The 287,322-nt window shown below is 40.3% G+C and overlaps 4 protein-coding genes, 1 non-coding gene and 2 pseudogenes across 12 annotated transcripts; 1 reads left to right on the forward strand and 6 right to left on the reverse strand.

Annotated features, from left to right (window-relative positions):
- Window positions 1–325: 325 nt before the first annotated feature.
- SUGT1 (SGT1 homolog, MIS12 kinetochore complex assembly cochaperone) lies at window positions 326–40,879 on the reverse strand. Of its 2 annotated transcripts, none has more exons than XM_061133430.1 (14): window positions 40,741–40,879; window positions 40,369–40,550; window positions 40,207–40,264; window positions 33,866–33,956; window positions 33,145–33,214; window positions 32,072–32,142; window positions 29,281–29,334; window positions 28,886–28,902; window positions 28,070–28,104; window positions 26,260–26,356; window positions 24,507–24,614; window positions 13,228–13,318; window positions 9,030–9,211; window positions 326–451 (listed from the first exon to the last, which is right to left on the reverse strand). In XM_061133430.1, exons 2-14 carry the CDS (start codon window positions 40,404–40,406, stop codon window positions 350–352), a joined length of 1,014 nt encoding a protein of 337 aa, XP_060989413.1. In that variant the 5' UTR covers window positions 40,407–40,550; window positions 40,741–40,879; the 3' UTR covers window positions 326–349. The 2 variants fall into 2 exon arrangements, with proteins under 2 accessions (XP_060989413.1, XP_060989412.1); XM_061133429.1 differs by having other exon boundaries at window positions 40,369–40,553.
- Window positions 40,880–52,683: 11,804 nt separating this feature from the next.
- Window positions 52,684–170,524, reverse strand: ELF1 (E74 like ETS transcription factor 1). 6 transcript variants are annotated; one of them, XM_061133866.1, is made up of 10 exons: window positions 136,040–136,194; window positions 110,745–111,044; window positions 85,229–85,380; window positions 80,990–81,170; window positions 73,819–73,926; window positions 72,144–72,311; window positions 64,666–64,749; window positions 63,756–63,948; window positions 62,368–62,808; window positions 52,684–54,731 (listed from the first exon to the last, which is right to left on the reverse strand). In XM_061133866.1, the coding sequence occupies exons 4-10, from the start codon at window positions 81,063–81,065 to the stop codon at window positions 54,140–54,142; spliced, it is 1,662 nt and encodes a 553-aa protein (XP_060989849.1). In that variant the 5' UTR covers window positions 81,066–81,170; window positions 85,229–85,380; window positions 110,745–111,044; window positions 136,040–136,194; the 3' UTR covers window positions 52,684–54,139. The 6 variants fall into 6 exon arrangements, with proteins under 6 accessions (XP_060989849.1, XP_060989846.1, XP_060989848.1 ...); XM_061133863.1 differs by lacking the exons at window positions 85,229–85,380; window positions 136,040–136,194 and adding an exon at window positions 170,421–170,524; XM_061133865.1 differs by lacking the exon at window positions 85,229–85,380 and having other exon boundaries at window positions 72,144–72,239.
- Window positions 154,008–154,135, reverse strand: LOC133049772 (U2 spliceosomal RNA; annotated as a pseudogene).
- On the reverse strand, window positions 170,319–170,390 carry TRNAE-UUC (transfer RNA glutamic acid (anticodon UUC)). Its single transcript has one exon. It is a non-coding gene; the product is annotated as a tRNA-Glu (tRNA).
- Window positions 170,525–170,704: 180 nt separating the features above from the next.
- Window positions 170,705–192,555, forward strand: WBP4 (WW domain binding protein 4). 2 transcript variants are annotated; one of them, XM_061133867.1, is made up of 10 exons: window positions 170,705–171,240; window positions 172,150–172,222; window positions 174,625–174,687; window positions 174,777–174,900; window positions 176,582–176,749; window positions 177,860–177,906; window positions 178,507–178,582; window positions 180,431–180,636; window positions 184,652–184,869; window positions 192,070–192,555. In XM_061133867.1, coding segments are annotated over exons 1-10 (1,188 nt in total). In that variant the 5' UTR covers window positions 170,705–171,238; the 3' UTR covers window positions 192,281–192,555. The 2 variants fall into 2 exon arrangements, with proteins under 2 accessions (XP_060989850.1, XP_060989851.1); XM_061133868.1 differs by lacking the exon at window positions 170,705–171,240 and adding an exon at window positions 173,309–173,428.
- A 27,794-nt stretch (window positions 192,556–220,349) lies between these two features.
- KBTBD6 (kelch repeat and BTB domain containing 6) lies at window positions 220,350–225,097 on the reverse strand. The gene has a single exon (XM_061133128.1). The coding sequence runs from the start codon at window positions 224,808–224,810 to the stop codon at window positions 222,690–222,692; it is 2,121 nt and encodes a 706-aa protein (XP_060989111.1). The 5' UTR covers window positions 224,811–225,097; the 3' UTR covers window positions 220,350–222,689.
- A 9,746-nt stretch (window positions 225,098–234,843) lies between these two features.
- Window positions 234,844–238,500, reverse strand: LOC133049700 (cell division control protein 42 homolog; annotated as a pseudogene).
- Between the last annotated feature and the right edge of the window lie 48,822 nt (window positions 238,501–287,322).

Genomic DNA, 287,322 nt, shown 5'->3' on the forward strand with positions numbered 1-287,322 from the left:
AATTATTAATAGAATACTGCATCAAAAATAAGGCAATAACCCAAGATATAACCATTAATTGTTTCTCCACTCCCACTACTAGGTGGAAATAATCTGTCTAGTAGCAAATGATACTTCATTTCATTTCAGCATATCCGAAATCCTTAAGGACAAAAGTGATAAAATATGATCTTCATTCTTCATTAGACTTTTAGAACACTTGAAGGAAAATAATTTCTAAAGCACAAAGAGGTAAAGAGGTATAATCTTTGAAAAGATGTACTCAGTGTTCAAAATTCAAGAATGCAATATTAATACACAATGGGCGTTAGGTGAATATACGCAATACAGTGATAACAAATTAATTTATTTAGTACTTTTTCCATTCCATATCATCAGGAGGATTGATTTCAACTTTCCTTTTACCTACATCAGACCAGTTGGTACTCAAAACTGTACCACCAGACTCCATCTGCAATAAGAAATAAAAATAGATTAATTCTTGGATCATATAATCCAAACAATTATTTTTCAAAAAATGTTCCAAGCACAGAGCACCAAACACAAGCTTCGTTTGGCTTAACACACACAACACAATATTTTAATTTAACGTTACACTTTCCAGGTGAGTTACTATACTTTGCAAAAATCTGAAAAGGAAACTCTAGTTATGTTGAAGGACCATGTCCACAGACACTGCCATATAAAACACCATGTCTCCCTGCTGATCAGCAGAGAGGTATATATGGAAAAACTACGTTCAGATGAAACTGGCTCCCAAGGAAAATGATGATATAATCTCTTTTGTGGAGCTTAATAAAGACTTTGCAAGGCAAACTCCTTCTGGTTGGACAGAACTCGAGGAGTCTCTTAACCTTCTATGTCAAAACAGGTGTACCCTGGAATTATTTTTGAATCAAGGTACATACACATACAGATACAGTGTCTCAGGGAAGAATCTGCCATCTATTTACTACCCAGTGAATATAACAGCTACCAACAATCCTAGCATATTCATAAATACACTAAAAAAAAATAAAGCTCTAAATACTGTTATCTTGGAGCTTCCCAAAGGGGCTCAGTGATAAAGAACCTGCCTGCCAATGCAGGAGACGCAGGTTCAATCCCTGGGCTGGGAAGATCCCCTGGAGGAGGAAATGGCAATTCATTTCAGCCTTCCTGCCTGGGAAATCCCATGGACAGAGGAGCCTGGCGGGCTACAGTGTTTGGGGTCACAAAAGAGTTGGACATGCCTTAAGTGACTAAGCACCACTACCATTTGTAATCTTAACACAATAAAAAAAAAATCACTGACTTGGATCACAGCAAGTAAGGTGTTAAAAATCTAAACATTTAAAAATAACCAACTTGTGTTATTGGTGAATATATAGTTATACATGCTACCATTACACTGGTGCCTCAAAACAATGCCAATGCCCCACACTCTGCCAAGCTCCTTCCCCTGGGTTCCTCTGCGTGGGATGCTCTTCTCCATCCTGCTTCTTTTTATGTCTTCAGTTATCCTCCAAACTTGACAGGGCAACATCTCTCTGTGGCCTTCTTTGACCCTATTTAGGACTCTAGCTACTTCCTCTTGTAAGATCTGTCTACTGGGTGAGCAAGATTACCATTAATATAAACTGGATGACATTACACTTACATTTAACTTACAGTTAAAACTGTAAGGATCTGCTTTCTTAAACCTGCTTCCCACCCCTGGCTTCAAACTAAAGCTGAGAGTTTCTAAAAGGCAAGGAGCATATTTTACCAATACTTACATATGCTAGATCAATACTTTAGCATACATTTTTTTTTACCATATGTATTACCAATATTCAAATGCTAGATCAATACTTTACCATACATACCATACATATTTTACCAATACTTAAATGCAGTAGCCTGGCACATAGTAGGCTTCAAATAAAATACTGAATAAAATGGGACAATGTCTATGTAATAAATTACTCCTAAGAGAACTGAAAAAAGCAGATTTAATTTATAACCTGATCATGTTTGCTGATGACATTTATCTTCCCCTTTCTTCTTATGGACTGCAGCGCACCTGAGCACTCCCCTGACTTACTCTGTACCCTTGGTCTTCTTGCCCAACCAGACTGAGCGATCACAGAAGAAACACAGTTCGCTTCTTTGTACAGGCGGACCTTGTTTTATTGTGCTTCCCTTTACTGCGCTTTGTAGATACTGCATTTTTTACAATTGGAAGGTTTGGGGCAACCCTGCATCAAGTGAGTCTACTAAGTCACTTTTCCAACAGTGTGAGCTCATTCCATGTTTCTGTCACATTCTGATAATTCTCCTCTATTTCAAACTTTTCCACTGTTACTATATTTGTTACAAGAATCTGTGACCAGTGATCTTTGATGTTACTCCTGCAAAAAACTACGACTTGCTGAAGACTCATATGATAAAGTTAGCATATTTTAGCAATAAAGTATTTTAAAATTAAGATACATGGACTGTTTTTCAGACATGTTATTACACACTCAACAGACTACAGCATAGTGTAAATGTAACTTTCATACAAACTAGAAAACCAAAAAGTATGACTCACTTTATTGCAAGATTTGATTTAAAATGGCAGTCTAGAACTAAATCCACAGTTCTCCAAGGTATGCCGGTATTCCCACAAGGACAGAAGCCAAGTCCTTACTATGTTCCAAATCAATGTTGCCAGACAGAGGGCTTATTTATGAATGTGTATAGTTCAATTACAATGAGCAAAGCTTCTATATGAAAACGGACACAGATTCCATATCTTTGAAATTTTACACACTATTTTGTCTAGCAAGTTCTTAGAAAGTCAATATTTAAACTAATTTCTGGGAATTACCTGGGGGCCCAGTGGTTAAGACTCCACACTTCCACTTCAGGGGGCATAGGTTTGATCCCTTGCTAGGAAACTAAGATCCCACAAACCGCAGAGTGTGTGTGGGGGGGGTAGGGAATTGCTTTCTCCTTTAGGAGGCATTAAGTAAATATACTTTTTCCTATTCTTTCCACTAAGTACAACTAAAAACCTTGCATGTCATTTAAATAACAAATGTAAGAAAACAAATCAGCTAGGGACCCTGGGACCCAAGGAACAACACAGTGGTGAGTTCTTTGGGTTTTCTTTTGCCTCATTTTTTCAAGAGTTGGAACTGAAGAAGCTGGAAATGCCAAAGGGTATGACCAAAAAATCCAACAAAAGGCTACTTTCTCTAGCCAAAGGACAAAGACTAACAGGAAAACAGAAACCTTTTAGACAGTAATCACTCCAGTCAAAACCACAGTGAAGACTATGGTCCATCTCCACCCAGGCCAGCGCCGTGAACAGCCTAGACTTAGATCCATGCTATGGTACCATGAACTGGCCTCCTCTGTTGACCAGGCTCAGTGGAAACCACCTGGGCAGTTGAACAGCTGCCTATTTCCAGCAGTGACAAGGAGTGGCCCTGGGGTGTCTACAGAGGCAGAGTGGGATACGTGGATTTCTACTTCCACCTGGCAATAGTGAAGTAGTGACTTCCCTTCCTTTATCAGAGTGGTCGTCAGAGAAAGCTACTTCAGAAGGAAGGTTTAAATAAGATCCTACAGTTTCACAACATGAAAATGTCCAGGTTTCAACTATGTACCACTTGGCACTGATGAAAAACACCAAGAATCAGAAAGATTTCAGATTATATGTTTAAAAAGAGAAGACAACCAATAGATGACAACAGAGATGACAGAGAAGTTAAAATTATCTGACGTACTTTTAAAGCAGTCAGGGTAAAAATGTTTCAACAAGAATTATGAACTAGCTTGAAACAAATGAAAAAAAAAATCAAAAACCTCAGTAAAGAAAGATATAAGGAAGAACCAAATCAAAGTTTTAGAATTGAAAAATATACTTGAAATAAAAAGATCGGTGAACGGGCTCAAGAGCAGAATAGAGAAAATAATTGAACTGGAAAACGAACCTATATAAATCTGAATGACAGAGAGAAGAGAGACAAAATGAAGAGTCTCAGGAATATGCAGTACTGTAACAAACTATCCAATATTTGTGTCATCAGGTTCCAGGAAGAAGAAAACAGAAGGCAGGTTTGAAAAGGTACTCAATGATACAATGAATGAAAATATCCTAAAAGTGGCAAAAAACATAAATCTACAGTTGCAAGAAACTGAGCAAATCCCAATCAGTATAAACCCAAAGAAATCCTTGCCAGTACAGAGAATTTGTCATGGACAGATCTACTCTGAAAGAATGCCTTAAGGAACCTCTCTAGACAGAAAAAAAACAGTAGAAACTGGAACCTTGAAACACAGTGAAGAAGAAAGGCCACAAGACAGGGAAATACAAGAGAACTTGCTTGTCCTCTTTTAAGTTTTCTAAATTACTACACTTTATGATGTGATTCTAAATGTATGCAGAAGAAATATTTAAGAAATTATAAACGAGAAAAGGTAAAAGTACATAAAGAGAGGTAACATTTCTAAATGTCACTCAGTTTCAAAAAATGATACCAGCAGACTTAGTATAATATAGCTAATATAAAATCTAGAGCTACCATTAAAATGCTATACAAAGAAAATACACTAAAAAATACTAGATAAACCAAGATGAAATTCTAAAAAATGGCCATGGACTCACAGGAAAACAGGAAAAACAAAAACAGAAATACAGAACAAATAGAAGACATAAGTCCTAATGTATCAATAATTGAATTTAAGTGGTCCGAATGCATCAATTAAAAGAGATTGGTAGAGTAAATTAGGAGAAGGAAATGGCAACCCACTCTAGTATTTTTGCTTAGAGAATTCCGTGGACAGAGGAGCCTGGTGGGTTGCTGTCCATGGGGTCGCAAAGTCAGACACGACTGAAGCAAATTAGCAGCAGTAGCAGCAGAGTAAATTAAAAAAAACATGACATGAATACATGCTGTCTAAATGATACTTTAAATATGACTTAGGAATCTGAAAAAGAATGAATGTGTGTGTCTGTGTGTGTATATAACTGAATCACTTTGCTGTAAACCTGAAATTAATATAACATTGCAAATCAACTATACTCCAATAAAATTTGTAAAAACTAAAATTTAAAAAAGTATGACTTAGGCAGACTGAAAGTAAAGGGATGGAACAGGATATATCATGCAAAAATTAAAGATATAATCAGCTATATTAATATTAGCAAAAAAATTACCAGAACTAGAGAATGACATTGTATGATAAAAAAGCAATCTACCATGAAAATATAACAATCCTAAACACATATGAACTAAACAGAGCTGCAAAATATGTGAAGCAAAAACTCACAAAACTTAAATATGAAATCAATAAATCCATGATTACAGCTGAAGACCCTCTCTCAACAATGAATAGAAAGTAAGAAAGAAAATCAACTCAGAATATTTTTAAAAAATTCAGTAAGAGTATCAATCAACAGGATTTAACTGACATCTATAGAAGACTCCATTCAACAAGAGCAGAATATACATTCAAGTGGAATATATACTTACAATAAGAAATCTCAAGTGAAATAAAAATACATATTGAACTGAATAAAAATGCAAATATAAAATAAAAATTTATAGGAGACAGCTAAAATTCCTGAGAGGGAAATACATAGCATAAACATATATAATAGAAAAAAGAAATTAAGGGGTTGAATCAGTAATCTAAGCACACATCTGAAGAACCTATTAAAAAAAAGAACAGCAAAATAAACCCAAACCAAGCATAAGGAAGAAAATAATTAAAAGCAGAAAGAAATGAAATTTAGAACAAAAAAACAGGAAAACTTTAAGATCAACAAAAAAGATGATTCTTTGGGGGAACCAAAAAAAAAGAGGGGGGGAAGTCAGTAAAATTGACAAACCCTAGCAAGACAAAGAAAAAAAGAGAGAGAGAAGACAAATTATTATCACAGGAATGAAATGGGTTATCACTACAGACCCTGCAGACGTCAAAAAGGTAAGAAGTAAATCATACCAACTAACAACTTAAACAAAACAGACCAATCCCTCAAAAACAAACTACCACAAGTCACTCAATGTGAAATAGATAACCTGAACAGTCCTATAAGCTATCAGGATAATGAAATTTATAATTTAAAACCTCCCCAAAAAAGAAGTATCAAGGCCTAGATGGCTTCATTGGTTTAAAGAATCTTTAAAGACAAATTATCACTCATTCTACAAATCCATTACCCTCAAAAAAGAGGACTGAGCACTTTCCTATTCATTCTATGAAGTATTACCCTGATACCAAAACCAGAAAAGAATGGCACCAAAAAAAGAACACTACAGACAATATCCCTCATAAATATAGATACAAAAATGCTTAAAACATTTGAAAATAGAACTGAATAATATACTACAAAAAGAATTATACACTGATCAAGTGGGGTATATCCCAGGGGTGCAAAGTTAGTTCCATGAAGAAAATAATCATATTAATCATATAAAATCACTACTTAAACAAGTTAAAGGAAAAAAAACCTACCTAAGTATACTGATTCAAAGCAGAAAAAACATTTCACAATTCAACAGCCATTCATGATAAAAAATCTCAGGAAAACAAACAGAGCAAAACTTTCTTAACTTGATAAGCAGCTACAAAAACCTACAGCTAACATGATACTTAATAGTGAAAGACTGAATAGTTTTTCCCTTTAGATGGGGAACATGGCATGGCTGTCTACTCTCACTAATCTTATTCAACATAATAATGGGAGGTCTAGTCAATCAGTATAGCAATAAAAGGAGATTAACTACGAAATTAAATTGTCCCTATTTGAAGACTGTCTACACAGAAAATTACAAGGGATCTACCAAAAAAATCTCCCAGAACCACTGAGTTCAATAAGGTCACAGAAGACAAGATAAACATTTAAAAAAAAAAAAAACCCTGTATTTCTAGATACTAGCAACAAACATGTGGATAAGAAAATTAAATATATAATACCACTGACAATCACTCAAAGAAAGAACCAAATACTTTGGTGTATCTAGGAAAACACATACTGGATGTAAATGCTGAAAAGTGCACAACAATGATGAAAGAAACCAGAGATCTAAATAAATGAAGCTGGAAGATTCGGCACAGTAAAGATGTCAATTTCTCCAAACTGGTATACAGCTCAATGTAATTCCTAACAGGACTTTTTCCACGTTAGACAAACTATTCTAAAATTTACAGAAAGGCAAAGGAACTGAAATATATGAAACAATTTTGAAAATGAAAAATAAAGCAGGGGTAATAAATCAGTCCAATTTTAAGACTTACAATAGCATCAGTAACTTAGACTGTGGTACTAAAAGAGCAACAGACACTCAGAACAATGGAAAAGGGACCCCAGAAACAGACTCAATGCTAATATGCTCAACTGATTTTTGAGAAAGATGAAAGGCAATTCAAGGAAGGAAAGACAGCCATTTCAACAAATGGTGCTGGTGCAACTGAACACATATAGGTCAAAAAAAAAAAAAGAAGCTTAACCTGCATCTCATACTTCATATAACAATTAACTCAAAATGGATCATGGACTATGATGTAGTACGTAAGAAAAACTTTTATTAAAAGAAAGAACGCAGGCCCATGGTGGTTCAGGGGTTGAAAGTCTGCCTTGCAGTGCAGGGGACGTGGGTTCGATTCCTGGTCAAGGAACTAAGATCCCACATGCCATAGAGCAACTAAGTCTGTGTGCTGCAACTACTGAAGCCCGCACACCCGTTAGAGAGTCAGCGTGCTGCAACGAGATGTTGCAGGATGCGACAAAGATCAGCAACTAAGAACCTGCACAGCCAAATAAGTAAATATATTTTTTTTTAAAAAAGGAACACAAAAGAAAATCTTTGAGCTCTAGAACTAAGAAAAGAGTTCTTAGAACTTGACACCAAAACCATGATCCATAAAACAAAAATTGATACACTGGACTTCATCAAAATTATACTTCAGTTCCGCTAAAGACTGTGAAAAAGACAAGCTACAGACTGGGAGAAAATATCTGCAAACTTCATATCTGACAAACTTGCCAGATTAGTGGCTCCCATGGGCTAAGGACGGGTAGGAAAGAAGGGTGTGAACATGGGCATAAGATGACAACAATGAGGGAATCCTGTGGCAACAGAAATGTTCTGTATCTTAACTGTCAACATCATGGCTGTAATATTATTTCTGCAAGATGTTTCCACTGGGGAAATCTGTAAAAGATGTAAGGCATCTCTTGTATTACTTTCTCCAACTGTATGTGAAGCTACAATTATCTCAATGTAAAAAGTTTAATATAAAAAAATTTTAAAGCACAGTGAAAAGCACAGTCATGATCAGTTAACCACATGGTAACTTGATATGGAATATCTGAGCCTCAAACACACTTATTACCGATGTATTAATTTTAATTATTAAATATTAACTTTTTCTATTGTAAAAATAAATGCCTTAAAAGAAGACCATGACATTTCCAGAGCTACAGGTAAAAGCCAAATGATGATAGCTTCAAGCAAAATCTACAGGGTTCCACAGTGATGACTTGTCACTAAAATCTCAGAACTGAGGCCTAATTTAGGTGGTATTCACGCCCTGGCAAAAAGCTCGAATTTTCTTAACTAACAGAGAAATTATTAACAAACCAGTGGATAATCAATGTGCACCTACTACTTGCCCAACACTCTTCTGGAAGTCTCCCTTCTATATTCCTCATCCTTGACACTGAGATTACATATGCTACTAGATGGAAAACACTGGAAGCTCACTCAGCTATTGTGATGAATCTGACTAGAATTAACTCGTATCACCCACTCTAACCTTGGTATCTCAAGTCTTTCAAGTTCTAACTCCCTGATGAAAAAATTTATATGGACTACACCATTTGTTTCTCACCTCCTCCACAAGTTCCCAACTTTCTCAATAATTAAGTTTTGAGCAAGAAGAAATGGTCAGACAAAGCCCATTTAAAATGGTCTCCCAACTACAGTACATACAATCTGATCTCTTTACTTATATTTTTAATTTCTGAAATTTACTACTGTAATAGATTTTCTTAAAGTTTATGTTCTTACAAATGATTTGTTCATGGCACGTTTCACTTCATCAGAGCCATCTGAATAGATCTGCTGAAATAATTTGTTTAAAGCTGCATCTCCCTCCAACTTCTCATTCTTTTCTTCTTCTTTGATCTCACCAACCAATTTATCCCAATTTCTTGTATAATGAGATGATGATGGATATAGGTTTTTTACATCTATGGAATAAAAAAAAGAAATGATTAATCAACATATGTCGATTATGTCAAGCATAGGTAATTTTGTGACCATGGTGTATACATCTCAGCAAACAGTTTAAGTCATTGAATTTCATGCTTGTAATAAATGTCTTTCTGATATATAAATGAATTAACATTTAAACCTCTAAAAACTGAATCGGTAAGCATAACATAAAATTTGGAAATTTCTTTTGAGCAAAATAAGTCACAGTGTAAACTTCTGGTACATTATGCAAAGCTAGATTAACAAAGAAACCCTACATGTTAATAATAGGAGAAACTGGGTGAGAAACACACAGAACCTTTTCTTTTAAGAGCCACTTATTTTATTTATTTCTGACTGTGCTGGGTCTTCACTGCGGCAGGCTTTCTCTAACTGCGGCGCCTGGGGGCTACCCTTGCCGCGTGCAGGCTTCTCACGCAGTGTCTTCTTTTGCTCCTGAGCGCGGGCTCCGGGCATGTGGCTTCAGTAGTCGTGGCACAAAGGCTCAGGGGTTGCTATCCACGGGCTCTAGACGCTGGCTCTGCAGTTGAGCACACAGGCTTAGCTGCCCCATAGCATGTGGCAGCTTCCCAGATAAGGGATCAAACTCGTGCAATCTGCACTGGCAGGCAGATTTTTCATCACTCACTGGACACTAGGGAAGCCCATATACAGGAACTCTGATGTTCACAGAAAAGGTGCAAAGATCATACCAACAATTCTAAAAATACTGACTTTTTAAAACAGATGCTTCATTAACAAACTTTCTCTTAAAAAAGCTTTAACAGATGTTAAAAAATACAGCTCCTAGGGCTTCCCTGGTGGCTCAGTGGTAAAGAATACACCTGTCAATGCTTCGATCCCTGGTCTGAGAAGATACCACATGCCACGGAGCAACTAAATCTGTGTGCCGCAATTACTGAGCCAGTGATCTAGAGCCCGGGAGCTGCAACTACTGAGCCCATGCGCCTCAGCTACTGAAGCCTGCCCACTCTAGAGCCAGTGCTCCCCAAGAGACGAAGCTTGCGTACCACAACTGGAGAGCAGCCCCCACTTGCCACAACTAGAGAAGAGCCTGTGTGGCAACAAAGACCCAGCAAAGCCAAAAATACGTAAGATGACATGTGTCTGTGTGTGGTGTGTATGTATATATATAGCTTCTCCTGAGGTACATATATCTTTCAGAGTGAAATTAAACTGAAAACAATAACTTGCCATTTGACACTGCCATGCCATCTGACTGAGTTAAGACTCCATCCTCTCACCACATTAAAAATATCAGATTACTTCAAAAGGAGAAAACAATAAAGAATTCTTGAATGTTGAAAAATACTACATGATGGTCCAGAGGTCAATGCCCACATCACATGCACACAGGAAATATTATTACTTGGAGGGCACATTGGGATTAAACAGAGGCTGCTTGCAGCCAGAGAGGTAACCAGCCCAGGGAGATTCAGGGCACTGTCAAAGCTGCCCCAAAGACCAAGGGAGTCAAGATCTTGACACACAAATAGTTTAAAAGAAACTAACCAGATTACCTAAGAACTGTAAGAGCAGTTCCGTTCATTATTCAATGGAAATATAACATAAGCCACAAATGTAAGTCACAAATATAATTCTAAAATTTCTAATAGTCTAAAAACAACCAGGTGAAATACATTCTAAAAATGTCTTATTTAGCCTAACACATCCAAAATAGTATCAGTTCAACATGAAATCAATATAAAAATATTAATATATTTTATATATATTTTTTCACACTAAGTCTAAAATCTGGTATGTATTTTACATTCAGAGCACATCACAATCCAGATGAGTCATATTCCAAGTGGTCAATAGGTATAGGTGGTTTGCAGCTATACACTGGATGGTACAGCTAAATAGCTTAAAAAAAAAAAAAAAACCTGATTCAAAATTTCCCTATGAATTAGGACACATTAACGCTACTCTCTATGTCCCTCTCCCACTATTGCCTCTCTATATATCCCCTTTCTCAAAATAGTTGAGAAACTAATTGTTCACTCTATTTTCCATCCTTTCTCTTCACCTCTCTCCCTGCCCATCTCACCACCCAATCCCTAACAAAACAAAATGACAACACATCAGTTTTATACAGGGCAAGCAAACTGTTTTCCAAATTCTATCCACCTGTCCTCTACTAGTAATCTCTATCTTTTGTACATTTTCCCTAGGAGCCAAGAAAACAAAAAATGCATGCCAATGGTAAATTAAGAACCTAGGACACACGGGTTTAATTAATCCTAATGCTGATTTGCCAGATGGGACCACAGTTCTCATCTCCATTTCATAGATAAGAAAGCTGGCACAGACAGGTTAACAACTTGCCCTTATCTGCAGTCTCCAGCTTGTCAAACAATCTGACAAGCACATTAACCCCTTAGAAAAAATAAAACTGGTCAGAAGGAACACCATCTTGAATATCCAAGGCACCGAGTTTAAAAAGAGTTTGTAACTATAACACCAAAAAAATCTTTAATATCAGAAAAACATTAATACCTGTGGATGACAGATGAACTACTGAGAGACAGGTAACCTAACTTCTTGCTTATTCACTCTAACATCAAATAATTGCAAAGCTACTCATGTCAGCAGAGACTTCCCACTGTTAGAAAACGTAGCAACAAGCAGCATCACACACGGGGTAGAAGAATCAGGCCCGGACTCTGAAGACCTGGATTTAGTCCTACACAATGAAAACCGCTGGGTAATCTCAGGCAAGCTGTTTAACCTTTCTGAGCCCATGATAGGAGGAACAATACTAGGTCACTTACTATACAGGGCTGCTGCTAGAACTAGGTGAGATACTACATTTAAAATATTTCTTTAAAAAAATGCTTTAAGCTATATATAAACTATACATAAATCTCAATCCAAAATTCTCTGGGAGTCAGCCCCAAGAGAGGTACATAACATCTTTACCAAATCTTTCACATAAAGGAGAACACAGCAGCTTAATAAACAGCTTATATACCAACCTGAAGTATTTCAATTCCTAAAAATTATCTGTGAGTGTAAATCTCCTGGCTCTGCTAATTATGCTGTAGGTTAGCTATGATAGTATCATGCAGGGAAAACTGGGTGAAGGGTACATGGGAACTCTATTATTTTTGTAACTTCTATTAGAACCTAAAATTATTTCAAAATAAAATTTAAAGATGAATGCTCTACTGGCGAACTTGGCGTTTTCTACAAGGTGCCACAATGAAAGGGTATTTTATATTACAGAAGAAAGCAGTGAAAAATCAAAAAGTAGTTGAAACAAAGTTACCTCATTTTAGTTATCAAATCAGAGCATTATCTCTAATCAAAAGGTAATCTCTCTCCATTCATTAATGAGGTCATTGCTATAAAATACAGTCTTAGACTGTAGGTCTAAGTGTGTCCCACAGATTAATCATTGTGTTAGAAAAACACCTGTCTACTGCCTATGCTTAAAATTGACCCCAACATTAAGGAGTCTTTTCCTTAAAGGATTAGCAATCAACCCTTGTTTTCTACTCTACTCGCAGGCTTGCCTTAGGCCTCCACCTCTTAGAAACATAGTGTAATGTGCTAGGTACTTTTCTCTGGGAAGCTCTGAAATTCCAGGAAATTAGAGTTGACTATATGGAAGAAACAAAGGCATAAGTAAGAGGGAAGAAAGGAAGAGTAGGAAATGTATCAGCAGAGTAAAACTGTTACACATAAAACATAGGAAAGGCCAACGCACAAAAACAACCCCCAGCCAGTGTCACAAACTGACATAGTAAACAATCAATTCCAATTCCCTCTGGGCTTTGATGCCATTCATTTGTATTCTTATGGAGTTTAAGAAGTTAGAACTATCATTAAGAAATATTTTGTATTCATTACAGAGCAACCTTATTATACTCCATGTATTTTATCTTAAGAACATAAATAATTAAAGGAGAAAGAATACTCATCACTATTTAATTTCAACTATATAACACAATATGAATCTAAAGCTCATCAAGGCCAGAAAACAAACCTGCTATGAATGGTTTGGGGTTAGGCACATCTCCTTGCCCCTCTAGCTTTTCCCATCTGACAGCCTCTGGCTTTTTCATTTTAATTTCAATCTGGAGGAAACACCAAACAAAATCAATTATTAAATGTAAAAGACACAGAACAGTCCAAAAAAAAAAAAAGCAATTTCCTTTCGTTATCAATGTTTTATAAGAATTAATAGTGTCCTTGTTTCCAAAGCAAAATTACAAAGCTAAATTTGGAGAACTCTGAAACAATTACTTTGTTTCTACTTAAAAGCCACCTTCAAAAAGAATATACACACACACTATAAACTACAAGTGAGAGTCTTGAAACCCACATGCTTTTCTTCTTTTAAAGCAGTGTTCTCAACCAGGGTGACTTTGTCCCCAAGCGGATATTTGGCAATGTCTGGAGACACTGTTGGGTCATCACAACCGAGGCACAGGTGAGGAGAGGCTGTGTGTGTATCTGCTCAGTTACTCAGTCCTGTCCGACTCTTTGCGACCCCACAGACTGTAGCCCACCAGGCTCCTCCATCTGTGGGCTCTTCCTAGCAAGAATACTGCAGTGGGTTGCCAGTTCCTCCTCCAGGGGATCTTCCCCACCCAGGGGTCGAACCGGTGTCTGCTGCATCTCCAGCATTTGAAGGTGGACTTTTTTTTTTTTTAAACCACTGAGCAACCTGGGAAGCTCCTAAGGCAAGGCAAGGGGTGCTACTAAATATAAATATCCTACAACACACAGGGTAACACCCACAACAAAGAATTATCCAGCCCCAAATGTTAACAGTGCCCACCACTGAGAAACTGTTCTAAAGGAGTTACTACGTATGTGTGTACATTAACCTGTTTCAGAGTAGAAAAACCTGTTTCAGAGTGAAACACTTCAGAGAGTTTTTCTTACTTATCAAAACAAGTAAAACTAAGGGAAGTCATCAGTTAGATCCCTTACATTATAACTTGCTTAATAATAATAACAACATCCTGTAACTTGCCTTTATTGACTAAAGTCACTCTAATTGTTCTTGCAAATTGCATACCCTCCAAGTTGTGTGCAGCCTGAAGACACCTTTAAGCACCCACTACATAAAACACCTCTGATGTACGGGTCATTATATTAGTGACCCACTGGTGAAAAAGTAACTGCAGTTTTGGACCATGAATTTTAAATCATTATAACTAGGTTCAAACACATCTTTTACCAATCAAAATAGGAACCATTACAATCAACACATTTTTGCCAACGAGAAATAAGTTTGTTTATTCCTGTAGCGTAAAAACCAGTGATTCGGAATCCAACGAACTCTTGAAAGCATGTTCTGCCTCCTGCTAGTTGTGGAAGCATTTTTCCTGCAAAAAGCTGTCGAGATCCTTGAAGAAGTGGCAGTCCATTGGTGAGCAGTCAGGTGAATACGGCAGATGACACAAAACTTCATAGCCCAATTCGTTTAACTTTTGAAGTGCTGGTTGTCAATGTGCAGTTGGGCACTGCCATGGAGACGAACTGGGCCCTTTCTGTTGAGCAAGGCCAGCTGCAGGCACTGCAGTTTTCGGTGCATCTCATCGATCTGCTGAGCATACTTCTCAGATGCAATGGCTTCAGAAAGCTGTAGTCGGTGAGACAGGCAGCAGACCACCAAAAAGTGACCATAACCTTTTCTGGTGCAAGTTTAGCTTTGGGAAGTGCTTTGGAGCTTCTTCGTGTTCCAACCACTGAGCTGGTCATCGCCAGTTGTACAAAATCTACTTTCCATCCGTCCCAATCCACCGAGAAATGGTTTGCTGTTGTTGCAAAGCATAAGGGAAGATGTCACTTCAATGATTTTTTGATTTGCAGTCAGCTTATGAGGCACCCACTTATCCAGTTTTGTCACCTTTCCAATTTGCTTTAAATGCCAAACGACCACAGAATGGTCGACACTGAGTTCTTCGGCAACTTCTCACGTAGCTGTAAGAGGATCAGCTTCAGTTTATGTTCATTAGCAGTTCCTGGGCCAAATGAGTTGTTGAGTTGCCTCTGCAGCTTTATGACCCATTTTGAACTCAAATAAGATAACTGCTCAAATTTTTCTTTTTATCTGACATCTTTTCCCTAGTCTAAAATAAATATAAACAGCAAGTAATAAGTCATTAGCAAAAATAAAAATTAAGCAAGAAATGTGCATTAAAATGATGTATAACATACCCACGTTTATTTAAGGAGGTATTCTAATATCAAATGGCAGAGTTCAACAATTCAAAACCACGATTACTTTTGCAGATGGTAAATGCAGGAGACTGGGGTTCAACCCCTGGGCTAGGAAGATCCCCTGAAGGAGGGCATAGGAACCCACTCCAGTATTCCTGCCTGGAGAATCCCCATGGACAGAGGAGCCTGAGGGGGGCTACAGTCCATGGGGTTGCGAAGAGTCGGACACGACTGAGTGACTAACACACAACAGTAATGGTAACTTTTTCTGGAACATAGAGCTAGTCATGCCCAGTTAAAACTGGACAAGACCACTGACCATTCACCTGGGCCTCCATGAGTGTTTGACCTCAGAGGGCCAAAAAATGTCACCCTCAGATCATGCTAATACCATTTTCTGAACATGCATCTCATGAAGAAACTCGGATATGCCTGTGCAGGACACCAGTGACTTCACTGTATCATCCTTCCCCCACCCCTCAGACCACCTTGCTTCTTTATCCCATAAATATCCCGAGTCTGTTGCCTCTGGAAAGGCAGATGTAAGATTTTTTCTTGTTGTTCTCCTGTCTCTTCATTCAGCTGCCTCATGAATAACTCTTTCTTTTGCAAATATCAGTGTCTTAATGTTCGGCTTACTGTGCATTGGGTAAATGGACCTGCTTTGATAACACAAGTAATGGTAACATTTTTATAATCATTGGTCCAATAATCATCAAACATCTACTGTGAGCAAGGTATAGTCTTCAGGAATGTGAGGGATTTTTTTACATATTAAAGGAACATCCCTGACCACTCAGTAGTATGTGAAGCACTTGAAGAAAGGCAAATAATTGTTCTAAACACTCAGGAGAGATCACACTGGCTGTGAACAGGAAGGTTTCCAGGCACCTTGAGGGCTGTGAGAGGCAGGAGCATTTGCAGTGATGGAAAGGGTCTCCAGACGCAAAGGGAACTGCCTAAAACTGGAGCCCTGAGGTGTGAAAGGACAGTGTTATCAGGCAGTGAAGAGAAGACCAGGTTTGCCTCAAGTCCAGGATTTTCGTTAAAGCAGTGAAAAATACAGATGGGAAAAAAAGGTGTAAGACAGACTATGAAGAGCTTCTGAGTGCTAAACTAAGGCCGCTTATTACAATGAAATGTTAAAAGCATCCTAAAAGCATCTTTTACTCTCTAATCAAGGCTGGTCCCCCTAGAATCTACCTAGTATATACTCACAGAGCACTATGTTACCCCTAACATACACTCACAGAGCACTTATATCACCTTATGTTCTCTTTATTCAAATAATGCTTTCAGCCCCAATTTTAGCCTAGCAAAAATCAGCATTTATAGTGCTGGTAAACACAGTAATAACCATTATCCAAATAGTTTTAAGAATCAAGTTAGAATTTTATATTCCAATGTTTTTCCTAAGAAAATAATTATGACTTTTTAAGTAGGAAAAAACCCAAAAGACAAGCCTATTATGTCCACTTTGGTTCTTTGATCTATTTGGTGAACATGAATCATTAAGTTAACAATTGCTGGTAATCTTTCTACCAAAACAGTTTAGGAAGAAAAATCTTTAAAATCTTCATTTTAAAATACTTTAACAAAACACTAACAGAAATCTACCAGTATTTTCAGTCAGATATGAAGTAACGGGTGTGAAAGGGGTATGGTCTGAGTATTTTCTTAAGGTGCCCAGAAATGTAACAAAAAATGTTTTCATTAGAGACAACATGAAACAAATCTCACTGGAAAAGAAGCAAAACGATCAGTCTTTTAAATGTAACATACATATTTAAATTATACATGAATAAAAACAAACATTTAAAAGGATCTCCAGAATTCTGTAAAGTGAACTATGACTTAACTTTTATAAAGCAAAATACTACCAATATTTTCTCATACACAATATGAGTACTCTGGTCATTTTCAGTTGTCACTGTTGGGATCTTTATCCAAAAGGAACAGAAATCCAATAGTCAGCAATGACACAAAAATAATTACTGAAAAGGACTATTAATATACCAAAATTTAAAACTGCATCTTGCTCCTTTAATTTTCAACTTATCTAGAAATGACGACTTCACAAGCAGTGCGTACATCACCAGTCTCCTTAACTAACTTCAGCCACAGGCACCCTATGCTCACACCACGTTTTCCTGCACTAGGAACTGTCTATAAAAAGTCCCTCGCTTCACCTGAATAGCAGCACACACTAGCACTGGCATCTCTGAAAGCCACTACAACCTGAGTAATTGTGCATTATGAACAAAAAGGCCTTTATAAAGTCAAAGCCAGAGCTCTAAGTAACAACTTACTTCAACTGAGACAAGCTGACCTGAACTCGAAATTATACTTACTCCATTCATTAAAAGAAATGCACAGAATAAAGCATTTAAAGTGGCTTTCTTAAAAGGCAAAAGGGGAGAGACTAATTTTCTGTGAAATCCTTTTTATATCTACTTCACTTTCAATGCTTACATATGCTCTTAAAAGTGATTCTGATAGATACTTTTTGAAATGCCACCAGTCCAACTTCAGATATTTTTTCTGGGACTATTAATCAGCCATTCTATTTTCATTTAAGTCAAAAGTAATTTAAAGATAACTTAAAACTTTGATGATCTGCGTGAATGCAGCTCTCACAGGCACAGAGAAGGCTTTCAATGTGCCACAAGGTCCCAAGCAGGATTCACAGACTACTAGTAAGAATCCCCGTGTGCTGGGTTGTCAGTGTTCAATATCATGTGTACTACTACCCATTTCTAAGCTCTCCTTTGCACAGCAGAAAATTTAATTTTTTCCAATGAAAGGAACTTTAGATTTAAAGAAAAGCCATTACGTCTAAAGGGTTACAGCATCCAGACACCATCTTCTTATATAAAGATGAGTCTTTACTTACTACAACAGATTAACGGTGAAGGAATCTTTACCAGAGACAAGAGCTGTGCAGCTTACTGGTAAACTTTTTTTTTGGCAAACTTTTGAGAACCATCTGTTTCAAAGATGCAGTCATTAGTGTTCCCTGATCTTTACAAGGCAGCTTTCCCAAGGTTCTCTCACTCAGCTCTTTGCACATTTAACTTCGTATCAAAACCCTTAGAATAGCTCAGTCTCCCAGAGGCCAGAATGCACATCTCCCGTCTTTATTTTTATTCTCAAACTGTCTTGTAATGTTTTTAACGCAAAGGATGGTAATGCATGCATGACCGTCCCCAATGTTCTAACAGCACAGCTCAGATGAGTACTGAGCGCCTACTGAGAGCCAGGCGCTGAGCTGGTGCCGAGGGCCCCTCACCACCTTGGTTCTTCCTGAAGAAATCAATCACAAGAGACTCCTATGAACAAAAAGTTCCAGTGTCCATTCTGTGAGTGACAGACCTAAGTTTTGGGAAATACCTAATTATCTGGAAGGACGTATGCCAAAATGTCATCAGTAATGAGGCATTACTTTCTCAGCTCCCTAATATTTTTCCAAATTTTCTATGATGTGCACTTACTGATTTTACAACCCGAATAAAAATCTAAATAATGAAAATTGAATAACAGCAGCAATACTTATTGAGCACTTATTACATGCCCCATGTAGTAAGTGCTTTATATATCTCACGCAACAGAAAAACCCTGTTACAAGGAAAAACCATCCCTATTTTAGAGATGAGGGAGCCAAATAAGCAGAAGTTGTGAACAAGTCAAAAATAAGCTAGTGTAATTCTGAAAGAGAAGAGTCACACAGGTGTCACTTGCTAGATGTATGACAAATCTCACTAAGGCCTAGTTTCTTGGTAAAATGGGAATAATAGGGCCTACCTATTAAGAAAGTGAAGAAGAACTAAAGAGCCTCTTGATGAGGGTAAAAGAGGAGAGTGAAAACGCTGGCTTAACATCAAATACAGTATATTAATGCATATATATGGAATTTAGAAAGATAGTAACAATGACCCTATATGCGAAACAGCAAGAGACACAGACATAAAGGACACACTTTTGGACTCTGTGAGAGAAGGTGAGGGTGGGATGATCTGAGAGAATAGCCCTGAAACATGTATATTACCATATGTGAAACAGATCGCCAGTCCAGGTTTGATGCATGCGACAGGGTGCTCAGGGCTGGTGCACTGGGATGGCCCTGAGGGGTGGGATGGGGAGGGAGGTGGGGGGGGGGTTCAGGATGGGGACACATGTACACCTGTGGCGGATTCATGTCAACGTATGGCAAAAACCACCACAATATTGTAATTAGCCTCCAATTAAAATACATTAATTAAAAAGAAAAAAACCAAAAACATCAGCATTCAAGAACTAAGATCATGGCATCTGTTCCCATCACTGCAAGGTAAATAGATGGGGAAAAAGTGGAAGGAGTGACAGACTTTATTTTCTTGGGCTCCAAAATCACTGCAGATGGTGACTGCAGCCATGAAATTAAATGATGCTTGGTCCTTGGAAGAAAAACTATGACAAACCAAGACAAGAGTATTAAAAAGCAAAGACATCACTTTGCTGACAAAGGTCCATATAGTTAAAACTATGGTTTTTCCAGTGGTCATACATGGATGTGAAAGTTGGAACATAAAGAAGCTGAGCACTGAAAAACTCATGTTTTCGAACTGTGGTGCTGGAGAAGCCTCTTGAGAGTCCCTTGGACTGTAAGGAAATCAAATCAGTCAATCCTAAAGGAAATCAACCCTCAACATTCACTGGAAGGACTGATGCTGAAGCTGACGCTCTAATACGTTGGCCACCTGATGCGAAGAGCTGACTCGATGGAAAAGACCCTGATGCCGGGAAAGACTGAAGGCAAAAGGAGAAGACAGTGGCAGAGGAGATGGTTAGACAGCATCACCAGCTCAATGGACATGAATCTGAGCAAACTCCAACAGATAGTGAAGGACAGGGAAGCCTGGTGTGCTGCAGTCTTGTGGGGTTGCAAAGGATCAGATGCAACTCAGTGACTGAACAACAACAAGGGCATAGCTCACTTAGGGTTCTTATGAGGATTAAACAAAACCATATATGAAAACAATATAGCACTGTGTCTGGCAAATAAGTGAATGCTATTATGAGTATCTTCTTCATCACTGCTACAATTAGCTCGAACATCTGAGCAAATTATTTCACATCTCTGGGTTCAGTTTGCATAGCTGTAAAAAGGTAGTAACAATACTGGCACCATGTAGCAACTGGGAGGATTACATAGGATAACACACAGCTATCAAAACAGTTAGCTACTGTAATTCTTCACAGGTCACACAACACAGCACTGGCTAAATGAGCTACAGTAAATGCGTATGATGAACCACTTTGCTGAAAAACATCTCAGAGCATGAAAAGAAATCCATAATGCATGCTAAATTTAACAAGACAGCTACAGATAGTATGGACAGTAAAATCCTTTTCTTTTGAAAATATACATATATACATTAATAGAAAAGGCAGCAAGAATATACTCCAAGATCTGCAATTTGTGGATATCAGCAACTAAACAGTTATTAAAAAAAAAGACACCTTATTACCACCACTACCACATCAAAAGCACTAACAAAACAGTAATCCAAAACCCTACACACATCTGTGTTTAAAAAAGCAGGAGTATCCTGACCAGGCACCTCCAATCCCATCAGATCATAATTAATATTCTTCCCTGAATATTTAAAAAAAGAATACCTAAAACTTGTAAAATTTTAGTGGGTTAAGAAGGGAGAAGGAGGCTATCTGTCTCTAAGACACACATCTTTATTTCCCACAATTCCAGTTAAAAGCCTTCATATTTTATATTGACATAATACAAAAAATTACTCTAAAAAATAGGAATGCAAGAACATTTCTACAATAGCCATTTTTCTTGGAGTGAATATTAATCTTTAAAATGAGTATTTTACAGCATAGCTGTTACTGAAGATAAATCCTATGGTTCTGTTGAGAGAATACTGTCATGAGATTAACAAAATGAAATAAAAAAATTAGTTTCTTAATTTAAAAAAATGGATCAGCAGGCAGATATGTAAGCTGGTATTCAGTAGAAGGTAGAAATAACTACCAGTGGTACTAAAATACATATATATATATGAATTCTGACTGTAAAAAAAGACATTAGACACTATACTATAAAATATTTAGTTAAGGGAAATTCCCTGGCAGTCCAATGGTTAGGACTTGGCGCTTTCACTGCTGGGGCCCAGGCTCAATCCCTGGTTAAGGAACTAAAATCCTGCAAGCCGTGTGGCATGGCAAAAAAAAAAAAAAAAAGTTAAGAAATGCTATTTCAATAATTGAAGGGTACTTACCTCTTCCTATCTTCACTGCAAATTATATTTCACTTGAATAACACTTAAGCAACAGTTACACATAAATATGCAACATGCACTATTTGAAGGTGGGAAAGAAAACAGGATTCTCAAAAGGCAAAGAAACAGCCCTTTCAAACCACAGATTTTACAGAATCTCTAGTATCAAGCAGATTTTCCCAAGCAAAATGCACCCTTTTCTCAATCCACCTGCAAACATATGAAAAGAAAATTACTATTTTTCCCTTCTAGTGACATCAATAAATAAGCCTCAGTAACCCAGAGAAAGATTTTATTTTCAATATTTTAATACTGACTCCCTCTGCTGTATAAAAAAGGATTCAAAAATGTCACTTCCCTTAGGATCTAATTAGGTACAATTCTTTCCATTTGTTTCCCATAAAACACAGCTTAAAAACAGATAGCTTAACAAAGTAAAATATATTACTTTGGGTTAGGACAGTAAAAATAATCATCCTCCAGAATATATCCTTCAAATCTAAATTCTTTAGTCCAGAACTTAGACAAACCTAAGAAAAGAAACACTTGCTTTACAAAAATCTAAGTATTCTTCCTGGGCCATGCTGAACAAATTTAGTAACTTGAAATTTGGGGAAAGCATTTGAAGTCCTTGAACCTCAGTTTCTTTTTACCTGTAAACCTAAGAATGAAGACACTTATTACAACTCTGCAAACTTGGTAAGGCCAATATCAGAACCCAATTTAAATTCATTCTCTGCACAATTACTGACCACCTACTCATGACATACAGTGTACAGGGCTAGGACTGCCAAATTTAGCAAATGGAACGTGTTTGTATCTCAAAATTATTTACTGTATGTAAAGTTAATTGCACATCCTGTACTTTAGGGCTTCCCTCATAGCTCAGTTGGTAAAGAATCTGCCTGCAATGCAGGAGACCAGGGTTCGATTCCTAGGTCGGGAAGATCCTCTGGAGAAAGAAATGGCAACCCACTCCAGTATTCTTGCCTGGAAAATCCCTTGGACAGAGGAGCCTGGCGGACTACAGTCCATGGGGTTGCAAGAGTCGGACATGACTTAGCGACTAAACCACCACCACCTGTACTTTATCTGGCAACTTTCCCTGAAGCACATACAGAGACCCAAGTATGACAGCTTATCTTTAGAAGACTTACAGAAAGTAAGGGAAATACATGTATATATAAACAAACTACCATACAGGGAAGGGTAGTAGCTATGTCGCATTTAAAGAAAGGACCAAGGGGGAAAAAGGTAAGTTGGGAAAACAGTAAGAGGGCTTTGGGGAAGGGTTACAAACAAGCACTCACAAGATTCAAAGGAGAATAAAAAATGTGACAGGGCTTAGTTACAGCCTCGCTTCTTGCCACACAGACTTGTGTGGTCACCAAATACCCTATTCCATTACACAAAGTGGAAACAGGTTTTGAAGTTATTTGCCATATTTTCACACAAATCAATTTAAATTACTTCAAAAAGACATGCATTAACAATCTCTCAACAGAAAGATGTATAGAAATGCCAACTCCTAATATTCTGACTTCAGTTCGTTCAGTCGCTCAGTTGTGTTATCTCCCTGTCAAATTGAGTTATAGTTCTCCACTTATTTTACCCAATATTATTAAACAAATTCTGTCCAATGTAGACAGGGCTGGTAAGACTAAAATCTTCATAAGATGTCATCCTTTTTCTCACTTTCTGTCATCCAAACAATGGTTTCCTATCTCTGCCTCCTAAGTAAACAGCTTTGTATGTTTCACTCTTCAAATAGTTTTAAGCAGATCATTTTTAACTAGATGCAAACACTACTGCTTCTTTACTTTGCACTTCCTGCTCCAACCCTCTGCAGATGCTTTCTTCTTCCTGCAGGCCCAGTTATCATTCTTCATGACATAAGCCAACCCTGATTCTAGTCTATGAGTGGGAAATTCACACAGCTCAAAAGTTAAATAACCAACTAAGCTGCAGGACATGTGTACAGAAAAGGTGTAGTAATGCAAAAAATCTATTCATATCATTCTTTCTCATCATACACTCTCATGCAATCTTACAGGTGAAAGGATTTCAGACTTCAAAGTCCACAGTTCTCTCATTTTCACAAGATAATGGAAATCATGCCCTATGATCATATGTGACTAGTCTACACTTACAGAGCAAGCAAGGAACCAGAGTCAGATTTTTTGATTTTCAGTTCAGTATTTTTTCTGCTAAATTACACTTCTATCCTACCACACTCTCACTACATCTTCTGACTGGTAGCTGATATATTCCATGAATTTCAATTCTATTGCATATTTTTACTCTTTTTGAAAATATAAAGAAATCTATAAATTATAGTTATTCAAACTGCAATTAATTAATCCCTCATTACATAGTAACCTAAAATTCAGCTTTACTAAAAAACAAGACACCAGATTCATCTTTATAATAGTCTGTATTTTTAACTCCATAAGGAAGCGTGAGAAAAGCATTTATATATCACAACGGACCAAACTGACAAGTTCAAGACATGAAACACTGTGAGTATCAAATCTTAAAAAGATGCTAATCATTGTATCTTCAGTGGAAACTATTTATCAAGAAGCACTATACCGATCTTAATAAGCATACAAACACTGCTGAGGTTAGATTTTTAAACTCCATTTTCCTAGAATTAGGGGAGGGGGGAAAACTATTATTCAAAAATTACCATTCTTATTTAAACATTTGTGGCTAGAAGGATCTTAAGTTTACAACCACAGGGATAATTAGATGACCAATGTTCCTGTATTTTGAAAAGATTACCAATGACAACCCTTTTCAATGGTCTTACCTTTGTTGAAAGTACTTTAAACGTGCTCTGCTCTGGTATTATAGGATGAAGAAGTCTCAGTTTCAAACTGTAATCCTCTCCAGAAGGAAGTTTCACCAAAGCAGACAACTAATGAACATAAAATTAGGAGAACATTTTATAAATTAATTTAAAGAAGGGTAAAGTACTTAAGCTGACTATAATTACAGAATTTTAGTACTGTTGCAGAGTATTTTTAAAACCTTATACGGAATATAAGATTTAAGAATCTCAAAATAATCCTTTTTAAAAATCTGGTATCCTTCATAATTCAAAAAGACACATGTACCTCAACGTTCACTACAGCACTATTCACAACAGCCAAGACATGAAAGTAACCTAAACGTGCATCAAACAGATGAATGGATAAAAACGTGATGTGTATATATACATATATATGGGTGTGTACACACACATACATGATGGACTACTACTCAGCCATAAAAAGGAACAAGACTGGGTCATTTGTGATGTGGATAGATCTAGAGTGTGTCATAGAGTGAAGTCAGAAAGACAAAAACAAAAGTATCGTGTAACAAAGCATGTATCTGGAATGTAGAAAGATGGTAACAGATGAGCCTGTTTGCAGGGCAGGAACAGAGAAGAAAACAGAGAACAGATATGTGGACATGGCGGGGGTGGGGAAGGGAAGAAGAGGAGGGGAGACAAACTGGGCAAGTAGATGAGACATGTATACACTATGGTGTGTGAAACAGCCAGTGAGAAGCTGCTATACGGCACCAGGAGCTCAGCTGAGTGCTCCGGGATGATCCAGGGAGTGGTACGGGGAAAGGTAGGAGGAGGCTTAAGAGGAAAGGGATGTATGTATACATACAGCTGCTTCACTTTGTTGCCCAGCAGAAACTAACACTGTAAAGCAATTATACTCCAAAAATAAACAGCACTGCCCATGACAAAAAAGGGGGAAAAAATGTAAATGGACTAAATGTTCCAATCAAAAAAATAAAATAAAAAAATCTGGTATTCTTCAGACAAATTCTTATATACCTAATTAAAGAACAGAGTATGTTTCATAACATATACTATACATTTAAATCTCAAGGAAACTCAAGATACAAGGGCCAAATAGTACAGCATGCAACAAAAAAAAAGCATTCTTGTGCAAAACATCTAGTTCTACCACAAACTCTTAAATATCTATCACAAGGTTTTCCATTAAATGCTAAGAAACCAAGTTATTAAAAAAGTCATACTCATTTAGTATGGTTAAAGTCATATCAAAGAAGCAGACCTTTTCCATTAAGTGTACCACACAAATGTAACCAAAGAATGGTTATAATGTGTCTAAACTTCCCTAATGTGTCTTTTATATTTACCAAGTTCTGCTTTAAATCCCAACTCTAAAGAGGAAGCAATGCACATCCAGCTATACCTACAGTATAAATACTCTTGTCTCAAAACTTAAAATGATCCAAATGGAAAAGCAATGCTTCAGATTTTCATCAGCATTTCCATATTATCTCAGGAAGAAATGACATATACTTGATAGATTGCTATAAATTATTCTGCAATATATATTTATTTATATTTACAAATTGGAGTAGGAAATGGCAACCCACTCCACTATTCTTGCCTGGAAAATTTCATGGACAGAGGAGCCTGGTGGGCTACAGTCCCTGGGGTTGCAAAGAGTCAGACTCAACTGAACACACACACACATTTATAAATAAAAGTATTTAATCTCAATAAAAAATAACTCAAAAACTATAATGACCTCTTTTTCTGAAAATTCCACATTTACATCCTTCTTCTGAACATTCTTGATCATAAGTGTAATGATTACTTGAGATTCTGTTTGATACCAGTCATACCTATTAAAAAAGAAAAAGGAAACTTAAAACAGAACTTCTGAATTTCTTAAAGTTGTTGCTTCTTTGCTTCGTCAAGATAAAAGTTACAATCTGATGAACAACAAGAGCTCCACCTTGAGGAACAAAATAGCAAAGCAGCTGCTGGCTCACAGAAATAATTTTATGTAACCAATTCCAAATGGCAACCCACTCCAGTATTCATGCCTGGAAAAATCCCATGGACCCTACAGTCCATAGGGTCACAAAGAATCGGACACGACTGAGTGACTTCACTTCACTTCACTTTCACATACTAATGGAAGAGAAAATAAGGTAGATGATGCCCCAACTCTCTCCAGTGGATTTAATAATTTACATAATTTTTTAGTTCTAAAGTATCCCCAATAGTGTTGTGCTTAAGCCAATTTTTTTTCTTTTTGGCCATGCCACGCAGCATGCGGGATCATTTCCCCAACCAGGGATCAAACCCATGCCCCCTGCAGTGGAAGTCAGGAGTCTTAACCACTGGACCGCCAGGGTATTTTAAGAATAAACAATAAAATTTATCCTAAACAGATCACGGTCCTAGTCAGCAATAGTTTTACCCTCTCATTTCAACCTAATATTAAGAAGTAAACAGTTCTATCCCAATTTTACAAAAACAAAACAAAAAAGGCTCAGAAGGATACGGCAATCAGTTTAAGTCAGTAGCAGGGGATACACTGGACCTGACCCCATATTCTAGGATCTCTTTACTGAAGCTGGGGGCAAACAGTCCTGAGCACAGGGAGCAGGAGTAAATGAGCTAAAATTAAAATAATTCAACTCAAAAATAAAATAAAATAATTCAACTCATTCTGTCAGGCACAGTATTAAATACAACATCTACAATCTCAAAGTATGTGGGAAGATTGGTGTGTCAAGAGATTCTAATCATGTGTATCTTTCCCTCTGAAAGCTGGGATCCTCACTTTCATATTAGACTAGATTAACTCTATGAGAGAAGAGCTATTGATCTATTCTGCCACTATTACATTCCCAGGATGAAGCACGGTGTACTGATATGAGGTATATTTATTAAACCATTGTGGGATTATTTTATATATATCCTATACTCCAAACACCATATTTATTAAGTTTATGTACCCTACCCCTGCCCGGCATAATTATTATTTCAGTTTATGTACCCTACCCCCCGGGCAGGGGAAGGATACATAAACTTAAATAATAATTACGGTGTTTGGAGTATAGAATATATATAAAATAATCCCACACTGATTCAATAAACACACCATGTATCAGGGATCCTCACTTGCTCCTTACATTCATGATTGTAACTGCTGCCTTCTGCAAGTAACTTTCAATGCATGCAGAATTATTCCATGAAAAATTTACTCCAAATATAAAAAGCAGGTAAAGTTACAATATTATCAGGTCTACTACTAACTTACTGACCTATGTAATAACAACAACTTAAACGTAAGAGGTTATTCTCAATATATGGAAAGATGACATAATATGCAACCATGTGAAGCAAGTTTTAAGTTAACCTTAATATGAGCACTAATTCAAATTGGTTAATGGACTTACAACTATAGTTTTTCAAGGCTTTAGTAAGATTTATCTTAAAAACTAAGAAATACTTAAATGACAGGTAGGGACTTGCTTACTAATAACAGGGCTTCTTTTCCCTTTAGGCTTATTTATCACGCATTATGAAAAAGAAATCCTTACTTGATTTTTGACTGATGAGTCCTCTGGGATGCAGACTGATTTGGGCAAATCGAAAGAGAAAGATTTACGAGTTAGTTTAGTAACTGCATATTAAAAATGCATTGTATTATTAATTTACCCAGTGCTACAGTTACTTTGATATGGAATAATTACATGAAAACTTCCTACAAAGCATGGTATACATCAATGTTAAATAATACTCATCTTCACAAAAATCAGAATATTCAACATTTTAAAAAATTTTATGAGTTTCCATTTCAAAAATCATTTTTCTTCTAAAATAAAAGCAGCAAAAAAGAGAAAAATTTCAGAAGATATGTTTGGAAAAGATTACAGATAAAACATCCAGTTCCAAGATTCAGCAATGCTCTAAACTGAAAGTAACAGTAACATTTAAAAAACCATTTTCAGGAATGTAGTATTAACACTTCCAGGCTTAACAATGGCAAAACTGCCCTGGAAAAACCTATGGAGGAGTCCTTCCCTGGTGCCTTCCTGATATGGTCTGACCCTGGTTCATGGTCTCTGCAACAATCTGTGCTGACCACTGAGAAACAAAGTTTGACTCTTTTTAGCCAATTCAAACTTTCCTAAACTATTATTAATAAATCTAAAGGACCTGCCCTGGGTCATTGGTGGCCTCTAACTTGTTCCTAAGGAAGAAGGGAAGAGACAGCATTTGGAGGAAGAAAATAAGTAAAACTGTCCTAGAGAGATATGGAACTGCCAGAAAGTGCATTCGGAGTACCGTCTCAAATGTATTTAATAATAATATAATTAAGTAAAAACACAAAGGATTAAAAACTTTGGACTTACCACCTCAGGCTGTGATCCTATTAAAAACATAAAAAAGAAAACATTTTCAGATAACAGTACCTGTATAGACAAAATTACATACATGATTTCTAAGGCACAAACATATTATTAAGGAAACCAATTCTCCATGCATATCTAATAAGGGAAAGTGGTTTAATTTTACAGGCTGGAGTCACTTGAGACTCCTCAGTAATTTCTTACCACTGCAAAACAAATCCATTCAAATCTCCCTTTCAACATAAGGAACCATGTAAAAAAATCAAAATACCTTTGGAAATCCCAATCTAATAGAACATGCACTACTTAAATTATAAGTTATAAAGTTCAAAACAAAAAAAATTACAAACATTGACTTCTTTTTAAATTCAAAGACCATGGGAAATCTGCACACTTACCATTCTGAGCTTCTTGACACCTTTTAATCCAAGCAAGGAAATCAGCATCTGCACCTAGAAAGAACAAACTATAACAACACTCATCTGCACAACCTAACATACTCACTCAACAAATACTGACTGCGTACCTCCTAGGTTACAAACACAGTTCTAGAAACTATGGATCCAACAGTAAGTTAGATGAAAACATCTGTCCTAATAGTGTGTAGCTATCCTTAATATTATAGCTATTAGTTAGGTTTAATATTTATTTTGTTCATCCTGAAGAATTCTGATTTTTAAAAAATCAACTTTAATCAGTCAACCTTATTGGTTCCAAGATACAGATATCTCCATCTGCCCTCACCCTTTCCTCTTAAAAGAGCTTCCTCTCACACAACAAAATCAGACCTGAATCAGATTCCTAATATGCTGTCAGTTGGGGGAGGAGGGGTCTGCAGACCTGGCAACCAGCAGCTGGGCTAAAGCCCAGAAGCCTCTGTCCACCTGTTTGCTGTCTAATGCAGTTGCCTGTCCTGTCTACTATTTTTTCAGCAGCTTTACTTATGACCATGCCTTCAACACCAAGAAGCATCTTTATATTCTGCAGAGTCCTGTCGTATCTCTAAGTTCCATGACATCCACGACACTACATACAGTGAATCACAGTTCACTGCATAGACAGCAATGCAAACATGTACATAAGCAAATTATTTCTGTAGACTCAGGGCAATGACAGTATGTAAAGAGCCATAGTATAGCATCTAATAAAATATAATGTTAAGAAAAATTATTAGAAGTGATCATAATAAAAGTTTACTAATTTAATCTAACTGCAGGTACCATTATTCTGAAAAACACAAAGTTTAAAATTTCTTAAAATGAAATTCTCTAATTCATTAATTTACAGACAGAATTTAACTATACAGGCCTTAAATTACATACACACACATTTTAGAGGTGAACATTTATATAAAAATTCTAAATGTGAAGAATCGATTATTCAAATTAATCAGTAAATAAGCTGATTCCTATCAAAGAGGAAAAAAGGTAATATGGAGTTAAAATTTTTTTACCCTAATAAAATGGAAGCTGAACAGTTTAACCTAAGATTTTCCTGGAATTAAAAGATGAATTTGATTTTAAATTAAATATCCTCAACAGAAATTTTACCAAAGAGCAGACACCCTCTTCTGAGGTTACCTCTGAAATAATTCTAGGACAAAAGTCAACAACAGCATGATAATAAAGTGTCAAGGAAGGAACTTAAGCAGGGAACTTTCTGTTGCTCAAAAAAAAAGAAGAAACGGGGCTTAGAAATCTAAAGATGAAGTGACACGTTTCATCAGCATTTTCAAGCATGTATCAAGGCACCAAGAAAACTGGACTCTAGAACTTGCCAAGTGGATACATGCTGGCTTGGTAACTGAAGAGCCATATTATTCACATACCATGCTTGGGATAACCAAGTTTGAGAGTAACTCCTACTGCCTAGATCTCTTCTTTCCTAATTTGCAGGTTCTGTTTGCAAAGTTGGTCTTGTCACCCTTCTTAAGTAGGTACACAGCAGAAAAGCAAATATTCAAAGTCATATATATTTTACGGAGAAGGCAATGGCACCCCACTCCAGTACTCTTGCCTGGAAAATCCCATGGATGGAGGAGCCTGGTGGGCTGCAGTCCATGGGGTCACTAAGAGTCGGATACGACCGAGCGACTTCACTTTCACTTTTCACTTTCATGCACTGGAGAAGGAAATGGCAACCCACTCCAGTGTTCTTGCCTGGAGAATCCCAGGGACAGGGGAGCCTGGTGCGCTGCCATCTATGGGGTCGCACAGAGTCGGACATGACCCAAGCAACTTAGCAGCAGCAGCAGCAGTATATATTTTAATGTATAAAGTATAATCATATACGACTTTTGTACGAGGGTTTTCAACCTCAGCACTACTGACATCTAGGACCAGATGCTTCTGTTGTGGGGACTGTCCTGTTCAGGATGTTGAGCAGCGTCCCTCACAAGATGTCAATGGTATACCCCCCCATCCACCAGTCAGGAGAGTCAAAAATCACTGCAGACACTCCAAACATCCCCCACGGAGGAAAATCATCCCCAGCTAGGAACTACTGCCTTAGAGAACTGTGGTTAACACTCTATCATAAGATGGAGATAAAATGAGAGAACACAGTTAAGACTATGTTGTCCATAATTATCTACGAGATTACTGACACTGTTTTGTATCTTGCAGATTTTTTTTGATACTTGGCTCTTAACAAGTTCTACATATTGTACATAGATATCCACACTGTTGGGATAATTTTCATCTATTTCTCTCAAAAAGACAGTATTAGAAACTCACAATACTCTCAAAGTTCCATGTTTCTTCTATACCCTATCATACTTTACCCAAACTTACACTTCACCTCTGAATAAAAATCTTTGTTCTAAAATTTCCTTATCTCAGCAATCTGAATAATAACTTAAATAGACTTCATAACGTGAGAGCAAGTTAAACTTACACTTGTCCATTAGGAAAAAATAAAAAGCCAGACCAGTACTGGGAGCACACCTATTGTTTAAACAGTTCTTTTGCTTCTAATGATACAGTTTTTCTGTGATCTAAATGCTAAGAAAGGCCAATTTAATCAAGTTTTAAGTAAACTCAAACTCTGCAACCAACACGAAATGTCATTAAGAGAGGAAAAAAGTGTTTCTATAATTAACTTGAGGTTATACTATCAAGATTCAGCTATGGTATTTAAGATACACAGGTATGATGGACTAGTTTACTAACATATAATTATAATACTTACTATTTAATTTCTGTCCTTCTGTAAAAGTTTCTAGAGCAGCAGCATAGTTTTTTTCATGGTATTCACATATCCTGCATATTAAAAACAAGCATACACATGTAAGATCATGAAACATAGCTTTCTTTCTCTTTAAAAAAAAAAAAACAAGTTTCTCTTTTTTTAAAAGAATTGAAGCATGTTAATAAGCCAACAGATGTTCTAAAGTACTCAACTGTAGCATCCGTGTGTGTCAGTCGCTCAGTGGTGTCTGACTCTGTGACCCCATGAACTGCAACCTGCCAGGCTCCTCTGACCATGGCAAGAATACTGGAGTGGGTTGCCATTTTCTTCTCCAGGGGATCTTCCTCACCTAGGGACTGAACCCAGGTTCCTGCATTGCAGGCAGATTCTTTATCATCTGAGTCACCAGGGTAACATCTAATTCCCATTAAAAATGTGGAATTCATTTCAGAAGGAATTTCTTAACTGTACATACTTGCTTATTCCAAAATATAGTTACACTAAGGAATTAAAGAAGCTTCTGATTCTTAAAGTTACACTTATTAACAGAAACAAGCTGGGATATAAAGTCCAGGGACACAGAGTCATCTTGAAGTGTAGTCTGTACAGCTTAGGTGAGAAATAGATGTTCTCTAGTCAGTTAAACACAGTAAATTTCAAATGATGACACAAAAAAGGGATTTGACATCATTCAGTTTCATCTATACTCTGCAGTTATTTCAATCATCACTATTTTAAACTATACACACACACACAGTGTATCTCATTACATACTGCAGTTAATACAATAAAAGTATAAAATATACCAAAAATTGAATCCTACCTCAGCTATAAAATGTATAAACACAGAGTTTACTATTTACATAAAGTTTACAGGGAGAGTAGGTTCAGGATGAGGGGACCACGTATACCTATGACTGACTCATACTGATGTATGGCAAAAACCATCACAATATTGTAATTATTTTCCAACTAAAATAAATAATTTTTTTTTAAAAAGGGAAAAAAGCTTACAATTAATTCATTTAACCACATATAGTCCAGACCCAACAAGAAGAGTAGTTACTGCCTACCCCTTTCTCAGCAGAGCAGTGGAACTATTTGGATTAAGTTCAAGGGATTTTTTTGCGTCAGCAACAGCATCTGCAGATGAAAAAGTGGGTTTTTTGGTCAGTTACTTATGGATCCTAAGAAATAGTACACACAAAATTTGAATTAGTCTCAGATTTTTAAGTTTTCAAGCTGGTGAAATGGACAAATGACTTGAAAACAGGAAAAGCTAATCTGAGATAAAATTACCCTCATACATTCCTATTGACCTAATCTTCAAGCTCTTCAGGAAATGAATAAAGCTCTGTATCACAAAGTTCAGATAATTCATTAACATCATTCATGTAGTTTGACTCAAGGTATTCAATTTTTCCCTACTCAGATTCTCTATCCAGAATAATTAAAATTACAGAATATAGAATATATTCTTTTCATAAAAAAAAGAAGAGAATTCATTCAAATGCTCTGTAAATTAGTAAATGTGATGCTATCCTTTGTTAGCACATCCAAGAACCAAAAATGAAATCTTACAAATTCTACACCCACTGCAGCAAGAATGGACAATGGTAAAATTTAAATGAGTGACACGCAACATAATGCTTGTCATATTTTGGCTACTTCACCTTGTATGAAAGATCAAGTTACAAGTCCTGGAAGATAACCTCTGTTTTATTTGATTCACTGTATCTTGGGCAAAGTGTGTAAGTTACTTATAGAGACAATATACTTTGTAAGGAAAGTTACCACTGTAATTTCCAAGAAGAATGTGACAATAAGCTCTTTGACAGTAATACTGTGCATCATCTGGTTTCTGCTCCAAAGCCTTAGTCAGCTCCTACAAATACAAACATGCTGAGTGTCAGTAAATGTTTTTTAAAAGTCACTGAATTCTAATTAAACATGATCTTTAATAAAATAACCTATTATCACAAGCTATTTGGAGGTAAGATAACAGGGAAACAAGCTTGGAGCCTTTCTCTGCAAGAGGATCAACATGCCCCCTTCTCCCTTTGAAAGCCCACAATCGAATGTAATATCTATGCAAAGCACTTAGCAGTTTCCAGCCTACAGTAGGAATTCAATAAATGGTAATTATTATCACATGATTTATTCTGAAGCGTTTAGTTGATATACATTGACCATCACTGATTTTCCCCTTCTAATTTGGAGAAGATTCAAAGTCCATGTAGAATTTAAGATCCCTAGAAAATGTGAAGCTGCCCAATAGTTTTTAAGAACTGAAAGTTAAATCTAGAGCTCAGGAGGTTAATGGAACCAATAAATAAATAAGCAAGCTTACCTGGCCCTCTCCTATCCTCTTGTCAATGGCCTAAGAAATTACAACATTCTATCAAAAGCCCAGCCAGATACAGTATCTCATAGGTAGCTACTACTAACAGATCAAGAATTAAAGAACAATTAAAACCTCTGCCACTCTGGGCAGTCATAGTATGTGTTAGCTGGAACAATAACAATGCAAGAAGAGAGCATGATTAGTGAGGCCAAGGACAAATGCAGGCAAACAGAGAGGCTTTGATTCAACAGCCATTTACCCACACATCTAGGGATTCTGGTAGTTTTCTTAGTTAAGTAAAATTACTTCAGTAGTCATACATGAGGCTCTGCTTAAACCCTGTAGTGTGATTCTCACAAAGCAATGTGTATTATACTTGGTAATCATATACCTACAACCCAATATACCTAAAATCTAAAGCAATGTTTTACCATCTTAACTCCTATCACCCTGATTCAAGCAGTAATGAAAATTAGATCCTGCTACTAAATCTCTGTTCAAAACTCTCCAAGGCCTTTCTAGGTGACTCAGAGCAAAGGCCCAAGTGCTCCAATGATCGGTTAAGGCCCTCCTTGACAGAACCCTCAGCTCTCTCTTGTATCTCACGTCTTTAAAACTCTTTCCCTTGTTCCACAATGGGCTCCTCGGTGTTCCTCAAACATCTCCAGACCCTCCACCCTCTCACTACAGCGTGTGGTGAAAATCCATCCCCTCACATCCTGGTCAGTGACTGTGCCAGAGACAGATTCAAGTCCAAGTCTGTCTGACTCCAAATCAAATTTTAACCACTATGCACTGCCTCCTGGTAAAATTACTTTACTCCAAGTTTCTTTCACACACCATCTAACATCTGTACTAACTCAACGCTTCCTAATGAAATACTTAAGCTAAAAACACCTTCTCGCACTAAAATTTCAAACAATTGGGAAAACAGCTGATGGCTTACGTACCTACTCCCTAAATCAAATTTCCAACCTCTCCTCACCAAGAACAGGCATACTATAGGTCAAAAAGGCTGTCATATTATAACGACATCTGGTTCATCAATTCAAAAAGTATTTTTAAACATATATTTTGAAACAAACACAGGCCAGACACTAGAGGTTGACAGATGCATAAAATACTCCTTTTCTTAAGGAGTCAGGTATAAACTTATGAATTTTGAACAATCCACTTGCAAATGACCTTTAAAAACACAAACCAATTGTTGGATAAGAAGAACCAACTAGGGTGATTCGGTTAAATAAGCAACTGACTTACTTCGGTGTTAATAAAAAAAGTTATCCCAAATCACCCAACACAAACAGAAGTTTATAACACACCAACTTGTATTTCATGAATAAAATACAACAATAAATTTTTATTTTGAATAAGGAATATACAATATAACAAAGCCAAAAAAGGTTAAGTTAAAATAATTGTGCTGTCTGAACTACCTCTGACTTGGGGCATGTTTTCAGTGTTGCTACTGTTCCTGTGACAACAGCTGCTAGTCACTGGCTGCTGACTGAAGGGAGGGATCGCAAAAAGCAAGGACTTCGGTGCTGACTCTTGAATCACAGCAGCAAAAAGGCTATTTAATGCAGACTTACATGAAACATATCCAAAGATACCGTATTTCTCACGAGTTGCTATAGTTGAGCAATTGATAGTTCTCAAAAGTAATGAAATCTATTGAAGTGTAAAATATAATTACACTGAAATCTCTACCAAGATAATGGTAAAGAAAGTTAAGTACCCTGATAACACAGAACTACAGGGGGGAAACTACCTTTTAAGAAATTAACATTGTTTAAGATTTGGATCTTGGAAAACTAACTTCCAAATCTTTAGAGCTTTAGGCTTTTTTAAAATGCTAACCAGAAAGGTAACTTATTAAGATTAAAAGCAAAAGCAGACTGCCCAGACTGACCGAATGTCTAAAGGCCTTTAGCTCTAGGTGTCTCATGCTATCTCCACTTTCCACTTTCTTCCAGTCACAGCTAATCCCCAATCATGGATAAACAAGAATACCAAGCCTTCTCCCTTCCTCCCTTCCTAAAAAGCAGTGCTGGAAAAACATCACATAATCATGTAGAACTGGTATGTTTTATTCCAACCTGCTATGCCCTCAACAAAGCTATCTGTGGTCAGCTACTTCAAAGTCAGCTCACAAACATTTAATTATATCATACACCTCAATCCTACCCACTCCTCCAGAGGACCAGCTTCATGCCCTGAACCCAAACTCGATAACCTGAGTAAGTTCATCTCTTTAGCCTCAGCTTCCTTGTTAGTAAAATGCACTGCACAGCTGTTCCAAGAATTACAGCAGGAATCATTTAATACATCTGAGCGCCTACCACATCGCAGGCACTACACTTAGAACACAGTGGTAACCAGATACACGAAACCGCGGCTCCCCTGAAGCTTACATTGGGGCCTCATTCAGATAAAGTAGTCAGAAGACAGCGTCCCTGAGAAGGTGACATTTCAGATGAAATCTAAAGTGACGGGCATTTCCAACAAAACAATAGTCAATAGAGAGGACATTCTAGGCAAAATAACTGCTGCAAGTCCAAAGGCCCTGCACGAGGCCTGAGTCCAACACACCTGAGTAACAGAAAGAGAGCCACTGGGGTGAGAACTTAGAGAGTAAAGACTCTCCAAGATGCCTACCTCAAGGGCCTCACTCTTGGACTTTACATTGCTTGTCATTATAATCATCTTTTTCAGTAGTCCCAGTCAGTCCCATTTTACGGACAGGAAGTCTGATCAAGAAGAAAGCCAGAACTTTCCTGAAACCAAGATATGGTAGACCCAAGCAGTCTGATTCCAGAGCCAATGCTCTTAAGCACCACTCATATTGGGCCTCAAAAGATCCTTATAATCCACATAAACGTTTTCTCTCTCTGCTGAATTGAGACTTCCTCTACAAAGATTTTTTTACTTCCCCAGTTGGCCTCTATTCTACTGTAGCTTATACACCACTCCACTAGAGCATTTATCTTATATTCTAATGACCTGTTGACTTGCCTCTCTCTCTCTTCTAGACCACAAACTCCCTCACTACAGTATTTTCATCTTTAGATTGCTGGCTCCCAGTACAGCCTTCTACACTAATATACATTGTTTGTTTAATGAAACATGTAATCAGCTTGATACACTTTCTCTTTATTCTTAATAGGATGGTGTTATATAAAAATGTGACACTTTAACTGCTATAATATCTAGTGACCTTAATTTCAAAACAATTACTTTAAACCAGCCCTTGGGAAAAGCGAGGGGGAAACTGACTCTTCTCATCAAGGTTCCGGCCCTACTCATTATTACCAATTATCTAGGAATTAACATTCACCTGTTTAACCCGGTGAGAAGATCATCTCAAGATTTAAAAAGGACATTTCCTCTTAACACAGGCTGGTTCTTACCATGACCATCCTCCCCACTCTGGGTTTCTGACTCAGGTCCGTGGCAGGTCCTGAGAATTCACATTTCTAACAAATTCCCAGGTGATGCTCCTGCGAAGGGTCTGGGATAACACTTTTGGAAACCACCACAGCACTAGACTAAGAGCAGGAAACTCCTGTCCTCAGGCCCCTATTCTGCCTCTACCTGGCTGTACACATCTCTGTGACGGATCACCTGGATTTCCTTGGGTCTGTTTCCTTCTGTAAAAAGGAAGGGTAAGGCGTACTGGCCTATAGGAGCCATAAGTATGTTCAGAAAATCTGCAGTGGGGAATTCCCTGGCAGTCCTCACTTCCACTGCAGCAGGGATGGATTCCATTACTGCTTGGGGAACTCAGATGCCACATCACGTAGTGCCCCTCCACCAAAAAAAAAGAGGAAAGAAAAAGAAAATGTGAGGGAGGGGGCATCCAAGAATTTACATTTCTAAGGAATTCCTAAGTGATGCAAATGCTGCTGGTCCAAGAACCACACTTTAAGGACAAATGTACTAAAGCTAACCACACACCTACACTATGCAATTTCACTCCTAGAAAGGAAAAAAAAAAAAAATGCACTCTCAAAAGAAAGGAGTGCATGTGTGTTCAGCAAAACACATGTATAAGAAAATCCACAGTGGTTTTATTCATATTAACAACTAGAAATATCCCAGATGTCCACTGTTAAACAGTGCTATATTAATACAGTGGAATACTACACAGCAATGAAAAAGAATTATCCCTTCCCACAAACTTATGGATGTATCTCACATAAAGTTTAAAGCAAGACAGAGTAGCTACTCAATTAAGTATGATGCTGTTTGATATCGTATAATACTGTCTGTATGAAGTCCAAGGAAAACTGATGGTGATGTAGTTCAGAACAGATGGGTAAGAGGAATTATTGGCTGGGAAGAAACTTTAGATTTGTGTTACATACCACACGTCAATACATAATTTTATAAGTAAAATAATTCAGATGTAAAATGACAATCCATTATATTAATATTTTTTTAATAGCAACTATTATACAAACTAGATTTCCAAAGGAGGTACAGGGCCTAAGAGGACCATACAAATGTAGACTCTGAAAACAGCTACTTAGCTGAAATAAGGAACTGTAGAGAAAAATTCTCAGTGCCTCTGGTAACATTATTCTAACAGTGACCTCAGAAGAATCACTAGGAAAAAATCCCAGCACAGGAGTAATCAACCGCTTCATTTTAAGGTCTTCATATCCCAACCCCCCCCCAAAACATAGTCCAAGCTACAGATAAAAGGCACCAATGGATCCGGCCTTGGCTTCCTCTCCCCCTCCTCTCTCACTCCTTTCATCCCACCCTAACCAAACAGGCTTTCTCGCTGCTCCCTGTGCAGGCCAACTTCACTCCTACTTCAGGATCTTGACATTGGCTCCTCTTCCTGCCTGAAATAATCCTTCCGCAGAGCTTCCAAGCTCGCTCCCTCGTGCCTCTTCTCAAATGTCACCTCCTCTGCTAACCATGAGTCAATTTCTTTCAGAAGTCACAGCCAAGACAAAGATTCTCTTGCCTCAAATTCCTAACCTTACACATGTTAGATTAGAACAGCAAAACAAAGTCTCCTCTCTTTTTAAGCTTCAAAACAAGAAACCCCTGGCTAATTTTGAGACCCACCTGCCTCACGTATTCTTAGCTTGGGCTCTCTGATTTACTTCAAATTATTACTTAACTCACTCTTTTGGCTTCCTTTACAGCTTTAGAGTCTTTCACTGCACACAAAGTGCTTTACAAGTCATTTAACTGTATAAATTAAGACTTTAATCCATAGCAACCAGTGCCTTCCACACAGCAGCCCCTCCCCCGCCAAGAAATTGTTTTGAGAAATGAAACAAATGCGTGAATAATGAAGAGAAACAGGGACGCCTGGAAATTTTCAGGCACACAAGGGGAAAAGGTTTCTGTCCCAGTGGTGTGAGTTCAGACAGGCCCTCAGCACACAACCGGGAACATAAAAATAATCAAGGATGATATCCAAACGAAAATCCGAATGAACAAACATCGAGCCGAGATTTCACTTTTTGTTCTAGTCACAAATGCCGTTAAAAAAAAAAAAAAAAAGTCCCTTGAGGCCCACGATGCAGGATCCCTAAGACAGAAGAAGGTTACGCTAAGGAGCTCCAAGGATGCATAAAGGGACCAGGGGTGGGAAGGGGACCCGACTAAGGATTCAATGTAACCAGGCCGCCGCAGGGAAGAAAAAGGAGGGGCGGAGGCTGTCAACATCTGGGCTGACCCGCGCAAGCAGCAGCGGCCCCGACCCCCGGAAGACAGAACCGGGAGGAACCCGACGCGGCCGCCTGCCCCGGGGCACAGGCTGTCTCACCTCTAACGCCGCCTGGGGGTCCTGCTCGATGAGGGAATCTGAGAAGCTCCGGAACAACCTGCCAGGAAAAGAAGGACTTCAAGCAAGGCTCACGAACCAAAGAAAGGGGCGGGGGGGAGGGGGGGGATGCCAATTACACCAAAGGAAAAGAAAAACGCGCACCTCGCGGCAGCCGCAGGACCCGCCGCCGCCGCCGCCATCTCTAATCGTCACGGTTCCCGCTGCCGGAGCTGCTCTTCCCGGGGTTACCAGCGCCGCCGCCGCCGCCGCCGCCCAAGGGGGAAACTTCTGGAGAATCACCCACCGAGCTTCCGTCCTAAGTAGCCAACGAGCAGCCGCGCAGCCTGCTGAGGGGAGGGGGGAGGGGAGGTGAAATGCGGGCGCGGGGCGGGCTGGGACCGTGGAGGACCGACTCTCCGGACCCCGCCCCCTCGGCCGCTGACCGGCCGCGCAGGCCCCGCCCCATCGCAGCCATGGTTACGGAGGCCGCGGCGGGCCACGCTCGCCCTCCGTCCTAGTGCGCGCGCACACTACCCGAGAGCCTCCGGGCGCGGTAACTCAGTAGGACCCTTGTACCGTACAGCTACCCCTCAGGACCGTGTGGCGTTTGGGAGACGTTTGTACGTCTGTCAGTAACGCACGGCACATTGAGCTCCATTTTCCCCTACGGCTCTCATCATGGCTCCCCAGAGGCAGCCAAGACTTTCGCGACCCTTGACGCTCTCAGCTACGTGTTCTTTTCCGGGAGCCACTTCCGGAGGGCGGCCCGTTGACGGGATCCTGGCGCCGGGAGACCTGAGGGCCTCATCTCGCTGGGAGTCGCTCTGCCTTCGCCGTAGCTAGACTGGAGTTAACGCCTTCTTGGTTCCGGTTCGGGCGGACCGCTTGGTTCCCCAGAACTTCACAGGCCGAGACTTTCTCCCTACTTGGCTTCCCAGATACAAGAAAAACGTGTTCCACCCGAACGCGCTGAAGGGAGAAAGGGATCCTGAAGTTTGTCCCAGTGCCGCTCTACTTTCCACTCAGCGGGTCCGGCCCTCCTCTCTCAGTACCCCTCGACCCATGCAATTCCAATAGAAGAAACTTAGAGCTAATTCCACCAAGGCGGCAGCCGGGGAGCAGGAAGGCGTGGGAGTGAGCCGCCCATTAGTAGAGAAGAACAAGGAACTGAACTGGAGTGTCTGCTCCATCCGAAATCTAAACTTAAAGTCCGGGGATTCAGTGGTGTTAGCACCCTCCAATTTTGTTCTAAAGGCTAAAAAAGAAAGGGCAGTAGTCATTGATGTGATAGCAAGAAGGGACACAACTGAATATAATGTATACGGATGGAGTCCTCATAGGTTGTAACTGAGCCTCAGTCTGGCAAGAAGACTTAGTGAAGGAAAGGGAAAGAGCAGTTTAGACTGAATAGGACGCGTGTTAGAAAGTGATGATGTGAACTCAAATTGTAGAGCCAAAATTCAAGATAGAAGCAGACTGGGTGGAGAGGTAGGTACATGCTAGGTCATAAGGACTAGGTGTACTCCGCTGAGAAGTTTGAATGGAATTCACTTAAAGATGCTAAACCGTATAGGATTTTTACTCGAAAAAGGCATTAACGTTTAAATTTCCATTTTTGTTTGTTGTTCTGTCTGTCCTATGGAAGACACAACGACTGGACAACAATAGAAGAAGGATTGAAGGGAGCAGAACAGTTGTTGGGAGACAACCGCTGTACTACAGGCCAATGTGTGCTCACTGCTTGGCGGGGTTTGACTGTTTATGTCGCCAGGGACTGTGGACGTCCAGGCTCCTCTGTCCATGAGATTTCCCAGGCAAGGATACTGGAGTGGGTTGTCACTGTCTTCTCCAAGGGATCTTCCCCACCCAGGGATCGAACCAAGGGCTCCTATATTGGGAGGTGGATTCTTTACCCCTGAACCAAAGTGTCTCTTAAATAGGTCACTGAATGTTTGGGATGGTGAGAATTACAGAAATAATTGAAGTAAAAACTGTCTGGATTTGCTGATTTTTCTTTTTTGTGACCAATATTCTTTGTATCATACATAAGGCTTTGCCTGCTTCAAAACCATTAAATTAGTCACCTGTGTTTTCCTAAATACTTTACATTTTTATCTTTCACAGCCAGATTTATTCATTTTTATAAAAGGTGGGAAGTCAGGATCGAGATTCCTCCTCCCCCCACCCCTATGGATATCCAACTGACCCAGACCTATTTACTGAAAAGGCTATCATTTGCTCTTTACCCCAGTAAATAATTATGGCACAGTAGTTGTAAAAAGTAGATAACTAGATATACGAGGGTCTATTTCCAGGTTCTCATTTCATTGGTCTGCCTAACCGTGTTCCACACTATCTTAATTAATGTAGCTTTATAAGTCTTAAGGAGCCCTGTAACTTTTTCAGTATTGCCATGGTACTCTTCGCTAGTCAAAGTCCTTTGTGTTCAGATTATTTTATACATTTTATAAAACTTATTTCCATTTGTCTATAAATTTTAGAATGAACCTGTCAGTTTCCAAAAAACAATTATAAAAACTCTACTAGGATTTTAATTGGGCTTACATTGGATCTATAGATCAGTTTATTTGGGGAAAACTGACATCCTAGTATTTTTTTTTTTTCCTTCTTATATTTTAATTTTATTGGAGTATAGTTGATTTACAATGTTGTGTTAGTAACAAAGATGAAAAATCCTATGTGCTAAGACCCACCCAGCACAGCCAAATAAATAAATATTTTAAAAATGATAATAAAATAAAATGGACAACAGTATATTAGAATTGTAAAAACAATGAAAAATGGCTGTCTTCAGTGAATACTGCTTTTTTTGGATGTATGCTGGCAAGCTATCTATCAGTTATTGTTGTTTAATTGCTAAGTCATGTCTCTTTTGCCACTCCATGGACTGTAACCCACCAGGCTTCTCTTGTCTGTGGGATTTCCCAGGCAAAATACTGGAATGGGTTGCCATTTCCTACTCCACCTAGTATTTTTTTTAAATTGAAATATAGTTAATTATGGCATCAAGTTACTTTTTTTTGTACCCGGGTGATTCAGATAGATAGCTATTCTTTTCATATTTTTTCCATTATAGTTTAGTACAAGGTATTGAATACAGTTCCCTGTGCTGTACAAGCAGTTTGCTTTATATATATAATAGTCTGGATCTGCTCATTTTTCCCTCCTCCACTTTCCTCCTTGGTAACCATAAGTTTGTTTTCTGTGTCTGTCATGTCTGCTTTTTAAATAAGGTCATTTGTATCATATTTTAGATTCCACATATAAGTTATACCATATGATATTTGTCTTTGCCTGACTTCACTTAATATGGAAATCTATTTAGATCTGTCCATTTTGCCACACAAAAAAAATGGCATTAATCCATTCTCTTTTATGGCTGAGTAGCATTCTATTGTATATCTATATACCACATCTTCTTTATCTATTGATCTGTCAATGGACATTTTGGTTGCCCCCATTTTTTTTTCTGACATCTTTATATTTCCTCCAATCCATGAATGTAATATACATCTCCATTTATTTAAGTAGTCTTTAAGTTCTCTTGGCAGTGTTTTGTAGATTACAGTGGAGAGGTCTTACATATCTTTCATTAGATTTATTCGTGGGTATTTAGGTTTTTTTTATGCTCTTTAAATGGCATTTTAAGTTTTTAATATTCTACTTGTTTGTTGCTAGTATTTGTTGAAACACTGCTGATTTTTACATATTGACCTTGTAGTCAATAATCTTGCTAAGTTCGTTTATTATTTCTTATATATAATTTCCCCTATTATATAATATTTTGTAGATTCTTTTAGAATTTCTGTTATTTCACTGTCTTGTCATCTGTGAATAGATGGGTAAACGTCCTCCTGTGCAGTCATTATACCTTTTACTTTTCTTGCTGGTTGTCACTGGTTTGGATGTCTACTATAGTGCTAAATAGAAGTAGTGATGATGGACTTCCTGTCCTGGTTGTAACACTTAGGAAGAAAGCATTCAATATTAAATGCTTTTTCTGCCTTTATTGAAATGTCCATGTGTATTTTTCTTTAGTATGTTAGTGTTAATTAGTTTGGTTGATTTTCAGATGTTCTCTAAATGGCCAATATGCATATGAAAAGAAGTTCTACATCAATAGCTGTATCAAGGGAAAGTAAAATAATTTGGTACTAAACACTCCCATCAAAATGGCTTAAATTAAAAGGAGTTCCAATGCCAAGCACTGACAAGGATATGGAGCACCTATAACTTTCATATATTGCTAGTAAGAGTGTAAATTGGTATTGCTACTTTAGAAAACTTTGACACTATCTACTAAAGCTAGTCATATATATACCATCTTGCCCAAGGTAGTCATATGCCCAAGAGAAAAGAATACTTACATTCATGTACAAAAATACTGATTGTAGCATTACCAACAAAAGCTGGAAATAATCTAAATGTTCTTTCACAAAAGAAAAATGCTACAGAGCAAAGACTAAGAATAAATTATCAGTACACGCAACAATATAGTGAACCTCACACACATAATATTGAGTTAAAGAAGCCAGACAGAGTACATCCTGGTTGAGTCCCATTTTTATGAAGAGAAGAAACATTGTGAGGGATGTCAGAGAATGATCTCCTGACTGGAAGGGCCATGAGAATGACTTCTTCTTGATGTGGGAAATGTTATATATCTTGACTAGGGTGGTAATTACATTAACGATGCAGGAGACCCGGGTTCAATCCCTGGGTCAGGAAGATCCCCTGCAGAAGGGAATGGCTATCCACTCCAGTATTCTTGCCTGGGGAATTTTATGGATAGAGGACCCTGGTGGGCCACAGTCTATAGGGTTGCAAAGAGTCAGACACAACTGAGTGACTTTCATTCAGGTGTCAAATTTTTCGAGTTACACATTTATGGCAGATAGTGAAGAAGAACTAAAGAGTCTCTTGATGAAAGTGAAAGAGAAGAGTGAAAAAGTTGGCTTACAAAGTAATCTTGAGAAAGAAGAATGGAACTGGAGGAATCAACCTGCCTGACTTTAGACTCTACTACAAAGCCACAGTCATCAAGACAGTATGGTACTGGCACAAAGACAGAAATATAGATCAATGGAACAGAATAGAAAGCCCAGAGATAAATCCACGAACCTATGGACACCTTATCTTTGACAAAGGAGGCAAGGATATACAATGGAAAAAAGACAACCTCTTTAACAAGTGGTGCTGGGAAAACTGGTCAACCACTTGTAAAAGAATGAAACTAGAACACTTTCTAACACCATACACAAAAATAAACTCAAAATGGATTAAAGATCTAAATGTAAGACCAGAAACTATAAAACTCCTAGAGGAGAACATAGGCAAAGCACTCTCCGACATGAATCACAGCAGGATCCTCCATGACCCACCTCCCAGAATATTGGAAATAAAAGCAAAACTAAACAAATGGGACCTAATGAAACTTAAAAGCTTTTGCACAACAAAGGAAACTATAAGTAAGGTGAAAAGACAGCCCTCAGATTGGGAGAAAATAATAGCAAATGAAGAAACAGACAAAGGATTAATCTCAAAAATATACAAGCAACTCTTGAAGCTCAATTCCAGAAAAATAAATGACCCAATCAAAAAATGGGCCAAAGAACTAAACAGACATTTCTCCAAAGAAGACATACAGGTGGCTAACAAACACATGAAAAGATGCTCAACATCACTCATTATCAGAGAAATGCAAATCAAAACCACAATGAGGTACCATTACACACCAGTCAGGATGGCTGCTATCCAAAAGTCTACAAGCAATAAATGCTGGAGAGGGTGTGGAGAAAAGGGAACCCTCTTACACTGTTGGTGGGAATGCAAACTAGTACAGCCGCTATGGAGAACAGTGTGGAGATTTCTTTAAAAAAACTGGAAATAGAACTGCCATATGACCCAGCAATCCCACTTCTGGGCATACACACCGAGGAAACCAGATCTGAAAGAGACACGTGCACCCCAGTGTTCATCGCAGCACTGTTTATAATAGCCAGGACATGGAAGCAACCTAGATGCCCATCAGCAGATGAATGGATAAGGAAGCTGTGGTACATATACACCATGGAATATTACTCAGCCGTTAAAAAGAATTCATTTGAACCAGTCCTAATGAGATGGATGAAACTGGAGCCCATTATACAGAGTGAAGTAAGCCAGAAAGATAAAGAACATTACAGCATACTAACACATATATATGGAATTTAGAAAGATGGTAATGATAACCCTATATGCAAAACAGAAAAAGAGACACAGAAATACAGAACAGACTTTTGGACTCTGTGGGAGAAGGGGAGGGTGGGATGTTTCGAGAGAACAGCATGAATATTATCTATAGTGAAACAGATCACCAGCCCAGGTGGGATGCATGAGACAAGTGCTCGGGCCTGGTGCACTGGGAAGACCCAGAGGAATCGGGTGGAGAGGGAGGTGGGAGGGGGGATCGGGATGGGGAATACATGTAACTCCATGGCTGATTCATGTCAATGTATGACAAAACCCACTGCAATGTTGTGAAGTAATTAGCCTCCAACTAATAAAAATAAATGAAAAAAAAAAGTTGGCTTAAAGCTCAACATTCAGAAAACTAAGATCATGGCATCCAGTCCCATCACTTCATGGCAAATAGATGGGGAAACAGTGGAAACAGTGGCTGACTTTATTTTGGGGGGCTCCAAAATCACAGCAGATGGTGACTGCAGCCATGAAATTAAAAGATGCTTACTCCTTGGAAGGAAAGTTATGACCAACCTAGACAGCATATTAAAAAGCAGAGACATTACTTTGTCAGCAAAGGTCTGTCTAGTCAAGACTATGGTTTTTCCAGTAGTCATTTATGGATGTGAGAGTTGGACTATGAAGAAAGCTGAGCGCAGAATTGATGCTTTTGAACTCTGGTATTGGAGAAGACTCTTGAGAGTCCCTTGGACTGCAAGGAGATCCAACGAGTCCATCCTAAAGGAGATCAGTCCTGAATGTTCATTGGAAGGACTGATGCTGAAGCTGAGACTGCAATATTTTGGCCACCTGATGCGAAGAGCTGACTCATTGGAAAAGACCCTGATGTTGGGAAAGATGGAGGGCAGGAGGAGAAGGGGACGACAGAGGATGAGGTGGTTGGATGGCATGACTGACTCAATGGACATGAGTTTGGGCAAACTCTGGGAGTTGGTGATGGACAGGGAGGCCTGGCGTGCTGCAGTTCATGGGGTTGCAAAGAGTCGGACATGACTGAGCAACTGAACTGAACTGAACACATTTAAGATTTGTGCACTTTATGCTTCAATAAAATAGAAAAGACAAAAACAAAATCAGCAATGAACAATCAATTTGAAATTTTAAAAATGATATTTGCAATAGCATTAACTATTAAATACTGAAAATTAAACCTGACAAAAGATGTGCAAAACATACACATTGAGAATTACAAAATGTTGCTGAGAGATATCAAAGAACACTTAAACAAATGGAGAAATATGAATGTGAGACTCAGTATTAAAATGTCAGGTCTTCCCAAATTGATCTATTGATTTAAACTGATCGCAGTCAAAATTTCAAAGACTTTTTCCATTTTATAAGTTGACAAACTGATTCTGAAATTCAAATGGAGATGTAAAAGACTCAGAATGGCCAAAGAACAGGGTTGGAGAACTAACACTAGCTGATTTCAACACATCCACTTTGCGTATTGGTACAAAGACAGACAAATCAATAGCAAAGAAAAGAGGGTCCCTAAGTAGACTCATATGAACATATACAACTGATTTGCAACAAAGGTCCAAAGATAATTCAGGGCAGAAAAGATAGTCGAATAAGTTAGTCTTCTCGGACTTTTCAATTGAAAAGGATGATCTTTTCAACAAATTTGATAGAAAAAGGAAAAAAGTGAACTTCAATTCATACCTTGCATTATCTACAAAAACTAACTTAAAATGGATTATGGACCTGAATGTTAAAACTGTAAAACATGTTAAAACATTCCTGTGTCCTTGGGTTAAACAACGATTTCTTAAATACAACACCAAAAGCATGATCCATAAAAGAAGTTGATATGAGACTTTACCAAAATTTAAAAGTTTCTGCACTTCGAAGATACTTGCAAGTCATATATCTGATGAAGAGCTTGTATTCAGAATAGAGTTTTCAAAACTCAGTGATAAGAAAACAACAGAATTTTTAAATGGGCAAGAAAACTGAGCAACCAAGTCATCAAAGAAGATACATAGATACCAAATAAGTTGATAAAAATTGCTCAAAATTATTAGTCATTAGAGAAATATAAATCAAAACCACAATGAGATATAACTACACACCCATTAAAAAGGCAAAAATATAAAAGACCATGTAGAAGAAAATGTAGAGCAACTGAAAGCCTCATATACTGCTGGTAGGAATGTAAGATGGTACAACCATCATATGATTTAGACAGGCCACTCCAAGGTACTTGTCTAAAAGATATGAAAATACATATCCAATATAAAGATTTGTACAGGAATATTCATAACAGCTTTAATGATAATAGCTGAAAACCAGAAACAACCCAAACGTCCATTTACAGATGAATGGATACACTGAAGTATATCCATGTAATATAGAATAAAATACTCAGTAATAAAAGAAATAATATGCTGATACAGACTACAACAGGCATGAACCTGAAAATAATTATGCTAAGTGAAACAAGCCAGACCAAAAAAATAACTCATACTGTATGATTCTATTTACATAAAATCCTAGAAAATGCAAACTAATCTACAGAGACAGCAGATCAGCAGGAAGGGATTGGTTACAAACGGGCACAAGAAAATTTTAGGGTAGTGTTCACTGAACATAAGTAGTTTCACTACTCGATTAGTGATGATTTCATGAGTTTATACTCTCTATTTAAATATGTGCCATTTATTGCATGTCAATTATAGCTCAAAAACTATAAAACAAGTTTGGAGCTACAGGTAAGAACAGACAGTCATAGGCACATAGATGGTGGTTAGCAGCTTGAGAACATGAACATGAAAATAGCTAAGAACATGTAGCTTAGTCAGGTATTTAATAAATACTGAGTACCTACTATGTGGAGATACTATGCTAGAGACCAGGTGGGTACTAAAATGACTACAGTCTTGACTTTTTATAATGTAGTGTTGGAATCATACATATCACCAGTCAGCTATTATAGTATAATCTGCCCAAATGAGAGAAATTAAAGGGCTCTCTGGGAATTCTCTGGTGGTCCAGTGGTTAGGACTTCATGCTTCCCTGCTCGGGGCCTGGATTCAATCCCTGATTGGGGAAATAAGATCCCTGAAACTGCATTGTGTGGCTAAAAATATATTTTAACAATAAAAAATAAAGGGCTCTATGACAGTAACGGGGAATTTTGAAGAACTCAGAGAAAGCGCTCAGAGGAAGTAATATCTAAGCTGAAGCCTGAAGAACAGATGGGTGTTAGCAGAATAGAACGAGAGCGGCTGTACCAAGCTGGATGACGCAGGTGCAGATGCCCAAAAAGGAAAGGGAGCACTCAGAGTTGGGAGGTACAGCCCCTTCAGACCCTCTGATTTCATGTTGTGATTTTCTGTTTTCCCTAAATTAAGTCCCCCTCACCCATCCAATCACCAAGCTGTGTATCCCACAGAAATCTGGGTTTGCCATGATAGAGGGTATCAGTCATTCTTTGGGGCAGCCAATCACATAAATTGGTAGTTAACACAAGGAGTCAAGAAAGGACTTGCTTATTCTCTCTGGGGGAAGCAGCGCTTGTTTCAAGATGAGACTTCTGAAGCAGTAGAGACAGTGGTACAGAGCTCAGTGTTCAGGCACTTTGCCAACAGTGGCTGCAGGCAGCCCAGTTGTGCAGTACAGCTTTGTGATTGGTTCTTAGCTGTGTGGCTCAGTTTGACCCTGATTCTCTAGTCTTTCTATTGTGAACTGCACAATATCCTCCTAATAAAGTTTCTTTTATACTGAAAACCAGAATCCATCTCTGTTGCTAAAGACCAGGAACCTAAACTGACAGTTTGGTGTTCAGAAGTGTGATGCTACAGAACAGATTCCGGTATGTATAACCAGGCAGATGAAAGAGGCAGGATGGGGGACACGGAAGACACAACACACAAGGGGAAAGGGTGACCCTGAGATAGGACATCAAGCTTACACCATCAAGAAATGTATTCTCAACCTGAGAAGGCTTGAAAAGAGATTTCACCCCAGTGCTCATACTAGGTGTGGCTGTGGAGGACAAGAAACTAGGGAGCCACAGCTGATCTGAAAAAGAGGACTGCATCACTTCAAAAGATCCCAGTCATGAAACTGGGTCAAGTAACTGGATGAGACTGGCTGATCTCACAGCTGCAGGAAACATGAGAGAAATCATGTTTCCTGTAGGTGTGAGCATTTTTGGAAGTACATGTATGGGCTCTATCATTCCTCCCTTATTCCTTGCTGTGGAGCCCACTTTTGCTTGACCGCCTATCTCCCCAACACATTGACTAAATCATCCATGGTAATCCTGCATCCTTGGCCAGCCGTGGTCAGCCTTAGGAAGCAGTATATGAGCAATCTAGTTCTGAAAAAATGGCTGCTCAGGGTGCTCTGGGAAGGTTTCCTTACTGATAAACAGAAACACAGAGAACTACTGTAGATATCTTGCATCCATGGCAGGAGCCATTCTGAAAGCAAAAACAAAATACTGAGGATGGTAAAGCAGAAATAGGGAAGGAAAGCTGGTCGCTCAGGATCACTACTGTGCTCCTGAATTAGCCAACTTGGAAACCTCCTAATTAGTTTTGTATTGTTTATATAGGGTTTTTTGCTCCTTGCAATTGAAAGCATCCCAACATACCTGACGGTATGATTTGGAGAGTAAAATGTGAAGAGACTGCCAGTGGGATCCAGAAGAGCTGAGACCAAGGGGGTAAAAAAAAAAGGTGAGACCATGTAGGCCCTCAACTCTACCTGAGGACTATAAGGAACCACTAAATGGCTAAGTATAATTAAATATCTATTTCTATCTATCTATTAATATGTTCACCTGTTGCACTGGAGAAGAATGCATTGAAGGGGGACAAGGTGAAGACACAGAGAAGGAGAAGAGTGATCTTTAGATAAAACTGGGGAGAACTCCGGCCTTTGAGAGAGTTTCTGGAGCAGCCCAAGAGCAGCACTAAGAAATGATTATAAAGGTAAGAAGAGGACAGCAAAGAGTTGGGCACAAAAGGAAAGGCAATAGAGACTTGAAGAAACAATGAATTTTAAAAGGTTATCAAATACTGGAAAGGTCAAAAAAGAGAATTTGGCAATATGGAAATTGATGGCTATTTAGTGACCTTTGCAACAGTAATTTCAGGGTAATAGGGCAAATGAACTACTACAGAGGGTTAAGAATGAATGGACTAAATGTCCATCAACATATGAAGGGATAAAGAAGATGTGGTACATATATACAATGGAATATTAGCCATCAAAAAGAATGAAATAATGCCATTTGCAACAACATGGATGGACTGAAAGATTGCCATAGTAACCAAAGTCAGTCAAAAAGAGAAAGACAAGTACCTTATCATATTGCTTATATGTCAAATCTAAAATATGGTAGAAATCAACAACATCTACAGAACAAAAACAGACTCACAGATAGAAGACAGATTAGTGGTTACCAAGGGGGAGGGGATTAGGGGAGGGGAGGAGTGGCAGTCTGGGATTAGCAGAGGCAAGCTACCCATTAGAGGATGGATAAACAACCAACTCACACAGCATAGGGAAGTATTTTCAATATTCTGTGACATAACACAATGGAAAAGAGTAGAAGAAAGCATACACACACACACACACACACACACACACACACACACATATATATACACTTTGATCACCCATCTCCCCAATACACACATATATATACTAAGTTTGATGAAGAATGGAAAGTTGCAGAAAAACAGTGGAACAGAAGGGTATAAACTAAGGGTAGTAAACAAGAAAACTAGTGAGGCCTGCTCCTTCACATTTTTCTCTGCTTCCATCTTCAGAGCTAAGAATGCGCCTTTCAAAACCATATTTCAGAAAAATATTAAGTGACATGAAGAAATGAATAAGTGAAAGTTACTACTAGGTATAGAGGTATTGGATTAAGATTTTCATTTTCTTAACGTTTTTCTGTTTCTATGTTTTCTGAGTTTAACAATTAACTGATCTAATTTCTAATTAGAAAACTTGTTTTTTTAAGTGTGTTTAATATTATTGCTGGGAATATTTTATTTTCTAATTTTTGGAGCCTGGTAATCCATGGTGTCATGTCTGGAAACTGCCATTTGGCATTGTAGAAAGGAAAACTGAGAAGATAACATTCTGCAAGTCTTATCTGACTAATGGAAGCTATTATATAAACATTTAGTAGCATTGTAATACTAGTAACATTTTCTATTAACAAACACTTGCTTGAAAACAAAAAACACAGAATTTTTACATGATTTATTTAATAATAAACCAATTAAAGATACAAAAACGTTTAGAGGATTCCAAAATTTAAATTTTTGTTTAAATACAAATTCACTCTGTAATATGAAAACATATAACATTAGACCTCTAAACATGATTTTTTCATCTACAAAAATTACTTTTTGCTATACTAAAAAATTGCAAGAAACAATTTTTCTTGTGAAGTTAAATGTACATTATTTACAGATGAAAAAGTAATCTAAAAAGTAATCTAGAAACATGGATATATAACGTATATTATCTTTGTATGTAATTCCCCCTCCCCCACTCCCAATTAAAAAAAGATCCAAAATATAAAGCAACTACAGTTTTATAGCAACTGACTACTCAGTCAGATTAGCCAAGGCTTGGTTGCTTTCTGGGCCCTTAAAGAGCCCTGACTCTTTCAGAATAGCAGTATATCATTTAGCACTCAGCAACGTAAGTTTACTAGTGGATCACAGTGCACAGGGGCCTAAAGAGTTAATGAACAAACTATTTAGGAAGAATTCAGGTTCATAGCAGGTCTTACAGATAACAGAAAAATGAATTTTGTAGGGCCATTAATTTTCTGTAATATTTTATTTATATTTACATTAGGAGATAAGCTGATAATGTTTTAATTGATACTTTGATAAATTGATAAATTTGATAAATTGATAAAAGATAGGAGTTAGAATCATAAAATTTAGAACTAGGTGGGAAATTGGAGAACTAGATAGGAATTAGATAGGAGTTGGAGTCTAATCCAATACACCATTCCTCTTAGGAGGCCCAGAAGATCAAGTGGCTTGCCCAAGGTTACAGAGCTAGTCAGCAGGAGAACCACTCTTAGGCTGATGCTTTTCTATTATCCTGCTTCTGAAACAGGTTTAGCCCTATCATGGGCACATTTCAATTTTTAAAGTTATATTTTACATAGGCATAGCTCAACATACAGTGCAACAAACTAAAGTCAATCTAAGTGAAATCATAATTTTAACAAAGCACAAAATAGGTGTCTTGGGTTTCAAAGAGTCAAGACTTAACCTTTGATACAGTGGAATGAAAACAGCTCCTATATAAATTTCCTGATGTCTTACATTTAAGTATTGTGTTTACAAAAGAATCAGAAAAGCTAATGTAATATAAAATTTAAAATGGTGCTTGTAAAATGCTTATGATATAACCACTGAAAAAAATCTCAAAAGAATGTCTTCATAGTATAAAACGCCTGTTCCTTCACAACTGAATTCTGAAACTTTTGGAAAACAAACAGAAGCATTTGGGTTTTCCCCCCTTATCTAACAAAGTCAAAATTAACTGTTACTAACTTTTAACAAGTAACTACAAAATGAGGAATGGTGTGGAGGATTTATCTTAGAATCAATAGTTTGCAGACAATCAAAAATGTTCAGTTAAACAACAACCATCTGTAATTCCTTTGGCATGTTCCTCAGAAGGAGCTGGGTTCCAGCAGTTCGTTTTTTATAGCTACCTGCGAAGGAAACCCATTGGAGACCACCATCACGTAAGGCTGCGGCTGCTGCTCGGGGTGATCCGCGCCTTCTTTCACAGCCTCTCCAGCCTCCTTCACTTCTTCCTGTATGTGAGTCTTCGCCTCTTGAGCTTTGATAACTGAAGTGATTACAGTGCCAGGTGGGTGAGCAACCAGCTGTGAACTGTGCTGAGAAAAGGTCGCCATGGGCGCGGCGGCGCTGAAGGGCGGAGACGAAGCCGCGCTGACGGCTCCGTTGCAGACGGCCGGGACGCTGCTGGTGAGGACCTGCTGCACGTGGGCGGGGCTCAAGACGATGGAGGGCGGGGAGCCCGGCTTCTGCGGCTGCAGCACCACGTTTTCTTTGAGGACTGTCATGGGCTGTGAGGATGGGATGGCTTGTAAGATGAATTTCTGAGATCCAGCAGCTGACGACGGATCTGCGCTGGCTATCACTGTTGTGATCGGCACTGTCTGGAGTGTTACCGTGTGCAAATGCTGATTCCCAGGAGATACCACCACTGGAACTTGGGCTGGAGTCTGTATGGTCCTATTGAGATTACGAAATAAAAGTGAGGAAATAAGCATATTCTACATTGTTGAAAACAACACTTGACAAGTCACTTGAACAAAACATGAGTTATTTATTTCAAATACTCCTTCCCGTTATTTCCAACGCAAGGAAAACATTGTGCCAGACCCAGCATTAAACACTGCACATACAGAAGTGGCCAACAAAAAATTCTCAGTCCATTAACTATAATGCCATCTGTGAAAAAAAAAATCTGTATAAAGCACTATATTAACACAAATGGGGAATCAATTTTTTGTTGAAGGAGGATATCAAAATGTTTCCCAAGGAAGTTACACATAAGCTGCCTGACAGAAAATTAGGAATATATAGATATGTATATATATACATATCTATCTATCTATATATATATATTTTTTGTGCTGAACCATGCAGCTTGTGGGATCTTAGTAACCTGACCAGGGATCAGTTCCGCCCTTTGGCAAAATGCAGAGCCCTAACCACTGGACTGCCAGGTAATTTTTGAAAATTAGGAATTTTTAAATAAACATTGGATTCACTATCATTTTAATATTTGAGGGATAATGTCATCTATAAGTCCAACCAAATTACAAAACTTCACATGATTATAATTGTTTTCGACCTGTTTCAGCTCAGATGGTAAAGAGTCTGCCTGCAGTGTGGGAGATCCGGGTTCGATCCCTGGGTCGGGAAGATCCCCTGGAGAAGGAAATGGCAACCCACTGCAGTATTCTTGCCTGGAAAATTCCATGGACGAAGGAGCGTGGCAGGCTACAGTCCATGGGGTCGCAAAGAGTCAGACACGACTGAGCGACTTCACTTTTCTATTATATAGAGAAAGCACTCAATTAACTAAAATTAAATAATACTCAACCTTAAACATATATGTGATAGAATTATTAGAAGAATTTTAATAATTCACGGCTCATATTACATAAAACAAGTCATGAATATAATTAACTCATGAGGGTTCTTTAGGATGGCAGAGAGAACAAAAGGTAAGGCCAAATCTTGGCAAAAAATAAACAAAGGTTGTTTTAGAGATGTGTTTTCTCAGCTCAAGTAATTTGCACAAATTTTAATCATAAAGATACAATTTTAACATAAAATCCAGTTTGTATAAATTGTTAATTCTATTTATTGAAGAAAAGAGGTACATAAATGGTATTATAAGTCAATCTAATTTTTAAAGTTCACAGCTATGAAATTTATACTCATGGCTATTGTCAATACAAAACAAATGTTGAACAGACTCAGCATCTGGATCTCAACTGTGTTTCCTCTGAATTCTATAAAGCTATTTTACAAAAGAGAGAGGATTGCTACTTCAAATGGCTAAGAGCCGGATTAGTCCCCATAAACGAAATGTTAATTATTGCCAGGAGACTATCACAGGTAAATTTTAGCAAGTTACAGTTATGTGGCCTGTCTCATGTGAAAAATGAAATTCTAGAGCAGAAACCAAATGGGTAAGGTGGAAGATGACTCAGTACAACTCAGGAGACATTAAGAGGAAGCAGAAAGACACAGGCTAGCTAGAGCCCACACCCACACATGCAGGATACTGTTTCTCAAGTTCCATTTGTCAGCACAGTCACCACTGTGAGAATCAGTCCACGGCAGGATGTCAGCAGCCCTTTTGAAGGACATTGCTAGAAGAGAATATGAGTCAGGTAATGAAGATTTACTAGGTTGGCAGGGTATGGCTAGCAATAAAGGCCAGATATACTAATACTATTGGGCAGGCAGTGATGAGTTGGAAGGATATAGAATAACTTTGGGAACTAGGGCACTTTTCCAAAATACACTGTACCTCCCTTTTTCCCTGCCTGCTTAAAATCAGGATATCCTGGGTAGAATCTAAGCCTGTAAATGGTAGCTGACCCTACAGAATGATACCATTTTTTAAATAAAAAAGATCCAAGAGCTTCCCATGCCAAGAGCTCATATACACATACATACAGATAAAATAGAATTTGGCACATAGAAAGCATACAGAATGTATCTATAAATATGTATAACCTGGCCACCCAATAAGAATTATCACAATTTTCCACATGAAAAAAATTAATGCAGAAAGAAGCTGAACAGCTCACATAAGGTGAGCAGTTAGATAAGAAAAGGAATTGGTCAACTACAGAGCCTATGTGCTTAACCATTACAACACACTGTCACTTAAGTACTGAATAACTTCAAGTAAAGAGGGATACTTACTATTAGATTTTTAAACAGTAGGAAGTTATACACCCACACACCCCTTTCTCTTTCCCTCTCTCAGGTATGGTATCAGTTCAGTTCAGTAGCTCAGTCGTATCCAACTCTTTGTGAGCAATAATCTACTTGGAAAAGTTCCATGTTGCTAATCAGGGCTACCATGAGACATTCAATGCCTTTTATTGAAGTCAGAAAGAGATGGCCCTTTCCTGGGCATCTGACTGCCATCTGCCAGAAAATATATATGCTGTCCTAAAATACCTGCAATGTAAATATACTGGCTATTTGAACAAATTATAAAACAATAAATTTTCACTAATAAAAAATTCAGAGATTAAAGGATTAAATATTATGCAGCCTTTTCCCAACCACAGGAATTAAAATAAATTTTTTCTTAGTTAATTATTAAACTGTCAGTTGTGTCTGGTTATAATTATACTGCACAACAAAGGATACATTACAGTTAACTACTTTTAAAAAGCCCAAGCTGCTTGTAACCAACTGGTACAATATTGGTTATTTAAAGTTCTTCAAACTTTCTGAAGCTAAGAAAGATATACAATATAATATTTGGCTTTTGCTGAATATCTACTCAGCTGTCAGGAAGTGTCATCTAATTGTTACAACCACCTGTCAGGTTAAATAATATCATCTTTATTTTACAGATGAGGAAACAGAATAGTTGGTTAATGTAATCCAATGTCATATCTAATAATTGACAAGGGTTGTAGGGTGAGAATTTTATGCCCAAATTCTTCCTACTCCATTAGATTGCTTTCAAAGTAACTTATACATTATATATTGATATTTTTAGAGGCTAATTTATTTAAAAGACCCTAAGACAATCACCGACTCGATGGACATGAGTTTGAGTAAACTCCGGGAGTTGGTGACGGACAGGGAGGCCTGGCGTGCTGTGATTCATGGGGTTGCAAAGAGTCGGATACGACTGAGCAACTGAACTGAACTGAACTGAAGACAAACTTAGTGCTTGGAAAAACATTGTAGAGAAACAAGTTATACTGGGTAGGTATATGGACTTCCAAGTTTACCAAGAGACAATTTTAGGAAAATACTTTATTAGAGGTTTATTTTTGTGAAGCCAAAGTTAAGATCTGTAAACCTGAACACATATACCATAAATCAATTAAGAAAAGTTTAATCAATTTCAACATAGACACAGTTGGCCTTCCATACTCATGGCTCCACATCCACAGATTCCACCAACCTCCCCCAGAAATATCCAGATGAGTCTGGATATCCCCAGGTGAAAATATCCAGCCTCACCTCCCCCAAAATTCCAGAAAGTTCCAAATCTCACAGCTTGAATGATCTGCCACATGCTGGCAACTACTTACATAGCATTTATACTGTATTAGGTATTATAAGTAATCCAGAGATGATTTGAAGTATACGGGAGGATATGTGGAGTTTATATGCTAATATTAGCCATTTTACATAAGGGGCACCCTCAGATTTTGGAGTCTGAAGGGAGTTCTGGAAATAATCCCCTGAGGACACTGAGGGATCATTCTATGTGCAATTGTGTGAGATAAAAAGAAACGAGCAAAGGAAAAACGGAGAAGAAATATGTTCCTAATTCTCGGTAAACAAGTGATAATTCTTGTGATCGTGTGAATTAACCGAGAGTATGTCAGATCACTAAGTTCACTGCTTTAGACTACACTGCTTGCATTAAAACACTATCTCCACCACTATCTCCACCTGTGACCAGGCTCCTTGACCTCAGTTTCCTCAACTGTAAAATAGGAATACTGAATATTACCTATACCTCATTGTGCAATAAGGATTCTATACTTTAATATATGTAAAGTATATGCAATATAGAGTGCTTTGAAAGTTATCAGTTCCTGTTACACTAATTTAATAATTAATCTAAATTTAAGTCGTAAGTATTCTACCTCCTCTCAACTACAGAAAAAAAATATTTCAAAGGTCTTTGGTTTTTTAAAAAACTAGTCAAGAAAGATATAGTCAAATTTCTATAACTTTTCTTAGGAGTGATAATATGGTTACTTGGGATGTCTGTATTCTTAAAGAGTTGTACATTGAAATATTTAGGGGTGAAATGTCATGGTGATTTCAACTGACTTGACAAATACCCAAACAAACAAAAAAAAGGGTATAAATAAATATTGACAGAAAGCAAATAAGGCAAAAAAACAAATATCAATTGTAAATCCAGCTGGATGGCAAACAGGTGTTCAATGTACTATTTCAACCCTTCCATATTTTGAAATTTCTACAATTAAAAGTTGGCATTAAAAAAAAAAAAAAAGTTGGCATAATTACAGTGAAAATAGGTAGGACTTGTGGGAGGAAAATAAAATACAAGCAAATGAGAGAGGAATTGTTGTAAAATCAAACAAATGATTAAGAATGTTTGTGGACATAACTGATTCACTTTGCTGTACAACAGAAACTAATGCAACACTGTAGAGCAACTATACCCCAATTTAAAAATGGATGTGGATTCACAGACAGGCATATAAACACACAGTAACTTCTACAGGAAGAAACTGTTTTGGAAATTCTCTGGTGGACCAGTGGTCAGTTCTTGACACTTCCACTGCCATAGGCCTAGTTCAATCCCTGGCCAGGGAACTAAGATCCCTCTTGTGAGCCGCAAGACATGGTCAAAAAAAAAAAAAAAAAGAATAAAAAATTGTGTTTTAAATTTTAAAGAGTTAATTAAATTTTATATTTGTTCATTTTATAAGTAGTCCACTTAGAGAACTCCTTATTCTAAAAGAAGATAAAGAGTAATCATATATACTACTTCTACACAAATTCTATGAATATGGAGTGTTCTGTGTCAGACTATGTTAGGTGCTGGAAAAAGGATAGTGGCTAGAAGGTAACTTCTACAGATTTAAATGGATAGCAGGAGACAGGCATTAAAGTTACCTGAAAACCTGGATTATGCACTAGAGCATGGTATAGGCAAGCAGTCAGCTTCGGCTGGAAGGAATTCCAAGCAGAGCCAGAGCTGGCAGTGGGAGCTACGGAAGTGGCAACACTCTGTATGCAAAACAGACCTAACAACAGCTGCAAGAAGGCAAAGCCACAAATGCTGACTCCTGACCCATTAAACAAAGGATGGCTCTGGTCAGAAACATCACACAATGAGAGGCATCGGTAACACAGAGGTTGGAAAAGAAAAAACAGGAGAAGGAGGAATCACGCAGAGAGTCCACAGGACTCGTTTTTACCTTCTGAGCCACAAGAGGAGCCCACAGAACTCTCAGAGAATGTAAAAATGAAGATTCTGACAGGTATACCAAAGACAGCTTGAAAATCACAGGAAGGAAGTTTTTTAATTACAACCCTTTAATACCTGGCACTGAGTCTTATTCAGAAACTGACATTCAAGTAATAAAGTATCCAATATAATACCATAATTTATTATCTTTCAGAGCTCGAGCTGTGTTTTTGTTTGTTGTTGTTGTTATTGTTGTTTTTCTTCTGGTTTGTTTTTATTCTCAAGGTCTAAAAAGGAACCTTTGGTCAGAGATGCTAAAAAAAAAAACTGAATCCATCCAAGAAGGGAGTCCCAGTGATCCGCTGTGGCCACTGCATGTTTCTCATCAACACAAATAAACACAGTGGCAACAAAGAGCCTAGAAACCAATGGGAGGAACCACATAATTCCAATTAGATATTCAGTCATCATAAGTAACCAACAGAACTTAAGAGGAAAATAAAATATTAAAAGGAAAACATAGTTAAGTACTTGTTTAATTAAGATAGGAAAAATGTGACCTATGCTCCTCACACGTCAATAATTTAAGATAATTCAATTCTCTTAAACTCGTCAAAAGTCTAATAGAGTGTACAAGGAAGACTGAATGGTCTAATAGGTCTGTTTTGATTCTAGGTAATTCATGGGAAACAGATGGGGAAACAGTGGAAACACTGTCAGATTTATTTTGGGGGGCTCCAAAATCACTACAGATGGTGATTGTAGCCATGAAATCAAAAGACGCTTACTCCTTGGAAGGAAAGTTATGACCAACCTACATGGCATATTAAAAAGCAGAGACATTACTTTGCCAACAAAGGTCCGTCTAGTCAAGGCTATGGTTTTTCCAGTGGTCATGTATGGATGTCAGAGTTGGACCGTGAAGAAAGCTGAGCACCGAAAAATTGATGCTTTTGAACTGTGGTGTTGGAGAAGACTCTTGGGAGTCCCTTGGACTGCAAGGAGATCCAACCAGTCCATCCTAAAGGAGATCAGTCCTGGGTGTTCATTGGAAGAACTGATGCTGAAGCTGAAACTGCAATACTTTGGCCACCTGGTGTGAAGAACTGACTCATTGGAAAAGACCCTGATGCTGGAAGGCATTGGGGGCAGGAGGAGAAGGGGATGACAGAGGATGAAACAGCTGGGTGGCATCACTGACTTGATGGGCATGAGTTTGAGTAAACTCTGGGAGTTGGTGATGGACAGGGAGGCCTGGTGTGCTGCAGTTCATGGGGTCACAAAGACTCAGACACGACTGAGCGACTGAACTGAACTGAACTGAATGCTTACTTCAAGATCAATTGAATAAAAATCCAGTATTTATGCTCGAGAATATACAACTGTAACACAGGAGTCAGCTAATGAAAATAATCAAAAGAATCATATTTATTGGATTTGGAAGGGCTCTTGTAATTCATGTTCTGGAAATTCACAGCAGTAGAAACTAAAAAAAAGAACCCTGAAAATGTCCACTTAATTTTCTGCCTTCCTCTTTTATCCCCATTCTAAATCAGTCAAAACCAGCCACAAGTTTCTGCAAAAGAGACAGTCCAAGTTGTTGTTAGACTTTGTTAAGATATGTCGTCTCTGGGAGAATGAGGCAGATTTTATTTGATTAAGCCAAAAAACTATTCCTCCAACTCTGCCACTCTACAAACCTGAAAAAGAGGACCTTTGATTCCTGGCCTCCCAACCTGTTTGACTATTCTGGATACTATCTGAGAAGACTGTTATCTTCCCAAGGAATAATGCGTATTTCTTAGAACTCAATGCATCCCAAAGGGTCATTATACGTAAATGTATGTTATATTTTCACAGCTTGTAACTTTGTCCCCAAAAAGATCTGAAACCATTCCCTGGATTTTCTTGTATGTGGATCTCTTCTTATATGGATCAATCAGTTATACAAAACTATATAGGACTGATTCAAATTGGTAGAATCACATCAAGTGCTGTCAAAGTTTAAAAATAACAAATCACTGATAAAATCAGAGGACTGATGCCTTGCTGCTGAAACAATCTGTTGACTAAAAGTTCTAGCTTGAAATCTAAATCATTTTTATTTTCACTTCTGACTCCCGACACATTTAACCAAAAATGACTCTTGTCAGAACATGACACGATGATCTGCACCGGTCCCTTTAGCTTTCTCACCTAATACTCGGAACGGAAGGATTTAACGTCTCCTCTGGCATGCTGCTGGCTGCTTCCGCTTCGGGAACAGCTTGTACCGGCTGCACCACGTGAATAGTCCGGAAGAGCTGGGTGGGGTACGGGGTCTGTGTGGACTGTACTGTCCTCAGAGCCTCGGACGGCTGCGCAGCTTCCATGGCATCTTTGGGTTTTGCAGCTTTCGAATTCCCTGGTTTGAGAACTGTAGTGGTTCCTCCTTTCATTCCTGGACTTGAAGATGCTCTCCGACCTGCTGGGTTCCTACTCGAAGTGGTTGTTGACGGCAGTGACGGATCTGAAGACTCTATGCTGCAACTTGGATCCTCGTCATCTATATAAATAAGGTCTTTCGGCATATCCTTAAACTGATACACCAAGCGCTGACCTTCTACTTTTGCCAGAATACCCCTTTGGTAATAGTACCTATTCAAAACAGACAATTTTATCAATACTGTAGTCGGTTAAACATAAACTAAAATAATATTCAACACAGCAAAACTTCTGTAATCATAAACAAGAGTTTAAAGTTGGAAACAAACAAGTGAGAAAAGAATTTCTAAATGAAGGGTAGTTATTTTCTCTTCCATAGCTTAACTATAATGTCCCTACCTGTTTTAATGTTGATTCAGTAAATCTGAAACAATTTTCTGTATAAAACTTGAATCACATCTATTTGTACATCATTAAGTTTTGTCACTGATTCTAATTAGATCAAGAACCTAAAAAGTGTGAGCTAAAAAATAAAATGCAAACTATAATAACTAAATAGTTGTGGTTTAAAAAAGTTATCAAGTTATCAGATCTGGTTGTTTCCAATAAGTTTTTCTCAAACATATCCAGATCTTGACGACTAAATGACATTATCAAAGAAAAACAAACTAAAAGTGGGTTTAAGAGGTATCTCTGTTCAACATTTTCATGACGGTTAATATTATTCTTGAAGCCTTAATTTATTCCAACATAATGTATCATATCTGAGGTTCATGCTTAAAAATGCACCCTCTTATTAAGTACCTGCATACCAACATTTGTTATTTTGTGCTGAATTTAAGTTTAATGGCTCAAAACATATGAGCCTTGTGGTCAATGTACAATGCCTGATGGTAGTTTAACATTTTCTGATCTCTTCATAAATAAAATATCCATTATTTGCATGAAGATTTTGCAAGGGGGGGGAGGAGAACATTTTCCCAGACTGAAATAATATTTCAATTTAAGTACTCACTTCTATAAGTAGTATGGTTTTAGCACTTCAATAGTAAAATTCACCATTTCTAAAGAAAACCCTCTGACTTTTTAGAACTTACCTGCTTTCTAAGTATTTAAGAAACAATATTCTTCACACCATGAACTACAGAAATTTCACATACCTGAGAGCTCTTCCCATGGTCTCATAATTCATGTCAGGTTTGTTTTTGTGCTTCCCCCACAACCTGGATACTGCTTTAGAATCTACCAATTTAAAAATGCCTTTTTCTCGCTGAGTCCATTTGATGTATTTAGGACAAGTAGCTTTGTCCTGGAGCAGTGCCAGTAAAAACTCCCAAAGATAAATTGTGTTTCCTGAAACAAAAGCAATTTCTTTTTAACTGAACCAAAACTTTATTTGAAAGAGCACAATAAAACACAACTAAAGGTCTTATTAAGTTCCATCTATAATTATATAAAACAAGTTACACAGTTCAGTTAGTACTGGTGATATAATGGTCATAATTTCTAGAGTCTAATATACATCTTTTTATTAGTCCCACATAAGTTATCTGAATAGAGCAATCCTGCCAATTAGATTTGTGATGACCTAGGGAGAAAGCATTGTAAGAAATTTTCTTTCAGCCTCTTTAAGAACCATTATTACATAGAAGAAAAGGAAAAAGAAATGTAAAAAACCTTTCAATAGTTGTTCTTTTTATATTAAGAGCCAGCAGATTAGCCTTAACAATTTTCTTCAAATTTGGGAAGCAGTTATGAAAATATTAAAACTCCAAGACACTGTAATAAAGTGTCTATGCACTGAAAACCTAATGTGGCTGAATTCTTCCAAGAGACTCATTATTAAATGAAAGGATGGACGATTTTGACAGGGAAGTGAAAATCTCCTAATGGATTTCTTGGGCTACATTATTACCAGTGTTTCTACAGAAAGTGGTAACTGTGCATGGGGCAGCAATAAGATCCACTTCAATAAAATCTGGTGGTTTCTACTTACAGTATGCAGATATTTTAGAGCACTCTGAATGTTACTTGATCTATAAATAAGGAAATTACAGGAGTAGTACTTACCCTTCCCATCTTTGTTTTTCTTCTTCACAGATATGTTTGGTGTAGTGGCTGGGGAATCTGGACGTGGTTGTTTAGTTTTTCTCCCTGAAATCACAATGGCTCTACATAAATATTTGCCCTCAAAAGTGAGAGAAAATGGATAATTTAGCTGTTTATAAAAGCTTTTTTGGTCATTTATCCTCAATTTCAAGTGCCAGGTATTTTATACATGGAACACATATTGGTTTCCTAAATACTACCTATTAAAAGGAAAATAACTTCAGTAAAAAATTAACATAGGTTAGATCACAGACACTTTTATGTAGAAAACAATACTTTGGCTCATTTGTAAAAGTGAGATTAAGTTGAAACTTTAATTTTATCTTTCAGGTGACAATTCTTAACATTTAAATGAACATTACTGATATTGATAAAACTTGGGCTTCAAAATTAAGCCATATAAGTCTGTCTGCCTCTTGGTTGGTTCTCAAATACTGGAAACTACCCAAAACTTCTAGATATAAAAAATAAGGTTAAATTGAGGTTAAATTTTTGTGAACCACATACTCAATTTTTATTTTCTTGTGTATTTTTAAAAAACTTATTCTATATTTCTTTCAATTTACAGCAAACAAACTTTATGGTTATCCATCACCCAGCCCCAGACAAGTCAGAGTTAAAAGTGTATTTTGTTCAGCCTTAGCCTGGGTCAACCAACTATTCTAAAGCCATGTTTATGATCTCTTCTCCCCTTATCTAGAGCCACAACCTGGCAGCAATGCTGCCTATGACTTTGGTTGGGGCGATGCTGCTGTCTGAACAGACTACCACCCTGCATGAGAGAGACAATGGAGATTAAGCATAAGTGGATCCTTCAGTTAGTACTTCTAACCACAGCGTTCTTGAATTTGACTCTCTCTGATCTAGATCACAAGGGCAAACGTTGAGGTAATTTAGGGAAATAACTTAAAAAAGTGAATTATAGGGCTAAAGTCACAAGGTTAGTAGCAACACAAGACAAGTTCAGTTGTTCAGTCATGTCCGACTCTTTGCAATCCCATGGACTGCAGCATGCAAGGCCTCTCTGTCCATCACCAACTCCTGGAGCTTGCTCAAACTCACGTCCATCAAGTCAGTGATGCCATCCAACCATCTCATCCTCTGTCATCCCTTTCTCCTCCTGCCTTCAATCTTTACCAGCATCAGGGTCTTTTCCAATGAGTCAGTTCTTCACACCAGGTGGCCAAAGTATTGGAGTTTTAGCTTCAGCATCAGTCCTTCCAATGAATATTCAGGACTGATTTCCTTTAGGATGGACTGGTTGGATCTCTTTGCAGTCCAAGGGACTCTCAAGAGTCTTCTCCAATACCAGAGTTCAAAAGCATCAATTCTTTGGCACTCAGCTTTCTTTATGGTTCAACTATCACATCCATACATGACTACTGGAAAAACCATAGTCTTTGAATAGACAGACCTTTGTCAGCAAAGTAATGTCTCTGCTTTTTAATATGCTGTCTAGGTTGGTCATAACTTTTCTTTCAAGGAGCAAGCGTCTTTTAATTTCATGGCTGCAGTCACAATCTGCAGTGATTTTGGAGCCCCAAAAATAAAGTCTCTCACTGTTTCCATTGTTTCCCCATCTATTTGCTATGAAGTGATGGGACCAGATGCCATGATTTTCGTTTTTTGAATGCTGAGTTTTAAACCAGCTTTTTCACTCTCCTCTTTCACTTTCATCAAGAGGCTCCTTAGTTCCTCTCCCCTTTGTGCCATAAGGGTGGTTTCATCTGCGTATCTGAGGTTATTGATATTTCTCCTGGCAATCTTGTTTCCAGTTTATGCTTCATCCAGCCCAGCATTTCACATGATGTACTCTGCATATAAGTTAAAAAAGCAGGGTGACAATATACAGCCTTGATGTACTCCTTTCCCCATCTGAAATCAGTCTGTTAATAGCAACACATCCCAAGACAAACTGAATAGGAAAACACTTCTGAAGTTAAGGTGAGTAAGAGTCAAGGAAAGTGAAAAGTGAAAGTGAAAGTCACTCAGTCGTGTCAGGCTCTTTGTGATCCCATGGAATTCTCCAGGCCAGAATACGAGTGGGTAACCTTTCCCTTCTCCAGGGGATCTTCCCAATCCAGGGATCAAACCCAGGTCTCCCACACTGCAGGCAGATTCTTTATCAGCTGAGCTACAAAGGAAGCCCAAAACTACTACAGTGGATAGCCTATCCCTTCTCCAGGAGATCTTCCCAACCCAGGAACCAAACTGGGGTCTCCTGCATTCCAGGCAAATTCTTCACCAACTGAGCTATGAGGAGAAGAAAATCAAAAGAGTCATTCTTCAGGCCTGGCCCCTCAAGACTACCAGATGTATACACATGGAAAATAGGCAGCTTAGTGCCTTAACCTCCATCACTGCAGACATCTGCAGAGAACCTACAGAGATTTCTAGCTAACTGTGTTCATGACTGTGAGGATTAGAAGCCAGACTTCAGTCAGCTGCTATCCTTTCGACTGTTTTATTTTCTCTCATTTTTTCTCTTTTTTAAAAAAATTTCTTTATTTGGCTGCGCTGGATCAGTCGCGGCATGCGGGATCTTTGATCTTCACTGCAAATGCAGGAACTTTAGTTGCCGCATGTGGGATCTAGATTCCTGACCAGGGACAGAGTCTGGGTCCCCTGCATCGGAAGCTCAGAGTCTTAGCCACTGGACCAGCAGGGAAGTCCCAATAGTACTGTTTTTATCCCGCTGTTTTACTCCACTAGTGTCAGTCACAGCAGATACTGTCAGTAGCCTACCCAGCATCCATTCTCTCCATCGTCTTCCTCACTGTTCATGGTGACGATGCACACAGCATCACATGAACTATAGGTTAATTGGGTATATAAATTTTGTGAAGTTATTTCTCCTGATACGTTGAACATATCTAGCCCTTCCAGCCTTTCGTGGGAGCTTGTAGCCAATTCAATAATCAATCCTCATCAGGTAATGCAGTTTCTCCCTGACTGGTCCATTTCTTCTTTTTTTTTCCTCTTGCTTTGGCTGTAGGTTGCAAGGAGTCTTTGATGTTCCACATTTTTTAGCATAATCTATTTCAGCCTGCATCTATTTTACTTATGCTACTCAGGATTCACTCTGCTGGGATTAACATCATTCTGGAAAATTTCTCAGTCATCATCTTTGAATATTGCTTCTTCCTCACTCTACACATTCTCCCTTCCTGGAGCTCTGATTAAACGTGTAGATCTTCTCAAGCAATCCTCACATCTCTAACTCTTGTATCATCTTTTACTCTACATCAGCTCTAGATTGGAGCTCACTGATTCTCTCTTCAGCAGTGACTCATTTGCTATTTAACCCATATATTATGTGTTCTATCTGGTTCCTTATCATGTCAGTCTTTCACCATTAAGTAGGATATTAGTCTTTTACTTTCTAAAAACAGCTTTATTGAGGTATAACTGACACACAATAAACCTGCTTATGCTTAAAGTTTATAATCTGGTAAGTTTTGACATATGTATACACCTGTGAAACCATCACTCAAGATAATGAACATATCTTCACTCCCTAAAGTGCGTTTGTAATCCTCAATTTCCCCACCCTGCCCAATCCACAGGTAACCAACCACTCGTTTTCTATCATTATAGATTAATTTATACTTTGTACAATTTCATATAAACAGAACCATACTCTTCTTTTATGGCAGGGGGGTGGGAATCTGGCTCTTTTCCCCCTAGTATAATTATGTTGAGGTTCATCCATTTTTGTCTTATGTACCAACAGTACATTCCATTTTATTGCTGAATGGTCTTTCATCGTATGGATATTACCACATGTTTAATCCAGTCAGCAGCTGATGGATGTCTGGGTCATTTCCAGTTTGGGGCTATTGCAGATAAAGCTGCTAAGAACATTCATTCATGAATAAGTTTTTCTCTTAAACGTATAGTTTCATTTCTTTTGGGTAAATACCGAGAAGCAGAATGGCTGGGTCATGTGTTAAGTATACATGAAGTTTTTTAAGGAACTGTCATACTGCTTTCCAAAAACTATCTTCTCCACGCAGGAAGGTGGGGTAATCACACCTCATTGGTTTCCTATTTTCCAGGGATCGCTGGCTTTTGTTGACTGATGTCCACTTTCTTTAGAACCACTGCTTCAGATATTTTGTTTGTGGTTTCAGTTGTTTCAAACAGGAGGGTAAATCTGGGTTCTGTTTTTATTTTTTCCAGTTTTATTGATATATAACTGACATATTGTATAAGTTTAAGGTATACAACACAATGTGAGATATGGCATACTCTCCACCCCACCCCTCTCCATGATGAGACCGAACAAATGATTCAGAGGTGAGATAGATTTCCAGTGTATTTCAAAATGCCAGCCTCAAAAAGCAGCTCGAGAATGCACCCCAGCTCTCATCCTCCCTTGGAAGGAGTTTCAAAGCACCAGAGAAGTGGAAAAAGAGGGTGAAGAGAGAGTTTCTTCACATCATTTAAAAGCAGTTCAATGTCCCAATCCCCCTCCTATCAAATAAATGACTCTTGATTTTTTTCTAGCCATCTTATGCTGTGAAGAGGTATCTTAACTGTGGTTTTGATTTATACTGCCCTGATGACTAGCGATATTTAGCATCTTTGCTTGTACATGTTGGCTGTTTATATGTCTTCTTCAGAAAAATGTCTATTCAGGTTCTCTGCCCATTCTTTAATTGGATTTTTTTTTTTTTGCTATTGTGTTATATGAGTTGCTTATATATTTTGGATATTAACCCCTTATCCAATACATGATTTACAAATATTTTCTCCCATTCTGCAGGTTGCATTTTCATTTTGCTGACAGTTTCTTTTGCTGTGCAGAGACTGAGTTGATTGTAGCTCCACTTATTAATTTCAGCCTTTGTAAAGCTTGTGCTTTTGGTATCATATCCAAAAAACGGTTGCTACATCAGGTGCTATTACTCCATCTTGACTAGAGGAGGAAGTTTCACCTGGTATTTTTTAATAGTCTCATTCTTTGACCATATTTTCTATTCTTTTGCATTAATAATTATAATCATATTCATTGGAAGTTTCTATTTGATAATTCTATTATCTGAGGATCATAGTGAACTAACCTTAGGATTTATTTTTTTTGAATTCTGGCTTACTGTTGGACAACAGTGTTTCACACACACATCAAGCAGGCCAAAATAATAGTAATAGTAATAAACCACAACTTCATAGTCAAGGGAAAAAAAGAAAACTTTTATCACTGGCCTTTTTAACCATAAAAGTTAACCTGGTTAACTTTAACATAACCTGGTCATAAAAACCAGGTACTTATGGTACAGCTATGTACATGCACAAAAAGGGTTACTGGCATGCTCGAAATAAGATTGATTTTTTTGTTGTAGTTTTTTTTTTTTTAAACAACATTTTCTTTCTCCTTTGAGATTATAATGAACATGGTCACACCACAAGGAAAGTCAGAAGTAGGAGAGAGAATGCTGGGAAGACTGGTTTGCTCATCCGAGATCATTAAAAATGGCTGACCCCTACAATATGTACAAAAATATAAAATGTAAATATAAAACACAAATTTTCCTTTTAAAAATACTTTAAGAAAAAAAAACCTGGGCCTTGGAAGTTTTGGTTCCTTCTTCCTCTCCTGTTCCAAGTTCACGTTGTGTGGCTCTGGCTGGACAGTGGGAGCACGTGGCACCTGCGGGCGGCAGGCAGGACGGACTCCACCTGACCGTTAGGTTCCGAGACGCCAAGAGGAGGCTGAATGGGCTATAGCAGCCTTTTCTGTAAGCTTAACTTCTCCTTTTTTGCTGTCTAGTCATCCTCATCCATCTTCCACTTTTTTGCGTCAGTGTCAGCATCCCCATCAACTTCAGCTGCTGCTTTGCCCACAGCTGCCTCAGACTCCTCATCTTCATCGCCACCCTCTTCCTCACCATCACCTTCCTCCTCCTCTCCCTCCCCAACTTCTTCCTCTTCTTCACCCACCACACTGTCAGCCTCCTGTTCCCCATCTTCCTCATTCTCAGCATTCCCATTCGCAGGTCCTCGCTCCCATTCCCTGTCTCCCCCACAGCTTCTTGAAGTCCTTGGTAGTGATCCTGGAGCTGGTGTCCGTGGCTGTACTGGCACGATGGGGCCAGTGATGTCATGCAGCAAACTGGAAAGAAAGCAGGAGGGCGAGAACTCTGGCGATGAAGCTGCCGGAGTCCACAGTGGAGGCGGAGCTGGAGGTGGCTGAGCGTGTGAGGAGCCAGACACGGCGACAACGCAAAGGCGGCTCCTGAGAGCAGCCAGTGGGAAACCAGAATTCCCTATGTCTGCTGCTCCTCATTCAGGAGGTATCTTTCTTATGTGTTCTGTGATACTGAAGTGTGAGTTCACCTTCAACAGGGTTTTATTTGACGAAATACTGTGCAGCCTGGATTAAATATATGACATGGCAAAGCAATTTTACAAGAGCTACTCCTGGGGCCCAAAGTTACTGCCAGGTAGGGGCCATTGTTATGTTAATTACTTGGCTGGACATTCCTAAAGTCAGTGATAATTTAAAATCTAGTCATAAACCTAGGTTAAGGTAAACCTAGGATTATGAATTCTCAAAAGAACAATTTTTCCATTCAGCTACAAAATACAAGTTTCCTTAACACCTGTCTGTGCCAATGGGTGGATTGTTTTTCTCCTTAGGGTACAGCCTTCCGAGGACCCCATGAATTATATGCTGAGTTCTCTAATACCCATTTTGCTTTGGACCAAGACTTTAGCATGTGCCTCTACTTGGAATATAAAACCAAGTCCCCTGGACTTCCAGACGGACATATTCTTCTCAGCCCTTCAGAGCTGTTGCAGTGTCAGCTCATTCTTACTGTTATTATTTTCCTCTTCACCTTTGGCTCTTGAAACTTCTCTTAATTTCATGTGAAATTAGGTTACACAGTGGCTGGTGATGCCATAAACCAAGATATTAAACTCAACATATTAAACAAGCTGGAGCAGAATCAAAAGGCCAAGAGAGGGAAACGTGTGAGTGTCAGGATGCAAGTGTGGTTCTCATCTGTGACTACTTTACAGTTCTCTCTGGCACGTTGTGTCCTCTTCAGGTACTTACCTGCTGGTTTACCACTTGTATTCTTCCCACTGGAATCTTTATTAGAATCTGTGCTGGTGGTTATCAAACTATGTTCTCCAGGAGAAAACTGAACTGGTCTTATCCCTGGGCTCTTTTGGAGCTTGGATAAAAGGCTTTAGATACAAGACTGAGGCTTAAAAAGTTGGGAAAAATCCGTTTTCTATAAGACAGTTCAAATATTTTAAAAGTATAATTCTTAAAAAATGAATCTAATATGAAGAAATAACTCAATTTGTTTTATACCAATTTTATCTTACAGAAGTTTTAACTGGTGTAGAAATATCTTTGAATAAAAGCTACCTTTAGATTCCACATCAAGAGTAGACTGTTTTCCCTAAACAGACTACCCACCTACCTTTCTTTCTCTTAGGTTGCTCTGGTGATGAGGGTCCTGGTGAGTGTGCATATGTCTCTTGAACGTGCTGAGTTTCCATCACTTCAGGAATCCCATCTAGTGTGACGGATACATGGGTGACTGGGGCAACAACAATGTCATCTTCAGAGGAACTAAATATATTATTATCTAATGGGAATAAAACCAACTTTGTATTATAAATCAAAATAATTTCGTAAAATATTTCCTATTTCTTTGAAGATTAAAGGAGAAATGAAATCTTGAATCTAGCCCCTGGTTTTTACTTCCTCTGCCCTAAGTCAAGTTCGCTGGATCAGTCCAGGCTTGACTGGACCATTCAGTGTCTTCCTGACTTGACTTCCTATCCCCAGTCCATCCTGTCTCTCTTCTGCATTTTTCGCATTGCCGCTAAAGTTTTTCTCCAATACCTAAGTCTGATCTGACCATATCATTCTTCTCTATAAAAACTTTACAGAGTGAAAATTAGAAAGAAGAATAAAACTGACATACCTTCTCATTGTTTACAGGTGGAAAAAAGATAAGAACAACCAAACTCCATAGCATACCATTTTGAACATCCACAATATGTAACCCATTGTGAAACATTACTTTAATTATACCAAAACATTTTGAAGCTTAAACCTCTCCTTCTTTCACAGATCTATGTCCTGGATTCAATGGACTCCGTCTGCCTTGAATGCCCTTTCCTGCCTTCTTCTACACATGAAAAGCTTATTTGTCACTAACAGCCCAGGTCAAAACATTCCTTCCAAAAAGTCAGTCACCAGTATTTTCAGCTAGAGAAATCTCTCCTTCCAGAACACTCTGCTATCCCTCTTTTGGCCTTTATTTTTGGCTTTTACAGTTATTTGCATAAATAACTATCTTCAAAAGAAAACTGGAAGCTTGAGGAAAGAAACAAAATCTATTGATTTCTATGTCATGTTATTGCCTAATGCATTGCTATGCATACAGAAAACCCTCAATAAACGTCTTAAATTGATTTAATAATAATTCATTTTATAAGTCTGACCACTTTCTTGTCAGAAAAGTCCAAAGGAGAACATGGATTTAAAAGCAAATCAATAAATGTGGTAGTAAATTTTATGCCATGAAGTCTTAGAAAACATTTCAATGGATTTTTGCCTATTCACTGATGAATAATGACAGAAATCACTAAATTTTCATTGTTTGGACCCTAAATACACTAATACTTCACCAATGAGGTTAAGAAGATACTCTGCATAATCTCTGTGACACCTAAATTACCTTTTTATTCTCAAAGTCTTCATTCCTCAAATCTAAAAAAAAAAAAAATCCTGTTTGAACACTTTAGTAAAAATACCTCAACCAGTACTGTACCTTAAAATACATTTAGGATGCTAAAAAAATAAAACATGACTCTGGTCTCTTGATGTTTACCATCTAAAACAGAGAGATGACAGGAAAAGTTTTTCAAAGCATATAGCCATAGTGCTACTATAGACCATAGGAAACTATACTCAACATCCTGTGATAAACCATAACAGAAAAGAATATGAAAAAGAATGTATGTATATGTATATATGTTACTGAGTCACTCTGCTGTACAGCAGAAATAAACACAACATCATAAATCAACTACACTTTAAAAATTAAAAAAAAGCATAAGAACGTGAACAGACGTAACACTCACTCATGCGCTTTTCATCCAGCATAGGGCCAGGAGAATCCATGTTGAGGAGTGCCTCAGCAGCCTCAATGGTTTCAATTGTTTCATCCCCATTATGACAGGAAGCTTCGACTATAATACATTTAAACAGAAAACAGAATTAGCACAAGACATCTGTTGTTCTAAAAAACACAGGTTTGGGAATTTCCTGGTGGTCCAGGGATGAGGACTCAGCTCTTCCACTGCGGGGGGCCCAGGTTCAATCCCCAATTGGGGAACTAAGATCCAGTTCCTCCATAATAATTAAAACCAGAAAAGATAAATACTTCAAAAAGCCTAGTAAAGTTATTAAAACAGGGCACTGTAACACTTCCTACTAAAAACTTAAGGCTTCTATTTAAAATCTTGTAGATTTACGGCATAGTAGAAAAGCAGATTACTCTTCTGTCAAAGCTCTGGAATTCCATGAATTGAAGGAAATATCCCATTAAAACTAATTTTTTCTAAAAATTCAAGCAAGTAAGGCACAGAGAAGTCAATAATCAATTACCACCTTCTAAACATTTATATAACTCTAGCTATTCATTTATATAAGCTTTATAAATATTTTAAAGTTCTGCTAGGTAGATGAAAATGATTAAATTAGTATGTATAACTATTTAATTACATAGCAATTAAGAAAATATTACAATGAGAATTTCAAATTACTTCTTTGTCAAGCTTTTATAATGAGAAATATCAAATACACACAAAAGTAGAGGAAATCATACAATGAACTGAATGTATCAAGGGCCCAGTTTCAATACTTAACAATCAATTTTCCTTAATCTATACTCCCCAGCTCAAAAAAGACACAAGATTATTTCAAAGTGAACCTCAGACAGCCTGTCATTCATTGTAAATATTATAGTATACAGACAATGCCATGGTCACATCTTTTACAAATTAATTATTCTTTAAATCAGATATCCATTTAATAATGAAATTTCTCTGTCTCAGATTTTTTTTTAAAGTTGGCTTGTTCACAACAGATTTCAAACAAAGTTCATGCATTACACTTGGTGGCATACACCTTCCTTCCTATTTTTTCTGTTTTGCTGTTTATCTTAAGATAAACAGGGTCAATCTGTTTGTAGTTTCCCACATTTTAGATTTTGCTGATTATATCTCTGTAGTGCCACTTACCACAGCCCTCCCCCATGTATTTCCTGTAAACTGGTAGATATTTCTACAAGACTGACTTGATTCACATTCAGTTTTTCGGCAAGAATACTTGAAGGTGATGCTGTGTGATTCTATGTGCTTTTTGAAAGTAGGTTGTCTTTCTTCAGTACTGCTAGACTGAGAATCAGTTTCAAGTGTTGTCAGCCTGATCCAGTTATCATTAAATTTTCCAACAGCCTTTCATCTAAAGGCTTTAGCAGTTATTGATGACAGTTTGCCTAGATCCAGGAGTTCATTAGGGATTCCAAAATGGTGATAATCATAATCTTATCATTCCTCTCCCATTTATTAGCTAGAATTCTCTACAAAGAAGAACTTGCTGTCATCAACTATCTGGTTACCCTGTGCCAAGGTTTATATAATAAAGGCAAATTAAATGCTTGGGTCTTTTTCTGTTATTCACTAATTTTCAGAGTAAAAAATGGGATCTTTCAAAAGTGACCACTGAGTTTAAAAGATTTTTATTAGTTTCTAGTTTATGTTTCTATGTTTAGATATAAGCAAACACATACATATCATATCATTTTTACTCTCTCCCTTATCTTAAATAATAAATAACTATTCATGCTGTACTGACCCTTGCTTTTTAAACTTCATATACACTAGAAATCATTCCACAGCTATATACAGAAATCAAACTACCTTTCGAATTTCAAAAAACATAAAGCAAATTTAATACCAGTGATCTAATTTGTAAAAGTTTGTTTATTACACTCAGCGTCAGTGCTCAGGGCAGGAAATGCAAAATAAATTGGTGAGTCCTACATAAAACAGGAATGAAAATCAAAAAAGAAGTACAGGTAAGCTTTTAAAAATACAGAGAAAATGTTTTCCCATCATTAAGTGGATTATATAAATAATTTATATTTATATTATAATTATTTTATAAGATATAAAATAATTTCTTGTACGCAACACTAAAATCCACAAGATTTTTTTTTCCTTCCAGTTTTACTGAGATATAATTGACATGCAGCATTGTGTGAATTTAAGGTGTACAGCATAAGGATTTGGTCATTTCAATCATGAAATGATTATCACAATAAGTTTAGTGAATACCCATCATTTCATATAGATATAAAATTAAGGACACAGAAAAACTTTTCTTGGGATGAGAACTGAAGAATTACTCTTAATTTTTATATATAATGTGCCTCGGTGTTACTTACATTTATCATATTGTACATTATATCTCTAGTACTTTTTTTATCTTCTATATGAACGTGTGTGCCTTTTGACCTTTGTCCAATTCTCATTCCCCTCTCCCCGTACCTCTGGTAACCACAAATTTGATCTCATTTTCTGTGAGTCTGTTTACTTGTTTTCAGAGTACACCCGACCTACAACACTGTTACTTCCTCAACATAGTGATTGGGTATTTCTATACATTTCAAAATGATCACTACCATGTCCAGTTATGAAATGTTACCATACTAAGACACTACACAGTTATTTACTATACTCCCCACACTGTACAAAGTAATACATACATATATATATATATATATATATATACATATACACACATAAAGCTATTCATCACTTAAGTTCAAATGCATTTTAACAACTCTGCATTTAAAAAAATTAATTTATTTATTTTAATTGGAGGCTAATTACAATATTGTAGTGGTTTTTGCCATACATTGACATGAATCAGCCATGGACAACCCTGCATTTTTACTCCCCAACTCCATGTTTACTGTTTTTTGACATCATGCTTTACATATTTTTGTTCTGTGTATCTCAACTACAATTATTGTGGATATAGATGATTTCACTATGCTTGTCTTTTAACCCTTCTACACGGCTAATTTACTCTTTGCCTTCCTTTCATGATTTTCATGTTTCTAGTTGTGGCCTTTTCTTTTTCAGTTAGAAAAGTCCCTGTAACATTTCTTATAAAGTTGGTTTGTGGGTGCAGAACTCTTTTAGCTTTTTTTGCTTGTCTGTAAAACTTGATCTCACCACCAAATGTAAATGAAAGCCTTGCTGGGTAGAGTGTTCTTGGTTGTAGATTTTTTCCCTTTCACCACGTTAAATATAAGGAACCACTCCCTTCTGTTCTGCAGGGTTTCTGCTGAAAAGTCACCTCATAGCCTTATTCAGGTCCTCGTTTGTAACTTGTTGCTTTGCCTTTGCTGCTTTTTAAATCCTTGCTTTATCTTTAATTTTTGCCACTTTAATTACAGTGTATCTTGGTGTGGTCCTTCTTGGGTTGATCTTGTTTGGGACTCTCTCTGCTTCCTGGACCTGGATGTCTGTGTTCTTCCCCAGATTAGGAAAGTTTTCAGTTATTACGTCTTCAAATATGTTCTCTGCCCCTTTCTCTCTCTTCTCCTCTGGGACCCATATAATACAAATATTAGTACACATGATGTTGTTTGAGAGGTCTCTTAAACTGTCTTCATTTCTTTTTACCATTTTTCCTTTTTCCATTCAGCTTCAGTGATTTCTAACACTGTTTTCCAGCTTCCTGATCTAGTCCTCTGTATCATTTAATCTACTGTTGATTCCTTCTAGCACATTTTCATTTCAGTTATTTTATTCTTGCTGTTTGGTTGGTCTTTACATTTTCTAACTCTGGTAAAAACTTCTAACTTCTTGCTCTATGCATCCATTCTTCACCAGAGTTTCTTGAACATGTCTACAATCATTACCTTGAGCTCTCTATATGGTAGATCACCAATCTCCACTTGACTTAGTTGTTCTTCTGGGGTTTCATCTTCATTTAGAAGATTATTTCTCTGTCACCTCATTCCGTCTAACTTGCTCTTTTTATTTCTGTGTATCTGGTAGGCTGGTTACATTTCCCAATCTTGGAGGAGTGGTCTTTCGTAGGAGACCTCCTGTGCCTCCCAGCAGCGCTCTCCCCTCTGGTCACCAGAGCTATGAGCTCTGGGGCACCCCCAAGTGGACCGTGTGGCTCCTTCTCTTGTGACAGGCTAGCTGTTGCGGGTGAACTGGTAGTTGTGGCTGGTGCAGGGTGGGCTGCCAGGACCAGCCTTGCACAGAAGCTGCCAGAGACCCCAGGTGGTCCCAGGGCTAGTGCTGGCTCACAAATGGGCAGAGTCGGGTTCTAGAGTGGGGAGGTGTGGGGCCTGGGGCCCAGATCTAGTGTTAACCTGCTAGAGGCAGGGCCAGTTCCTGACACAGCTGGTTGTGGGTCCAGGGTTGTGTGTCCCCTAACTGGTGCTGACCCACTGGTGAATGGGGCTGGATCCCAGAGCAGCTGGGCTGATGGGTCTAAAGGGGTCCATCTCCTTTAGTAATTTCACTTCCAGATCCTCAAGACTGGTAAAGAAGAAGTTCCACATAGGAGTTCTTAGTCAAACGCTTTTCAAAAAATTTTAACAACACAACCTTGTTTCAAAGGAAATTTTATATAAAACCCCAACATATAAACATATTAAAGTGGTATTTTAACATTGTACATTTCATAGGTTAAAACAGTGTTTATGAACAGGAAAATCTGAAATCAGGGATTATAGATGAGAGTGGCCACTTAAGGTAAGTTTCACATCCATAAAAACAGTTTGATCTTTTTATTATTGAAAATTTCGAACAATCAAAATTATGGGACACAGTAAAATGAATTCTCACATACCCATTCTCAGCATCCATCATTATCAGAACATAGTCAATTGTCTTTCATCTCATGCATCCTCCACTTACTGCCCAAGGACCCCTTCCCCACACACTGTGACCTTCAGGATTTTTCTGAAGGAATCTCTGACAGCATATTTTATCTCTAAGTATTTGAGCATATGTATCTGAAAGATAAAGAGTCCAACACAATGCTATTATCATACCTAAAAATGTTAACAACCTTCTGTATCATCGGAAGTGCTACTAGGTCTCATAATTACAGCTTATAAACTGCTCTATCCCATCAACACCAGCCCTGCAGCCTCTTAAAAGCATGGTACTCTCCCCTCCCCGACTCTGGACTAGGCGGGGGGGCTATAATATCCTTTCATTTCTCATGACCTGACTCAGACAAGTATGGAAGAGTTAAACAGAGGCTTGGGTTGGAAGATAAGAAAGATAAGAGAGAAGAAACACGAAAACAGCAAATGTGTCAAAATGTGGCTTATTTTCTGGATCTATTCTATTCTCTAAGAAGGAAGGCACTTGTCTGCATCTCATCATCAGCAGTCTTCAAGTCTAAGCCCAAGAGTGAAGCACTGAAAGGAAGAAATGATTCCTTCTCCTAAAGATACAGGATCTGCTTTCCGAGTCTCTATTTCTCCTCTGAGGACCAGTATCTTCCTTGGCCGCTAAAACCAAGAATAAACACCGCCTCAGGGAAGACTCTGGTTCCCAACCCACAGAGTGTGTGGCCTCACCCTAATGCACCAAGAAAGTAGATCAGAACACACTGCAAAAACCCCATTAGCTATACAACACATCTATATATGCACAGAGGTGGTCACTCTGTTACACAAAACACAAAGATCACAGTCAGCGATGAGTAGAAACCTCTAATTTAAGTCATCTAATTCCCTCATTGATAAGGCAAAGACAAGTCTAGATTCATTAAAAACTTTCATTGAGCTGCTCTGAACAAAGACATGAATATATGAGAACATGCTTTGCAAAATATAAGAGGACAATACAAAACTTAAGTGCTGCTGGTCAATGTTATCAGTGAGGGCGCAGTCACTTGATGTGTGACATTAGGCAAGTCACTGAACTTCTTTAATTTCATTTCTTTTTCTGCTGAAAATTAAGTGAGATAACGTACTTTTACAAAGATCTACTATGTTAATATGATACAATAAGAAGTAGACAATGCCATTTGGGTGGTATTCTTGCCCCAAAATGCATTATCACATTCCATCACGAAAAAACATCACGGAAATAAAACTGAGGGACATTCTACAATGTCTGACCCAGTACTCCTCAAAAGTGTCAAGGTTATGAGAGATAAAGAAAGACAAAGAAACCATCAGAGATTGGAAGTGCCTAGGAAAAAATGACTACCAACTAATTGCAGTGTGAGATTCTAGATAGGCTCCTGGAACAGAAAAAGGGCATTAGTGTGAAATGCGTGGAGTACAAATAAAGGCCAGGTTTAGTTGATTATACTGTGAAAAATGTTAATTTCTGGTTTTGAAATTAATAATAAATATTCAGATAATCTTTACTTCCAAATAATTTATTTTCTCAAACACCTCCAACATCTCTGGCCAAGATACAGGAAAGTTTAAGTGTATAAAAATAAAAACGCATGCATCAGTTTCCAAAACTGATGAAAAAAGCACCACCTCAACACTTACGCAGTGAACTCCTTGGTTTGAAATATCCTACTAGTTCTGACTAAAGGAATCTTGCTGAAACTCCAGCCCCTTCTCCTACGTTTGGGTCACGGCACAGCCTCCTATTCTGCCTGCTGCAGCAGCAGTAACCAAAGAGCGTTCCTATCTTTTGCCCTACAGGCAGCCTCTCGTCGTCACCAGGAGTGCGGAGGAGGCACACCGTGCTCAGTGAAGGCCTGGTGACCGGGGCTGGCTAGGCTCCTCTCACACACCTCCTGTTGTGTCGCGCTCATTCCGTCTATTTAGGAGAGAAGGGCAGGTGAGCAGGTGCTATGAACCACAGGCAGACCGGAAGGAACGTGGCACTTCCTTCTCCCAGCAGGACTCTAGCTTCTGCCACTACTCAGAACCAAGTCGGGAACGTTCTTCCAGCCCCCGAATCACAGAGAAAGAAAGAAAAGAAAGTGAAGTCGCTCAGTCGTGTCCGACTCTTTGCGACCCCATGGACTGTAGCCTACCAGGCTCCTCCATCCATGGGGTTTTCCAGGCAATAGTACTGGAGTGGGTTGCTATTTCCTTCTCCAGGGGATCTTCCCGACCCAGAGATTGAACCCGGGTCTCCCACACTGTAGACAAACGCTTTACCGTCTGAGCCACCTGGGAAGAGAGAAGCTGCTTAATGTCTACGATGACGCTGCCGGGGGCGCACAGACCTGTAAGGCTGATGTCGTCCTCATCCTCGTCAATGATCTCCTCCTCGGCGACGTCCAGGGAGTTCTCGGTGATCATGTCGTTGGGTTCCTCCACACAGGCCAGACCTGCGTAGCTGTTGAGAATATCAGCACCAGGAACGTGCTCCACAATGACCGCGGGGAAAATAGCTGGATCACCAAGCTGGGAGGGCAAGGGGAAAAAAGATGAACCAAGTTCTGCTTTGTTAAATACAACCCAAACTGTTTTATGCTGGACAGCAATTTAGTTTTCACAGCATCAGCTACTTGTATATTGACAATCCTAGGCTACAGAGAATATACATCTACGATGACCAAATAAAACTTTCATTACTCAATTTCAGGTCTTTTTTTTTTTTTTTTAACTTTTTACTTTGGGTTGGGGTTTAGCTAATTAACAATGTTGTGACAGCTTCAGGTGAACAGGAAGGGACTTAGCCATACATACACGTGTATCCGTTCTCCCCCAAAGCCCCCTCCCATCCAGGCTGCCCATAACACTGAGCAGGTCCCCGTGCTTTGCAGCAGGTCCTTGCTGGCTATCCACTTTAAACACAGCGGAGAACTTCCCCGGTGGCTCCGTTTCGCCCGCCACTGCAGGTCACGTGGGTTTGATCCCTGCTCCAGGCAGATTCCACATGCTGTGGAGCAACTAAGCCCATGTATCATAACTACGGAGCCCGTGTGATCTCCAGCCTGTGCTCTGCAACGAGAAGCCACTGCAGTGAGAAGCCTGGACACTGCACCGGAGAGGAGGCCCCATTTGCCACAACTAGAGAAGTCCCGCACGCAGCAACGAAGATGCAGTGCAGCAAAAAAAATGAAAAAAGAAAGAAAAAGAAAGATCCCATGCGCAGTAACTAGGACTCAGTCCTAGTGCAGTCAAATAAATTTTAAAAATAAATAAATAAATATTGCAAAGTGTACATGTCCATCTCTAACTCCCTAACTATCCAATTTTGGGTCTCAATAGCCAAGTTTTCACAAAGAATTTTTATAAAAGTATGTTTTTAAAGTCAACTAAACTAAAAACAAAAACTAGTATCATGAATAAGAAGTGGCATATGAATAAGCATACAATTAAATAAAACCTCAACCAAGGTTTCTTGGATAGAAAGAGATCTGTGAGCTTAGTAAATATTACATCGTCACTTGGCACACAGGCTGTGTTTAACAACTGCTTTTGATTCAAACAGGAAAATTAACTTTCACTTTCTGTTCAGTCATAAGATCAGGGAATCTGAGAACCGAAAGAGCTCTAGTCCAGCCATCTCCTTTCACAGATGAGGAAACTGACCCAGAGATACTTTTTAATAGCCTACTCAAATATCAGTTAGTCATGAAAAAAACTAACGTTAAAGTGAAAACCAAATAAAAAATGCTTTCTAAGTATTTTGTTGTTGTTAGTCGCTAAGTCGTGCCTGACTCTTGCAACTCTATGGACTGTAGCCTGCCAGGCTCCTCTATCCCAGCGATTTCCCAGGCAAGAATACTGGAGTGGGTTGCCATTTCCTTCTCCAGGGGATCTTCCCCACCCAGGGATCAAACCTGTGTCTCCTGCATTGGCTGGTGAATTCTTTACCACTGAGTCATCAGGGAAATCTCATATCTAAGTATACATGAATCATAATACTACATAATAAGAGCTGTCTGTAAAATAATTACTTTTTAAAGAAAAAGGCAGACACTTATTAACTTCTTTCATATTGCTCTCCTTGTCATATGGTGAGAGTACTATTCATTATACTTCACATTAATGTTTCTCTGCAAATCATCCTCTCCTAAGCCACTAATACATATTAAACAGTCTATTGATTTAAAAAAATCAATTAGTGATAGACCTCAATAAGTTTCTACCTCTTTTACTTTAAAAATTAAAAAGCTGCAGACTTTAAAAAGTTGTAAAAGTAGCACATTCTCTTACAATCTCTTTAAAAGTAGAATCTCTTACAACCTTCATTCATATTCCTCAAACATTAATACTTCATCACATTTATCATCCTCTTTCTATATTACTCTTTCTATATCTATAGTTTTTGTGATTTATTTGAAAGTGGAAAACATATTGATCCTTTAACCTTAAACACTTAAGCATATATTTTCTAACTATATGACCATTATCTTATATAAAGATAGCACAATTATCAAAATTAGGAAAGTAACCTTGATACAGCACTATTATTTAATCTATAGAATTTACTTAAATTTCTCCAATTGTCTCACTAATGTCTTTTAAAAAAAATTTTTTTAATTGAGATCAAGATCGTAACTTTCATTTGGTAAATATCATGTTTCTTCATGACAATGTCTCTAATTTAGAACAACTCCTTTCTTCTCCTTTAACCTGGAGCACTTCTTCAGTTTGCCTTTCATGGTCTTGACACTCTGGAAGAATAAAGGCCATTTGTCTCATAAAACGTCTCCCAATTGGCCTTGTGTGTTAGTAACTCAGCAAGAACACCAAAAAAGCAACGCTGTGTCCTTTCAAATACATCTTATCAGGAGGTCCAAACCACCTTTCAGTCTCACTATGAGTGGTCTTAACTTCGATCATTCATTTAGTTTGGATGCGGTCTACCAGACTTTTCTACCATTACTGTATTTCCTTTTATAATTAGTAAGTATCTTATGGGAAGACAGCTCATGTAAATATCCTTTTTCTTAAAATATGTAGGGAGAATATATTATTTATGACTTCATTATAACTTAAGCATCCTCAATCTTTTAAAATTAATATGTTTGTAGCAGTGCACAGAAGTTAAACACTACTTCGATCATAAGAATTTAATCACCCAAATTAAATATATGATATCATAGGTACTAAATACCATCCATGCCTTCAAGAATGCTATGTTCTGAAATTTATAAATAATATTAATACTAAAGCATATGTGGATGGTTTTATTTTCAAATGTTTCTTCCTATTTCAAGAGGAAGTTAGTGAGAAGCAACCAGCTGTCCAAATTCTAAGTTTTGAAACAGAGGCTCAAACATTACAAAGAAAAACACACAGAGGGAGGCGCTAGAGGGAGTATCACATAAAGGGGCAACAGTACAGCCACTGCCTTGCACTTCTCTCTTCTGAGAATGAATTCTTGCACAAGCAACCCAACCCAGCAGGGCATGTGCTTATCACAACACTTCTCTCCTAAGAGCTCAAGGTAAGCTCCTCATCTAACAAGGCTAAGCCCAGAGTGAGTTAATTTTCATGAATTCATTTTATGCCACAACAACTCTACACATCACGTAAGGATATGGCTTACTATTTCTATCTATTGGCAAGTGAAGAATTAGACTAAGAAATTGACCCAAGGGGACGTCCCTAGTGGTCCAGCGGTTAAGACTTCAAGCTTTCATGCAGGGGACACAGGTTCAATGCCACATGCCATGCTATGTGGCCAAAAAGTTAAAATATTTAAAAAAAAAATTTACCCAAGATTAGCAGTAAGTCAGAGACAGAGGCAGATCAATGCAATTCACAGAAGCAGCCCTCAAATGAAAGCAATGAATTCCTCCCTACCCACATCTATTTGGCTCCTGAAATTTGGGGAGTGAATATTTAGACTGTGGCTATCAAGAGGGATAGCACCAAAATTTTTCTGAATCCGTACAGTTTCTAAGTTTCAAATAACTACAGATGCTTGTTACTACTTTCTACCTCCTCCCAGTCTCTTATCCTGGAAGTGGATTGGAGCTGATGGCTCTGTTCTCCAGATACACAGATGTTAGGAAACACCCTGTCATGTACTCCTATAACCAACACTGCTTCCCTGGCAGCTCACATAGTGAAGAACCTGCCTGCAAAGCAGGGAGACCTGGGTTCCATCCCTGAGTCGGGAAGATCCCCTGGAGGAGGGCACGGCAACCCACTCCAGTGTTCTTGCCTGGAGAAGCCCATGGACAGAGGAGCCTGGCGGGCTGCCGTCCCTGGGGTCACAGAGTCGGACGCGACTGAGTGAGCACAGCACTCAGGGCCCCTCTCCAGAAGCAACCACTGTAGCCAGTACCTCTGCTCCCTAACAGAGGCAGTCTATGCGTGGTCACGTATACTCTAATTTGCTTTGAACAGGCATTTCTAGGGCACTTCCAGGTTTTAAGACGTATTTTAAAGGTATGGACACGAAAACTGCCTGTTTACAACATTACATCAGAAGAGATTACTCATTTTTAATGGGCTAAATGGGGAGGGGAGGCAGTCATCTATGCACAGTGGTCACATACCTTCTGGCTTTGCTGCTGCTATTAGCTAATATTTATTAGCACCAGGCATTTTGCTCATTGCGTCACACGGATTACCACCTGACGTCATCATCACAAAAACCCAATGAGAAAGGCACATCAGATGATTTATCTTATACACAGGAAAATGAAGTCTCAAAGAGAAGGAAAACAGTTTACCGTAAGTGGAAGAATCTTAACCTAAAGTTGACTCCAGAGACTAAGTTATTTACCTTTTCACTATTATAGCCAGTCTGAAACATGATGCTGTTTTGTTCTGGAACTTTTTTTTTTTCCTTTTACATATTTACTTAGCTCTGTTTAGAAACACAGAATAGGTGAGGAGCTGTGTTTGGGGCATGACTTTCAATGTTATCTTTTTCAGGACTTCTCCGATCCAAATCTACTATAAACTATCTCGAGGGCACAGCCAGCTCCTCCCACTCCCCAGGGACTTCCCAGGATCACTCCCCATTTGGCCATACTGTCTTCTCCTTCTAGATATTGGCTAGTCTCATGAAAAACAGGCCATTCTTCTCTAGTCCACTGAGATGTATACTCACAGTTGTTCAACTCTTAATTTCTCCAGGGTGCTGTTAATTCATGTACAATAAATAGACCAACTCTGAGTCTTAGGTAACCAGCCTCAATCTATATACACAAAATAGATCCAGGAAACCCTTCTCAGGTGACTGGAAAGACACTCCCCCTCTATAACCGTAAAGAGAAGGAAAATACATACTCCAGAAATGCCTGCTGCTGATCTGGGCTCATGGTAAACTCCTGCCTTATGAACTGATGGACTAAACTCGCTGACTACTAACTGAGTCATTAGGAACTTAAAAGCTTCGTAACCACACGTTCTAAAATTCCTTACAGAGCATCCCTGGTGGCTCAGGGGTACAGAATCTGCCTGCCAATGCAGGAGACACAGGTTCGATCCCTGGTCTGGGAGGATCCCACATGCTGCAGAGCAACTAAGCCCCTCACCACAGCTGCTGCAGCCCAGTGCCCTGGAGCCTGAGCTCCACTGCAAGAGAAGCCCGCACGCTGCACCTAGAGAGCAGGCCCCGCTTGCCACGACAAGAGAAAAGCCCGAGGAACACTGCAGGCCCGGCACAGCCAAAAATAAATTAAAAACAAAAATTGTTTTAAGTAATAAAATCCCTGATAAAGACACAGACCCTAATCTCTTGAGTGAAAAAAAAAAAAAAAAGATGGTAAAATTTCAAATACTGAATTTTCCTAGATTTAAATTTTTAAAAATAAATAAAATACGGGGACGTGTATTAATTTGCTGTAGCTGCTATAACAAAGGACCGCAGGCTACATGGCTGAAACAGCAGAAATGTCCTGTCTCTGAGTTCGAGTCTGCATGGCTGATATCACAGCGATGGCAAGGTCAGTCCCTGAGGGCTGTGAGGGAAGGGTCCACCCAGGCCTCTCTCTGTGGCTTGTAAATGACCCTCTTCATGTTCACATGGTGCTCTCCCTGTATGTGTCTCTGCCCAAGATTTGTCTTCCTAAAAAGGCACTCATATCAGATCAGGAGTCCACCCTATTCCACTATAACCTCATGTTATATCCACAACAATCCTATTTCCAAGTAAGCTCACATTCAGAGATACTGGGAGTCAGGGCTTAAACATTTGAATTTGAGGAGTGGAGGGCAATTCAGACTATAACAAGACTCAAGTTAATTTAGCTTTAAGTCTCTCATTTAACAACTAAGTCCCTTGACCCTAAACAATCTCGATAAGCTTATGGCAATAAATGCGAGTTGCTCAGTAATGTCCATGGGCTGCACCCTGCCAAGCTCTTCTGTCCATGGAATTCTCCAGGCAAGAATACTGGAGTTGGTTGCCATTTCCTACTCCAGAGGATATTCTCGACCGAGGGATCAAACCCGGGTCTCCTGCATTACAGGTGGATTCTTTACCATCTTTATGGCAAAAATATATAGCTGTGAAATTAAATATGCTTGCTCCTTGGAAGAAAAGCTATGACAAACCTAGACAACGTATTAAAAAGTGGAGACATCACTTTGCCAACAAAGGTTCATATAGTCAAAGCTATGGTTTTTCCAGTAATCATGTATGAATATGAGAGCTGGACCATAAAGAAGACTGAGCGCTGAAGAACTGATGCTTTTGAATTGTGGTGCTGGAGAAGACTCTTGAGAGTCCCTTGAACTGCCAGGAGATCAACCCAGTCAATCCTAAAGGAAATCAGCCCTGAATATTCACTGGAAGGACTGATGCTGAAGCTGAAGCTCAAATACTTTGGCCACCTGATACAAAGACCCGACTCTTTATAAAGACCCTGATGCTGGGAAAGACTGAAGGCAGGAGAAGGGGACGACAGGGGACGAGACAGCTGGATGGCATCACCAACTCAATGGACATAAGTTTGAATGAGCTCCGGGAGATGGTAAAGGACAGGGAAGCCTGGCCTGCTGCAGTCCATGGGGTAGAAAAGAGTCCCACACAACTGAGAGACTGAACAACAAAATAGTAATTCAGGAATAGTAACAGGAATTGTTACAATAGTACCAATAGTAATTTGTTACAATAGTAACAAGTAATTCAGGAATGTAACAATAGAAACAATGAATACATTCACATATATTCTACATATATCATAAAAAGAATATATAATATATATAGAACACATAATATGTATAAGAATATATATAATATATACACTATATAAGAATATATATTATATAACATGTATCATGAGATATAGAACATATTCTTATATATATAAGAATGCATTCTTATATAAGAATATATTCACATATATACACACACCTGTTACTATTCCTAAATTAAGATTAGATAGTATCCTTCAAGTTTCTTTGCTGGAGACCATCAAAGTTTATCTACCTAGTTTTGCCATATCATTTCAACCAGACTCCTTCCTAAGATTTATTTAAAACAAGAATTTCAGGAAGGTCAGAGCTAGTCATAAAATGGCCACATTTCTAATAGTTAGCAATAAGATGCAAACTTCCTTTAAGAAATTAGGGAGTCAACACTTCACTGATGATCAAACAAAAATACTACATTTCATTTGGCTGGCTACTTAAAAAATCTTTTTCTCCAAATCCTCTAAATCAATTCTAAAACCTCTCCTCTTTTAAATAACTATGTTTAAATAAGCATCTCCTCTTTGGTACCTTTCACTTGAATCAGGGAATCTCAGTAAACTCTATCTGTGGTTATCAACCCTGACTATACACTGAGAAACATCTAAAAATATCAGTTCAGTTCAGTCCAGTCACTTAGTCATGTCCGACTCTTTGAGACCCCATGAACCGCAGCACGCCAGGCCTCCCTGTCCATCACAAGCTCCCGGAGTTTACTCAAACTCATGTCCATCGAGTCGGTGATGCCATCCAGCCATCTCATCCTCTGTCATCCCCTTCTTCTCCTGCCCCCAATCCCTCCGAGCATCAGGGTCTTTACCAATGAGTCAGCTCTTCGCATCAGGTGGCCAAAGTATTGGAATTTCAGCTTCAGCATCAGTCCTTCCAGTGAACACCCAGGACTGATCTCCTTTAGGATGGACTGGTTGGATCTCCTTGCAGTCCAAGGGACTCTCAAGAGTCTTCTTCAAAACCACAGTTCAAAAGCATCAATTCTTCAGCACTCAGCTTTCTTCACAGTCCAACTCTCACATCCATACATGACCACTGGAAAAACCATAGCCTTGCCCTATATGGGAACAAATAAATCAGAATATCTAAGCATATGACCAGCGCATGTTCTCGAAGCTTCTCAAATGATTCCAGTGAGAATGACGAGGTCACAACCACTGCTCCATAGAATTAAAAGATTCTAAACTGCATTCCTGGGACTTCCCCTGGTGGTTAAGAGTGCCTTGCAATGCAGCAGACAGGGGTTTGATCCCTGGTCGGGGAACTAAGATTCCATGTGCCACAGGGCAACTGGGCCCAAGCTCAAGCGCAACAACTGAAGGGTCCACGTGCAGCAACTAAGACCCAATGCGGTCAAACAAATTGTTCAAAAATTTAAAAATAAAATGGACTCCCTAAATTGAGTTAACTCATTATTTATGCCAATGCCTGAGATCCTAGTAATCCAAAGAGACAAACAGTTATACTATTATGTTATGAGATCTTTTGCTATTTGGCACTTGCAGGTTACTTTCCCATTTGCTTTTGAAAGAGAATCAAAATAAATCACAAATGATGGGTGGGAAGAGAGAGGGAAGGCTTCTTAGAGTTGGTAAAGAATGTGCCTGTAATGTGGGAGACCCGGGTTCAATCCCTGGGTTGGGAAGATCCCCTGGAGAAGGGAAAAGGTTACCCACTCCAGTATTCTGGCCTGGAGAATTCCATGGACTGTATAATCCATGGGGTTGCAAAGAGTTGGACATGACTGAGCGACTTCAACTATTTCCATAAACAAATTAAACTACAGTAATAAACTGTAGTAGAAATAAAATGACTAATACAACAACAATAGCCTAACTTTTGACTGTTTTGCAACTTTAGAGAAAGTGTTAACAGCTCCAGACAGAAAAATAGAAATACCAGTTTCCCTTTCTATTAATTTCAGGTAAATTTATGACATGTGATGAAAGCAAAATAATTTTTTAGCAGCAATAATAAAAATCAAACCAAGTGCTAGCAGAGAGACAATTCCCCAAACTTCAGCAGTCTCCACTATACACTGACTGTTTGTTGTGGGCGATGATACATGTGGCAATACCATCAAGTTAAAAAAGAGAAGACACCCATCTCTAAGCAGCATGATCCTACTCTGAGGGAGCTTGCTTGTTTTCTCAGTATACCACAATCCAAGCCCTAGGCGGACATTTAAATAACTATGGATCACTATTCCAACTCAATTATTAAGTTTATTCAACAAATTTTTGGATATAAAAAAGCAAAAGAATTTTCAAAGAACTTGTTTGCCAAGCTTCTCCAACAGCAGAGCTCAATCTTGTCAGAGGCTGTTGTGAAACACCCTGCCAAGATCCCTTATGAAACGGCTTGAAATGAAGTATCCATCAAATGCTTTCCTAAATGAAAAGCTGATTAAAAACAGTCTTTAAAAATCTCCCCATTTCTTCCTGATTCAGTTTTGGAAAGTTATACTTTTCTAAGAATTTGTCCATTTCATCCAAGTTGTCCATTTTATTGGCATAGAGCTGCTGGTAGTAGTCTCTTATGATCCTTTGTATTTCAGTGTTGTCTGTTGTGATCTCTCCATTTTCATTTCTAATTTTGTTAATTTGGTTCTTCTCTCTTTGTTTCTTAATGAGTCTTGCTAATGGTTTGTCAATTTTGTTTATTTTTTCAAAAAACCAGCTTTTAGCTTTGTTGATTTTTGCTATGGTCTCTTTAGTTTCTTTTGCATTTATTTCTGCCCTAATTTTTAAGATTTCTTTCCTTCTGCTAACCCTGGGGTTCTTCATTTCTTCCTTCTCTAATTGCTTTAGGTGTAGAGTTAGGTTATTTATTTGGTTTTTTTCTTGTTTCTTGATGTAAGCCTGTAATGCTATGAACCTTCCCCTTAGCACTGCTTTTACAGTGTCCCATAGGTTTTGGGTTGTTGTGTCTTCATTTTCATTCATTTCTATACATATTTTGATTTCTTTTTTGATTTCTTCTATGATTTGTTGGTTATTCAGAAGCGTGTTATTTAGCCTCCATATGTTTGAAGTTTTAACAATTTTTTTTCCTGTAATTGAGATCTAATAGAAGATCTTAACAGAACCATCACAAGCAAGGAAATCGAAACTGTAATCAAAAATCTTCCAGCAAACAAAAGCCCAGGACCAGATGGCTTCACAGCTGAATTCTACCAAAAATTTAGAGAAGAGCTAACACCTATCTTACTCAAACTCTTCCAGAAAATTGCAGAGGAAGGTAAGCTTCCAAACTCATTCTATGAGGCCACCATCACCCTAATTCCAAAACCAGACAAAGATGCCACAAAAAAAGAAAACTACAGGCCAATATCACCGATGAACATAGATGCAAAAATCCTTAACAAAATTCTAGCAAACAGAATCCAACAACATATTAAAAAAATCATACACCATGACCAAGTGGGCTTTATCCAAGGAATGCAAGGATTCTTTAATATCCGCAAATCAATCAATGTAACACACCACATTAACAAATTGAAAGATAAAAACCATATGATTATCTCAATAGATGCAGAGAAAGCCTTTGACAAAATTCAACACTCATTTATGATTAAAACTCTCCAAAAAGCAGGAATAGAAGGAACATACCTCAACATAATAAAAGCTATATATGACAAACCCACAGTAAGCATCACCCTCAATGGTGAAAAATGGAAAGCATTTCCCCTGAAATCAGGAACAAGACAAGGGTGCCCACTCTCACCACTACTATTCAACATAGTGTTGGAAGTTTTGGCCACAGCAATCAGAGCAGAAAAAGAAGTAAAAGGAATCCAGATAGGAAAAGAAGAAGTGAAACTCTCACTGTTTGCAGATGACATGATCCTCTACATAGAAAACCCTAAAGACTCTACCAGAAAATTACTAGAGCTAATCAATGAATATAGTAAAGTTGCAGGATATAAAATTAACACACAGAAATCCCTTGCATTCCTATATACTAACAATGAAAAAACAGAAAGAGAAATTAAGGAAACAATACCATTCACCATTGCAACAAAAAGAATAAAATACTTAGGAGTATATCTACCTAAAGAAACAAAAGACCTATACATAGAAAACTATAAAACACTGATGAAAGAAATCAAAGAGGACACAAACAGATGGAGAAACATACCGTGTTCATGGATTGGAAGAATCAATATTGTCAAAATGGCTATTCTACCCAAAGCAGTCTATAGATTCAATGCAATCCCTATCAAGCTACCAACGGTATTTTTCACAGAACTAGACCAAAGAATTTCACAATTTGTATGGAAATACAAAAAACCTCGAATAGCCAAAGTAATCTTGAGAAAGAAGAATGGAACTGGAGGAATCAACCTGCCTGACTTCAGACTCTACTACAAAGCCACAGTCATCAAGACAGTATGGTACTGGCACAAAGACAGAAATATAGATCAATGGAACAGAATAGAAAGCCCAGAGATAAATCCACGAACCTATGGACACCTTATCTTTGACAAAGGAGGCAAGGATATACAATGGAAAAAAGACAACCTCTTTAACAAGTGGTGCTGGGAAAACTGGTCAACCACTTGTAAAAGAATGAAACTAGAACACTTTCTAACACCATACACAAAAATAAACTCAAAATGGATTAAAGATCTAAATGTAAGACCAGAAACTATAAAACTCCTAGAGGAGAACATAGGCAAAACACTCTCCGACATAAAACACAGCAAGATCCTCTATGACCCACCTCCCAGAATATTGGAAATAAAAGCAAAACTAAACAAATGGGACCTAATGAAACTTAAAAGCTTTTGCACTACAAAGGAAACTATAAGTAAGGTGAAAAGACAGCCCTCAGATTGGGAGAAAATAATAGCAAATGAAGAAACAGACAAAGGATTAATCTCAAAAATACACAAGCAACTCTTGAAGCTCAATTCCAGAAAAATAAATGACCCAATCAAAAAATGGGCCAAAGAACTAAACAGACATTTCTCCAAAGAAGACATACAGATGGCTAACAAACACATGAAAAGATGCTCAACATCACTCATTATCAGAGAAATGAAAATCAAAACCACAATGAGGTACCATTACACGCCAGTCAGGATGGCTGCTATCCAAAAGTCTACAAGCAATAAATGCTGGAGAGGGTGTGGAGAAAAGGGAACCCTCTTACACTGTTGGTGGGAATGCAAACTAGTACAGCCACTATGGAGAACAGTGTGGAGATTTCTTTAAAAAAACTGGAAATAGAACTGCCATATGACCCAGCAATCCCACTTCTGGGCATACACACTGAGGAAACCAGATCTGAAAGAGACACGTGCACCCCAGTGTTCATCGCAGCACTGTTTATAATAGCCAGGACATGGAAGCAACCTAGATGCCCATCAGCAGATGAATGGATAAGGAAGCTGTGGTACATATACACCATGGAATATTACTCAGCCGTTAAAAAGAATTCATTTGAACCAGTCCTAATGAGATGGATGAAGCTGGAGCCCCTTATACAGAGTGAAGTAAGCCAGAAAGATAAAGAACATTACAGCATACTATCACATATATATGGAATTTAGAAAGATGGTAACGATAACCCTATATGCAAAACAGAAAAAGAGACACAGATGTATAGAACAGACTTTTGGACTCTGTGGGAGAAGGCGAGGGTGGGATGAGCTGAGAGAATAGCATTGAAACATGTATATTATCAAGTGCGAAATCAGGATGGGGAGCACATGTAAATCCATGGCTGATTCATGTCAATGTATGGCAAAAACCACTACAATATTGTAAAGTAATTAGCCTCCAACTAATAAAAATAAATGAAAAAATAAAAAAATTAATTAAAAAAATAAAAATAAACAAAAATAAACAAAAAAAACCCCCCGAGCCCTTACTCTATCAGAACAGGATTTGACAATATTTACCATGCAGCAAACGCACCAGAAATACAGACAGTGAAAACAGGATGTAACTTTAAGTGCTCAGGCTCTAGAGTCAGAACGACCCTATTTAAGGCCAGACTGCACAGCATGGCCTGGGTGCTTGAACTCAGGCAAATAATTCAGTCTCTCTAGGGTTTAGTTTTTGTGTCCCACTAAAATAAGAATAAGAATATCTTCAAGCTGTAAAAATTCAATAACATGTAAATATATCACTTATACTGCATGGAATATATTAAGCATTCAATGTATCTTTTTGATGATAAAAATCCTTCAATATTTGATTTAAATAAAAACAAGCACTCTTAAAACTTGACTTACTACACACATATATATGCACACACAAATAAATATATATACACATATACAAATCAAATCACACTGTACACACTTTAATACTGTTATAGTAAATTACATCTCAATATAGCTGTGTTTTGGCGGGGGGCGGGCGTGGGGTGTGGAGCTTGACTTATTGAAATCTTACACTGACAGGCATGGTTTTGGTTTGGTTTTGTTTTTTAATGTGGCCATGCCACTCTACACGTGGGATCTTATTTCCTGACCAGGGATCAAACCCAAGCCCTCTGCATTGGAAGTGTGGAATCTTAACCACTGGATAGCCAGGGCAGTCCTTTTTGTTTTGCTTGCAGTAAGAATAAGTCCTCTCAGAAAACTAGTGCATGAAATACTATCATCTAATGTGGCTATCATTACCAGCAGACAACATTTAGCTTCAACCGAAAGCAAAAGCTGGATACATATGTGTGTTAGTGTTATGAAAATTTATCAAACTGTACACTTATGGTCTGTGTATCCTTGTGTTTATGCTATACTCCAATAAAAAGTTTAAAAAGCAGAGGTTCATATGATAGGAGAAACAAAACTTGACAATGTCTTCAACTCAGTACTCTCTAGTTCCCTCATCTCTAAGCACTGTTCACCAGAGAGGTGAAAGGAGTACAGCTAGGGGGAGGAGACTGACGCCAGACCAAACACCAGAATAACCTTCCTTCATCCCCTCCTACGAAACACAACAAAATCACAGACAATCTTTAGCCACAGCACATCTTGGTGAATACACATGCACAAAATTAGGGTGACTGGGGAACAAAGTGAGTCAAAACCATAATCCTTTATACAAGCTCCCATGGTATATTTTTTAAATTATTCTGGAGGACTTCCCTGGTGACCCAGTGGATAAGAATTATCCTGCCAATACAGGGGACATGGGTTTGATCCCTGGCCCGGGAAGATCCCACGTGCCATAGAGCAACTGAGCCCATGCGCCAAAACTAGTGAGCCTGTGCTCTGGAGCCCATGGAAGCAACTACGCCAGCCCGCGTGCCTTAGAGTCCGTGCTCGGTAACAAGAGAAGCCGCTGCAATGAGAAGCCCTCGCACTGCAACTAGAGAAAGCCTGCATGCAGCCCAGCACAGCCAAAAATAAAATAAAAATTACTATTTTTAGGGGACAGATTAATATATGAACATATCTGTATTCCAAGAGTATAAAACATCACCATCCCCCTTTCTATATAGTTCCCCATCCCCAATAACTCCCATTGTTACCAATTTCCAAAGTGCATTTTAAATGTTTTCAGGAACTGATGAAGATAAAACAAGCCAGGATTGTGCAACTGGTCTCTGGGACTCAACAGTAAGTCCTTGGAAAGGATTCTTCACAGTCAGATCTCAGCATACTTTCAAAATCTGTCATTAAAACAGCTTCATTATCTGCAAATGAAACACTTCTGTTGACTGACTCAAGCGTTCTATAGAAACTTAACCCCTCTAGTCTTATTTTAAAAGAAAATGAACAGCTGTTTTAGCAACCAGGCAGCAGGGAGTTGCAGTGCACCACACACTGGTCTAATTTATCAAGTTTTCCTGACTGAAAGTGTAGTGCATAAATCTAGTTTTTAAATTTTTTAATACTTAAATGTACTGGGGGAAAAGCAAAAATCCTACTTATCACAACTGTAATCCTATAAAAGGCTATCTACTTAATATTCTTCCAGATTCCTTTTTCCCTTCAAGGTTCCTTTTTATCTCTTATATAGGTTAAGACTCTGGACTTTCTCGAGTCAAAGACTCAACTCCAGTACAGGTGCTGTCACTTCATAGCTGTGTTTCTGGGCAAATATGGCCCTTCATTCCTCCAGAGATTCCTCTCTACAAAGACACTCTTTAGTCACAATGGGAAAAATCAGTTGCCATACTGTACACGGTGTGTTGTGAGGATCAAAAGAGAAAATGCACACTGCCTACAGGACCTGGTAAAGCTAAGAGACAATAAGCAGTACTTTATATAGTTAGATGGGCTTCCCCGGTGGCTCAGACAGTGCAGAACCTGCCTGCAATGTGGGAGACCTGGGTTCGATCCCTGAGTCGGGAAGATCCCCTGGAGGAGGAGATGGCTTACCACTTCAGTATTCTTGCCTGGAGAATCCCATGGGCAGAGGAGCCTGGCGGGCTACAGTCCATGGGGTTGCAAAGAGTCGGACATGACTGAGCGACTAACACTTATCCATCTTGAAATTAGCCTCCTGGTCATGTGTGTATGCATGTATTTTGCCAGGTTTTGGCATATGTGTTATACTGGCTCTGTAAAAATGAATTAGGGAACTTCCCTCTTTAACTTCAAACCGTTTAAATGATTCACTAAAGTTTAAGACAACTCACCCATCAAAAACTCTTTGGGGCTACCAGTTTACGTATATGGAGATTGTTCCCTGGCAATTTCCTCAGGTTGTTGTTGTTACTAGTACATTTTCATTTTAAACAAATTACCAAATATTGATTACTATTGCACATTGTAAAAAGTTAAAAATATTTCAGTGCACTAGCTCAAGCTGTGTATAAAATTCCTACACAGTTCTGTATCATCTCTTAATAGAAATATAAACAAACAAATCAAGTTCTGTCAAAAAATTAATAAGGAAATAAATAAGTGGATAATAAGGCAAACTATCCACATTCTAAAAGAATGCTATTAAATCAGAATAGGAATCCAGATAACCTTAGTAAATAAGCCAGGTTATTTTGAACACAACCCTGGGTACCTCTGTAACCCTGCCCTAGGAATTTATTACAGGATTCTAATATAGTTCTTCTGGTTATCCAACAATAAATCCAAGATGATAGTCTACTACAGAAAATGCAAAAAGCACTGTATCACAGGGTGATTTGTGACAATCGGAGTGTATGTGGAGAACACTTTGTAAGCTATACAGACCCCTACCAAAAGTGAGGCAGTGGTATTTCTACACTTTCCAGTAGGGCAGGTGATCTTTTCCTGGCACAGAGATTAATGTACAAAGCAACATCAGGGCCCAAATTTTAATACACGCTTCTTTTTAAGATTTTTTTTTTATGTGGGCCATTTTTAAAGTCTTTTATTGAACCCGTTACAATATTGCTTCTGTTTTATGTTTTGGTGTTTTGGCCACAAGGTATGTGGATCTAAGGTGGCACTAGTGGTAAGGAACCCACCTGCCAATGCAGGAGATGCAAGAGACATGGGTGCGATTCCAGGGTTGGCAAGATCCTCTGGAGGCGGGCAGGGCAATCCACTCCAGTATTCTTGCCTGGAGAATCCCATGGACAGAGGAGCCTGACGGGCTACAGTCCCTAGAGTGAGACCCGACTGAAGCAACTTAGCACGCACACAACTCCCCAACCAGGGATCGAACCTGTACCCCCTGCACTGGAAGGTCAAGTCCCAACTGCTAGACTACCAGGGAAGTCCCAATACACACTGCAATCAGTCCCCTCACTTCTCCAATATCCTGTTTTTTTTTTATAATTATGTACCTTCTATATCATGATGTAGATAAATATTACATTATAGCCAGTGGCTCTGTATAAGGGAAAAATGATTCAAATTCTTGGTAATAATTACAATCGTCAAAGTCCTTCCTTAATCTGATTAAAAAGAAACTCATTACAAGGCTGTGTAAAAAGTATCCTCCAGTTTCTATCTTTGAGAGCTCGTCACTAAACAATAAACTAGAATAAAATAAAACTAAAATGATGTTCTTAATACGGAGGGGGTAAGGGTGGTGATGATGATGATGAAAACAGTTCCTCTGTCAAGGACTTCATGTGGCTCCTGCCAGTTACCCCCACAACAATGTGCCGCTGCTTTGCTGACACTTGTCAGCCAGAGGCAGAGCTGAAACCTGGGCCCAGGCAATCTGACTCCAGAGTCCACAAGCTTAATCACTGATAGACTGCAAGCACTGGATCTTACAGATAAACTACAGTCATAATGAAAGTTTCATCACAGCTAAAGTATGGGTTTTAAATACACACACACACACACACACACACACATACACACACACACATTTCCTAACATACACTGCGTTAGAGCTACAGCTGAAAAAATTAGTTATTTCTGTTGGCTTCAGTAGAGATGAGTGTTTCTAAAGAAGCCTTTTCTCTTGTACAGCACCATGAAAAATAGAAAGGTCTAAGTAAAATGTTTTTTTCTCCAGACTTCCCCAAGATAATGTTTGAAATTCCACTGTAAACCCCTGTGAAGTTGACTTAGCTAAGTCTAATCTCATTTTTTAGGTCTTTCATGACAATTGGCCTTATTTAGTCTTTGCCCAGAGTTTTCCCTTCTCAGCCAAGATAAATTACAACTTGGCCACGCATCTTGAAGAAAGTAAAACAATTATTGAAAACAACCTGAGGGTTTTATTTTGCTTTTTTAACTAGAGTACCCTCTTAAAAAGTTTAAAAGTGCCCTCTTAAAAGTACTGGTGGCGGGTATGTATATGTGTATGTGTGTGTGTAGCTAGCTGAGTATGAACAGAGTCAATTATGGGTTAAAAAAAAAAAGGTAAATTTTGGGACGTGTAGTAAGTTTTAACCAGGTTTAAATATTTACTTGCAAACTAACTAGGCAACATCACAACAGTCACTACTGGACTGATAAACGTTCTAAATACACAGATTCTATGGAACTCAAAGAATTTAAATATAATCATATTTAAAGAGGTAATTCCTACTTCTAAAAGATGAAGTTTGACAAGACACTTACATATGCATAATTCACAAAATAAAATGAAGCACAATATTTGTGAATATGGTAGTTTGGCTACAACGAAACTAAGAATGAAATATCACACTAGCTGATCACAGACAATGACAGAAATCAGTCACTCTGAACAATTCCAGATCAAACTATGTCAAAAGAAACTTAACACGTTACAATGTCAAAGGAGAGTACTCCCCTACAGAATGAATCTCCCAGATTTTTAAAATCCTGAATAACAAATTTATTGGCTTATCCTAGAAACATGTCAGTAATATGCAAGTATCAAAGAAAAAATAAGAAAACATTTTTGCTAAAAAGAGGGTGAATGAATTTGTCTGGTATCCAAGTCATAAAAACTGCCTTCATTTCCTCCCTTATCCAAGACAACTGAGTGATAGAGAGTTCAGAGGGCAACATGACAAACTTTACCGCGTTTTTGTTATTTACCTCAGGTCATTAATACAGCAACTACCACATTTATTGACTGCTTCCTTTGTGCCAGGCTCTTACTAAATGCTTTACGTAAACATTTAAAGCTCATAACCTTGGGACACAGCTTTCACTTTTGGTAGAGGAAATCAGAGTTCAGTGCAATTTAAAATCTTGTCTCAAGTCACATAGCTAGTAAGTGGCAGAGCCCCGTTTCCAAGTTGATACTTTTGATGTATCACATCACAAAGACTCTTCATTGACAAGAGGTGGGAGCAGATTAAACAGATAAGCTCACAGATAGATCTCTGGTCATTAAAATTCTTCTTTCCAAGAAAATAATTGCATAATATTAGGAATTCTGGTTACTGTGTTAAAAAAAATTCTGCCTGTATTCTACTTATTTAATCAGGCATATTAGATTTATGAACATTATTAGGGGCATCGCTTTTTTAAATTCACATTTTAACAAACGTTTAACAATTAGTTTTCTTTTTACTTCACTAACTCAAGGACATTATCTTCATCAATAATCTCCAAATAGTATTGAAGATGACAATGGCTTTAAAAAAGGGAAAGGCCAGTAACACCGTAATACCATCTGCTTATATAATGTCTTATTCTATATGTGTTATGTGTTAAGTGAAATAGAAAGGGGGCAAAACATTTCAAGATTATATAGCTAGGTTCGTGAAGCGTTCCATATTTTTAAAAGAAAAAAAAAAAAGATTATATAGCTAAACTGAGTTACATCAAAGAGGTACTATTTACTCAGCAAGGCTGCTCTGGGTAACAAGAGTACTTACTTTCTGGGAGATCAGAGATTGCTAATTCTATTCTTTCTCTCTCTCTCTCTGTCACACACACACACACACACACAAATCTGATCAACACAAACCTCACTGAAAAAACAGCATTCTTTTGAAAGGTATATAAAGTGTATAACTACAATGTAGTATTAACAATACAATGGAACATTATTCAGTAACAAAAAGAAGGCAGTACTGCTTGATGCTACAACAGGAATGAACTCCACAAACACTCTACTAAGTGAAAGAAGTCAGTCATAGGAGACCACATACTGCATGCCACTTATAGAAATATGCAGAAGAGTCAAATCCACAGAGACAAAAAGTAGGTTAGTGGTTGCCAGTGGCGGGGGGACATGGAGGGAAGAATACCGCATGAATGAGTACAGGCTTCTTTTGGAGGTAATAAAAATGTTCCAAAGTTGGTTATGGTGATGGATGCACAACTCTGTTTAAATACTAAAAGCCACTGAATTACACATTTTAAATAGGTAAATTATATGGCATGTAAGTTATATCTTCACCAAACTGTTACTTAGGGAATTTCGTGGTGGTCCAGTGGTTAGGACTCTGTGCTTTCACTGCCTAGGGCCTGGGTTCAATCCCTGGTCAGGAAACTAAGATCCCTCAAGGCAGGTGGTGTGGCCAAAAAAAAGAGGCAAAACTGAAGAAATCCTTGTTATCAAATAGAATGAATAACATTTTCCTTTTGCTAATATAAAAAATGCAAAGTATAATATTCTTCCACATTTAAAACTACTTTTTTTTTTTTTTTTTTACCATTTACATGTATCAGGGGCTGGCATTATCCAAATAAAGTTGTGTAAGGCACAAGCTGCCTTGCAAATCCCAGCTTTAGTATTTGTAGTCAAGTTGCTCTCCTTCTCTGAACATCACTTACCCTTCTGTAAAGTAAGAATCAGAATACTTCAATTCAATTCAATTTCAAAGATTGCTGTAAGGATTAAATAGGATAATCTCTGCAAAGCACACAGCAGAGTATGCAGAGCAAAATGCTAAGTCAACACGAGTTGCTAAAATTCAAACTGAATTGTTTCTGGAGCCAAACTGGTCCATGTCCTACCCTATACAATGATCTCATCCATATTCATTTTAAGATGTTGTCACAGGGCCTCAGTGTGATGGTTGGAGGATATTTAGAGGAAACCTCTACAAAAGAGAATAGTAAGTTCCTACTCCCCTCACTAACTCTCCTTTCTTACCAACTATCAGCTTCCTTGCTGCCAACAGTTGGTAGGGAGACAAGACAGGCCAAACTCCAGGCCACGGGTAGGGTTGGCCCTTCACATAATCTGCCTTATTCAAAGTTAGACTTTTCCCAAAGATAATATGGCTTGTCACTGGGGGCTCTATCGCATAACCCCTTTGATAAAGGCTTTGCAAAATGTACAGAAAAGAACAAGCAATCAACATCCCTGGTGGCACAGTGGATGAGGGTCCACCTGCCAGCACAGGTGGGTTCAATCCCTGGTTGGGGAAGGCTCCAAATGCCGTGGAGCAACTAAGCCCATGTGCCTCAACTACTGAGCGTATGGCCAGAGCCCACGGACTGCAACTCTGGAAGCCCATGCATCCAGAGCCTGTGCTCTGAAACAAGAGAAATGACCATAACGAGAAGCCCACAAAGAGGAGCCCCACTCGCCGCAACTTGAGAAAGCTCATGCAAAGCAACGAAGACCAGTGCAGCCAAAAATGAAAAACCTTTTAAAAAGAAAAAGAAATAAGCAACCTCTGCAGGCTAGTTTTACAGATGGTCAAACTTTTAATATATCTGATAAATGTGAACTGCCAAGATTAAGAATGGGGGTGAAAGGAACAGATAGAGCAGTCGGTATACCTGGAACTCTAAGTAAATAACAGAGGATCTAGCCTATCCATGTACAGGTTAGTAACATCATTTCAACTTCCTGTCTCCACAACACCGGTGCTGAACAAGTTACACACAGAACACTGTCAACACATTCCTTCTACTCTAAGGTAAACTAACTTCCTGGCTTAACAGAATTTTACCATTTCAACTAAAAAATGGCAGGTTGATGTGATCTATACTTTTCTCAGTCAACAAAATATGACCTTATTCTCAAGACACAATCATGTCAAAAACTCCCTCTCTACAACTCAAATGAGTATCTCAAGAAATGTGAAAACTTTCAATGGATACTTACTTATTGATAATTTCAATAACAAAACTTAAGTTATATGTGGTGGCTTTCACTAAACACACTTAACAGAATAGTTCCAAATACATTTTCAGAAAACAAAACAAAACTCCATGAATATTTGTTTCTGATCTTGGAATTGTGCTGACATGCCACACTGCCCATGCACTAGGTGAGAATGTGGACAAACAGGTCCCAGGGGGAAAAAAAAATTGTAGTCAAGAGAGAGTGGGGCAAGATATCACCCTTCATTCAAAGGCCTTCTGACGCAATAAGGGCCAGAAAAGAAACAAACATATACATCCCACATCATTTTGCCAATAGGATTAAGAAAAGAAAAATCTCTAAGACGACTCAGCCAATCAATGTATTATTGGTTCAGTCACTCAGACGTGTCCAGCTCTTTGCAACTCCATGGACTGCAGCACGCCAGGCTTCCCTGTCCATCACCAACTCCCTCATGTGCATCGAGTCGGTGATGCTGTCCAATCATCTCATCCTCTGTTGTCCCCTTCTTCTTCTGCCTTCAATCTTTCCCAGCATCAGGGTCTTTTCCAATGAATCAACTCTTCGTATCAGGTGGCCATAGTACTGGAGTTTCAGCTTCAGCATCAGTCCTTCCAATGAATATTCGGGACTGATATCCTTTAGGATGGACTAGTTGATCTCCTTGCTGTCCAAGGGACTCTCAAGAGTCTTCTCCAGCACCACAGCTCAAAAGCATCAATTCTTCAGTGCTCAGCTTTCTTTATAGTCCAACTCTCACATCCATATATGACTACTGGAAAAACCACAGCTTAGACTAAATGGATCTTTGTCAGCAAAGGAATGTCTCTGCTTTTTAATATGCTGTCTAGTTTGGCCATAACTTTCCTTTCAAGGAGCAAGCATCCTTTGATTTCATGCCTGCAGTCACCATCTGCAGTGATTCTGGAGCCCCGAAAATAAAGTCTGTCACTGTTTCCATTGTTTCTCCATCTGTTTGCCATGGAGTGATGGAACTGGATGCCATGATCTTAGTTTTTTGAATGTTGAGTTTTAAGCCAGCTTTTTCATACTCCTCTTTCACTTTCATCAAGAGGCTTCTTAATTCCTCTTCACTTTGTGCCATAAGGGTGGTGTCATCTGAGTACCTGAGGTTACTGATATTTCTCCTGGCAACCTTGATTTCAGCTTGTGCTTCATATAAATTATTTTAAAGGCATGGAGACTACTAAGAGGGGAAGGCAACCCTTTCTTCAAGTAGCACTTATCTGGGAAGTTAATGTATATATAAAAAATTTAACATGGCAAATGTATGACGATGACAATAAGTCATGTAGGAATAACAGAATAAAGTTGTTAATTACTTAAGAGATGATTTTAGGTTAAGCTCCCAGAATAAGTAGGTTTTGTCCCAAGATTCTGAAAGGTGGTTAGAACTTAGAAGAGGTAACAGGTATGGATGTGGAAGGTTAAACAGCGGGGAAGCAGGAAAGCATCTGGGAAAATCATACAGCAGGCTGGCAAGACTAACACAGTACTAGAAAGCAAACAGCCTGAAACAGCCGCACTGTGAACAGCTTCTAAGCCAAAATTACAGTGTTTAGACTGATTATACGGTCAAGAGAAATCGATCAAAAGTTCTGGTACATTCTATGCTTTTCAAACATGTCCTCTTCCTCATCTGTCAAATAAACGAGATCTTCCTTCAAGATCCAGCTCTCCAAATGTAATTTCCACAGGGAAGCTTTCCCAAAGTTGCAGTGCCGTCCAAGGCTCCCTTCTCTGTATCCACAGCACTTTGGGCTAACCTCTGCTACACTGTATATGAAAGCGTTAGTCACTCAGTCGTGTCCAACTCTGCGCGACCCCATGGACTGCAGCCCACCAGGGTCCTCTGTCTGTGGAATTTTCCAGGCAAGAATTGACTGGAGTGGGTTGCATTTCCTCTTCCAGGGGCTCTTCCTGGCTCAGGGATCGAATACATGTCTCTTATATCTCCTGCATTGCAGGCAGATTCTTTACCGTCTGAGCCACCAGGGAAGTTACACTGAACAGTGATTCCAAAACACTGCGTGAGAATTAATGGGCAGCTTGGTGAAAAGACGGCAAGCACTGTTTATCCTTTAGCCTCTGGGAATCAGCACTCAGGCCACACTAGTTGATACCCTAAGAACAAAAGCCATAAGGCCATGTTCTTACACAGATGGGATTTTATAAAAATATTTGTTTCACTTTCCCTATCATGTCATCAACCTTCTCCCTGGTGGAGCTAAGTCTATTAAGCACAAATAACTATGATATGCTAAATTCTACTTTTAGAACCAACAACTAAAAAACAGAAGTATAATTAATGTATCAAAATTATAAGAATTATGCATTAAAGTACCAGCTGTTTTTCACACAATTAACTTCTAGAATATTTGAGCATATAGTCAATTTTCCTTCTCTTTAGAAACTTATGTCCACAACCTTCAGCTTTCTTTTTATTCTTATACATTCACCAGGCAAACATACCTGTTCAATAAGGTCAAACAAGGCACCTTCAAATAAAAGTATACTATAATTCAGTACTGATGGTGTGGCTCTCCCACAGAAGTATCTTATCTCACCTAACAAACAGACAAAGCTTGGAACAGACATCAAGAATACACTTTTAAATGGCTTGTCAGAAATACTGTATATTAATGCATATATATGGAACTTAGAAATACAGTAACAACAATCCTATATGCAGGGTAGCAAAGGAGACACAGACATAAAGAATAGACTTTTGGACTCAGTGGGAGAAGGTGAGGGTGGGATGATTTGAGAGGACAGCACTGAAACATGTATATTACCATATGTAAAACAGATGGCCACTGCCAAGTTCAATGCTTGAAGCAGGGCACCCAAAGCCAGCGCTCCAGGACAACCCAGAGGAATAGGGTGGGGAAGGGACGGGGGAGGTGGGTTCAAGAAGGGCGGCGGGGGGAACACATGTATACCTGTGGCTGATTCATGCTGATGCATACGTGAAAAAAAAAACCATCACAATATTGTAATTATTCTCCAATTAAATAAATAAATTAAAAAATAAATAAATGGCTTGTCAGCATCAACAATATTGATATTTCCTTTCCAATACCCCCTTCTTCATCCCTGCCCAAAGGAATTCTTCCATGCAATTCTGAAAAGAGTAGGAATTAATATAAGGGGAAATGATCAAGGTGGTGGCAACCACACGTTAATGGTGTAAGTTTCTTTAGACAAATACACTAATAACCACGAACCATAACTAAAAGCAGGAAATACATTCTAATCTGGTGCCTTCAAAAGAGTGATTTTATAAAGACCAACCAATTAAGCCAATATAGGATCAAAAAACAGAGCAAATTATTTTAAAGACACAAATATTTTTTAACTTTGAAAAGTCAAAATCCCAATAGAGTTATATAACTTAACAGGTCAGTCCTAAAATTCATTCAAAACTCTACCCCAATTTTTGGAAGGGGAGGAAGAATATCTGAAAAGATATCAAACCTATGAAGTGATACTAATAAAAAGCAATGTGATATTGGCACAATACAAAACAGGTAAATGTAATAAAATACACTAGACAAGTTCAAAACTAGTCTATACATATGGTAACTTAGCATATAACAACAGTAGCAGTCTTAGTGTAGAAATCATAAAACTCAATAAATGGTGAAGAGCCAACATCCCCATTTATAGGCATGGAGAGTTGTCCCATTCCTATATCTTGCATCCTATAAAAGCAGTATTCATATGGACTAAGGCATTAAACCTATAAAATATAAAAAGAATAGTCAATAGTGTTAGGGGTAAGAAAAGCTTTCCTAAAGAAAAATCACCCCCCAAATTGGTAAATTTTATGATATAAATAGGCATCTTTGGTGGCTCAGACTGTAAAGAATCTGCCTGCAGGGTGGGAGACCTAGGTTTGATCCCTGGGTTGGGAAGATCCCCTGGAGAAGGAAATGGCAAGCCACTCCAATATTCTTGCCTGGAGAATTCCACAGACAGAGGAGCCTGGTGGGCTACAGTCCACGGGATTGCAAAAAGTCTGACATGACTGAGCAACTAACACATGATGTAAATATTTTAAATTTCCACAGGGCACAAGACACCATGCTGCTAAAAGACAGCACCAGATCGGGACGATATACGCACACTGTCTGCCACAAAGAGACAGTTAACCATTAGCTGTGTAATGAATCGGAAGACAATGACACTGATGTAAATTCAGAACACATAAAGAACTCCAACCAGGCAAAAGGAATTAGTAATTCAAAGAAAATTCACATTAACAATCAATAAAGTTAATGGAACATCCCATAACCTCACTACTAGTAGTCAATGCAAATTAAATGGAAAAATGTAATTTTCACCCAAAAGACCGACCAAAAAGAAGAAAGGATTTGTTAGTGATATACTGTTATGGTATTCTTAGAGAGATAGGAGTAACAGACCACCTGACCTGCCTCTTGAGAAACCTGTATGCAGGTCAGGAAGCAACAGTTAGAACTGGACATGGAACAACAGACTGGTTCCAAATCGGCAAAAGAGTACATCAAGGCAGTATATTGTCATCCTGCTTATTTAACTTATATGCAGAGTATATCATGAGAAACGCTGGGCTTGATGAAGCACAAGCTGGAATCAAGATTGCCGGGAGAAATATCAATAACCTCAGACATGCAGATGACGCCACCCTTATGGCAGAAAGCAAAGAACTAAAGAGCCTCTTGATGAAAGTGAAAGAGGAGAGTGAAAAAGTTGGCTTAAAGCTCAACATTCATGGCATCTGGTCCCACCACTCCATGGCAAATAGATGGGGAAACAGTGACAGACTTTATTTTGGGGGGCTCCAAAATCAGTGCAGATGGTGACTGCAGCCATGAAATTAAAAGACATGTGCGTGCTCCTTGGAAAGAAAGTTATGACCAACCTAGACAGCATATTAAAAAGCAGAGACATTCCTCTGCCAACAATGGTCTGTCTATTCAAAGCTGTTTTTCCAGTAGTCATGCATGGATGTGAGAGTTGGACCATAAAGAAAGCTGAGCGCAGAAGAATTGATGCTTTTGAACTGTGGTGTTGGAGAAGACCCTTGAGAGTCCCTTGGACTGCAAGGAGATCCAACCAGTCCATCCTAAAGGAGATCAGTCCTGAATGTTCATTGGAAGGACTGATGCTGAAGCTGAAACTCCAATACTTTGGCCACCTGATGCAAAAAGCTGACTCATTGGAAAAGACCCTGATGCTGGGAAAGATTGAAGGCAGGAGGAGAAGGGGACGACAGAGGATGAGATGGTTGGATGGCATCACCGACTCGATGGACATGAGTTTGAGCAAGCTCCAGGAGTTGGTAATGGACAGGGAGGCCTGGAGTGCTGCAGTCCATGGGGTTGCAAAATGTTGGACACGACTGAGCAACTGAACCCAACTGTTATGGTAGCAGAAAGTGATACAGCTTTCTCAAGAATGATTTGATAGTACGTTTAACTTATACTTTTAGTAAACTCAGTAATTCTACTTTTTAAAATCAACTACAGAAATAGTCATACAAGTGTACAAAGATATACTATACATACATGTGAACACACATGTGTAATAATGAAATGACATGGTTCAGTAAATATTACTATATGCTAGGCATGGTTCTAAGAACTTTATGTGTATCGACTCATTTAATTTTCACAATAAGTCTACCTATAGAATCAAGTCTGTTATTATCATCTCCCTCTTGCAGATAAGGAAACTAAGACACAGAGAAGTTAAGTAACTTGCCCAAAGTCACAAAGGTAATAAGCAGCGAAGCAAGAATTCAAATCCAGGTGCTCTGACTTCAGCATCTGAGCTCTTAACCATTATAAGCTTACTGCCTCCCAAACCAGGATATTCATTTATAATATAATAGCAAAATATTGGGACTAGCCAATTGTCCGTGATCAAATACTGGTAAAATAAATTATGATCCATCCACTATGTGGAAAAAGAAATGATGCAATGCTGGGGTAGGTACACGCAAGTATTTGTAATACATTAAGTGAAAATAAGTCACAAAAAAGATACTGCATTCTTTCATTTGTATCTTAAAAATAACTTCTGTATATAGGTTGGTATGTATAGATATTGTTCTTTCCTTTAGACCTTTGTTCAAAAAGTTACATATCAAATAGTTAATAATGGTATCTTCTGAGAACAGGATTAGGGGAAGTAAGTGTAAAGGGATTTTCATGATTCACTTTGTATCTTTGCATTGGGCTACTTATTTTATAGTTGGCATGTTCTTACTTTTAAACCAAAAACAACTTGAAGCAAATGAAAAGCAATGAAGTAGAGTAGTATCTACCTAATAGCTAAGAAAAGATGGTAATAAGCCTGATACTACTTGATCTGCATGAGTCAAGTTAAGTTTCCTATACTCCTGGCCACAGATGGAAAAACCCTAAACCTGACCAGTTCATTATAATACCATATGATCAGCATGCATCATGGTAACAGTATTCAAAATCATTAATGAAAGTCAAAGTGCTTGGGTTCAAGCTGCAGCTCCACTGTTTACTAACTGTATCACTTCAGGTAAGTAAACCTATTTTCTCAATTTCCTCATTGTAAAATAGGGATGAGAGTGTCTGCCCACGTTTCACATTTGTAAAGTCCTTAGAGTAACTTCTGCAAAAACTAATAAATACTCATTTTGTTAGATGAAAAATAAATGATGTTGTCCTTCAGTCACTAAGACATGTCCAACCCTTGGCGACCCCATGGACTGCAGCACACCAGGCTTCCCTGTCCTTCACCATCTCCCGGAGTTTGCTCAAATTCATGTCCACTGAGCTGGTGATGCTAGCTAACCATCTCATCCTCTGCCGCCCTCTTCTCCTTTTGCCTTCAATCTTTCCCAGCATCAGGATCTTTCCAATGACTTTTAAACAAATAAATAACTTAAGAAAAATCATATACATTTGAAGGTATGTGTACATCTCCCTACCCAAAGACATTAATAACCTCTCCAAGTTAAACTAAGTACATCATCTCATATACAGTAAAGGGTGGGTACTATCTTGTTTCCTACGGCTATACAGACACATGTATGAATACCTCACCGTAACATAAAACGTGCTTCTCATGGTCAAAGAGCATCAAAGCCAGTGCAGTGGAAGTGTGCTAGCGAGCGGCTCAGAGCTCTGTCCCGTGGCCACACCCCAAGAGCAAACCTCACCACATCAAGCCTCAGATCTTTCATCTTCCAGGCCTGCACAGTAAACACACTGTTTTCAAACCTTAACAGAAACATTCTATTTCAAGACAAATTCAAAACACTTTCTCCTCCTAACATGTCTTTTCTATTGTTCCTAGATTAAACTGTTTTTCACTGGGATGCAATCCCTTGCTTCACACTCTTTCCTTCCTTAGCAAAAGTTCATCTTGATTTTAAGGCACCTTAATCCAAATTCTCACCCTTTGTAGGTTTACTTATAAATTTTTCTTCTGTCTCTGCATTCGACAGTACAATAGCAAGAACTGAGAAATTATAATGCCCTGCCAAAAGTCAGAATCACCTAGAATAAAAGCATGATATGTTACTATTGGCCTATTAAAGTCAGGTATTTAGAATTAGGCTTATTTCAGTATTTATATCAACTTTATAGACATATTTTAAACCTACTAGCTCTCAAAATATTTCTCCCAGTATACTGAACCTCTCTTACACATGACTTCTCTCACATCACATCTTACATTTCCAAATAACCTGTTCACAATGAAGTAGATTATAAAGTCCTAAGAACCCCTGGGAGGGAAGGGAGCAGAATTAACTCAGTCCTTTTCTGATTATCTCTTGAATCTTTTTCATTCTAGAAATATTAACTCACACATCTTGTATAAATTCAACAAAAGAAAGCCAATTAAGAAATTGTCCCCTTCAATGCCCTCATTCAGCTGGTGATGAAATCAGGATCTAGAGAAGTTAAGTAACTTCCTCAGAGTCACATGCTTTGGACTGAAATGATGTCTGATGGTGAGACTGCTAACATCTTTCCATCCAAGGAACAGTCCAGTATTAGAAATCGTAACTAACCACATACATCAAAACTATTTAATCGCAAGCAAGTATTACAATCACCAGTCCTAAGAAAAACATACATGTCTTGTCAGTATGTCATCTAGAACTTTTCAAAGTATTTTGAAATAATTACTTAAGATATTTACTGTTAAGTTCTCATTTTACAAAAAAACGAGCTAACCCCCAAAGTACTATATCCTTGTTACCACATCAAAGCTAAGGATAAAATTCTTTCTTAGTGAATTAACTAGGACTTAACACATAAAATCACATTACCTTCACATTTTAGATATCTGAGTGCTTCGATTAATAGTTTCTCCTGCTATCTTTTAAAGGAAGTAATTTTGAGACAAATAGAAAAAACATAATAATACTTTTATTAAAATCCAATTTTCTCTTAAGTATCATTCATACCTGTTGTTCATCCTCCATGACGTTACTAGCAAATTCAAATACTAGGTCGTTCTGTTGGACAACAGCAGCCATAATAAAGCATTCCCCTTAGATCCACATGAGAAAAATTCCAAACAGGTTCAAGTACCAGGCAGCAGAGACCAGTGAACAATTTGCGTAAATAAGCCAAGCTAGACCTGTGAAGTTACTGTATACCCAGGTTTTCTTTAAGGAAGGTACTTCAAATTTTCTTGCTTCACTGAGATTTTACTTAAACTGAGGCAATTTTTCTGAAATTTTTCTTCTCTGGAACTTCTTGACCTGAAAAACATAAAGCTTAAGTTAGTTATGAGAAAGCAACCATATTATTTAGAATATAACAGTCAACACAGATGGCAATGTCTCCAAAGTATTTTTTAATGTTTTTAAACAAAAGTAACATGACTAGTGAATTTTTTTTTTAAACTAAATATGTATTTTCTTTAAGATGTCATTCCTGCTAATAAAACGTCACCTGTCATTACTGAAAATGAAGCCATCCTTCCTCCAACTCCCTATTAAACTACAAAGTACCATTAATTAAAAAAAAAAAAATTCCACCCAGCCATAACTAGGTTCTTGTAATTGCAATAAAGGACATATAAACAACTTCTTTCTGCTAACTTAGCAAACCACACACATAGGAATTGGTATTCCATGAATAATTTCATAATACATATTTTTTGCCTGACTAGAAACATTCAGACAATATCCTCGTTTGGTCTGATATAAACATTCAGACAACATCCCTGTTAGGCTTTAAATTCGATCTAATACCTTTAAAGTTTAACAAGTACTGTTTTAAGAGCTTTTAAAAATAAGCAGAAATTAAAGCCCACTCTTTCTATTCTTTAGAAAGTTTTCTGGTAAGTAGAAAGCTTTACCATGCTGAAGTCTGTCTTCAGTGGCTTCTTTTTTAATGCACTGAAATGTACCCTTATCTCTAGCACAGGCTTGCAAGCAACAGGAAGGAAACAGCACTTGACCACGTCATGGCAAATTAGAACATGCAAAGAACTGCACTTTACAATAGAAAAACAGAAGCGCAACTTAAGAGTGAAAACAATTTCACAGCGGAGGGAGAAAAGCTTTACAAAGTGCCTGCAAAGACTTCTGTCTATTTAATTCTTTTTTTTTAAAGTTACTACTACTAACAAAAGTCAAAGGAAATTTTAATTTAAATGTTGATCACAATTTTGTTACGCACTGCATCATATGGTTATAGCCACATATTTGACATAAAGAGACAAAGAAATACAAATAATCACATTAGATAACATCTAGTTCTTTGAAACAGCATCTACAATTTTAATTTTAAAGAGACAAGTTCAGGAATGAAGTTGATCTCATGAATCACTTTCCTGAAAAGGTAAATCCAGCCAGTGTGTGCTAGCTAAATCACACACCCATTTTCCTAATTTCAGTAGTCAGTTTCCTATATATTCCAGTTTCTAGGGGTTATCATGGATGACTATGATTTCCCTAACAGGAAATTAAAAATTAAAAAAAAAAAAAACACATTTAACCGTTAAGAATTCAATTCAATTCAGGTGATATTTCTACTCATTAACTTCTTACCCAGCGGTTTCCCATACTCATCTGGTACACTTCTTTTAATAATGAGTTCAACTCTAACACGGGGAAAGTAGTTTCAGCACTACTATTCAGGTAGTTTGAATTTTTAACTGGAGGATAATCACTTTACAATGCTGTGTAAACATGAATCAGACCTGTGTACACATGTACCCGCCCCCCGCCCCCCTTGAGTCAGGTAGTTTTTGACCAATCCACCAAGTCTAGAGGTGGGAAAAGTACTTTGACAGACAGATATACAGAACATACATACAATATTTTCCTTTAAGGTCTCATCCAGTTCTTCTGTCCTAGGCCTGTCTTCCCAGGCTCTTCACACAAACCACATTCATTCTTGCCTCCCTTCTCAACTTATAGTATCCTCTAGACCTGGAATTCCTCTCCCATGTCTCAGCAGCCGTTTCTATGTTCTCCATCCTTCAAAATGCTCAACTCAAGGCCCATTTCTTTCACAGCCTCCCAACCTCTGTGACTTGACCTACGCGGGCCTTCAAAAATACATTTATTGCCCCTACCACAAAATTAGCACTAACTGTATACTGTCTCACAGTTGAAAATTATGTCCCCCTAATTCAACTGAATACATGTTTCAGTGTCTATTATTTGCAAAGCAATGTGCCAGGCACCATAATAATTAGAGCAAAACTTGTCTGGGTAAGTAACCACTGTCTTTAACATTTCTTCTGTAATTACCAAATCTATTTGCCCATAATAAAAGACAGATATTGATGACAGATAATTGTTTTCTGTCATCAATCTATCATATTTTTACAATCTATCATAGATGTTTAAACTCTATGTATATTCTTTATAAACAATGACTATAATACTTTTGATAAAGAGGAAACCAATATTCTAAATTTGATGAACCACAGTAAGAATAAAACCAGATAACCAGAATCAAGGGATGTTTCCTAATTTAAAAAAAGTTGTGTTTTTTTTTTCTGTAAAAGGTTGGATTCCAAAAGACTAGTCCAAAATCCATTTTTTCTTAAATACAAAAGTAACACTGATTCAATGACCAACGTGAACACATCTAAGTGAAGTTTCACTTTCTTTTCCACTGCAGTCACAAAGTTTTTCTTACCAGCACTTCCACAGTACTATTATTCTTTAAAAAAATTTTTCTTAATTTCAAAAATAGGGACAAGCAATCAACATATTTACAGATTATAGTACATACTAGCAACCAACAGTAATCAACCAAAACTGAAATGATTGCCCATGATCACTAAGACTTTGTTAGGGTACAAAGAGACACCATTATTCTGGTGAGTAGCTTTTGTTTATTTCTACACTTTCGTTCACATACTGAGAATGTGTAAGTAAAGGAAAGCTCCTGCATTCTTTTATTGGCTTTATTAGGCCTCTGACCCTCCGTCCTCTTTCACTCTATCCCACTGCTCTTTCTTTTCTCTGAGTATGCTTACAGCCTATGGCACCAAGGTTGTTCTTGGGGAGAGTTTTTCTAATTCCTGATCCAGAGGCACTACCCATACATACTGCTGTGCTGTGCTCAGTCATGTCCAACTCTCTGCAACCCCATGGAGTGTAGACCACCAGGCTCCTCTGTCCGTGGGATTCTTCAGGCAAGTACCCTGGAGTGGGGTGCCATTTCCTCCTAAGGGGATCTTCCCAACCCAGGGGTTGAATCCGCACCTCTTGTGTCTTCTGCACTGGCAGGCAGATTCTTCACCACTAGCGCCACCTTGTAAGTCTACCCACCCGTATTAGACGTACTTAAACAACAGCCTCAGTGTGTTAACATTTTTTCAGTAAGAGATGAGACAAGACACCTAGATCGATGATTCAATTTTTCATGAGTGAACTGAGTCTCTGTGCCCAAGGTGTCACAATCTGAAAGCATGGCAGAATTGCAGCTAGAACCTTCATCTCCTAAATTAGGACTCTGCCCATGACTAAAGTGCACAGTGTCTAAATCTACCCAAGTCCTTCATGCTGTAATAGCTTAGAACACAGTTTCTTTCTTTTTTAACGCTTTTTTCTTCTTAGTCATTTATTGAGGCTGTGCTGTGCAGCTTGTGGGATCTTAGCTTCCCGATCAGGGATGGAACCCACGTCCTGTGCAGTGGAAACTCTCAGTCCTAACCACTGAACCACCAGGGAATTCCCTAGGACACAGGTTTCTAAGTAAACACATGCATCAAATTAGAAAAAAACAGATCTCCATCTCTTGTTTAACTCTTGATGTCTAAATCTACCCATGTCAGAGTCAAAATGTCTAAAACATTCAAAACTAAGCTTATCATTTTTATTCCTCAAATTTGCTCTAGTATGGAAAAAACACGGGTTCTTAGGATAAAGTAGGGGCCTTCTATCTACTTCAACAAAATTATAAGGTCTTCAGTAACTTTTAAACATGGTTGAATTTACTAACCATTAGCTATATGTATTACATTCAGGAACACTCTGCAGTATGAATAGTTACCAAGCATATTCCATAACTTTCAAAGCGTCAGTTAGTCTTTATAAAATAATAAGTAAAAAGTGAAAACAATTCATTCAACACAAAGACATAAAGAGTTAACTTATCTGCACAGTTCTGAGAGGTCATCTAGTTAGGAATCCACCAAATAATGAAAATTCCCCCAGCTGGCTCTCATCTCTTTCAAGTTGGGAAGGACCATATTCCTACTCTTCAAGGAGTCACGCCAGAGAAATACCTCATCAGTGAGGTTCCTCAGCTCTTATCGTCAAACTAAGCTTCATATTTAAGGTGAAGCAGTAGCTCAAGCGGAACAGAAGAACACAGGCTCTGGCACCAGCCCACCTGGGTTTGAATCTCCCGCACTGTGACTATGGACAAGCTACTTAGTGTCAGTCCCTTCTTCCTGCAAAACCGCTATAAGCCACAGTTCCCTCGTTCTGTAAAATGATCGTAACACCAGCAAAATCTAGATTTTCTATGAAGATGAGACGTAAATGCATGTGCAGAAATGCCTGGCATATAAATTTTACTCAATAAAGATTAGCTTCATTATAATCTAAATATGGTGCAAGAGATAATGTAACAGGTGCTTAAGTCTCATATCCACACCCCCCGGGAGTCTCCATTAACACAGTTATTTGCCAGACTGCAAAACAACACTGTAGCCCCATATCAACAAAAGTATCCTTCTATTCCAGTGCCTAAAAATTTGGCACCTATTTGATAAATCCAGTTGCTTCAAGATTGGGACCACACCCTGTCTGGCAAGATTCCCTTAAGACAGAGTTCCATTATGCTCTTAATCCAAACAAAACAAATTTACTGATTGTAAACACAAAACCCGCAGCCACATTACTGGCTACTATAACTAACTCAAGTGGTTAATTTTCGTATAACTTATTATAAAAGATTTCAGGTATAATAAACATGATAGTCAAAATCAGTTTTTAATACTTTTTCACATTTGCTTTCTTAATCCCTAATTGAATGCAAATTTAAGCTTCCTTCAAAAGAGCTTTAAACACAAGAGTCTATAAACCCATCAATTCATCAATAAAAAAAAAAATCACTGCTACTCTTTGGAAGTTACTAGGGCCACCAACTCACTAGCTTAACATGAAAACTGATAAAGGGAACTAATTAAACAAAAAAGCAAAAAGTTTTTAGATTAGACAGCGCTGGCCCAAAGAAGGTAAAATACACCAGCTTAGAGCAATGGGTGGTTGAATGACTACTTTTAATTTGAATGACTATCTCTAATAAAGCATTCAGACTGTGTGTGTGTGTTCATAAGGTTAGGAATATTTAAGGAAGTGGAATTATGTAGTAACTCCAGATGCCAAGTACTTGAATGGAAAGTATTTTTATACGATGTGGTAACCCAGTAAACTGCCCATTTCAACATATAGACATAGTCATCATAATACTTTGGCAAAACCATGAATCTAGAAGAAATACAATGAAAATTTTAAAAAAGAATGAGAAAAGTGAGAGACAAGAAGCTATGTAAGTTAGAAATGAGAAGCAAGCAATAAGTTCATAAACTGTAGTGAATGGAATGATTCTATGTAACAGATCATAGTTAGGCCTTTTCAATTTTTTCTAGTATGGTAGAATGCTTTCTATCAGCTCTCAGCAGAAATGAAAATAAGAAATCAGTGGTATCAATATAAATTCTACACAATCTTCCACAGACCTGTCCACTCGCAATCTAAAAAATATGGAATCACATACTTTGAGGTGAAAAGAATGTACGGATTACCTAGGAAAATTTATTCACTGAACACTCAAGAGAATTTGGGCCCAGAGCAGTCCGACTTGTCCAAGGTCACACACAGTTGATGGCAAAAAAAGCAACAATTCTCTGCTTTTCTCCAATTCCCAATCCAATTCTCTACTCAGGCCCCTCTCTGCATTAATAGAACTTCATTAGTATTTTTCATTAGCAAAGTATCTGGACAAGTAAGAAATCTATTACACAAATATCTGTATCAGTTCAGTTCAGTTGCTCAGTCGTGTCCGACTCTTTGTGACCCCATGAACTGCAGCATGGCAGGCCTCCCTGTCCAACGCCAACTCCTGGAGTTCACCCAAAGTCACGTCCATTGAGTCGGTGATGCCATCCAACCATCTCATCCTTTGTCACCCCCTTCTCCTCCTGCCTTCAATCATTCCCAGCATCAGAGTCTTTTCAAGAATCAGCTCTTTGCATCAGGTGGCCAAAGTACTGGAGTTTCAGCTTCAGCATCAGTCCTTCCAGTGAACACCCAGAACTGATCTCCTTTAGGATGGACTGGTTGGATCACCTTGCAGTCCAAGGGACTCTCAACAAGAGTCATCTCCAACACCACAGTTCAAAATCATCAATTCTTTGATGCTCAGCTTTCTTTATAGTCCAACTCTCACATCCATACATGACCACTGGAAAAACCATAGCCTTGACTAGACCGACCTTTGTTGACAAAGTAGTGTCTCTGCTTTTCAATATGCTGTCTAGGTTGGTCATAACTTTCCTCCTAAGGAGTAAGTGTCTTTTAATTTCATGGCTGCAATCACCATCTGCAGTGATTTTGGAGCCCAGAAAAATAAAGTCAGACACTGTTTCCACTGTTTCCCCATCTATTTGCCATGAAGTGATGGGACCAGATGCCATGATCTTAAGTTTTCTGAATGCTAAGTTTTAAGCTGACTTTTTCACTCTCCTTTCACTTTCATCAAGAGGCTCTTTAGTTCTTCTTCACTTTCTGCCATAAGGGTGGTGTCATCTGCTTATCTGAGGTTATTGATATTTCTCTCGGCAATCTTGATTCCAGCTTATGCTTCCTCCAGCCCAGCGTTTCTCATGATGCACTCTGCATATAAGTTAAATAAGCAGGGTGACAATATACAGCCTTGACGTACTCCTTTTCCTATTTGGAACCAGTCTGTTGTTCCATGTCCAGTTCTAACTGTTGCTTCCTGACCTGCATACAGGTTTCTCAAGAGGCAGGTCAGGTGGTCTGGTATTCCCATCTCTTTTGAGAATTTTCCACAGTTTATTGTGATCCACACAGTCAAAGGCTGATCCACATAGTCAATAAAGCAGAAATAGATCTGTATGTTATCTGTAGAAAAGTATCTGTATAGTATAATACAGTTTCTATGCTATTCTGTGCAACCTCTCTGATACCTGGGAAATTATTTTCAGTAATATTTTTACATTGAATAACTGAAGCAGAGGAGTTTCTGGATCTATTATTGTTTTAAATCTTACGATTTTACTCTAGTTGTTCTTTCCCAAGTTCTATCATATCCTACTATCTTGCTTTACCTTCACTCAGCCTAAAGTGAAAAGGAAACATTATTAAGCCTTTTTACAAAGCTACCACAACTTAGTAGGTCATTAAAATACTCCAAACTTTAAGTGACATTTTTCTTGCTAGTTCTTTGAATACAATACTGCTATCACAACTAAAATACCATAGATAAGAAAAAATTACTACAACTTACCAAAATGTAGTTACAGTTAAGTAACCAGACTTAACACTTCCCCAAGCAAGGGTAGTCTCTAAGTTCCTACTGAACGAGGAAACAAACAAACCAAAGACACCAACTGTAGAATAAATCTCACTGCACCGTCCTCTCTAAACCAAGCACCCAGATTCAATCTCTGATCAGGAAGATGCCCTGGAGAAGAGAATGGCTACCACCCAAGTATTCTTGCCTGGAGAATTCCATGGACAGAGGAGCCTGGTGGGCTGTACAGTCCATGCGGGCACAGAGTCAGACACGACTGAGCAGCATAAACAAGATAGTGGAGGAAAAACTACAAGTGAATGTCGCAAGAGGAGCAAGTCATTCCCAACCACATGCACGATTCTCTGAATTCAAAGAGAAAATGTTCCTATACTCCAACCTTTAAATTTAAATTACTTCAAATATTCAAGAATTTAAGAAAACAGAAAAAGGTAAAAGGGCTACAGTCCACAGGGTCACGGAGAGTTGGATACGATTTAGCGATTAAACAATAATCTTTTAAGTAGCTCCCCAACTTTAGGCATCTTTCACTGAAAGTGAGGGGAGGCAGGGGAAGTGAAGTACCTACATCTTTTTCCAGAGCATAGTTTTATTTTCATGTGAACAAAACCCAAATTGATGTTTTCTGTATTCTGATGACATCTGCAGAACTGAAGCATGCCTTAGAAACCTGAATAAGCTCACCTTAGCGTCAACCACGTTAAATGAAAAAAAAAAAAAGAAAAACCCAAAACCCACAAAGTCAATATGATCAAGGAAACAGGCTGACTTCTCTGAGCTTGGCCTTTTCACTGACACCCCAGGACAGCTCCAGGACTTGGAAGGCAGGCTGCAATTACTCACTTACCCAGACCTGAAAGGCCAGTTCTTTCACATTGTTCTCCACTTCCCACCATTGGCCACTCGGGCCTAGCTGGTGTCAGATTACACTCAGGCAACAGTCATGGTACCTTGCAAAACCAGATCACATACCTAGACCTGTTCATACCTGTGGTCTCAAGATTAACCCTTTTTCTGAGCCTGTTCTGAAAATAAGAGAATTTAAAACCGAAAAGAAAAAAATAAAACAAAAGAGAAATACTCAACAGTAATCAGGTATTGTTTTAATCCTGGGTCATGTAAAAAGGTTTTACTTTCTCCAAATGACTGAAAGTGATCATTGTCAAAATGTCATTAATTGGTGCTTTTATTACGCAAATAAACTGACTGAAGGAGTTTTCTTCCCTCCAAGCAAGCTAAATCTGAACTCTGACGAAAACACACCTGCTTGGGAACACAAATATGCTGAAATGTGCTTATCAGCAAGACCTGTTCAGGCAGTTAACAATTTTCTTCCTATAACAAACAAGAAACAGCTTGCAATAAAGCTGTTTCATTTCTGTGGTTGTTTATTCTCCTGTTTAACATTTTCATCTTCTTAAAACAGACATGGTCTAGGGCAGTGAGTCCCCCATTCCAGAACACAGCACTTTTCCATCCAGAACACTGCTTCATTCTGGCCCAAAGTGAAGGGGAAAAGGCCAGGGATACTGCTGAAAAGCCCACAGGAGATCTTGCTGAGGACACGCCTCCCCTCACCTCCAACTCCCGCAATGCGCTATATTCTTCTAGAAGAGACTGCTACTCTGTCCTAAGAAGTTTTCACTCTTAGGAAGAGATACGCCATCAGCTGAAAACAAAATTGAAGGTCACATAGAAAGCTTAATGGCCACAGACTGCATTATTAGGTGACAGTTGCTCCACGTGTTCAACTGAGGGGTCCTTACTACCTTTAGTCTAGTTCCCCCTGCGGCTCTTCACCCTGCAATAGGAACAGGTCACCAAAAATGAAAATAGAACCAACCGAGTTCTCTGCTTAAAAGTAATCAACATAACACTGTAAAGCAACTATACTTCAATTTTAAAAAACTAATCAGTGGCTTCCACTGCCTATAAGAAAAACTTCAAGTCCATTAACATGGCTGAGGTGGCTCTTCATGATGCCCCAAAAGGTATGAGAAAACCGTAGCCATCAGATGCATAAAGCAGGATATCTGAACACCTGCACAGAGTGAATGGGAATCGTTCACGGACCAAGTTTAAAAGGACACCCAGGTCACAGTATTACTACTCTTCATTCCCCTCTCAGAAACAAGTACACCGGCACCTCAGCATTTCCTAGTCCCTCCTGGCCCGCTGCCCCACCCCTGAAGTACAGACGCCAGAGGCTGTCCTGCTCCAGTTCCCCTAGCGCCCTGTACTTCTACCCTGTCCCAGGCTTGCTGGCTCAGTTCAGAGCTTTCCACATCTTGAGTAATACAGCCTTTTATACCTGTGGCATTTTAGGGGCCTCTCCCAAGTCACACTGGGACCCGAGTTAAGGACATAAACCCTAGAGAAGCAAAGCATGTTTACCTTTTCCCAAGTCACCAACAAGTCTGATGGACTCATCCTCATGCACAAAACTTCCTGCTCACTATGTGTGAGAAGAGCTCCAATTTCATAGCATACCCCTTTTCTTCTTTAAACAATAAAAATCTATTTTCAATAAGTTTGGCTGTAATCAAACGATCCTGGTGCTCAATGTCAGGATCCCTAAAATGGGATTCTTTCTACAATCATCCTCATAATGACCTGGCTTGCACCTAAGATGGTAAACTCAAGGACACCAAAAAAACTAGAAGCAGCAAAACCACAAGATGAGAAATGAGACAGTGGAAGGGCATGGGCTGAGAATGAATTACATACGTCCTTTATATTTTCCTATTGCACAAACCTTAGATTGAAGCAAACTTTAAATACTATTCACAGGTTATATAAAGATTTGTAACACAGGGAATTCTCTGGCAGTCCAGTGGTTAGGACTCCATGCTTTTCACTGTTGAGGGCATGGATTTGATCCTTGGTCAGGGAACTAGGATCCCACAAGCCTTGCAGTGCAGGAAAAAAAAAATTATAATACAGAACAATTCAGTTTTTAGGCCTTCTTACAACATCCATTTTCACGAGAAACCATGCTCTACTGATCAACTTGGTGGTTAAAAAAAAGAACAAAAAATGATGATACTTAGTGAACTTCCCCTAAACTCGGCACTGTGGGAAAGACGAAGAGATAATGCATGGGCTGCTTTCCATGGAGCTTACAATCTAGTTCAGGAAACAAGACCAAGAGAGAAAATAACTGAACACTGAAAGTCAGTATTTAATTAAATGTTAATAAAGCTGGTCAGTACTGCAGCATTTCAGAAGAAAGGATGGTCAAATGGGTCAAGGAAACACTTTAGACAGTGAAGGACCTAAACACAACCTTCAAGTGAGGCAGGATGTGGAGAGACTGCACAGAAAGGGAAAGATAGTCAAGTACAGCGTGTGTGCACACATGTTTCCTTAGGCAGGCATACATGTGTACATGCATGTACATGTGCATGGAAACTCATGTGTGTAAAGGCTGAGACACAAAAGAATAAAGAGAATTAAAACCGACCAAAGTGGGCATCCCTGGTGGCCGAGTGGTGGAGAATCCACCAACCAACGAAGGAAACACAGGTTGGATCCTTGATCTGGGAGGATCCCCCGTGCCGTGCTGAGGAGCATCTGTGTCCACGCACCACCCCTGCAGAGCCACCCTCGAGCGCCCAGGGGTCACAGCCATGGAGCCCAGCTGCTATAGCTCCTGAGCCTCATGCCCGAGAGCACGTGCTCCAAGAGAGGCCGCCACACCGCAGCTGGAGAGTGGCCCTGCTCGCCCCAACCAGAGAGAAAGCCCCAGCAGTAGCGAAGACTCAGCATACCCACAACAAAAATGAATGAACAAAAACCAATGACCAAAGTACGTCTGGAGACAGTTAACAGACTGACCAGAGCTAAGAGCTGATAACGGCAAACAGTAGAAAATGTGAAGCAAAGTAAAACCAAGTTATGGAGAGTCTTGAAAGTCAGACAGTGGAATGCAGGCTTGATTTGGAAAGAAGAAGTGGAAAGTTCCTGGAGGTTTTCAAATCTGGTTGCAGCAACACTGCGTGGTCCCCAAGATTACAAAGCCCAAAGCAACGGGGTCAGGTAACTACCATCTAAAAATGATGAGGACAGTTTAAACAAACATCCCATAGCTTGACTGCTACACTGATATTATTAACTTCTAGCCACTGATGTGTATACTATCCTCCTTAAATTCTTCATTAATTACATGTAATAGAGATTCTCCACAATGGTTTATAAATCACCCAGGGTATAGGAAAATTATTTAAAACAAGCAAAAATCACTTGACTAGTTTACATCAAGTTTTTATTCTTTGCCTAAGGATTGAAAGAAGGCAGAAATAGAAAAATAAGATTTTCAAAAAGATATGACTTATTACCATACAACCTTTCTTACAAGTCAATCAACTGAACCTCAAAACTGTCCTATATCCATTTGGACAGCACAGAAACTTTGAAATATATGAACTCGCTGCATCTATGGATGACTGAATATTGCTGTTTATAGTATTAAATATTTTTGAAAAGATGATGCTGATTCAGTTATTCAGTGAGGAAGGATATGACATCCATGACTGATGAAAGTTTCTTAGTCATTTAATAGAGACTTCTAGCACCAACTTTCAATGAATCTTTACTTTCCTCCAGGGCAATATTTAGAAGAAAGAAGTTCCTGTAAAAATGTCTATTTGCATTAAACTTGGCTCTTTATTAGATGTATTCTCTGCTTTGTGGCTTTGCTTGACTCTTCAGAAGTTCAAGAATTCAAAGTTGCTTTAGTAGATGTAGTGGGCACTTACTAGATTTTAAAAAATACTTTAGCATGAAGACACACTTAGAAATTTTACAACAGCACAATAAGGTCCATTTATATTATAATTTGTTGGTAATATCTAGTGTCTAATAAATGCCTTACAATTTATAAAACAAGACATATCATATCACGCGTACTAAGTTGCTTCAGTCGTGTCCGACTCTTTGCAACACTATGGACTGTAGCCCACCAAGCTCCTCTGCCCATGGGATTCTCCAGGTAAGAACACTCAAGTGGGTTGCCATGCCCTCCTACAGGGTATCTTCCCTGCCCAGGGATCAAACCCACATCTCTTACATTTCCTGCACTGGCAGGCAGGTTCTTTACCACTAGTGCCACCTGGGAAGCCCGACATATACATACTATTTAATTCTTAAACATCTCTACAACCACTGACGTTGCTGTACAGACAAAAAAACATGATACTTACCCTTAAGGAATTAAGAAAGAGATAATAATAACAAATTAGAAAATAAATAATAAGAAAATAATAGCTACAGGTGTCAGGCTTCACATTACTTTGCTGTATCTGTCATTTAATTGTCATGTCAGTAACATCCATGGCTTGAGAGACCAACCAAATAAGGGCAAGGGCTTTGTCATGGTCACCACCAAACCCTACAGCTTACCCAGATGGTCACAAACAATATTTGTCAAAGAAATACTCAAGATGCTCAGAGACACTTTGAGTACATGTCTGACCTCAGCTCACATTCATTCATTCACTCATCCATTCAACAAATATCCACTGAGTACCTACAACATGTCAGACTCTGTTCTAGGCGGCAGGAATACAGAAAAAAAAAAAAAAAAGATCATTTCTGCCTTTGTAGGGTTTCTAATCTAGTGATCTTGATAATTCCCGTCAAAAAATTCTGCTTTAAAAATGTGGGATTGTCAGGCAATATGGTTGTCTTACAACCCATAAACAGAAGCTCTGCCCCTCTCCTTCACATCTAACTCCCAGCTATCTCCAAACCCCTGACAACTGGACACAGAAAATGTGACCTCTCTAAGTGGACAGGAAGAGTTGTGGGATAATTTCTTACCTTTCAGACAGTCTATAGGTACATAAGGAGAGGGGAAGGGAAAATTTGAGGTGAAAATAGATACAGCTAAATCCAATGGCCAACTTCTTACAGGAAAACCTCAAGGCTACTATTTCACTTTAATTTTTAATTTGACTTTTGAGTTAATTAAAATTTAACAACAACTAAAAGGCTTATAGAGAAGGGCATGGCAACCCACTCCAGTGTTCTTGCCTGGAGAATCCCCATGGACAGAGGAGTCTGGTGAGCTGTAGTCCATGGGGTCGCAAAGAGTCAGACACGACTGAGCGACTAACAAAAGGTTTACTGGGGAGTCTTTTTTTTTTTTTTTTTAAAGCATTCCATTCACAAATATAAACACTTCAAGGAGAAGAGTAAATTTTCCCTATATCATCTTCTCCTATATACTAGGTAGCCTTCAGAAGTCATATTAGTACTATCTATATTCTTGTATTTATTTCACAAGGACTCACTAGGGACCCACCTGCTAGACACCAGTGGGTAAGGGTGGACAGGGATAAGACAAGTAGCTAAGACACTATGGGCAATCAGTCTATCAGCTAAGACCAAAGATGCAGCAGAGTTAGATATAAAACTTATTTTCCCATGTTATTCAGTAATTATTTGCTGGTGGGACATTCCAGAGAGAAGGAGCTAAGGTAAACCTAAAAGCTTAAATCACTGAATAGAGATGAAATGGGAATTTAATGAAAACAAACTTCTTCCTAAAAGCACGCAGGATCTGGCATCAGAAGACCTGTGTTCAAATGCTAGTACTGCCATTTAATAACTTTATTTCCTTGGGTAAGTCAACCTCTGTGACCTTTCTTTCACCATCTTAAAAGTTGTACCTACTAAGATTTTACTTTGTAAACCATCAAGTGCTCTAAAAGTTTTAAAGAATATCAATACACCAAAATAAAAAAAAAAAAGAATGCTTATCAAAATTTGAGACCAACATATTAGCTTATCATTTCATATTGAAGGCCAGTCTTTTATGACCTACAAAAATTTCACAAAAAAGTAAACACATTTTCATATTTTCTGTATCTAACTGTGATCCATACGATCCATATAATACACAAAAAGCCTGTGACATGCCTAGAATTGACAAGTGACAAAAGTTTAATGAAACAACCTTTACACTTAATGTGTCCCCCTAATTGGAAATTCGAGCAGCAACTGTACATCTGTGTCTCTGTTCCTCTCATCGTGGTTTAACTGACAGGAAGCAGAGAACAAGATATGGCATACAAACATCAAGTACTTCCTGCCTTCTCTGCTACATCTTTATGTCTTGTTTTATAAATAGTCCAATAGTCTATGTGAAAATGTATCAAAGCCTGGTGCCAGAAGCATTAAGATATAATTGGTGAAGAGTGTTTATGAAAACAGAACAAATAAAAAGGTATTCTGAGGTGGGGATCTAAGTTCATTTCACACATGAAGACTCATTATTAATAGTTTTCTCAAGTATTCTTAGGAGTAAACAACTTACAAATTAAGACTTGAAAATCACAATGACTGACTACAAAATGAAATGTCTGAACAACAGCCCTCAAACTGTTTTACCCAACCAGTTACATAAATATCATTTGACCACCTAGATAGAAGACCTTTCCATTCAGCTTTTACCTCTCGTAAAAGATAACCACCACTCAAAACAAAACGAAAACAAAAAACCTTCCAATAGTCAACTCAAAACAGCGGCATGGATACCTTGCCTCTTTGATCTCTGGCCGTTTTTACCGTGGCGCCTTGTAAGCACTTTTTTCAGATTACAGTTTGTGTTCCCCCCGCCAATCAAACTATCTCTACTCCCTCGCTCTCTTCTCAGTATATCCAAAACTTGGCTCACATTATTTATTCACATATGTTCAACCATCAAATACAAACAAACCAAACAGAACTCTATTACTAATAGGTAAAGTCTTGCTGTTTTAAGTAAGTCATTTTAAGCAAGCTTCCAATTAATCACAACTAAAACAGAGATGTTCACTTTTCATCAGGCCTAGTTGCCTCATCAATGAATAATTTTCTAAGAGTCACCTCAATTCATCACTCACATGTCTCATATTCCATAAAAACCTGGGCACAATACAGTCATCTCTTCCATTCATAATGGTCAATTCTCACCTAAGCCACAAGCTACTGCAATCACAATTTCACCAGGCAATAGTGTTATTTGTCTCTAGGTCAGTGTCCCCAGTGACTCAGTATTTTACTGCAAGTAAGCTCATCTTGTGGTTTTTTTCTTTAAGAGAATTTAATATACACATAAAAATCAACTTTAAGCATGGCACCATGCTCCTAAAGTAAGTAACATTTCTTAAATGAGTATCTTGGATAACAATTGCATTTTTATTCAGTATTTTTCAATGAAAATAGCCAATTTATACTTTTCAACAGTGTAAGAGTTACTAGTGCCTTACCAGCATATCTTTAGTATATTTCTGCTCTTACTTGTAAGTGTATTACCCTCATCTGTCCCCAGTATCTAGGGAACACATGCTCCCTGAACCTTAAGGGAAGTGTCCGCTTCCTCACACATTAGCTCCCTTCCCACAGCCTGTGGCTCTGACGCCTTGTCAAACCACCCTGTCTGAGGGCGCTCAGTCACACCCAGCCTTTTGCCACCCCGTGGACTGGAGCCACACAGGCTCCTCTGTCCATGGGATTTCCAAGGCAACAGTACTGCAGGGGTTACCATTTCCTATTCCAGGGGATCTTCCCGACTGAAGAGGTCAAACCTGAGTCTCCTGCATCTCCTGCACTGGCAGGAAGATTCTTCACCACTGCGCCACCTGGGAAGCCCTCGGGCCAGTCTAAATGGTGAGCAAAGTCTCAGGACATCTGCAGAGAACCTAGTGTGTGCCACCTTCTTAACAATGATTTGCTAACAAAGGCAGGCAACTGTTCTATTCTACCAAGTGCAGATGAACAGTACATCTTCCTTTCAGTTTATTTCTAAGACTAACAGGTTATAAATTATCCCATAACAACCACATATCTGTCTCTGCTCCATAGACAAAAGGATCAAATGTGACACCCAGTTTTAACAGTTCATACCATAAAACATTTTGAATAAACAAATAACTTAGACAAATCTTCTGTTTCTAAATACAAACTGTCTTAACTGTCTCTGAAACTAAAACACATATAACTTTAATTCTGATTAATTCTAATTTAAATCTAAAATCTTCACATTCTTATTCTTCATGCTTTAATATATATGTGTGCTTTGTGTGGTACATATTAAACCTTATATAAATAGTACAATACTGTATATATTCTTCCAACATTCTTTAACAAGCTTCTTTAAGACATAAAATTCTGAATAAACACAAAGGTTACTTGGAAAGGAATTTTAAACATTAGCGAGGACTTAGTGCTTAGAAAAATATTATTACCAAAGAAAGATAAGTCATGATTATTTGGCTTCCACTATAACAAAGAGAAAGATCTTACATACACAAAGCAGCCCATCTTCAATGATGCCTCTCACAACGTGTTCTGACCTTCTGCAGAACAAAGGTAGCCCACCTTAAGAATGCCATGTATAGAGATCTTAACAAGAAGTTCAGGGGTCTAACCCCAGCAGTCTCTTTCTAACTTGCCTAAAAGGTGCAGTCTACACATTACCACCAACACTGCATTGGTTCCATCAGTATGGCTATGTTCTAAATTGCGGTAAGAAAATCTCTGGCTGCTGTATCCCCAGCATCGACAATACTACAGGCAATAAACAATTGTCGAATGAATTGGTAAATTGTATAGGAGGAAAAGTAATATAATAAAAAAAAAATCCAGAAGACCCCTGAATTGCATGACTTATGGGAACCCTTCCAATTACATAAATCCTATGACTTCTACTTCCGTTTGCGCCTCTGTGTTCCTGCTACTACTAAAAGAGACACTGTGGAAAACAACTCAAAAAAGAGAGCCAGAGCAGTTCGATATTTTGAGAACTTAATGAAAACTTTGATTTCTTTCTTCCCCCAACAAAGGACACATATGCAAAGTTGGGTTTAACCAGGGCTTACAATTCTTTGATAATAAACCACTGTGTTTTCATTCCCAATTTAAAAAAAAAAGAGCGCGTGCCAGGGGATGACTATGAAAGACAGGTCTATGTTTCACTTTTTATAGCAAATCCCACATTTACATTATTGAATTTTGGAAATCTTATATAAAGATTCCATATCAAGTTTATAACTAAAGATGCAAGAATTACTATCATTATAAGTAAGAATTTTAAGGAAACAAGATGAAACATTTATCAGGAAGCAAGACAATAATTATGGCAATAAATCTGGTTAGATGTAAAAGTCTAATTCAAGGTATTAGCAAGTTAAAAGTTTATCGGTGTATTGGTTATACTCCAATACAAAATAAAAAGTTCCCAAGTTTGGGGGAAAAAAAATTTATCAGTGTCAATTAACACTATACCAATTATGTTTTAAGAATCTTTGTTCTAAAATGCGTTTTTGAAAAATTCTTGAAAGTGATGATTCTAAAGGCTAAATTATTTCTAACAAACTATTATCTCCAACTGGTTAATGGATGTCAACTGGAAATTATCATTTACTCATCAGAAGTATGCCTAGAGCCATCTTGTTAGTCACAGGGGACAGATACACAGTCTTATGTATAACTTAATTCTGAATCTAGCTCATCTCCTTCACTGAAATGATGATTTTTTAAACTGATGTAGAGTTTACTCATCACTTCTTTTTTAAAAATCAACTTCTGGTCTTCATCAAATTAAACATTATTTCTCAGTTATATATAAATGCGGGGAAAAAATAATCTACCCCTTACGTAGCACAATTTAGTATGAAGTAGTTCAACCAAAGAAAGAATACAGTGACATGCCCATCACCCGGCTTTATATTAACATTTTTCCATAATTTGTTTCAGAGTCTTAAGAATAAAAAAGTCAAATTTAAATACACATATATCCCTCTCAGTCTCTTCTGACCATTCTAAAATTGCTGTTGCCCAACTGCCTATATTTTTATAACTTTACTTCATATGTATCAATGATAGTGCTGTTTTTATGTACGTGATAGGGATTTTAATGTATCTATCAAAAAATGCTTACTCAAAATTGTTTGAAATTAACTCTAGTTAAACAAATAAATAAATAAACTCAGCTAAACTGCTGAGTGTTTAGTGGTCAAATGTACTAATGCCCACAACTTATCCTTAAGACATCACCTGCCCACTTGTTTAGGGTCCTAGCTTCCCTGGTGGCTCAGCAATAAAGAATCTGCCTACAATGCAGGAGATACAGGAGACTCAGGTTCAGTCCCTGGGTCAGGAAGATCCCCTGGAGAAGGGAACGGCAATCCACTCCAGTGTTCCTGCCTTGAAAACCCCATGGACAGAGCGGCCTGGCAGGCTACAGTCCACTGGGTCACAAAGAGTCGGACACGACTGAGCGACTGAGCACACACTGGAAGGTTTGAGCCCCCAGGGCAAACTGCCACAATGAGAGGCTGGATGGGCAAGAAGGCATCAATAGCATCTCTTCCGAGGAAAGATAATGAAAAACCCTAGGTCATCTTTAATTTGCATTCTCCCCATATACTTTGCAAACTCTTCACATACTTCAGTGTGATGATATAACAAAGAACTCTTGCACATATGTTCCAAGAATTACATCAAGAGTGTTCCCAAACTGGACACAATCTACTGCCATCAACAAGATGGTAAATACGTTCCAGTACAGACAGACAATGCAGTACTATACTGCAATTAAAATCAATCAAGATAAATCTCATAGAGTTAAATGAAAGAAGTAAGTCACTACAGAGTATACATGGTATGATCCATTTCAGTAAAGTTCAAAGGGGTAAAACTATAAAGAAAGGGTTACACAAAAACCAGAATAATAGTTATTTTTAAGGAAAAACAAACATGGGCAGAGTTGGGGATTTTTATCTTAATAAACATGCTCTATTTCTTAACCTAGGCTGTTGTAACATGGGTAAACACTATGTAATAACATTTAAACTGTATATGTTTTATACATTATCCTACACTCACATTTCATAGTTTTAAAGAAAAAAAGGATAATGAACTGCTTTACTACAACACTCAGGTTCCATTTAGTATTTTGATACAAAAAATAAGATGCACAGAAACTAACAGTTATTAAATCAACACCTCATTATTATTGTTTTATTATAAAATCTTCTAGTTTCAGTGTTTACAGGACTGTTTTCTAAAACACAGAAAAAAACAATTTTCTTTCATTTAATTTCTAAAACCATACCATACAACTCTGCACAAATACAATGATCATTGTATTATTGAGCATCTACCACATAGATTATGACCTTTATGTGACTTGACATCACTTAAAGTCACACTGGTTCCCGCTACCTTGAAGAACTTTTATTCCATAGGGTAGAAGATGGGGAAAGGATAAATCCAAGAAAATACAAATTTGAAAAATCAAGAAATCAAAAACTTGTATAAGTGGCTGCCTCTAGGCAGCAGGACTGAGATGGGGAAGGGATAGAAGAGAGAGGCTGCTTTTCACTAAAGGCTTTTTATTAGATTTTTAACAATGTGCAACACTTTGACAGCTTTTTAATATAAAAATTATTTAATCAATATTCATAACTCTAGAAGGCATTCATATTGTTTACACTTGTGCTTTTTTTTTTTTCATGCTAGCAATCAATCTCAAGCTACAAAATGTGGAGACAAAAAAGAGCTGATATCTTGCTATGCTATGCTAATTTGCTTCAGTAATGTCCAACTCTGTGACCCAATGGACTTAGCCGACCAGGCTCCACTGTCCATGGGATTCTCCAGGCAAGAATACCAGAGTGGGGTGCCATACCCTCTCCAGGGGATCTTCCTGACCCAGGGATAGAACCTGCGTCCCCTGCATTGGCAGGTGGGTTCTTTACCACTAGCGCTACCTGGGAAGCCCCTGGTGTCCTGCCACTCAGCACTAACAGGCAAATGAAAAGGCCTCTGAATTCCTAGAGGGGTCAATGAACGAAGGTGAAAAGGCAAGTTTAGGAAGAGTTTTCTGATGATGACAGTGGGATTATTAATTCAGATACTTATTACCGGAAGAGAAGGAATCAAAAATGTTTCTGCACAGAAATTTACACAGCCAAAGCTCAGCTGCCTAATTTATCCCCTCTACCAACAAAGCAAACAGCACAGGAACTATTTTTTTTCAAAAAGGGTAGATTCCTAGACATTTATAGTATAGATCAACAGCCACTTTTACTCTAGTACACAGACCAACTGACAAGACACAAAGATAGAGGTGACAAATAACTTTCCCATTAGGAGTTCCTCTTTACTAATGGGAGCAAGATTGCTCAGAGAGTTGAAAACTGCCCAAATCAATTAGGTTGACTCAATGATATTACTAATTTAATTCTTACCATTTAAAGGAAGCAGCTCCTAGGCAAAGGAGCAAAATATTCTGATCAACTGATGGAGGCAAAATTACGTTCAGACCACTCAACTGATGGGACTCTTCTTCTTATTTAAGAGTCTGTGCAGTCTAGACAATATGTCATGCAAAGCCTACAAATATGCAATCCATTATGCAGTTAAATGTCCAAAGAAATTTCAAAAACCATATTCAAGTATTACACAGCAAAAAAAAAAAACTTACTCCCTCCCAGACTCTAACAAATAATAACAGTGTCTCCAAGGAAAGAAAGGTTTTCGAAGACTGTAAATGTTACCCCAGATCAGGAAGGGACCTTTTTTTTTTTTTTTGCCCTACCCCAAGGAAAAGGGAATGGAGAGTTACCATGAGGCACCAAAGGGAACTAAAAAAGAAAAAAAAAAACAAATACTAATATTGGGAGAGTGATGGTTCACTGAGAGGTAAAGAGGCTAATTACACCTGAAAAACAAAAATAATTAGATTAATTATATAATGTGGTCAAGATGGCTGTGAGTGGAGAGCCAGAGGAAGAAAAGCAGAATTGGAGGAAAGGACATGGGAAGAACCACAATGTTGAAAGACAAAGCCCAGCAAAAACCAACAGAGAAAGGGGCGCTGGGGCAGAGAGACGAGGCTGAGGAAGTCCCAGTCGTTCTTCTATTAATACTTACTAGAGCCTGTGGGTTTCCAAATACCACTGTTCCTTAAAAATTCAGGTATTAAAATGCTAAGTAACTGATTAATCACTCTTCACAGCTCTTAAACCTGCAACCTCTCTTTCTGAGAAAGTCATCTAGGGTACTTATTAAAATTGCAGATGGATAAGCCAAACCCCAGGGCCTAATAAACCAAAATCTCTAAGTTGAAACCAGGTGATTCTCTGTTACAACAAAGGTCAAAAATTACTACTTTAAATGTAGCATATTACCAGGCAGGTGTTAATTATTTCTGTGGTTACAATGTGTATGCATCAGAGATTAAGCTAAGGGCCACATGTCCTTTAAAGGTTTGCTACCACTAACTATAGCAGGACCTGACCAACTGAGCAGCCAAGGGTTTAACGCAGCAAATGTAATAGCAACGGCCTGTACACTTGTGCCTGATACTCTGTCAAAGGCTGAAAAAGATGGAGAAACAGAATAAAACACCTCTGCTCTCTAAGAATTTACATTCTTATTTTTTTTAATTTTGGCTTTTTATATGTTTGGCTTAACATTGGTTTAATGTGTTGGTTTCTGCCATACAATAAAGCAAATTATTGTATAATCACACAGCCACAGTTATCCACACTCCCGCCCCATCCCTCAGGCCGGCAGAGCGCGCCTGGCTCCCTGCGCTACAGGGCACCTCTCACCAGCTCGCACCTCACGCCTGGCAGTGTACCTGTGCTGATGCCGCTTTCTCCATCTGTCCCACTCTCCCTCCCCCGCTGTGTCCGCAAGCCCATTCTCTACATCTGGGTCTCCGTTCCTCTCTGCAGACAGTTCCATCAATACCATTGTTCTAGACTGCATGTGCATGTGTTAATATATTTGTTTCTCTTATGCATTATTACTCTTACTGAAGATACTCTTCCCAACCTGTACAAATGCTACTCCTTCTTCAGTACTCCTAAAGACTCACAGACCTTTCATGCCCATTTTACGTCTCAGTCACCTTTCACTTCTAGGCAAGCAATCTGAACCTAAATTTGATAACTTGGTGGTTTTGTTTCATTCTTTATTTTACCTGTTACCATACACTATTTTCTCGGTAAGACTCTTAAGTTTGTGAGACTAGGGCCCAGATTTTGTAGACTTGCGTGCCCTGTTTATTGTTTAGGACAGTGATGACCACCACACTGCGGAAAATTTGATACTGAATTAGGTTAGGGGGCTCAGAAATTTAAGAGATTCAACAGTCATATGAAAAGCAATTTAAAAATCCAGATATCAGACCTAAGGAAAGGCAGATCTAAGGTAAATTTCAACCACCACAATAAAACATATCAAAAAGTTAATAGACAAAGATTCTGTATTCCCCAGACAGTTCTAAGAATCAAGTGCCTGGTATGTGAAGTAAACTTTCAAAGAAAAAGGCACAACAAATGAAATGACATTATTACTTATGGGAAGGTTAAATTCAAAATTATACTTATGTTAGAGTTTAGACACCTCCAGGTTTTGCAAACATATGCAGTTTCACACACACTTTAATAGAACAAGGCATCATATGAAACAGTATTTGCCCTACCAAAAGAAGATGAGGTAAGATTAAAGTGGAAATAAATCGGACTTCATATCTAGGAGTTCAAAGCAAATTCCCATCTTCCTTAGGCCCATCTTAAACAGGTAATGTCACAATGCTTCAACCATGAAAAAATTCTAATAGTGAGAAAAAAGCTGCTGTAGAAATTCAACAAATGCCTCATCCTCTCTCTGATGAAAAAGGAAACTAGTCTGAACAAATTTTCAAAATCATTAGTTAATTCATTTGGTCATACCTTATGGAACTTAATGCAAGATTTTATTCACTCTTGAGGCAAAACAAACCGTTTCAAAAGAAGTATCACTTGTTGGTGGGGGCTAAACCGCGCAGCTCCAGACTGGAGGGCTGGCCGTCCAGCACAACCCAACCTGGAGCAAGTCACAAGACCTCTCTGCGCCACGGTCTCCTCAGCTCTGAAAGTGAGGCAGCTGAACGAGCGTCAATCTGCTAATGCGAAGTTCTTCACACTGGTCATTCTAAGTTTAATTCTGATGACTCACTTTAACTTCTATTCAGCTTTATGAAAGGAAAAGGGTGGGAAGGGGACTACATAATAAGTCATACTGGTTTTCCTTTGCTTCTATGTTTTTTTTTTTTTCCCTCCCTCTCCTTGAAGCCCCACTTCAGTCTTCTCCACATAACAAGAAACCAAAATATACGATTCGTATTTATCTTTATTTAAATTGCAATGCTGTCTTAATTTTAAGATACTAAATTCTTCTCCTTTAATAAATGAAAGCTTAATTATTTGCGCATTTGTGTGCCCCTTTATTTTTCTCTGTGGGTCACTGGCCTTAAAAACTCAAAAAAAAAAAAAAAAGAAAGAAAGGCAAAAGTTTCATTAAATTTTTCACACAGAGCAGACCAGAAGTAAATACAGCTTCTGCTTACTCAAAAGCTGACTAAACCAGCAATATGCAAACAAAGATGATAGCAAATGGCTCAGAGCTAAACTGGTAAAATGTCTGCTTATGCCTGTCAATTGAGATCTGATAACAGGAACACTCTTTTCAGAGAGTAACAAATAATAATTGACTGCCTTTCTATCTTCCCTTTCATCTGACAGGCCTTCAGTCACTTATAAAAGTTATTAACAATGAATCCTCGATGAACTAGCTAAATATCATCACAGTCAACAATAAATGACTTGCCAAGTTTGATTTCTGAAAACTGTATTTGGAATCACTGCATATTCAAACTTTACTTTCACTCAGATTTTAGTTTCACAAAATAACTTTTTAAGTTACTGCTGCATCCAGTTTCTCAGAGCACCTAGAACTTGAAGGGACACCATCATACACACTTGACAAAATCTCCTAATTTCCATAATGAGAACTATTTCAGGAAAAGACTAAGTAATCTTTTCTTAGTTTTTAATTTTTAATTCAAAACAAGCAAATTTTAAGAATAGTTGTATAGATAGAAGGTCAACATTCCTTTTTTTAAACACAAATCAAAAAACTACATTTCCTCAGAAACTAGTTATGCCTGTTAGGTTGCTACTCTGAACAAATTTCTAGTGTGAATTATAAAACTTTATTATTTTTTCCTAACTGTAAATGAGTCATTCTAGCGTTTCTTCCTCTTTAATAATCACTTTTACTTGTTATCTAAATGAACATGCATTTTATCCAAACTTACAGTTTCAAAATTAAATGTTTAGTATAAATTTCATTAACTTTAAAGAAACAAAAAAATATATTACAAAGAATATTACAATCAGTGAGCAACACCTATGACTGAGTTGTCTACAAACTTCCCCTTAACTAAAATGCCAAAACAAAACCATCGCCCTTCAACTTCTTCCTTAACACTCAAATCACACATGAATAATACAGTTTGCTTAATTGTAACTTACAGGGCACCCTCACAAATACAGTTACATTTTTAAAAATTAGAATTTGACCTCGTTTCCTTTGTGGTATATAAAAAAAAAAATCAAGAAAAGTCTCCTTTATTCTCAAGTCACACAGAGGGGAAAAAGAAATCACAGAAAATAAAAAAACTGCTTCACCAAGAAGATCTCAAACTTTCCAGAATTTGAATGCTTTGTTTCCCCCAGTAGTAAAGTGCAATCAGGCATGGGACTGCCGACACACATTTTTTCCAGAGAGTTAAAGAACACATTCAGCCATGTTCTTCGACAGGTAAGAAGCACCCTCCCCAGTCATCAGCCCAGGAAACAGCCAGAAGCAGACACGCAAAATCTTAACGAGTTACCTTCCAATATTCTCGTTCTCTTTAGACACTGTCCTTTGGGCTGGAAAGTAAAAAGCTATCCGGCAAGTTTTGTGCTGTTAAAATGGCTCCTGTAGATTGGGGAAGTGGTGTCTGTGCTTCAGCTTATGAGTCATACGTGAAACTGAGTGTTTCTGAGGGAGGCACGCCCATGTTGCTGTGGACCCAGTTACTCTGCTAGGTCAAACATGCAAATCCACAGGTAAAAACGGGGCAGAGAGACAGAAAAGGGGGAGAGGTACAGCCAAGCAGCCAGATCTCCCTTGATTAAGCTATTACTCAGCCCAGGTTAATTACCATAAATTAAAATTCACAATAAAACAGAATCAGAATCTATAAGGAAGCAAAATGAAAAACCTGCATGCTGTTTAAAAAAAAATAAAAATCGCAACCTTTAAAAGTTATTTTAATATAGCAACTGAATGTAAAGATGAAAGGGAAAAAAAGGAGGGGAGGGGATGGAAAGGAGACAGCAAACTTTCTGGCTTTGAATGTAACAATGGCCCGGGAAGCCTAACCTGGCTACTTATTAACTCTTATATAAAAGGTGTATATTGCTATGTAATCTGGAAAAGCCAGCACACTGCAATACCAGATGCAGATTTATAAGTTCGCTGAACAGATAAAATCCACTAGAAAATTCAAAGTTCAGTGGAAAAATAAGTGTGAATTACTAATCTGGTTTTCAAAAGTCCAATATAGCAAAATGATTTTAAATAAAACTGCAAGCTTGATGAAACCCTATTTGAATCAGATTATCAATACGATCATGTTCATTACTCTACTACTTCCAAGTGATAGCCACAGTTCTCTTTACCCTTCAAACGGAACTGTCCAGAAATAAAAGCCAACCATGGTGTGCCCTGGAGAGCCCCAGGGTGTCGACATGTGGCCAGTAAAGTTTTGCTCTCCAAGTCCCTGTCCGTCTGACAAGGTGCCCAAGCAGCTGAAACCGCAGTCACTACAGCTATTTACCCTGTCCCTGGCTGCGTACATATTAATTTCTTGTAAGAGCTTAAATTGATCAGAATGGCTTGAAAGCATTAAGCACTTCCAAAAGTACTTTAAAAGCGCAGCTCACTGGCTAGCCTTCAACCTAATCTTTTACAAAAAATAAGTAGGATTTAGCAAGGCCTCCTCCCTTCAGTTAATTACTTGGAAGTAATCATTCCGTACTAGAGGCACAGCTGAGGGGACAAGCTGTCACTGACTTAGGGACTTTGTAAACTGCCACAAAGCATAATGGCTGGGAACCAACTTTCTGCCCACTAAGTGCCTGTTTATTCCATGTCACTGAACACTGCCTGACTAATCTTTTTACTAAAATAATCTCCATGATTTAATAAATCATTGATAAAAGTTAGGCTCAAAAGAAAAATGCATCACATGTTCTACTATCAAATGTCATACCTGACTTGATTTAGAGCCCATTTATCCAGAAGGACTCTTTGGAACCCAAACACCAAGAGAGGTCCTCTGAGCAGTCACGGGAGATTTTCACTTGGAAAATCCTCAAGTTGTTTCCCAGAGTTAAAATGTATCTTAGATAATATCCACATAAGCCTAATTTGATTATCTTTTAGCCAATCAGAATTATAAATGGTGAAAAAGGGGCTAGTGAAAGGATGATTTCAGAACCAACAAGTGACAGAGGGGATAATAAGAGAAGGTTTTTTTCTTTTTTTAAAAAAAAGGTCAGTCGCTACAAATGTAGCTTTAAAAGTACTGGACTCTGGGACAGTTAGGGAGTTTGGGATGGACATGCACACACTGTTATTTTGTTGCCTGAACAGGCAACCAGGACCACTGTATAGCACATGGAACTCTCTGCTGGATGTTATGGAGCAGCCTGAATGGAGAATGGATACATGAATATGGATGGCTGAGTCCCTTTGTTGTGCATCTGAAACTATCACCACATTGTCAATCGGCTATACCCCAATATAAAATAAATATAAAAAAAAAGTACTGGGTTCTGAAGCCACTCTGAAATGTCAGAGGATATTCAGGATATCTGAGGATAACACCAGAGAGTAAGCGCCCAGAAGTCAGCATTATGATAAAGGTTTTTAAAAAAACAAATGTCCAACTTCAAATGCATAAAAATTTTTATGACGTATAGATATATAAAAGGGTAAACTTCTGCTGTTCAGAAAATCCATTTATATACAGTACCTCATTACCTGATAATGGCAGATACTTGGACTGTAATTTAAAAGAAGTAATTTTGGCCACCAGTAGAAGAGACGTAAAGTAAAAATAATTAACTTTTTTCAACAAACAGCTGTTCCCACAGAGGTGATGCAGAGTTGCTTCCGTAGCATACTGCTGCTTTGCTCAGGGGTGTCTCTATAACCATTATTTTACCACCTACAAGAACTGGATCCTGGTTCTACTCACAGCCCCTCAAAATCAATCTCCACCAAAAAAAAAACCTGGCCAACAGTTCGGCACAGGGTAGGTTCCAATGCCAGCTCTGCCACCTGCTAGCTGTGAAATCCTGGGAAACTACCAAAACCCGCGGCTAAACATTTTCATCTGCAATTTAGGGTAAGAGTACCCACCTCAAACAATTACTGTGAGAATTAAAGTCAGTTCTACTTTATACTAGTTTTTATACTACTACTACTACTTTATACTGGTTTTAGAAAAGGCAGAGGAACCAGAGATCAAATTGCCAACATCCGCTGGATCATCGAAAAAGCAAGAGAGTTCCAGAAGAACATCTATTTCTGCTTTATTGACTAGCCAAAGCCTTCGAATGTGTGGATCACAATGAATTGTGGAAAATTCTGAAGGAGATGGGAATACCAGACCACCTGACCTGCCTCTTGAGAAACCTGTATGCAGGTCAGGAAGCAACAGTTAGAACTGGACATGGAACAACAGACTGGTTCCAAATAGGAAAAGGAGTATGTCAAGGCTGTATATTGTCACCCTGCTTATTTAACTTATATGCAGAGTGCAGCATGAGAAACGCTGGGCTGGAAGAAGCACAAGCTGGAATCAAGATTGCCGGGAGAAATATCAATAACCTCAGATAAGCAGATGACACCACCCTTATGGCAGAAAGTGAAGAGGAACTAAAAAGCCTCTTGATGAAAAGTGAAAGGAGAGTGAAAAAGTTGGCTTAAAGCTTAACATTCAGAAAACTAAGATCATGGCATCTGGTCCCATCACCTCATGGGACACAGATGGGGAGACAGTGGAAACAGTGTCAGACTTTATTTTTGGGGGCTCCAAAATCACTGCAGATGGTGACTGCAGCCATGAAATTAAAAGACACTTACTCCTGGGAAGGAAAGTTATGATCAACCTAGATAGCATTTTTTTTTTTTTTTTAATATTTATTTGGTTGTGCTGGGCCTTAGTTGTGGCATATGGGAGCTAGTTCCCTGACCAGGAATCGAACCCAGGCCCCCCACATTGGGAGCTCAGAGTCCCAGCCACGGGACCACCAGGGAAGTCCCTAGATAGCATATTAAAAAGCAGAGACATTACTTTGCTGACAACGGTCCATCTGGTCAAGGTTATGGTTTTTCCAGTGGTCATGTATAGATGTGAGAGTTGGACTGTGAAGAAAGCTGAGCGCCGAAAAATTAATGCTTTTGAGCTGTGGTGTTGAAGAAGACTCTTGAGAGTCCCTTGGACTGCAAGGAGATCCAACCAGTCCATCCTGAAGGAGATAAGTCCTGGGTGTTCATTGGAAGGACTGATGCTGAAGCTGAAACTCCAATACTTTGGCCACTTAATGCGAAGAGTTGACTCATAGGAAAAGACCCTGATGCTGGGAGGGATTGGGGGCAGGAAGAGAAGGGGACGACAGAGGATGAGATGGCTGGATGGCATCGCCGACTCGATGGACATGAGTTTGAGTAGACTCCGGGGGTTTGTGATGGACAGGGAGGCCTGGCGTGCTGCGATTCATGGGGTCGCAAAGAGTCGGACACAACTGAGCGACTGAACTGAACTGAACTTTATACTACTATTTGGAACATGTAAAGAACTTTCACAACTCAAAAATAAGAAAACAAACCAACTTTCTAAATGCTCAAATGATTTGAACAGATACTTCACAAAAGAAGAGACACAGATGGTAAGAACAGAAAAGATCTCAACATCATTACTCAATAGCGAAAAGCAAATTAGAGCCACAGTACCACTGCACCCATTAGAGCAGATTAAAGACACCACCACCACCTACACCACCAAGGGCTGGTAGGGCACGGAACAACTGCACCTCTCACACATTATTGGTGGGAATGCCCACTTGGAAGACAGTTTAGCAATTTCTAACTTAGGGCTTCCCTTGTGGCTCAGCTGGTAAAGAATCTGCCTGTAATGTGGGAGACCTGCGTTCGATCCCTGGATTGGAAAGATCCCCTGGGGAAGGGGAAGGCTACCCACTCCAGTATTTGGGCCTGGAGAAGTCCACGGACTGTAAAGCCTATGGGGTCGCAAAGAGTCAGACACAACTGAGAAACTTCCACTTTCACTTTAGCAATTTCTTATACAGTTAAACACATACTTATCATATAATCCTGCTGTCCCACTCCTAGATATTTACCCGAGAAATATATATATATATATATATATATATACACACATATATACATACATATATAAGCTTCTACATAAATATTTATAGCAGATTCAATCATTATCACCAAGCACTGAAAATGCAAATGTCCACCAAATAAACAAATAAACATGTGAACATATCCATACAAGAGCTTCCTTCCATGGTGGCTCAGCAATACAGAATCACCTGCCAGTGTAGGAGAAGTGGGTTCAATCCCTGAGTCAGGAGGACTGCCTGAAGGAGGAAATGGCAACCCACACCAGTATCCTAGCCTAGAAGTTTCCATGGACAGAGAAGCCTGGCAGGCTACAGTCCATGGAGTCACAGAGTCAGACACGACTGAGCAACCAAACAATAACATATCCATACAATGGAATGCTATCAGTAATAAAAAGGTATGAACTTCTACACCTGATGATGATACAATACAGATGAATCTAAAAGCATTAGGCTAAATTAAATAAACCAAACTCAAATGCATACTATATGATTCCATTTATATGACATTCTCAAACAGGCAATACAGACAGAAGAAATCTATCAGTGGTTGCCAGGGATTGGGAATGAGGGGAGTGGGTTGACTACAAAGAAGAACAAGGGAACTGCTTGGGGTGATGGAAATACCTCATATGGTTGGTTGTGGTATTGGTTATAAGACCTGTACCTGTCGAAAATCACAGAACTATATAACTAAGTAGGGCAAACTATATAATATTATAAACTATACATCAATAAACCTGACTTTAAAAAGAAATCTAGTTCATGGGTACTACAGTGATTAATACAGTACCAGGTGCTTAGTAAACACCTCATAAATATTAGCTGCTATCACTATGCTTCATAGTAGAAGCAACCAGTATCAAATACTTCAGGAAGACAAACCTTAGATCTCTAAATTTGTATGTAAATAAAACATGGCATCTCAGATTTGTGATGGAAATATAATGTACCTGTATATACTGTGCGTATGTTTATTTCTAAAATTAGATATATATATATCAAAGTCAGTATATATTTTAATATAGAGTTGTCACACCTGGGGGAATTGCCAACATTCATATTTGAACTATTAGCTGAGAAAGATTTCAACTGAATGAATTTATTAAATGCCAACTAAAGTTAAGACACTGTTTATTTCTTCAAGATGGAACTCATGAAAAGAATTTACTGTGTAAGCAAGCACTCTCTTCTTCCTTGTTATTTTTTACCTCTTCTCCTTGACCTCAAATTTGAGAACTTTGAGTATATAAAAATACAGAACAGTCTTAAGTTTCATATCTAGGAAACCTGGGCTTAAAAAAAAAGGTATGGTTTGAATCTGTCTGGGTGAGCAGCTAACATGCTTCCATTCAGAGATGGAAGAAGAAAAGATCAAACCATTAAAATGACAAATGACCAAAATCACTCTTCTCTACTATTTTTATATAAAAATAAAAATTTAAAGACTGAGATTCAGTGTTAGACAAACCTTTCAGGGGGATAGCATTAGTTTTGTTGATGCTAACACCTCTCCAAGGGTAATGCTAGGTTCTGAGCAATGTGTAGCATACCCAAGTGTGGGCTTCAATGTAAAACATGGTTAATTCTCTATTATCTGTCACTAGATTTGTTAAACCAAGGCTCCCTTCCCATTTCTGCACAGATTACCAGGACACATCCCCAAGAATGTTCTCCTGGTCAAGTGTCTGTGTGTTTTCACAGGCACGTTGAAGGCGAAAGGACCACAACTGCGTCTGGCTTTGCTCCTTACTACATTCCTACCACTAAGCATTTCCCATGGGGATCCAGTGTGCCGTGGCCTCCTCAGTGTGTGTACATGTGCAGGCTGCCCTCAGGGACCCTGGGGACAGTCCTTTTCAGTGGACACTGGTGACTGGCATGGTGTCCCAACCTGTGCTCCAGATAGGGATATGTGTGGTGCTTTGGAAAGCCCCAGGGCACAGGGGCAACGACTGTTGGTCACTGGTCAAGTCATAAGCTCCCTCCTCACTAAGCTGCAGAATAAAGAGTATATGATTGAGACCCTCCACTGGGTGAAGTCCAAGTTCCCTGGCCACCAGAAGACACACATCTCTGAGAAGTGGGGATTTACTAAGTTTAACGTAGATGAATTTGAAGACATGGTGGCAGAAACGCGGCTCATCCCAGATGGCTGTGGGGTCAAATACATCCCTAATCGAGGCCCTCTGGACAAATGGTGGGCCCTGTACTCATGAGAGACTTGGTGCTGTCCCCTCCTTACTCATGCCCACTAATAAATCCTACTTTTCTGTCAAAAAAAGACAAGGACAAGGTCCAACACATAGCAGAAACTCAGAGACATGAGTAATAACCCAAGTACACACCCCACATCTACCTTATCCCTTCATCCACCAATAGACACTTATTTTGATCCATGATTCAATAGAGCTGAATTCATGTAACTATGTTAACCAGATTCTATGTAGGCACTACTTTGGGTGTTAGATTTTCCTTTCTTGTCAAAAATAACCAAGATTTGACTACAATTATATTCTTTATGATGCTCCCAGGTAATAAGCTAACTGCAATCTCAAGTTTCATATCATATGAAATTGTATCTCTTACAATTTAAAATTCAGCATTGCAGACAATATATCTTCTACCTCAGTGGATTGTAACCAGGGATGCACTCCAGATTACCTAGTTTGTGAAGACACATGCCTGCTCCCAGAAGCAGAACCAGCGGTACGGGCGGAGCCCAGGCTGCTGAGAACCACGGCTCTGGGGCTATGCAGCCCTAGACCCAATGCAGTCAGTGCTCTTCACCCAGCAGCGGCTCCAAAGGACGGTCACCTTACTACTCAGCAATCTCCAAGTGTTGTGGAGAAGAACTCTTCTGTTTTTTAATCTGAGATTAGAGTGCGACTCCAGTTCCTCCTGTGCTACTCTTCAGGTAAAAGTAACATCACGGGAAAACACCATCTCAACAACGTGCTAACTGTCCCTTTCTCTACCACCATCAACTTTCAATTCACCTTTCACTACTGTCAGAGAAATCTTCCTAAAGAACAACTCTGTGAGTGATGTGATGATCACTCATGGCTGAAAAACCAACTTTGATTCCCTACAGGAAGAAAGCTGGACTACCTATCCCGGTGTTCAAAGTTCTCACACTGTGACCTCAATCACCTGTTTCCGGCCCTGTCTTCCTCTCTCTCCACCTCCCTACTGTCTCTCATGGAGCTCTTCTTCTCTCTGCCCTTCCCTCCCTCTGGCCTCCCCCTCCCCCTTCACTCACACACACACTCTCCAGCCTTACTGAAACCTTTTGGATTGCTCCGTTCCTGTTTGCCTTCTCTGGGCTTGGAAAGCACTTGCCTTACTTCCTACCCTTTCCCTTATCTCTGCCTACTCATCCATCCTTCACAGTCTCAGCTCAAATGCCTTCTCTGCATGAAGGTTCCCCCGTGTTGCTCTACTTACAATTATTATTATAAGAACTGACCACGAGGCTGAAAGAGAACTTGAGGATCCCTTTTTCAGTCCAGTGGTTTTTAAACTTTTCTGTTAAGTAGCTGAATTCTTATAAAACTCTTCAAGGAACCTTACTACTGAATTTGCCTTCAGTGTTTTAAGAAAACCTGTGATTCTGATACAATCCAGTCTCATTTAAAAATAGGGAAAGGCGGTCTCTGGGGTCACAAAGAGTCGGACATGACTGAACACACACATACATAAAGGAGGGCTACAGAAAGAAGTGACTTGACCAATGTCAAGTTAGTAACAGATGTGAGACACTCTTAGGCACTCATCCATTTAGCAAATATTCACTAAGCACCTACTATGTGCACTGCTCCAGGTCTTTTTTATACAGCAGTGAAGAAAGACACCTGGTTGATAAATGATTTCCACTCACACGGTGCGTACATTCTAGCTAGCAAGAGAGAAATGTTATGAACTAAATATACAGTATGGTGATTATAAATAAAAGATACGAATAAAATGTATAGTATGTTAGTGATAAGGACAAATAAGAAAATAATAAAACAGCAAAGAGAAGAATATGACAGTTTAGACAGCTAGCGAAGAAAATTTTGCCTTTGCCAGATCACTTCTAAGTAGAGACCTCTAGCCATATCCAAGGAAGAACATTCCAGGCAGAAAAAAGCCCACGCAAAGACAAACAGGGAGCTAGCCCGATATGTTTTAGGAAACCACGAAGGCCAGTGTGAGAAAATAAGGAAGAGAGTAATAGGAGGAAGAGTACTAGAAACTAAGGGAGAGCCTCACTGTTTATGGACTTTAGCTGGAGAGTTTTGAGTAGCTGAGTCAGAAGACCGGAGTGCTGCATTGAAAAAAGACTGCAAATGACCAGGTATGGAAGAAAGAGAAGCTTATGCAATGGCAGAAAAGATGACAATGACTTAGACAGGGGAGGCAGAAGAGGAAGATATGATTAAATTATGGGTATGTTTCTACGGAATATCCAGTAAGATTTTTTAATGGACTAATGGACAAACGTGGGCTGTTGGGGGTGGAGGACAGGGAAGGCTTCAAAATTCATTTGGCACCTGGAAGACTGCAGCTGCCAAAACTGATAGCTTTGGAGTAAGGGAGTATCAGGAGTTACTGAACACAAAAAGGTGAATACAGATGGCGACGATTTGGGGTAGGAGATCAGGAGTCATGAAACACATAGAGTTTAAGAAGCTTATTAGCTATCCAAGTAAAAATGTCAAAACAGGTATACTGTCATGGAGTTGAATACAGTCCTGGACCCTGGGGTAGAGGTCTGGGTTAGGTATATAAATTTGGGAGTCATTAACATCTATGATATGAACTACAGATGTAAAAGGTAACAATGACAGACTCTGGGACACTGTACTCTTCAGAAGCAGGGGAGATGAGGGGGAACTCACAGAAGGCTTTTTGAAAAGGAGTACACAGAAATGCAGCAGGAAAATAAGGCAAATGTGGCATTACCCTGACATCTGAGTAGCAGCATTTCCAGGAGGAAGAAACTGTGCCAAAGGCTGACAACAGATCAAACATGATGAGATCTGAGAGGAAAATGACATGCAACACAGACATGACTGCTGATTGTGAAAGAATTTTCATGGTGTGATAGAGGTTAAAAAAAAAAAAAAAGCAAAATATCAGATGAGAGACAGTTTAGCAGAGAATGAGAGGTGAGAAACTAAAGACAGAAAGTAATTTTGTTGGGAACAGGTCACGAAAAGATTTTAGGGGTGATAAGGGACCGCTGTTTTAAGAAAAGCAGTGCTTTTCCCGTTGCCTAGAACATTCCATTTTGTGTTGTAGTTAAGTCTGTACAACTCTGTGTCTCCACTCATAAACCAGTTACCCACGGGAGGGCAGGAACTGTATCACACAGCTTCTACAGCCAATTGCGGCTGTGAATAGCAAGTTCCTTCACACCATTGCAGGATTTCAGTTTTCCTTTTTTGTAAAATACTGGGAGAATCTAGAGATCTGATCATTTTGAAGATCTATTTTAGTTCTGACATTTTATTGTTCCACAGCCTCTCCAAGTCCTCTAAATAGTGTTTGAGGAACTGAAAACAAAAATCACATTAAGGCTACGTTTAAAAGAAGTTTCCTCATAAAATTTTTACATAGCTTACTGAAAGTAATACACAAAACTATCAGATATTCAGAACAACCTGGAAACTTTATAATGTCCTCCAAAAATTCAATTTCACTTATTACACTTTACTAATACAAGGTTTTTTTAAAAAAAAAAGAAGAGTGAAAGTCACTCAGTCATGTCCGATTCTTTGCGACCCCATGGACTATACAGTCCATGGAATTCTCTGACTAGAATACTGGAGTGAGTAGCATTTCCCTTCTCCAGGGGATCTTCTCAACCCAGGGAATGAACCCAGGTCTCCCACAATGCAGGCGGATTCTTTACCAGCTGAGCCACAAGGGAAGCCAAATCTATACTAATATTCTAGAAACCTTTTTTTATCTTATAGTAGTAGGGTATTTAAGCAAATAGTCTTCTAACACAAGTCTAAAACAGTTCATCTTAAAATATGCCAAAACTCCATGCTCTTAAAAAAAGACAACTATCTTTTCAAAAAATTACCTAATTAATTCAATTTGGGTCTCAGGTGTGGGATCTTTGTTGCAGCCCACAGGCTTAGTGGCCCTGCAGCACACAGGATCCTAGTTTCCCCATCAGGGACCAAACCTGTGTCCCATCATTGGAAGGCAAATTCTTAACCACTGGACTACCAGGGAAGTCCCTGACAACTATCTGTTGCCATTAGTAAATTTAAGACAGTATGACAGAGGTCAAGCCTCTTATTTTAACTAGCCTGATTTAGACTATGTCTATTTTTATTTGATATTTATTATTTATCTATGAAACAAATTAAAGGTCCTACTTACAACGAGATTAATAAAAAGTATTACGGCTTTCTTACAAATAAATGGACTCTATAAATTCATCACTGTTTGTGGACCGATGACTTATTTGGTTTGACTTTTTGCTATAGGCCTGAATCACACATACAATGCTTAGCCCTGAACATTAAAACCCAGCAACATGAAAAGGATTACCTTGCTATTATTTTTGCTCTTTAATAAAAAGAAAAGCCAAATAGAAAAGTAGGGGAATTTTAGGATATGTTAAAGAAACAAGAACTTCAATTTCTCTTAATTACACTGCTGGTCAAAATAGAGACATGGAAGAAATTAACATTAGCAACTAACCATGTAAATCCACAAAAAAATGACTTAAACTGCTTATTATAGTGCCAGGACACAAAATGTGTTCTCAAATACCTATCAAAAAAGGGAGAACAAACACACATACTAATAGTACATCCATACTAAGCAATAAAATGAAATTAACTATGGATAAATACAACTTGGATGACACTTAAAAGCATTATGTTGAGTGAAAAAAAGAAGCCAGTGTCAGAAGGTTACATACTATAAGATTCCATTCACATGACACTCTTGAAGAGACACAACTATCATGATGGAGAACAGGTCAATGGCTGAAGGGGATGGACTGGGGAAGGGGTGACTGACCATAGAAGCCGAGCATGAAGGAGTTCTGAGGGTGATGGAACTGTTCTGTAACCTGATTATGGTGGTGGCTACACAAATTTATACTTGTATTAAAGTTCACAGAATTGTATAGCAAAAAATATCAATTTTATTTCCTCAGTTAAAAAATGAAACAAAAATTACTTTTAATTCCAATACTCCAAAAACTCATTACTCCAGTCCATAATCATTAGAAAACATCAAAATCAAATTGAGAGGCAGTCTACAAAACATATGACCAGTACTCTTCGAGGTGTCATGGTCAAAAAGGACAAGGAACCATCATAGATTTGAAAGGAGACAATGACAACTAAATGCAATGTGTGTATCCTGGGTGGATCTTAAGACAGAAAAAGGACATTAGCGGAAAAACTATAAAAATCCTACTGAGGTCTACATTTAATTAACGGCATTGTACCAATGCTAATTTTTAAATTTTGATCATTGTATTAGTGCTCGCTTCGGCAGCACATATACTAAATTTTGATCATTGTATTGTCACTGTGTAAGGTGTTCACAGTAGTGTAGGACGGATTAAAAAATACACAGGAAAAAAAAATACACAGGAACTCTCTATACTTTTACTGCTATTCTTCCATGAGCCTGAAATCATTGCAAAATAAGTTAAATGAAGAATCTTTAAGAAAAACGTTAGCAATAATTTCATAAAGCAAAAATACATTTCTATTTCAAAAACAAATCAATGCCATCCTGCATATTTTGATTACTTCACCATAAGTTTGATTACCTAATATAGGTCATACCCACACTAAGAGCATACATGTTCTCTGAATGACAGAAAATAGATTCTATGGTAAATTATATGACTTATCAGTTGTGCCCACCTTCAGGGTATACATTTATAACTAAAAATTCTATCAACATTCGATTTCCTAATTGAAGAATAGAGTTCTTTCCAGAAATTCCCCAAAGACCCAGCAGCCAGGACATGACGCTTTTACCACTGGGACCCAGGTTCAGTACCTAGTTAGGGAAATAAGATCCACATTGTGACAAGGTGTTGCAAGGCACAGCAAAAAAAAAAAAAAATGAAGTCCTTCTTAAGGAATCTCTCATAAATTCTACCTCTTAATATTCTTATTAAAAAAACAAAAAAATTCAATGGCCTACCAACACCCACAGAATAAATTCCAATACAAGATATTTCTGCATTTTGACTTTGGTCTACCATATTACAGCCTCACCTATGACTATGCCACCTCCCAATGTTCACCCTATAATTCAGTTTTGCTGAACTTATTAATTCAGATCATGTCATGTTTTCTCACCTCACATTTGCTGGCCTTCTCCACCCAGGAAATCTCTTGCAAAACCCTTCTCTCCTCCACCATTGGAAGGAAGAACTGATCACTTCCTCCTTGTGCTCCCACAGCATTTTGTAAGTGATCTAACAGATAAACAAATCACATTGCTTACCCATTCGTACATAAATTTATGCAAGGGTACCATGCACAAAGCGTTCTAGGTTTGGGGGACCTCAAGGTCAATTGATTTCCTTTATAATTCCTCCCGCCTACTCTACTGGAATTTCTGGTGAAGACACTGTTTTTGTTTTTAACCATTTATTTATATGTCTCACTGGTCACTTATTTCAGCCAAATAGCATTCCTGACTCACAACAGTGTTTAATAAATATTTGTTGAAAGAAAACATTTGAAGGTTCAAGTAAACACTGGTTCAATGATAAATCTGCTTTTTCTTTTCCACACAATCCATGCCATTTTCAGGTCATTTCTGCAAGTCAAAATCACACAAAAAGCAAGACCCCTTTCTCCCTTTCCCGAACAGTCCAATTCCTATGAATAAGTTGGTTAAGCTGGCTCTGGCAGCCCGATTTAACGGACAAGCCCATAGCAGCAAAGCTCTGTGTTCGTTAACAGAGAACAACTTCTAGATGAGTACCCGTGCTTACACCTGAATACCTCATCATGTTAACAGTCTACAAATAAAATTAGAGACAGAGAACAAAGGAGGAGACACCCAACAGATTTGAACCGATTAGCCAAACATGGCCTTTCTTTCGACTTCTAGGTCTTCTGTTTCTTTCAGGCTTTTACTTACACAGCCTCCTGTCAACAAACTTCTCAAATTATAAATAAGTTAGTAAACGTTTCAGTAAAAGGAATATTCAAATAAAATATTTAGACTGAAGGCTTTATTCATGTTTCACACCACCATTCAGATGAACAGTTAATGCCTTTTTTGCGCTGATAATTTAATATCAACACAAAGGACACACTTCAGCTACAGCAAACTGCTCTGCTGCTCCTCTTCTGCACTTGAAACCATACCACTGGTATAAATGAAGCCTGAAAATTTTAAGAGTATTTCAGATTTATCATCATTTTATGAAATATTTCTTTAATGTTCTCAAAGTTCTATCTTCAGGTCTCATTCGTGTACCACACAGACTGTTCCATCCAACCTGACAACTCCATTCCAGTGTCTGACTGACAAATGTAACATGCCCAAACCCAAATTCCTGACCACCCCTCCAAAATGTACTGTAGCCAGTTTTCTCCAGTCCTCTTGGTGGCTACTTAACGCTTCTAGCTGCTCAGATCAAAAAGCTTGGCTCTTTCTCGACTGTCATAGACCTACATCCAATCGGAAAGAAAATACTACTAGTTCAGTTTTCAACGTAGAACCCTATCACCACTGAACTTCACTGTTACTGTCATCTCTTACCTGCACCACTGTAGTCCAAGTGACCTGATGTATCATTTTAAATGGATTCTTATTTTCTCTACAATCTACTCTCAAAGCAGCAATCAGAAGTAATCCATTTAAAAAGATACATCCAGATCACATTACTCTCCTGTTTCAAAACCCTCCTATAGCTACTGTTTTCACAAAAAAATAAGTCACCATTAACGTCTTCACAAACTGTTTACAGGGCTTCCCTGGTGGCTCAGTGGTAAAGAATCCACCTGCAATGCAGGGGTTTCGGGTTCAATCCCTAGTACAGCAAGAAAACATGTAGTTAATACAGAAAATAAATTATCTCAAGTAGCTAAGTGTAGTAATAAATAGATTAAATAGAATATGATATTTTGAAAAAGATATCTGATGCAAACTGTTCTATACAGAAGAGATAAACAAGGTCCTACTGTATAGCACAGGAAACTATATTCAAGATCCTGGGATAAACCATAATGGAAAAGAATATGAAAAAGAATGCATGTATGAGTATCACTGAGTCACTTTACTGAACAGCAGAAATTAACACAATGTCATAAATAAACTATATTTTAATAAAATAAATTTTTTTAAAAGATATGATACTATATACCAACTTAGGTTATAAAAAAAATGGCATCAACAGAAACATTAAATTCGGTTTAGTCTGGAGGGAAAAACCCACATACAGGAAGAGTGTTCATTAGACAGTATTAGCTAATAATTTCAAACTACTGATAATCATTTTTCTAAAAAGAGCCTATACCATATTATTCCAATTTAAAAAGGAGCAGAAGAAAATATAAGCATTTATATACTATCCGGGGCAGACATGCTGAGTCACTTTAGTCATGTCTGACTCTTTGTGACCCTATGAGCCAACGGCCACCAGGCTCCTCTATCTGTGGGATTCTCCAGGCAAGAATGCTGAAGTGGGTTGCCACACCCTCCTCCAGGGGATCTTCTTGACCCAGGGATCAAACCCACGTCCTCTGAGTTTCCTGTTTTAGGAGGCGAGTTCTTTACCACTACTGCCACATCTTTCTATACGACACAAAGAGCAGGAAAAAAAAAAAAAAAAAAGATAAGGAAAAGAATGGCACTTGACTACCTAAAAATCTAAAAGCACCATAACCAAACGTAAGGCAAAGGATTAACTAGGGGAAAATATGACAACATTTTAAAAACAAAAAATAAGTAAATAAAACTTAGTCTAAGGTTTGGCTTACTCTGGCAAACTAATGTGTTGAAACTCAACAAATGCTTTACAAAAAATAAAGTTGTTGCTCCATTCAAAAAGCCAACTAGAAATCTTAGTCAGTATAATGTGGGTGTGTAAGAAAAACAATACAATATGAAACTGCAACAGTGGGCTTATTCTCAAAGAAAACAGCTTTGTCTCTTCAAAGGTTGACCAATGAACATCCAATTCTGTTTTAAATTAAAACAAAATGTTTAAAAAAGATTCATGCATTTAACTTTATGCAAATTGTACCTCACAAGGAAAAAAGTAAACAAATATTGAAACTATAGTCAGTGATAATGATACTAAAGAATCTAGATGTAAATGCACTAATGTCTGCAATTCACTTTAGATAGAAGGACAAAAGTGTGGTAAAACAAATATAGAAAGCTAATGCTAAAAGCTAGAAGGTGAGTATATGAGTGCTCATCATAAAACTTCGGCTTTGCTACATGTTTAAAAACTTTTATAATAAAATGAGGGAAGAAAAAACTATTATTGATACACTCAAACACTCTAATAGAAAAATGAACATTGGGCATGAAGAGGCACTTCACAGAATGTGGCCAAACACAAGAGAAGATGTTCAAAGATGTTCATTCTCACAACCTCAGAGCAGAGAAACAATAGCATTCAAAGATGTTCATTCTCACAACCTCAGAGCAGAGAAACAATAGCATTTCCCACCTATTAGCAATAGCATTTCCCACCGAGAATAGAGAAGGTATAAGAGAAATAAATGGTCTCATACATTCATCAGTGTTCAGTTCAGTTCAGTCACTCAGTCGTGTCCGACTCTTTGCGACCCCATGAATCGCAGCAGGCCAGGCCTCCCTGTCCATCACCAACTCCCGGAGTTGACTCAAACTCATGTCCATTGAGTAGGTGATGCCATCCAGCCATCTCATCCTCTGTCGTCCCCTTCTCCTCTTGCCCCCAATTCCTCCCAGCATCAGAGTCTTTTCCAATGAGTCAGTTCTTTGCATCAGATGGTCAAAGTATTGGAGTTTCAGCTTCAGCATCAGTCCTTCCAATGAACACCCAGGACTTATCTCCTTTAGGATGGACTGGTCGGATCTCCTTGCAGTCTAAGGGACTCCCAAGAGTCTTCTCCAACAACACAGTTCAAAAGCATCAATTTTTCGGTGCTCAGCTTTCTTCACAGTCCAACTCTCACATCCATACATGACCACTGGGAAAACCATAGCCTTGACTAGACAGACCTTTGTTGGCAAAGCAATGTCTCTGTTTTTTAATATGTTATCTAGGTTGGTCATAACTTTCCTTCCCAGGAGTAAGCATCTTTTAATTTCATGGCTGCAATCACCATCTGCAGTGATTTTGGAGCCCAGAAAAATAAAGTCAGCCACTGTTTCCACTGTTTCCCCATCTATTTGTCATGAAGTCATGGGACCAGATGCCATGATCTTTGTTTTCTGTATGTTGAGCTTTAAGCCAACTTTCTCACTCTCTTCTTTCACTTTTATCAAGAGGCTTTTTAGTTCCTCTTCACTTTCTGCCATAACGGTGGTGTCATCTGCATATCTGAGGTTATTGATATTTCTCCCGGCAATCTTGATTCCATCAGTGTACAAGAATATAACTCCAGAAGGCAACTTCACAACCAAAAGGACTTCATGTATTTTTTCAGTCCCAGTAATTTATTCTAACAAATAAGGTATGCAAAGATTAGAGAAATTCAGTACCATTGTTCAAAACAGTAAAAAACTGGAAATAAACTGTTACAGAAATTAGGTGTTACAGAAATCATATTTCACTATATGGAGCATACTATATTATTGAACTGTTAAAGAATGATTATCAATATAAAATAACATACCAATAAAAAAATCTCCCTTGCTCCTTGGAAGAAAAGCTATGACCAACCAGTATATTAAAAAGCAGAGACATTATTTTGCCAACAAAGGTCCATCTAGTCAAGGCTACGGTTCTTCCAGTGGTCATGTATGGACATGACAGTTGGACTATAAAGAAAGCTGAGTGCTGAAAAATTGATGCTTTTGAACTGTGGTGTTGGAGAAGACTCTTGAGAGTCCCTTGGTGTGCAAGGAGATCCAACCAGTCCATCCTAGAGGAAATCAGTCCTGGATATTCACTGGAAGGACTGAGGCTGAAGCTGAAACTCCAATACTTTGGCCACCTGACACGAAGAGGTGACTCATTGGAAAAGACCCTGATGCTTGGAAAGACTGAAGGCAGGAGGAGAAGGGGACGACAGAGGATGAGATGGTTGGATGGCATCACCAACTCGATGGACATGAGTTTGAGTAAGCTGCGGGAATTGGTGATGGACCGGGAAACCTGGCATGCTACAGTCCATGGGGTCGCAAAGAGTCAGACACGACTAAACTGAACTGACTGAAAAAATCTCCACTATATATGTAAGTGAAATATATGTTAGAAAATAGTGTGTACCACTGCACAATCAATATTTATACATATATGGTCCACATTTCACTTGATCTTAGCCAAAAGGCCGAGAAGCGATATGGTCCACATTTCAGTATCCAAAGTAATGATCAACTGAAAGCTTACAGTACATATGCTAGTTAGTAAAATTCCTATGATTTGCATTATTTGCCTGTGCTATTTGGCATTTAAGCAGCTTCCACGTGGTGAGCACTCTTCTGCAGACTCAGGACATAGTCAGTTCACTTGTGGAGTCAAGTAAACGATTTGGACACAGTCCCTGCCCACATCTGAAGGAAAGCAACAAAGCAACGTAAAGGGTGACCAAGGAAACCTTAGATAAGGGAAGGCCTCTCAGAAAATGTGACAGCTGCTCTGAGACCTAATGATAAGGTGGCAGGCAGGTAAAAGCGGGAGGCTGGGGCAGAATATTATCAGCAGAGGAAGTTGTAGGAGCAAAGTAACAAGAGGAAGCGCCAAGGCCCTCAGAGAGCAGGGAGGAGAGAAGTATGCAAAGTGGCTGGAGAAATACAGACGCTAAACAAGTATCACCCTTGCAATCAGGAAAAAAGATCAAGCTAGTTTCATCCTAAAAAACAAAAAAACCTCTACCACTACCCCAATCACACAGGTGGACAAAATTACAAAAAGCTTTCCTTGCTGAGGGCTTGACAAGTACTGTGCTAAGTCGCTTCAGTCCTGCCCATCTTTTTGCAACCTCACGGACTGCAGGCCACCAGGCTCCTCTGTCCATGGGATTCTCCAGGCAAGAATACTGGAGTGGGTTGACATGCTCTCCTCCAGGGGCATCTTTCCAACCTGGGGAGAGGAATCTTTCCAATCCAGGGATTGAACCTCTTAAGGCTTCTACACTGGCAGATGGGTTCTTCATCACTAGCACCACCTGGGAAGCTTAACATAAATATCTCATTTAATCCTCATGATAGAGCTATTCAAAAGCATTCAGTGGGAGAAAATAATAGCAAATGAAACAAGTGACAAAGGATTAATCTCCAAAATATACAAGCAGCTCAAACAACCTAATCAAAAAATGGGCAGAAGACCTATACAGACATTTCCCAAAAGAAGACATACAGATGACTAATAAACACATGAAAAGATGCTCAACATTGCTCATTATTCAGTTCAGTTCAGTCGCTCAGTCGTGTCCGACTCTTTGCGACCCCAGGAATCACAGCACGCCAGGCCTCCCTGTCCATCACCAACTCCCAGAGTTTACTCAAACTCACGTCCATCAAGTCGGGGATGCCATCCAGCCATCTCATCCTCTGTCATCCCCTTTTCCTCCTGCCCCCAATCCCTCCTAGCATATATTATTAGAGAAATACAAATCAAAACCACAATATCATCTCATACCTGTCAGAATGGCCATCATCAAAAAGCCTACAGACAATAAATGCTGGAGAGGGTGTGGAGAAAAGGGAACCCTCTTGCACTGTTGGTGGGAATACAAACTGATACAACCACTATGGAAAACAGTATGGAGATTCCTTTAAAAACTAGGAATAAAACCACCATATGACCCAGCAATCCCACTACTGGGCTTACACCCTGAGGAAACCATAAATGAAAAAGACACATGTACCCCAATGCTCACCGCAGCACTACTGACAATAGCCAGGACACGGAAGCAACCTAGATGTCCATCAACAGATGGATGGACAAAGAAGATATGGTACATAAACACTACGGAATCTTACCCAGCTGTAACAAGAAACACATTTGAGTCAGTTTCAATGAGGATGAACCCAAAGGCTATTACCCAAAGTGAAGTAAGTCAGAAAGAGAAAGGCAAATATCATATACTGGCACATACATATGGAATCTAGAAGGAAGGCACTGATGACCCTATTTGCAGGGCAGCACAGGAGATGCAAATATAAAAGACGGCCTTTGGGACAAAGTCGGGGGAGGACAGGGTGGGATGATTTGAGAGAGTAGCACTGAAACATATAAATTACCATATGTAAAAATAGATAGCCAGTGGGAACTCCTGTATGATGCAAGGAACGCAAAGTCGATGCTCGGTGACAACCTAGAGGAGTGGGATGGGCAGAGAGGTGGGAGGGAGGCTCCAGGGGGAGGGGACACGTGTATATCTATGGCTGATTCATGTTGATGTCTGGGAGAAACCAGCACAACACTATAAAGTAATTATCGATCACAATATTGTAAGGTAATTATCATCTAATTAAAAGTAAAATAATTTTTTTTTTAAAAAAAGCATTCAGAACATATCAAAGTATCAATAGAACATTCCTGAGACCACAATTCTCCAAAGCCAGTCCACAGAACAGATGTATGAGAATTATCCAAAGACATAAATATAACATATACACACTTACACTTCTGAGTCCTACTCCTAAGATTCAAACTAAGTGAAGCCAAAGATTCTCTATTTTTCTCTCTATTTTTCTCACTTGGCTCACAAGTGAAGCCAAGATTCTCTATTTTTTACTGCCCAGATGATCAGAAATTAGTATAGTGACAAACAGACCTTTGTACCTCAGCAGGCAAACCTGACTGCGCCTGCGTATACACAGTCCCACAACTCTGTACCTAGATTAAGTCAGTGGGGTCACATTGGGACTCAGTAGATTCTATTCAGAGAATCAGCAAGGTGTGTGATATATTTTTCAACTATTTCACAGATGTAAAGAAAATTTTTACTTTAATTCAAGCTTTCTTTAAAAAAAAAAAAAAAACTCCATTATTTGACATCCCAACTGCCACATATACCTCAATCCCTTCTAACATCATTTCTCAGGCCCTTCACTGCCAGCCTTCCTCAAAGATTTGCCTAACTCCACTTCATTTCCCACTCATTCCAGTCTATGTAGCCTAATCCTGCCCCTGCTGAGCCACTAAACCTGCTCTAACTAAAGTCGATGACCACACTGGGCTAAATCCAACAAACACTTTCAGAACCTGCTGTGCTGGACCAATACATGCTCCTTCCTGGTTTCCCCAGCGCTGCACTCCTTCTCCTGTCTGCTCCGCCCACCTCCTCCACCTGACTGAACGCCGGGGTCCTAAAGGCTCGGCGGAAAAGCCTCTTCTCACTCCAGACTCTCCCTGGGCCAAGACATCCACTTCTAGGATTTCAACTACAGAGTCAGGGCATAAAGGTGAAACTCACCCCTGCTCAGTTACCCTTCACAATCCCCTTAAATCCACCCTTTAGGTACATTTTACCACACTAAAAGGCCACGTGCGTGCATCTGACTCCCTGAGACCCATGGACTGCAGTCCGCCAGGCTCCTCTGTCCATGGGATTCTCCAGGCAAGAATACTGGAGTGGGGCGCCACGCCCTCCTCCGGGGCATCTTCCTGACTCAGGGATCGAACCCATGTCTCTTATGTCTCCTTCACGGGCAGGCAGGTTCTTTACCACTAGCACCACCTAACAGGCCACAATGGCAACCAATACATCATCTCTGTAAACATAACTGAAGCACTTTTCCTTCTCACATTCAAACACCAGATTAACAAGGTAATTTATAGTTAAAGGGCACATTGTGTGAAAAGACACAATTTTTCCCCTTACTCTCACTCCATTTTACCTCCATAAGCCATGGCTTGAAACACAGAAATGTCTGCCCACTCTAAGATAAAACTCAAAATCGTTACCATGCCTTGTATCAGTGGTCCACAGCCCTTTTGGAACCAGTGACCAACTTCGTGGAAGACAATTTTTCCACAGACCAGGGGCAGGGGGATGGTTTAGGGATGATTCAAGAGCATTACATTTATTGTGCACTTTGTGCAGGCGTGTGTGCTCAGTCCCTTTAGCCTTGTCTGACTCCGCGACCACACAGACTGTGGCCACCAGGCTCCTCTGTCCATGGAATTCTCCTGGCAAGAATACGAGAGAAGGGTGCCATGACCTCCAGGGGATCCTTCTGACTCAGGGATCGAACCCACGTCTCCTCCATCTCCCACACAACAGGCAGTTTCTTTACCACTGTGGTGGTAAAGTTTCTTTAGACATGGGGGAGCCCATTGTGCTTCTAATCTTATGCTGCCGCTGATCTGACAAGAGGTTCGGGTTGGCGTCCCGGAGGCTGGGGACCCCTGTCTTCTATAATCTGATAATTGCCTTCCTCATCTCCCATCACATTCCACTACATTAAAGCCCTCAGGGCCTTCTTCCATTTCCCAAAGCACATCCTTTCTTTCCTGCTTTGTAGTATTTGCATAATGCTACTCCCTCAGCCTCCCATCACTTTCCATCCTCCTCTTTCTCCTAGCCAAAGGTTACCCATCCTTCAGTGTCATTTCCTGAGAGAAGCCTTTTCAATACAGACACTTTCCACCCACTGTTAGCTGTCTCCCAGTTATGTACCTAACACTCAAACACTTTTCACTTGTTTGATCAAAGTCTGTCTTTCCCCCTAAGATGCAGGAGCTACATGAGGACCTTATCTGCTTTTTTCATTGCTATATCCCAGGCACCTGAACACTGACTGAATCAGTAACTTCAATCTCATTACATTTGCTTTTCACTCTCTTACAAGTTGCATGTGTGTGCATGTGCTCAGTTGTGTCTGACTCTTTGCAACCCTATGGACTGTATCCTGCCAGGCTCCTCTGTCCATGGAATTTTCCAGGCAAGAATACTGGAGTGGGCTGCTACTTCCTACTCCAGTGGATCTTCCCAACCCAGGGATTGAACACCACAGGTCTTGGGTGTCCTGCATTGGCAGGTAGATTCTTTACCACTAGGGCCACCTGGGAAGCTCCTACAAGTTGCATATAAAAATACAAATTCAGATTTACCTTTTCAAAAAAATATATGGTAAAATTAATCACTGAAGTGTACAGTTCTGGAGTAGCAAATATATTTATATTGTGTGTCAAGCAATCTCCAGAATTCATTTTATCTAGCAAAACTAGAAGTCTGTATCCACTAAACAACTCCCTATCCTCCCTCCCTCCAGTCCCTGGCAATCAACATTCTACTGCTTTCTCTATGATTCTGACTACTTGAGGTACCACAGGTAAGTAGAATCATGCAGTATTTGTCTTTTGGGGACTGGTGCATTTCAATTAGAATAATACCCTCCAGATTCACCCATGTCATAACATGTGTTAGAAATTCCCTCCTCCTTAAGGCTGAAAAACATTCCACAGTAAGTGTATGCCACATTTTGTTTATCCACTTATCCATTCATGGACACCTGGGTTACTTCTACCTTTCCACTATTGTGAATAATGTTGCTAAGAACATGGGTGCACAGTATCTCTTTGAGATTGCTTTTAATTCTTTGGGGATAACCTAGAAACAGAATTGCTGGATCATTTGGTAATTCTATTTCTAATTTTTTTAAAAACCACCAAATTGTTTTCCACAGTGGCTGTACCATTTTACATTTCCATGAACAGTACACAAGGGCTCCAATTTCTCCACGTCCTCACTAACTTGTTATTTAGGGTTTTGTTTCTTGGCGTTTCTTGATAGTCGCCATCCTAATGAGTACAGGTGGAAGACTTGCTTTTTTTTGGGGGGGGGGCTGTGCTGGGTCTTCGCTGCTGCACGTGGACTTCTCTCTAGTTGTGGCGAGCAGGGGCTTCTCACTGCAGTTGCTTCTTTTCTTACAGAGTACAGGCTCTAGGGCGCAGGGGCTTCACTAGTTGCAGCTCGTGAGCTCAGGAGTTGCGGTTCCAAGCTCTAAAGCACAGGCTCAACAGTTGTGGCACGCATGCTTAGCTGCTCCGAGGCATGTGGAATCTTCCCAGATCAGGGATCGAACCAGTGTCTCCCGCACTGGCAGGCAGGTTCTTTACCACCGAGCCACCAGGGAAGCCCTAGATTTGCTTTTACATAAATTTTATGTGCTCTCTTTCTCCTACAAACATGCGCTAAAAACCCTCTAAAATATGCTCCATGAACTAGCAAAAGACAATTCCAAAAGGTCTTGAAAGTAATTCAGTTCAGTTGCTCAGTCGTGTGCAACTCTTTGCGACCCCGTGGACGGCAGCATGGCAGGCTTCCCTGTCCATCACCAACTCCCGGAGCCTGCTCAAGCTCATGTCCATCGAGTCAGTGATGCCATCCAACCATCTCATCCTCTGTCAACCCCTTCTCCTCCCGTCTTCAATCTTTCCCAGCATCAGGGTCTTTTCCAATGAGTCAGATCTTCGTATCAGGTGGCCAAAGTATTGGAGTTTCAGCTTCAGCATCAGTCCTTCCAAGGAATATTCAGAACTGATTTCCTTTAGGATGGACTGGTTGGATCTTCTTGCAGTTCAAGGGACTCTCAAGAATCTTCTCCAACACCACAGTTCAAAAAGCATCAACTCTTCTGAGCTTTCTTTATTGAAAGTAGAAAAGAAGAAATAGTCTTTTAAGGCAGGATTTAAGGGACAATAAAACTGTAAAATTCATGTGAAATGGCCAAAAAGGAGAAAAAATAATGGGAAGGCATTCCCAATCATATGTGAAATTTCCAAATGCCAACTGCCTGCATGACCTTCTGAATTCCTTAAGATGATGTTCAGCCTTCTATTAGAATGCTTCCCTTCCCCCCTACCTGCTACCTGTGTGCTGGGGCAGTCCTTTCCTGTGATATTCTTCCTTCCTACCTCAGCTCTGCCCAGCTACTGGGTCAGTGCCTGCCTCACACACAGGATGACTGAGTGGCAGGGCTCTGTCCTTCCCAAGTGGCAGGGTCACTGGGTTCCTTGGCATTGGAGGGTATCAGTGATAAGCACAGATGGTAGGAGAGCTGGGGCAAAACAAATACCATTACAACCTTGAAAACTTGAATTAAGTGCCTAATTAAATTTGGAAACATAAAAAGCTTCACACAAAGTAATACATCAATACATCCTAAATTGGAAATACATCCTGGTCTTGGGATTCCTTGTGTCTAAGGAATCCAAAAGAAACCTTAATTAAGCAGTAAAGAACTTGCCTGCCAATGCAGGAGATCCAGGTTCAATCCCTTGGTTGAGAAGATTCCCTGGAGAAAGAAATGGCAACCCGCTCCAGCATTCTTGCCTGGAAAATTCCATGGACAGAGGAGCCTGAACGGCTGCAGTCCATGGGGTTGCAGAAGAGTTGGACACGACTTAGTCACTAAACAACAAAGATTTCAGACTATCTAAAAGACTCTCTGGACCTAGAAGTCAGTAGCTAAGTACCTCCCCAGAGATCTAAAATAAAGCATAAAAAGAGTTTCATAACAAAGGTATCTATTTAATAGTGAACAGTTTGCATTCAAAAATAAAAGACATGTTAAGATTTATAAAGACACACCCAGCAAACATGCAAAACTTATGAAACAGTTGTTATTGCTTCATCAAAATTTAAGTCATCGATGCTGGAATTATTTTTCAAAGAACAAAATGTTTTATACTTACAGTTATGAAAATGAACCCATGTGTAAAAACTAAGTGTGCTAGTCACTCACTCCGTCCGACTCTGAGTAAAAACTAAAAGAGAATATTAACCACCATTAATCCTAAAACAATCACCATTCTACCATATCACACAACAGGTATCACATGATAAAGTTTAAGTGTAGGCTAAATATTAAACTAAAAATTTCTTTATGTAAGTTCGGGGTCATGGTTTTTAAAACGGTATGATAATGACACCAATAAAGAAGGTTAGAAAACAGAAGTAGCTCTCTAATTTTATTGACTCTTTGTTCTAATACTCAGGAAAGGAGACAAAAAAAAATCATCAAGTATTTTGAAAGTTACTTTCCTTAAACAAAATCTAAATAATACTGTTTTTTATATGGTAACATATCTTAGGGACCTAGATTAAACATTTGTATTTTCATCATTAATAGTCTATTTCACTTAAAATTACACAGTATACCTCAACTGGGGCATATAAGATATAAATGCAGCAAAAAAAATAGTTCAGAAAAGTCATTCACAACCTCATCGACTGACTTTGAAAAGGTTAAATGAAACAAAACATTGGAAGTACATTATTGGACTTCACTGGTGGCGCAGTGGATAGGAATCTGCCTGCCAATGCAGGGGACATGGGTTAGATCCTTAGTCCAGAAGATTCCATATGCCGTGGAGCAACTAAGCCCCTGCACCACAACGGCTGAAGCCTACTCACTTAGAGCCTGTGAGCGGAGGCACCACGGCAATGAGAAGCCTGCACATCGCAACAGAAGAGTAGCCCCCACTCTCCGCAACTAGAGAGAGCCTGCGGGCAGCAACCAAGACCTGGCACAGCCAAAACTAAATAGTGTATTTTTTTAAAAAATAAGAAATTTATTTTAAAACAGAAAGTATGTTATCATACTACACTTTTGAGAAAAATAACTGAGAAATATCTGAATATTTAACACCCGTTAACATTATATTTGAAAATCTAACCATGACCAACACTTAAGGTCCCTGAAGTGAGGGGGTTCAGCAGGTGCGCCATTCATTCTCTTCCTCAGCCTGGATTTCAGTTCAGAAAGTTGTGTGACTGTGACCTCCGAATGAGGCGTCACCCCACTTCTGCTTTATTGCTAACACAAATTTCCAGCGCTTCAGACACCTTAGGGAAAATAAGCATGTAAGCCCTTTACAACATTAGGCTGTAAAGAACTCATCTGCTGGGAAAGTTTTATTTTGCAGAAATCTAGACAGAACCTTCTGAGTTGCAAAGAGCAAACAATTTTTTCACAATCACCATTTTATTTTGATTCAAGCTAGCTTACCAGTTTAATTTGTGAACAGACTGTCCTTCTAGATAAACAACTTATAATAATAAAATCCAAGTTATTTACATAAATACAATGAAGGCAATTCATCAAAGCATGGCTAATTTCTAACAAAATCCAACTCTACAAAAATGAGAAGGGAAAGCCACTTTCACTTAGGGGGAAAAAAAGGATGGGGCATGCCTTCTCCTATTTTTCAAGAAATATCACTCTCAAGGAGATACATATAAAATAGAACAAAAAATACAATAAAAAAATACAATTTTATAATAGGCATACATGCCACAGTATTTTATAAAAGTACACTCTTAACATTAAATTTCTAGAGAAAGTATGTCATCTAAAAGGCATTTTTCACTTTCTTTGAAACATTTTAAAGCTATTGATTTCATTTCCATTCCATTTATTTAAAAGCTACAGAAAAAGTTCAGAAAACAAACTAATTTCAACTTTCTATTTCAGAAGCATAACTACATATACCAATGTGGAAGAATCATAATCAGTTCTATAACAGTAAACTTCAAATGAATGCAGTTTTATTATAATTTTTTAGGATTTTAGTTCTAAGCTATATTATCCACAGGGTGGCAGTCTCAACAGTCGTAATTTTATCTCCAAATTCAATGTACAATTTCAGTGTTCAAAAAGACACACACATAGGTTGAGCAATAACACTTTACTGTCTGATCAACAATTGCAAAAACTGTCCCTTCAAAAAAAATCTACACTTCATAATTTCCCTATTTCTTTAAGGAGTATTTCCTTTCTGACATCTTAAATTTTTCTTACAATGTACCTCTTCTATCTAATCTTTTCTATTCTACTGCTACCACCCTATTGAGGGAGATACTAGAGGCAAGGCAAGCTGTTGGATTATTACTATACTGCGGAAGACCTCCCCAATCCTGGTCAATATGGACACCACAGACACAATCCTTCCACGCTCCAGTTCATCTTGCTCACTACTGCCAAATTAATTTCATCAAAACACTCATCATATTATCAGAATTTCCTTCTTCCAGCTAAGTAAACTCCTTACTCCAAAATCCAAGGGCCTTCACAATTAGAATCTTTCAAAATCTCCTATCTAAAAAATGCTCTGCAAGTCAAGGTGGAGGGACTTCCCTGGAGGTCCAGCAGCTAAGACTCTGCGCTCACAGTGCAGGGAGCCCACGTTAGATCCCCAGTAAGGGAGCTAGATTCCGTATGCCGGAACTAGATTTCCGTATGCCGGAACTAGATTCCGTATGCAGCAACTAAGACCTCAGAGCAGCCAAATATAATAAATGAATAAATAAAAATAAATATTAAAAAAGTCAAGAGGATTTACAAAATAAATTTCACTTTGAATATACCTTGCCATTTCCTGCTTTTCATTCATTTATTCATTCATGTATTTTCTGAACGCTGAGTGCCAGATGCTGTTTCAAGTGTTGTTGATACAGAGAGGGGGAAAGCGCCAAGGTCCCTGCTCCAATGATACTGAGAGCTGTTAGTGGAAGAGGGAGAAGCCCCCAGCACTTCCAGCTCTCTGCTGGTAAGGGCTACAACTCTTTCCAAGAGTGAGCCATCAGAAGCACACTAATGGTGGGGGGGCGGGGGGTGATATAAAGACATCAGAGGAGATCTGCCACCAGTGACATTGTCTGCTACAGACCAGAGCCTATTTTTGCAGTCTTACACTATGCTACTATACTACTACTGCTGCTAGTCCATTCTTAATACAACTCATATTCAATTCAGCCAGACTGTGCTAGCAACTATTAAAGGACCTCTGCTCCTGCTTGCTTCCTCCTCACTGCCTTGAAAAAGGTCCAAGTGTTAGTCACTCAGTCGTGTCCGACTCTTTGTGACCCCATGGACTGTTGCCCGCCAGGCTCCTCTGTCCATGGAATTCTCCAGGCAAGAATACTGGAGTGGGAAGCCGTTCCCATTTCCCGGGCCTCCTGCATTACAGGCAGATTCTTTACGGTTTGAGCGACCAGGGAAGCCCCCCTTATTGCCCTGCCTCCCACCAAATCACCTGGACTAGCAAAGCTTAACCAGCCTTCCAAGTCAATCTCAAATGCTGCCCCCTGGAGGCCTTTCCCCACTTCCTTCACACAAACCCAGACCTGATGCTTTAGAGACCTTCAAACCCCTGTAACCCCTGGCTTAGTCTCCTCTGGGCATTTAACACACTATGTGCTGTATCATAATTATCCGTGTACTTTAACCTCCTTCATCTTTTGTTTACTGAGCTCTTTGCTACATTCCTGGGCTATCTAGAGTGTTAAATCATTCCATTTTTAGATATTCAACATTCAAATGATAAGTGTAAAATGTAGACAAAATATTCCATATTTTTTAATTGCCTCAATCCTTTTTAACAGTTTTCCTCAGATATAATTTACATAACCATTAGGTTCAGCTACACAGTAGAATTCAATTTTTTTAGTATATTTATAGAGTTGTGCAACCATCATCATAATGTAATTTCAAGATATTTGTATCATCCTAAAAAGAAACCTTGTACCTACATTAGCAATCAGTTTCCATCCCTCTGTGTTCCCCTCCCTCCTTCCTTCCAGGCCTAGACAACGATAATAGAGCCCCTTTCTCTATAGATTTGTCTATTCTAGGTATTTCACATAAGTGGAATTATATAAAGTGTGGTCTTCTGAACCTGCCTTCTTTTGTTTAGCACAATGTTCTTGAGACTGATCCATGATGTGGTATATATATCAGTACTTTATCCTTTTTTATTGCCAAATAATACGCGATTGTATGGATACATGTATTCATCAGATGACGGACATCTGGGTTGCTTCCACTTCTTGCTTATGAATAACGCTGCTATAAACATCTGTGTACAAGTTTCTGTGTAGACATGTTTTAATTTCTCTTGGGTATATACCTAGGTGTGGAATTTCTGGGTCATATGGTAAGGTGGCACTAGTGGTAGAGAACTCACTTGCCAATGCAGAAGATAGATTCAGATTCGATCCCTGGCTTGGGAAGATCCCCAGGAGGAGGGCATGGCAACCCACTCTAGTAATCTTGCCTGGAGAATCCCATGGAGAGAGGAGCCTGGCGGACCACAGTTTATGGGTTATAAAGAGTCGGACATGACTGAGGCGACTTAGCACCGCACATGGTAACTTTATGTTTAACATTTTGAGGGAACAGCCAGTTTCCCAAAGTGGCTGCACTATTTTATATTTCCACCAGCAATGTATGAGGATATCAACTTCTTCATGACCATTAGACTCTTACAAAACAGAAGTGATCTTACTATATAACATACTCATGTCTTTAGTCTCAAGTCTTTAGGTCTTCCATGGAGGCTCAGTGGTACAGAATCCACCTGCAATGCAGGAGACTCTGGTTCAATCCTTGGGTCAGGTAGATCCCCTGGAGAAGGAAATGGCAACCCACTCCAGTATTCTTGCCTGGAGAATCCCATGGACAGAAGAGCCTGGTGGGCTACAATCCATAGGTTGCAAAGAGTCGGACAAGACTTAGTGACTAAGTACATATGTATGGAACTTATATTCTAAGTAGAACAAGACAAGAAATAAACAGGAACAAAAATGTTTATTTTAGATAAGAAGAAAATAAAACAGCATAAGGTAACTAGACAGTAACCAGAAAAGGGAGAATCTCTAGTACACAGGCGGAGAAGGCAATCACACCCCACTCCAGTACTCTTGCCTGGAAAAGCCCATGCACGGAGGAGCCTGGTAGCCTGCGGTCCATGGGGTCTCGAAGAGTCAGACACAACTGAGCGACTTCACTTTCACTTTTCACTTCCACGCATTGGAGAAGGAAATGGCAACCCACTCCAGCGTTCTTGCCTGGAGAATCCCAGAGACGGGGGAGCCTGATGGGCTGCTGTCTATGGGGTCGCACAGAGTCAGACACGACTGAAGCGACTTAGCAGCAGCAGCTAGTACACAGGGTCACTCTGATAAGGTAACATCGACAAGACTGAGATGTGCAGAGCTAGAGAGGGAATACTGCAGGCAGTGCAAACAGCGAAACACAAAACTGAGAAAGGACAAGTCTGGCACATTCAAGAGACAAAAAGGAAGAAGCCAGTGTGGCTAAAGTACGATGAAAAGGTCAAGGTAGGAGGTGGCACTGGGGAGGCAAGCAGAAGTCAGACAATGTTGGGCTCAGAGACCACGGTAAAGGTCTTTGGGTTTTAAAATGTCATCATAATTTTTTAATCCCTTATATTGCTTTAAGTGCTCATCTACGCAAACACTTACTGATCTGTCATACATCTTCTCTTCTAATTGCACCAAACAGTAGCAAATAGTAAAGAGACTACTTGGGTAATTCACATCACTTAGTATGACTTTGTGGTTCAAGAGAAAACATGTAAAACAAGACTACCAATTGTGTTCTGGAAACAAGGCAGAAGCATATGACTGAATCCTTTTACAGATGTATTACGTGGTATTACCTAGTCCTGACCAATGTATTACCTAGTCTTCACCAATTTAAGGTGTATACTTCCCAGACAGTAACTAGTAGCTCTGTTTTACTATATTAAGGTCATTTTCAATAAAGCAACTCAGTAAGAATATTGTGCAGATCATTCTCATAATTTAAACCTAAAATCCCTTCTTTAAAATGTAATTCTAGTTGACTGATATTTTTCTCCATTCCATTAGTTAAAACTTAATATCTAACTGCTAACCATAAAACTTATGAGCACAAAACATTCTACATGTTTCTATATAGTTTGACTCATAAAACAACAAAAATTTCTCACACGCTATATTTAGTTTTTTCAAAGAGACAAAAAATATTTTAAAAACTCTACTGACATAAACACCACGCTCTTAGAACAACTTGTGGTGTTGTTCAGTCGCTCAGTTTTGTCCGACTCTTTGCAATCCCATGGACTACAGCACACCAGGTTTCCCTGTCCTTCACTATCTCCTGGAGTTTGCTCAAACTCAAAACAACTTGTTACCCAGTCAAAAGTTATCAAGTTAAAATTCTCTTTTAATATCCCAACCTGATCCCAATGACTCTCTCTCTGGGTACTGAGTACTCCTGCCCAACCAGGCTACTTGCCTGCCTCACACTACCCCCCCACCCCACCAAACTCAGCTTTGATACACATTCCCCACCAGGAGAAATTCAACCCATTCTTCAAGGTCCAGGACAAACACTCTCCTCTCCTTGTCTGGACTCTAGTCCTCTTCCCTGAGTACAACTGATTTCTCACCCATATGCTCCTGAAGCAATTCTGTAACTCAGAAGCTGACCTATCCAATTCTGCCTGGTACAAATATATAAATCTATGTCTTTTTTTTTTCCCCCCTTAATTTTTGGCTGCGTTAGGTCTTCATTGCTTTGCAAGGGCTTTCTCCAGTTTCGGTGAGCACGGTCTACTCTACATTGCAGTGTCTTCTCATCACATTGCAGGCTTCTCATCACAGTGTCTTCTCCTGTGCTGGAGCACAGGCTCTATGTGGTGGACCACAGGCTCTACGGCGCTCGGGCTTCTATATTTGCGTCACACAGTTCACACAATTTTAATTGCTCCAAGGCATGTGGAATCTTCCCAGACCAGGGATCAAACCCATGTCTCCTGCATTCGCAGGTAGATTCTTACCGCTGTGCCACCAAGGAACCCTGTAAGTCTATGTCTTGGACACAGAGAAACTGTCATCAGACTACTCCTCTCAGCATACCCTCGAGTACATTTAAGCCATTTGCAATTATAGCTGGTACTCAGTTGAAAATCACATCCATTTTAGCACAATTTGGTACAGTATAATACAAGTCATTAGGAAATGCAAGATCACGAATGAAGCACTATGAAGACAATTAAGTCAGAGAGTTCTTTTCCTTCTTCCAAAATTGAGCCTAATTCTTCAGTAAATGGTTTCTGAACAATGACACAATCCTCTATTTAAACGAAACTTTTCCACTCTTATTACCGACACAAGAATTGCTTAACAATTCCTGAAGCTCTAAAGTTTGTGAGTGATATGCATTATCAAGAATTTATGGCTCTAAACCCAGAGCGCAAAGAAGTGAAAGAGCTACACAAAGTCATACTGATCAAAGGAGCCAAAATATACTTTCTTTTAGTATTCTCTCCATAACCTCCTCACATAAAAAAAAACCTGAACATCAGTCAACTTTCAAAATATCTGAGGGTGCTTGGTGTAAACGTCCAAATATTTGAATTAACGGAGACGATCTAAAACATATTTAGCTGTGGAAGTTTATTTACAATGTTAAAGTAATTAATTCTTAATCATGCAGATCACACTAACAGATTATTTCAAAACTCACTGTACAGCTAAAACTACCAAAACAAGAGTTTGGGAAGGCACATACAACTGAACTTTCTGCTGTTTGTCATGGCACTGCCCTGAAACCCATCCACAAGAGGCACTTCTTCCTCCTTCATTTGTTCCCAGAGGCCCAATAGGCTAAACATTATATAGCTCACCCCATTTTCTAATTTCAGCTTGCATTTAAGATAACGCTTTTGTTTCGTTTACAGCTCACATGCTGCTGACACAGCTGCTCCTTCTTTGTAATAAACACAGGGCTTCTATATTTAAAAATACAGTGAAACTTTGTTATAACATCCCCTCCCCAGGCTCCGGCCAATTTTCTCTCTTCCGAGCTCCACCACCACGCCAGGATTTTCTAGCCGCGGCGCTCAAAACGTTATAGACCCTTTGGAGAAGTCACATTTCTTCTTGAAAGACATCTCATCCCAGTGGTCATTTTTCTTTTCCAGAGCGCGTGCGCGCGCGTGTGTGTGTGCGTGTTGGGCCGGGAGAGGGGCGCGGAGAACGGGACGGATGCCCTCGCTCTTCCCGAGCCAAAGCGCTCAGGTCTGCGGCTCCCGAGTCTGGGGAGCTTTCTGTGATCGGCGGCCGGCGTCCCACAGGTCAAGCCCGGGTGCCCTCGGCGCGGGGCTCAGGCGCCCCGGGGGGACCCGCGGCCGGGCGGGCGGCAGCGGCGCGGTCGCCGGGGGTCCCCGGCCCGCACCCCGCCAGGCGGCTGCTTTGTGTCGGGGGTCCGGGGTGCGGGCGGGGTGTTTCTAGTGAAGAACCCGGGCGCGCTGACTCGGGGCTCCGAGCCGGGCGCGGGCGAACATGCCCCGCATCGCTCCGGACCGTCCGAGGCGAGGGTGTGGGCCTGCGGGGGGCGCTGGGGGCCGATAAGGCGAGGCTGGGGTTAATCATCACCTCCCGAGCTTTGGGGAGGGGACGGCCCGGGCCCGCAGCGGCGGGAGGACGGCCCCGGGAGAAGTGAAACTCCGTGCCCAGCGCCCCAGCCCCGCCGGCCTCCGGCGCGAGCAGCCGCAGCCTGAGCGCAGCCGCTCCTCCCGCCCGCCCGACTCCGCACTCGAGGCAGCCCAGGTCTAACCACGCTGCTCTAAGGCTCGTTTTCCACAAAAATCACCTGGCATTGGGGGGCGGGGGGGGGGGGGGGGGGGGGGGAAGGTGTCGGGAAAAAAAAAAAGAGCCAGAGCCACTGGAAATAAAACAAGTCAGTTTTGCCTGTCTGTTTCTAAAAGGTGTTACCACGTTCCCATACCGGGAGTCGAACCCGGGCCGCCTGGGTGAAAACCAGGAATCCTAACCGCTAGACCATATGGGAAGTGCTGCAGAGGGCTCCGCGGTGACTCACCTGACAAGAGCGAACGCCGCCGCCGCCGCCCCAGTTCCACCGCCTGCCGCCGCCTCAGGGCCGCCCCAGCCGCCGCCGCCGCCTGCACCCCAGCTCCCCACGCGCTCTCGAGCCCGGGAGCGCGCCCAGTAGGAGCGCGCGGGCGTCCCAGCTACGGGGCGGGGTCGCTCCGCCGCCTGAGGAAAAGTTCTGAGGCCAAGCCCGGCGACTCTCGGCCCCGAAACCAGCTGTTTCACCTTTCTTTTTTTTTTTTTAAACTCCGCCAACGGCCCGCGCCCCAGCCTACGGGTCCGGGCTGCTCCGCCGGTCAAAGTGCGTGCGGACTAGTTGGCAAAGTTGAGGGCGGCGACGTCTCTGGGAACAGCTGTTTGCGTTCGGGGCGGAGGCGGCGCGCGAGCCTCGGGCCGCGAGCCAGCGAGCCTAGAAGGAGGGTGGAGGTTCTGGATCTCGGGAGGGGACAAGAGAAAGAGAGAAGGCGAGCTGACGCGGGGACACGAGACTCGAGCGTGCCCTCAAGTCCCGTCGCGCTCTCGCCCCTTGTCGGCGACCTCCGCCGGCTTATAACGACCCCACCTCTCGGGAAGCCGGAGGCCCGCCCCTCGAGGAGGGGCGCGGGGGAGGAGAGCGCGAACGCGGATTGGGTCGCTGGGGCACCCGTAGTTGGGAGCGGCGGAACGCGGGCCCCGGGGACGGCGGGAGGCGTCCGCGCGCCGAGGCTCCGGTGGGCCTCGTGGTGAGCTGGGTCCCAGTTCTCCCCGCGCGGAGAACCTGAGCCTCGGCCGGGTTCCGGGGCGGCCCGCGGAGCGCCTGGTCCAGTCATGTGAGTCGGGTCTCTCAGGCTCTCAAACAACGAGGTCTTGTTTCTCCGGGCGGCCCTTCGCCCTCCGGGGCTCCCCCTCCGCCACCGCCCCTCTCCCCCTCGTCCGCCCTCGGCCAGGGGCGTGACGGAAGCGCCCTTAACTCGCTCGGGGCCGGCCGCGGACCGGCGGGACCGGTTCTCTCGTCCCGGGGTGGGGACGCGCGGGCTCCGGGAGGGAGGCTGGCGGCCCCTGCAGGTAGGACGGCCGCCGTGGAGCGACGGAGGGCTGCTGCCGCCTCTACCGCCGGGGGCCGCGGACATCCTCGTTCTGGTGGCGCTTGAACCGTGGGGTGTTTTGAAACCGTAGGGTTGAACTGCGCCCACCGCTGCCGCCTCCGCCTGCTAGAAGCGGCCAGCCCTGGTTAGCTTATGGCTTTAATTTTTGGTCTTGCCAGCTGAGAGATCCATTGGCTTTTTCAACTCTCTCTTGCCTTGAGGCTCAAGAACAAACTATTAACTGGTAGTCTCGGAGGAGCCACAGTCTCCCACCAGAGGCGTCTTATGTTTAGTTCTTTGAGTGGAAATAACTTGGTTTAACGTGAACTTTATGAGTTTCTTCAAGTCTGCATTACGAGAACCTCACTCCAAAAATGCCAGAAAGGAATGGATGATCTTCTCCAACCTGTTCCTTGTTTCTTTACACTGATGACAATAACAGATGATACATTTTTAAAAGCTATTTTGTTTAAGGAAGTTTTAAATCCGGTGCAGACTTTTTTACTCTAGTGGCAACAGAATTTCAGTTGGTTGCTTTCAATCAGCTAAATAATAAAGCAGGATGCTGTGTGTAACAAGATTCTGAAGCTTGCATTTCGGACTCTAAGAAGACGTAAATCTAGATTCTAAATACACTTGTTTTTTCTTTTCCAGGGCAGACTACTGGAAGTCACAACCAAAGAAATTCTGTGATTACTGCAAGTGTTGGATCGCAGACAATAGGCCTGTATGATGATTCCTCTATTAGAGAGTCTCCTCATACTGTATTCATGCGAGATGTTCCTTTTTTATCTCAACTGAGAGCTTACAAAGTACTTTCATATGCGTTGCTCTTGATTTTTCAAAACATCGAACAATTTCTGTTGTGTTTTTATTCCTTGTAGGAAAGCTACAGCCTTCTTTATCATCAGCCCAAATTTGATTATGTACTAAGCCAAACTATTTCTCTCTGGCCCTTCAGTCACATTCAGGAAATGGACATTGAGTGGGTAATCACATTCATGTTTATGAAACACCTAGGTTATGAAGGTGCTGTTTGTAATATTGTTGTATACAAAGAAAAGTAAAAGCAGAAAGTCCTTAACGTGTGAGAAGAAACAACATTATTGTAATTTTCCTTGTATATTTCTGCTCTAAAGGTATTAAATATATTTGATGTAGAGCTTTATATTTCTAAATGCTTAAATTTGAAAGACATCATTATCTTTGTCATGGAATATGAAAATAGCAAACTTTAAGCACATTGTTAGTGTATCTTTTAGTCCATACTCACCTCTTAAGACATAGAATGAATGGCACCATTGATTTTTTTTCACCTCATCTCATGCATGTCTTTGTACTATGTACATAGTAGATAACTGATAAGATATTTTTTAGATGTATATTCGTATCCATATTACTTGGTAGAGGTGGATGGGTAAAAGAATAGTAGCACCATCTGTAACCATGTTGTGTTTGGTAGACTTTTTTTTTTTTTGGACATTTATTTATTATTATCTGCAAAGAGTTTGATGATACTTTTCAGTTTTGTCTTTTTTTATTTCTTTTTGAATAGTTGCTAAAATTCTTGACTATCTTGTTTGATTTTGCCCATCCTTACCAAAAAAAAAGTCACAAGTTTTAAAAGCTACACAAATCACCGATAGCCTCTCTTCCTTGGAAGTATGCAAGCAATTCAGTGAAGTTTTTGAGTTATCTAGAGAAAATAATTCTTTCTAGGATTGTCTTTCTTCATTTCCTTGAATACACATTGATTTAACCTTTAACTAGAAATAATTTATTTTTGATTGGGCCTTTAATATTCTCTGTATAGTAAAACCAACTTTAGGAAACCAAGATATGAAAAATAGAGGATGAATATTTGCTTTACGAAGTCACACTTTAAAGAGGAATTCACAGCAGTACTTTTAGAGTAACTCAGCAAGTGCATTAGGTAAGAACTGATTGACAGAACTTTGCAAACTTAACCAGAAATTTCTTATTTCATACAACACATTTGTAATTTAGGGAGCATTCTGGCTTTTAAATAGGTAATAATATTCACTCACCAGCTCAGTCCCCATCCATCCAGTTACCATCATTCCTCATAGGTTACCCCTCTTTTCATTTTCTTGTCTGTGCTTCCATATCTGTATCTAAATGTTTCTGTAGATTCCAATGTGCATAGAAGGTAGCATGCTGTTTATACTGTCTTGCACCACAGTTTTATTTTTTTTAATTGAACATATCCTGATGCTCTTATCATCAGTGTATAAGGAGTTCCTTTGTTCTCTATTACAGCAGCCTAATTTTAGATTGCCCTGCATAGGAGTTTTACATTTTGTACCATTAACACGTTGTATAATCGTATTTATTTACAATTTAGAAGGCATTTTTTAATGCCTACTTTTCTCTCAATTTGGAGAAGCTGAGAATCACTGTTTATTCTTTTTTTTTTTTTTTTAGCATAATGTGGCAAATAGAGCAGTACAAATTCTAGACTCATTGGTTGTGACATTTTATGTTGACGGGTTTTTTTTTATTTAATTTATTTTTGGCTTTGCTGGGTCTTTGTTGCTGCACGCCGACTTTCTCCCGTTGCCATGCGTGGACTCCTCATTGCAGTGTCTTCTCTTCTTACGGAGCACAGGGTCAGTAGTTGTGGTGCACTGACTTAGCTGCTCCTCAGTGTGTGGGATTTTCCCAAACCCGCATCTCCTGCATTGGCAGGCAGACTTTTCACCACTGAGCCACCAGGGAAGCCCCAAGAGGTGTTTCTTGAAGTGTGAGGTTTTTTTTTTTTCCCCCCACTCCTCTTTTGGCTTCATGTCTTGCTTGAGTCCTTATTACAGTCATATTTACTAGTCAGTCATCAAGGGTACCTTGTATATTTCTTTATTAATATGGTCATCATAGTTTATTTTAAGCACCAAAGGACAGCTTGTCAGAGGGCATAATAATAAATAATGTGGTTTAGTTCCTTAGCATCATTTGATTAAAAGGGCCAGTTTGCATGAACATTAATTTTATCTTTTCTGCCAGTTGTACTTCAATTTTGTTATGTTCCATTTCCCTATTTACTGTTACTTTGCTGTGAACATTATGATGTGTAGTTTTCCTTTGTCTTTTGTCTTTTTCTTAACCTTCAAGAGCATTGAATTTCATGAAAGAGGAAAGAATCATAAAGAAAATGTGGCGAAGAGGATCAGTGAGGTATTCTAGTTTGTTTCTTTCTTTGTCAGTTTTTCTCTGTAAATATCAGCCCTTTATCTAGTATTCACCTTTATATGTGTCTTACATAGATTAAACAGAAAAGCCTGGATAAGGCGAAGGAGGAAGAAAAGGCATCAAAGGAGTTTGCGGCAATGGAGGCAGCTGCCCTGAAAGCATACCAGGAGGATTTGAAGAGGCTCGGCCTAGAGTCAGGTAAGGAGCAGCCAGCGTGTTTCAAAAGGAGCACCTCAGGTGCTGAGTGAGCTCTTCCCGTCCGCACAGAGGAGTGCACGCTCGGCGTACCTCAGTGCTGTGCCTGTGTGTCTCAGCCCTGTTTAGGCTCTGGGACTTGTGCTCGTCCACGTTTAATTTTGCTTTTGATCTTCATCTTTCAGTACCTCCATTCACAACAACTGTATTATACTAGGGGTTACCTAGCCCTTGCTCTGTCTTATTAGGCCAGGACTTCATTTCAGAGACACTTGAGTTTTTTATGGATCCTAATTTTTTGGCTAAATGGATCTATTCATTTAAAAAATAGGCCTTGCCTTATAACGCCAGTTCACTCTATCCATACCATCAAAACTATGAATCATGTTTATTTATATAGTTAAATTATAGTGAATTAACCTTTTGTGGACAGATAATTGACTTTATTACTAGAAAGTAGAGGGTTTTTTTTTTTACTTTTTAATTTTTTTATTGACTCTTAGACACATTATGTAAATTTAAGGTCTACAGTATGTTAGTGTGATAGATTTATTGTAACGTGATTGCATTATAGCAGTATTTATCATATTACATAATTGTATATCATTGTCTATATTCAAACTGTGCATTAGATTTCTGGCTTGTTTACTACTTACTGCAAATCTGTATCCTTAAACAGCATCAGTCTTATCCCTCTACCCCCCATCCCCTGTTAACTATCCCTATTGCTCTGTTTTTTACAAGTTTGACTTTTCTAGATTCCACATATAAGTGATAACCATACGGTGCTTGTCTTTCTGTATCTGGCTTATTTCACTTAGCATGATGTGTCCAGGGTTTGTCCATGTTGTTGCAAATGGCACAGTCCTTTCTGGTGGCTGAATTGTATATATGTGTATGTGTATATATGTGTGTGTTAAAATGCCATATTTTATGTAATTAGTCTCTTCCTGATTAACATTTAGGATTCTTAGAGTTTTTCGCTGTTAGAAAGAATATTTCCGTGAGCGCCCTTATGCAGGCACATTGTCACAATTTATATCTGTAGGCTCAATTTCTAGAAGTGAGATTGCAGATTTGCAGTGCAAATGTTTTATAAATTGATTGATGAAATCAGACTGTCTCCACAAATGTTGGGCTGATTTACACTTTTCCTAGAAATAAAATTATTTTATTAACTGATGTTGGAAATAACTATTCCTTTGGAAAAAAACAAAGCCGTAAAAACTACCTATTTTTTACACCCATGTAAATACCTAATGGATAAGACTGACTGACAGTGGGTTTGGTTATTCTTTTCAGTGTTGATCTAATGCAAAAACAATTTTATGTATTTGCATTTCCTTGGTTATTAGTGAAGATAATGTTAACTCTCTGAGTTACCTTTGACTTTTTGCCCACTTTTGAGTTAGAAAGTTACATTTGTAAGGGATCTTTGTTAGGAGCATTAACCCTCTGTCGTATTTGTTATAAAGATTTATCGTTTGTCTGTCTCATATATATATTTTGGGATGTTCTCCTGGATGGTCTTATATTCTTGCATGTTTCGTTTTCCAAGTAGGCTTTGTAGTAATGTGTCAGGTTCCCAAAGGAATCTTGTCAGGCTTTTGATTGGAATAAAATTATTAAACCAGAAAGGAAAACTTTACATAAGCTACTTTACCCTTCCTTCACCTTTTTCTAGAGATCTCAGAGCCAAGCGTGTCACCAGTTACCAGCACTGTCCCACCCACCTGTGCATCAAATCAGCAGAAAGAAAAGAAGAAAAAGAAAAAAGACCCTTCAAAGGGCAGATGGATAGAAGGCATAACCTCTGAGGGTCACCATTACTATTATGATCTTATCACAGGAGGTACGTCATTTAGGCATAAAGACAGTAGAAAATGATAACTGACAGTTTATTTTGTGTTAGAACTTTTAGTTATTATCGGAACACTTAAACAGTGAAAGACTGTAACTACATTTTTCCACAATGGTAAAAAAAAAAAACTATGTGCCATTTAAAAAATGTACCCTTTTCATAGTGATTCAAGGTCATCATTAAAGACTTAATAGTGGGTTCCTTATCAACTATAAATATAAATAAATATGTAGCTTTATATTTTCTTGCTAAAACTTTGTAAATATTTAAATTTTAGGGGTGTATGAATCACATGGAGAAAGTAGAGAACAAGAAATAAAAAGGGTGGGTGGTACATATATTCAAGGAATGGGTAGAAGAAAAGTTAAGAATGGTTGGGAAGGTAGGAGATGAGACTAGAGAGTTAATGAGGGAAAAAATCTTGGGCTACCAATATTGTGGGAATTAATAAGATCTGTAGAGTCACAGTCAATTTTTGACTACGCAGAAACAGTAATAATCTCTTGAGAGTTTTCACTGAGCTGTTAGTGAAGTGCATGTTGTAGTTAGCAGTGAACCATAAATAATTATATGCTAAATATTGTCTTAAATTTACATAGTAATTACTTATTAATTACATTTTTCCCCCTTCTGCAGCCTATTCCTTGCTGCCTTTCTTCACCATCGTACTTTATATACTGTTTCTTTTAGCAATGCTTGTTTTTAATTCCTGCATATTTCATTTTATTTCTGTCTTGAGTCATTCATCCCATCTTTCACTCTCCCCTGCCCCAAGATGTCAGAAGGCCTTCTCTCATGCCTTCAAAATTTATCAAACCTGAATTCTAAGAAGTCTTTAAGAGGAGCCCTATCTGGCTCTAATACTTCTTGTGGAAGCACCAATAACTTCTTATCCTTCATTTTGTCCGCCCCTTCTTGGTTACGTAGCATTCACATGTATTCTACACAATACTACTAGGGTGTATGTTGTTTCTTTTATTTTTGAATTATGTTTTAAACTACAGACACACAGTATTTCATTCATGTTGAATATATTGTAAATATTTGCCAAATTAAATTATTTTGGAAAGATTTTACAAATACAGTATATTTTGCTTTAAGCATCTCAGTGGGAGAAACCTGAAGGATTTCAAGGGAACTTAAAAAAGGTAACTGAAGCACATTAATAGTATTTTCTTTATTCTTTAAAGTGATTGGCTTTTGGGGTTTTTGTTGGGTTTAGTTAATGGGATTTACTTGCAGATAAGCCTCCCAATCCCCTCAAGCACTTTGTTCCTTTCTTTCTATAATCCTTTTGTTAAAAGGGTAGATGGAGGTGGAAAAGTGTTGTCTACGCTCTGAAAGTCCATGCAGGGCAAATGTTATTAGTTGATTTGCAGTCAGTTGCCATTTACATTGGAGAAGGAAATGGCAACCCACTCCAGTGTTCTTGCCTGGAGAATCCCAGGGACGGGGGAGCCTGATGGGCTTCTGTCTATGGGGTCGCACAGAGTCGGACACGACTGAAGCGACTTAGCAGCAGCAGCAGCCATCATATTCCAGTCAGTCTGCAAAGAACTGTCCAAGTGTTCAGAAGTGTGATATTCCATTCATGAAAGGTGGCTTATGACTAACACAAACCAGGTTCCTGGCCGTGATCAGTACCAACTCCCAGGTTTCCATAGGAAAGGAAAGGTTGGCTGACTGTCTTAGTTATCTAATGTATAACCACATCTTCAGTTTATGTTGGGTTTTTTCCCTCCCATTAGGCAACAGGGAAGACTGTGTGGATAGAAGGGTTAAGTGAAGATGGCTACACCTATTATTATAATACTGAAACAGGGGGTAAGTAGTACCTTTGATGATCTTTTAAACTGTCTAAAATTGTACCTAACACTGCTCATTAGCCTGCTGGTGAATTGTCTGAACTTGAGAATTTTAGTATGCTGCTGCTGCTAAGTCGCTTCAGTCGTGTCTGACTCTCTGCTACCCTATGGACAGCAGCCCAGAAGGCTCCTCTGTCCCTGGGATTCTCCAGGCAAGAACACTGAAGTGGGTTGCCATTTCCTTCTCCAGTGTATTATTTTTTATAATTTAAAAGCATTAATACAATGGAAAAGCAAAGAGGTTTCTGTAATACACTGAGCTGTACATTGTTATTCTCAAGTGACACTGCATTCACAAATTTTACTTCAAAACTCATTTTTACTTTCTCCACTATGATTGGTTTTATCATGATTATTTTAGAAATATAATCTTTGCTTTGGAAGATCACCTCATTCAACTTGCCTTCTTTTTTAAAAAGCAGAACTGAAGCTAATTTAGCAGTGGCTAAGGCTGTCTAGTTTTCACTTTAATAATTTTCAGTTACATAAATGTTTGGAAAATGTGTAATTATTTTTTTTTTTTTTTGGAAAATGTGTAATTATTGTTACCTAATTATTATCTAAGTTCTTCAAATTAAGATTTTATCTAATTTCATAAAACTAGTCTTTGCAGTAATTATAGTTGATTTCTTCTGCAGTTAAATTTACCAAAATAGCTATAGTGTTGGTGTAACTCTGAGATGGTTTTTGTTGTTGTTTTTTGATTCCTGCTATCCAAAGATTGCTGCAGAACATTAAGTCTTTTAGGAGGAAAAGGCCATTTTCATCTCCCTTAGGTAGATACCCAGTCTGCCCAATGATGACAGTGGTTCTGTCTCAGTAAACCTGATACACTAAATCTTTATAGACATAAAATAATTTATAACTCCAGGGTTAGATCTGAGTGGGCTCAGTGCACAGCGTCTTCCCTTACCAGCTCTGTGACTGTGGGCAGGTCACCGAGCCTGTAGTTGCTCTTCAGTAGTGTTGATCATGTACTCTGTGAGGTCATGATGGTCATGTGTCTGTAAGGGTCCCCAAACAGTGCCTAGTACATATTAGATGCTTCACAAATTTTTCATGAAAACTCTTTTGTTACTTATGTGAAATAGAGGCAAGGAAAAATGTTTTTCACTAGTGCTAGAAAGTTCCCTGCAGTTAATAAGGGACTGTAAATATTGATTTGCCCCCAACAATTTCAGTTTATGTCTGGACCGTTGTGGTTATTAATAGAGCCCCTTTTACTCTTAAAACTTTCCCAGTTGAACAATAAATTTTAGAATCAGTTTTATTAAACTAAAATTAGAGAATAACTGCAAGGTAATTAAAGCTGCTGTCATTTTACTAAAAGCCAAACAAACCACTGGGTGGCAGTATAGTTCAACTGAGGTGTTTTTTTTCTCCTTACCATAAAATGACAAATTTTATTTACTCAGATCTTTGCCGTATTATTTCACTTTGTGAAGATCCCAGGGAAATTTTGTGATAAATAAATTTCAGAAAATCTCCTGTGTGTCCATTACCATGTTTCCTGAAATTGGTGGTGGTTAAATTTTGAGTCCTCAGAATGTATTACCCAGTTTTTCAGTCTCTTTCTATTGGGGCTGTAGTTGATACATCTAGTGAACCCAGATTGCCTGAATTTAATTTCCGAAAGCTAATAGCAAGATCTTTGAGAATGCTTATTATCTTCTTGATCAAGTGATGGTGTGAAACAGATACAGTGTTGTCACTTAATAATATCTTGTGATAGGAAACATTATATTGGAAATTACTTTTAAATAGCATTGGTAACTAAATAACATGACTGTTAAAATGTGTTGATTAGAATCCAGATGGGAAAAACCTGATGATTTCATTCCACACTCCGGTGATCTGCCTTCTAGTAAAGTCAATGAAAAGTCACTTGGCACCCTAGAAGAGTCCAAATCATCAGATTCACATAGTGAGTCTGATGGCGAACAGGAAGCAGGAAAGGAGAAAAAAAAAGAAGAGATCCCAACAGAAACACAAAAGCTAATAATAAAGTTTAAGGTAGGTTCTTAGTTCTTTACAACAGCTTGTTAGTTTATAAAAAGATCTATAGACTCTTCAGTTTTCTGGTAGAAAGTGGAAATAAAACTGAGATATGCATGCCTTTTGGCATTGGATAAATGATAGCAGCAAGATAGTAAATTGATTTTTAGACCTCCTAAGTTTGAGATGCCTCTGTAACATCCAGAGAGCTGTCTGAACATGCACAGATGAATGTCTAAGGCTCGAAATGTTAACTTGAGTATCCTCAAAATACTAGTAGTAATTTAAGTCTTAGAAGGGATGAAGTAACCTAGAAAAATTACCTTGGGAAACATTAAACACTCAAGTGTAAGTGAGAGAAGCCCACAAGGCAGAATGGGGAGAGAACGGTTAGAAAGGTCTGCAGAGAAAGAGAGTCCATTGTCCCAGAAGCCGTGGGGTAGAGAGTGTGCATGCCAAGCTGCCTCAGCCGTTTCCGACTCTTTGTGACCCTGTGGACTGCAGCCCGCTAGGCTCCTCTGTCCATGGGATTCTCCAGGGAAGGATACTAGAGTGGCTCAATAGTTCAGTTTAGGTAACCCAGGGACGGGACCTGCGGCTCCTGCAGTGCTGGCGGATTCTGTACCACTGAGCCCCTAGGGAAGCCCTGGGGTAGAGAGCATCAAGGGCTGACTTGGTCTAGGAAGGAAAAGATACCCTTTGAATTGTGCAGACAGGAAGTCCTTGATAGCCTTTTGATGGTTGGACCAGAGTTTCGGGAGGTAAAACTCAAATTACAAGAGGATGAAAAGTGGTTCACAGTGTGTATGTGGTTGGAATATGAAATGAAAAGTAGAAATTAAGTGATAGGATGGTGGCTACATACTGACTTTTAATTGTGAGAGAGTTATAGTGGTGATGTTTTCCTGAGGAGGAACTCCAAAAGAATACCAACAAAGGTAAGTGAATAGGTTACTCATTCTCTGTAGGAAGGTAAGGCTTTCATTTTCTGTAAGGTTTGCCTGTAGATGAGTTGCTGTCAGGGAAGAAGTCATGCCTTTTAGCCTCAGCTTACTCATGTGTAAGGAAATCAAGATTGTTTGCTGAGAGGAACTTTGGGGAGCTTGACAGCATTAACAGACTCAAATAATCCCTGAGCCAAGGTGGGAGAGGAAATGAACCAAGTAAGAGGATTGACAGCTGGTGGTGCTGAGTGCCCAGCCATGGTGGGAAAGTAAAACCAACATTTTAATAGTGTTAATAGTATTGCTGGACTTCCCCAATGGCTCAGCGCATAAAGAATCCGCCTGCCAATGCAGGAGATGCAAGAGACTCGAGTTTGATCCCTGGATTGGGAAGATCCCTTGGAGGAAGGCATGGCTACCCACTCCAGTACTCCTGCCTGGCAAATCCCATAGACAGAGGAGCTTGGCAGGCTACAGTCCATGGGGTCTCAGAGTCAGACACCACTGAGCATGCTCACACACAATAGATTTGCTAGTCCTCCTGCTTTTGTGACCTTTCTAGGAGCAATCAGGAGCCTGGATGCCAAAGTGGACAAGATACGTAACATTGATCCACGGTTGAGTACTGGCCTGAGAGGTGAAAGAATATCCAGGATGCTGGAGAGAGGGGTGCTTGCAGCCTTCCCTAGGGTCTTGCCTTTGCCTGCAACTTCTCTACGCACCCCATAAATCTTGGTGGAACTTAGGGTGAAGAACGTATCCAGTTTGTAGAAGAGCAGCAGCAACGCTTTTTGTGTTTATAGTTCTATAGTGTTTATAGTTCAGTGTTTATAGTTCAGTTTAGGTAACCCAGCATCCAGTTTGAGACAGATATGATTAACTTGAAGCAAACAAAATATTTCAAAGTATAGATAAACAAAAAAGGACAAACTATAATCCGGCCACTTGCCAGAGAAACCAGTAAATACCTTGGTGTTACTGGTCTGTAATATTTTTGTATTCAGATTTGAACATTGCTTTAAGCAAAATATGGAGTCATACTGTAATAAGGTTTTATTATCACTTTGTAATTTAATCTGTCACAGAGAACATCATTAAGTCTTCATCTACTGAAATAATGGATGAATAGTATTCCGTGATATGAATATACAGTGATTAATTCAGCCCTGTGGAGCTGAATATTTATTTTGAATAATCACTAAGGGGACCAGGAGAAGAAATAACTGGGGGCATATTACTTCGCAGTGTTAAAGTCTGCTGAAATTGGATCTCATAAATTCTGAAGGTTCATCAGTTTGTATATTGTGTGGTTCTTTTCTTTTGGTAACACTTGACAGACCAATGGTTGGATAGACCTGGGTTGGAGATATTTAGATCTTTTACAATAGACAGGCATAGGGACAAAGATATTTAAGGGTGCTAGCAAAGGAATGTCTGTGAAGTGATTCTCTGTGGGCTGGGGCCTGATGATGAAGAATATGAAGTCTAGATGAGACCAGCCGACTTCAGAGCACAGGAAATTAAAGTAGGAGAGATGGCAGCGAGGTTGAACAGGAAGTACTGCAGAAGTGAGGGGGCCAGAGAGCCAGTGGAGTAACACTGTTGGGCTTTTAAGATTTCACAAATTATTGCTGAATTTTAAAATCAAATGTAGGAAAATCATGAATAAAACATATTTTTTAAGGAAATGTTATTTAGCAAAAAAAAAAGATTTCACAAGTGGGGCATTTCTGAGTGATGACCTAATTCAAATTAACAGGAACATAAATGTGAGGATTTAATATTTGAATACTACCTATGCACCAGGTGCTAATGTGAGGAAAATACCTTACTCGGTTACTAAAATATAGTGAAGGCCAGAGTCAGTGGTTTTGTGCATCACAAAACTGAGGGTCGAGAATTTTTAAGCTCCAGGATGACCACGAGTTTGAACAGAGAACGTGGTGCCTGAGTTGCCAGTGTCCCCACTTCCATGGAGTAGTCAGAGGTCATTAGACCACTGCGGAAGAATGGAGGACAGTTATATAGAAGGTGGCATGGGTCTCAGAGGAGGCATTATTGCAAAGTAAAAAGTTTCATGTCCTCAGTAAAAATGTTTTATTTTAAAAATGACATGGTCTGGAAGCAGTCATGATTGCTAGAGAAGGCTGATGCTGTATCCTGGTTCTGTGAGCGCAGCAGTGTAAGAGAATGCACTAACATCCATTCAAAGAATTGCAAACAGAACAGCCCCAGGACTGGCACCCATGGTAGCACAGTTTGCAGAGGCTAAACCGAGCCACAGGGTTTTGTTAGCCCAGTTGAAGGGGTGCCGTAAAAGCACCAGTTCTCCCCAGGGGCTCTGCAGAAGCTGCTTCTCCTTCTGGGTGTGTCTTTTGCTAATTTCATGTCATTACCAGTTGTATAGGCCAGTAAATTTCTGGCAGTGTCCTCAGTGTGCAGATGGATTTCAGTTAACTCTAATTGGCTGAGTGTTAGTCATTCAGTCCTGTCCAACTCTTTGCAACCCGAGGGACTGTAGCCAACCAGCCTCTTCTGACTGTGGAATTCTCTGGGCAAGAATACTGGAGTGAGTAGCCATTCCCTTCTCCAGGGGATCTGCCCAGCCCACAGATCAAACCCGAGTCTCCTGCATTGCCAGCAGATTCTTTACCATCTGAGCCACCAGGAGTTCTTTACATAGGTAATGGGTATAGAAGGGTCCAGTGACAGGGCATTAAATTCAGAAGGGGCACAGTATAAAGGGAGGTCACTGCTGGACATGTGAGGAAGGAGAGAAAGCAGTAAAGTGGAGAAGAGAGGATGAATAAGGCCTGTGTATGTCTCTAAGTGTTGAACAGGTAGAGGGGTCATGATATTTCTTAACAGCCTTGGCCATGGTATGTTAGCATTTTAGACATAATGAAAAACCTAATCAAGCATTAAAGAAGTCCTTTCATGTACATTTGTTGTGTTATGTGCAAATTTGAACTATTGAGTTAATGTATTATTATTTATAGATCAGTAGCAAGACTATATTAAAGAAATTTTTGGTCCTGGCAGTTTTCTTTGAGGTTTGTTACTAATATTTCTTGACTTTGACATTCCAGGAAAAAAATAAAAATAGTAATAAAAGAACTGAACCAGAAACACAGAAAGAAAAAAATACCCAAGGGCAGAATTCATCAGGTCCAAGTGAAGAAAAACCCAAAGAAAAAAATACCCAAGGGAAGAATTCATCAGGTCCAAATGAAGAAAAACCCAAAGCTCATAAAAAACCAAACCCATATGGAGAATGGCAGGAAATTAAACCAGAAGTTGAGTCCCAGTAAGTACCTGAAACTTAATCCAGCAGTTATAACTTAATCTGTCCTATATTATTACAAGTATTTTATGTCCCAGTACTTCCGTAAATTGTAGTACTTAATTTCAGGAATACAGTGCTCATTAAAAAGTGTAGCTCATTTCTTTTATTTCTAGAGTGGTTTTATTTTCTCTAATTAAATATTTTTAAATGTAAGCTGTTTATTTTTTTAAAGTAAAACTAAGCATTGCGTTCATTCTTACAAAGACATGACATTTCTATTGATCATACTAACATGCCATGTACATATGAGTATTTTCACACTTACCATGGTTATTCTATCAGTGAAGCAAATTTCTACATATCTAGTACATGCCTCATGGAATCTATCTAAAGGCAAGAAAACAGCCCTTGTTTTGTTAATGTATTGAAAATGGCTATGACACTTCACCCAAGGTTTTAAGTTTTTATTCATAAAGCATAGCAGTTTTATCAACTAAACAAGGTCCTGGTAGAAATGTTACTTGGTTTACATGATTAGCTTATGTGTTCATATCACTTATTGTCTTTGGATCATTTACACAATGAAAGGAAAATTCACCCACACTTTCACACACTGATGTTTCTAAATGCTTAAAAAATATCTTTGGGTAGGAAAAAAGTATCTATATGAATTAAACAGTTTTTCTGCAAAACACTAGTGCTGTGGATACTTTCATAGTGAAATTATTCACTGTTAAACTGTACTTTGATGGAAAAGTCATATTTTTTCACAAGGTGGAGGAATGCGAGTTTTGGGCAGCTTTATATATGGCGCTGATAAGGAGGGATTCCTTAGTGATAGCATACGGAATGTACCTGTCTTCAGTAAAGATTCGGGTTTTATTTATGTTATTTAATGAAATATTACGAAATATGTATTCAATGCTGCATAGTGCCAGGGACCAAAGTATATTGACTGTGTGTGTTGAAGTTGCAGAAATAATAGACTGCATTAAGTGACTTACAATAGGAGAATGGTCATCTATACCAACATCACCTATACTTTAAAGCTAAGATTTCTTAAAATTTGAGTATTTTGTTTTCCCTGTGATAAGTTTACTGAAAAGCCATTCTTCTTAACATCAACCAGTTTTAACAGGTGATGTATTGCGTCTGACTTCCTAAGTAGATTTACTGGTGAGGTTGAAACTTTTTTCATATGCCTGTATTTATTAGTGTTTTGTATTTCCTGTTCTGTGAATTGTCTGTTTATATGCTTTGCAAATTTTTCTGTTAAGGTATTAATCTTTCCTTACTTGCATAAGATTTCTGTGTAGTACAGAAGCTCACCATTTATTAGTATAAGAATTTGTAGTTTGACTTTTAATTGTGCTTACAATGGTTTTAGATGTGTCGGATTTTGTTATGTTTAACTAGTCTGATTTCTTTTCCTTTGTGATCTGCTTTATTGCTATTACCTATTTTCATCTAAAAGTCAAGTTTATACTTATATTTCCTCCTGATTTGTGTGGCCTTTTTTGTGTAATTATTTAATCCATCTTTAATAATTTTGATACATTGTATGAGATAAGATCCTAAAATAATTTTTTATCTTCCCTGGCAAACCAATTCTGCCAGTACCATTCTTCCCCCCGCCCTTTTTTTTTTTGATTCTTCTGCATTTTTAAGTGGCCTTTTTTAATCTATATTTAACTCTTAAATTTACCAATTTGCTTCTGACTACCTATTGTTCCATTAATCCATCTGACTTTGTGATAGTACCATAAGAATTTAATTACTGTGATTTAATATATCCTTTTATATGATACATTCTGATATCTCATGGTTTTTCCCTATATTTTTTTTCCAAATTTTATTAAGTAGTCTCTTCCTATTTTTTCCAAGTTAGTCATTTGCAAGCGTTCAACAAGTATAGAATTTATATAAATATTACAAATAAATTATGGCAACAATATTGTTTTCAGTATTTCATATTTTCATCAAAAAATATTGTTCACTTTTACTCTTTTTACTCATGGTGTTTTGTAGGATTTTCTATCCAGCTTCTGTCTGTAAGTCCCATGTTTGCAGCCCCAGGACTAAAATCAGTGACTGGCACATAATAGGTGTTTGTGAGCTCAGTCACTCAGTCATGCCTGACTCTTTGTGACTCCATGGACTGTAGCCCACCAGGCTCCTCTGTCCGTGGGATTTTTCTAGTGGTTCAGGGCACCAAACGCAGGGGCACCTGGCAGCCCTGGATTCAGGGGCTCTGTCACCACTTTAGCTCTGGTCACTAGGATCCAACAGCTGTGTGGTCCTCAGCAGACACTGCAGGGCTTCCCCAGGGCCTGTTAGGGTCTTCAGGAGCACCTCCAGGTTCAGCAGCCGGAGGCCGGGACAGGCGGCGGTGGTGGTGGCTGGCTCTGGTGGGGTACGAAGACTCGGCTGCAGGGCCAGCTGAGATCCCTGTGGGTGTGGAGCACGGGCAGGCAGCAAGGGCCAGGGTCAGCTGCAGGCTCACCGGCAGCTTCAGGGGCCCTGCTGTTGGGGTGCTTTCTCATGGCTGCACAATCTCCCCCGAGTATACACACTGCGGTGGAGGATGGTGTCAAGGGTCAGGCTGGGGGCATGCCGGTATGCAGCCACGGGGGCTGGTTCCTGAGGAGCAGGGTTGTGCAGGCCAGTGACAGAGCAGACCGGGCCTGATTCAGGCCCACAGGCCAGCGACCACAGAGACCTGAGCTGTTGGCATCGTCTCCCCTGTGCATTGCTCCCCTCTGGGCAGTGGAGGCTGGTGATGGGTGGCAGGGCAGCAGCGTGCAAGCACACCGCTGGAGGAGCTCGCCTGACGCGTGCCAGCGGCAGTGGTGTCAGCCGTGGGAGGGCCGTCCAGGCTGCCGTCTTGCACAGCACCCTGAGCTGACTGCAGCGGCGAGGGCAGAGGGACGGAGGCAGCTGGCATCTGCGAGCACGAATAGCTGTGCACCACAGTACCTGCTGATATCTGTGGGGATCCGCGGCAGCTGTGAGGTCTCTTGGTTCTTTCTGCGGCGGCAGAAGCGGCTTTGTTTGTCCGTAGAGCAGGTCACTATGAACTGTAGTCAGTGCCACCCCTTGGCTGCTCTCTGTAGCCCTGGATTTTTTTTCCCTTTTCCTGTCCATCTCTGTAGGTCTCGGCTTCGCTGCTGTGGGTGGGGTGAAACCTAAGCAGGTCTTTGGTAACGTGGCCCAAAAGACTGCACCAGCTGGTCTTACCCCTCTCGTCTTTTCTTGGTGAGGGGAACTCTTTCCAGCTGGGACGTTTCCTCTTGTCTCTGAGCAGTGTCAGCCTGGATGATGCAAGCAAAGGGAAGTTGTCTTTCTTCTCTTCTTTTGCAGTTGTTCTCAACCATGAGAATAATTTCATCCCATTATGTTGCTTAAGTTTCCTAAGTGGACTCAAGCAGTTTTTCTACATGGATAGCTAATAGTTGATCATTTTGTAGGGATGGAGACTGGAGTCTCCACTAAAGGTTTTTTAAATGTTTTTCCTTATTAAATCAGCTCTTATTTTTAATTGTCTATTGAATTACATATCCATTTATTAATGGATTTTTTTGCTGCTTCATTTCTACCTCTGTAACTTTCTTCCTCTGACTCCTCTTAAGTTTCTTTGAGTTTGCTCTTCATATGAACACTTAAGACTGCTGACAGTGGGTGAGGAAGGGGTCTGTTCTCAGTTCTTACTGAAACTGACTAAAGCTATATTGTTTCTTAGTATACTTCTGTCCATATATCACATAAACTTTGAGAGATGCTTTCTTGATTTCATTGTTTTTGGAATAGTTTAATATCATGTGTTTGCTTACTTTTTTGACTTGGTGGTTTTCCAAAAGGACTTATTTTTCAAACTCTTATGTAGGTTGGTTTGTTTTTTCTACCTTTATTACATTGTGTTCAGATACTGTAACCTTTACAGTGTTTGCATTTTTAATTTGGAAATGATTATGGTTTTAAGGAAGTGCTTATATAATTATTTTTGAAGTTATTTGAAAGGAAGGTATATTTTCTGTAATGTATTTTGTTTATAGTCTCTTACCTTTCTTTCAAACATCTTTTCCTCTGATTATGTCACAAGGGTTTATTCCCTACTTCATTGCCACTTCTGTTAGCTTCCACTTAGGAATTTCCTAGGACCATGATTTCAGAAATGGACTCATTCTCTATTTTATCTCTCCCATGATCCCAGTTAGGAAATAATACTATGGCTTGATCACTTTATCAAAATACAACACAAAACACCAAGATTGTGAAATAAGTGAGTCTGTCATAGACTTTCTTGGATAGAGATTCATTTGTTCAGCCATCAAACCCTTCATTACTTAAATCTTTCTCTGCTTGGCTAATGGAATATTTTAGTTTCACCTGGAAGCAGAGGGGTCTAGGGGAAAGAATATAGGTTTTAGATCAACACAGGCCTACGTTTTTTGTTTGTTTTTTATTTGGCTGTGCCGGGTCTTCATTGTGGCGTGCAGGATCTTTACTTGTGGCATGCAGACCAATGAAGCGTGTGAATTCTCAGTTGCAGCACTTGGGGTCTAGTTCCCCAACCAAGGCTGGAGCCTGGGCCCCCTGCATTGGGAGCACAGTCTTGGCCACTGGACTGCCAGGGAAGTCCCTGGCCTGGGTTTTAATCCAGGTAACATTACAGCCATAATGGCTTGGTTGACCAAGTTATTTAACTTCTCTCTAAACCTCAGCCTCCGCCTCTGTAAAATTATAAAAAGCCAAGAATGAATACCCCATCAACTTCAGGGGCTGCTCGCCTTCTTGGGAAGCACCATTGTTGGCAATCTAAGGGAAAGTAGGAAAAGCCAATAAAAGTTGCATTTGTCATATATGTTTAATACAGTAAAGAAAAGTTTGGAAGGCATCTGTGTTCAGAACAAATCAGATGTAAGACCTGTTCCAGTAAGCACGCCTGTTTCCTGCATCCCCTTGTCAGATTTTGAGGAGCTACTATATAACATCGGGACCCACTGAGATGGCTGCTTCCTCACGTTTGCATTTACAGAATAGTTTCTAGTTTTGCTTTTTCTAGTTTTGACCTGTGCATTACAGATCTGAAGTTTTCTTTGTTCTTATATTCTTTGTATTTACATACTTTCTTTTATGTTGTTTTTTGCAGTTCTAGCAAGCTTCCTATTTCAGTTTTTAAAATTATTACAGTGCTTAGAGACCTCTTCTAAGCCTGTGTGTTTATCCACATGTATATAGAATGGACCACGAAAAGCTCTCAATACTGTCACTATGGACCTCTCCACACAGTCTTTGTGAGAGGGAAGCAAACTGGTTACTTTTAAGATAATTGAATGGAAGAGCATATATTAAATTTAAATTCTAAGCAAACACATAAAAATCACATCTCTGCAGTTATCAAGAGCCATAGTTGATGAGAAATCACTGTGAAGGTCTCCAGCTTTTGTCTCTGCTTTCTTCTGACTTGCCTGCCTTTCTCAGGCAGGATCTCCCCACTTGATAGCAAAGTTTTCAGCTTATCGCATACCAACAAAGATTCCAGTGATAAAGAAGTGCTGCTTTACCAGTTCCAAAAGTGGCCCTGTTTACCTTTCATCAGATACCCAGTTCCCATTCCTGAGCTAACCACTGTGAATTCTGACTGGATGTGAATTGAATTAAGCTCAAAACTCAGAGAGGAAGAAAGAGGTTGTTTCCAAAAGAGAAAAAAAAAGAAAATTTGAGGTGTTCTAGTACTAAAAAAGACACTCGAAAAGCCAAAAGAGCATTTCTACTCCAGGTGCGTTGTCATAGTCTAGTTTAGGGTACACATTCAGTGTGGATGCTCCTGTTAGAACAGCTGCTGCTTGAGGAACTTGCCTAACCGTCCAGTGGTAAGCCTCCGTGCTTCCAATGCTGGGGATGCCGGTTCAATTCCTGGTCAAGGAACAAAGGATCCCAAATGCCATGTGGTGTGGCCAAAAAGAAAAAGAATTACTACTACTCTAGATCTACCATAACCTTTCAGACTTCTCCTGGCCCTTGGGAAAGGTTTTCCTCTGTTTCCAAAGATCAAGATGAATGACTTCATTAGACGGGTTCTTCAGAGACTGGGGGGTGTGATCTGTACTAATCTTTACTCTTCTTAGATGGGGGGTTTCTCAACTCTTGATATCTGAGACTTCTAACATTTAAATCATCCATTTACCTTTTTATTCCTTTTTCTCTCTCGTCACCACTCTTCCTTTATGCTGACCAGGTAATCTTTTGGTTTCAAGTGAAAAACTTGAGTTACCTTAAATTTTAAGAAGAGGTTAATGGAACTTCCTTGGCGGTCCAGTGGTTAAAGACTCCAAAATTCCACTGCAGGGAGCATGGGTTCAATCCCTGGTTGGAGAACTAAGATCCTCACAAGAAAAAAAGAAAGGAAGAAGGTTATTAGTCCAAAAATTCCCAGAAAGGTTCTCCCTAAAAACCTCAGGGGAGGCAGGAATTCGGCTGGGCCTCACAGATAACTGGAACCAGGCCTGAAACATTTGCAGGATTCTCCATCTCCCATCCTGCTTTTCTTTTATTCTCTTTATCTCTACAGAACTCCTTTCTCTAAGTAGGAGAATGTATTATTCCCAACAAGTTTTATATGCTTAGCTACTAAGGGGTAAACATAATGGTCTTCCTGGTCCATGTTCAAAAAGCTCATGGATGGGACAAATGGCTGTGGTGTGACTTAATGCTCTTTCACAGACCAGTTGACTATGTCGAGGGTAGAGACTATGATAGACTCATATTAACAGGGTGCTGATCTCTGGACTAGTCATCTGATTATAACAGCCAAGTAGATAGTGCTACTACATCCAGGACATTGAGATTCCATGGTTTTCATTGTGTGCTGTGACAGCCTTCAGAATCATCAGTCCATGGCAAAATCCCTTTTCATAGACACTTCTCATTTATATATATTCTTATATATAAGTACAAGCATTTCCTTCAACGATATACCCAATGGGAACAAAATAATAGAAAGGATTTTTCCTTGTGTGTCCACCTATACGGATGCTCAATATCTTAAGTAATATTATAAAACAGTATTTTAAAATAATCACCTTCTCCAAAATGACCAGCTTCTAATTTCCAGTATTATCATTAGAAAGATGACCTTGAGGTTTTGGTGAACTCATATATTATGTAAAAGTTTGTTTTACACTGTCAAATAGTGGTTTTATTTTTTTCTTTCTGTTCCAGTGAGGAGGTAGATTTGGAACTTCCAAGCACTGAAAATGAATATGTATCAACTTCAGAGGCTGATGCTGCTGGGGAACCCCAACTGGTTTTTAAAGAAAAAACAGTAACTTCTCTTGGAGTCGTGGCAGACGGAGTGGCCCCAGTCTTCAAAAAGAGAAGAATTGAAAATGGAAAGTCTAGAAATTTAAGGCAACGAGGTGATGATCAATAATTATAAGAAAGCTTTTAATGTGTGCTTTTTGGACATAATGGAGACTATACATCTTTAAAAGCTCCTCTGTGTTTGTTTTACATTATTTAAGTGATAAAAATTTAGACTTACTCTGAATGTATTTTATGTGAATTTAAAATAAATCTTTTTTCATGTGAAATTGATTTTTGTTCCTAAAATGGAAGCCTACCACATTGCATTGTAATACAGTGTATTATCTTCAGTGTCTAAAAACTGGTAACCATGTCATAATATAAGATGCTATGTATCTGTTACTTAAAACGTTTGTCCCATTCTTCCTCTTATGAAGATATTTGTACTGCACTGAGAATGAATTACCTTTGCACACTGATATTATCCAAGAAATAAGAATTATACCACATAAGAGAAGATTCATAGCCCATGATGATTCAGTTCTGAGAATCCTGTCAGAAAGGCTGATGTAGAAATGCATCAGTATATGCATATCTTCCTTACTTTTTTCAACTTAAGGTCAAGGACCAAGAACCAGGACTGTAGCTCAGGTAGTGGTTAATAGGGAATGAAAATCGGACCAAAGGAAGATAGGTGTCTCTGCCTGGTTCAGCACAAAGCGACAACCTTTGCTCGGCGTTTTCACCTTGAGCCAGGCACTGTGCTAGGAACTGGGGGTGTAATGGTGAACAAGATACGTCTCTGTTCTTCACAACTTCTCACTCAGATGGAATCGTTTTCCCTAGTCATGCACTCTGTGCACCGGCCTAATATGTACTGGAAAATAGTTTTTAGGGTTTACTTAAAACTCGGTAGATGAAGTCTTGAACAAAAACAGTAAGGTCTCTGACTTCAGTGAAAAGTTTTGGTGTTTCTTTAGGCAGATTGGAAATTTCCCATTTCCTGGTTAAATTTCTTAAAAAGTGGAACTTTCTTATTTAATCCATTTGAAGTAGGTACCTTCCCTTTATTATTCCAAATTCTTAAGATTATATTTTTTATAAGTTGTACAGTAGTTAACATTTGGCAGTAAATATTTGTCTTTTTAAGGTTACTAGTGTACATGTAAGAAAATTATAGCTTATTAAAAACTTGTGAAAGTCAAATAGTTTTTATTTTTTCTTCTAATACTGATCAGTGGCAACTTAGTGTTGCTGAGAGAGTATTTGGAGACTTGTATTTGTTTAGTGTACTTACTTGAGTATTTCACGAGTGTATTGCATTATGGAGAAGTACCTTCTGGAAGCCCATTTGTCATCTAGCTAATAAGCAGTGTGTTTTGGTGCTAGGCTTTCCTCAATTGGAAAAGATAATAAGACCATAAGTGGAATCCTGCTATGTTTTACCCACATATTTAGCTTATATAAGATATGCAAATTTAAAGACATTTTCACAACCACACCTATTCTGTGAAGTGTTTCTCTTTGATGCATTCATTATCTCCTTTACCTTTGTAAGATGACAGTATTCCCAAGTTTAAAGGTCAGTTTGCCTTAGACTGGTTCTAAGGATTGCTCAGGAAAGACGTGACAAACACGACAATATTAGTAAATCAAATTGTGAAAATTACTTTTCTATTTGCCTTGAATAAGTAGAAAATACACCAGCTTTAACTTCCTGAATTTTTGCAGAAGTTAAATACTTGATACCTTTTCTAACATTACCTTTCTCTTACATTATTTTGTGTATACTTTTCTATATATATGCATATGCAAAAGCTCAGTCATGTCCGACCCTGTGACCCCGTGGACAGTAGCCCACAAGGCTGCTCTGCCCATGGGGTTTTCCAGGCAAGAATACTGGCGTGGGTTGCCATTTCCTTCTCCAGCAGATCTTCCTGACCCACATCTCCTGTGTCCTGTGTCTTCTGTGCTGGTGGGTGGATTCTCTATCACTGCACCACCTGGGAAGCCCTTCTGTGTGCGTGTATATGTATATATATATATATATAGGTAGATTATAAAACCAATGTATTTTTATTATATATATAGAGGGAGAAGTGTTTGAAAAGTCCCAGTAATCTTCCCCTCTTCCCCTATTGCCTCTGTGGGGTGTTTTCCCCCTAAGCTTTTTAACACTGGGTACATGTGGATAACCCTTAGGACACCTGGATCCATCTCAGCACGCAGGCTTCTCTAGTAGAGGTGCTCAAGCTCTAGCGTGTGGGCTGAGGAGTTGCAGCATACAGGCTCTGTAGTTGTGACACGTGGGATCTTCGTTTCCCGACAAGGGATCGAACCCAGGTCCCCTGTACTGGGAGCAGAATCTTAACCACTGCATAACCAGGGAAGGTGAAGGTGAAAGTCACTCAGTCATGTCCAACTCTTTGCGACCCCATGGACTTAGTCCATCAAATTCTCCAGGCCAGAATACTGGAGTGGGTAGCCTTTCCCTTCTCCAAGGGATCTTCCGAACCCAGGGATCGAACCCACGTCTCCTGCAGTGCAGGCAGATTATTTACCAACTAAGCCACAAGGGAAGCCCAGATGACCAGGGAAGTCCCCCAAATTTTTAAGTACTGAAAAACTATAATCAAAGTTCAGTCGCTCAGTCGTGTCCGACTCTGCCACCCCATGGACTGCAGCACGCCAGGCCTCCCTGTCCATCACCAACTCCCATAATTTACCCAAACTCATATCCACTGAGTCAGTGATGCCATTCAACCATCTCATCCTCTGTCGTCCCCTTCTCTTCCCACCTTCAATCTTTCCCAGCATCAAGGTCTTTTCAAATGAGTTAACTCTTCACATCAGGTGGCCAAAGTATTTCGGTTTCAGCTTTAACATCAGTCCTTCCAATGAACATTCAGGACTGATTAGGATGGACTGGTTGGATCTCCTTGCAGTCCAAGGGACTCTCAACAAGAGTCTTCTCCAACACCACAGTTCAAAAGCATTAATTCTTCGATGCTCAGCTTTCTTCACAGTCCAACTCTCACATCCATACATGACTACTGGAGAAACCATAGCCTTGACTCGATGGACCTTTGTTGGCAAAGTAATATCTCTGCTTTTTAATATGCTATCTAGGTTGGTCATAACTTTCCTGCCAAGGAGTAAGTGTCTTTTAATTTCAAGGCTGCAATCACCATCTGCAGTGATTTTGGAGCCCCAAAAAATAAAATCTATCACTGTTTCCACTGTTTCTCCGTCTATTTACCATGAAGTGATGGGACTGGATGCCATGATCTTAGTTTTCTCAATGTTGAGCTTCAAGCCAACTTTTTCACTCTCTTCTTTCAGTTTCATCAAGATGCTCTTTAGTTCTTCTTCACTTTCTGCCATAAGGGTGGTGTCATCTGCATATCTGAGGTTAATATTTTCTCCCAGCAATCTTGATTCCAGCTTGTGCTTCCTCCAGCCCAGCGTTTCAAAGTAGTGGTACTTATTTACACACAGGTACATCATATTTAAACTAGAGTTAGTTTCTAGTTCTCTGTTATTGTACCTGTACCACACAGATGGCATTATGTTTTCATAGTATGTTTTAACACACAGTAAAGCAGATACCCCTCATGCTACTTTCCTGTTTCAAAATGCTCCTATTCATTATTTCAAGTTGCCATCTTTGCATGTCCCCCAAAAAACTCTTATCCCATACCACAACCTATTGAGTTGGTAATAATTGCCACCATTGTTTCTGACATTGATTCTTGTCTATCAACACAGTCTTTTCAGTTAGTTTTTTTATGTCTCTCTAAAGTTGTGTAGTTTTCTCCCTAATGGGCCCTATATATATAATTATTGATATGTAAGCTCCCTGAGGGCAAGGGCCTTGTCTATTTTGTTCACACATCATAAGTACATGGCCTATTGTAAGCACTTAATATTTTTAGGGAATGAATGAGAAAAATAGTAGAAGAAAAGGAGGGAAAAAAGAAATATAGATGACTCAAAATTACAACTGGCTGTCATTTTTCACCAAATTACCAAACATCAGTTTGTTAGTGTTGGTGAAGTTGGGAGAAAACAGGTGATCTTATATGCTGTTAATTAAAGCCTATGCAATAATTTTTTTCTCTGTATTTTATGTTCCTACATCTTAAAAAGTTTGCCGGCTGGAGAGACTGCCTCTTCCAGGATTAGCCCTTATAACAAAGGGCTTGCCCAGGACCACATCTTCCACATATACAGCAGCAATCCCAACGTCTATTGCCCCAACCACCTCTTTATCTAATTCTCACTCACCGGTACTGTATTTCCTCTGCCCTAAGGCATCCCAGGGCCTTAGACCTGCCTTCCTCTGCCTTAGACCTCCAGGCATCTAGAGACCACTTCTATAGCTCAAAGTCCACTGGAATTGTTCAGACTAAGTGAGTGAGTGAAAGTCACTCAGTTGTGTCCAACTCTGCAACCCCCTGAACTATATGGTCCAAGGAATTCTCCAGGCCAGAATACTGGAGTGGTTTCCCTTCTCCAGGGAATCTCCCCAACCCAGTGATCAAACGTCGTAGGTCTCCCGCATTGCAGGTGGATTCTTTACCAGCTGAGCCACAAGCGAAATCCAAGAATACTGGAGTGGGTAGCCTGTCCCTTCTCCAGCAGATCTTCCCGACCCAGGAATCAAACCAGGGTCTCCTGCATCGCAGGCAGATTCTTTACCAACTGAGCTATCAGGGACCCCCCATTGTGCAGACTAGCCAATCCTAAATTGTTTATTCTCCCCTACCTTGCCTTTCCCGAACAAACTCCAATAAAGACCTTGACCTAAACCTTTCCCTTGCTCCTGTGTTCTGCCAGAATATGGTGCTTCCCCTGTAGCCCCAAGTGGCACGTGATCACCTCCACTCTGAGATCTGTCAGTATAATAAATGTTGTCCTCCCAAGCCTCAGTCCCAAGTGGCCACACCTACTTTTACCGTGGCATATCCAACATGTACATTTGTAGAACAGTACAGATGGATACAACCTCCAATAGAGCAAGTTTTCAAAACACCAAGGTTTAAAAGCACATATCTATTCATGTAACAGCGGGTCATTCCACTTCAAGAAATTTATTATCCTATAGGTACTCTCACACATGCTAGAAATGACAGGTATAAAGCTAATCTAACATTATTCCTAAATCAGATTGGAAGCAACCTTAGTGTCTCTCAATATAAAACTGGGTAAATCAGTTGCATTTAACAATGAAATTCAGAAAGGAAAAGTAAAAAAAAAAAAAAAAAAACCTTTTAAAATTGCATCAAAAATATATAAATAAATAGTAAAAATACTTATGAGTAAGCCTGACCAAGGAGGTGAAAGACATAAGCTGAGAACTATAAGGTGTTAAGAAAATTGAAGGTTTTAAAGAAATAGAAAAATATCCCATACTCTTCAATTGGAGAAGTTAATATTGTTAAAAGGGACATACTACCCAAAGAAATCTATAGATTTAATGTGATTCATGGTCAAATTACCCATGATGTTTTTCACAGAACTAGAACAAATAATCCTAAAATTAATTTGGAACCATAAAAGACACAGAATTGCCAAAGCAATCCTGAGGAAAAAGAAACAAGGCAGGAGGCATAACCCTCCCAGACTTCAGACAATACTACAAACTTAGAGCAATCAAAATGGTGTGGGATTGGCACAAAAACAGACAGATGGATCAATAGAACAGAGAGTCCAGAAATAAACCCATACGCCTACAGTCAATTAATCTTTGACAAAGGAAGCAAGAATATACAACGGGGAAACGAGTCTCTTTAGCAACTGGTGTTGAGAAAGCTGGACAGCTGCATGTAAATCAACGAAGTCAGAACACACCTTCATACCATACACAAAGACTCAAAATGGCTTGAAGACTTAAAGCATTAAGACATAGACTTAAAGACAGAAAGCATGACATCATAAAACTCCTAGAAGAGAATATTTTCCGACATAAATCATACCAGTGTTTTCTTAGGTCAGTCTCCCAAGGAAATAGAAATAAAAGCAAAAATAAACAAATGGGGCCTAATCAAACTTATAAAGCTTTTGCACAGCAGAGCAAACTATCAACAAGCTGAGAAGACAACCTATGGACTGGGAGAAAATGTTTGCAAACGATGCAACCAACAAGGGCTGAATTTCCAAAATTTGCAAACAGCTCATACAACTCAATAACAACAACAAAACCAATTTAAAAATAGGCAGATGATCTAAACAGACTTTTCTCCAAAGAAGATATACAGATGGCCAACAGCCATGTGAAAAGATGCTCAACATCAGTAATTATTAGAGAAATGCAAATCAAATCTAGAGAATGCAAATCAAATATTAGAGAAATGCAAATCAAAATGACAATGAAGTACCATCTCACACCAGTCTGAAAAGTACCATCTCACACCAGGCCGTCATTAAAAATAACAAATGTTAAAGAGGGTATAGAGAAAAGGGAACCAACTCTCCTACACTGTTGGTGGGAATGCAAATTCGTGCAGCCACCATGGAAAATAGTATGGGGTTTCCTCAAAAAAACTTGAAAAAGAATTGCCATATGACCCACAAACCATATATCCAGACGAAACTGTAGTTCAGAAAGATACATGCACCCCTTATTTTCACAGAAGCACTATCCACAGTAGCCAAGACATGGAAACAGCCTAAATGTCCATCAACAAATGGACGATGTGGTGTGGCATTTTCATATATATATGAAAATTACTCCCCTGGAGAAGGGAATGGCTACCATGCCAGTAGTCTTGCCTGGAGAAAACCAAGGACAGAGGAGCCTGGCAGGCTACAGTCCTTTGAGTCACACAGAGTCAGACACAACTGAGTGACTAACACTTTTTTTCACGAAAATTACTCAGTCATAAAAACGAATGAAATAATGCTATTTGCATCTACATATATAGACTTAGAGATAATCATACTAAGTGAAGTAGATCAGAAAGAGAGACAAATACCATATAATATCACTTATTAGAATCTAAAAGAGGACACAAATAAACTTGAAGTGAAAGTCGCTCAGTCTTGTCGGACTCTTGGCAACTCCACGGACTATACAGTTCATGGAATTCTCCAGGCCAGGTTACTGGAGTGGGTAGCCGTTCCCTTCTCCAGGGGATCTTCCCAACCCAGGAATCAAACCCAGGTCTCCCACTTTGCAGGCAGATTCTTTACCAGCTGAACCACTAGGGAAGCCAAATAAACTTACTTTGTTGTTATTGTCATTGTCACCAAGTTGTGTCTGACTCTTTGCGACCCCATAGACTGCAGCATGCCAGGCCTCCCAGTCCTTCACCGCCTTCCGGAGCTTGCTCAAACTCATGTCCATCGAGCTGGTGACGCCATCCAACCGTCTCATCCTCTGTCACCCCCTTCTCCTGCCCTCAATCTTTCCCAGCCTCAGGGTCTTTTCCAAACTTATCTCCTATGAAACAGAAACAGACTCACAGATATAGAAAACAAAATTGTGTTTGCCAAGGTGGCAGGGGGAATGAACTAGGAGTTCGGGATTTGCAGAGGCAAACTATTATATACAGAGTGGATAAGCAGCAAGGTCTTATTGTATAGCACAAGGAACTGTATTCAACATCCTGTAATAAACCAGAGTGGATAGGATATTTGGTTTGTCAAATTTGTTATTATATTAGGCTCAAAAATATTTTCAAATATCTTGTAGTCAATAAAAAGTAGGCATTAAAAAAATAAAAATATTTAAAAACCATAATGGAAAAGAAAAAAATGTTACATATATATATAACTGGTTAAATTAAAAAGTGCTCTAAAATGAGCTCTCCTTGGTGCTTCCCTGGTGGTCCAGTGGTTAAGACTCTGTGCTCACAATACAGGGGCCACAGGTTTGATTTCTGATCAGGGAACTTACGTCCCTCAGGCTGCACAGTGCAGCAGGAGAAAAAAAAAAAGAGTGAGAGAGAGCTTTTCCTGTGGTTTGGGATTGATCTGCAAGATACTCTGTTAGGTAAAAAGAGCAGCAAGATTCAGAAAAGAAAGAAAGATGTGCTGGTTAAAGACAAAAGATTTCATGCCAGACTAACTCATGGCCAAATCCTATTTTGTACCTAATGGACCTTGGTGAGAATTCAGGGAAGTTGTTTAATCCCTCTGTGCCTCCATTTTCTTAGGTAAAACGGATTTTTTTAGAACAACTTTTTTAAGTTCACAGCAAATTTGAAAGGAAGGTACTGGGAGTTCCTCTATAGCCCTGTCGCTACATATGCACAGACTCCACCGTTACCAATATCCTTCACCGAGTGGGACGCTGTTTACAACTGATGAACCTATGCTGACACCTCATAATCACCCTCAGTCTGTAACTTTCATTAGCGTTTACTCTTAATATTGTACTGGTCTCAGATATTCTGTTCCAGGGTTGTGCTTGTGATTGGTTGTTTGTTTTCATTTTATTCCTTCTCATTTCACTTCGGGAAGTGAAATGGACATACCTTCAAGCTAGCTGCTAACTTGACAATGTCCAGTCTACAGATAAGCCCATCAAAGCCATTCTTCATTTTATAGTGTTTGTGTTGTTTTTTTGTTTTATCCACATCTTGTGGCATGTGATATCTCAGTTCCCTGACGTAGGACTAAACTCATGTCCCCTTCATTAGAAACACAGAATCTTAATCACTCGACCGCCAGGGAGATCCCTATCTTTACAGTGTTTTTATTCCTAGCATTTCCTTTGGATTCTGTGAACTTTCATCTCTGTGTTTACATTACTCATCTGTTCCTGCACGTTGCCCACTTTCTCCATTAGAGCCACTAGCACATGAATCATAGTTATTTTAAGTTTTGTTCAGATAATTCCAAAACCTCTGCCCTATTTGTGTCTGTTTCTGATGCTTGCTTTGTCTCTTCGGACTGTGTTTCTATCTTTTAGTATGCCTTTTAATTTTCTGTTGAAAGCCACATAAGGTATATTGGATAAAAGAAAGAGAGCTGCAGTGTGAGATTTTATGTTTATTCACTAGGAGTTGAGCAGTGTTTTAATGTTTCCTAGAGCTGTAAGTGGGTCTCCGAGGTAATACTAGTGGTAGAGAACCCGCCTGCCAATGCAGGAGACGTGGGTTCAATCCCTGGGTCGGGAAGATCCCCTAGAGAAGGACATGGCAACCCACTCCAGTATCCTTGCCTGGGAAATCCCATGGACAGAGGAGCCTGGCAGGGTACAGTCCGTGGGGTCACAACGAGTCAGACGTAGCCGAAGTGACTTAGCACACATGCACACAAAGCTGTCAGTGGTTTCAATTTGCTCAAGTGCCCTTGTTTTTGTTTCCCCCGTTGTCTTGGGTTTCTCTAGAAATTCCCCACCCCACTTTTTTTTTAATATTGGGTTATTTTATTATTTTGTTTTACTTTATCTTATTTTATTGGCTGCACAGCATGTGGATCTTAGTTCTTTGAACAGGGATTGAACTCATGCCCACTGCTATGGAAGTGCTGAGTCTTAACCACTGGACCCCCAGGAAGAGTCCCCTAGAAATTCTTCCTCAAATGGAATCTGAGCCTTGCTTTTCTTTCAGCTGTGATCCACTGTTACTATACAGGAACGTCATCAACATGGTGGGAACGGAAGCAGTCTATAACCTACCTGATGAGTAAGTCTCGGTCTTTCTGTGAGCCCATTGCCCTGGGGTGTGACCTTCACAAATGCTTCTCAGCTTCCCCTCCTCCCCACTTAGGTGACACAGGCAGACTCGAGGGTACTGGAGTTTGCTGTTTCCCTCCTCCTACATTAGCTGTGGCTCTGATAAAACAATTTCCCTTCACAGAAGGCCTTAATGTGGAAAAGGGATGCTTTCAGGGGTATTTCAAAATACTGCTTTTCCCCCTGGGCATATTTCAAAAGAGTTCACTTTCCCTGGCCAAACAAGAGGGACCTTTTCTCACTATGGTCTTCACTGTGAGGCACCTTTGGTGCATGCGTGCTCAGGTGTGTCTGCCTCTTTGTGACTCTTTGGACTGTAGACTGCCAGGATCCTCTGTTCATGGGATTTTTTTAGGCAAGAATACAGTGTAGTTGCTTACCATTTCCTCCTCCAGAGCACCTTCCTGACCCAGGGGTCAAACCCGAGTCTCCTGTGAATTGTGCATTGTAGGCAGATTCTTTACCCTCTGAGCCACTGGGAGTCTTCACTGTGAAAACTGATAAAGTTCTCAGAGGTAAAATCAAAGACTGGGTTCCCAGGAGTCAACTCTAAACGAATCCACACTTCAGCCACTTGCCAATTACATTTTGAGTGTTTCTATAAGTCCTGGCTCCAGTGTTTTTACAATATTTCAGGTAAGCTGACTTCTGTTCTCTGTATTTATCTGTCTCTCCAATTTAGGGAATCGTGGGTTGTCCTCTGACCTCAGCTTTCTGATTGATCTAAGTTATTGATTTTAAAGTTTGTTCAACTTATTTCTCCTTGTGATGGATCAAGTGATGACTATAAGCTCTTTACATGTCAATGCTGTAAAAAGCTCTACCAATTTTATTTTTTAATGTATTTATATTTGCAGAGGAGGGGGCAGCATTTGGAATCTTAGTTCCCTGACTGGGGGTCAAACCCATGCTGTGGAAGCAGAGTCTTAGCCACTGGACTGCCAGGGAAGTCTCTAGCTTGACCAATTTTAAATGACATTTGTTATGAATAGAATCGTGTTTCTCCAAAATGAATATATTGAAGCCCTAACCCCCTAGTACTTCAATATTACTGAACTTGGAAACAGGGCCTTTAAAGAGGGACTTACTCACTCACTAAGTTAAAAATGAGGCACTGAGCATGGGCTATAATCTGTATGACTACTGTTCTTTTTTTTTTTTTTAAACTTTTTCTTTTCTTTCTTTTTTTTTTATTGCTGCACTCACAGCATGTGGGATCTTAGTTCCCTGACCAGGGATTGAACCCGTGCCCCCTGCATTGGAAGGACGGAGTCTTAACCACTGGACCATCAGGGAAGTCCCATGACTACTGTTCTTATAAGAAGGAGGTCAGGGTATACAGAGAGAGACCCTGGGTATGCACAACCACAGAGGAAAGACCAAACCAGGACATACCACAAAGGCAGCCATCTGCAACCTGAGAGGAGCCTCAGGGGAAACCGGCTCTGCTGGCACCTTGATCTCGGAATTCTGGCCTCCAGAACTCTTAGGAAATAAATTCCTGCTGTGGAAGCCACCCAGTGCGTGGTATTTGGTTATGGCTGCCCAAGCAAATCAATGCAACACTGTAATTTGAGATATTTGAGAAGAGTTTTTAAGGTCCTAATTCTTTAATTTAAGATCTCAAAAAGTGTAATAACACATGCTCATTGTAAAAAATTTCAACAACAATCAAGTGTATGAGGGGGAAAGCTAAAGTGTTTTCCTAGACTCCTCTGTCCACTTTTCTCTCCAGAAGTAACCAGCCACAGTTTAGGATGTGTCCTTCTGGGTTTTTCTTTTAGACACCTACATGCTTGTGATTTGGTTTTTATTTTTTAAATTTTTTTAGTATTTATTTATTTGGCTGAGTCAGGTCTTAATTGCAGTACATGGGATCTTTAGTTTCAGCATGTGGGATCAGGTTCCCCAACGAGGTATCGAACTTGGACCCCCTGCACTGGGAGTGCAGAGTCTTAGCCACTGGGCCACTAGGCAAGTCCATTTTGAGTTTTGTTTTCATGAAAATAAGAATCACCAGGGATTTCCTGGCAGTTTAGTGGGCGGGGGGAGGAGGGGGGCACAGTGGGCAGTTCAGTTCCACTGCAGTGGGCAGGGGGAGGAGGGGGGCACAGATTCCATTCCTGGTTGGGGAGCTATGACCCTACAAGCTGGGCAACACAACCCAAAAAAAAAAAAAAATGAGAACCATCATAAGCATATTGGGACTTCCTTGGTAGTTCAGTTGGTAAAGAATCTGCCTGCAATGCAGGAGACTTGGGTTCCATCCCTGGGTCAGGAAGATTCCCTGGAGAAGGAAATGGCAAACCACCCCAGTATCCTTGCCTGGAAAATCCCATGGACAGAGGAGCCTGGTGGGCTGCAGCCTGTGGGGTCGCATGACTGAGCGACTAACACACACACACAAGCATGTTATTCCTTGACTTGATTTTGCTGTGAACAACGCAACATAGACATCAAACCAGTCCACATTCTAGGTTGCAAAGAACAGAAACGTCCTCTGGTAAAGAAAGAAAAAAGAAAGTAAGGAATAAAGAAAGGGAAAAAGAATTTGTTGGGAAGGCAAGGAATCAACTCAGAAAATGTGCAGGAAGACCAAAATCTCTCAAGCAGCCAGAACTAAAGGTCAAAATAAAGTCAGAGCAAAATTAGTAAGTCTAATAACACATTTTTGGGAAATGGCACCATTACCCATTGCTGGTGAAAGCGTAAATTGGTATAAATTTACTGAGGAGCAATTCTGTAAAACCTCATTAGACCGAATATACATATCCTTTGAGAAATTTATCCTACAGGTATTTTGGCAGAGGCATGAAAGATAAAAAGTACAAATATATTCACAACAGCATTGTTTGTAAGAGCAAAAAAAGATTGTAGGTCACCTAAATGTCCACCAGTACAAACTGACTGAATTATAATACATTTGTAAAGCTATGGTTTTTCCAGTAATCATGTACAGATGTGAGAGTTAGACCATAAAGGAGGCTGAGCACCAAAGGACTGATGCTTTCGAACTATGGTGCTTGAGAAAACTCTTGAGAGTCCCTTGGACAGCAAGGAGATCAAACCAGTCAATCTTAAAGGAAATCAACCCTGAATATTCATTGGAAGAAATATTCATTGATGCTGAAGCTGAAGCTCCAATACTCTGGCCGCCTGATGTGAAGAGCTGACTCATTGGAAAAGACCTTGATGCTGAGATAGATTGAGGGCAGTAGGAGAAGGGGGTGACAGAGGATGAGATGGCTGGATGGTATCATCGACTCAATGGACATGAGTTTGAGCAAACTCTGAGAAATAGGGAAGGACAGGGAAGCGTGGCGTGCTGCAGTCCATGGAGTCACGATGAGTAGGACACGACAGAGCGACTAAACAACAATAAATGTAATGTCTACTCTGTAGCCATCAAAAAAGAGTGAACAGGCTCCTGACTTAGGATATAGAATGTGCGCTGAGATCAGAAGTAGTTTACGTAGTATGATGCCACTGTAGTTAAAAAAATAATAATAATAATGGGGGAAAGAGAGAGATACACACACTGTAATATATCCATAAAATATTTCTGAAGGGATACACACACAAAATTAAGAACATTGGAAAAGAAAACTGGGTGTTTAGGGACTTCACTAGTGGCTCAGTGGTAAAGAATCTGCCCGCCAATGCAGGGGACATGGGTTTGACCCCTGGTCTGGGAAGACCCCACATGCTGCGGAGCAACTAAGTTCATGCGATACAACTACTGAGCCTGTGCTGCTACTGAGCTCACATGCTGCTACTACCGAAGCCTGCAAGCCTATTGCCCATTGCCTATTGCCCATGCTCTGCAACAAGAGAAACCACTGCAAAGAGAAGCCCCTGCACCACTCTCTAAGTAGCCCCTGCTTTCAACAACTAGAAAAAAGTCAAAACAGCAACAAAGACCCAGCACAGCCAAAAATAAATAGATAGAATTTTTTTAAGTGACTGCTTTAGAAAAAAAAAAAAGAAAAGAAAACTAGGTGTTTAGGGAACAGGGATAAGAAGGACTGGAGGAAACAGGCAGTGGGGCGGGGGTACTTTTCCTATGTACTCGTTGAATTCTGAACCAACTAAACATGATGCCAGATGTTTTTGTTTTTTAACGATTTTTTTTTTAATTGAGGTAAAATTGGTATATAATATACTGGTTTCATGTGTGTGGAAATTGTGTTAGTCACTCAGTGGTGTCCAGCTCTTTGGAACCCTATGGACTGTAGCCCAGCAGGCTCTTCTGCGCATGGGATTCTCCAGGCAGTAATACTGGAGTGGGTAGTCATTCCCTTCTCCAGGGGATCCTCCTGACCCAGGGATTGAACCTGGATCTCCTGCATGGCAGGCAGATTTTTTACCATAATTCGACACTTGTGTACACTATCACCACAATGAGTCTAGTTACCACCTGTCACCATATAAATGATCTCCTTCACCCATATTGCCCTCTCCCGCAACCTCTTCCCCTCTGGTAACTACCAATCTGTTATCTGTATTTATGTTTGGCTTTGTTCATTTATTTTTTAAATTTCATGTGTAAGTGGTATTTGTCTTTCTCTGTCTGACATATTCACTTAGTATAATCCCAATGTCCACCCTTATCAGAAATGTGTAATACAAATTTTGAAAGTGAAAAGTCCCATTAAAAGGTCTTGTTAACATGCTGCTACTCTCCAGCCGAGAACATCGACGTTCTTCCCACTACCGCTGCCATGGCCAGAAAGAGTTCTAAACACCCTGCTTCTCTGTCACTTCTTGAGACTCAGAGTCCTATAAAAGACTGTACATGCTCATGAATTTTGCCTACAAGCTCTCTCTGCCAGGAGTCTGAGAAAGTATCTGCCCTCAAACTTTTTCACTTTTGTAGAAAAAACCTGGTCCCTTGGAGACTTCACAATCTCAGGCTATCCAAACAGGAAGGGGTTTCAGGTGTCACACAGTCCAAATAACAACAAAGTCTACGGTAACAACTTTCCACATCAAGACACACAGATCCACCTCATTCTTTTCAATGGCTGCACAAGATTCTGTAGTATAAATATCTGTTTACTGAATTTTTATTTATATGTTTAGGATCTGAATGCTTGTTAATGAACATTAATGAGTTTTTAAATATGATGCTATGAAGCTACAATACTTTGGCCTTCTGATGCGAAGAGCCAACTCACTGGAAAAAACTCTGATGCTGGGAAAGTGAGGACAGGAGGAGAAAGGAACGACAGAGGATGAGATTGTTGGATGGCATCACTGACTCAGTGGACATGAGTTTGAGCAAACTCTTGGAGATAATGAAGGACAGGGAAGCCTGGCATGCTGCAGTCCATGGGGTCACAAAGAGCTGGACAGAACTTAGCAACTGAACAGCAATAAGGTATTTAAAAATACTGTAATAAGCATCTTTGTATATATAGCTTCTTTATCATATTAGTTTGCACACATGTACAAATGTGTTGGGAGAACTTCTGTGAAATAAGATAGTACGGCAAAATCATACAAAATCATGTCTATAGGATGATCTATAAAATCCATGTAAAAGAACATCTTCAATAGAAGGCTGGAAGGAAGTGTGCCAAAATGAAAGTAATCCAAACTGGAATAAGCATCAAAACACATATATGAGTCAAAAAGGAAATGATCTTCAAATTTAGCAAGCAAATGACCAATCAAGAATAGACTAAAAAATGCATAAATGTTTTGCTTTGAGTGGTTAAATTTTATTGTCTTTGAATATCTCCTTAATATACATATAAAGAATTTTAATTTTGCCCAAAATTTAAGATATAACTTGTTACTCCAAGAAGAATCTATTTCTTTTATTTAAAAAAAAATTTTTTTTATTAGATATAGGTTTCCCAGGTGGCTCAGTGATAAGAATCAACCTGCCAATGCAAGAGACTCAGGAGATGCGGGTTCAATTCCTGGGTTGAGAAGATACCCTGGAGAAGGAAATGGCAACCCACTCCAGTATTCTTGCCTGCAGAATCCCATGGACAGAGGAACCTGAGGGCTGCAGTCCATGGGGTCACAGAGAGTTGGATGTGACTGAGCACGCGCACACACACACACAGACACAGACACACACACACACACATAGCTGATTTACAATGTTGTGTTAGTTTCAGATGTACAACAAAGTGAGTCAGTTACATATACACATAATATGCACTCTTTTTCTAGGTTCTATTCCCATATAGGTCATTACAGAGTACTGAATAGAGTTCCACACATAGTCTATTTCTAAAACTAGAAAACCCTCATGAGACCTCTTCCTTCTCCTGGAATTGAATCCATCTTTCCTCAAGTATAGCATGAAAAAATAAATTTAAAATTATATAGTACTCTTAATTTTTCTGATTTGTTTTGATACAACAATATTTGCTTCAGTGAAAAGTACAATATGTTTACTTTCCTATGGGCTCCTGCGCTTCACAGGTGATTTACCCATAAGGCTGAATTATCACATGTGGCCTACCGGGATCATCATCTACTTACTCACATTATGGCTTATAATCGCTGGGTTGTTTAAAATAATGACACAGGAGGTCTCAAAATTGAAAAGCACTATCAGATGCAATCATTTTATGAAATCTTTGCTGACCTGATTTTTCCAGTCAATGGTATGGCTAATAATCTACACCATTTTCAGCAGATGACAGTATTCCTCACATAAAACAAATAGTAAAAAGGTGAGTGGATGGGTGGTGCGTCTAGTGGTATCCTAAATCCTAGACTCCATCTTCTTCCTCAACTTAGAAAATCTTGTGGGTTTTTTTCCTTTTTTTTTCTTAATCCAAGCAAGGAGACACAAATTTAGAAGAGTGAAATAATGAACTCTCTGGGAATTCCCTAGTTGTACAATGGTTGGGATTCCAGCTCCCACTTGCAGGGGTCCCAAATTCCATGACTGGTTGGGAAACTAAGATCCCACAAACCATCTGGTGCAGCAAAAAAAAAAGGAGCCTCCTTCAAAATAATGGATTCCCTGTCACTGGTGGTATTCAAGCAAAATATGAATGACCATCTATCAGGAACGCCGTGGAAATGAAACAGAAAAAACTGGATGGTCAATTTTTAGGGTAATTTCTAATTCTATCATTCTGAGTGTTTTGGCCACCTGACGCAAAGAACTGACTCATTGGAAAAGGCCCTGATGCTGGGAAAGATTGAAGGCAGGAGAAGAAGGGGACAAGAGAGGTTGAGATGGTTGGATGGCATCACAGACTCAATGGATATGAGTTTGAGTAAGCTCCGGGAGTTGATGATGGATGGGGAAGCCTGGCGTGCTGCAGTCCATGGGGTCGCAAAGAGTCGGACACGAATGAGCGACTTCACTTTCACTTTTCCCTTCTGAGAATCTCAGAAGTTCAATAGCCTCCCTCCACTGTGTCCCTTTCCTGGACTCTGAGGACGAGGCTGACTGAATCCAGAACTGACATCTGCCATCTCTTCATCAAGGGATTGTTTGGTTGTACCCTTGATGTTATCTCTGGAATGTTCCTCTTCATGTTTTTGCAAAAAGAATAGGCTGAGAACTTTCCAGATCTTTTCACTTTCTGGTTCCTTTTTGCTTAACATATCCTTCTTCAATTTCTCTCCTCTCACATTTTACTACAAGCAACAAGGGAAAATTGAGTCGCACCTTGAACCCGTTGCTTAGAAATGTCCTCAGCTGAACTTCGAAGTTCATCCCTTATGTTTCTACCATCCACAGAACACGTTAACATGATTCAGCTAAATTCACTGCCCTTTTATAAAAGGATTACCCTTCTTCCAATGTCCAATAACATGTTCCTTATTTCCATCTGGGGCTTCCCAGGTGGCTCAGTGGGCAAAGAATCAGTCTGCAATGCAGGAGACGTGGCTTTGATCCCTGGGTTGGGAAGATCCCCTGGAGAAGGGATTGGCTACCCACTCCAGTATTCTTGCTTAGAGAATTCCATTGACAGAGGAGTCTGGCAGGTTACAGTCCATGAAGTTGCGAAGAGTCAGACACCACTGAGCGACTAACACTTATTTTCCTCTGAGGTCTCAAAACCCAGTAGGACCCTGTGGGGATCCTTGTTTGTTGGGAATAGACTCCAGCTGCCATGACCTTCCCTCAGTCCCAAAGGGCAGGTTCAAACAGCTGCTAATCAGGGAAAGGAGGGGATGCAGAGACCCGGGAAGAAGAGCCAAGAATCAACAGTGCAGCCTTGGGGCAGGATCCTGGTTCCACCGCAAGGGATACACATAACAACATCTTTAAACCTTTCATAGAACCCCTCAACAAATGGATGGGCTTCCCAGGTGGTGCTAGTGGTAAAAAAAAAAAAAAAAAAAAAAAAACCTACCTGCCAATGTAGGAGGCAAAAGAGATGAGCGTTCAATCCCTGGATCAGGAAGATCCTCTGGAGGAGGAACTGGCAACCCACTCCAGTGTTCTTGCCTGGAAAATCCCATGGACAGAGGAGCCTGGCAGGCTACAGTCCACATGACTGACGCAATTGAAGCAATTTAGCACGCATGCCTAACATGTCAGCATTCTTCATTCCAAAGAAGACCACCTGAGGCCAGATTAAAGGAACCAGAGAAACTCAGATTACCTCAGATTACCTGAGACCAGATTAAAGGAGTACTGGCCCTGCACACATCCTAATCTTATCAGCAACCCCACCCTTGAACCTTTGCTATAAAACTTCTCACCAAACTCTCCCAGGTGGGAACACACGGTTTTCAATTTTCAGGGACAGGAACCTGCTGTGTACCCCTTTCTCTGGCAAAGCAATAAAGCTATTCTTTTCTACTACACCCAAAACTCTGACTCCAAGATTCCATTCAGCACTAGAACACAGAGGCTGAGTTTTCTGCATTAATCTCATCAGAAGCACCTTTAACATCCATATTTCTACCTATAGTTTTCTCGAGGCAACCTAGGCTTTCTCTAACATGAACTCAAAAGTCTTCCAACCTCTACCCACTACCTGGTTCCCAAGCTATTTTCACATTTTTAAGTATTTGAGACAGTCATAACTTTCAATATCAAAATATATATATTACTTTGTAAGGCTGCCATAGCAAAATACCATAGCTGAAAATATGCAAAATAGCCAGGATAGCTGAGACAACAGAAATGTTTTTTCTCACAATCTGGGAGGCTAGAAGCCCAAGGGCCAGCAAGTTTGGTTTCTACTGAGGTCTCTCTCCTTGGCTTGCAGATGGCCACTGTTGCAATATATCCTCACGTGGACTTTCCTCTGTGCACACACATCCCTTGTATTTTTATATGTGTCATAATTTCTTTTTATAAAGACACCAGCCAGATTGGATTAGGGTCCATCCTATGGGTGCTCTCATTTTTAACTTAATTACCTCCATTAATGCCCTATCCCCAAATACAGACACAAAATGAGGTCCTGGGGAATTAGGGCTTCAACATATGAATTTTGGGGAGGACACAACAGCCTATATAACATATAGAATGCAATAAAATATTTGCAAATCACACATCTGATAAGGCAGTAGTATCCAGAATATACAAAGAACTCTTCTGGGTGCTTAGTCGCTCAGTCATGTGCAACTCTTCGAGATACCACAGACTGCAACCCTCCAGGCTCCTCTGTCCATGGGATTCTCCAGGCAAGAATACTGGAGTGGGTTGCCATGCCTTCCTCCAAGGATCTTCCCAACTGAGGGATGGAGCCCGCATCTCTTACGTGTCCTGAATTGGCAGGCGGGCTCTTTACCACTAGTGTCACCTGGGAAGCCCAGGTGGGCTTAACTCTTACAACTTAATAAAAAGAAAATCCAATTGAACAATGAACAATGGACCTGAGAAGATATTTCTCTAAATAAGAAATACAATTGGTCAAGAAGCACATGGAAAAATGCTCAATGTCTTTAGCCATTTGATACCAGGTAAATCAAAACCACAATGAGAATGTTCTTCATACATCCTAGGATGGCTATAATAAAAAAGACAGATAAATAACAGTTGTTAATGTGGAGAAACCGGAACCTTCTTACATTGCTGATGAAATTGCAAAATGGTGCAGCAGCTTTGAAAAAGTTTGGCAGTTTCTCAGAAAGTTAAATATATATGCCTAAGAGAACTGAAGGTATACATCCACACAAAAAATTGTATGTGAATATTCATAGCAGCATGAGTCATAATAGCCAAAAAGTGGGAAAAGCCCTAATGTCCATCAAATGAGAATGTATAATAAGATATGGTTGCTGTTGTTGTTCAGTTGCTAAGTCATGTCCGACTCTGCGACCCCATGGGCTGCAGCATGCCAGGCTCCCCTGTCCTTTACTTCCTCCCAGAGTTTGCTCAAACTCATGTCCATTAAGTCAGTGAACCAGCTGTAAGGGTGCATATATCCTCTTCCCCCGAGCCTCCCCCCACCCTTCTAGGCCATCACCGAGCGCCGGGCTGCGTCCCCTGTGCAGTACTGCAGATCCCCACTCGGCCTTCCCAGGGGCGTGGTGGTAAAGAATCCACCCGCAACGCAGGAGACAAGGGCGCAATCCCCCTCAGGAAGGCCCCCTGGAGTAGTACATGGCAACCTGCTCCAGTGTTCTCGCCTGGAAGACTCCATGGACAGAGGAGCCTGGTGGGTTATAGTCCATGACAAAGAGTAGGATGTGACTGTGCAACTGAGCACACACACAGAGTGTGTGTGTGTCCATTCCAAACTCCCAGTTCTTCGCCACCCGCATCCTCCCAACCACTGTGTCCACATACCTGTTCTCCGTGTCTGTGTCTCTATTTCATACGGATTTAGAAAGTAGACTACTGGTTGTCTAGGTCTTGGAGAAGGGGGAGAAGCTGAGGGAAAATGGGAAATGACTGCTAATGGATACAGGGTTTCTATTTTAGAGTGAAGGGAAAAAGTTTTAATTGTAATGATGGCTGCACAACCCTGAGTATACAAAAACTATTAAATTATATGCTACAAGTAAGGGAATTATATGGTATATGAATTTTATCTCAATAAAACTATGAAAATATTTAAGATCACATATAAAATCAATTTATTTAAAATAGTTAATTAAAATATAACGAAGATAAGGTAGTATCTCATGTTTTCTATCTCTTTGATGAAATTCATGCATTCTTTATTCACACATTCTTCTCCTGACCTTGTGAGCATATTTTATGACCATTATTTTGAGCATTTTATCATTTATCTTAATAAATGAGCATAAATCATTTATCTTCACTTCATTAAGGTCTTTTCCTGGGCTTTCATCTTCTTTTGTTTGGAACATATTCCTTTGTTTCTTAGTTTTCTTGACTCTCTGTGTTGGTTTCTGTTCGTGAGATAAAACAGTCACCTATCCCAGTCTTTTTTTTTTTTTCTTTTGCTACTTAGCTTGTAGGATCCTAATTCCCCAACTAGGGATCGAACCTGGGCCCCCAGCAGTGGAAACTCAAAGCCCTAAACACTAGCCCACCAGGGGATTCCCCCTTCCCCAGCCGTGAAGGGGTGGCCATGTGTTCAAGATAAAATCTTGTCAGTCAGCATGACTTGAGCACCTGGTCACCTCCCCAACTTTTGTGCTTATCTAAGTCAATGTTTGTTTTTGGTGGCTTCCAGATTAGGATGTGCCAAGATGAGATACTGCACCAAAGGCATCGGAAATACCCACATGCACATTCAGGCTCCCAGAGGACTGTATTAAATATTTGTCCCTTCAAGTCCCCAGTGCAGGCTAATTGGAAGCCTGACCTTTAGGCAGCAACAGGGAAGGTCAGGATGTTAGGTATACAGTGTATGTAGACCCGATCAAAGGGAGACCAAGAGCTGGGTATTTCAGCCTGCTTGCTCTGTGCTGAGCCAGAGGGAATCCCTGCCAGAAACACCTGTGCACCCATAGAAAATTCTGTCCCCTGTGGTCCCAGGGGACTAACCGCTGAATCCCATCAGCTCCCAGAGCTAGGAGACTTAGCAGCCAGTCCTTCAGCTTGCAGCCACAGAAGATGGCGTGCTAGACACGTTGAGAAGCTGGAGACTTGGCTTCACGGCCGGGGTGAGCTACAGGAAGAAGACACAAGAAGTCGCCACAGGACCGTTCAGTCCCTCAGACAGTGACTAATTATATGGCCGTCAACTCCCAGATGTTGCCCAATCCTTGGGCAGAAGCTGAAAACATATGCGAACACCTTCTAGGAAGAAGCTGAGAGCCTCGCATTCTTGTCAGTTCCCTCTGTGTTGAGCCGGCTGACATTTTTGTGTCAAACTGCCCCTTAGCGTCACGTGGCCCCAGGGTAGTTGTGAAAGCTGGGTGCTGTTGGCTCCCAGAGCAAGGTGGCGATGTGGGAGCTAGTCTGTCAGGTGGCACAAAGATAGTTCGGGTGCCGCACGTGTAGACAAGCGCCTTCCACAGAGAAGTTGGAGACTTGGTTTTCATCATTGGAGCAAGCTTTAGAGAACACGCAGGGGGAGTGCTGGGGGGCTCCTGGGAGAATCCCAGACAGCACCCACACAAAGGCCAATTAGAAGCCGGACCTTCAGGCAGTAGCTGGGAAAGTATGCAGTCAAGTGCCTTTCAAGGAGAAACTAGAGGAGGGGTGTTTTTGCCTGTTTCCCCAGTGCTGACCTTGGGAGGTGACTAGCCATGGAAGTACTTGAATGCCCATTTGAAATTGCTACTCTGTTTAATGTGGTCCTGGAGGACTTGCAGATGACAAGGCTGGCTGGCTGGCTCCCCAAGTCTCCCCAAGCTATGTGATTTGGGATGTAGGCTCTTGGGTGGCATCCTTCAAACCTGGGGCACTTGATACTTCATCCAAACTCTTCACTCCCTAGGGAGGAATTGGGCAGTGGGGGCTGCCACCTAAATGCAAAAGCTCTATTTTCTAACTGCAAGTTAATGTATCCATGACTTTTATATACTCTCTCTATATGTATTATTATATATTATTTTTATATATTTATTTTACATATATTAAAATTATATATACATATACAAATGATTTTCTATATTTGCTTCTTGACAGCCTGGTTAATCTGATTCAGCACCCAAATCCAATCAAATCAAGGTACAGCAATTACTGAATATCCTAACTTCTAGGGAAGAGAACTAGACTTGGGAAAAAGTGATTTCATCAAAAATTGCTGCAAGATCTGTGTGGCTGGACATCTGATCCTCCCCTGATAAAACCTTCCCTTCCACTGGGCCATTTTCAATTTTTACAATAGGCAGATATCTGGGCTCATCTGTCTCAAAGTTTTGATATCTGAGATCATGTTTGGTAGGATTCAAAGCTTCCTGAAAATAATAACAATGCCTGGAAATTTCTAGAAGACTAAAATAAAGTTCTTAAAAATATGTAAATCAAAATACCCTGGCTGTTCAGCTACCAAAACCTGCAATCTTGACATTACACTTGATATCACCCCACATCTTTCTCTTTATCCTCCTGACAGTATCTCCATTGTATACTCTTTGTTGAAGATGGTTGAACGTACTAAAGTCTTACATTTTTATAAAGTCAAAGCCCAATAAGTAAGTTAAATGCAATATCACTTCTTTTACATAAAGTTATGGGACTGTTTACTGGTGAGTATTACAGCTGTGTTATGGGAAAAACATTAAACTTGCACAGAGGAAGGAGGCATTAGCCCTGCACAGAGGAAGTGAAGTATTATAGGATCTGCCTGGAACTAGGTGGTGCCTGACTCTTCCTACAACATGTGGCCAGAACCCACGAGAAAACAGAGCATAACATACACGTAAAATCCCCTTAAGGTATCCACCATTAGAAAACAACTCTGCTGGGAATTCCCTGGCAGTCTAGTGGTTTGGACTCTGAGTTCTCATTACCAAGGACCCAGGTTCGATCCCTGGTTAGGGAACTAAGATCCCACAAGCTGAAAGAAAAGTGAAAGTGAAGTTGCTCAGTCATGTCCGACTCTTTGCGACCCCGTGGACTGTAGCCTACCAGGCTCCTCTGTCCATGGGATTCTCCAGGCAAGAATACAGGAGTGGGTTACCATTTCCTTCTCCAGGGGATCTTCCCAACCCAGGGATTGAACCCAGGTCTCCCGCACTGGAGGCAGACACTTTTACCTCTGAGCCACCAGGGAAGTCCCACAAGCTGAGCAGCCAATAAAAGAAGAAAATAGATTAGAAACTACATTAGAAACTACATTCATGGCTCATTGAATGGGCTGGAAAAATCCTGTTTCATTGCTGAGTTTTTCTATGATGACTAACCCAGTTTAATGAAACTTTTCTCAGTTCTTGTCACTAAAATGTGAGTGGAAAGAACAGGGTTGGGAAAAAGCCTGATTTTGAAACATTTCAGAGCAAATATCAACTTTTGCAAACCTATTATTCACTAAATTTAACATGACATTTAAGAAGCAAGCAAGGACTGGGACACAGATTTAATTCCTGGTTGGGAAGTAAGATCCGGCAAGGTTCAGCATAGGCAAAAAAAGACAAACAAGCTAGAGAAAATGAGAAAGTATTTAAGCTGCAACAGAGATTTTTTACAGTCTGTCTTGTAGCAATTAACTTTCCAAACTTCCTTAACAACTTGGTTAGAAAACCCAAATGAATTCACAAGTGCTTATGGAAAGGTGGGGAACTTGGAGGAAATATGAAAAGGTTGAGAGAAGAGATATGAGTCATACCGCTTTATTTCCCCTAGCCTTTGTTGATCTGAACAGATTTGTTTCCGTTCTAATTCTCTGCCATCTTCATAAAAGACAGAGAAATATATAGTGTCAGAAATGTGATTTATAATAGCATCATTATTCCATAATTGAAAATGCTGCGTATTTGGTTGTCTAGGAGAATATGCCCATCAGAAATAACCTGTAGCTCTGGAGGCCAGTGGGTTGCTATGGCAACCAGACAAAAGAGTTTAATAATAGCTCTCCTTCATAGCTGGAAAATTGACAAAAAGATGAGAGCTCTGAATGCGAGTGTTTCTTATATAAATGCAAACAAGCACAAAATACATTTATTTCTTTGTTCAACAAACAGCCACTGGATGCTGACGATGTACCTGGCGCTGGCTTAGGAGCCGTGGAAAAATCAGACGTGGTTTCTCTAAGAAGAGTGCACATTTTAGTGCACAAGCCATGTAACAAAGAGCAAGCAAATCAATACGCGGAATAATGACAGCATGTAAGGCCACACAAGAAAGTAGTGAACCTGTGATACTAAACAAGCAGTGTCGCTGTTCTTCAGTTGCTCAGTCGTGTCCGACTCTTTACCACCCCGTGGACGGCAGCAGGCCAGGCTTCCCTGTCCTTCACCAAGCAGTAGCTAGCGCAAAACATGAAGAGCCCAGTCACAGCATACATCAAAAATCTTGTGTTTAGACAAGAAATTAAATAGAGAATGGGGTCTTATAGTCTTCATTAATGTACTAATGTAATCACTCTGATGGCAGAAAGCAAAGAGGAACTAAAGAAACTCTTAATGAGAGTGAAAGAGGAGATGCAAAAGCTGGCTTAAAACCTAACATTAAAGAAATTAAGATCATAGTAGTCGACTCACTGGAAAAGACCCTGATGCTGGGAAAGACTGAAGGCAAAAGGAGAAGAGGGTGGCAGAGGATGAGATGGTTGATGGCATCACTGATTCAATGGACATGAACTCCGGGAGATGGTGAGGGACAGGAAGGCCTGGTGTGCCACGGGGTCACAAAGAGTCAGGCACGGCTTAGCTACTGAACAATAGCAACAGTGTACTAATGAAATCCAACTACTCACAGAAGTATTGCTTACTCTTCTCGCTGGTGGGGATTAGGGTTACATATGAAAATAAGGGCTGTTTGAGGGTGTTTTGAAAATAAGTATGGATATTTGTAATGAAAATTATGATGATCAGTTACATACTTGATGGACGCAATTATTCAAAATGTTCTCTGGCAGTTATTTTGAAGTTTTCACAAACACAAAACATAACACTATACGTATATATTGCATGAACTGTGATTAACATGAAGTCAGTAAGAAGTTCAGCAAGACACTAAGTTTTAAATAGACTACTGTGGCTAATTGGTCTGAGCTTCAACAGAGGGGGAGAAGCACAGCACTGCAAAGATGATCCCAGCACAGAAAATGCCAGAATGTTGCTAAACAGCTCATTTTGCTCTAAGAAATATTCCATTTTCATCATTACTGTATAATTGATATTCCACATTTTATTTTTTACATTTTTATGTTTTTTATTTTGGGGTGCACTGGGTCTTCATTGCTGCGCAAGGGCTTTCTCTAGCTGTGGTGAATGAAGGCTTCTCCTTGCAGTGGCTTCTCTTGTTGCAGAGCACAGGTTTAATTGCCCCGAGGCATGTGGAATCTTCCTGGACCAGAGATTGAACGCATGTCCCCAGCATTGGCATGTGGATTCTTAACCACTGAACCACCACAGAAGTCTGATACTTCACATTTTAATAGAAGTAATACTGCCATTGATTATTCAGAGCCATTTTCCCGGTATTCTTTTCTTCTCTTTTAGGAAGCTGGAACATTCCCTGTTACAATGAATACTAGACTTTAGCTCAGGATCTAGGGTACCAGCACACACTGAGTCTAGGAGGCTTTTCTTAATTAGAACAAGATGAGGCACCCTCGCCTTTTCTGCACAGAGTAGCAGCAAGAGCCCAGGGAGCTCTCTGAGTGTTTCTGGGGTGGGAGGTCTAGTTCACGTTGTACTGATGGCAGTAACTCCTGGGATGGTATGATCGTCCTGGCTGCCATGTGACAGAACCTGGCCTGACAGGTGGTATAACATTGTTGTTTAACCTAACAGCCTTTCCCCCCATTCCATAGGAAGGAACCTTTGAAGTTTAACTAGATACACGCTGACCCAAAACAAAGACTACCTCTCCAAGGCCCTCCTGCTGCTCCATACATCTCTGTAGTTAAGATCTGGCCAATGTCATGTGACTGAAGCAATGTTCATAACCTCCCTCACACGGAAGGGTCATGCCCTCCCCTCCCCTTTCCTCTCCTTTTAATGGCTGGAATGTGGACACAAGGGTGAACCAGCTTGGACCATGTGGGTTAGAACAACACCCTAAGGGTAGCAGAACAAGAAAACAGAAAAGCCTGGGTCTCAGTCAACTTTCTAGACAAAATAACAGATTGGACTTTCATAGGAGAAACTTCATATTTATACAATTATGGGTATCTATTACCAATATATTCTAACCAATGCAGAAAGCAAGGGAAAACATTACCCCGTGACACATTCTTTGTATAGTGAAAGCCCTGAAGATATTGAGACTCTGGAGCAAGCTGTACCTGAACCAAGTGCCATGGCTGAATTTTTCAGTCACAATATAAAAAAAAAATTCTCTTTTCTTAACATGATCTATGCAATTGAAGAGTTCTGGCTCTTCTCTTTCTTCAAGGCATAAACACACCTGTTTTGGAAGACGTACTTTGCCTGACAATTACAAAGTCCTTTTAAACCGTTCCCCCACAATTAATGGTCTACCCAAAAGAATATTCTTGATACGGAGATTCTGTGCATCAATTTTAGATTTACAAGTGACAATGAAAAACAGTGACTCCATTAGAGACAAGCAACTCCCACAGATGAGGCTGTTTCAGGACAAAATGTCTCAGATATGGATGAAATGTTATACAACAGTATCTGTCACCTCCCCCTCTCCTTTGCCTTGTCCCATGTTGAGTCCTCAAAGTTAAAAATGTTTGATGGAATGGAAGTTTGATGAAATAGGTGAGTGACAATGGCTCAGAGTAAAAGAGAGGGGTCCTTGCTCCTATTTTGCACAAACCTACTGCCTCCATGGTATTCTAGAGGTTTGGCAACTTCTGGGAATAGTGTCTTTTGTTTTCTATTATTTAAAAAAAACCCCAAACAATTGGCTTGTATATATTGAACCCTCTAGTTGGTTGTAAAAATGACATTGATCCTTTCAAGTTTCTACTGATGGTCATATTTTCTATAACCAAAGCTGGCTCCTAATACTTCCCGGCTTTATCGTATTTGTAATAATAAATGTTTATTTAAATTCAGTTAAAATGACGAACAGGGTTAAAGCTTTTACGCAAGTATGGGGAGGAGAGATTGTCATGAGTGCTCTTATCTTAGGTCTGATGAGCTCCAGAAGTCATCATACTTGTATGATTTCAGGGATGTTATGACATCGGCCTTTTTCTTAGAAGTAGATCAAAAGTGCTCCCCAGATTCTCAACAAGATCAGGGACAAATACTTCTACTTTATCCTTTTGGAAATCCAAATGCCACTTATCGTTTGAACTTAAAAGAACTTGAAAAAATTTGGGTCCTTTGACAAAGCTTTTCAGCCTACAGGGATAGATACAAAAGATAATTAAGGTCATTCTGAAGCTTACAAAGAGCAGGCCTATAAACATATTTACTAAAAGATGTGCTGATTAATTGGAAAACAGGGACAAAGGTACTTTCCTGTTAAGAAGAGATTTCAACACTGCTAGTTCCCATTCACTGTACAAGTAAGGGTTTTATACATTTAGCAGAAAACAATGAATTGAAAAGTCAGAAAAGCCTGGATTCTAGTATGTTTTATTTGTAACTAATCACATACAAATCACTTATCCATAAAATAATGATTAACAACTATTCTCTAGTTCACAAATATAGCACAAAACCAAAGTTCTTCCCAGGAAAACCTGTTTGTAAACCAAGATATCACTATTTAGCTTAGGCTTTAAATCAAAGGTTGAAAATGACAAGGGGAAAATATGTTTTTTATCAATCAGTTGCATATGTTAATTCTGCAGAATTAAGACCTGGTTGAGATCATCACTATTCTATTTCGACCTGATAAAAGGAAAAGCTATCAACAAGAAGTAACTGGCGAAGAAAAAGTTGGCCAAAAAATAATCCTATGGAGAACAGCTTTGTGTTAAGGATGGTGTCCAGAAAAACCCTGATGTCAAATGAAACAAAATTTAGCCTTAAGCAACTCAAAGCAGGTTTGCCCTTCTGAAGGCAACCAAAAGCACGTTTGTCCTTCTGAAGGAACACATACTGGTTGGACAAGTGTTGAACTTCACTAAAAATGTTGAACAGGAATGCCATGTAGAATCTTCAAACAGCCCATTAAAATGTCTAAGAACAACTTGTAAAAAACAAAAATACCTTTTATGCCTTTCTCTGTTTTCATCCTATGGTATTTCAATAAAAAAATTTCAGTCCCTACCAGAAAGATGGCATTCCTCTGTACTCTCTGCCAGGATGTAAGAACTGTTAGCATTCTGTCACTGGAGAAAAAACAGAAGAGGAATTAGCATGTCACTGAATGAAGATTCAGAGAGGAAATTCTGACTGTGTGTAGAAAAAGTTATACATCATAAGCATTTGCCACTTATCATGTATATGTATCATGACAATTATATCCAATAAAACCTCAAGAGGTAAGCACTTACTTTTTCTTGTATTTAACAGTGTAAGTTTTGTGCCATTTATTCTCTATTTCTGGACTTTCTTTCCCTTACATATGTTGACAGAAACAAAGACTGGAGCAGGGTTCATAGAGAAACACAGGACAGGTACAAATACCATAATAAAATAGCCTTGTACACCACTGCATAGAGAAATATTTTAGACGAAATATACTTTCACTACTGGCCCCAAATGCTATCATCCACTTATGTTATTTAACTGTAAACTTTTAATAGAAAAATACCTTTAAGCTGATAATAACATTTAGCGACTTACAAAACTGACAGAATTTTTCAGTGCTACACAAAACAATTCTATACACGACTTAAAGTTTGAAAGTTCTTTGCTGGCACTTGATTTTGAGAGTTGATAGACACAATAACTACTGATTTCAATAAAATACTGTTCTTAACTGGTACATACTTTCAAAACCAATATTACTCACAAAACAGTAAAGAATAATCACACCTTGTTGACAAATCTAAGATAAGCACCGAAACTATACAGCCAAAATATTTTAAGAATCACATAAACTTTTTAAGACAATGGATAAAAATTTCCACAATCATGTCCAGTGAAAAAAAGGATTATTCCTCTGATTCAATGAAATATTTGTCAAGTATAGATTTAAAATATGAACCTACAAAGCAAGTTAGCTTTTTTTTTTTTTTTAAAGATTTTTAGATAATTGGTGACACTATTAGAATGGAATTTTTTTTAGATGGAAAATTGCTCACTATTTGCAAATACATGTTATATTACAGATTTAAACTGAAATTTCTGTTCAAACAGAATCATGTTTTTTTTGTTTTTACTTTTGGTGAGTTCATGACCATACTATACATTGTCACAAGTGAAACCACCATTTAGTCACATTAAACATATATATAATTTTTTTTCCCAAAAAAGAGAACACGGAAATAAAACTTAGCAGACTACATTTGTTAGAACACATTTTATAAAAACCCACTAGTTTAAAGTTTTGGAAATCTACTACACTGCTCTGAAGGAAAAATATATGCTTTCCCACCCTCATAATCCCTATCCAATCAGATTTTTAGTATAGAAATTAAAATTCAAGTTGAAACACTTGTGGCACAAGACAATGTGATTTAATCATAGAAGAATTAATCATAGAAGACTACTGATTACAATTAACTTATATTGTCAAACATAAACATATCAAACAAATCCACACTGGACTTTTAGAACAGTAAATTATTAAATAGGCTGATTTCTTTTAAGGATGTTTAAATTCTGTAATGTGAAATTATATTAGTATTTCAAACAATACCCTTTCTAAGCCAAACCTGAAATTAATCAACTTTTTTTTTTTTTTCCAGCAAAGAGAAAGGGTATCTCTTTAAGATACTTTCCAAAGCAGTAAAAACATCCTTGTGTTTCAATTTACCTGTAACACACTCTGCTGATCCTATGCATTTCACTGAGGGGCTACCTGAACCCACAAATCATCATCAGATAAAGAGCTTGAGCTCCCTGATTCAGAATCCAGCTCACTGAACCCACCTAAATCCCACTCAGTGCTGGATTCACTAGGTACTTCTTCCTCCTCAGTGAGAAAACTCTGACCGGGTTCAAGACAGGAAGGATAAACGCGAGCTGAGAGGCAAAAAAAGTTAGAATCGAACTGGAAGAGGCCTAATGTGGTACCTATATTAATCCACTGGTCACCCCTAATATCGTATTCATACACAGTCACCCGGTTCTTCTTCCACTGCGGGGTGCGTGAGGTGATCAGCAACAGTTTCTGGCCATGATTGATAATCCGGTAGTTGTTAGTCTCCGACACCAAAGGAATGTTATTAATCTGCCTCCACTCTCCTCTGACTGGATTGTACACCTTCATGACAGGGATGTCGCAGATGCAGTAGATCTCATCATTGAAGACACAGGCTTCCTGAAAATCATTGCGCTTCAGAGAAACGCACTTCAGCCACATATTGTGGCTGGGATCAAAGCAGAACATGCGCTTGCTGTTGAGAGCATACAGGTAGTTCTGAATGACCATCAGGTCAAAGGAAATAAAGGAATGGGGCAGCGGGGCCACCAGCGCCCACTGGTTTCTCTGGACACTGTAGCACTCCACCTCCTTCAGTTTAATACCGGTAATGGGGTCCCGCCCACCCAGGATATAGATGTAGCCATTGAGGTATGCCACATCCATGCCCTCCCGGCAGAGCAGGCGGTCAGCAAGTTGCTGCCAACTATTCTGGGCTGGTTTATACACCCAGAGGTCCTTCCTGGGCTGGGCGGCCAGATAGATGTCATGGTCTGGAGAGACACAGACAGCTAAGGTGGTCACAGTCCTAGTGTGAGCAAGGCAGGTCAGAGGTGATGGCACTTTGTAAATGTCCCCCGAGTATGGGTCACAACACAGGAAGGGATCTCGGGGATGGCCAAAGAAGATCACCATCTTCTTGGCACACACACCCAGCCTCTGGGGTAGATGATCAGCCACCGGCACAACGGGGCTGCTGCTTCCGCCGCCGCTAAGAACAAGGCTAACGACGCTGCTGCTGCTGCTGCCGCCACCGCCGCCGCCGCCGCCACCAACGCAGCTAACAACGCCACCGCCACTGCTGCCGCCGCTGCTCTCCGGCTTGGGCACCAGAGCCTTGCACAAGGTGTCACCATACCGCATCTGCCGGGCCCCTTCAACAAGGTCCAGACAGTACTTCTTCACCACGGTGTTGGTCAGCAGCTCTTCCAGGTAGCCCCGATCTTCGTCAGAGAAGTGGGTCCAGCGCACACACTTGAAGACTTCTGCCGCGCTGGGACCCCGCTCCTTGGGAGCCGCCTCCAACCACTGCACCGCCACGTGACATACCGTCTGCTCGTGCTCGATGTTGAGACTGTCCAGGCGCAGGACGGTCAGCAGCTGGGCCAGGGTCAGATCGGCCAGGGACTCTTCGCGAATTGGACTCATCTGGCTGAGCTGCTTGAAGTTGTGGGCTATAAATGACTGAGCCTGTGACCGCAGCTTGCGATGGCCGAAGGCATCAGCAAACTTGAAGATAGCCGTGCAGTTGGCCAGATCAAGGCGGCGGGCTAGGAAGGAGGCACAGGCTTCCCGCACGTACTCCAGCTGCAGCATGTCAGAGGCTGCATAAAGGCGCTCCACGTTCGATTCACTCAGGGACACGCGACCGGTGTAGCAGTAATCGACCAGCACCTCGAAGGACTCGGCGTCCACGTCGTGCATGGTCACGTTCGTCTGATGGCTCTCGTACATGCCGCCGGTGAACATGCTCTTGAAGTAGGGACACGCGGCCGCCAGCACGTTACGGTTGCAAGGGAAGAGGCGACCCGTGCCGGGCCCGCTGCCGGGGGTGACCACCTCGATGGTCACATCGCAGAGCAGCCGCGCGTCGTAGAAGGACTTGAGCTGGGCCAGCAGGGCTGCAGAATGGCCCGTGTCCTTCAGCTCCTCCGGGCCCGTGAAAAAAGCCGAAACCGTGGGTTTGTGAACCCTTTTGGGGCGCTTCCCGCCGCGGGGACTGATGAGGCGGCGAGAGCGCGAAGCTTCTTCCCGGGACTGCATGGTGGAGCGGGCGGCGGGGAGCGAAGGACGAGAACGGGTGCAAGGACCAGGCTCTGGCGCCTCTCACCCCCTTCTCGCTGACGCTCAGACCGCGGTGTCTCCGGAGAGACTGCAGCACTGGTCCATTTATTTAAGTCAGCCCTCTGCCGCGGTGCCGCCTCCCTCGATCGCGTAGACAGCGTCCGACTCACCCGGTTCCAGTTCCACGCCCTTTCTCCGCCTCAGCTCGCCCTCAGAGGACCTACTGGCTGGAAGCGAGAGATCCCCCACCGCGGCGCTGGCAACACCACTAGGCGTCCTGGAGAACTACGGCTCCCAGGTTGCCTTTCGCGCCTCGAGGCATGCCGGGACCCCGCGGACTCTGCGGCACCGGCTGCGGCACCTGCTGCGGCACGGGTTGTGGCCGGGAAACCGCTTTGCATATTGGGAGTAGTAGTAGCTTCAATAGCATCGCGAGATTTGTCGGCCGTTCATTGTTTCAGAGGACGGAGTTAGAAATTGTTAATTCTCTTCCGTTCGGTTTTATGATTTCGAACTTTGGGTTTGGAATTCAGACTAAATGCCCGTTGTTGTATTTATCAGATGTCTGGTTTCTCTCAGAGCCTCCTCTTGTTTTTTTGAAAACGTTAATGGCAGTGGTACTTCATAGCTTTGTGTGACAATTGATGATACACACATAAATCGCGTAGGTGTATACACATTAAATCGCGTAAGCTGGCTCTCCTTGCTTTGAATAAATATTTGTTGATTAGCAGAATAACGTACTTATACGCAGTACCCATAATATAAAGGTTAATGAGTTTTAGCTTTTCTTCTAGCGTTTATGAAGAATGAAGCACCCTCTCATTTGAGACCATGAGCCTGTGAGGAAATTTGAAAAACCCTACAGGTTTCTGCAGAGATACCTTTTAAGTTTTTTTTGTTTTTGCTTTGTGTGTGTGTGTGTGTGTGTGTGTGTGTGTGTGTGTGTGTGTGTGTGTTTGCTTTTAATAAATAGATTTTTAAGACCAGTTTTAGGTTTACTAGAAAAACCAACAGAAAGCTACAGGAAGCTCTCACATACTCCACCCCCTCTCAGTTTCACCTGTTTACGACATCTTGCTTTAGTGTATGACCTTGTTAAAAGTTTTGAACTTACAGTGATCTATCATTAATTAAAACATGTAGTTTATATTAGGATTTTCTCTGTGTTGTTCAGGTATGTCATGGATGTCATGTATCTGTCATAACATGTATGTCATGTACATGTATGTGTGGCATACATGTATGTCATAAATGTATGTCATGTACCAATCTTGACAATAATACACAGAACAGTTTCACAATCTTAAAAAAACCTCTGTTCAACCTATTTATGCTTCCTTCTCCTTGCCTCCCAGCCCCTCGGAATCATTAATTTTCTTATTGTCTGGTTCTACCTTTTCCAGAATGTCTTGCAGTTGGAATATATATTCTTTCACTTAGCAATATTCAATTCAGATTAATAAAGCTTTCTGTTGAATTTTCTAATAAACCTTAAAATCTAATTTTAAAATCTATTTATTAAAAAAAAAAAAAAACCCAAAAAGCTTAAACAAACCTGCAGGATTTTTCAAATGTCTTTTCATGGCTTGATAGTTATTTCTTTTCACTGAATAATATTTCATTGTATACCAGTTTACTTATCTGTTCACCTACTAAATGACATTTTGTTTGCTTTGAATTTTTGCAGTTGTGAATAAAACTGCTATAAACACTCGTGCTGGTTTCTGCATGGACATAAGTTTTCAACTCATCTTGGTATATACCAAGGAGTGTGACTGCTGGATCACATGCTAATACTATGTTTAACTTTGTAAGGAAGTGCCAAAATGTTTTGCAAGGTGATGGCTCTTCTGTTTTGCATTCCCACCAACAATTAATGAGCGTTCATATTGTTCCACATCCTCCCTAGCATTTGGTATTGTCAGTATTTTGGATTTTATAGTGTACAGCCTTTAAACTTGCCTCTCTGGAAAAAATTCGGAAGGATCTGATCATATTTTAAACATCTAGCAATATCTACAAGGTTGTTCAACTGTGGTGCCAGAGAGCAGTAGGTATGAATTCTCTCAAATATGCAAGTCAAGAATATTAATAGATGCTTTGGTGGTCTCATAAAGTCTATGTTTCCTGTTCTGGAAGTAGTGCTAAAGTATTTTCATTAATTCTCTTAATAGAAATGCTAATAACTAGTCCAGTACAGGTCCTTTCACTATCATCCCCAAATTAAAGATTCTGGAATTCTAGTTATTAAGGAGAATTTTAAATAAAAATATTTAACAAAGAGACTCTGTACTGAGCCAGATCCTAGGAGCTCAGCATCATACATGCCCAAACATCCTTTGAATTAGTCTGGTCTAATGTATGCTTTACAAAATTCTTTTTATATTTGTATTTGTCAACATTGCCTCACTATATTGTTGTATAGTCGCTAAATCAAGTCCAACTCTTTTGCAACCCCCATGGAATGGGGCCCACCAGGCTCTTCAGACCATGGGCTTTCCCAGACAAGAATACTGGAGTGGGTTGCCATTGTCTTCTCCATGCCTCATTATTGTTGTTGTTACTCAGTGGCTCAGTCGTGTCTGACTCTTTGCGACCCCATGGACTGCAGCATGCCAGGCTTCCCTGTCCTTCACTATCTCCTGGAGTTCCTCACTATAAAATCCTCAAAATAAATTGTGCTCAGTCGTCAAGTTTTAACTTTTTCATATATGCCTTTAACACTATTGTTTGCTTTCTATTGCTTTTCGCAAAAAGCAAAATATTTATTAGACACTTTGCTATAAGGCCTATAGCAGTACTCAATAAAATTTTCTGTGTTGATAAAAATGACCTCTATCTGTGTTATCCATTATGGTAGCCATGAGCAACATGTGGCACTTAAAACACTTGAAATGTGGTTAATGCAACTGAGGAACTGAAGTTTTAATTGTAGAAACACAGCATTGGCAGCAAAAAATTCAATGGGGAAAGGAAAGCCTTTTCAACAGGGCTTTCTGGTGGCTCAGATGGTGAAGAATCTGCCTGCAGTGAGGGAGATCTGGGTTTGATCCCTGGGTTGGGAAGATCCCCTGGAGGAGGGGATGGCAGTCCACCCCAGATTTGGAGAAGGTAATGGCAACCCAGTCCAGTATTCTTGCCTGGAAAATCCAGCAGCATTGGCAGCAACAAATTCAATGGGGAAAGGACAATCTTTTCAACAAATACTACCAAAACAACTAGATCATAGTGAAAAAAATTTCACCTTAAAACTGACACTGTTGAACTTTAAACCTAATCCCTGTGCCACACACACACACACAAAAAATTGATAATTAAGAAATATCTTCAACTTCTCCCACCCCCTGGAAATTATCCTACCATTTTGTGATTGGAAATAGGTAACCACAGCAAGAGCTGACTCATTGGAAGAGACCCTAATGCTGGGAAAGATTGAGGGCAGGAGAAGGGGGTGACAGAAGATGAGATGGTTGGATGACATCAGTGACTCAGTGGACATGAATTTGAGCAAACTCTGGGAGACAGCGAAGGACAGGGAAGCCTGGCATGCTGCAATCTATGGGGTCACAAACAGTCAGACACGACTTGGTGATTGAACAACAACCCCAGTAAACCATCTTTTCCCACATGACTCATATTAGAGTCATCGTCCTGTCTTTCTCACGACTACCATAAGGCTCACAGAAGATTCCCTCATGCACCTGTGAGAAGGTTAAGCACAGACCTTTCCATTTTTGCTTGAGCCTACCAACAAGGCCAAACACAGGGTCTCCATGTCCCAGTCCTTTGTCTTATGAATGATTAACTGAGATGAGAAGGGCACCACCCATGGGGGGCACTCCCTGGTGGTCCAGTTAACCACTGGACTCAGCTCGTTGGGGCATGCGTTTGACCCCTGGTTGGGGAACTAAGATCCCAAAAGCCCTGCATCCCCAAAAAAAGTAACAAACCCAAAGTACCTAGACACCAAGAGGCCAAGTAGCTATACACATTTCCTAGTCAGCTGACCAAGACGTCCCCAAGTTATTAAAGCAATTCTAACTATAAACCACTCTACCTATAATTTGTCTATATCCTCCCTATAAAAAAATCTAAGGCAAACTCACCCCAATTTGGGGTCCAAACTGTCCTCCATAACGGCAACAGTCTGAATAAACTCAGTTTCCTTACTTGTTTGGCTTTTGTCTTTGACAGTTTGGTGCCACTGTGTTAGTCGCTCAGTCGTGTGCAACTTTTTTGTGACTCTGTGGACCATACACTGCCAGGCTCCTCTGTCCATGGAATTCTCTAGGCAAATACTGGAGTGGGTAGCCATTTCCTTCTCCAGGGAATCTTCCCAACCCAGGGACTGAACCCAGGTCTCCTGCATTGCAGGCAGATTCGTTACCATTTGACCACCTTGTTTGGTTTTTGTCTTTGATGGCACTTTGGTGCCATTACTGGAATGGAACTGGAAATCCATCTCTAGGCCCCCATCTGCTCCACCCAGATCCTAAGGCTTTCTGAGCCCCAGTGCCATGTCCCTGAAGCGGTTTATGCTGGAGTCCAGCTTCTGATCCATGTACTCCAGACAAGCGTCCACAGTAGCATGGGAAGGATTTGAATTTGGTTTGGGGGGGCAGGTGCCATCTCTTGGTTTGATTTTGTTGCTAGATATTGTTTTATAGCTCTGTGGTGATGTAAATGAGAAGGAAAATCTAAAACAGAGTGGACATATATATAATTGATTCACTCTTCAGGAGCTAACACGACACTGTAAAGCTGCTATGTTGTTGTTGTTGTTGAGTCATTCAGTTGTCTCTGACTCTTTGCCACCCCATGGACTGTAGCCCATCAGGCTCCTCTGTCCATGGGATTTCCCAGGCAAGAATACTGGAGTGGGTTGCCATTTCCTTCTCCAGGGGATCTTCCCAACCCAGAGATCGAATCAGCGTCTCCTTCATTGGCAGGCGGATTCTTTACCATTGAGTCACTAGGGAAGCCACTGTAAAGCAACTATACTTCAATAAAAATTTAAAGAGAAAAAAGACCCCTTCCCTGAGACCAAAAGACAACACTGAGTGTTTCTGGGACTAGGTAGCTATTGCTGAGCCCAATCCCTTGTTTTTGCATGAGTGCCTCTCCCTTCTATGCCACAACAAAGAAAGTAACACTGAGCCACTAAACAGTGGACTTGATTTCCACATCAGTGTTTTGAAATCTAAAGAACTCTATCCTCTTCTCCCACCTCTGCACCCCTCAGTTACTCGTTACCCTTTTCCCTTTCTATACACAAAAAAGGAGGACATGTATATCTTTGTTTGGGGGATGGTTAGAAGCTTTCTTTTTTTCTGTAAACAGACTACTGCCACAACTGTAGCTAAGCTGGTACCAGAAAGAATTTTCCATATATGGGGGCCCCTTGCTTCCTCCCTGGTGACAGAGAAACTCACTTCAACAGTCAGGTTACTCAGGATATTCAACAAGTACTTCCACCACCCTCCATCCTCTAGAAAAATAAAGCAGACCAACAGTGCTCTTAAATTCAAACTAGTCAAACTACCTGAGGCACCCAACCTACCCAAAATCTTGCACTTGGTCCTGCTGCTGCTGCTAAGTCACTTCAGTCGTGTCCAACTCTGCGTGACCCCATAGATGGCAGTCTACCAGGCTCCCCCGTCCCTGGGATTCTCCAGGCAAGAACACTGGAGTGGGTTGCCATTTCCTTCTCCAATGCATGAAAGTGAAAAGTGAAAGTGAAGTCGCTCAGTTGTGTCCAACTCTTAGTGACCTCATGGACGGCAGCCTACCAGGCTCCTCTGTCCATGGGATTTTCCAGGCAAGAGTACTGGAGTGGGGAGCCATTGCCTTCTCTGGCACTTGGTCCTAGTGATCCCCAAATCCTTCCCCTTCCAGGCAATACTGATTATTCCCTTATGAATAATGGTGTATTATGAAAAAATACTGCAGGTCAATGGAGATTTCTTACCTCTTCTGAAACTTAAGTGACCCTAATTTGACCTAATCTAGTATCTATCCTTATATCACTTCACATTGGTCAGAATGACTAGCATCAAAAGTCTACAAACAATAAATGCTGGAGAGGGTGTGCAGAAAAGAGAACCCTCCTACTCTGTTGATGGGAGTGTAAATTGGTACAAGCACTATGGAAACAGTATGGAAGTTCCTTTAAAATTAAAAATAGAAAAAAAAATTAAAAATAGAACTACTATATGACCCAGCAATCCCACTCCTGGGTGTATATCCAGAGGAAACCATAATTCAAAAAGATACATGCACCCCAATGCTCACTGCAGCACTATCTCTAAAAGCCAAGACATGGACGCCACCTAAGTGTCCATCGACAAAGGGTGGATAAAGATGATGTGGTACATCTATTCAATAAAATATTACTCAGCCATTAAAAAGAATGAAATAGTGCCATTTTAAGCAACATGGATGGCCCTGGAAACTATCATACCAAGTGAAGTAAGACAGAGAAAGACAAACAGGATATCACTCATAGGTGGAATCTAATTTTTAAAACTATATAAATGAACTTATTTACGAAACAGAAACAGACTCACAGATTTTGAAAACAAACTAATGGTTACTAAAGGGGAAAGGTGGGAGGAAGGAGGAATAAATTAGGAGCCTAGGATCAATTTACACACAGTACTATAGGTGATGCTAGTGGTGAAGAATCTGACTGCCAGTGCAGCAGACACAAGAGACTTGGATTCAATCTCTGGGTCAGGAAGATTCCCTGGTGTAGGAAATGGCAAGCCAATCCAGTATTCTTGCCTGGAAAATTTCATCAACAGAGGAGCCTGGTGAGCTACTGTCCACGAGGTCGCAAAGGGCCAAACACGACTGAGTGACTAAGCACACACATATAAAATCGGTAAATAACTGACAAGGACCTATTGTGTAGCACAGAGAATGCTACTACAGCCTATTTGGAAAATAAGCTACATGGGAAAAGAACCTGAAGTTATATATGTATGACTGAATCACTTTGCTATACATCTGAGACTAACACATTATAAATCAACTATACTCCAATAACAAATTTTTAAAAATATCTATCCTTAAATACTGTTTTATTAACTACACTCTCATTTATCATCAGCAGGGCAGGTTTCCTTTCCCACCACAGCCCCTACATGAACTCCAAATCGGAGATTCAGTCTTCCGGAAAAAACACAGAGACCAATCTTGAACCCAAATGGAAGAGATCTTACACTGTCCTAAGCAACAGTCCTGCTACGAAACTACAGGGAACACATGTACTTTATGTTTCACAGTTTAAAAAGCTGCAAAGTGGGCACCCTGGGAGGAGGCAGAGGCTTACTCCTTCTGGGGTCCCCTTCACGACGCAGCTGGGAGGGTGGAAGCTCAGTATTTGCTCCAGCAACTAAAAGAAGAGCGGGGACTTCCCTGGTGGTCTAGTGGTTAAGACTTCACCTTCCAATACAGGGGGTGCAGGTTCGATCCCTGGTCGGGAAGCTAAGATCCCACATGCCTTGCAGCCGAAAAGCCAAAACAAAACAGAAACAGTATTGTAACAAATTCAATAAAGATTTAAAAAGAAGAAGAAGAGCGAAGTATACTCCCCCAAACCCCCCAAGCTTCCCTTCTGGGTTCTCACAGAACGTTCCGAACAACAAGCAAAAAAAAAAAAAAAAAAGGAAAACCATTCCCCCTTCTCAGTTGAGAGCCTAGAAGTCACCACTCTGTCCTAGTAGCGATTAAAAAGCTGAATGGGCTGAAAATCAACAACTCTCCTTGGATCCTTGAGGGAAGGGAGGACATAGGGCACGCTCCCGTGCCCAAGAGTGGAGAGGCAAAAGCCCGGACTACTGGCTTACCGAGCACAGAGCCAGGAGTGGGAACCGAGGCAGGAACCGGGGCTGACGCAGGCAGACTCGAAATACAGTTGCCAAATTGCTAGACGCTCAGTGTGGATAACCGCAGAGGTAAAAAACGCCGGAGAATCCACTCAAAGCAGGGGCGCCTCTGACTCCCTCAGCGTGAGAGTTTTCACAGCTAACACGGCAGAACAACCGCCTCATTCCTCTGAAGGGTGAGGGGAAACGGAACCTGTTCTTAAATACCCCAGGGCTCCCTCTTAATGAGGCCTGCCCTCAGGAGAAGCTAATTAAATCAGAGCCTAGTCTGCTGGGGTCTTACAAGAGCCTCACCTGGGGGGGAGAAATAACCAACTCCACTTAACCACAGCCTCCACGTGGGAAAAAGGAACTACACAGCTGCTGCCCACTTGGTCCTATCCATGGGGAAGAAGCAAAAGTTGCTAAGCCGTGTCCCCCTCTGCAACTCCATGGACTGTAGCCTGCCAGGCTCCTCTGTCCATGGAACTCTCCAGACAAGAATCCTGGAGATGGGGTGGGGGTTGGGGAGGGCGGCAGGAACTCTACCATCTGAGCCACCAGGGAAGATCACCCTAAGGGGATGGAAGACAGTAAAAACAATAAAAATCAAAACACCTGAAGCTCACAATTGAGTGGCCTAGGTGACCCAGAAGGCCGAAACGTCGTCGTGACCAATAGGACTTTCCCTGCCCCACCTGGCTGCCACGTTAGTACCAGTCTATTTAGAACAGTCCCTTTTACCTCGCACATCAAGTCTGGCTATCAAGGAAAAATTTTAAAGTCCAAACCACATTTTTTTTTTTTGGACCGGGGCGGGGAATGTATTTTAACTGTATACTCAATCCATTTGGACTTCCCTTGTGGCTCAGCTGGTAAAGAATCCGCCTGCAATGTGGAAGACCTAGGTTCAATCCCTGGGTTGGGAAGATCCCCTGGAGAAGGGAAAGGCTTCCCACTCCAGTATTCTGGCCTGGAGAATTCCAAGGACTGTATAGTCCATGGGTTCCAAAGAGTTGGACCACGACTGAGCAACTTTCACTCAATCCATTTTGTGTATTTCAAAAGGCACAATACTTTTCTACATTTATCACTGAAAAAAGAAAGTAACTTAAAAAATCAGCTAATGGCAGACAAATTTCCTTGAGAGCTACAGACACATATATAGTGCATCCTAGAACAGGGGAGGAGCAAGACAGGTTCTCCCCATTTTCGTGAGTTTCATTAAATACTGGACCTGCTTAAGGGTCAAGAGAAAAGGCAACTCTTACAGAGTATATATTAATATAGCTTAGTTCCACCAACCAGGGATAGAATCCGGGGCCCACAGCAGTGAAAACACCAAGTCCTAACCACTGGACTGCCAGGGAATTCCCCTAAAGGATTATATTATTAAATGAGGCATTTACTGTACTCCTTTCTGAGAGTACCATGTGGGGAACATGTTTTCTAAACTAAATTTAGGAAGTAGAATGTGGAATCAGTTCGTCCTCCTCCCCTTAAGGGCTGTTCAATGGTTTAATGAATTAAAAACACAAGACTAAATAAAACCAAATCCTATACACACTTCCTGCCCCACCCCACCAGAAAAAGGAAAAAAAAAAAAAAAAACAAAAAACAAAACACCACCAAGATTCCCAGGTGGTCTAGTGGTACAGAATCCGCCTACCAATGCAAGAGACACAGGAGATGTGGGTTTGACCCCCAGGTCAGAAGATCCCCTGAAGGAGGATATGGCAACCCACTCCAGTGTTCACGCCTGGAGAATTCCATGGACAGAGGAGCCTGGAGGGCTTGCAGAGAGTCGGACACGACTGAAGTGACTAAGCATACGGCACGCACATCCTAGATTGCTCTCCCGAGTGGAACATAGGAACACCTTCAGCCACCCAAATCAGTCTGTTACAGAGCCATCACAAGTGTGCCTTGCTTTTAATCAAAGCAACAGCAACAAATTCTTTTTGGAAATAACAAAACAAAAACTAGCACTGATCATTTTTCTGACAATCCACGATTACTCAAAATTCACTGGTATTGAGAGAGGGAAGGAGGCCATATCTATGGGCCTTGTCTCACAGAAGTACATGTAAGTAGGTGCAGTTTTTGTTATTATTCCACAAACAAATTTTAATTTGTAATCCTTAGTTTGACTGAAATATCGCTTGTAGGATCATGCAGACACCAGCTATGCAGAAACACTCCTGGAGAGATGCTGACAGCAGCACACACCTGTGTCTCTTCTTCAGTTCTGGAGTCTCCAGGGCAGCCAAAATTGTTTGGTTAAATACATTCTTTATGCCTTTCTGTGTGAGTACAGAACACGCCACATACCTGGCAAACTTCAGGCCACCCAGACCAGTTTTTCAACAGTCTCTGGGGTGATAGGATTCTGTTCATTCTTGGCAGGTTTCTCAACAGCAGAGGGGTCATCTCTGAGGTCAGTTTGGGTCCTAACAAGCAAGAAAGGAGTGGTGAGTTAACTATGGCACTCACTTTTTAAAAAAACATGTATTCATTTGGCTGTGCCGGGTCTTAGTTGCTCCATGCTGGATCTAGTCCCTCAACCAGGGATGGAACCCAGGCCCCCTGCATTGGAAGCACAGAGTCTTAGCCCCTGGACCACTAGAGAAGTCCCAGACACCCATTTTTCTCTCACATTTTCGAATGAGGATGAAGGGCCCCCTGGAAGACAGACTAGAAATATATCTAAGTAAATAAGTGTGAGTCGCTCAGTCATGTCCGACAGTTTGTGACCCCGTGGACTGAAGCCAGCCAGGCTCCTCTGCCCATGGGATTCTCCAGGCAAGAATGCTGGAGTGGGTAGCCATTCTCTTCTCCCGGGGATCTTCCCAACCCAGGGATCAAACCTGGGTCTTCCACATTTCAGGCAGATTCTCTACCATCTGAGCTCCCAGGGAAGTTAGAACTACATTTGTTTGTGGGTAACTCAGATCATAATCTATCATCGTCCTCTTGCCCTGCAGTATCAAAAAGTCCAAGACTGGACATATGGCTGTCCACCGATCATAACTGTTGACTGTATAGTTGTCAAAAACAGTACATACTCAGATGGAAATTTGTTGTGTAGGATATCAGAAAACATGTTTTGCCAACAGCACCATCATCCACAGCAACATAGTCAACTGTCTGCACTGTTGAAACACTTGCGTATCTGCTTTAAATATTTCACATTTAATGATGACTTCAGCTCCTCTGCCCACAAAAACCACATTTTGACGAGAAACGAGAACCAGATATGGCAGGAATGTTGGAATTTATCAAGCCAGAAGTTGAAAACAACTCTAAAGACTATGGTCAGTGTTCTAAGAACAAAGGTGACAGCATGCAGGAAACGGGCAACTGATGGGTAAGCAGAGAGAAGCAAATTCTAAGAAAGAAACCAAAAAGAAGTGATGGAGGTTCCAGTTCAGCATGGTTACATAGGAAAATCCTGACCTCACCTCTTCCTATGGACACGCTGAATTGATTTTTCTTTTTAATTTCTTATTTTAATGTTTGGCTACACTGCATAGCACATGGGAGCTTAACTCCCTGACCAGGGATTGAACCAGTGCCCTCTGCATTGGAAGATGGAGTCTTAAACCACTGGACCTGTGGGGAAGTCCCTTTATTATTATCCTTTTTTTTTTGAGATACCGAATTTAAGTGGAACAATTTCCTCTGAAAGAAACCTAAAAAATGGCAGAGAAACCCTTCACACCTGGTAAACAACAAGAAAAGCCACAACGAAGCAGGTGGGAAAGGCAGAGACACAATCTCACCATAAGCCCCTCACCCCCAGCTCGGGTACCCACAAAGGGGGGAATCTCAACACCTGGAGCTTCTCACTGAGGAATGAAGGGTTTGTACCCCATATTGGACACCCCAGCCTTTAAGACCTGCTCCTGAAAGACAAGCCCCCACAACATCTGATTTTGAAAACCAGCAGGGCAGACCACACAGGAGACACTTGGCTCTAGCAAACCGAGGGCTGGTGTGCTGATCCACCGGTGCCAGGGCCCAGCGCAGAAGCAGCCCTTTGAAAAGTGCCCAGGCTTTTTGTGAAAAGGACTTCGCTGCTTTGACTGTGTTGGCCTGAGGGTACAGAGGCCTGCTGGGAAACTCCGGGGATGGAGGCTGGCAGGTGCGATCTTCCTGCTCTCCCTCTTTTTTCTAACTTTCATTTCTACTACTTTTCTTTCTTTTCTTCCTCTTTTCGGTGGATGCCATCTTTGCTTCCCCCGACCCCCGCCACCTTGCTCCAGCCAGTAGGTGGATCTCCACCCTGCGGCGCTCCAGAACACCACTATCTCCCAAAGGGGAAACTTCTACACATGTCCACTGTCCCCGTTTGTATACAGGCTTTGCCAGGTGCCAATGCAGGAGATGTAAGAGATGCAGGTTCAATCCCTGGGTCAGGAAGATCCCCTGGAGAAGGAAATGGCACCTCACTCCAGTATTCTTGCCTGGAGAATCCCATGGAGAGAGGAGCCTGGTGGGCTACAGTCCCTGGGGTCGCAAAGAGTTGGACACGACTGAAGCGATTAAGCACACACACCGGCCCATTTGTGTGGTTTTTTGACCTCTGTCATTTCTTTACTTTTCTCTGTTTCACTGAGGTTTTTTCCTGAAGTTTTGTCTTGCTTTGTTTGTAACGCGTTCCTGGGTTGCTTCATTTTGCTTGACACTGTGTTGCTTTCTATGCATTAGATGCCATAGTCACCTCTCCCTGTCTTGCTGGGTTGGCCTTGTGTAGGAGCTGAGAGCTTTATTGTTTGAGCTGCCCTAGTTCTTCATTGTTTCTCAATTTCCTTGTGAGTCAAGTGGTATTTTACTTTTAATAGCTCCCAGTGGTTGAGGGTGTGCCAAGACCAGCCAGTGCCAAAGGAAAGGACTTTCATTCTCAGGCCCCACAGGACTGTAATAATCAGAGACACAGTTCTTGGCAGGGTGCCACCCCAGGACACCGCACCGATAGCAGACTGAAATGCTTCTCCAGGCTTTCTGAGAAAGAGACCTGTTTTCTTTGTTCAGGAGTTTTGGCCTAAAGGATGGGCTGCTGCTTTGACTCGCTGATATGGGCCTATGGAGATGCTCTTGGGGAATGAAGACCCATGAATGCAATCTGCCTTTTCCCTCTGTCTTGCTCTAGCTCACCAATATCTTCCAAAAAGGAACCTGTACCCTTATCTGGTCCCTGACTTTTGCCACTGCTGCTGGCAGACACCTCTGTCACCTGGTTCTGCTGGCCAGTGGGGTTTCTGCTCCAGGAGTCCTACAACAGGAATCAAGGAGAAAGAATTCATAAACCTCTACCATCCCTGGGGCATGGTCAGAGGCAACAGACCCAGAAGCTTGGTCTTTCTGTGGGAGAGGCCTATCAGTTTATCATCATAGCTGCTGCCCGAGGGGCAGGCTTCTAATGAAAGGCACATCTAAGGCTGACCTTAAACATTTCCTGAGAACTTGGAGGGTGATGCTATCTTTATGATTTACCTCTGCTCGGCTCCAGTGGGCCAGCATCTCTTTGAGAGGAGCTCTTATGCTTATCTGGTGCCCCAGTTCTTACCTCTGGTCCTCTGGTTTTGGCAGCTTGATTCCTTGTCTCTGGTGGCCAGGGGCCCCTGTATTCCTGCATGCACAAGACTCTAGCAATCTGATAGATAGCCCTTGGCAGGCCACCACCACCTGGGTACTGCACAGAGAACCGCCTGAGATACACCCCAGAGCTTTTTGAGGAAGAGGCCAACTTGCTTGTCCTGGAACTTTGATTTAGGGGCAGGCTTGCTGTGGGGCATGCATCTAGAGGCATCGAGGGGGCTTCCCTGGTGGCTCAATGAAGAAGCTGCCTACATTGCAGGAGACCCGGCTTCAATCCCAGGGTGGGGAAAATACCCTGGAGAAGGAAATGGCAACCCAATCCAGTATTCCTGCCTGGAGAGTCAATCCCATGAACAGAGGCGTCTGGAAGGCTACAGTCCAGGGGGTCACAAAAAGCGACTAACACACACACAGAAGCATCAGGAGGCTATGGAGGGGCTCAGGAAATGTCAGCCAGGGGACCCCATCTTTATACTCTCCCCTTGCCTGGGCTTCCCTGGTAGCTAAGACGGTCAAGAGCCCACCTACAATGCAGGAGACCTGAATTCGATTCCTGGGTCAGGAAGATCCCCTGTAGAAAGGAATAGTAACCCACTCCAGTATTCTTGCCTGGAAAATCCTCATGCACAGAGGAGCCTGGCTGGGGCTAGAGTCCATGGGGTGGCAAACAGTCGGACATGACTGAACGACTTTCACTTTGTTTCACTTTCTGCCTGCCTGCACCTCACTGGCATCTCCTAGAAAGGAACTAATTCACTTGTCTGGAGCCCTGATTTTTGCGACTGTCACCCAGAGGACACCTCTGGATCCCTTGGCTCTGGTAGTCAGTGGGGCTTATGCTTGCCACCCCACAGGACTGTATGTATTTGCATTCTGTAAAAGCCGCTTCCCTGGGGATCTGGCTTCCAATCAGCGTGAATCTAGGTGCTGACTAAGATCCTCTCCTTTGGCACTGACCGGTCTTGGCACATCCTCAACCGCTGGGAGCTATTAAAAGTAGAATATCATTGACTCACAGGGAAATTGAGAAACAATGAAGAGTTAGGGCAGCTCGAACGATAAAGCTCTCAGCTCCTACACAAGGCCAACCCGGCAAGACAGGGAGAGGTGACTGTGGCGTGTAATGCATAGAAAGCAACACAGTATCAAGCAAAATGAAGCAACCCGGAAATGCATTCCAAATAAAACAGGATAAAACTTCAGGAAAAAACCTCAATGAAACAGAGAAAAGTAAAGAAATGATAGAGGTCAAAAACACCAACAGAGAAATGCAGAAGGCCTTTATGGGCTTGTTTATGCAGCTGAAGGAAGAATCACTGAGTTTGAGAATGTATCAGTCCAAACTGAAAACTGAGGGGACTTCCCTGGTGGTCCAGTGGCTGACTCCACCATCCCAAAGCAGGGGGCCTGTATTCAATCCCTGGTCAGGGAAGTGGACCCCACATGTCAACGAAAGATCCCACGTGCTGCAGCTAAGACCCTAAGACCCAGTGCAGTCAAATAAATAAAGAGATATTTTAAAAGAAAAGAAAACTGAGAAGCAGAGAGAATAAAGACTAGAAAAACAAACTGGACCAGAATCTACAAGGACTGTGGGACAATTACAAATTGTGTCACACACAAGGGAATAGAAGGAAAGGAGAGAGAAGGGAATAAAAGAAGAAAACAGTAATAACCTAGAATTTCTCCAACTTACTGGCAGACACTAAACCACAGGTCAGGAAGCTCAGAGATAGTGGGGGATTTAAGGAGATGTTAGTCAAAGGAAACAGATCACAGTGAAATGTTAGTGAATTCTAGAGATCTAATGCACAGCTTTATTATTATAGTTAATAATACCATATTATATACTTCAAATTGGCTAAAAACTTCAATCTTAAATTGTCTCACCACAAAAAAAGTAATTATAATCATGGGACGTTATGGAGGTGCTAGCATTACGTGGTAACCTGATTGTAATATATACATATCAAAGCAACATGTTGCATACCTTAACCTTACCCAATGTGACATGTTAATTTTATCTCAATTAAAAAACAAATGTTAAAGAAGTTCTTTAGAGAAAAGGAAAATCATATAGGTCATAAACTTGCATCTCACAAAGATAAGAAGAGTGTGAGAGAAGGAATGAATGTAGGTAAACTACAATATTTATTTTTATTATTTTGAATTGATCTAATAGATAAATGTTCACAGGAATGACTGCAACAGGGTATTATCATATTAACTGTATGAATGGATAAAATGGATGACACCAATGTTCTAAGGGAAGAGAGGGAGGAATTGCTAAGGGGTATAGGCATTTGAAAGTGGACTTAAATTCATTTTAAATGTACATTGCAAACTATAAAAAAAACACTGAAAAAATTTTAAGAATACTGTTATGCTAGGAGAGGAGAGAAATGGACTTATACAAAATGCACTTCAGCACCTCTCTGTCTGTAATTTCTGTAATTGGCAGAAAAGAAGTAAGGATACAGGTGAACTGAAAGGCACCATCCATCAATGGCTCTAATTGATGTTTAAAGAATACTTCATCTTCAACAGCAGAATATACATTCCTTTCAAATTCATATGTGAAGATAGGCCACACTCTGAAACAGAAAACATCCCTGAACACATTTGAAAGAATAGAAATATAAAAAAGAATTCCCTGGTGGTCCAGTGGTTAGGACTCGGCGCTTTCACTCAGCAGGCCTGGTTCAGTCCCTGGTCGGGGGAACGCAGGTCCCGCAGGTCATGAAGTATGGCGAAATATACATATCCTCTCACATCACTGTGCAAATACTAGAAATCAGTGATAGGAAGATAGCTGGAAAACCCCCAAATGCATGACAATTAAACAATACACTTCTCTCCCATCCCCAGCTTTATTTGAGGTATGATTGACAAGTAAAAATTATATATATATACCAAGGTTGTGAAATATGATTTTTTAGTCAATTTATTTGTCTTAATTGAAGCTAATTACTTTACAATATTGTGGTGGTTTTTGCCATACATCAACATGAATCAGTCATGGGTGTACATGGGTCCCACCATCCTGGATCCCCCCTCCCACCTCCCACCTCCCTCCCCACCCCATCCCTCTGGGTGGTCCCAGGGCACCAACTTTGAGCGCCCTGCTTCCTGCATCGAACTTGCCCTGGTCAGCTGTTTTACATATGGTAATATAAAACTTTCAATGCTGTTCTCTCATATCAATGCACCCTCGCCTTCTCCCACAGAGTCCAAAAGTCTGGTCTTTACATCTGTGTCTCTTTTGCTGTCTTGCATATAGGGTCATCGTTACCATCTTTCTAAATTCCATACATATGCATTAATATACTGTATTGGTGTTTCTCTTTCTGGCTTACTTCACTCTGCATAATAGGCTCCAGTTTCATCCACCTCATTAGAACTAACTCAAACGTGTTCTTTTTTTATAGCTGAGTAATATTCCATTGTGTACATGAACCACAACTTCCTTATCCATTTGTCTGCCGATGGACATCTAGGTTGCTTCCCTGTCCTAGCTAAGGTGTATAATATGATGATTTCATATATTTTGTGTCATTATTACTACAATCAAATGAGTAGTAACATCTCAAATGTTGTAAAAATTTTTTTGTGGTGAGAACACTTAAGATTTACTGTTAGCAGATTTCAAGTACACAATACACTATTATTAATTATAGTCCCCATGGTGTACATTAGATCCTCAGAGCTTATTCATCTTACAGTTGAAATTATGTACCATTTCAAATCTCTCCTTATTTTCTTCACCCTCAACCACTGGCAACCACCATTATACTACTCTTGGGCTTTACAAGTTTGAGAGTTTTATCAGTACATTCCACTTATAAGTGATATCATACAGTATTTGTCTTTCTGTGCCTGGCTGATTTCACTTAGCAGACTGTCCTCCAGGTTCATCCATGTTGCAGATGGCAAGATGTCCTTCTTTTTCATGGTTGAGGAATATAACATTCTCTCTCCATATGCCACATTTTCTTTATTTATTCATCCATCGATGGACATTTAGTATTTCTGTTTCTTGGCCATTGTGAATAATGCTGTAATGAACATAAAAGTGAAGGTATTTTTTCACACTACTGATTTCATTTCCTTTGTTTATGTACCTAGGAGTGGGATTTCTGGATTACATGGTAGCTTTATTTTTAATTTTTAGAAGAAACTTCATACAATTTTCCATATTAGCTGTACCAATTTAAGTTCCAAACAGTGCTGTTCAAGCATTCTCTTTTTCTCCACATCCTCAATCAACAGGTTATTTCTCATCTTCTTGATGACATTCCAACAAATGTGAGGTGGTATCTAACTGTAGTTTTGATTTCCATTTCCCTGAAGATTATTGATGTTGAACACCTTTTCATACACCTGTTGGCCATTTGTATGTCTTCTCTGGAAAACTGTCTATTTAGGCCCTTGCCCATTTTTTAATCAGGTTATTTGAATTCTAGCAAATATTTTTCTGCATTGGTTGAGATGACCATATGATTTTAATCCTTCATTTTGTTAATGTGCTGTATCACATTTATTGATTTGTGTATGTTAAGTCAACTTTGCATCCCAGGGATGACCCCCACTTGATTATGGTGTCTGTTTTTCTAGTTTCTATTTCATTTATTTCTGTTCTATTTTTCTTTATTTCGATTCTAATCTTTCTCATTCCTTTTCTTCTTCTTTTGGTTTAGTTTGTTCTGCTTCTAGTTCCTTGAGGTATAGTTCACTTTTGGGTTGTTTATTTGAGATTCTTCTTTTTTCTTAAACATTCATTGCTACAAATTTCCCTGTTGAACTACTTTCGGGAGATCTCTAGTGGTCTGGTGATTAGCACACAGCACTTTCAGTGCTCTAGCCCAGGTTCAGAGCTTGGTTGGGAAACTGAGATTCTACAAGCTGTGCGTGCCGCGCCCCCCCCCACCCCGCCCCCGCCAAAGAACTATTTTCATTTCATCCCATAAGTTTTGGTATGTTGTATATTTATTTTTGCTAGTCTTAATTTTTTTAAATTTTCCTTTTGATTTCTTCTACAGAACATATTGTTTAATTTCCACATATTTGTGTATTTTCCAATTTCTCTCCTGTTGTTGATTTTTAGCTTCATAACTTCGTGGTCAGAAGAGATACTAATTTTTTTCCATCATATCTCTCTCTTCTCTTTCTGGAATTCCCATAAAACCAATGATGTGGCCTTTGATGGTATTGCTTAAGTCCTATATGCTTCCTTCACTTTTTTCTTTTTTTCCTTTGATCTTCTGACTGGAAAACTTCAAAAGACTTATCTTCAAGTTCACCATTTCTTTCATCTGACTGTTGAAAATCTCTATTGAATATTTCATTTCATTCATTGCATTCTTGAGTTCTAATCTGATGTTTTTAATGGTTTCTATTTCTTTGCTGTTATTTTTCCATTTTTATTTTTATGTGTTATTTTTCTTTTTTATGTGTTATTTTTCTATTTCATTTAGCTATCTATGTGGTTTTTTGGGGGGTTTCAGTGAATTTCTTTAAGAGTTTATTCTGAATTTTTTATTATATAATGCACACATGCATACACGCTAAGTCCCTTCAGTCATGTCTGACTCTGTGATCCTGTGGGCTATAGCCTGCCAGGCTCCTCTGTCCACAGGATTCTGCAGGCAGGAATACTGATGCTGGGTCGCCATGCCCTCCTCCAGGGGATCTTCCCAATCCAGGGATCAAACTTGCGTCTCTTATGTCTCTTGCATTGGCAGGTGTGTTCTTTACCACTGGCGCCACCTGGGAAGCCCTATACAACTCATAATTCTACATATTTTAGGGTTTGTGGAGCTTCATTCCTTTCCTTTGACGGTGTCTTGTTACCTGATTACTTGAATCCTTGCCCTGGTGTCTGCATATTTGAGGAAGAGGGCTCCTCTTCCAGGGTCTACACATTCACTTTGGCAAGAAAGCCTTCACCAGTCGGCCCAGTCTGGGGTTCAGTGGGTGTTAGCTGGCAGCCCCCACAGGCCAGCAGGGCTTGCTTTGGGGTCTCTAGTAGGGCAGGGCTCTTTCTTGTGCTCTAAGGCTGGGGCGGGGTAGGGGGGGGCTTTGCTCTGCTATCAGACAAGGTTACCATCTGGGCTCCCTGGTGGGGGGTCCATAGATCGTGCTCCACCACGGGGCAGGGTCGCCAACCCGGCTTCCTGTCCAGGGGGGGCCCCGGGCAGGCATCACACGGTGCTGAAGGTGGGGCTCTACAGACGGACAGGGCTAATGTGTAGGATGTTCGCTCAGGCTGCCCTGGGCGCCTGGGAGAGACACGGTGCTCTGCATTTGGGTAAGGCTGCAAGCTCGACTCCCTGTCCAGCTGGGGTGGTAGAATGAGCTCCTTGGCTGGGCCGGACTGCTGGCTGGATTCCAAAACTGGACAGAGCCGCTGACTGTTCTCTGCAGCCGGGGAGCCCCCGACTCAGATGGGGGGTGGCATCACTCCCGGGGTGCTCTGCTCAGGGCCCCCACCAGCAGGAACACTACGGTGCCACAGGCGATCCCTGCACTGGTTGTCGGGGTCCCTATTCTGCTGGGTTTCAAGCTGGCCCTGTTTGGAGTAGCCCTGCGGATTCACCCGGTGTGTCCTGGGAGATGAGACATAAGTGTGCCCTCTGGGGAGGCCCTCCGGAATCCGGCCAAACTGGATGTCAACCTCGGGCTCTCCCCGCCAGAAAAACTGTTGGCACAGGGGGGTACGCTGCCTGTGTGGCGCTGTGCCAGCCGGGGAGAGGGGTGGTCAAAGGGAAGCCACGCTTCACACCCTGCTGATGTGGCTTTGCTCAGTTTTGTTGTTCAAGGGGTTCTTCCTCCTCCCTGCTGGGATCTAGAATTTTCACACAGCTCTTCTTTTTTTTTTTTTTTTGCTGCATCACACAGCTTGTGGGATCTTAGTTCCCCCACCAGGGATGGAACCCAGGTTCCCAGCAGTCAAAGGGCTGAGTCCTAACCTCTGGACCACCAGGGAAGACCCCACACAAGTGTTCCTGCCTGGATAGTCGCTTGTTGGTTTTTCTGTGAGGGAGTCTGAAACCTGGGGACCCCTAATCTGCCCTCTTGCTTTTGAAGAGAAACTAACAATATTGATTGAAAATAGATGTAATTATCTTTCCACTCAGGAAAAAAAATAAAGAAAAAATAAAAGAAAGCCTTCTTTACAAAAGAATAGCAACTTGTAAACATAGAGTCAGGCAATAATTGTTAGTGGAATGTAAAACCAGGAGTTGAACAGCTTGGGGTAAATGTTCATTGTTGGAAAACACTAACACTTAAGTTCAGCATCTTTAATATAAGCAATGTTTATTACCCTATAGTTTCTGCCATAGGGAAACCTCGGAAAGATTTAGGTGGGTCTTCCTGGCTCCCTGTTTCTCATGAGGTCGTAATGAGCTGTAGGCCAGAGGTGCAGTCATCCCAAAACTCCACTTGCACTGCAGAATCTGTTTAAGAGCTCTTTATCAAAATTGTTATTAGGTTTCAGTTTCCTAAATATTGTTGGAGTGAGGGCCTTAGAGTCTCCCCATTCCATACTATCCCAGCATGAAAGGAGAGACCAAGGGAGAAGGAGAGAAAGACAGAGAGATGGAGCCCACATCACAGTTTCCTCCATAACCTCATCTTAGAAGGGATGTCCCACTGTCACTGTCTTTTGTTAGAAGAAGACATTTATTACAAGGAATGGATTAAATGAATATAGAGGCTGAGAGTTCTCATGAGCCGCTGTGTATAAAGCTAAAGAGCCAGGAAAGCTAGTGGTGCAGTTCAAGGCAAGAGTTCAAAGACTTGAAAAAGAAGCTCTCTTGGCACAAATCCCAGCCAGAAGGCAGGAGAAGACCAATGTCTAAATTCAGTCAGAGAGAGAGAATTCTCTCTTCCTCTGCCCTTTGGTTCTATTCTGGCCTTCAGTGGATTGGATGATACCTACCCAGGTAGCAGGCCACCCTGGCGGCTCAGCTGGTAAAGAATCTGCCTGCAGAGCAGGAGACCTGAGTTTGATCCCTGGGGAAGGAAGATCCCCTGAAGAAGGGAATGGCAACCCCCTCCAGTACTCTTAACTGGAGAATCCTGTGGGTAGAGGAGCCTGGTGGGCTACAGTCCATGGGGTCACAAATAGAAATGACTGAGCGACTAATACTTTTTCACCCTGGTGGCGCAGTGGTTAAGAATCTGCTTGCCAATGCAGGAGACACAGGTTCAATCCCTGGGTTGGGAAGATCCCTTAGAGAAGGAAAAGGCAATCCACTCCAGTATTCTTGCCTGGAAAATTACATTGTCAGAGGAGCCTGGCAGGCTACAATTCATGGGGTGGCAAAGAGTCAGACACGACTGAGCACACACACTCATCTATACGGGTGGGCAATATGCTTTACTGTCTACCAATTCAAGTGCTCATCTCCTCTAGAAACATCCTCATAGACGAATCTGGGAAAAATGTTTAGCCAAATATCCAGGCACCGTGTGATCCACCCAAGTTGACACATAAAATTAAACATACAGTTACAAACACTCTAAGGAAGCAGCCAGAGAAATCCAGGATGTAAACTGTTCTTTAAAACAACTTTGCTGGACTGCTCAAAAAGTCAGTGTCATGCAGAAATACAAATCAAAAGTACAAGGAAGCACCACCTCACATTAGTCAGAGTGGCTATTATTAAAGAATCTACAAGGACTTACCTGATGGTCAAGTGGCTAAGACTCTTGCTCCCAATGCAGGGGACCTGGTTTCAATCCGGAGAAAAGCATAATCTGAAAAGATCCATGCACCCCGATATTCACTGCAGCACTGTTTACAGTAGCCAAGACATGGAAGCAACCCAGATGTCCATTGACAGAGGAATGGATAAAGATGTGGTGCATATACATTCAACAGAATATTACTCAGCCATTAAGAAAGAATGAAATAATGCCATTTGTAGCAACATGGATGGGCCTAGAGATTTTCATACTGAGTGAAGTAAGTCAAATAGAGAAGGAGAAATACCATACAATAACCCTTATATATGGAATCTAAAAAGAAACGATACTTGCAAAACAGAAAGAAACTCACAGATTTGGAACACAAACTTATGGTGGCCCAGGGGAAGGATGGGAGGAAGGGATAACTAGGGAGTTTGGAGTGGATATGTACACACCCCTATATTTAAAATGGAGAGCCAACAAGGACCTACAGGAGAGCACATGGGAATCTACTCAATGTTATGTGGCAGCCTGGGTGGAAGGGAAGTCTGGGGGAGAGTGGGTACATGTATATGTTTGGCTGAGTCTAGCTGAAACTATGACAACATTGTTACTAAGATTATTCCCCAATACAAAATAAAAAGTTAAAGAAAAATTAAAAAATAAAAGAAGTTGGTGAAAATATCTCTCGTGCACTTAATTCCACAGGGATGAAAATAGCTTCAGCTAGTCTTCTCTGGCACATATTTCCTCTCTGAGAAATGCTTCAAATAGTGAACTTTGCTCTACTCACTCAAAAACATTCCTCAGAACGATTGCTACGTATGTCATGCCACATTGTTGTATAGTTAATTATTTTCATAGGAATGCAGTTGGAAGCTCCTGAAGGGAAGGACTGAGTTTTATTGATCACTGTCATAAAATGACACAGCAGACCACTCTTTTTAGACCACCTGTTGATGCTTACTCAGTTAAGCCAAAGAAAAACAAGAATAAAAAGTGAACCAGAGAAGTAGAGCTGGGCTGTTGGTAGTGCCATGGACGGATTGTCATACTGAGTGAAGTAGGTCAGAGAAGGACACACATTCTATGATATTGGTTATAGATGGAATCTTAAAAGATGGTGCAAAACTTATTAAAAAACAGACATAGAATTACAGATGCAGGAAACAATCTTATGGTTCCCGGGGCAAAAGGTGTGTGTGGGGGATAAATTGGGAGATTGGGACCAACATACACACACTATTATATATAAAATATAAGTTATTTTATATATAAAATAGACCTAACTATATATAAAATAGCTATATATATATATATATAATAGCTATATATAAAATAGCTAACAAGGACCTACTGTATAGCATAGGGAACTCTACCCAATATTCTGTAATGGCCTGTATGGGAAAAGAATCTGAAGTGAGTGGATATATGTATATGTATAACTGATTCACTTTGCTGGACAGAAGAAAGTAATACAACATTGTAAATGAACTATACTGCAGTAAAATTTTTTTTCTAAAAGTAGAGCTTGAGCCAACACTTTACTTTTTAATTTACTTATTTTTAATTGAAGGATAATTGCTTACAGTACTGTGTTGGTTTCTGCCATGCATGAACACGAATCAGCTGCAGGCAGACGTATGTCCCCTCCCACCTGAACCCCCCTCCCACCTCCCACCCCGTCCCACCCCTCTAGGCTGTCACAGAGCCCTGGTTTGAGTTGCCTGAGTCACGCAGCAAATTCCCACTGGCTATGTCTTTTGCGTATGGCAGTGTATACATTTCCATGCTACTCTCTCCAAGGCCAATACTTGAAACATTCCTGTTGGCTCAGACAGTAAAGAATCTGCCTGCAGTGCAGGAGACCCGGGTTCAATCCCTGGGTCAGGAAGATCCCCTGGAGAAGGGAATGGAAACTCACTCCAGTATTCTTGCCTGGAGAATGCTATAAACAGAGCAGTCTGGCGGGCTGCAGTCCATGGGGTCGCAGAGTCGGACACGACTGAGTGACTAACACTTGTAGTTTATACTGTATAGAATTCATTCAAGTGCTAAAGAACCTTATAGTCTGTATCCTGGAGTTGCTCATTGTTCTTGAGTGACTCAAATTCTTCATAATTTGTTAATACTCCTTTAAAATAAAAACAGCAACTCTTCTTCTCGATTTGATCTATAGATTCAAGTAATTCCAACCAACATCTCAGCAAGTTATTTTCTGGATAACAGCAAACTGATTCTAAAGTTTATATGGACAGTGACATCAGCATTAGAGTGGTGTAAGACATCACTGGTCAGTCCTCCACCCGTTGACAGAAGCTCCTCCGTGCCAGCTGAAGGATCCAGCCCCATCTGCCAAGGGCTTAGTATGCATGCACACATCTCCTCTAGGCTGCAGCTGATAAAATCTGGAGAGTGCTGACTTGGGCAGAAACCTAGAGATAACAGAGACTTGGTAGAAGTAAACCTTCCCAAGGTGAGATTCCAGCACGCTGTTGCAGCAAAATACAAACACACACAAGTCTGGACACACAGGAAAGAGATAAGAGGAACTTAGCCACTGCAGCCACTTCCCCCAGATAATGCTGCAGAACCAGCCATCAGCAGCATCTTGCGCAGCGGTGAGAGAAAAGCAGTGTTTGCGTGCTTAGCTTCTCCAGCTGTCTAAGAGGCTGCTGCAGAAACCCATTTCTTTACAGCACCCAGAGTACTGAGGTGGGACATGCGTAACTGAGGGGAAGGAGATTAGGAACGATAAAGAATATCAAAGGGCATTAAAGGCACCGAGGATTTCTGTAGGAATTTCACCCAAGACCCTCTAGGAGTACTTCGCCCTATGACTACTGCACCAGGCTCACTCAGGAACAATGAGCAGTTCCAGGATACAGATTATAAGATTCTTTAGCAGTTGAATGAATTCCATATAGTATAAGCTATAACCATTAAGTATTGGTAATTTCCTGACAAAGGCCCATCTAGCCAAAGCTATGGTTTTCCAGTAGTCATGTATGGATGTGAGAGTTGGACCACAAGGAAGACTGAGTGCCAAAGAATTGATGCTTTTGAACTGTGGTGCTGGAAAACACTCTTGAGAGTCCCTTGGACTGCAAGGAGATCCTAAGGGAATCTCACTCAAGCCTAAGGGAATTCAACCCTGACTATTCACTGGAAGGATTGATGCTGAAGCTGAAGCTCCAATATTTTGGCCACCTGAAAGAACTGACTCATTAGAAAAGACCCTAATGCTGGGAAAGATTGAGGGCAGGAAGAAGAGGGGGTGACAGAGGATGAGATGGTTGGATGGCATCATCAACTCAATGGGTATAAGTTTGAGCAAGCTCCAGGAGATAGTGAAGGACAGGGAAGCCTGGCGTGCTGCAGTCCATGGGGTCACAAAGAGTTGGGTACAACTGAGCGTTTGAACAACAACAACTAGCTCTCTATTTTTTTTTTTTTTTTTAATTTTTACTGGAGTGTAGCTGATTTACAAGGTTGTTACCTTCTGCTGTACAGTGAAGTGGATCAGTTACACATGTATGCACTCTTTCTTAGAGTCTTTGCCCGTATAGGCCGTGACCACCTCCCGCAGACCTGTGGCTGGCTCCTCGTGTGTGCTCCTGCACGCAGCTGGGAGCGTGAGCTGTCTGGCAGTGCTGTCCAAAAAGGAAAACAGGTCTACGGGCAAAGGAGGAACCCACAGACTTGAGCTGTGACTCCACCTGCTGGCGGCCGGAGGAGCAGTTTTCAGCAGCCAGCCTGGTGAGTTATAAAAACCCGGAGAATGGTGGCCCGGTGGTGGTTAGGTCTCGGTGCTTTCACTGCCATGGGCTGGGGTTCAATCCCTGGTCGAGAACGAAGATCCCTCTAGTTGCCTGGTGTGGTCAAAAACAAACAAAAACAAACGGAGAAGATAAACAATGCCTAAGAATGCTGCCATGAGAGAGAGCAAGAAGCGCAAAGCAGGTGTGCCCGTACAAGGTCAGAGAAAGCCTCTGATGTAACAGGACCAGCAAATGATATATCCCACCCCAAGGCAACCAGTCAGATTTGAAGAGCTCTCTGCTACGTCCAGTTCGAAAGCAGCAAAACGCAAAATGCAGTGCGAAGCTACAAGGAACACGAAGAGACAAGGAAACGTGTCATGAAAAAAAAAGGTAACAATCCTCCGGTAACCAAAATCAAAGGCACAGAAAGAATTAAAAACAGCTGTTTTCAGGAGATAGGAGTAACCAAAAGAAAACACAAGTAGCCAGTTCAGTGAAATGAGTGAAATGATACATGAACAAAATAAGATAGTTAACAGAAATATAAATGATGAAAGGGAATTAAGCAAAAATCCATGGGCTTCCCTGGTAGTTCAGTTGGTGAAGAATCTGCCTGCCATGCAGGAGACCTGGGTTCGATTCCTGGGTCAGGAAGATCCCCTGGAGAAGGAAATGGCAACCCACTCCAGTAGCTTGCCTGGAGAATCCCACGGACAGAGGAGGCTGGCGGGCTATAGTTCATGGGGTTGCAAGAGTCTGACACGACTTAGCGACTAAAGCACTATCAAATATACAATACAAATATTAGAATAATTAGGCTTCTGGAAGCAGAAGAGTGGGGAAAATGGTCAGAAAATTTACTTAAAGAATTGAGAAAGTAGCACTAACATATACACACTATCATGTATAAAATAGATAGCTAGTGAGAAGCAGCTATTATAACACAGGGAGCCCAGCCTGTTCTCTGTGATGACTGAGAGGGGTGGGGTGGGGGCAGGAAGGAGAAAGGCTCAAGAGAGAGGGAGTGTGTATATAATTATGACTGATTCACATTGTTATACGGCAGAAACCAACACAACATTGTAAAGCAATTATCCCCCAATTAAAAAATAAATTAATAAAAAAATCATAGCCAAGTATGTCCCAATCCTGGGTAGAGAATCAGACATCCAAGTTCACGAGATCACCCTATTTTCTCAATGCAAAACAACCTTCTCCAAGACACATTATAATGAAACTGCCAAAAATCAAAGACAGTGACAGAATCCTAAAAAGAAACCAGAATAAAAAGATTATAATCTACAAATGAACCCCACTGTATATTGTCACTCTGTATATTGTCACCCTGCTTATTTAACTTATATGCAGAGTACATCATGAGAAAGCTGGGCTGGAGGAAGCACAAGCTGGAATCAGGATTGCCGGGAGAAACATCAATAACCTCAGATATGCAAAAGACACCACCCTTATGGCAGAAAGTGAAGAAGAACTACAGAGCCTCTTGATGAAAGTGAAAGAGGAGAGTGAAAAAGTTGGCTTAAAACTCAACATTCAGAAAAATAAGATCATGGCATCTGGTCCCATCACTTCATGGCAAATAGATGGGGAAACAGGGTCAGACTTTATTTTTTTGGGCTCCAAAATCACTGCAGATGGTGATTGCAACCATGAAATTAAAAGATGCTTGCTCCTTGGAAGACAAGTTATGACCAACCTAGACAGCATATTAAAAAGCAGAGACATTACTTTGCCAACAAATGTCCATCTAGTCAAAGCTATGGTTTTTCCAGTAGTCACGTATGGATGTGAGAGTTGGACTATAAAGAAAGCTGAGCACTGAAGAATTGATGCTTTTGAACTGTGGTGTTGGAGAAGACTCTTGAGAGTCCCTTGGGCTACAAGGAGATCCAACCAGTCCATCCTAAAGGAAATCAGTCCCGGGTGTTCATTGGAAGGACTGATGAAGTTGAAACTCCAATACTTTGGCCACCTGATGTGAAGAACTGACTCATTTGAAACACCCTGATGCTAGGAAAGATAGAGGGCAGGAGGAGAAGGGGACGACAGAGGATGAGATGGTTGGATGGCATCACCAACTCAATGGACATGGGTTTAGGTGGACTCCGGGAGTTTGTGATGGACAGGGAGGTCTGGCATGCTGCGGTTCATGGGGCTGCAAAGAGTCAGACACGACTGAGTGACTGAACTGAACTGAACTGATTGAACCCCATTAGTCAGTGAGCAGATTTCTCAGGAAAAACTGTACAGGCCAAGAGAGTGGAATGACATATTCAAAGTATTGATGAAAAAAAAAATGCCAGCCAAGAATACTCTATCCAGCAAAGTTACAAAGGAGAAGTAAAGACTTTCTGAGATACAACAGCTGAGGGAGTTTACCACCACCAGACCTGTCTTGAAGTAAATGCTGCATAGAGTTCTTAAAGCTGAAAGGAGAAGATGCTGATTAGTGAAATGAAAACATATGACAGTATCTAACACACTGGTAATGGTGTGTATACAGATTTCAGTTCAGCTCAGTTCAGTTGCTGAGTCATGTCCGACTCTGTCCGACCCCACGGACTGCAGCACGCCAGGCCTCCCTGTCCATCACCAACACCTGGAGCTTATTCAAACTCATGTCCATTGAGGCAGTGATGCCATACAACCATCTCATCCTCTGTCATCCCCTTCTCCTCCTGCCTTCAATCTATCCCAGCATCAGGGTCTTTTCCAATGAGTCAGTTCTTCGCATTAGGTGGCCAAAGTATTGGAGCTTCAGCTTCAGCATCAGTCCTTCCAATGAATTAGAAGATGGTGTATTAATCCCTTAACTGTAGTATAAAGGTTAAAGAGGACTTAACCAGTACTACTTTCTCAATTCAGTAGTTGAGAATCTGCCTGCCGATGCAGGGGACAAGGGTTCGATCTGTGGTCCAGGAAGATCCCACGTGCCATGGAGCAACTAAACCCATGTGCCACAACTACTGAGCCCACACTCTGGAGTCCCTGAGCTGCAGCGAGAAGCCAGCACGATGACAGGCCCACGCACCGCACCCAGGAGCCCGCTCGCCACAGCTAGAGAAAGCCCGAGCGCAGCAACAGAGCTCCACTGCAGCCAGAAACAAATAAATGAGTAATTTTTCAAAAAAGGTTAAAGGGACAAAGTAATAAAATAACCATAGGTACGAAATTGATTAATGGATATAGAGTTGAAAAAAGAGGCAAATTAAAGCATCAAAAATATAAATAGGTGGGGCAAAAGGGTGGAGCTGTGGTATGTGATCGAACTTAATGTGCTACCTGCTTATAATTGACTGTTTTATCTATCAGAAGGCTTGTGGAAACCTTATAGCAACCACAAAAGCAAAAACCTAGAGTGGGATTTCCCTGGCCGTCCAGTGGTTGGGAATCCACCTGCCAATGCAGAGGACACAGGTTTGATCTCTAGTCCAGGAGGATTCCAGACGCCCTGGGGGAACTAGGCCTGCACGCCGAAACTACTGAGCCCATAAGCCACAGCCGCTGAGTTCCTGCAACCTGGAGCCCATGCTCTGCAACGAGAGGCTACCCCGATGAGAAACCCAAGCACCACAGCCGGAGCAGCCACTGTTCACTGCAACTGGAGGACGCCCGAGTGTGCAACAAAGACCCAGCATAGCCAAAAGTTAATTAATTAAATAAAGTAAATAAAGAAAACAAAAGCCAAAAAACTGAGAGTGGGCTCACAAATGATAAAGAGGAAACAGAGCCTGCCACCGTGGGAGATCGCCAATTTACAAAGGCAAGCAAGAAACGGAGGGAGAACGAAACAATGGAATTACAAAAGGCCAGAAAGCAATGAGTAGGATGGCATCAGTAAACCCCTAATATCAGCAGTTACTCTAAATATAAATGGATTGAAGTCACCAATGAAAAGGATTTTAAAAAACAAGAATCAATTATATGTTGCCTATAAGAGACTCTTCCTATTTAAGGACACCCATAAGGTCCAGAGAAAGAGACAGAGAAGTTATAAATGAGTAATGGGGATGAAGCATGGGAATATGGTCAATAATGTTATAATAACTTTGATGACAGATAATAACTAGTATTATCACGGTGACCACTTTGTAATTCATACAAATATTGAGTCACTATGTAGGACCTCTGGAACTAATAGTGTTGTGGGTCAGTTATCCTTCAATTAAAAAAAAAAGAGAGGAAGAGATGGCAAAAGAGAAAAGATCGCGTGAGGACACAGTTAGAAGGCCACCACCTCCAAGCTGAGAGGAGAGACCGCACCAGAAACTAGTCCTGCTGGCATCTTGATCTTGGACTTCTAGCCCCTAAAACTTTGAGAAAATAAATGTTATTTGTGTGTGTGTGTGTGTGCGTGCTCAGTTGTGTCCAACTCTTTGCAACCCCACGGACTGTAGTCCACCAGGCTCCTCTGTCCATGGGGTTCTCCAGGCAAGAATAGTGGAGTGGGTTGCCATTTCCTTCTCCAGGGGATCTTCCCGACCCAGGGACCAAATCCATGTCTCTTGTGTCTCCTGCATTGGCAGGCAGATTCTTTATCACTAGCGCCACCTGGGAAGCCCATTCAGTTATTTACATCACCACCACACCCCTCCCGCCCCCTCTCCGCCCCCCTGCCAAAAAAGGGTTTCCCTGGTGGCTCAGATGATAAAGAATCTTCCTGCAGTGTAGGAGATCCAAGTTTGATCCCTGGGTTGGGACGATCCCCTGGAGAAGAGAATGGCAACCCACTCCAGTATTCTTGCCTGGAGAATCCCATGAACAGAGCAGCCTGGCGGGCTGGAGTCCACAGGGTCACAAAGAGTCAGACACGACTGAGCGACTACTACTTCCACTTGCTTTCCCTCAAAAAAACTCCAAACCAAAAACCACACACACACACACACACACACACACACACACACTTTATACCACTTCCTTCTGCTTTCCCTGGTTTTAGAAGAGAAACTCTCCGTTATTCAAATTGATGTTGTCGTACAGGTAATTTGTCATTTCCTCTGGCTATTTCCAAGGTTTGTTTTTTTTTTTCCTTTATTTTGGTTTCAAGAAGCTTAATTATGATGTATCTTGGAAGGAACTTCTTTAGGTTTTTATCATTTGGGGCTTCCTCAGATTCTTGAATCCACAGGTTTGTGTGCTTTAACAAATTTGGTAAGTTTTCAGCAATTATTTCTTCCAATATTCTTTCAGTTCCATTCTCTTCCTCCCCTCGTGGTACTTGAAATGATACAAATTTTAAACATTTTGCTAGTGTCCCACAGGGCTTAGAGGTCCTGTTCATTTATTTCCTAGTCTATTTTCTTGTTGTTTAGACCGGGTAAATTCTATTGATATGTACTGATATGTACTGAAGGGACACAACGATTCTGTTCTCCGTCATCCCCACTGTACTGTTTGGCCCATCAAGTAGAGTAGTTATGATATTTTCTGATCTTATAATGTGAACTTTTAAAAAATAAGTTCACTTTGTTTACTGAGATTTTCCAATATTCAGTTATTTCAAGAGAATTCTACACTACTTGTTGGAATGTAAACTGGTACAGGCACCATGGAGAGTAGTATGGAGGTTCCTTAACAAACTAAAATTAGAGCTACCATATGATCCAGCAGTCCCACACCTGGGCATATATCTGGAGAAAATCATAATTTGAAAAGATACATGCACCCTCATGCTCATTGCAGCACTATTTTATAGTAGTCAGGTCATGGAAGCAACCAAAATATCCCTTGACAGAGGAAGGGATAAAGAAGACGTGGCACATACATACAATGGAATATTATTTGGCCATAAGAAGGAATGAAACTGTGCCATTTTCAGAGGAGTGGAAGGACCTAGAGGCTGTCATACAGAGTGAAGTAAGTCAGGAAAAGAAAAACAAATATATTTATCACATATGTGTGGAATCTAGAAAAATGGTAGGGATGAACTTGTTTACACAGCAGAAATAGACACAGATGTAAAGAACAAACATGCACACCAGCGGGGAAGAGAGGGTGGTACGGCCTGGGAGACTGGAGTTGGCACACATACCATGTTGTCCTCCGTTGCGTCCAACTCTCTGAGAGCCCATGGGTGGTAGCCCACCAGGCTCCTCTGTCCATGCAATTTTCCCGGCAAGAATACTGCAGCGGGTTGCCACACTTCCTCCTGTAGGGAATCTTCCCGACCTAGGGACTGAACCCACGTCTCCTGCGTCTGCTGTGTTGGCAGGCAGATTCTTTACCACTATGCCACTTGTAGAGCCACATATACACCACTGTGTATAAAATGGGTAACTGATGAGGACTGACTGTGTAGCACAGGGAACTCAATGCTCTGTGGTGATCTAAACGGGAAGGAAATCTAGGGAAGAGGGGATTGTATGTATACGTGTGGCTAGTTCACTTTACTGTACAGCAGAAACTGACAAACATTGTAAAGCCATTATGCCCCAATAAAAAAATAAAATAAAAAATTTCTCAGGGCCTGTCCCTAAAATGTGAAGAGAGGGGGAGAGAAATACCTCACCTAGGACCTTTTCAGAGCAAAATTCAACTTTTGTTAGACTCTTAACTTACTTCACATGACATTTTTCAAACTGATTTTATTTATTTTGATGTTTGGGCGTGCTGGGAAAAGCTGCAGGGCTTTTCTCTCGCTGTGGTGAGGGGGCTACTTTGCAGTTGTCATGCAGTGGCTTCTCTTGCCGTGGAGCACAGGCTCTAGGCTCTACGACTTCAGTAGTTTCGGCTCCCAGGCTCTAGAGCACAGGTTCAATAGTTGCTGGGGATGCACGGGCTTAGTTGCTCTGAGGTATGTGGTATCTTCCTGGATCAAGGAAACTTGATCAAGGAAACTGTGTCTCCTGCATTTGGCAGGCAGATTCTGAGCCACCAGAGAAGCCCCTTCACATGACATGTTAAAAGCAACACCAGCAAGGAGAAAAATAAGAAAATGTTTAAGCTGTAGCAGAACTCTTTAAAGTTTATTTTGTAGTATTTACCTTTCAAAACTTTGGTAATAACAGAAAACTAAACAAAATTCATGATGCTTACGGAAAGGTGGAGACCTTGAAGGAAATAGGAAACGATTAGCAGTAAAGATGTGGGTCATACTGTTGTGTTCTTTTCTTCCTAGCATTTATCAGTATGAACAGGTTTGTTTCCTTTCTAATTCTCTGCCATTTTCAGAAAAGATAAAGTGAAAACCCCACAATGCCCCTTTTAGTATGAGAAATGTGATTTATAATAGCATCATTATCTCATAATTGAAAATACTGCTGGACTTCTGGGAAAATAAGTGCGTCAGAATTAACTTGCAACTCTGGAGGCCAGTGGGTTGCTATGACAACCAGGAAAAAAAGGTGCCGTAATAGCTCTCCCTCAAAGATAGATAACTCACTAAATGATGAGATCTATAAATGCAGGTGTTTGTCATATAAATGCAAATAAGCCCCAAACACATTCACTTCTTTCTTCTTTCAAGAGCACTGACTCCATGTCTGGCAATATGTTAGGAAATGCTGAAAAAGACAGACGTAGTCTCCCTTATAATGCAGTGTACATTCTAGTGGAGGAGACAGATAATACAGAGTAAAAGTCAATCCACTAAATAATCCCAACATGTGAAAAGGCCATATGTACACTGTGCTCGGTCACTCAGTCGTGTCTGATTCTTTGCCATCCCATGGACTGTATAGCCCGCCAGGCTCCTCTGTCCATGGGATTCTTCAGGCAAGAATACTGGAGTGGGTTGCCAAGTCCTCCTCCAGGGGATCTTCCCCACCTGGGGATCAAGCCTGCGTCAGGTGGATTCTTTACCCACTGAGCCGCCTGGGAAGCCCTCATAAAACCTTGGGCCTTGATACTAGACAAAGCAGAGAATGGCTGCCCTAATACAGAGCATGCATGTGTCATAAACCTTCATTTTTAAGGTACACGAGCTTTGAAAGTGTTAGTTGCTCTGTCATGTCCGACTCTTTGCAACTCTGTGGACTGTAACCCCCCAGGCTCCTTTGTCCGTGGCATTTTCCAGGCAAGAATACTGGAGTGATAAGTCATTTCCTCCTCCAGGGGATCTTCCTAACCCAGGGATCAAACCCAGGTCTCCTTCACTGCAGGCAGATTCTTTACTGTCTGAGCCACCAGAGCTTTAGTAAAGTCAAGAAATAAAGAATGAAGTATTTCAGCCTTTATTAATAAAAATAATTTTTAAAAACACAAGTGCTAACTGATTATTATTGTTGCTATTGTTTTGGCTTGAAGTTCCCTGAAGTTGGGTGGATTTAACATAAAAATAAGAGTTGTTTGTATATTTACATTTTTTCATATCAAGCAATATTTCTTTATTAATGACAGTGAAAAACTGGAAGAAAATCTGAAGGTCCTTCAATGGGTGATGTTTGAACAAATTGTGGTGCATATATCCTATAAAACACTATTCAGCAATAAAAAAGAAATGAAGTCTTAAAAAAAAGTAACAGGAACTTCCCTGGCAGTCCAGCGCTTAAGACTCTGCGCTTCCAATGCAGGGGCCTCGTGCTGGATCCCTGATCAGAGAACTAAAATCCCATAGGCCATGTTGCGCTGCCAAAAAAAAGTATGGGGATCTTCTGCCGCTCCACTCTGTGTGGTTCCCACCTGCCATTACTAGGCAGTTCCCAACTTACGGCTCAGAGCTTCTGGTGCCTGAGTATATATCTTCAGCAGTGAGAACCTTGGATGGGAGAGCCAGGTGTCTGAAAAACATTAGTTGAATAAAATCAAGAGTTTGATTTATTTTTTAAAAAATAACAAAACAACAGCTTTATTGAGATAAATTAACATATCATGAGTGAAAGTCTTTTTGTCGTGTCTGACTGCGACCCCAAGGACTGTAGCCCACCAGGCTCCTCTGTCCATGGGATTCTCCAGGCAAGAATACTGGAGTGGGTTGCCATTGCCTTCTCCAGGCGAGCTTCTCAACCCAGGAATCGAACCTGGATTTCCTGCATTGCAAGCAGATTCTTTACCATCTGAGCCACCAGGGAAGGAATTTTCCAAGCAAGAATACTGGAGTCGGTAGCCATTCCCTTCTCCAGGGGATCTTCCCGACCCAGGGATAGAGCCCCAGTATCCCGCATCACAGGCAGATTCTTTATTGTCTGAGCCACCAGGGAAGCCCTCACATACATAAAGATTGTCTTTTTAAAGTTTACAATTCACTTGTTTTTCCTGCAGTCACAGTATATAAATTAGATTTATACATGATAGTTAGTTGTACAATAAAGGCTAATTGCAAAATATTTTCATCACCCTCCCGCAAAGAAAGTCCCTGCATATTACAATCACTATTTCTTTCCTCCTAACTTACCATATGCCCAGCTCTCAAGACCTGCTGCTGCTACTGCTAAGTCACTTCAATCGTGTCCGACTCTGCGACCCCATAGACGGCAGCCCACCAGGCTCCACCGTCCCTGGCATTCTCTAGGCAAGAACACTGGAGTGGGTTGCCATTTCTTTCTCCAATGCATGAAAGTGAAAAGTGAAAGTGAAGTCGCTTAGTCATGTCTGACTCTTTGCAACCCCATGGACTGCAGCCCACCAGGCTCCTCCATCCATGGGATTGTCCAGGCAAGAGTACTGGAGTGGGGTGCCATTGCCTTCTCCTCTCAAGACCTAGGTAACCACTAATCTTTCTGTCTCTATGCATTTACTTATTCTGGATATTTCATACAAATGTAATCACACAGTATATGCCCTTTTTTATCTTACTTGTTTCACCTATAATGTTTTCGATGTTCATCAAGGCAGTAGCATGAATCAGAACTCTGTTTCTATTTAAGGCCAAATAATATTCTACTGCATTGATATTAACATCTTTCATTCATTTATCAGTGAATGGGCATTTTTTTCTACTTTTTGTCAGTTATGAATAATGCTGCTATGAACTTTTGTGTAACAGTTTGTTTTTTTGGGACATATGTTTTCAATTTTCTCAGATATACCTAGAAGTGGAATTGTTGAGTCATATGGTAACTCTGTGTTTAAGTTTTTGAGAATCAAAACTGTTTTCCTAAGAAACTGTACTGTTTTACATTCCCACTGGCAGGAAATGGGGGTTTTAGTTTTCCCATATTCTTGCCAACACCTGTTATTTTTCATTTGTTGCTGTTGTTTTTTGTTTATGTATGTATGTACATAAGATAAAGAAGTTGCTCAGTCGTGTTCAACTCTGCAACCCCATGGACTGTAGCCTGCCAGGCTCCTCCATCCATGGAATTCTCCAGGCAAGAATACTGGAGTGGGTTGCCATTTCCTTCTCCGGGGAATCTTTTTGACCCAGGGAGCAAACCCAGGTCTCCTGCATTGCAGGCAGGTTCTTTACTGTCTGAGCCGCCAGGGAATCCCATGTACATACATACATTTTTAACAAATTTCCAGTCTTTTGTTCATATTTGCTAGATTTCCAGAACATGCTTCCTTCAAGTTCTCCTTCACTTTTATACGAGGACTTTTTGTACATTCAAAGACTCAGTTCAGTCTTCAGGGATATAAGAAACTTCTGGGTCGCCTAGGACTTGCCCCAGGCCTACACACTTTTGAGCTCTGGCTGCAAATTTACCTGCCAGGTTTCCTCACCTAAACACAGCCTGGACTCCAGCTGAATGCAAAGTATCCATCAAAGATTACTGTTGTGTCTCTGTCATTAGTATTTGTCACTGTGATGATAATTATAGTTCTTTTAAAAACATTTTTGTATTGGCCTACAGCTGATTAACAAACAATGTTGTGATTGTTTTAGGCGAGCAGTGAAAGGACTCAGCCACACATGTACATGGATCCACTCTCCCCTAAACTCCCCCCCCATCCAGGCTGCCATATAGTATTGAGCAGAGTTCCATGTGCTATACAGTTGGTCCTTGCTGGTTATCCATTTTAAATATAGCAGTGTGTACATGTCCAACCAAAACTCCCTAACTAGCCCTTCCACCCAGCAACCATGAATGCACTTGTTAAGTCCGTGAGTCTCTTTCTGTTTTGTGAGTAAGTTCATTTGTATCATTTCTTTTTAGATTCTGCATATAAAGGATGTCATACGATATTTCTCTTTCTCTGTCTGACTTACTTCTCTCAGTAGGACAATCTCTAGGTTCATCCATGTTGCTGAAAATGGCATTATTTCATTCTTTTCAATAGCTGAGTAATATTCCACTGAATATACATCCCCTATACTGTAGTTCTGGACTCTGACGGCCTGAGTTCAGCTCTTATCTCCATGGTCACTTTCTCCTTTTGTGAAGTGATGAAGTTACTGAACTCATTTGTGCTCCAATATGCTCATCTTACTAGGCCCTCACTCTCTTCTCTTCCCATTATTCAGGGGTGCACTCTGACATCTACAGTCACTGCTTGGTAACTGCAATCGCGGTGTTGCCTCCTGGAATTTCCTGACCAGGGTGTGACTTTGCTGGGGAGATAATGTGGTTAGACCCTCTCTTATGGAGATGCTATTTAAGGTCCTCTTGGAGAAAATCAAAGATTTATCAACAGGGAGGGAGGGGGGAATCTTTGCTTCTCTCCATCCACTGGCACTTCAGTGGGGCCATCCCTCCCACACTGGCTGGAGCAGGAGCCTTCAGATGGGTGGATGCCCACCCTCACTGGCCCTCCCCTGCTATGCCACTGTCCGGCAGAAAGATGCTGAGGCACCAGACCTGTTGGACAGGAGTGGCCCACACTGTTTTATTCTGCTTTGTTTTTGATTATAGCAATCCAAGCAAGTGTGAAGCAGTATAGCGCTGTGATTTGGATTTGTTTTTCCCTAATGGCTATTGACGTTGAACATCTTTTCATTGCTGGTTGACCATTTGTATATCTTCTTTGGGGGTTTCTCAGGTGGCTCAGTGGCAAAGAATCTGCCTGCAAAGCAGGAGACTCAGGTTCAATCCCTGGGTCAGGAAGATCCCCTGGAGAAGGAAATGGCAACCACTCCAGTATTCTTGCTTGGGAAGTCTCATGCACAGAGGAGGTTGGCAAGCTACAGTCCATGGGGTCACAAAAGAGTCAGACACAACTTAGCAACTAAGCAAACAAAACAAAACATATCTTCTTTGGAGAAATCGCTGTACAAATCCTTTCTCCATTTTTCATTGGGTTATTTTTATTTTCATTTTTGAATTATATGAGTTCTTTACATATTCTAGACACAAACCCCAAATTACATATATCAGATATATAATTTGCCATTATGTTCTCCTTTTGCATGGGTTGTCTTTTCATTTTACCGATGCTATCATGTGAAGCACAAGTTTGATTTTGATTAAATCCAATTTATCCATTTTTTCTTTTGTTGTGCCACTGATCTTTTATTTTCCTTTTTGACAAATGCTGTGTATGTCAAGCTGTTTTCACAGAGTGTCCCCCTGAAACAGGTCAAATAAAGACAAGTACTGATAATAGAGCTTTTCTGTGAGCTATCAGACAAGGCAACTATGACAACTCTCTAGGGATGGGCTTTAGAGAGCTCCAAATCCATTCCGTCCCCTACAGTGGCTGCTAAACTACTGTTTTTCACAGCTACTGTCATTGTGAAGCTGTTGACTTCCAGGCTTCCATGGAGCTGGGGAGAGGGATGTAAACAAAGAACACTGCCTGCCATTCCTGTTCTACAAGGATCAAGCCATTAGGGACTGTGGTCACACACCAAGTCACAAAGTCACTGTGCCAGGGGAATTCAGGCTGGAGAGAAATTGGAAGCATTTTGTGCTTTGGATACTGGTCCTATTTAAGATGCATATTTAGGGAATAATTTCAGTGAACCCAGATTCTTGCATCTTCACATCATAGAAGAACTTTAAAAGCATAAGTTGAGATGTCTGTTCTTCCTGATTAGCAGTAATCTAAATTTTGACAACATGTTTTGTTTTTTTCCCCCAGTGCGGGGCGGGGTGGGGGGGGGCGGGAATCCTATCTATATCCTAAGTCCTCTTGGAGCAGTCTCTCAGAGCTATTTGAGAGGCTACCTTCTGGGCTATAGTCCTCAATAAAGTGCCCAAATAAAACTTAACTCACAACTTTTATGTTGTGAGCTTTTATTCACTAGATAGTTTTAGCAATCACGAAAGGACTCAGAGTGGACTTCTGTCCTTTGCCTGAATTCCGTGAGGATCTGAATCCTTGGTACCAGCAGAGGCACCTGGGGCCTACATGTCTCTAGGTGAGTTCTGATGAATTTGGGAGATCCTGGGTTTTGGATCTCCCGTCATTAGCTGGTGATCCTAAATTTTATTCTGTGGTGGACAAACTCCCTACTGTGAGGAACAGGTTTTCTTTGAACTTAGTTTCTAGAAGAGGTACCTGGGTTACCCCATTTGAAACACACAGAAGATTTTGCTCAGTGAAATGATACAGGGGGTTACCCTCATTGAGCTGTGCTGTGCTTAGGCACTCAGTCATGTCCCGACTCTTTGCAACCCCATGGCCTATAGCCCATCAGGCTCCTATGTCCATGGGATTCTCCAAGCAAGAATATTGGAGTGGGTTGCCATTTCTTTCTCCAGAGGATCTTCCTGACCCAGTAATCAAACCCAGGTCTCCTGCGTTGCAGGCAGATTCTTTATTGACTGAACTATGAGGGATTCTCCAGGCCAGATACTGGAGTGGGTTCAATTCAGTCGCTCAGTCGTGTCCGACTCTTTGCGACCCTATGAATTGCAGCACGCCAGGCCTCCCTGTCCATCACCAACTCCTGGAGTTCACCCAAACCCATGTCCATCGAGTCGGTGATGCCATCCAACCATCTCATCCTCTGTCATCCCCTTCTCCTCCTGCCCTCAACCTTTCCCAGCATCAGGGTCTTTTCAAATGAGTCAGCTCTTTGCATCAGTTGGCCAAAGTACTGGAGTTTCCGCTTCAGCATCAGTCCTTCCAATGAACACCCAGGACTTATCTCCTTCAGGATGGACTGGTTGGATCTCCTTGCAGTCCAAGGGACTCTCAAGAGTCTTCTCCAACACCACAGTTCAAAAGCATCAATTCTTCAGCACTCAGCTTGGAGCGGGTAGCCTTTCCCTTCTCCAGGGGATCTTCCTAACCTAGGGATCGAACCCAGGTCTCCTGCATTGCAGGTGGATTCTTAACTGGCTGAGCCACCGGGGAATCCCATGAACACTGGAGTGGGTAGCCTATCCCTTCTCCAGAGGATTTTCCCAACCCAGGAATTGAACAGGGGTCTCCTGCATTGCAGGAGGGTTCTTTACCAGCTAAGCTACCAGGGAAGCCCACCCCTATTGAGAGACACTGGCGAAACAAAAACCCAAAAAATGAAGACCAAAAAAAAACCCCCAAAACAAACAAAGACACTGGGATGATTTTACTCAGTTGAAAGACATTGAGTGGGTTTGGATTGAGTGATTAGGGAGGAGACTAGTCTATCAATTCTCCTTGGATTGGCTATTTGAATAGAGTTTGCTGGAATAAATGACAAAATATCACACAAGAGCTTTCAGCTCTGAATAACAAAAGGAACATTTCTGCCTGGTCAGCTATGGCTTTCTCAAGCAACTGAGAAACCTACCGGCGTGGTGGAGGCAGTCCCATAGGCAAACCCCTCATTTAATTTAAAAACTCCTTGTCCCAGGCCCATATCTAAGAGCTGACTGTCAGTGTACCCACAACAGTTTTAGACCGCGGGAGTGAGAAACCCAGACTCGTGAAAGAGCTGACATGACTCCAGGGTGACACCTAGAGGAGCTAAATTCACAAACAGCACAAACAGTCATCACCACCAGCACTTTCTGACTTCTTGACAGACCAACCCCAGGACGGGAAACAAAGCTGTCAAGACAAAAGACAAAAGAGCAACAGATTGCCAACCTCTAACAACACCCCAGCCAGGGTCCTGTACTATGTGTAAAGAATTTATACTTGCAAATACTTAATTGGGAAAATGATATTAAAGGAGATTTCAACCCAAAATGACCAAATTGAGGTTCTACTGACATTTCAAAATTAATTTTTTGTTTAATGCAAAGCTAGAGGAAGATGGCAATGAGATCAGACAGGCTGAATAGAATGCTTATTCTGATCGGTATTTAGAGGCTTCTAAAAGAGGAAGAAGGCTGAGCGCCAAGGAATTGATGCGTTTGAACTGTGGAGTTGGAGAAGACTCTTGAGGGTCCCTTGGACTGCAAGGAGATCCAACCAGTCCATCCTGAAGGAAATAAGTCCTGGGTGTTCATTGGACGGACTGATGCTGAAGCTGAAACTCCAATACTTTGGCCACCTCATGTGAAGACTTGACTCATTTGAAAAGACCCTGATGCTGGGAAAGATTGAGGGCAGGAGGAGAAGGGGACGACAGAGGATGAGATGGCTGGATGGCATCACCGACTCGACGGGCATGAGTTTGGGTAACTCCGGGAGTTGGTGATGGACAGGGAGGCCTGGCGTGCTGTGGTCCATGGGGTCGCAGAGAGTCGGACACGGCTGAGCGACTGAACTGAACTGAACTGAATTGAAAAGAGGAAATGATAAAGTAATTTCTTTGCAGGAAACAAGCAAAGAATGGATTGAAATGATACTGGAGTTTTAAGAAGTCACTAGTGTTAACCCAGGCTCTCCCTCTGCCCCTGTCTCATACCCTCTTTAATCTAAACTTCCTGACCCAGACGCTGTCCCTTTCTCTCTTCTGCCACCTTTGCCAACTGCTGTTTCCTCTCCCCCAGTGAAGGAGGACATAAAATTGGAATTATGGTGAATAAACTATACTTTGATAAAAAATTTTTTTGTACAAATGAAGTAATTACAGTCCCATTTGAGGAGATACCTCTTACAACTCAGGAACCGTCCTTGGTACTTATGTATACAACCTTGACATGAGCAGACCTTAGAGCTTTGGTTAAGGAATATCTTGGCCTGAGTTGAGCCCTGTCAGGATTTGCTAAGGAATCTGAGTTACCCAGATTAATTATCAATGACTACAATTAATACAGCTCTCAGTTCAGAAAGTAAGGCACAGGAATGAATAGAGAAAGCAGGATGGACATATCCCTTAACAGATTCTGATTTGCATAGTCTAGAGGCTTGAATTGAATGCAAGAAATTAGGTCATAAAATGACTCAGATTTATCCCACAGCTCTTTCCCAAAACTGTAGACAGGACAAAGATTCAGCAGTATAAACAAAAACCAGATGGATAAATTCTGGATTATTAGGAGGGGTTCAAGAAAACTTTTAAACAATATTCTGGCATGACATCTGAATCATTTTCTCATCACAAAAAAGATCCTTTGCTTAATTCTGCTGTTTCAGAAGGCATAGATGAGAAATTGGCTATTCTAATTAAGAGACACAATTTAGGGACTTCCCTGGTGGTCCAGGGTCTCAGACACCATTCTCCCAATGCAGGGGGCCTGGGTTCGACCCCTGGTCAGGAAGCTAGTCCCACATGCAGTAACTAAGAGTTCTCATGGTACGACCAAAGATTCCTCATGCCCCAGTGAAGAAAACTAAGACTCGACGCAGCCCAATAAATAAAAATAAATATATTTTTAAAAGACATGATTTAGGTTCATCTGCATAACATATAAGCGCCCTTATCACACTGGCCAACCAACTTTCCAAAACCATTAAAAAGTAGAGGGGCTTCCCTGATGGTCTAGTGGTTAAGAATCTGCCTGCCTAGTCTGGGGAGATCCCACATGCTTCAGAGCAACTACTGAGCCACCCACCTACAGCCTATGGTCCACAGCAAGAGAAGCCACTGCAATGAAAAGCCCACGTATTGCACACAAGAGCAGCCCCTGCTCGCTGCAACTAGAGAAGGCCCGCACACAACAGTGAAGACCCAGTGCAGTCAAAAATAAATAAAAATTTATTAAAAAAAAAAGAGAGAGAGAGAGAAATCCAACTCTTTTTTTTTGTTTGTTTTGTTTTCAGAAATCCAACTCTTAATATAAGGATTATAAACTTTCAATCATCCCAATTAAGAAATCAAGGTCAGTCACTGGTTGACAAACCCCTGTTCAACCCATGGCTGACAAAGGAATATAGAATTTGCTTTTACTGTAGAAAATCTGGTCATAAGAGAAGGAGCTGCAAAAAAAATTTGGAAAGATTTCAGGGGAAAACAGAATTTCTAACTAGAGTTCCAAGCTAAACACAAATAAGGTTGCTTCTGGGGAACGCTGGTAATCTTTCCTCTTCTTTCTCTAAAACCCTGGGGTAAGTAGAAGTGAAAATACAAGGGGAAACAATTAAAGCCCTCATAGACACAGGGTCCACCTTTTCAGTTTTAAACGCTACCAGAATCAAAGGCTCCCTGGGGGAAATATTTGGGTGCACACAGTAGGGGTTTCTAATGCACCTATTAAGGCGCTCAGGCTTCCCAGGTGGCTCAGTGGTAAAGAGGCTACCTGCCAGTGCAGGAGACGCAAGAGACGCAGGTTCAATTCTGGGGTCAGAAAGATCCCCTGGAGTAGGAACTGGCAACCTGCTCCAGGATTCGTGCCTAGAAAACTCCATGGAAAATTCAGGCTACAGTCCTTGGGGTCACAAAGAGTCAGACATGAATAAGCATAGCACACACACACACACACACACACACACACACACACATTAAGGCTTTTAAATCATTCCCTTTAGAATTTTATTTAGGAGAATTTAAAGGAAGGCACTGCTTTCTCGGAGTAGAAAGTGCCACTACTCACCTGATAGGTAGAGTTTATCAGAAACTTATGAAGCCCATATTTCTTTTACTCCTAAGAGAGCAATATTTTTAGCACTGAAGGATCAGTAAGATTTTCTTCATCATATAATGTTTGTGACCCATGATGAGGGTGATGCAGAACAAGCAAAACTGCTGGGTTCAGTACCTGAAGGATTACGGGCAATGAATCTTACTGACATTGGAAAAATACATCCCACATTACCCATTAAAATTACTATAGACCTTGGGAACTTGCCTGGTGGTACAGTGGCTAAGACCAGTGGTCTGCATTCCCAATGCAGGGGGCCTGCCTGATCCCTGGTTGGGAGCTAGATCCCACACGCCGTAACTAAGAGTTCAAATGCCACAGTTAAAGATCCCACATGCTGAACAAAGATCAAAGATCCTGTGTGTCTCAACTAAGTCTTGGTAAAAACAAATAAGTATACAATATAATATAAAAATGTTTTAAAATTACCATAGACCAGAATAACCCTCTGCCCAATACTGGTCCATACCCACTGAGTCAGGAGGCCAGAGAAAGATTAAGATCTTTGACATCAGCTAACATTAAGGAGCTTCCCTGGTGGCTCAGTTGGAAAAGATTCTGCCTGCAATTCAGGAGACCTGGGTTCAATCCCTGGGTTTGGGAAGATCCCCTGGAGAAGGAAATGGCAACCCACTCCAGTATTCTTGCCTGGAGAATTCCATGGATAGAGGAGCCTGGTGGGCTACAGCCCATGGGGTCATAAAAAATTGGACATGACTGAGTGACTAACTACATTAAAGAAGGGCTTATTGTTCTTTGCACCAGCCCTTGCAGCACTCCCATCTTCACCGTTAAAACACTTAATGGCAAAGGTTGGAGATTAGCGTAGGATTTCAGCTCTATCAACACTATTACTATTCTGTGCCATTCTGCAGTGCCAAAACTCCATGCCTTACTGTCCTATATTCTGAAAATAGTGACTTCTTTTCTGGCATAGATCTCTGAAGTGCATTCTTTAGGATTCCTGCACAACTTGATGACCCATATCTTTCTGCTTTCACTCGGGATGAACTGCAATATACATGGACTTGTGATGCCACAGGGCTATCTTGAAAGCCCCACTTAACTTTCCCAAATATTAAAAGCAGACTTAGATGATCGGGTTTTTCCACATATATCATTTCTGATACAATATGTAGATGATTTGTTGTTGGGTTCAAAAATTCTTTGATAAATAGTCAGCAAGATACCTTCTGTTTACTTCAGAAGCTAATGTCAAAGGGAGTTTTAATTGCTCTAGATAGAGTGAAAGGCATTTTGGTATTGTTCCCTACTTTGAAGACAAAAAGGCCATGAAGGGGCTTTCAAGTCCTTGCAGAAATTGGATTCCAAATTTTTCCTTAGTGGTTCAACCATTATATGGCTCGCTTAAACAAGACCAACCTGAACCTCTCTGCTGGGAAATAGAACATTCTGAAGCCACAGAGAACCACTTCGAAGCCTCTTGAGAAAGGTCTCAGTCCTGGGGCATCCAAATTATGACTTATCTTTGTTTCCTTGTTCTTTTGGCTGTGTGGCTTGTGGGATCTTAGTTCCCTGATCAGAGATTGAACCCTGGCCCTGGGCACTGGGAGTGCTGAGTCCTAACCACTGGACCACCAGGGAATTTTCTACCTTTTTTTCTTTTTAGAAAAAAAAAAAGGAAGAAAAGTGAAAGTGAAAGCGTTAGTCGCTCAATGTCTGACTCTTTGCGACCCTGTGGACTGCAGCCCACCAGACTGCTCTGTCCATGGGATTCTCCAGGCAAGAATACTGGAGTGGGTAGCCATTCCCTACTTCAGGGGATCTTCCTGACCCAGAGACTGAACCCGGGTCGACTGTGTTGTAGCAGATTGTTTACTGTCTGAGCCAACAGGGAAGCCCTGTTTTTCACACATGAAAACAAAGATGTTGCACCAGTGTTGCTGGATATTAACCGAGCAACCCAGTGGTTAGTACCCACCAAGAGGATATTACAGCCAACAGCTAGACTAGGTAGCTAAGGGCCTTTCTTCTTGTCTCCAGGTTGTCACAGCAAAATCTGTGCTGTGTCAGTCCTCAGAAGAAAGTCATGAATCATCCTTCTCACCATCTTTGTTCAGAAGCTTTGTTAAACTCTCAGCACACACAACATTATTCAGCAAGCTGATTAACTTCTCATGAAATTGTTTTGCTCTCATCAAATGTAACTTCTTCACAAGTATAACAAACTTAATCCAGTCAGCTTGCTCCCAGAAGAATCAGAGGTCAAGAATGAAAAACATGATTGTTTTAACTGACAATCTTTTTTATTGCCTTCAAGAAAGCTCTATGACTAATCCTGATTTTATATTTTTCACTGATGGGTCCTACCTGCGAGGACCTCATGGAAAGTACCAGGCTGACCTTGTCACTGTTTCTCCCGAATCTATCCTTGAAAATGCTCCCTTGCCTAATGTCTTTGCTACCCAACAGTCTGAGTTAACAGCACTAACAAGAGCCTGCCAGTTGGCAAAAGGAAAATCTGGTAATATTTACACACATAGCCGCTACCCTCTTGGGGTGCCACGTGATTTGGCAAGCTTCTGAAACAAAGAGGATCTTTAACACCCTCAGGGCAGCCTATTAAAACTGGGAAACAAGTTGAGAGTTATTAAATGTAAATCTGCTTCTGAGCGCACTTGCTATTATTAACGTATCGGATCATTCAAAGGCTGACACTGCAGACGCAAAGGGAAACTAGCTGATCATGCTGCCAGCAGAGTGGCTTTACAAAACAAAACAACTGACTAACAACTGTTTCTCACTTTCAGCCTCCTGGTAACTTTATTGACATAAAGTTTCAGAAAATGGCACCAGAAAGACACCTGGTCACAAAAAGGAGGAAGGTTCAGCTCCAGCAAAGAATGTTGGATAAACCCAAATGGAAGGCCTATCCTTCCATGTGAAGCTCAACCTATTGAAGTTAACTCACTGGAATCCAGATAAGGTCATCTTATAGGGTGAACAGTAATTTTGGAAGCTTTCTTTTACAATAGTCCAAATGGTCTATTCAAGATGTACCATTTGTCCAAAATAAAACCCGAGGAAGTCATTACACAGTTCTCAAGGAAATTTTCCACTGCCTGCAAGTCCCATGGACGGAGGAGCCTGGTAGGCTGTGGTCCATGGGGTCGCTAAGAGCTGGACACAAATGAGCGACTTCACGTTCACTTTTCACTTTCACGCACTGGAGAAGGAAATGGCAACCCACTCCAGTGTTCTTGCCTGGAGAATCCCAGGGACGGAGGCGCCTGGTGGGCTGCCGTCTATGGGGTCGCACAGAGTCGGACATGACTGAAGTGACTTAGCAGCAGGAGCAGCAAGTCCCTTTGAAATTTGGCAGATTGATTTTATACAAATGTTTCCCTCTCAAGGTTATCAGTATGTTCTTGCTTTGATGTGCATGTTTTCACACTTGTGGCAGAAGAGTCACAAGCACAGTCAGTAGGGAAACTGATTTTAGAAAGAGTGATTCCTATTTGGGGAAACCGCCCCCCCCCCCCAGAAATGCAGCTATAGAAGAACTCACTTTATCTGACAATTTGCTAAAGAAATTTCTAAGATTTGGTTGATTATATAGCACTTCTGTTATACTTATTGCCACCAAGCTTCTGTGTTTACTAACAGAATAGTTAAAGAACAAATGGGACAATTAAAACCCAACTGGGGACTTCCCTGGTGGTCCAATGGTTAAGAATCTGCCGCCAACGCAGGGGACGTGGGTTCAATCCCTGGTCTGGGAAGATCCCACATGCCCCAGAGCAACCAAGCCTGTGTGCACAACTACTGAGGCCTGTGCCTAGAGCCCGTGCTCTGCAATAGGCGAAGTCTTGGCAATGAGAAGCCCGCACACCACAACCAGAGGGTGGCCCCTGCTCGCCGCAGCTGGAGAAAGCCCAAGAGCAGCAGCAAAGACCCAGAAAAAACAAAAATTAATTAATTAAAAAAATCCCCAATTGGTTGGGACTTCCCTGGCAGTCCAGCGGTTGAGATCTCAGCTTCCAGTGCCCAGCTGCTGATTAGAACCCTGGTTGAGGGCTAAGATCCCACATGCCCTGAGGCCAAAAAAACCAAAACATAAGAAGTAATATTGTAACAAATTCAGAAAAGACTTTTAAAATGGCCCACATCAGAAAAATCTTTAAAAAACAACAACAGACAAACCCAACTAACTACGATTACCAATGCTCATTCCTTACCCTGGCCAAGGCCCTTCCATTGGTCCTCAACTTCAGATCCATTTCTTTTGGCAAATGTCATTCGTCTTCTTTTAAGATAATGATGGGGAGACCTATGAGACTGGATGAAGGATTGTATGAACCTATATTGAAAGGGGATATGTTATATTATTGCGAGAGTCTAACTGAACTATTAGTAGGAGATTCTAACCTGGTTTCTGAAGCTTATCACAGTAATTTATCTTTAAATGAAGATCTGATACCCCATGACCTACAACCAGGAGACTCGAGTTCAATCCCCAGTCTTGGAGGATCCCACATGCTGCAGAGCCGCTGAGCCCCTGCGCCACAAACATTGAGATTGTGCTCTAGAGCCTGGGGGCCACAGCTACTGAGCCCACGCGCCAAAACTACGGAAGCCTGCACGCCCTAGAGCTCCTGCTCCACAAGACATGCTCGCTCAAGGCACCTGGAGAGTAGCCTCACTCACTGCAACTAGAGAAAAGCCCACACAGAAACAAAGGCCCAGCACAGACAAAAATAAATAAATACATAAAATTCTTTTTCAAACGACATTGAAAAGCAAGAAAGATACCCATGCCAGGACAAGACGAGGGCATCAGATATATACAGTTATCCCAAGATGCCGAACCTGACCTGTTTGATTGTTTATAATGTTTTCTTGATTTCTTGGGCTTTTGAGCATGAAACAATTGTTTTTCTGTTGTGGGCACAGTCCAATGCAAATTTTTGAACTCAATCCAACTGATGGGTTTCTTGTCAATTATCTATGTCCAATATATCTGGTTTACTTTGGTGGGTTTCTCCTCTCCAAGGCTCTGATTGGATGGACTTTAGAAAATTTATTTTAGAAGAAAGAAGTTATAGTTATGTCTGGGTCCCTGTTGATATTACTAAGATGGGACCCCTCACTTAGCCAATCAATCATACTTGCTATGATCCTGGTCAGAAATAAGAATTTTCTTTTAAAGTTACTCAAGCTCCATCAGAACAATGAGTTAAATTTCACTGAAAAAAATATAACTTAATTATTAGGAAGGCCTGTCTCTCAGTTATGGGAAGGATTTATATGGCTAACACCAGCCTGTGGTCATTTAAGGGCCTCCCATGTTGGAAATAATTAAATCATACTAAAGATTATCAGCCTAATAATAACTATAAAATTAGGCTGGGTTCCTAAAGAAAATGCCAATATATCATTTCCTTTAAAGATAGCAATTGGTATGACACAAATTGGATCAGGTGACTAGGAATATATTGGGTAGGGCCTAACGGAAATCAGTGGTTTTGCAGGACAAATCTATGGCTCTGACTTCCACCAGGATGGAGAGGAAGGGGTATTCCAGAATTCCCTTAGGTCAAGGTCACGTGCGTGCCAATTCAGATACGACTCTGGCAAATTTACTATTAATATGAGCCTGATAGACCAAGAAATCTATATTACAACCATTTAGCAGCTATAATCACAGAAAACTAGCCAATCTGATCACACAGACCACAGTCTTGTCTAACTCAATGAAACTAAGCCATGCCGTGTGGGGTCACCCAAGACGGATGGGTCATGGTGGAGAGGTCGGACAGAATGTGGTCCACTGGAGAAGGGAATGGCAAGCCGCTTCAGCATTCTTGCCTTGAGAACCTCATGAACAGTATGAAAAGGCAAAATGATAGGATACTGAAAGAGGAACTCCCCAGGGTGGTAGGTGCCCAATATGCTATTGGAGATCAGTGGAGAAATAACTCCAGAAAGAATGAAGGGATGGTGCCAAAGCAAAAACAATATCCAGTTGTGGATGTGACTGGTGATAGAAGCAAGGTCTGATGCTATAAAGAGCAATATTGCATAGGAACCTGGAATGTTAGGTCGATGAATCAAGATAAATTGGAAGTGGTCAAACAGAAGATAACAAGAGTGAACGTCTACATTCTAGGAATCAGTGAACTAAAATGGACTGTAATGGGTGAATTTAACTCAGATGACCATTATATCTACTACTGTGGACAGGAATCCCTTAGAAGAAATGGAGTAGCCATCATGGTCAACAAAAGAGTCTGAAATGCAGTACTTGGATGCAATCTCAAAAATGACAGAATGATCTCTGTTCGTTTCCAAGGCAAACCATTCGATATCACGGTAATCCAAGCCTATGCCCCAACCAGTAATGCTGAAGAAGCTGAAGTTGAATGGTTCCATGAAGACCGGCAAGACCACTTAGAACTAATACCCAAAAAAGATGTCCTTTTCATTATAGGGGACTAGAATGCAAAAGAAGGAAGTCACAAAACACCTGAAGTAACAGGCATATTTGGCCTTGGAGTACAGAATGAAGCAGGGCAAAGGCTAATAGATTTTTGCCAAGATAATGCACTGGTCATAGTAAACACCCTCTTCCAACAGCACAAGAGAAGACTCTACACATGGACATCAAACACCAAAATCAGATTGATTATATTCTTTGCAGCCAAAGATGGTGAAGCTCTAAACAGTCAGCAAAAACAAGACCAGCATCTGACTGTGGCTCAGATCATGAACTCCTTATTGCCAAATTCAGACTTAAACTGAAGAAAGTAGGGAAAACCACTAGACCATTCAGGTATGACCTAAATCAAGTCCCTTATGACTATACAGTGGAAGTGAGAAATAGATTTAAGGGACTAGATCTGATAGACAGAGTGCCTGATGAACTATGGACGGAGGTTCGTGACATTGTACAGGAGACAGGGATCAAGACCATCCCCATGGAAAAGAAATGCAAAAAGGCAAAATGGTTGTCTGAGGAGGCCTTACAAATAGCTGTGAAAAGAAGAGAAGTGAAAAACAAAGGAGAAAATGAAAGATATTCCCATTTGAATGCAGAGTTCCAAAGAATAGCCAGGAGAGATAAGAAAGCCTTCCTCAGGGGTTAGTACAAAGAAATAGAGGAAAACAACAGAATGGGAAGGACTAGAGATCTCTTCAAGAAAATTAGAGATACCAAGGGAACATTTCAGGCAAAGATGGGTTCGATAAAGGACAGAAATGGTATGGACCTAACAGAAGCAAAAGATATTAAAAAAGAGGTGGCAAGAATACACAGAAGAACTGTACAAAAAAGATCTTCATGACCCAGATAATCACCATGGTGTGATCACCCACCTAGAGCCAAACATCTGGGAATGTGAAGTCAAGTGGGCCTTAGGAAGCATTGCTATGAACAAAGCTAGTGGAGGTGATGGAATTCCAGCTGAGCTATTTCAAATCCTGAACGTTGATGCTGTGAAAATGCTGCACTCAATATGCCAGCAAATTTGGAAAACTCAGCAGTGGCCACAGGACTGGAAAAGGTCAGTTTTCATTCCAACCCCAAATAAAGGCAATGCCAAAGAATTCTCAAACTACCACACAATTGCACTCATCTCACACGCTAGCAAAGTAATGCTCAAAATTCTCCAAGCCAGGCCTCAGCAATACATGAACCGTGAACTTCCAGATGTTCAATTTGGTTTTAGAAAAGGCAGAGGAACCAGAGATCAACCTGCCAACATCTGCTGGATCATCAATAAAGCAAGAGAGTTCCAGAAAAAAACATTTATTTCTGCTTTATTGACTATGCCAAAGCCTTCGACTGTTCGATCACAATAAACTGTGGAAAATTCCAAAAGAGATGGGAATACCAGACCACCTGACCTGCCTCTTGAGAAACCTGTATGCAGGTCAGGAAGCAACAGTTAGAACTGGACATGGGACAACAGACTGGTTCCAAATAGGAAAAGGAGTACGTCAAGGCTATATATTGTCACCTGCTTATTTAACTTTTATGCAGAGTACATCATGAGAAACGCTGGGCTGGCGGAAGCACAAGCTAGAATCAAGATTGCCAGGAGAGATACCAATAACCTCAGATATGCAGATGACACCACCCTTATGGCAGAAAGTGAAGAGGAACTAAAAAGCCTCTTGGTGAAAGTGAAAGAGGAGAGTGAAAAAGTTGACTTAAAGCTCAACATTCAGAAAACTAAGATTATGGCATCTGGTCCCATCACTTCATGGCAAATAGATGGGGAGACAGTGGAAACAGGGTCAGACTTTATTTTTTTGGGCTCCAAAATCACTGTAGATGGTGATTGCAGCCATGAAATTAAAAGACGCTTACTCCTTGGAAGGAAAGTTATGACAAACCTAGACAGCATACTGAAAAGCAGAGACATTGCTTTGCCAACAAAGGTCAGTCTAGTCAAGGCTATGGTTTTTCCAGTGGTCATGTATGGATGTGGGAGTTGGACTGTTAAGAAAGCTGAGTGCTGAAAAATTGATGCTTTTGAACTATGGTGTTGAAGACTCTTGGGAGTCCCTTGGACTGCAAGGAGATCCAACCAGTCCATCCTAAAGGAAATCAGTTCTGAATATTCATTGGAAGGATTGATACTGAATCTGAAACTCCAATACTTTGGCCACCTGATGTGAAGAACTGACTCATTGGGAAGACACTTTTGCTGGGAAAGATTGAAGGCAGGAGGAAAAGGGGACGACAGAGGATGAAATGGTTGGATGGCATCATCGACTCAGTGGACATGAGTTTAAGTAAACTCTGGGAGTTGCTGATGGATAGGGAGGCCTGGCGTGCTGCAGTCCATGGGGTCACAAAGAGTCAGACGTGACTGAGCGACTGAGCTGATATTACTTCTATCCTGTATATTTTATAAGCTTGCTGTCTCTTGCAGTACTCAATGTGTCACCAGGCCTCTGACAAAATGAACGATGGCTAATTGAGGCAATTTTGGCAACTGATGGCAATTTTGAGGCAATTTATCACTTATTTAACTATATGGAATAACTGTAATACTCCAAGTGCAGATATGGAAGAAACAACAAGGGAAATCATTTCTGGGATCATAAGAGACTAGTAACACAGATGATCCAGAGGATTATAGGTAACCAGTTAGGTCTAATCCAAAAACAGCGCACTGAGTGGCCTAACAATGAAATCTTCTTGTGACCTAGGAACGAGACATCCTAGTGCTACGGAACAAATGGATCATCAAACTCCCCCCAAATTTTGGTCTAATTCATGACCAACAGGGAGCACTGAAAACAAACAATGCTGCCTGCCCTTCCAGTTCTACAAGGATCAAGCCATTAGCTACTACAGTCGCCTACTGACAGTGCACTCTGAAAGGAGTTCAAGATAGAAAAAAACATGAGGCATTCTGCTTGGATACTGGCCCTAGATAGTTAAGACGTATATCTAAGGAATAATTCCAAGGAACCCAGATTCTTGTATATTCCCATACCTAGAAAAGCACTAAAATCATTAACTGAAGATATGATTTTTTTTCTGATTATCAGTAATCTTTTGATGTGCAACTACATTTTTTTTCCCAGAAAAAAGTCTCATATATATCCTGGCTCCTCTCCAACCTCTCTGGAGCAGTTCCTCAGAGCTATCTGAAACACTGCCTCCCAGGCTAGAGTCTTTAGTAAGATTCCTAACTCACAACTTTGAAGCTGCGCATTTTTCTTCAGCTGACAGAGGGATGGGTGAAGGGCATGGTAAGAAAATCACAAGGCTCACTGTTCTTACCAATATTCAGCTGTTTTTCTTGAACAAACACTTCTTGGAATGTTGCAAACCTTTCATTTCCAGAGTTTTTGCTGTTAATTGAGAGTTTTTGCTGTGTTCTCATTGCGTTTATGGAGAAACAGATTTTGGGGTAGGGTGGGATTGTTACTAAACCATTTGGAATGCAACCCACTCCACTATTCTTGCCTGGAAAATTCCATGGACAGAGGAGCCTTGCGGGCTACAGTCCATGGGGTCGAAAAGAGTTGGATACAACTGAGCGCTGAGCACACACACACACACACACACACACACACACACATACTCCCTGAAATGAATCACCGACACACAAGAGAGCTGGGATAAATCTCAAGAGAATTATGCTGAGTGATAAAAGAAATGACCTTAAACGGTTACATATCATATGATTTCATTTATGTACCATTCTTTACGTTAAAAAATTAGAGAAATGGATTACAGACTCTGGGTGGAAAAGGTCAGAGAAATGAGGAGAGAAAAAGTTGTGGTTATAAAAGCGTCGTATGAGGGATATTTGCAATAAAACTGTTTGGTATCTTAATTGCACTTGTAGTCTAATTTCACGAATTAAATACACACACACAAATTCATGCACATAAAAGTAACGTTACCTGAGAACTGGGTTCACCTCTTGGTAGGTGTCAAGTCAAAAGACATAACCAAGAGCAGAGACCAGGCGTGAACCAAGCAGGACCCCGCGGGGCTCCTGGGCGTAAAGCTTCTCTCTGTCCTCGTCTCTGGCTTGTAGGAGACAAGTTTCAGACTCTATAACCTTCCCTGAGTTCCAAAGGGCAGATTCAAATAGTTACCAATCAGAGAAGAGAGGGGATGTAGAGACCAGGAAGTGGAGCTTTGGGACAGGGTCCTCTGCCTCAAGAGGTATGCATAGCAATATCTTTGAGCTCTTCTGCAGAACTAAAGCCCCCGATAAATGAAAATGTTAACTACTTGATGAAGCATTCTTCATTCCAGAGAGAAGGTTACAGTTTAAAAACCTTGAGAACCACAGAAGCTCATCAGGAGACCACCTGAGGCCAGATTAAAGGGCTGCAGGCCCTGCACATACTCTGATCCTTATCAGCAACCTCCCCTTCACCTGGAACCTTTGCTATAAAACTCTCCACTAAATGCTCCTGGATTGAGATACACAATTTTGAGAGCATGTGTCCCCTTTGCCTGGCAAAGCAGTAAAGATATTCTTTCTGCCTCACCCAAAACTCTGTCTCTGAGATTTGATTCAGCACCAGTGCACAGAGGTCAAGCTTTTGGCACCAGAAGGAAGAATTTATCACTTGCAGCAAGGAAGGAGAATGCTGGGGATCCTTCCCAAAGCAGTGTCTCCCTCAACAGCAAAGTTGGGGGATTTTTAAGCTAAGGGTGCAAGCACATTCATGAAGAGGCTTGGGAAGTCAACAGAGTACAGTGTTTACTTGATTGAAGTTCAGCTGAGGGTCAGAAAAGACCGACTTCATCACCCTTAGGTTCCAGTTATCTGGTGGTTGAGTGCTTCAGGCTGATCTTTACCACTGAAACAGAACTGGGGAGTCTTCACCACAGATACATTATTTTTGCTATTGTTACTTCTTCTGCCTAATAGCAGTTGTTTGTTTCTGCATTCTTTTGTCCCCTTAAGATCATTAATTACTGAGACCCATTCAAAAGTCAAGCACTGTGGCCAGGTTTGGATCACAAGATGGCTTAAGCCAAAAACAACCTCTAATCTGTCAAGAAAGCCATGCCTGATTTTCTTTCTCCAGGGAACTCCCACCCTTAGGCTAAAAGTGGTAATATATGAATGTAAATGATTTGTACCAGTGTCAGTTTCTTGGTTGTGAAACAGTGCGCCTCAGATTGGGGCTTGAACCCACATGCTGGGATTTGAAGCCAGCCAAAACCTTAATTGGGAATGAACCCGTGGTCTTTTACTTAGAATCACTCACCTGGTGCCGGACTTCCCAGTGATAAAGAACCCACCTGCCAGTGCAGGAGACATAAGAGACGCAAGTTCTATCCCTGGGTCAGGGAGATCCCCTGAAGTAGGAAATGGCAACCCGCTCCAGTACTCTTGCCTGGAGAATCCCATGGACAGAGGAGCCTGGCGGGCTGCAGTCCACGGGGTCGCAAAGAGTCGGACACGACTGAGGCTACTTAGCACACACGTAGCTAGTGCCGACGTACTGAGGCTCAGATTCTTTGTGTCTCAGCCCAGGATGAATTCAATGAGAGGTAAAGTGACAGGCAAGTAGTAGGTTTATTAATATAGGATATTTGTGAGAGATGCAAGCGAGCAGGCAATGGAGCTCTCCCCCAAGAATTAAGTGGGCTACGATTGTGTAATCAAAGGAAAGTGGGGGAGGAGGGAAAGGCTTTTCTTTGAGTAGAAATCAGGCTTGCATCACTAGCCCCTCTTTCATATCAGGTAGGAGAGTGTCTGACCCTATGAGGCCAAGCTAGGATTACCACGGGGCTCATTCAAATCAGTAGAACACTAGTAACCCTTTTTTCACCTAATGACCTGGGGCATATCTTCTGCTTTTACTTATGGCTTCATAGTTAAGCAAGTATATGAGGAATATACATACTTAGAGGAATCTATATTTAGAGGAATTCTTGTTTTAGAGATATTCGTATGAGTTCATCAAAAAGATGCTAACAGTTACCTCAGTTTTACCTTATAAAAAAGGCTATGGATTAGTGAATTCCCTAGCAGTCCAGTAGTTAGAATGCCATGTTTTCATTGCCAAGGGCATGGGTTTGACCCCCGGTTAGGGAACTAAGATTTCACAGGCCACAAGGCAAAGAAAAAAAGAAAAGGAAATGCAGTATTGTTGACTATAGTCACTATAATGTATGTTAGATCCCCAGAATTTATTCACCTTCTAGTTGCAACTTTATATCCTTTAAGAACATCTAATTCCCCCATTTTCCATCGCTGGTAGCCACCATTCTGCTCTATACCAGTTTGCCTTTTTTAGATTCAACATTTAAGTGACAAGTGATCCCATACTATATTTGGTAGGCTCTGTCTGGCTTATCTCACTTAGCATAAGGCCCTCAAGGTCCATCCATGTTGTCACAAATAGCACGATTTCCTTCCCTCTCATGGCCAAATAATATTCCATTGTATAGATATGTATCAATCACATCTTCTTTACCCATTTTTTCATTGAAGGACACTTGGGTTGTTTCCATATGTTGGCTATTGTGAATAATGCTATATAATAAACACAGGATTGTACATACACTTTCAATATCCTTTGGATATTGGATTCATTTCCTTTGGATATACACCAAAAAGGGGAATTGCTGGATCATATGGTAGCTCTATTATAATTTTTTTTTTTTGAGGACCCTCCATACTGTTTTCCATAGTCCAGAACCAATTTATATTCCCACCAACAGGATACAAGGGCTCTCTTTTCCCCACATCCTTGCCAACACTTGTTATTGTTATGCCCGATGTCCGAATCCCCGAGCGGGAAGAGAGAAGGCCTCCAAGACAATGCAACTCACAAAAAGGGAAGTTTATTGCTGACTCGAGTCAGGGCTCCTGTCACATCCAACGCAGGGGTGCGGGGTCAGAGAGCCCCGAGCCCAAGCTGTTACACAAATTTATAGGGTGAGCACACTGCCGTTGGTAGTTGGTTTAAGCAGATTGGTTACAAGTTTGCAAAGCAATTTCATTGGTTAAAACTTTGGCTCTCCTGCGCGGGACTTTCCCGGTTTCCGCCCCGTTCCTAATTGGCAAACAGCCGTCAGTGTTAAGCGAAAGCTGATTGGTTGTACCCAGGTGGCCTGATAATCTCACCACCCAGAAGTAGGGAGGCCTACTCCTAATCTAAGCTGCCTGCCATGGCGTTCCTTCTGCTCGCCTCACAGTTATATCTTGTCTTCTTGATAATGGCCATTCTAACAGATGTGAAGTGATACCCTATGCTGGTTCTGATTTGCACTTCCCTGGTAATTAGCATCTTTTCTTGTATCTGTTGGTCATTTGCATGTCTTCTTTAGAAAAATATTGATTCAGGTCCTCTGCTCACTTTTAAATCAGACTGTGTTTTGTTATCAAGTCATACGAGTTCTTGATATATTTTATGTATTAACCCTTTATCCACATGTGGCTTGCAAACACTTTCTCCCACTCTGTAGATTGTCTTTTCATATTGTTAATTGTTTCTTTTGCTGTATAATTTGATTTTTTTTTTCTTTTGCGCTTTTGGTTTCATATTCAAATATATCATTGTCAAGACCAATGTCAAGGACACTGTTTCCAAGTCTTTATTCTAGGAGTTTTACGGTATTAGGTCTTATGGTTAACTCTTTAATCCATTTAAAGTTAATTTTTGTGAGTGTTGTATGCGCATTTCCTGATTTCAAACAAGTGAAAGTGAAAGGCGTTCAGTTGTGTCTGACTCTTTGTGACCCCATGAACTGTACCTTCCAGGCTCCTCTGCCCATGGAATTTTCCAGAATACTGGAGTGGGTAGCTGTTCCCTTCTCTAGAGATCTTCCCAACCCAGGGATTGAACCCAGATCTCCCACATTGCAGGTGGATTCATTACCATCTGAGCCACCATGGAAGCCCGATTTCAAACAATACTGTGTTATATATATATATATATATATATATATATATATGCATGCATGCTCACTTGTGTCCAACTCTTTGGAGCCTCATGGACTGTAGCCCGCCAGGCACCTCTGTCCATCAGATTTTCCAGGCGAAAATACTGGAGTGGGTTGTCATTTCCTTCTCCAAGGGATCTTTCTGACCCAAGGGTTGAACCTACATCTCCTGTGTCTCCTGCATTGGCGGGCAGATTCTTTACCACTGAGCCACCTGAGAATCCCTAAGTAATAGAAACTAATAGGAACTTACATGGTGGTGTAGGTCAATTAAACCTCAAAAACAAACTCATAGAAAAAGAGATCAGATTTGTGGTTAACAGAGGCAGGGAGTAGGGGGTGGGGAAATTTGATGAAGGCAGTTCAAAAGTATAAATTTCCAGTTATAAAGTAAATAAGTATTAAGGAGGTGATGTGTGTGTGTATGCTCAGTCGCTTCAATGGTATCCAACACTTTGCAACCCAATTGGACTGTAGCGCACCAGGCTCTTCTGTCCATGGAATTTTCTAGGCAAGAATACTGGAGCAGGTTGCCACTTCCTACTCCAGGGGAGCTTCCCAAACTAGGGAATGAACCTGCATATCTTGCGTCTCCTATATTGGCAGGTGGCTTCTTTACTGCTGAGCCTCCTGGGAAGTCAAAACAGCACCAGTGACATTCTAACTGCCTAATCAGATTTCTGTGATGTGACATGGTTGACCATACCCTGAAAGTGACACAGGGAAGATGTGTTACTGAGTTGATCACTGCTGTGGGAGACTGGGGCTGAGTCCAGCAGGGCGCCCTCTGAGGATCCACACAGAATGCATTTCCAAACTGTCCCTTTCTTAAAGTTGGGCTACTGAGGCATATATCTCCTGATATCCATCCTTCACTGCGTGAGGACTACCCTGAGGGCGTTCACTTCCCTTGTCCTGTGCCCTGGTTGCAGGAGCACTGCCCGGAGAACGAGCCTTCAGAGAAAGCCCTAAGGCAGAAAAACAGCATGTCCTATGACCGCTGCCTGAGAGTGCCCATTCTAGTTACAGCGGGGTCGGAGGTGCCCAAGGGACACCACATCATCCCCTGGTGCCTCCAAATCGGACCTGGCTCCTGTATTCTCAAACTCAGTTCATTCTCTTTTTCCTCTCTTTTCTAATAGTGGGAGTGTTGTGTGAGATGAGTAAGAGGAATACACTGGTAAGTTCCCAGAGGAGGAAGGGATTGGAGAAGAGCTTAGGCATTTAGGCAGAGGAACCTAACTCTGGAGGCTTAAGTTCTGTCATGTCTAGGAATACTTGAAATGAGATAGGACTCAAGGGCGAGGATGTGACAAGCGTTCATATGTGGTGTGTGTGTGTTAAAGGCATTCAATGATGCATTTGTTTGTGAAAAAAATGATTTTTGTCATCATTCAGCATTCAGTTCAGTTCAGTCGCTCAGTCATGTCTGACTCTTTGCGACCCCATGAACCGCAGCACGCCAGGCCTCCCTGTCCATCACCAACTCCTGAAGTCCACCCAAACCCATGTCCACTGAGTCGGTGATGCCATCCAACCATCTCATCCCCTGTCGTCCCCTTCTCCTCCCATTTTCAATCTTTCCCAGCATCACGGTCTTTTCAAATAAGTCAGCTCTTCGCATCAGGTGGCCAAAGTATTGGAGTTTCAGCTTCAACATCAGTCCTTCCAATGAACACCCAGGACTGATCTCCTTAAGGATGGGCTGGTTGGATCTCTTTGCAGTCCAAGGGACTCTCAAGAGTCTTCTCCAGCACTACAGTTCAAAAGCATCAATTCTTCAGCGCTCAGCCTTCTTTATAGTACACATATACATCCATACATAACCACTGGAAAAACCATAGCCTTGACTAGATGGACCTTTGCTGACAAAGTAATGTCTCTTTTTAATATGCTATCTAGGTTGGTCATAACTTCCCTTCCAAGGAGTAAGCGTCTTTTAATTTCATGGCTGCAGTCACCATCTGCTGTGATTTTGGAGCCCAGAAAAATAAAGTCAGCCACTGTTTCCCCATCTATTTGCCATGAAGTGATGGGACCAGATGCCATGATCTTAGTTTTCTGAATGTTGAGCTTTAAGCCAACTTTTTCACTCTCCTCTTTCACTTTCATCAAGAGGCTCTTTAGTTCTTCTTTGCTTTCTGCCATAAGGGTGGTGTCATCTGCATATCTGAGGTTATTGATATTTCTCCTGGCAATCTTGATTCCAGCTTATGCTTCCTCCAGCCCAGTGTTTCTCATGATGTACTCTCCATATAAGTTAAATAAGCAGGGTGACAATATACAGCCTTGACGTACTCCTTTCCCGATTTGGAACCAGTCTGTTGGTCCATGTCCAGTTCTAACTGTTGCTTCCTGACCTGCATACAGGTTTCTCAAGAGGCAGGTCAGGTGGTCTGGTATTCCCATCTCTTTCAGAATTTTCCACAGTTTACTGTGATCCACACAGTCAAAGGCTTTGGCATAGTCAATAAAGCAGAAATAAATGTTTTCTGGAACTCTCTTGCTTTTTCGATGATCCAGTGGATGCTGGCAATTTGATCTCTGGTTCCTCTGCCTTTTCTAAATATTTAGCATTATGTGGAATTTAACTTTTGGTTGTGAATTTACTATAGAAGGAAGGTTAGGGAGATTTGAAATGACCATCAGAGTAACAAAGCTCGCATGTTGTGAATTGTCTACACTTGAATACAGGAAGCCTGGCACATCTATATTAAAATCTATTTGTTTACTCATCTATTTAATAACAGAAACCCTGAGTTTTAGCTGGACATATACTATTCCTCTAATGATATTTCTCAGGTAAACATGTGGCTGGATATGGTGATATGATGAAATTCTCCCCTGTGGAAAAATGGCAAAAGTGGTGTAAAAGTGCTTTAAAAGGGAATTTTTTGCTCTCCATTTCCTCTCTTTGCCCATCCCTGCAGGCTGCAACATAGATGTAACCCTGGTGGGTGTGCTCCATCCGTGAGAATGAAGACAACTCACTCATTAGGAGCTGTGGGGACAATGCTGAATGAATCCAGGCTCATGAAGAACCTCAGTGGGCCAGACCCACCCTGCCAACACTTCATAGCTCACTTCTGGGCTGAATGGAGAGAAATCAGTCTCTGCCTTACATCTTAGGGCCTCTTTTGTATAGAAGTTTGGCCTGTACCCTCACATGATATGCAAGCCCTTCCTTTCTCAGATCCCTCACCTCTAAACATACAATTACACATCCAGCTCTTATGCCTGGCCCTTCCTCATCAAGCCCACAACAACTGCGCTGGGAGCGACAGTAGTGAGCAGGAATTGAATCTGGGTTGGGTACAGTGGAAACAGTGTCAGACTTTATTTTTCTGGGCTCCAAAATCACAGCAGATGGTGACTGCAGCCATGAAATGAAAAGACGCTTACTCCTTGAAAGGGAAGTTATGACCAAACTAGACAGCATATTAAAAAGCAGAGACATTACTCTATCAGCAAAGGTCCATCTAGTCAAGGCTATGGTTTTTTCAGTGGTCATGTGTGGATGTGAGAGTTGGACTATAAAGAAAGCTAAGCACTGAAGAATTGATGCTTTTGAACTGTGGTGGTGGAGAAGACTCTTGAGAGTCCCTTGGACTGCAAGGAGATCCAACCAGTCCATCCTAAAGGAGATCAGGCCTGAATATTCATTGGAAGGCGTGATGCTGAAGCTGAAACTCCAATACTTTGGCCACCTGATGCGAAGAGCTGACTTATTTGAAAAGACCGTGATGCTGGGAAAGATTGAACGTGAGAGGAGAAGGCGACGACAGAGGATGAGATGGTTGGATGGCATCACCGACTCAGTGGACATGGGTTTGGGTGGACTCCGGGGGTTGGTGATGGACAGGGAGGCCTGGCGTGCTGCGGTTCATGGGGTCGCAAAGAGTCGGACACAACTGAGCGACTGAACTGGAACTGGGTGTGTGTGCTACGCTCAGCAATCCCAAGGACTGTACCCCACCAGGCTCCTCTCTCCATGGAACTTTCCAGGCAATAATACTGGAGTAGTTTGCCATTTTCTACTCCAGGGCATCTTCCCAGCCCAGGGATCGAACCCGTGTTTCTTGTGTGTCCTGCATTAGCAGGCAGATTGTTTACCACTGAGCCACCTGGGAAGCCTGGATGCAAACGAGGAATCCTAGCCAACAGATCACTAGAGGCTAGAAGCCAGAAGCAAAGTGGCCCTGGCTCTTTACCCCATTTGAAAATAAGAATGTTTCAAGGAGGCAAAAACTGTAATAGGAACAAAGTTTATTGTTAGAGACAGCATAATATCTGGGAGAGTACACAGATAAATAGTTTATTTAAGACAGAAATGAGCAAGAAATACACACCCAGAGAGAAAAGGTATGGGCATCCTCTCTAATGAGGAGGAGCACAACAAGCCAGGAAGTAGGGAGAGAGATA

Source organism: Dama dama, chromosome 30, assembly GCF_033118175.1.
Source record: "Dama dama isolate Ldn47 chromosome 30, ASM3311817v1, whole genome shotgun sequence".
Taxonomy (NCBI): Eukaryota; Metazoa; Chordata; class Mammalia; order Artiodactyla; family Cervidae; genus Dama; species Dama dama.

Coding starts and splice junctions, on each gene's coding strand:
- SUGT1 (XM_061133430.1), bottom strand. CDS start 40,406: ATGGCGGCGGCGGCGGCGGGTCCTGCGGCTGCCGCGAG. Junction 40,265..40,368: donor GGTCCTGCGGCTGCCGCGAG/GTGCGCGTTTTT, acceptor TTTTCCTGGCAG/GTTGTTCCGGAGCTTCTCAG. Junction 32,143..33,144: donor ACTGCTCTGCTGAGAAAGGG/GTAGGCAGTAAC, acceptor TTTAATATGCAG/GATATGTGAATACCATGAAA.
- ELF1 (XM_061133863.1), bottom strand. CDS start 110,816: ATGGCTGCTGTTGTCCAACAGAACGACCTAGTATTTGAATTTGCTAGT. Junction 64,750..72,143: donor GCAACCTAAGAGAAAGAAAG/GTAGGTGGGTAG, acceptor TTGTGATTTCAG/GGAGAAAAACTAAACAACCA. Junction 63,949..64,665: donor GAAAAACAAAGATGGGAAGG/GTAAGTACTACT, acceptor CTTTTGTTTCAG/GAAACACAATTTATCTTTGG.
- WBP4 (XM_061133867.1), top strand. Junction 177,907..178,506: donor TTCAAGGGAACTTAAAAAAG/GTAACTGAAGCA, acceptor CCCTCCCATTAG/GCAACAGGGAAGACTGTGTG. Junction 178,583..180,430: donor TTATAATACTGAAACAGGGG/GTAAGTAGTACC, acceptor TGTGTTGATTAG/AATCCAGATGGGAAAAACCT.
- KBTBD6 (XM_061133128.1), bottom strand. CDS start 224,810: ATGCAGTCCCGGGAAGAAGCTTCGCGCTCTCGCCGCCTCATCAGTCCC.